This window comes from Falco peregrinus, chromosome 2 (genome assembly GCF_023634155.1).
Source record: "Falco peregrinus isolate bFalPer1 chromosome 2, bFalPer1.pri, whole genome shotgun sequence".
Taxonomy (NCBI): Eukaryota; Metazoa; Chordata; class Aves; order Falconiformes; family Falconidae; genus Falco; species Falco peregrinus.
In genome coordinates, this window is record NC_073722.1 from 12,451,000 (window position 1) to 12,737,193 (window position 286,194).

The following is a 286,194-nucleotide window of genomic DNA, read 5'->3' on the forward strand; positions in this document are numbered from 1 at the left end:
GGCTCTGCGCTGCTGGTCGCAGCCCTCTCAGCTCCGCCGTTCAGCCCGTTCTCAGTCCACCTCACTGTCCATTCATGTAAGGTGCTAAAGCACTTCGTGTTAGGAGAGAGAATGACTTCAAATAACTCAATTTTGCCTTTCATTCATGTAAACTAAGTTGTGTTTTACTCCCTTGTACAAGCTTTTGTGACTAAGTATCTCAGACTCCTATATTAGTAGAGGGAAAAACATGACCTGAAAGGTGATTCTGAGCAAGGTCAGAGGGAGGTGGCTCTGCCCTCCTCATGCCAGGTAGTTTGCTGCAGAGCCACTTTATTTCCCTTTTTTCCCTAGCTGCAGTTTTAGCCACTGCTTTTTAACAAGACACTGGTCTCAGTTTCACTCAACCCTTCTTTTTACTGTAAGCGCTGATGGATAAAGTTGTCCCTCTCTGTGTCTCTAAGCGTTCTGGATTACTGCATTACTTCTTAACATGCATTAAACACTTAGTCTAATGAAGGCTGCAGTATTTGATCCAAGAAATATATGCATACGTACGTATCTATATCTACACACACAAATATCTAGCACCACAGTGTGTGATACTATAAATTATCAAAATAATATTAGAGATGGTCTTTAACGAAACTCCCTTCTGAACTGTTTTAACATTAGAAAATTATTTTCATCTTATTCTAAATAAAAATACTCTTACATTAAGAATACACTTCTACATTAATTTAACCCATTTAATATAAATCCATGCACAAGTGTACAGTGCAGTTTATTTCTCGCTGTCTGCTGTTACGATGCAATGCATGTGCAGGAGAATGAGGGCACAACCATGCTGCAAATATTAAGGAAGCAATCCAGGAATTCTGCACATTAACAGGTGGATGTCCAAGGTGGATTGTAATTTCTCAAAAACATTTCAAATCAGACTACTGTGGTATACCTTCTATTTTCAAATTTATATTGAGTTTTGCCTTGTGACCAAGAATTAAGTATCAGTACATACTGACTGTCAAATTATAGGATCCAAAACTTTATTTAAATAATTTACTTTCTACAAAAATATAGTCATACATAATACCCTTATTATTTTCTGTATTTAATTCAATGCACAATTCACTGAAAAGATTTACAATCCTCCAAACAATACCTCTTTAAGTTTCAAGTTATTCAAATGGTAAATTGTAGGCACTTCCTATTTAAAAAATATTAAACATAACTTATGCTACATTAAGGCTGAAACACACTTCTGTTAAGTTTGAGATTCATTTTCATGTTTTCAAGATGTTCCTGTTTCTGTGGACTGCTCTAAATACTTGCAATGAATATTGACAACTTTTTTTTCAGTTTCTACTTTCCCTCCAAAACTGACTAGTTCTTAGTGGAGTTGAAAACTGTGTCCTTAATATTTTTCAAAAACATCCATATTTTTAGTTCTGGTGAAACTTACCATACTTTTTTGCTTAAGTCCCTGAGACAGGCTGTAATGCCTTATCAATTGTTTATCACAATATGTATCGAATGTTGCCATGCTAAGGTGAGATTTTTATATAAAACACCTTATCAAGAATATCTTATAGAAATTACTAACATAACTGGGTTCTTTATATCTTTTAACTATTAAATCTTTATATAAACAATATTATCTCAACTCTTTCCTAATACACAGTATTAAGAATTAAATGGGTTTGGATTTGTTCTTTTCACCCAGCCAGTTTTTTGTTGCTGTTGGCCTAGTTTACAAGCAATTTGTAACAAGTGACATGGCAAAAGAAATCGTTTTTTTCAGTTTTCAGATGCCTTGATAAGTACCTGAAAAAAACCAAAAATACATTATTTTCTAAAATCTGCAGAAGCATTGCCTAAGACATTAGCTTTTCCCTTGTTCCAACTATAGCTATAGTTTAAGGCTGTAGTAATTCTCAGTAATTCTCTCCAGTTACTTCTGCCAAATACTTCCTACTTATGGGTTCACATGCATTCAGAAACTTGGGTGAAACTTGAATACTAAAAAAAAAGTAACATGTTCATCTGAAAAAATTTGCACATTATACCTAATATCCAAGATAGTGACTGGAAAAGCTAGAAAAGTCTCCCTGTCTCCTTTGGTTGGTTGGTTTATCATGACCCAAATTCTGGTGGCTGTACTTACAGCACTGCAAAACTGGAGAATTGCCCCATTTGAGTATTTCCAGCACTTTCCATGAAGTAAATTTTAAGTTCTCCCCTGAATAATTACTATAATTCAAAGTCCCATTCAAAATTAAATAAAAATTAATGATTATCAATACTGTATGGTAAGAAGAACTGAAATTCATTTAATAAAGTTTTAATTAAAATGTTTTTATTAACATGCTTACCTCACTAATGATTGCCCATACAGGAGAATCAGAATTGACCATTAAACGAATAGCCTGTATTTTTCCTATTGACTGATCGACACTGCCTTCTGCAATTCCATTTTCAAAAGCCCCTAAATAAAAAATAAAACAAGACCTGTAAAAGCTTATATCAGAATGAAATACACTTCCAAGTAAATTTATACAAAAGCTCTAAATTCCAAATTATAAATTAACTCCAGCGATAGGACATTAGGGGAAAAAATCTTTTGGAAGAGGTCAAACAGTAAGATGAAGCTATAAACAAGAAGGATTCATTCCTTCAGTTACAGCAACTAGGAGCTGGAGAAGAATACAAGAAAACAAAAAATCTATAGCTACAAATGTTAAAAAAAAATTTTATATGTGTTAGTAGTGACCATATACATATGGCGCACATGTTCATGTAAATAATCTAAAAGAGCTTTTTCTGAAAAGTAAGATTATTTTTAAAAAGATATTTTTAGGAATCATGGACCAGTTCTGCTGCATTTTTTCACCAGTTCAATGCTTTTGAACTAACCTTGTTAAACTGGCATTAAATCGCTGCAGACAAATGAAAAACGCTCATCCCATGTCTGATATTAATTTCTGATCAACTTGCTTGTGCAACTGTGAGTTGCCAGCATTTCAGGTTGGACCTCTACTTAGAACAAAACAGCCATGAGGAGCTAGGAGAGAGGAGCCGAGGTGGGAGAGAGGAGCAAGTCAAAGCAAACCAGAAGCCCTGGTGAGGTGAAAGTGGTTCATTGGGAGAAAAGTGCAGTTATGTGGTAGAAAAGACAGAAGAAAGTGGCAAGCAAAGCATATCTCCCAATAGTCTGTTTCTGTTTGCATAGTAGCATTTTAGTTGAGGTAACAGCAGAACCCGGGCCTTGGCAAACACGCGGAGAATCCCCAGTTCATTTAAGAGAAGCCCCGCACCACCCTGAGGAAGGAAGAAGGGGAAGCAAGGGTGGGGGTCAAAAGGGGGTTCTCCATTGCCTTATGCTTCCCCTTCATTTCAGGTTGGAGCACAAGCTAATGCTGTCATAATCAAGAAATCCTTATCTTCAGCTAAGGCTGCAAAATCCAAACCAGAATCAATTATCCGATGTTGGGGGCTGACCCTGGCCGGACACCCGGTGCCCACCGGAGCCGCCCTGTCACTGCCCTCCCCAGCCGGGCAGGGGGAGAGAAAATGCAGCAAAAGGCGCCTGGTTGAGACAGGGACAGGGAGCGCCCTCCGTTACCGCCATGGGCAAAAAGGACCTGACTTGGGGAAATTAGTTTAATTTATTACCAATCAGATCAGAGTAGGGTAACGAGAAATAGACCCAAACCTCAAAACCACCTTCCCCCCACAGCTCCCTTCTTCCTGGGTTTACCTTCCCGCCCGATCGTCTCTCCCCCGCCACCCCCCCAGCAGCGCAGGGGAACAGGGGTCACCTCAGCCCCCCACACGCTGTCCCTGCCGCCCCCTCCCCCGCAGGGGACCCCTCACACCCTGCCCTGCCCCAGCCGGGACCCCCGGCAGGCAGCCCCCCACCGCAGCCCCTCAGGCCCGGCTGGCTCCAGCGTGGGCTGCCTGGCATCGGCTCCATTGGACACGGGGGAAGCTTCCAGCAGCTTCTCACAGAAGCCGCCCCTGTAGCCCCCCTGCTACCAAAACCTTGCCACACAAACCCAATACATCCTGTTAAGACCTTGCAGAGACTGCAGTTAATGTGCAGTAGCGCAAAGGGTTTCTTTTTGTCACTAGTTCACCTTGGAATATTACAGAGTTACTAAAATTCTCAAATGCAGAAATATTCTATATGTAAGAACAAAATTTCTGGTTCCGAAGTGACAGTAATCAATTTACCTATTTTTAAATATCCGTCTTTGGTTGCTGGGTAGTTAAATTTACCTCCATTGTCAACCAGTTCTTTCCTTAGCATTTCCTGTAAAAAAACAAAACAATAAAATCTCCAGAAATATTTTCTAGGGCATGACATTTTATGCTGAACATCATTCTTAACATGAAATAGCACTGTGCATTACAGTTGGAAATGAGAGACTTACATCAGCTGGCAACACTTCCACGGTGGTGTTAAACAGTTTGTCACCTGGGTGCTCCATGTTACCACTCCTGAAAAAATACCTGATGATATGAAGGTATATTATTTCCAGGTATTCTATACTTTAGAAAAGTTCTAGGGAAGTAATTCTTTCCAGATTTGATAGAAAGTTTTAAATACCTTTTCTTTAATTAGTTGTGGGCTATAAAGAACAGAAATAGGCGTTGAAACTTCCCACTGTGTGATCAAATCATATTAGAAGCTTTTTATTTTAAACAGAACAAGCATTAAAACCGTCTTTTGCTGGAGCCAGGAATGCAAGTGTTCCCCCTTTCCAGTGCTCAATTTCTAAATAAATTAACTTTCCAGGTTTAAACAGCTAAGGAAGATCTGCCCTCTGATCTGTTCCTATCATCCTACAGCCAAAGGTGAGATGGGCCTTTGGAATGCAATGGCAGGAAAAATCCCTGTTTCTGCTAGACCATATGCTACATGCCAAGAGAATCCCCCTTTTTATCAATACTGTTCAATTCAGGTGCTTCTAAATAATCTCCTTTATAGCCAATGAACAGCAGCACTGTCAAAGCTAGAATCCAAGCAAAAAACAATTATGAGATTAAAAAAATAAGAATAAAAATCCCTGTTTGGTTTTAAATGTCTGGCATTAGAGTTCTTAGGCTTTTAGATCCAAAAAGGGCTAATGAAATTTAAAGCATCAGTCTCCCTTTTCTGGTATCAAACATTCAAGACGACCACCAAATATTACAGGATTAACTATACATTTTCACAGGATAGCAATGGGATGAGGCTGGGACTAGCGATTAGGCAATACCATCTGTAAATGAGTTTCATCCAGTACAGCTTCCTAATGACAGGGACATGCAAAAATACAGGCTACCCAAGCTTCCCAAAGCAAAATCTAGTTAACTGTTGATCACAGAACACCAGTGTTTATTACGACTGTTATTTAGCGCAGCTCACTAGATGGAGATACAGGCTTGCTTTCTTAAGATTTTTTTTTTTTTTAAATACATGAGACATCTACAGTCTTTGCAAAAATGGAAGTCTCAGTTTTGTGACCAATTTGGCGAGGAAGTGTAACAACTGTGAAGGAGTTTTCTCTCTGAATTATCATTAGAGAGATATGGTCATTATGGTAATTTGTGTCAGAGACACTCTCCTGGAACCACATTTCTTGCTGGGTTATTTAACTCAGATCTGTTCTCCAGTCTGACACAGAGAGAAGAAGAAACTTTGCTGAACCAGGCAGAACTGCTTCTTTTGTTGCCAACCTCAGTTTGTATTGTTCATAAAGTAAGTCCTTCTGAAAAACACTTCCCTGTCTCCAGCTACAGGTGTCTCTTCCTTTCAAATACACCCAAGCTGAATGATTTGAAGATAGAGAAGACAGTTTCATCTTTTAGAACGAGAAAAACATGCAAGGTGGATTTTGGCTGTAGATCCAAACACATGAAATTAGAAGTTTGGCTGTGACCCAAGTGTTCAAGCTGTCATTACAGGCAATGGAGATACACTCCATGCAGTCACAGCAACTGACTCAGGTGACCAAACAGAGAATGAGATGAAGGTGTCTAGCTTCCACTGACTGCATCAAGTAGATCTCTGCCACATATAGTAGGAGCTTACACATCTGCCTTATGTAGACATCTCTACGGTAAACACCTACATTCAAGTCTTTGAATCTTCAATTGAATCCCACCTTTATTAATTCACTTTTCATCATTTCCCCACAATACTTGTATTTTCTCTTTGCTTTCACCTACGCTGCTAAGTGTGTGGTCTGGGACATGGCCTTTGACTTGACATCATGCAAACAACCTTTCTGTTGACAACTATAGAAATAAAGCTTTCACTGACTCCATTGATGAGTTATTATGTTATATATATTATCCTATATATTATCATTATAATATATCATTAATTAAAAACAAATTCCTTTGAGAATTATCTTAAGAGAATTTAACAGAAGAAATAAAGGGGAAAATATCCAAGAAGCTCTCTAATTACCAAGGAAAAAATGTATTTCAGGAGGGAAGGTCAAGAAAGGGAGCAGATAAATTGCAAATCATTGATTTTTTGTCAGTAAAGAGGCTATGGTTTATGCGCATGGTTAAGCCCTGGTGATTTTGAACAGACTCAGTAATTTCCAAACTGGACACATGTAGGCTTCCATATTCTATATCATGTGATACTTACTTTTCAACTTTTAGTGGATTTAAAAAGGTGAAGCTGATGTAGTCACCTGCCACTGGAGCTGAAGCCCAAAACCAGTCTTTTCCTTTATAAACTTTTTCCAAGGTATATTGCTGGTATATTCTTAGGCTTGTATCCACTTTTGCAGGTGGATTATTATGTGCTTTATGTAGCACGTTTTGGCCAAAATCTTTATCCTGTTGGATATAAAGAAATGTAATTTCGTTCATACAATGAAAAAAAAAAAAAAAAAAAGTGCTCCTATATCTTGAATTACTACAGGAAGCTATTCCAGAAAATAATTACCTCAGTGTCAAAAATACACAATCTATTTCTAACACAAACAGAATATTCATTTCAGTGTAATCACTGAGACTTAATGTTATAATTTGCAGACAGAGCTGTACCGATTGCTTCTCAGTTGCCTAGATTTCAAAATAAACTTCACCACAGTAGGCTATTTCATAGTTTTCTACTATGCCTTCTGCCAGAACATCTGATACTGGTCTCCGCTAGAGGCTAGGTGAACCTCTAGTCTGATCCAACACAGCAATTCCAATGATCTCACAGCTAGTCTAAATGGGGCCATCAGGACATCCCTGAAGTCTGGGGATTGCTCTTGTCCTTATCAGATACACGGTAGATCCGCAGTTTCCCCTCCAAACTCTCCCTAAAAATCTATGGCCGTCACAATAGCCACACCCTTACGGTACCAGTATACCTTCTTCTTAATAGTCCATGGTAGATTATTCAGCCAAAACAAATCATCACAGCCGTTTGTGTCTGTAATGGTGCAGAGCACGTGAAACCTTGTGCTGCAGAGAGGGTTCCTACATGCCATGAAATGCTACTATGACTGGTACAAGTGTTCAGATTAGAGATGCAAAGATGTCTGTGGAGCAGCAGTGTGCCCCACCTGCAGTTCAGATCCCAGGTCAGCGTTCTCCCCCAAATCTGTAACTGGATAGGGAAATGCCATCTAATGCCAAAGATGCAATGCTTGAAACTGATTTGAGAAACAAGTTGGAACACAAGCTTATAATTTAGAAATAGGGCATTAATTTCTTGTCCTTACTTTCAAATTTTGTATCTTCCCAGCCAATGATGAATAAATTCCTACATGCTGAAAGAGAGATGGTTTAGCACGGATACGTAACTTTGCCTTTTCCTTTTCACAGTGTATCTGGAAAGAAAGTAAAATAAAAGGGAATGAAGGTGTACTTAAATGAAGGAGAGAGACACTAAGTTCCATAAAGCAATTTCATTCTGTATTTAATATCTATATTTAAATGAATAACTGTTAGATTAACAGTCACCTTATTTCAAATACACTGTTTCTAGACCTGAACTTGTAATTCCAGTCATGGTGCTATGTAGATTTAAAGGCTCAACCACCACTAATGTAGGGATTTCTGCACTGTATGCCATCAATCACACCTCAGAGTGGCAAAAATGGATCTCAGATCTGAAACTGATTTTTTTTTTAACTGTTTCTGGCAAATTTCATTTCAACTCTTGGCCTTGCCGTATCATTCTAATTAAACTATTTTGACCAAAAGTGACCTTCTTGAGATAGGTTCTGGTTACATTTCAACCTTTATCATTTTGGCTCTTGCTGCTATGTTTGAGAGGCTTATAATGTACTGTACTATAAGTTATGTATCTTTTACCTTATAATCTGATAAAGCACTTGGGATACTGTATTTCAATCCCGATTTTCCAGTCAAGTACACTTTGTGACATGATATATACCATGGAATTACATAACTGTAATTGGTACTAATCTTGGAGTTTCTTGATTTTTGAATGATAGCAAATTACTATTTTAAATGTAATTTTAGCTCTGTATCTATAGAGCATCATAGTTTGATACAATGAAGCGAACATGCTACAATAATTAATGAGGTGTAATGAAGCATAATGGCAGGGAACAGAACAATGAGCTAAAATGAGACTCCTTGGGCTCTGCCCTCGGTTTTGCCACAGAATTATTATATGAGTTTGGAAGATCATTTAACTTCTCTGTGTCACAGGTCTTACATCCTTAGATTTGAGGGGATAATGTCTTTACCTCTTCAGTCAAGTGCCTTCAGTTCTATAAAAGAAAAATGTTACATAAACTTTATCAATACCTTCTGAAGCTAGAAGGGATAAAGACTTCACTCAGCTGGTTTAAACACCAAAACTCATGGGGGATTTATGGTTTCCACAGTAGTACTAATTAAAAGTTCAAAAACACCTGGAAGGCTATAAAAAGAACCAAGTATTTTTATGTTTGCCCACAGCAGATGTTCAGCAAAACAATGTAAAAACACAATGCATGCAAACTGATCCATTGGCAGCTGTTTCTTTGAAAAGCACGCTATACTTTTGTTAGAAAAAAAAAATCATTAGAAGAAAATAAATTTGCGAACTTTCTACCGACAGGGTTTGCAGTTCATCCCCTATAATAACGCGGTCTCTAGCATGTCTCCTGTTATGCTACGGCAGCACCACCAAAAGAGCTACTTAGGGTAGCGGCTGAGAATAACCAGCAGCACTGGACTGGTGTGGTCATTTGTGCAGAAACTGAGATAAGGCTCCTCGCTGGGGCAGGGCTCCCCTCTGCAGCCTGCTGGTCCCCGCCACACTTGCTAGGTAATGTGCTGCTGCATATGATCACAGAGCCACAGTCTGGGTTCAGAGGGACCTTTAAAAATCATGTAGTTCCAACCCCCTGCCACGGGCAGGGACACCTTCCAGTATCCCAGGTTGCTCCCAGCCCTGTCCAGCCTGGCCGTGAGCACTGCAGGGATGGGGCACCCACAGCTGCTCTGGGCAGCCTGGGACAGTGCCTCACCACCCTCATAGTGAAGAATTTCTTCCTAATATCTAATCTAAATCTACCCTCTTTCAATTTAAGACTGTTGCCCCTTGTCCTGCCACAACAGACCCTGGTAAAAAGTCTTTCACTGTCTTTCTCATAAGCCCCCTTTAAGTACTGGAAGGCCGCTGTAAGGTCTCCCCGCAGCCTTCCCTTCTCCAGGCTGAACAACCCCAGCCCTCCCAGCCTGTCCTCACAGGAGAGGTGCTCCAGCCCTCCGATCATCTTTGTGGCCTTCCTCTGCACTTGCTTTAACAGGCCCACGTCTTTTGTACGGTGGCCCCCAGAACAAATGATGGTTCACAGGAGGTAAACATGAAGTTTCTGAACCACACAGAGATCTGATGGCTCTGATCATCACAAACTGTCTTTTCCAGCTCAGTGAACAGACGTGGCTGAATCTTGCTATGTTAATACTCAGCCCAGGCTGAAAACACGCCAGACACCCATCACCACAGGATGGCACATAAAAGCCACAACCTGGTGCCCCGTTGGCGCTCCTGTGAGGCGCAGTGTGTGATCACTTAGCGACATCCTTAGTTGCTCGGAAAGGGGAAAGCGTGAGGATTTCTGTCAGCTTGCCCTCTCTGGCGCCTGTATGAAAGCCCACTGCCTTAATCTGTTGAACAGAGGAGCAGCAGCAGCCGGGACCCTTGTTCTTCTCCCAGCCTCCACTTTCTGCATTCCCACAAATAGTCCAAGCAGGTCATGCCGCTGGTCATTCTCACCCCAGGGCTGCTCGAGACTGACGTGTCTCAATAGGTTTTTGCTGCCCGCAGCAATTGAAATTGCAATTGCAGAAGTGAAACTCACTAGAAACTTGCTGATACCGCTCTGCTTCAGCTCGGCCAGGGCAGACGCGCCTGAGCTGCCTGCCTGCCTTTCAGGAGCACAGCTTTGTTTTAAGGGTGAATCAGGTCTTATAAGCTAGAAGACTCATTTAAAAAATAAAAGTAAAATGTTTCATTGAGTTGGCACATGCTAGAACAGATCTAGAATAGGTGATGTTAACATAACAGTATCTTTTTTTTTAATTCTGTTATCACAGGTTGGCAAGAACCTAAATTAAAGGTACTTGAGGCTCACTCTGACTCCTATGAGCCAGCTTAACCCATGCAGTAGGATGTCTTACTCTTATCTGTATGAAGTGGGAACAGAGACTCCTCCAGTGGCCTCACTAAGTGTAGAAGCAGGGACCTTCCGTTATCCCCAGGGGTCACCCCTGCTACGCAGTAAAACTTGAAGCTTGTTTGTTCCGCTCCCCTCCATCTCCAGCTCTGCACAACTCCTGTCTGTCTCTTCTCCCTTCTTTATTAATGCAAAAGTAAAAAAAAACTAGCTACACAAATCAAATAAAACTCTTCAGCCTTAAAAACCAAGAAGGAGCAGAAGCTCTGGTCAGTCCTCTATGGCACAGTCTGTTATACAAGAAGTGTGTGGGCAGTGACCAGCACCAAAGACTGGTGAGAGAAAAAACACAAAAGGACATACAGAAATACTCAGCATATCATTTGGCTCACCTGTAGTGCTAGAAACGGCACCTTTTGCAATTCAACACAACTCTTTCTTTCATTTTTATTGAAAAGTGTCATTTAGTTCGATCAATCTACGTGTTTCCCTGCACGTTTGGTTATTTTTCAGGCAAACAGTCAGTGTTTTTCCCAGATAGCAAAAGATTTAAAGCAAAACACTTAAGTTCAGCTTCCTGAAAGAAAGGAATTGGTACGCAAAATTCAGAATGACTGTGATTGCAAAACTGTATGCTTTACTGACTTTCATATTAGCAGGTCAGCAGAAAGTTATGCAAGTGGTAGCCCACGTAGCTTTACATATGCAAAATTTTCTTTGGTGTTGCAGGGTTGCCTACGTGACCAGCTGCAGGCAGATGTGAGCTTGTGCTGTCCATGTTGTGAGCTGATGGAGGCAAAACAGCTCTGGTGTGGAAATGTGAATCTCTGTGTCAGGCATCTCCACGTGCCCTAATGGGCTCAAACACTGTGCCACTCTAGAGATCTGCAGCAGATCTTTCCCCACAAACTCCAAAGTAAGTCAGGTTTGAAAGATTTCTATTCTGTTTTTTGAAAATAAATTATTTTGCCACCAAGACTGTTTGAATATTACTTATGTTCATAAATTCATAGACATACTTACTGCATCCTTTTCTGGATTGCACACTTTAACCCAGAGCAGGTGGTCCATAAGCCAGTCTATGGGCTTATCTTTATAGAACATGAGAAAAAAATCCACTATGAGTGGCAAGTCTTCCGATTTAAACAATTTTCCTGAAAGCAAGACAAGAAGTTGCATATTCAGATATTTTCATTGCTGTGCAAAAAACACCAGCTTTATGTTTACTCCTGTCTTAAACACATGGATGTAATTCTGATATTTAGTGAAAATTTCACACAGAGTCCAGCTTTGAAGAATTGCTTATCCTCCAGCTTGTTAGGATCTTGAACAGATTTCCATCCCATGCCTGGAGATATTCTCACACAGCCAACCAGTCAGTTAATAAAGCACACAGTTATATCCTGGTTCCAAACACAAATCTGCCAGTCACCTCTATCAGTGTGTCGGATAAAATGGAGTCTGAATAATTCCTTAAAATGCTACACATGCAATTTCACTGGCAATACTATACTGACTATCTTTAAATTAAGACCTAGGTATGAGAAGTGTTGCTTTTAAAATACTATCACTGTTCATTTCATTCTCTTGCTGTTTGTATCAGGATATTTTGTTAGGTTTCTTTGTTTGACCTAACACGTGTAAGGTGTTATCACAAGTAAATAGTATTAGAACCAGAGAAAAAATATAAAAAGAAAATTAGACTAAAAATAACAAAAATACTTCCCTATGATATGGGATGCATGTTCTGCTCCACAAAGGAAAGGAAGTGGATTTTTTTTTTTAATTGATTGTTCAAATTCTGTTCCTGAAAAGACTACACACTACAGGAGCACATAGTACCCTGAGATGAAACAATTTGCTTCTTATGGGAACCCAGCCACTGGATCCTATGCTGAGGACACTCTGCATTAAAAAGACAGTTTTAAAGAGCACAAAAAGTAAAAGACTTTTGGTAGGAGCTTTCCTGAAGAACCAAGGGAGTTTTGATACGAGTCCTTCCATGCTTTGAAATGTAATTCTGAGTGAGAGCTACTTGACCTATGCAGCTCCAAGTCCAACTGATCCTGCTGAGGTCTTAATACTTACCAATAAATCCAAGCTGGGAGAACTCCAGAATCATCCACTCTTGGGACTGCTTAGCAGCAAAGTCTTTTATACTTTGAATATAACCAGGTTTGGCTATTATATCATCTTCTAGCTAGGTGAGGGAAAAAAGCAACAAAAAAGAGAAGGCAAGTGGTAGTTTTATTGCTTGCAGAGGGGGTGGTGACGTTGCCGTGTGTAAGCGATAACTGGATTGTGTTTGACTGGTGTGCAGTGTGCACCGAAGCTGTGCCAAAGTACAGTGGATTGCTATTTAGCTTCTACATATATCTCTGTTTCAGTATCATTCACTAAGTATTTATTTACACAAGTGACTATAATGCCATGAGTGCTCCTCACTTTCTTGAGTAAGGACGGCCTCCGTACCTTAAGGGGATCTCACTTAACAGAAAACACGAAGCAAAAAGATAGAGGTTAAGGAAGAAGACAGCAGACAGTTTGTACTGAAGTTGTAGAAGCACTGGTAAGCAGCAGGAGCAAACTGTTTGAGAAGAGAGGCATCTAAAGCAAATGGATGGAAGATCTGTAGAGCAGCCTGGGCAGGCTTTGTCGTACCTAAAAGGTGACCGAGAAGAACTGTGGATGAGTCCTGAGACACTAGTAGAAAGCAAGTTGTTTCAGGGAATACTAGTCATGAAAGAAGGAACGTGCTGTGAATCGCACTGAAGGACAGGAATACACAGAGCTTTTGAGGTGTTATGAAGGCTGACGCCGAATACAGCAGTAGAGCCAGCTAGAGGATACTTGGAAAAGGAGACTGACATCCATCAAGGAAATGGGAAAGGCCTTGGCTGCATTTTTGCACGGCTTTCAGAGAAGAATAAGGGGATCTGAAAAGCCAGAAGCTGTTCCATTACTAAAGCTGAGGATAATGAGTCCAGACAAGGAGTTTAGAGGTAACAACACAAAGGAAATAAATGAATTCCAGAAATAATTAGGGAGCAAGTAATTCAAAGTTTGAATTCAGTACGGATGTGAAAAACACAGCCTTCAGGAGAATGCTGTTGGGATGCAGTGTAATGATACAGTTAATTTGATCTAACTGCTGTACTTTGTTGGCCCTGGGGCTTGCCTGGTGGTGCTGGAATCTGGTTCAGAAAGCTAAATAAGTAGGAAATGACTGTTAGGAGAGAAAAAAAAACCCAACCCATGGATTCCTGCTGGGTTTGTGTCCTCAACTGACTCAGCACAGAGTCAGCAGAGCTTCAGAGAGCAGACCCACAGGTTTTAGCTAAATTTGGCCATTATTGCAGGTGTAGGGGTGGCAGGGGAGAAATGCCTTGTCAACAGGGAACCCGGGAGGAAGCAGAACAAAGTTTGCAAAACAAGATTAAGAAATCTGGTTTGACCCTGTGAAGAGATCTGGTTTGACCCTGTTAGCTTTTGCTGATGGTAAGATAACAAAACCCAGACAGATGGAGACAAAACTGATCAAGATGAACGCATATTAACAGATTCTGAGATCTGGCGATGGCGCTGAGGTGACAGTTACGCAAAAGAGAACAACAGAAAAAAAAAAAACCAAACATGAACTTACAAGAAATTTTGCATAACATTAAGTAAGATAAGAGTATTATCCAGTAGCTACATGTAAAGGGAGAAGAACAAGGAATCAGAGAGTTTCAGAGAATACTTAGAAGGAAATTGAGGAGCACCCAAAAAAAGACAAAGGGCAAAAAGAGGAGTATCTCAAAAACCTAGTGAGACCACCGTATCGAGAAACACTAGAAGAAAGCATACACAAGTAGTAAAGATGAAAAATACAGAGGCTGTGATGTAAAGGGAGTGTGAATGTGGTTATGAACTGAGAGCAGTTTTGCATAGTGAGAAGCCCGAAACAGTCTTGTCTGAAATTGACATTAAAAGGTGAGTATTAGAGAATGTAGTTTGAAATCCTACGTAGCACAGGACGTTAAAAGTTATTTATTTAACCCTGTACTGAACCCTATAACTTGTGTTCAACTAAAGCACGTCTTCTTGAAAAGCATCTGCCATTGCTTAAGAGATTTCAGTATCGGTTCTTTTTCAGTAAGTTACACTATGTGTGATTATGAACGTTTAGGATGTGGTACCCAAATTCTACTTCCAGTTTTTCTGGCTTCAGCTTACAGTCACTTGTTTTTCATATGCTCTTATCTACCAAAGGAGATAATGCAGTGGTTGCACACAGCTGGATCCGGAAGTTTAAGATATGAACTGTCTATTCCACTTGCCCCATTGTCATGAGGACACCAGCAGAACACACAACCGCAGCTGATTTCCCTTCACTCATCAGCACTTGGGGATGAAAAAAAGATACAGGCGCAATAGCAAGGCTATGTACAGTTCCTAAATGATAGACAATAAATGGGTTTTCATTCATTTTTCTTACATGGGTTATCCATCTAAGAGAAGTAAAAACAAAGAAGCAGCAAAAAAATGGTAGCATACAATGGAAGTGTAGGCATCAGACAGGAAAGGATCTCCCTTTCGAAATTAGGGTATTTTTATATTTTGAATCACTGTTCAAATTGTGTGTGTGTGTTTGTATCAATACAAAGATTAGTAATGGGTGTGTGTGTGTGTCTGTATGTCTGTGTGTGTGACACTGGAGAAATTGTATTAATGGTATAATGGTGCACAGATAAGTGCTGCTGACAATATATGTTACCAGTATATACATCTATGTTACATATAAATGGACAAAGCTTCCCCAACCTCTACAAAGAAAAAAATAATGAGGTTGAAAAAAAGCATGGCAGTAGTTCAGTTAACTAAATTTGAAGTTTTTAACAGATTTTTAACTGAAGATACTAAAAGATCTATTTAATGCGTGGGGTTTTTTGGTTCATCTGAGTGCTAATAGAAAACACTTCCCCAAAACTGCTGTATCTGAGTTTCTTTCAGGTGCTTGCAGATTTGAAATGTTTAATTACTACAGAATGAACTAAGTCTACAGACACAAAGCACAAATTCATGTCCTCACTGCTAGGCTGGGATCCGAGCGCCTGCTTTTATGGCTACGTTAGATCCCATTATCTTGTCTCTGACATTATCACAAGTGTCTCAGGGGGTGGACTCCAGGAAGTGGAAACAAGTATTTGAAAGTTCTCTTCGTTTTTTATTGCTGATTAAGAAGACTTCACAGAAAAGCCTGAAAGAAGAAGTAGCTGGGGCGGGGCAGGGGGGGAGTAAAACCAGCAAAGTAGAAGGGATGCTTCAAGTAGAAGAGATGCTTTAAGCAGGAGAGCTTGAGATGACTGATAGGATTTATTGTCTATTTTCAAAGATTATGTTTGATTGGTAGGTAAGGTTCACCCACAGTGTAACCCCATTAGCTTTAATGGGCTTCACTTCACAAAGCTACTTCATTAAATCCTGATTCAGCAGTATCCTAGAATGAGTGTTTACGTATTTATTCAGCAAAGATCTTGCTTGACTCATGACATCAACTGTTCTGTAGCCATCAAGACTAATCATGTATGCTTATCTTCTTTTGAAATTCATAAGTTAATACCAGTCACCCAAATGATACTATTCCTGACAAAACATTAAATAAAATCTAAGCTAGATCAAGTGTTCCCTAAGATTGCTGAAGTAAATCTTTGTACCAGGCTGAGGAAAGGGATTTTTAAGTTATTTGCTTTCTGTTAATACAAGGCTTCCAAATGGAGGGAGATCATAACTAACTTCGTGGCAGCTTGTGTTCCTCCTTTTCACCTGTACTCAGGGCAGACCAGCATCTGTGCTACATCTACTCTACACCTGTACTCAGGGCAGACCAGCATCTGTGCTACATCTACTCTACACCTGTACTCAGGGCAGACCAACATCTGTGCTACAGAAGCGGCTACAGACTGGACACACAAATGAAGAAATGGATATACTAGGTAACGGTATGAGGAAGGCATAGTTTCTTTCTAAGAAAATTCTGAATGCAGCCATAACTGCCACTAGCCCATCACAATCCAGCTGTAACACAGTTCAGTCCTTATATAATACATATAGGGATATATATATAATATATCCAAATAACACAGTTCAGTCCTTATATGATGTCTCAGTTAAAAACCCCACATATTCTCAAAATTTCTTTAAAAATGGAAATACATAAGTAAGTAATTTCCATGCAAGCATGAATGCTCAGAGAACTTTGTAATAGAAAGGGCCATTAAGTATGCTTAACATTTCCCTTCACCGTGCCTTAATGCTCTAGTGCACTTAGAAGACTTGGGTAGCACTCTTGAAAACATATGAAAGTCATGGGAAAATACTTCATTTTCCAGTAAACCTTAACTGTTCAATAGATGGCATTTTTCTTTGTCCACCTGTCTCTTGTGCCAACGCCAGATTTCAGAACAGAGCACAGGCTCCTGAGCAGCCCAGCTGCAATGCTTTTGTGTTAAATGCTGACGAGACTTGCCCAAGATGCCAGCTCTGGTGGTCATCTGCTTCTGGTAATCTTGTGATGTACTTAAGTGATACAGAGTCTGAGGCCTGTTGGAGCAGGAGAAGACCCAGGAAAACCAAGAACTAAACAAAACGCTGTTCTGAGTTTTTTTTAAAAAACTGTTGACATTCATGAGCTACATGAAATTTTCTGGAGGTGTTCCATTATTGAACAGTCATGATAAATTTGGCAAACTCTGGTGGCGATTATCATCTTTGTGCAGTGCAAATTAACAAAAACCTAGAATGATGGCTAAACTTAAGCCTGAATGCATGGGGATCTTCTTAAAGTCTAATACTCTAAATCCTCTGGAGAATTTAGGATCTGTACCAGCTTGCAGTTTAACCTTGTCTCCAGCATCGCAACACCGGTACGTCTCCGTGCCTGTAAGGGGGTTTTGGTTCATTGTGATCTGGGCTACAACCTGGACCCACCACCACTCTTCTGTCTTGCTGCACCAAGTGAAAACACATTAAACTGACTTTCTTAACCTAATCAAATTAGGGTTTCATGCTTCAGTTACCTTTACTCAACCTCACAAATGACAGGAAGGTACAGATGGATTTAATCAAATAGTACCTGGCTGCAGGATGTATATAAACACAGAACGTTGTGGATGCTTGTAAAGACCACAGGCAAAATACACAGAAAATGACAACAGATTGCTGTTCTTCTCGAGGCCTTTGAAACAAATTAAAATTGCCAAATCAGCACAGATCTATTGCAGCTACTTAATGATAATATGAACATACCTGTAAATAAAATGTTCCCTTAGGCTGGGCATATAGCATTAAAAAGCTATAATCCAGATTCTGTTTAGTTCTCCACCTAAACATAAGCAGCAAATTCTGATAAGCTTTTTGGGGGGATTGCAAGAGTTATTTCTATAATAAAAGCATTTCTAATGCTTTGCAGTTTTTCCTCTACAGTAAAATTGTAAAGTTGAGCATTCTAACTCATTGTTAAGTGAATACAAATTCCTCTATAATCAGTGTAAACATTTGTAAACAATTGGACTTGCCTATAAAAGTTAACATTAACTAAGCAAAAAATTTTGATCTGTATTAATGCAGCCTGAAACTAAATGCCTAACAAGTACATTCATGTCAAATGACTTAAAGATTCTACTCATTACATTATGAACAGTAGAGGTCAGCACACAATGATTATTTAAAGATCAAAAATTAGGTACTTTTACTGATGAACAACACAGAAGCAGGCTGATAAGCTTCATTTTCAGGTTTAAATCTGTTTAAAACACAGATTTTTCTCTACAAAGTACAGTCTCTCATTTCACCAGATTATAAAGCTGATGTTTGCTATCAATGCTAAAAGACTAGAGGAATTAATCAATATTGGCATAAAAGTCTGATTCAAATCTAATCATATCTGAAACTTAAGTATAAATATGTAAACATGCTTATGCTCTGAAAGATAAAAGGTTTCTAAACCCAATATGCATACACTTGCTGATTTCCTCCAACCTAAACTGTCAGTAGTGCAGCTCTCTTGCTGCACTGTCGGGAAAACTTCTGACAAATTAGTTATTGCTGATTGAGAGAAAATTACTTTCCTCCAATAAATCAATTTTGTTGAATTATAATCTCTGTCTCAGTGAATTTGGGGCGCATGAGCGACTGAAATCACAGTTAGGATATATTATTAACAGTAGTATAAAATGTCCACGATCACCAAAAGTTAGGTCATTAATTAAACCCACAGTAGCTGTTACTAGTCAGCTAAGGGGCCACATGGGGTTTCCTTTGTGTGCTCACAGAGCATCTCCCTTACCTGTCACATAAAAGATTTTCCTATTTTTTCCTTTATGACCAGATCATCTAGCCTATCGCCCCTTGGCATGATCCATCTGGTTTAAAACCTGTGGGATGCCTAGAATCAAGACCCAGAGGAGAAGCCTTGGCTCTGACCCTGACACTGCTGTGCAGCACAGCTTTCCTCAAAAACCCCTTGTGTAATAATTTTTTTTAAAGTACACTTGCTGTCCATTAGCTCTGAAATACAAAAACATTATCATCTCAAACAGTGTTGACTTTTGCAGAATTTTCCGTTTTATACTCATAGCAAAAGTTCTTAGATTTTATACAGCTATCTTACCTTACTCTGTCCTCCGAATCCCCAAGTGTTTTCTTCAGGTTGGAAAGATCTGGGTAATAGGAAGCAGGAGGAGAAATAACCTCTAAGACTCCAGACTGGATTTCTGTGGGGAAGCTAAGAAGAGAAGCTTAGTGAGACCCCATTCCTCAAAATAACTTTTAAGGGCAACCACGCACAGCAGCTCCACAGAGTTACGTCTGTTCCTCCAGAAATGCAATTCACAACTCCAGCAAAGAAACTAAGTCACAGGGGTGGCAAATTAGGAACCAAGAAGGGGTCTTTGACAACCACCAGAACAGACAGGACAGTAACTCATCATGAGTCTCAGAAAACAGTGAAAAAAAGTGTGTCTCAGAAATCCTGCCCTTCCTGCGTCTATAGATGCCTACTTGTAATCCTGAGATAGTGGCCAGAATGCAGCAGTAATTCACAATCAAATCCACTATCTAGAACTACACACAACTGTTCCCCCTTGCATGACAGCTCCTCACACTTGCTTGAACTCTAATTTTATGTTCTAGCCAAAATTATACTGTCCTGGAGTGGGAGTTTGGTATGGGCACTGTGGATCTAGTCTCTGCTCCAAGGATTAAATTTTCCATTGAAAAAGTCATTGAAAAAATGTGTAATCGACTTTAGGAGCCAAATCTGGAAGTCAAATCTCCTCCTTCCTGCAGAATATGTGGGGGAAAAAAAGGATCACTGATGCTTATGAAAAAGAATCTCAGTCTTACTGTGTAACACTGACAAAGCATCCACTCTGGCCGAATTTTTTTCAAAAAACATAAATAAATCATAAAAATTAATTCACTTCTGGGGGAAATCTGCACCCTAAATACAGCCTGGAAAAACCCTGAGTGGAGCAGGATGTGCAGAAAAGCCTCAAAAGTGAAGCAAAAGGGCCACGTTTCCAATGATCTTCTTCAGGGTTTTCTGTTTTGTTTTATTTTGGGTGGGTGTCCATCTCTCTTGCCAAGTAACAAGCGACAGGACAAGAGGAAATGGCTTCAAATTGCATCACGGGAGGTTTAGACTGGATATTAGGAAAAACTTCTTCACTGAAAAGGTCAAGGATAGGAACAGGCTGCCCAGGGAGGAGGTTGGGTCACCATCCTTGGAGGTATTCAGAAGATGTGTAGAAGTGGCACTTAGGGACTTGGTTTAGTGGTGGGCTTGGCAGTCCTGGGTTAATGGTTGGACTCTATGATCTTAAGGGTCTTTTCCAACTAAATGATTCTATAATAAAACACTGATACAAAGACTGAGAGCTCTCTTGTAGTCATTTTAAAGAAGGAGAGAAGGGAAAGGCTGTTTCACCTCAAATACTGGCCAAAGTGGGGTCCTGTCAGAGTAACCACTTCACAAGTAAGTCTGCATCAAAGAAACCAGCAACACCAGTATGGCAGCATGATGCACATTTCATCTCTTGCTTCTTTCAGTCAGCTGGGCATCAGGGCCTTTAGCCTCACCTGTTTTGTGACTGTTGGCTACCCTCTACCATTTCTTAGAAAGCAGCTTTTGCAAGACAAAATAAACCTACTGAAGAGTGTATTTTTTTGCCCAAACATTTTAATTTAGTAGTTCCTCTCGAGCTGCTCTAAGGATTTTAACAGGCACAAGATGCTGTAAAAGTCTATAGGAAAGAACGATAGATAAGAGCAAGCAAAACTGCAGGGGGAACTAAGCCTTCATTTGACAGCTCTTGCAGTGATTTGGCATGGTAAAAAATACCCATCTCATGTTACCCGCCATAAAATAGTATTTCACGTTATAAACTTAATCCCATTGCTGTCCAAAGTCCATGCCTCTTCATGAAAAAGAGGCAAACGAGGAGACAAAGACAACTAGAAAACACGACAGACATCAGAATGCATTGCAGGGCTGTGAAGTCAGTGGGGACCTCACGCATGTAGCCTCAAGGTGCCTTGAATCGCATCGTTAACTTTGTGCAGAAAAGACTTCGGTTCAAGTAAATATTTAGCGGAGGCTTAAGCTGAGACCTTGTCTGATTAGTTAAGGCATATTTATGAAATAAGAAAAGGAAAATAAATCCTTCTGTTCTGAATTTCAGTATGTTACGATACACATAGTGAGTGCACCTTTGCCTCATTCATTAGCGGTACCATTTCAGTATGGCAGAGCTGTAATTTATTGCTGAAATGCTCTAACTCTTTCCATAAAACCTCAGAATGTCTTTACTCGCTGTTGGGTGTTACACTCTACAGGACTTACCTGGTTTTAACACTTTCTGCAACTCTGTTAACATACTGTGCATTCACCTGAAAGAAAAAAAAAAAAAAAAGAAGGGGAGGTTCATTTCAAGTCACCCATTTTTGTATTCAGCAACATTTTGTAGGGAATACTTATATGCAAACACTTCATTTTTATTCTTTTCATTCCAAATAAAAGCAGTATGTTATAGCAGCATTTCTACTGAAGGACAGTATCGCATTTTCAAGCCAACTGAACTTTCAACATAGTTGAGATTAGAACTGAACTATCTCCACTATGGTTTCTGCATTTTATTTTTTCACTGCTTCTGCAGGAGGCCAAGCCATTTTCTGCCTAAAGTTCTGTTCCAAAGCTTTCAGTTATGCCAGAAAATCAGTCATATGACCGTCAGTAAAAAGAGCCATTTCAGGTTGATCACCCCAAAATCACAAAGAAGCCTGAGGCTGTTGAGCTGTCACCTAAGCAAAATTTTCTAAGGCTAGCGATACTTAGAATTTTTATTTAGAGCTTCTTCCTAATATAACAAGCTTACAGCTCTTAGTCCGGAAATTTTGAGGACGTACTTATTCATTGCTGTTTCGTAAAGTAACAGTTTTAGTGTGCAAAACACATCTGTTAGCTATACTAAAGAGTGCTAAGTTTTATGGATGTGATTTCCAAAGCAATACAATACCTGCCTTGGCAGTTCAGATACTTTTTTTTAGATACTCGTTTTGTAAAAAATACTTGTTACCAGCTACATACTAAAATTGTAGTAAGTAAAAATGATGTGAAGTGGTAAGTAAAGAACTGTGCTAAGAAAAAAACACCCAAACCCCTGCAAATCACTTTCAGTCATTAAGTTACACTGACTTAACCTCTGATGTAAACATTTACATTGATCCTCTGAAACTTTCTGGGAAAAAAGGAGGTGTGGATCCATCATCAGTGAACACACCTGCCCTCCTCTCATCATAAAATGTTCCTATCACCTCTCACATCAGCACGATCAACCTGCTCTAATTTACTGCACGGCTGAAAAAAGGAAGCTGCAAGAACGCGACTTTGGGGATGGAAGAAAGGGGAAAGACCGATTTTTACAAATGTAGTTTAATCCTGAATTGGCTGAAATGGACTATTACTACAACCAAAGGTACTATTTGTTAAAAGTGCCCGGTTAGGACTGTCCACAGTGGGAGACTGTACTATTCAGATGTTAACCCTTAAAAACTCACGGAGCTCTCTGAAGCCCGGTAAGAGAAGTTTATCCTACTGGCAGCTAGGTAAAGCCCGTCGTTGCCAGGGCACTTCATTAGGAAATAGCGATTGTAAAATAAGTTCAGCTCCTGAGATTGATGCTTGAAGAGGATCCACAGTCACTAAAATCGGGCCTATCTACTTACCTCTGTGGTCCAAACAGAAAAGTGGAAGTCACGACCTAAATAAAATGAACTATGTTCTGTTTGACAGTATTACAGCTGCAAAAGCTGCTCTAAGTGATGACTGAACTAAAAAAGCAAACTTTAACAGTTAACGAACACTCGTATGAAATTTAATGTTCCTTATGGAAGGACAAAGAAATATGCAGAACAACTATGAAGTCTGAATAATCGCACAGTCTTTTTACCTTCAAGTAACTATCACTAGCTAATTCCCTTCTGTAGTTTTTTTTCCAATGTGATCAAGACATTTCGGAATGATAAAAAACGTCATTTACGCCTAATATTTTACCTTGACCACTGTTTACTTTCCTAAACATGGAATGGTTCAAGTCTCTGAACAGTTTTCTTTTTCACAAGAAAAGCCATCGCACACGAAGGCAGCGAGGCTCCCAGCATGTCAATGTCCTTTGTGAAGCATGGTACCAAACCAGCAGATAAATCATCTGAACTTTTGTTAGACCGAGTAAGTTTACTTTTTTCAGGTTCTAAGGAACTTTTCTGTGGAGGATTTGCATTTCGCTCTTGAAGTAGAATACTTTCAGAGAGAAATCATGAGTTGATAGGGGTTTATTTGAAAATCTGACTGCCACAACTGTGTTTGTAAATGTGATACGACTTCTTACCCTTCGGTCATCTGAGTTACAGTGGGTTTCCCACATATGAATGCCGAGGCACTAACTCCTCACTGCCTCCTCCAGCCCTGAAGAAACCCCCCCCAAAGGCCAAGCTAGCAGTGTTTTGCAGCCTCTCCTACACAATCACACTAAGACATAAATCTCCACATTGTCTTTCTATCAGCATACTGCACCTTTCCGCGCAGACTTACCTCTGCTACAAAGATGATTATTACACAGTCATTCTTCTGCTCTTCAGAAAGTTCATACAGTAGGGAATGCAGCGTATTAATCAGATAATCTTGTTTTTCCCTTTTCACGGTAGGAATACCCATCACCAGTGAAACTGCAAAGAAAAAAGTCCACAAACCATGTAATTTTAAGCCAGGTAAAGGGAAACTGAAAATACATTTTAATTCTATTACAATTAAATTACAATTTAATTGTGATGTGACCATGAGACTTGGTGACAGTTAATTCTCCTATAGTACTGTGACAGCATTTGCTTGATTACCTGGAAGGGGAGAACTTTGCTAACCAGCTATGTTCAGGTTAGACACACCTGTGCCTGTGTATAACCACCAGGTCTATGCTGCGTGGGCTGTCAACACTTGAGAACTTGGAGGTATTACCACCTCCAGCAAACACACAGGTATCTGCTGCTGAGTTTCAAAAGTGGGTATTGCAAAACAAGTGCTAGCTCTTGGTATAAAGTTGGAGGTCTGAGGAGTAAGAGTTAAACCGACACTGCTCCAGTGAGCAAGTTCTCACAAGAGGTGAGCGCTGTGTATCTCAGAAAGGGATCCAACTCAAAGGTTTTTCCAAGCTGTTTAATTAACATGAATCAATGGCTTTGACATAATCAATGATAAGAAGAAAGGACCTTGGATGTTATTGTTATTAAGAAGAAAGGAACCAAAATTGTCTCTGGCAAAGACTCTACTGGTAGCAAACCTGTGCTGTATTACATCTTTAGATTGCAAGCAGGACATCTCCATTTTCACTGGTGTGGGCATTAACCTAAACCAGTTACCTAATACAGCTCAGTAAACCTGTGGAATTCTTAGTCCTTGCAGATGATTCCTGTTCACCAAAACCTTGTGAGTCTGGTAAGGAAGCAGCAGACTTTGAAGGAGTAGGTGCAGTTAGTGACTTGCTCCAGACTTCACCACCCATGCCAGCATCAGCTCAAAAATGTCAGAAAAGTTCCGGCGTTCCTTCCCAGCACATAACCTGCTAAACCGTTGGGGTTTTGTTTGGATTTGCATGCCAAAGGTCAACCTGTACTTGTTAAACTGCCGTCTTGCTATTGTGATTTTCATGTACAAATAAATGAAAAGTAAACACAGAGCATTCTTTTATTACTTATTATTTTTCTTCCTTTTTTCCTTTCTTCTTTTTTCCCTTGCTTGTGAGTGTATCTGGTTTTCTGACGGTTTTTTGCAAACCCCTTTGCTGACAACCTCTGATCTCCTGCAGACTGACACCGATCTACGGGCGCTCCAGTGAGAACTACAGCACTCAATCACGTTGCTACAACTACACCTACTAATGAGAAGACTGCAAAAAGTTATCCATTGTCACAGGCAAGGGCAAGGATTTTTTATAGTTAAATCACAAGTGGTGCAAACGTTTCTTTATGTAAAATCACCCCTGACAAAAGTCAGAATTTCAACAAAATAGAAAACCCAGCAAATTGTTCCTTGTTCGCTTATCGCTTTTGAATGTTCTTTTTACCTATCACTTAACAGTGAGGAGAAGATGAAACTTTGTAATTTGTATATAGGAATTAATTATCATTTGTGCAGGTGTCACCTGATTTCTCATGAGGATGAAAAAGTTACATTGAAGATTTATTAATATCCTTTAAGCGAACATAACGCCTTTCCATTTGCTTCTAACCTTAGCAAACTGAGGGCATTATAAATTCTCCTTGGCTTCCTCACTCGTACTAATTTTGTGGGGGAAAAATGTCAGCTAATGCATCTTAGCTATATCAATATACAAGTAAAGTAAAAAATAACACTGTTTTTCAATGATGACTACTTTTTGTTGGTGTTTCAGAGTTTATCACAATACTTTGGGGTAAAAACTTGACATTTGGATGGGCATGGTAAAAGCGCTTTTGCCATCCCTGTTCAAATTTACTCCGTTTGGCAACATTATAAAGTTTAGGGAGAAAACCCACTCTGAACCGCAAACTTCATATGCTTCATTGCTAGAACTTAATATAAAATATAAACATATGGAAAATATAAGCCAAACTTTATTTCCTACCTCCAGTTCTCTGTCGCCCAAAAATAATATCTGGGAAAATGGCATCTTCATACTCTCGAAGGTGAGGTAGATAGTAGTACATGTTTGTAAGATGCATGGGGAGTTTTCTGGTAAGGTTTAACATTTTCCACTTCGTATCATCTTAAAGAAACAACAAACCCACACACACACATAAAATAAAAAGCCAGCAGTGAAGCCTATTATTTCAAACTGTCTTCCTCAACCGAATACTAGCAGATTACCACACACAAGGTTGTTCAGTCGGAACTATTCCTCAGAAGTGATTATATGTTACCCTCCTGTGGTAATAAACAGAGAATTGCCCAGTATGACACCTCACCCCAGGCGATGGTGCCCAGCTCCGAGCCTGAATGTCCTGGTAACTCTGCCTGCCCTTCCCTGTGCCTAAACCGCTGCAGGACCCAGCCATCTTAAAACACAACAGCAGTCATTTTAAAAGCAGCAGGAAAAAAAAAAAACCCCGAACACCTGGTTTGACTTTTGCACAGTTGGCAAGTGACTTTTTAAATGAAAAGAAATACAGGTTCTTATTCACAGCTTTCTTAATTACTTAACACTTAAGTGCTTTCCCAAAAAATGTAACAGAGGGTGGTTTTCAGGGCTCAAACACAAGTTCTCAGGTTAGAAAAAGTCCTACGGCAAAAAGGACAACCCCATTCAGGCCTTCAGAAACTACTCAAGAAACAAAACGAACTTAAGAGAAAAGTAGGGATATTTTTTTTCTTTAGCAGTTTAAAATAAAGATGAAAATAATCAGAATATTTATTCATGTTGAAATAACTCAAGTGTGACCTTATAAAAATAATCCTGTTCTTTCTCTTTTTTTCGTAAGCCATATAAAAACCAGATACCATTAATTTACTAATTTATCTTCCTTGATATATACATTCATGGATGTTCCAGTGGTGGCAAAAATTGTTTAGAACAGATTTAATAAAAACTTGAACAACTTAATTCTAACATCATTACAAAATTAATTATAAGCTTGAGAAAAAAAAAAAAAAAAGTGCTTAATGTACGATACCCATGGGGGCAGAAGCGATAATGCACCATGCCATTTTAAAAAAGGCATTTGAATGGCTTAAAATGAAGCTGTATTTATGAAGAATAGCAAATGGTCTTTCTCATATTTAAGAAAACTGCTTGGAAAGAAAACTGAAGATCACTCCAGACTTTATTTACCATCGTCTAAAGGCTTAAATCTTGCTTTCCTGACACAGGCAGCATATGGCTCTAGAATTCTGTCATTCTCCGTGGCTGAATTTTTCTGTACGCTCCTGGCTAGCTACAATGTGTACGTCTTTTTGCCCTGAAAGAAAAATAAAGCTCCCACGGATTTATCTAAGGTAATCATACTGCAGTGGGTGCCTCCTCCAGATGCCTTATCGGTTGTGCAAGGAGGCTGGTGCTAGGGCACGCCGCGATACCAGACCCACGCCTTAGCCTGAGCCAACAAAGTCATGTTAACAGCCCTGCAAGTCACAGAAAACTTGAAAATTATAGTTTCATAGTCAGGAAAGCCACAGAAGGTTTATTGACTTAGATGCACTGTTATTTTCCTAAGAAATGCCTCTAAGGTAACTCCTCCAATTTACCACCCTTCACAGTTACTTGCAACAAGTCCTACAAACAGCCACGTGCTCAGATCAGTGAAGCCCGAGGCTTACTGAGTGGGCAACATTTGTTTGAACTTTTTCAACTTCCAAAAGATATTCCCACTGAAAATTAGGACTCGACAGAGAGCTTCACCACTCTACAGAAAACTTTCAAAAAACAAAAATCCAAACCTATATACCTGTCCAGGCATTTGTGTATGAAAGAGAGACCCACAACTCCTCCCGCGCTGCTTTGCTGGAATTTTGCTGCATAGAAACTTTTTTTTTTTAAACCACCTTCATAACTTTTCAAGTATTTCCCGCTTTTATTTGGAAGCAGTACCTATCGAGGGTTGGGCAAGGGACTTTGGTTTTATAGCGTACAATAAACTTTTTCATTTTTGCTGTATGGTAAAACTTGGCTGGAATGGGAAACAGAAGAGGAAGTAAAAACAAAAGGAAAACTGTTCAGTGATTGTAAGAAATTTCAGCTTTGAACCCTGTGAACTGACAGCTTCAATGCTCTCCGATATCCAGCTGGCTCCAACAGGAATGAAGAGCAGAGGGAAGGGGAACTTGCACTCTCCTCTGCCGCTATCGGGCATCAGGCAGTAACTCCTCATCCGCAGGGTGTGGGGCTACTGGGGGCTGACACTGGGATCTCTGCCTAAAGCTCGTGAGGGGCCACAGCCCTGCCAACACTCAACCATTTGTTTATACGCATCTGAACAGTCCCAATGAATTAATATTGAACAAACAGACAAAAAGAGGCAGGGAAGAAGAAGATAACCAGCTGGCTACGCAAAGCTGGAACGCTCCTCGCTCCTTCTTCCCCTGTAACAATGCTGGGTAATTCCCTATTTTAATTTAACGCCAGCCCACGGTACTGAATGCAAATAAGGATTTTTAAAAAGTAGTTTTCAGTAGCATCCAGACTCTTTGAAGTCTTGATGTGTTGTGGAATGCCTCCAGCGCAGAGATGGATGCGCCTTCGAGTTCTCCTTCTCTCCCCTGGGAAGTAGCTCTTCCAGTCTGAAGAGGGAGGAAGGCAGATCCTGCACTACTGCATCATTACTTTTAGGGGACAGAGTCAAAGTGCCTGATCTATGGTACACAACTACACTGTGCAGACAGATGGGGATGGACAACAGTCTATAAGCAAGGATCTAATCTATTTTTAAATAAAAGTTTAAAAAACAAAAAAGTTTAAAAAGTTTTTTTACAGTTTTAAAAGAAGTTTAAAAAGAAGTTTAATGGGAAGAAGCCAGATCGCTAGAGTCAACTTAATTGCATGTTGGTGTCCATCTTAAAGCAAAACAAAACAAAAGGCAAAAAGCTGAGACACAGACACCCACCCCCCCACCCCCCCATCAAAGGTTTTCTTTTAATTGGCATCACTTGCAAGCATTCGCATTTTCTTCAGGTTATTAACAAACTACTTGCAAAACAAAAATAAATTCTAGAGGGAACATTCTTAGGCTGTACCCCCCCGCCAACATCACTCCACCTGGACAGCAGAGCGACAGGACTGCGGAACATCTGACGAGGTGTACCTGCCTTCCAGATTAGACACAGACCTAGTATTTATCAGAGTGTAGTCACATAGTAAAAGCTGGTAAAAATACCTTAGTCAGTGCTCTGCTGGCAGCAAGGGAGGGCTAAGCAGTGTAAGAAACCCCATTAGCAGCATGTACAGCTTTGCTGTGATGGCACCGCTGAAGTCTATTGTGTCCTCCCTTTTTTCTCTTATTTACTAACCAATCCCATTTAAAGAGGGGCTACAGATTACTTCCCCACCCTTCTTTTTTAAAGCAGAAACTTCTACCTAATGCTAATATAATCTAATCAATTATTTTTCTCCACACACCAGTGATAAAGCAACTTGAGCACACAAAACTTTGAACTGTTAACACAGTACATTTGTATACATACAAACCTGTATGATTTGTTAAGTTCATTCTTTTTGCAACTACATGTTTAATTTCATCTAGGGCACTGCTCAGTTCGTGCGATCTCTTTTTATTTTCCTTTTCAGCATACAATAGTCTCTGTCGAAGTTCCAGAAACTGGCTTTGGTACATGTCTAACTCATTTCCTGCAATGAGAACATAATTTCTTTTCAAAGAGGTGAATCATGCGATGGAATAAAGAAAAAGTTTAGGAGACAGTTCAGAAGACGTGACCAGAAGTGTATAAACAATAATAAAAGAGGCTGCTCACAGCTTATTCATGGAATGAAGAAGCCTGGAAGAGTATTAAAAAGTAGGGTTTAGGTAGCATAGCTGGGTAACGGCTTGAAACTGAAGACAAGAACAAGAATATGACATCCATAAAATGGAAAAAGGCAGAGAAAGACTACAGCTTGCAGGGGAAGGTGCTATCCAGGAAAGCCAACAGTATTTTTCACTAAAGTGACAAATCTCGATGACACTAAGATTAAAATACAGATATTAAGTATTCAGCCTTCATCTGCAAGTTAAAAAGCATCTGCAGTATATTAAGAACTATTAGTAAAGATGGTCATTTGCACTCTTGGATAATATTTAATTAGAGAACAACTGAAACCATGCTCTGGATTGAAGAATACCTTCATAATACGTAGCCCACCTTTGATGAAATACTCTACAATCGTATCAATATTACAAACACTGTCATGTTTTTCAGGCACCTCTGTTGTTCATTATCTTTAAGATAATGTTATGTTTACAGAAGATCCACTTTCCTGAGAAGCAAGTACCATTTGAACTTCCCCGATAGCACAGATGACATACAAGGCTCATACCGGTTGGTGCCTCCACTGCTCATTGCCACGAGAACAAAGAAAAGTTAGACTTATTAAAATGAATATTCAGTAATGTCACTCACTTTGCAATGGGAAGTAAAAAAAAAAACAAACCAGTGCAGAAGGGGCCTTCTACTTCACTTTAAAATGTTTTATAACGCTGGGGGGTTTTGGTGCTGTGTTTGTTTGGGGTTTTTTTAGTTAAATGTTGTTTAGGCACTTGATCCATTGACTGTGCTGAGTCCCATCCTTGGCAGGACTCATTTTCTCAGACCCATCATTATCCCTCAGCACTCCCAGTAAATTGCCAGGGAATCTAGCCTGTAAAAGAGACTAAGAGCAAAATGCGCAGATAATATAAATTCGTAAGGATTTGCAGAGGCATTTAAAACTGGAATTAATTTGTATTTTGGATAGACAGGGTTTTTTATTTACAGTAAACACAATCCCTTAATTTAATCAATAAATGTATGATTGAAAGACCTTGAAGTTTAAAACACTTAGGAAGAACGTAGCTAGAAAGAGAGAAGAAAACGTGTGATCTGCATTGTTATTATTATTATTGGTCTCACTAAAATTTTGAAGTATGTTTAGTAAAATGCCCGTAAAATGAATGCTTCCTAAAATTTTCTGACAGCCCTAAAAACATTTTAACTTGCAAGAAAGGCGTACATATCTAGCAGTATTTTGTACTATGCAACTATGAATGTATGTTTGGTGTTGTTGAAGGGAAGGGAAAACTGGATTATTTCAGCTGTGTGCAACAAGAAAGCTCTACTTCTTCCTATACAGCTATACTGTATATTATAATGTATTTCAATTATTAAACCGTTCTTATCTCAACCCTTGGGGTTTACCTTCCTTCCGATTCTCCTCCCCATCCCACCGGGGGGGGGGGGGGGCAGCACAGGGAGTGGCTGCGTGGTACCTAGTTGTTGGCTGGGGTTAAACCACGACACTGTAGGAATGCACTGTCTTGTTTTATGCTTTTCTTTAGCAGCTGTGTTTGCAATGCCATAATCCAATCTTTACCTTTTTGCTTTAGAATGTATATGAATAAAATGGAAACAGAAGGTTTAAGCTGATTTAGGTGACAGACACTAATCATACTGTTTTCACAGCAAGAAAGTGGTCCCAAATAAAGCATCAATACATGTAAACACAGTGGAGATTCATCTTGCAATTCCAAGACTAATTCAGAGGCATAAACTACAGATACAGTAATGGATGGATTATTTTTTTTTAAGTTCCAATTGCCTTTGTTAGGAGTTAGATAGCATCAAGTGCCAAGAAAATGTGGAGGTTTGATGCAGTAAAGTTCCATATGCTCCTGGGAAAGCGCAAACAAAATCAGCATGACCACAGTCTTAGGGTAAATACATGTTATCACAGGAGCAACTTACTGCTGCTGAAAAGGGAATAAATCATTCTGTATTGGAAGTGTTTCTTCATAAAACGTTGGAAAGACTTGTTCCATTGACATTTCCAGTGCTGTATAATGTAAAATTTTGCTAAAACAAAGCAAAATTCCCCTCAGTGCAATATGTTACAGAAGGAATCAGTACGGAAATCGCAGCAGAATAACATTGTAGTTCCTCTCTCCAGAATTCTTTCAATTATCCAGTGTTAGCGTGACTCAAAACTAGCGGTGTCACTACTGGGCTGACATTTTTGGTGAGCACCAAGTAACTGTATTTTTATTTTCTTGCTTACAGGCTATCAGTGAGTGCGCCCAAAGAAGCTGGCATTTGTCATCAGCCTTACCTAGTGCTTCAGGCAGAAGAGGGAAATAGCATTTTAGAGTCTTTCAGAATTGAAGCCTCTGTTCAGTTAGTAGAACAAGACTTTTAATAATTGCTTACCTCATCCGATTTTGACAGCTGGGGAAGCATGGGTTTGGCAAAAGGGATGTAGTATTCACTCACCCTTAGCAAAGAAGGAGTTTGTTATTATAAACATACACAGTTTAAAACAGAACCTGAAATGTTCTAGGTGTTACTAAAGCATAAGCAAATGAGCAGTATTAACTACCAGTAAACCTTTGACAGAAAATGAGTGTTTGGAAAGCAGTACTGAACTTTTTGTATTTTGCTATGCAATAAGGTGCTGCCATGAACAGTATTTGTTACCAATATAACCGTAGCAAGCTAAAGAGATAAAATTAGAAGCATTATGAAGCTAAATACTCTTAAATATTTATATGGTTATTAAGTTTAAATGGATTTTAGTGTGCGTGTGGAAAATGTTGCTCTTTAGGTATCGAAGGATCTACAGAGAACTAAATGAGCTGCTTGCACTAGCTGCTTGCAAAGAAGCAGACAGGGCATTTTCACAAATATAGCTGGTTCTGGCAAGGAGGGTCAGGAGAAAGGAGCTTTGGTTTTATCATGAAACACTGTCTGCCCCCAGCAAGAGCCCGACTTGGCAACACCTCGTCTACCAGCAGTTCTATCAGCAACAGGCAGCGTCAGGCTGCAAGTAGAAAATTGTGAGATGAGGACCTATGGCAAAACTATAAGAAGCAAATGAAGGTAAAGGCTTCTTTTCCCTTTGGTGAGCTGAAGATGAATCACTGCTGGGCTAAGAAAACCCTACTAGGAAATTTCAGTGGGGTTACAATTGGCTAAAAGTCTGGGCAGAAAACACCCCAACAACCAACACGCCAACCAGATGCAGTGACAGCACTCAAAGCTTTTTCAACAAAATTTCAGCTCTACTGCAGCATTTCCCCTGGCTGTTTACTACACATTGTCATATATACTTACAGCTACTGTAATTCTAAGATGGTGATACTTAAAATGCTTTTAAATGTGGTTGTTATTTCCTAATATATATAGATATATACAAAACTTTTTGCACCGGATACTGAAACTGTTAAGAAAGAACGCTCATTTCTAAAGCAAATACTCATTCTAAAAGTCAACTGATTTTTTTTCTTAGCTCAATGCACACATACTTCCTATTATCATAATATGCTTCCAGTTTTATTAACAACTGATTTCTGGCAATACCCAAGAGCTGCAAAACAATTCATCACTCCTAGCATTCAAAGAAAAAACAAAATAAAAGGAAAATTGGGAGTGGCAGAGAGTAGGGAAGAAAACATCCCAAAGTCTAGCAATGACTCTTGTTCTTATTTCTTGATTACAAGGCACGCTGTTGATAAAGACACCTAAGACCTGTTGATAAAGCACCTAAGACTCTTTCTTTCAGAAACTGAATTTTGTGTAATGCCTTCCTTGAAAGAAAACTACGTAAGCACACTTAACTGCAAAAGACCTTGTCATACTCTGCACTTGGAACCACTGCGCACTGTTCAGGTTAATGAAGCATATTAAACCACTGAGGCATGCATCGCACTAACAACTGTGGCTGTTTATTATCTTCCTGGAACTGATCTAAAATAGACCTTTCTCAATCCTGTTACACGCTTTGCAAGCTCGGGTATTGTTCTCTCAGAGTGGGGAGGGGGGAACAAAAATCCCCGAAACAATGCATCTGCCTTAGTTCAGAACAGCCAGTTCTTACGCAAACACTTAAATTCGACAATGTGCTAATGTCTAACGGGATTTAAGCACCTTCCTGAATTTGTGCATGATCTTTTAATATTTTGTTTGTAGCATGACAGCACGGAACTGTTTGTGTCTCCCAACAGGTTAGAGACAGCCGAGCAAAACTACCATGAAGTCAGAAGCTGCTTCACCTGCACTGAGTTATGTTCACCCATTATGTTTCATGTCCATCCCAACCGGGGTAGCTTCGATGGTTGAGCTTTAAGCACAGGACACAGCATGCCTTAATGCGTATCTTAAATGTTCAGGAGCCTCTGAAGTCAGTCAGCGCTCGGGTTGGTTTATTTTACATGGCTGAAAAGGGAAGGTTAAGTGAGCAGGTTAAGAAGCTTCTGATTGTTCCTACTCATCCATCCATCCTGTCCATGCCCTGACGGCAACTGGGCTGCAGGGCCCGTTGCGTTAAGTAGGAGGAGAAACACTAGTTTCAGCCAAGCACAAACCTCGGCCTGCTTCTAACTGAAAATAGGTAAACAAACTTGTTTCAAAGAAAATACAACTTAAGTTCTAATATTTTCTTAAATGTTGGCAAACAATTCTCATTTTAGATCTGAGTTTTTTCCTATATTAGAATGTTGTGAAATGTGATCTTAAAACATTCAGTCAGAATATCACTATACAGGAAAGCAATAGCATTAAAATAAGTGGAAAAATATAGAAATTGAATGGATATTGTATGGTGTTTGCCCATAATTGGCATACCTTGGTTTTAAAACAGTAATGTTAGTAACACGATACAGGTTCTTAATAGCAGTGGAAAATTCTGATCTGAATATGGCCTTTACCAGTTAAATAAAAAGCACTCATTCACTTCAAGCAATGGTTATTGTTTCGTTCTGGTTAGTATTTTAAATATTTTTACTGTTCTGTCCGATGTAGCAACAATAACTCATTTACACACGCATTTAATGAAATGCCTAGCCACTGAAGTATTTCTAGATACAACTTGGTTCCTCAAGACTCAGTGTGCTGCATTAGGAAAGCGTGAAGGTCATGTGTTTACACCTGTTTAAGTACAGGTTGTGATGAGACACTTGCACAGCGAACAACGAGAGTTCTGAAACGTTCCCTATCCCTTTCTCTGTGAAAACCAACAGCGGTCTCATTTTGTACCTGAATCTTTATAGGATTTATGACTCGGTTACTCTGCTTTTGAGGACAAGGCAGCCACTATTCTGCCTCAAGTAACTGCAAGAAGCAGCAGACTCTTAGTTCAGTGAATTACATATTTAGAAGCCAGTACAACTATACAGCTTTTGTAAGTATTGCATATGAATTTTGGTGTAAAATTTTGGATCTGTAAATACTGCATCTTAAGTCTCATTTGAGGTCGTTGTATGCTGTGGGTTTTTTTAACACCTAAATGCAGAACGACACAAGACACTGAGTAAAGCCATCAGTGGACTGGAGAAACTGCTCTTACCTCACTGCATTTCCAGCTACATCCCGACTGCATATTGAGGCAAAACCTGGAAGTGCAGTAAGCTCTGTACCTCTCAGATCCACTGGAAGGAAATGCATGCAAGGAGGGAAGGTGCAGCGTGCTGCCGTGGTTTAACCCCAGCTGGTAACTCAGCCCCGTGCAGCCGCCCGCTCGCTCCCCCCGGTTGGATGGGGGAGAGGATCAGAAGGTACAAGTGAGAAAACCCATGGGCTGAGCTAAAGACAGTTTAATCGGCAAAGCCAAAGCTGCGCACACAAGCGAAGCAAACCAAGGAATTCAATCCCCACTGCCCACGGGCAGGGAGGTCAGCCCCCCTTCCTCCTTCTTCCCCCAGCTTCATAAGCCAAGAATGACACCATATGGTATGGGATATCCCTTGGGTCAGTGGGGACCAGCTGTCCTGGCTGTGTCCCCTCCCAGCTCCTTGTGCCCCCCAGCTGCTCGCTGGTGGGATGGGGTGCAGAGCAGAGAAGCCCTTGGCTCTGTAAGCCCTGATCAGCGGTAATGAAAACATCCCTGTATTATCAACACTGTTTTCAGCACAAATCCAAAACATAAGCCCCACACTCGCTACTGTGAAGGAAATTAACTGTATCCCAGCTGAAAAGAGCACACCTACCAGTCAACTGTGACAAGAACTGTGGAAAATGGTGGTTAAGCACAGCCTAACAGGCCTAGAGAAGGCAGGAAAATTGACTCTTGCATGTCCAGAAATCCGGATAAGCTGCACTGGCTGAAATGAGAACGGCGTAATTCAAGGCTCCTTATCAAATCTGACAATTTGCCACTGTTTAATTGAAGCTTTGAGCCAGCATGTGCCAGTTGGGTCTGGCAGGAAACCTGCGCAGAGCTCCATCACAGATGACAGAACCTCCCGAGGACCTGTGCTTGGGTGCACAGCGGGAGCAGGGGTCAGCCAGCTGAAGCAAGGCAGCACACCGTGGGCAGAAGATTATTGGAAATAAAAAAGAAATTTTTAATCAGCTGTTTGGACTAGCCGTGTACATGGCTATATTTCAACTGCAAAAAAATACTTTCATTAGAAATACCTTTTTGACCCTTTGTAGCCCTTTGCCTGACGAAAGTTTTGTGAAATAATGAAAAAATTAGTATGTTAAACAATTTAATAAACCTTAAATATACTTCTGTGAACACACAGCACAAACAGTTTATCTCTTCTTCACCCCAGTTCAAAGGAATAACTTCAGAAATCCAGGTTTCACAATGTTTGACTCGACATGTATATATTAACATGCTTAGGTCTTTGTGACATCACATTTTAGCATCGCATTATCCTAAGTTCCAGGCAAAGCTTAACTTTAATTTACTTGGTTAAAGTATCCCACAAATTCAGGTGAAGAGGGCAGCAACACATTACAACTCAGTTCAAGGAGACCTAATCCTGTAACCCGTACAAGCAACATGAAGGAGCACTGCCATGTGAGATGATCCAATTTACCTCACTGCTGTGACTTCCAAAAAAAGTAATTGTTATTCAGCCAAACCACCAAAGTTTCTTCTTATTCAGGAATAGCGTTTCCTCTGAAGAAACTATGTAAGTTCATAACGAGTTTATTATGAACTCTTGCCTTCTCCTTTACTGTTTTTCAGGTGGTGTGGCAGAAGGAAATTGCTACTTCCTTACATTTACTTTCATATTTTTGTATACCTGTGATATTTCTTGTTGATTAATATCTACATGGAAAACAGTAGCTAAAACTGTGTGAGAAAATCACTCCATCTATTGTAAGTTGTATACTACTTCCCATAACTACAAATCTGTATGAAGAGTATTTATATGAGAGCAAATACTTTTGGTCAGGTGAATTAACAAGTGGACTGTAATTCAGTTTCGCAAGAGTAGGAACATCTACATCATCCTGACAACTGCCTTTCCTAGCCTCTGATGCAAACTGTTTCAGACAGGTTTTGCTTGGGGCATGGGGAGGGACCGAAGAGTTCACAGCAAAACCATGCACGACGTGGAACAGGTGTTGCTACAGCGTCCATCTGATTACTTGCTAATAGCAGCCTGCGTTTGCAAGCACTCCAGAGGATGCTGAAGGAATCAGTGTGCAAGTTTAGGCAGACAGTTCCAGGTTTTGCTGAAAATCTGGTGCTTACTAATTGTCTCCTCCATAATTAAGTTTTCTTTTTTTTTTCCCCCCACAAAAATATCAGCCTATTTAAAATGAAACCTGTGCTTGTATTTATAAAGCAATGGAAACAGTGACTATGAAAACATCTTTGTAAGGATAGTTAAAAAGTATATAATATTACCCACAACAGCTGAAGCCTAGTGACTTCGGTAGATTCCGAACCTTCATTTTTAAGGGCATGAGTGACATAGGAGCATCTTTCCTGCCGTGCCAGTTCAAGCGACCCATACTCAAGTTAAGCCTCACAACTGCAAGTCAATGCTTAAGCTCCACCGAGTAGTTAGAAGCAGTACCAAACAGCCAATTATTTACTGCTGTTGTTGACAGCAAACACATTGCAACTCAAATCTCTGAAGATAGCTAGCCCTTTAGCGTTTGAACGAAATGCTTTTAAGTGTTTAAAGGTTCCCAGCTTAAGCTGTTGATTTTTATTTGCACAGAGTCGGGGGCAGAGCCAACTTACACACTTTCAGGGGCTGAAAGGCTCTGAGCCTGCAGACAGACTGAACAGTGGTTTACAGGACTATTATATAGCTTTCATATTATGGAAGTACTTGCCCTGTCCTATGCCCTGTCCTAGTTGTACAACAGACAAAAAAAAGATTATTTGCTCTCCCAATGTCACTACAATCCAAGAAACAGTAACTGGATAGAAACTGGAGGGAATACTACAGACTACTGCTGCTTAGCATGATATGCTGCACTCAAAGATTGAGAGTATCCTAAACCCTTTAACGGGCAGAGCAGAGGAGGAGACTGAAGTAAGAGGAGGTTTAACAAATGTGTGGAAGAAAATGAGCAGGAGAAGAACTTTTGACAAGTAAGTGAAAGAGTCTGGAGCTGATAAACTGAGACAGTACTTGACCTCTCTGTAACAGGTGTAATAAGTGAAGATAGCATTAGAAAAGATAACAAACACCACATTTGAGATGGGAGACAAGTGGGAACTCCTGTAGTGCTCTGGACATGTCACTGGAGAGGCAAGTTCAGCAGTGCGGAAGGGAAGAGAGGTTTAACAGTAGCTAAGCAGAGGTATCTTCCCGTTTGCAGAGGAAAAGATTAATTTCAAAGCACCTTCTTAAATAGGTGTTCTTTGACAACAACAGAGCATTAGCTGGTTTGCTCCCAACGCTTCTCTCTCAAACTGTGGAAAAAGGTAACAACATGCGGCTGTTCTTGGGGTATTTCTGGATGGGCAGAAGGCTTCTGTCTTCTAACATCACTCAGGAGCAAAGACTACCCTTCCTTCCAGTGAAATAAACTTAGCACAAAGTCATTCACACTGTGCTGCCACCTCCTCCTCTAGTTACCACTATCAACTCTTTTATTTACACATTTGTGAGATTTACCAAACTGAAGAGATATTGTGTCTCTGAACACTACATATTTACATTTGTAATAGTTAAAAGTTTGTTGAAAAAAAACAGGTGCTAATAATAATAATTAGGAAAATGATACCATCTGAGAGGAATTAATTACTCTGTTTACTGTGGGGGAGGCGACAACTATGGAAAAAGTTAAAACAACACATATAGCACAACACATATTGCTCCCCCCCAAAAAAAAATAAAAAAAACCCAAACAAAAAAACCAAACCCAAAGCAAAACACCCCAGTACAGAAAGACCAAAAAGAAAACAGGATGAAAATGGCATTTCAGTAACAAGGAGTCACAAAATGACATGGTGACAGGGGTGGTAACTGTGGACGGAACAAACGCTGTCATTCTATCATCTCTCGGATCTTGGTTTCTTAGGACACACCCTGCCTGTACTTCTGTTTCTCCTTCTCCACTCCTAGCAGGATTGCCCCTGAGAAAAGCATCAAGTATTGCAAGATAAACAACCATACAGCTGACAAGAAATGATAAAGGCAGGAGGATCACCACCATCAGTATTCCGTTGGGTGGCTGAGATCTCTACTGCCACTTCTTTCTGTTACAGAAACAATGAATATAAATACATTAACAGCTAGTTGGAGCTCTGTGTTCATCCCAGAAATTGCTAATTGCCTTGTTCTAATTCTGCGTTTATAAACCAGACCTTTATGAGGGTGTATATAGGCAGTACTTAAAGATCCCCGCTCTCACCCTCACCTGAAACAGTCACGTAACAAGCCACGTCTGCAGGTCTCAGAGGTGCTATGGGAAGAGATCTTCTAATTTATTTTTGGAAAAGAGCATCAGTTTTCTCTTTCCAACGTAGGCTCAGAGAATCTTAGACATGGCTTTCTGTAGGTCTACCCAACATGTGCCACCTATGTAACCCATTAAAAAGATCTTAGGCAATTTTAAAGTTTATAAATAAAAACACTCAGGTATTTTTTCTATGGATTGAAGATCGCGTTCCGGTGCTGGCAAGGTGCACATGGAAAAGCAACTGTACATGAGGCGCAAACTCAACTGCAGGATGGATAACGCTTCTTCGTCCTCCCTTGAATAATAATATTAAAACCAAACCCACGGCCAAACTGACAGCCATGGCAATCGCCTTGACACGTTCCCTCCATCCCAACGCGAGACCCTAGTTCGTAACTTTTATTAAATTGTTTCTTAACTTTGTTCCGTTGTTAGTTTTTTGGTGGGTTTGTTGTTTTTTTTTTCAATCGGACAGCTTTGACCGAGGGTCAAATCCCGCGGGCTGTTACACAAAGCTACTGGAACCCGGTGCGCCTGAGCACGGCCCCTGGGGAACCGGGGTTCCGCACCCACAGCGCACCCGGCGCCCCGCTCCCGCCGCCCCCCCGCTCCCACGCGAGCCAGCCGCCGGGCGCCGACCCGGGGCCACCGGCGGGGCTTGCGGAGCGGCCCGCGGATCAGCCCCCGCCCCAGCCCGCCGCCCCGGCCCTCCCCTCCGTCCGCGGCGGGCGGCAGCTCCGCGAGGGGACGGGGCGACCCGCCGCCTCCCGCGCCACGACCTCCCCTCCGCGGCCCCGGGCGCCGCCGTCCCGCCGTCAGGCGGCCGTTGCAGCGGGCGGACCCCGGCCGTCGGGCGCGGGGGGCCCAGCGCCGCGCCGCCCCCGACGGCCCGGCAGGAGGGAGGCGGCAGGTGCCGCCGGGCCGCCCGCCCTTGACGCCCCCCGGCCGGGCCGCCCCCCCGGCCGCTGCCGCGCTCACCTCGGCTGCGCTGCCACGCCGCGTACCACAGCAGGGGGACGGCGGCGCCGAGGCACAGCGCCGGCAGGAGCGCGCCGGGTCGCAGCCGCATCTCCCGGCGGGGCGCTCCCACCCGGGCTCCGCCGCGCCTCCTCGCCCCGCCGCCGGGCAACTGCCGGCCGCGCCCGCCCCCGCGCCGAAGGGGCCGGGGCAGCGCCGCGGGGCACCTCCCGGCCCCCTCCCCGCCGGCAGGGCCGCCGCCCCGCCCGCCTCACGTTGCCCGCGGAGCGGCGCCCGTCGGGAGGGTCCCGCGGCGGCGGGGGCGGCTCCCCCCGCTGCGGGCCGCGGGGCCGTGAGCCTGCCGCCGCAGAGCCCTCCGCACGCCGGGCCCCCGGCCCCAGCGGCTGGCAGGTGCTGCCTCGCCCGGGTCACACCGCCGAACTGCTTATCCGGTACATCCAAAGCCAACGGTGCGTTTGCTTGCGTGTTGCTTGTAAGACTGTGTCAGGAAGCCAAGCAACTGATACCTGCGTTTAGCACTCGGGTAAAGAAATAAAGCTTTTTGCTTCATCGTTAAAGTAAGGAAAGCAGCCGCAGGGATCTAAGCTGATGCAGTTCTGATGTACGCTGGTGAAGGCATTTTGCTTCGTCCACCCACACACGTGGTTTCCCACCATGGCAGGCACACCTCTTCTCCTTCCTACATCCTCAGCAATCCGTAAGCAAACAAAAAATTGTCACCGTTCAGAAGACGTCTTCTATAATGTAGTTTAAACAGGGAAGGGGTATCTTACTTGCCGGGCTGCCCACAGTCTGTTAGAGGGACACAGTTCTAATAAACCACCTGTTCTATAAGAAAAAAGGCCCTCCTTTTTATACCTGATCAGCAGGGAGCCAGTGGCCTTCGCTTTGACGTGTTCTCTACCTGCTCACAAACCTAACCCCCATTCCACACCTGAAATGATGAACATACAGTTTCCCGTTCTGTGCTGCAAAGACCTAAAGGACAACTGTCATCATACTGGACTTGAGTCACTGATTAAAGCAGTAAGCTGCTCGCTACCTACTCTGTAACCTACTTCCTTAACTTATTACTAGCCTATATAATTTATTACCTTACTTACCCAAAGGATATAGTATTTTATATAATTTGGTTTATAAAAATACGCTTATATTCTTAATACACAACCTCTTCCCTCCCTTTCTCTATTTGTGTACTTAACAACTACATCTCCTCTTAGACCAAAACCCAAAATCATTTGGAATAGTGTTGTGTAAAGAGAAACAAAACCCTGTAACGCTGGTGTCCAGGCGCAAGCCCGCGGGAGGCCCAATGCGATCGCTGCCTGGTGCATGTGCCACTCTGTATATACTGCCAACAGTGTATCTATGTCCTGTTTTGACAGTTAATCTTAGACTCCCCAAATGGTACTTCGTTGCTCTTGAGAGGTTAGTGTAACCTTGCTGTGTTTGAATGATGATATGGATGGGTTTACTCCTCTGTTTACTAATGATTTTGAATTATAAATGTTATTATTCATTAATAATGCAGGAGACTGATAGTAGCCTGCATCGCTGTACAAATGGAGAACTAAAAATCTGAGTATGGCTCCATGAATCACTGTGAAACCTTAAGTGAGACCTCACTATTCCTGATCTACACTCCTTCACTCTAAACCTCCCCCTTCCTTCTGTTTCTGACTGTATCATTAATATTTTTACAGACAAATCTTCTTTAAGCTACATTTTGAATACCTATTTGTAATTGTTCATACTAACCAATGTGATTATGACTCAAGCTCTCTCATGCTGTTGCCTCCCCATCGCTGTTTCCCTCTCCAAGCTGACAAACTAAAAGCACTATACTTTTGATGGAAGACCAATGTAGACTTTAGCACATTTGCAGTAAAATAGAGGTTTAGAACTAGGAGTAACAAGTAAGCATTAAATGTGTCACATGTAATGAACAAAATGCCTTTGAATTGACTGGCTGTTGTTTTATCTGTTACGAAGCCAAAGCGAACATGTAAATGATGTGGTCAAGGAAGAAGGCCAATGGAGATAAGAATAACAGAACTCTAACACATGTTCAAATTTAGCTTATTTTCAGAACCAGTAAGAAAAAACCCCAAACCACCACATATTTCCAGAAACTAATAACAAACCTACACACTGTACAGGGAATGTCTGTGGAGACTGCCACTGAATGCATTAGATGTTATTTATTAAGGCTGACTATAAAGCATACACAGTTTACTCAGCCATGCTGCGTTGTGGTGATCATTTACTTAGTGCTGACTTCTTGGGCTAGCGCATTAACTTACTATGAGGTAGTGCATTAAGTGTTCCTAAAAAAAAAATATCTAAATACCCAATCACTGAAAATGCCATGAACTTCCACTGCCTTGGGACCTACTTGCAAGCAGGCCCCCTTACTCACTTAATGCTTTCCTAACCTCTTCCTCCCAGCGCTCTCTACATATGTTATTTCACATGCTCAAGAACTATGTACAACTGGAATAAGACGTGCAGGGGTTTTGTTGGAGGGTGTGTGTGGCGTGTTAAATGTTTCAGACCAGTTTTGCCTCTCAGCAGCAGACTTTCTGCCATTTTGGCGAACTGATCATCTTTAAAAATACTGTATAGAACATGTTGCTGCATAACCTGTAATACTTAGCACTAAGCAAGTCATTCAATGGACTAGTTCCATTGAGGTGGCTTGCCTGCAAGAAAAGGGTTTCTAGGCTTGTCTTCATGCTTTGTAGCTGAATGCTAAGATGATTGTGTCACATTTTCGATACTGTTTTCACACATCTCTGTGTAAGCAGGAGTAGAGATAAGAAAGATTAAAATAAATATTTGACAAAATACAGGCTCATGGGTGAAACAAGCAATGGATTATTTTGCATGCGGGTTGCAGCTGTCCTTGATCTACAAGGGTACAGGAACAAAGAATAACTACCAGTAACAATAGGTAATAGTTGCTGCCATGGAAAGTTTTCTGACCGTGTAGAGATCCAACTGATATTGCTGGTTCAAGTCCCCTTTTATTTGCTCTGCTCTCACCTAAGAAATATGATTTTAAAAGGTAAACAAAAGATCATTATCTTTCCTCCAACCAAAGTCTCTGTGAAGGTAATATCGGAAGCCAACTACTGAACACAGAAAGAGGAAGCTAGAACTCTTTCTCTCAAGCTACCACTTTATATTTTTGACTGTCCTAATATAATTTATGGATTGACTGAACATGACGATACAGAAGCATCTTGCGTGATTCAGGTACTAACAGTTGCGTAAAATCAAACACGCTCACTGTTTTGTGAGTTATAACAAGCTGTAAAAAACCTGTCCAAAACATGTGCTTTAATATTTTTAAATAAATAAATGTAACTGGTTGCAGATTTTACTTTAAAAAACAGATTTAAGTAATGAAAATGTTGTATGAGCAAAAAAAAAAAGTACACACTAGATAAAAACTGGCATCTTTTAAACTCTTGCATTTCAGAAACGCTTTAGAACAAGACCTCAAAAACTGTCAAGCTTACCTCAACAAATCTAATTATAACATAAACAAGTATGGTGCAATGTATTGTCAACACCGGATACTCTACACGTCAGTCCCGGAGACTGGAAGCAAAGAGAACTAAGAAAACAACGATCATGTACTGTATTTATTGTTACGATAAAGTTTAAGATTGTCATAAACCAAAATAGGAAGTGGAACAAATTCCAAAATCTGTAGTAGAAGTTGCCTCGGTTGTCCACAATCCATGCAAAAAGGAATTTCTTTTTAAGTATAAATAACAGGAAAACCTGTATTTGTATTGGTATGAACTCTTTAATCCATTAAAAGATGCAACGGAAAGTGAAACTCTTGAAGCAGTTAGGTTTTATTTTGATATACATCAAGAAAAGTCTCATCAGCTAGAAATGTCCATGCTGTTCGCACAGACCCACACTTTAAGGATGCACCTGCTGGACTTTCTAAGTAATTCCGGTAGCTCATGCTCCTAATGAACTGAGAGCAATCCACACGTGGGCATAAGGAAGTGACAGCAAGGACCTGACCACCCTTCCATTGCTGTTACAATTCCTCTGCCTTCCCAACATCAGACTGTTAACACCCCGCTGCTGCTGAAGCCAGGATTCTCCCGAGGACAAACTTTTAGCCTACCTGTGTTTAAACACTGTAGCAGCACCAGTGCTCGGCCAAATGGCCAGATGGGAGGTGTAGCACAGTCTTTTTTCTTGATCTGGATTATTTGCTCAAAGTTGTCTCACATACAAGCTAAGCAGGAGCTGTAGCTTACCCAGGCCTTGCAACGCATATGAATTTCTTTCTTCCAATTCCTTTTACCAGTTCTTAGGCACTGGATCTTTGATACTTTTTAAAGGTGTTTTTTGTTTTTTGGCTTATGTGTAGGTAACGCGATAGAACCATCACGCCATCCTCTCACCAAGTAAGAATACTTTTTAATAAAGGGAAATATTTATTAGTTTATTTTTGTCCAGCAGCACGCCAATGCTTTAAAATCCAGATTACTTGCTTAAGAAGTTACACTGAAGAAACCAACCACCTGCTGCCTCAACATGCACCGCCTCTCCTCGTGGTTGTGAGGAGCAGGAATCAGATCTGCGAACAACTGAAGCTCACATATCAAGGTTTCCCCCACATGAAACTCTGCACCCCTCCAAAGGGAGGGTGCCAGACGTGTTGGCCCACCCTCAGAAATCCTCTGTGGGCCACAGGCCACCAGACCTGCTGTGTGGCTTTTGATTCTGTACGAAAGGTGCTTCAATTTCCTCACATCAAAAAAAAAAAAAAAAAAAAAAAAAGTACCAGAATGTGGTCAAGCAAGTCTGTCAGCTGTCTTCCAACCCTCCAAATTTTGCATACAATTCAGAGGAACGGGCACCCCTTCCGCTGCCCTCAGAGGAACTGTTCAACCCATATTTACCAAAACAATCGTTAATTACAACACAAACACAATGGGCGCAGCAACCAGGAACTAAATGAAAGGCTTGGGCTGAACCTCTTCCCTTCAGCCACGGCAAAGCACCCCCCCTTAGAAGCGCCGAGCCCAACTAAATCCCCAACGTCCTTCCCGGTAGCGTTGCCTTCAGCTATAGCGGCACCTTGTATGTATAAATATATATATATGCATAGCAAGGAGCCTTCAGGCACGGTTTTGTGACCACTAAAGGAGCACAAGCGATCCCCAGCCGTTTTGCACGGCGCCGCCAGCAGGCTGGAGGCGGTGGCCAGCGGGACGGCCCGCCGGGCTCAGCCTTGAGGGCCCGGGGCCGGCCTCCGCGGCGCTACCGGGGGCGGCCTGCGCCTGCCCCGGGCTAAGGGGGCAAGAGGCGGCGCTCCCCGAGCTAGGCCGCCCGCTCCCCGCTCGCCCCTCCGCCCGGGGCGGAAAGGCGGTGGCAGAGGGAGGGCGGGGGAGCGGGACGGGGCGCCGTTACGGCTCCCCGAGGAGAGCGCGGCGCGGCCGGTAACGGCCCCCGGCCCCTCCGCACCGCACTTCCGCCCCGCCATCACTTCCGGGTCGGGGCAGGCCGGCTTCCGGCGGCGGGATGCGGGGGGCGGCTGGGCGCCGCTAGGTCGCCGCCACGGTGGGCGCGGGGCGGCCGTTGGCGGCGCAGGCGGGCGGCGCGGCGCTGAGGGGACGCGGCGCTGAGGGGACGCGGCCGGGCGGCCTTCCCGGAGGGCTCTGGCGGGGGCGGGAGGCGCGGGGGGCGCGGCTGGGGGCGCGGGCGCTGACGCGGGGCTCTCTTCCCGCAGAAGATGCTGGTGCACTTGTGGGGCTTCCTGTACAGCAGCTACGTGCGGTTCTGGCTGAAGTGGCTGTGGAGGCTGCTCACCGGCAAGTGCGAGCTGCAGCGCCTCCTCGACGGCTGCGGGGCGGGGGCGCGGCGGACACTGAGCATAGGTAATGCGGACTACCGGCCGGGGGGGGGGGGGGGGCTGTCCTGCCGGCCCGGGGTTGGGGTGGGGGCTACCTCTGGAGAGCTCTTTAGAAACGCCGTGGAAAGCGGGAGGTGGGAAGCGGTGCCTGTCCCCGGCCTGTCCTGGGTCGCTGTGCCCGCCCCGCCTTCCCGCCTATTCCCTGAGGAATTTACCTCAGAGTGCCAGGTTTAGTTCCCTCTGCCCGCTCGCCAGGGTAATTCCAGTTCGCTGCAAAAGGGGGTTCGGAAATCTCAACATTCCCCAAGCTTTGCCTTTGTTTTTACGTGCCTGTTACTAAAAAAAGCCCCGCAGAGCAGACACAGATGCCTGCTGTGGGGGACATGATACACACACACGACGAGTGCTTAACTGCACCGCTCTGCTTGATGCAGAATTCTGGTCAAAAATAGTAATTTAAGTATCTACTTATAGTTCTCGCCCTTTGAACAACAGTTTGAGGAAGTGACTTTGCTTCCTTATTGTCTGCAATAAACACAAAAACATTTCTGAGAAAGGAGACGTTCTTCTCTTGACAGCTTTGTACAACTGATGGATGTTTTAAAAAATCCAAGTCTCCTTTCAGCATTGTACTGGAGGTCGATACAAGGATCCATGTAAACTAAGACCTTCAGTTACCCGATACCTGTTGATTCTAAGGTGCAGTGATTTTTGATTCATTACATGTATATAAGGGATGCAAAATTTTATACTACCTGCATGCCACAAGAACACCCATTGTCATTGATTTAAAACAACTCAGTTCAATTTAACTCTGACATATTTTTTTTGTATTACAGAACATTCACTGGAATCATCAAAGAGTAAGGTAAAAGATGCTAGAGATTAAACTGTAATTAAACCTTCTTTCAGCATCAGATCCCAGAAAAGAACATGTCCATTTACTTTCTGAGGGTGGAGGAAAGTAGGGGAATAAAAGGCAGAGGGGAGAGAGCAGCGTTTTGGGTTCTGGATGCTAGGGTTAGTCAGGGTTTCTCAGAAATAGCCCCATGTCCCCTATTTGCTTCCGTCTCTCTGAAAGATCACCTGCTCTCTAGCAGGAAGTTGGACACGTCGTTAAGAGCTGCTGTTCTTGGAGAGGGTCAGTTCTCCCTGTCACACCGGTCTCTTTTGCTGGTTTTGTAGAAACCAGAAGTGTGATACCGACAAAACAGTTAAACCCAGTGTATGCAACGGTGTCTTGAGTTGTTGAAAAAAAATGTCATGCGAGTTTGCAGGTAGACATTTAACTGACAAGCTCATTCCAGTTGTACTGTAGCAAGTTAGACATAAGCTGACACTTGAAACCCCTCAAATTTGTGTATCTGGAACAAAACTTTTCCTCTTTTGACAGTGAGGTGACTGCATTCTGCCTTTTTGTAGCTGTGATGTTGAGAAAGAACTAGTAACTGCCACAAGCATCTTTGTTGCAGTAGAGCACAGTATGGGTAAATCTTTTAGCATCTCTTAATTAGGTCAAATGTATTAACATTCAATTTTATAAGAGTTAACCTTTTGCTTTACTGAAATGAAGCTGCTTTGGTGTTAGCACGAATTCTGTTAAAGAATGCACTGTAGCCATAAAAAGTTTAGAAGATGAAGTAAAATTGTTGTGATTTTAGGTGGGCACTGTATAATTGTCATTACTAGCGTTTGCCCTTTATTCTAGAAGACTGCAAAAGAGCAGTATCTTACATCAAGTTTGTTTGTTTCACACCAGCATTGAAACCTCAACTCTGTTAGCTCTCCTAATTCTGAAGCATTATTTCCTTGTTGAAGTTTTACCATGTCTGCTCCTCCGTAGCTGTGTTTGTTTCAATTGGATTAGGAAAAACATCTTTCAATTCAGCATTTGAAAGCAAACAAGAACCTGGACTAAGCAACTCTTGAGCTCTTTATTCTTTGTGGGACTTCTGTGTAATCATTGTTTACAGTCTGACAAAGTTATAAATTATGCTTTTATGTAATTAATACCTTTTATATGCGAGTTGAGCCCATTTGTTGTAGACAGTTGCAATAAACTGACAGTTCTCCTTTGATAGTAAAGAATACATACACGCCAGGTATACAGAAGCTGAGAAATAAGAATAAAGTGGATAGATTTCTGCGTTCCTTATTAAGCCTTTTACTGTGTTAACTGCCTAGGTTTTAAGAAATGCCGTACATGTTGAGGAAGCTGAAGTAGAGAAGTGTGTGAGAGATGTAATGAAAGAAAAGAAAATTGAACAGAAGGATACAAGGTATGTTTGGAACCCGAACATTAAGTTCTTCATTCCGGACAATTCTGACTTCTTGGCACGTTCTTGCAGTTGCTTAATCTGATAAAATATTTAGGCCATTAAGCACACATCTTTACAATGAAATTAGAAATTAAGGTATGGTTACATCCTCTTGAGTTCTAGAAAATAAATTGTGAAGTTTTACTTGACATGGATTTGGGATAACTGCACCTCTATCTTGTAAGTCCCTTCTGTTACTACTTATTTCTAAGTAATATGATTATTGCATAGGTTGATTACGTGAACTGTATGTAATGGCTTGGATATTGTTTCTGTTCATCAGTATAAGTAATTATGAGTAGCTGAGAGGAAATATTGTCAATAGTCAAAATTTTAAGGTTTGTGAAATGCTTCTTTGAAGCTATAAATATTTCTGACAGTTTCATTTTAAGACTTAGAAAAAGGCTGGGGGTAAGTGAAGGTAAAAAGAGTCAGCATGGTATATGGAGTTTTCTGGTGTCATCACAGATTTTAGCTATTTAGCTTTTTCTTCCATAATTTAAGTGACAGGGCCTGACTGAGTTTTTCTAAGTAAAAATAAGTTCCGTATATTAGTATATTTAACCAGTATGCTTTAGTTTGAAAGATAAATGTAAAGCACTCCTAATTCTAATGTTCAAATTGCATTAAGGTAAGAAAGGTCTTACCTGGTAGTTCAAGCAATAATTTATGGCTGACTATGCCTCTTTAACAGCTTCTGTGTGGTGTTTTTTTAATTATTTCAGGTTTAAGACAAATCTGCATATATCCTTACTGCAGATATCTGGTTATAAAAAACTGTATTTGAATGTGGAAAATCTGAGGAAGGTCCCATATGATTCGGAAAATGAAGAACATGAGGAACAGTTAATTGAGGTAAAAATAATATTTTAAATACAAAAGCTGTTTGTTTGGGTTTTTTCCCCTCCAAGTCCAACAGCTTGATTTATCAGTAGTATTCTTACCAGCTGGCCTATTTAAAGCTCTTTTCTACTTGTGAACTGCTAAGCGATTATTGAAGTGACACATTGAAATGCAACATTAAAGCAAAACAAATTAGTAAACTAGAATTACTTGCTCTGGGATTATTTTATGTGAAATCAGACGTAACAACAACAAGTAAGTAGGAAAACAATTTTGTAATGGGTCACTGAGGAATCCTAACTAAAGAGATATTTAACCTTATGCACATGTCTAACATTGTAAATGAATAATTACTAAATAAAAAAGACACTAGTGTTTTCTTATATCGCATCCCATCAATGTCAAAGAGGGTAGTCTAATGCTGGAAGATAAACCAATCAGTAATGTATTTTAGGTAAGAATAAATAATAGCAAGCAAATAGCATAATACTGCTTGAGGCTTTTCTCAATAGCTTCTACTGTGCAAATATATTAGCATGTCATTTTCTTAGCATTTCATAATTAACTTGCTACACAAGTCCCAACATTGACACGTTAAGTAAGCATTCACTGAGAATTTGTATTTCGGTTTATAGCTGTCCTGTTAGAAAATGATGCATAAATTAATTTCTGAAGTGAAACAAAGTCTTCGTTTCTTTAGTGTTGATGCAGCGGCTTATGTCTGTGAAGGGGAATTATCGCATTTAATGTTAAATGTAATAATTTTCATAATTGCTGAAATAAGCCATTGTAGCGTGACTCCAGATTGCCACTAACGGAAAAGAACAGCATGCAGATTGTATCCTGTTCCTTGGTGAATGGTTTCTAATGTGCAGCAGCAAGTGTTCTGAATGATGTGACCTGGAATACTTTAGCAGCTGTGCATAACATGGAAGCATATTTGTGCAGCTTTGGAATTTGCTGATGCCTCATGAGAATCTGAAGGCCAGAATCACCAAGCAGTGGTGTGACATTGGCTTCCAAGGTGATGATCCCAAAACAGACTTCAGAGGAATGGGCCTGCTGGGGTTAGTGAATCTGGTGTAAGTGAAAAGAAGTATTTATGTTGTAACTAATTTTCAGTATCTGTGTATTTTCTCTAGTTAGTGTTGTTTCTAATAATGACTGAATAGAAGCAAATGTAAGTGGTAGCTTCTGTACAGCAAAGCCTAGTGTTTTCTAAATAAGTCAACATTTCTGGCAGCTGCACATCTGTAAACGTGGTTGGGTAGAGGCCAACAAGCAAGGGGAGCAACAGAAAGTTACCCAAGACACCTTTTTTCTTGTCATATGATAGATTCAGTAGGTTATAACTTAGAAAGTAACATGTCAGAAGCTTAAAAAAATCCTGAATTACTGTAAGGAAAAAAAACCCAGGTTTGCATAACTTTGCTAAGCTAATTTGCAGACTGGAATGAACTTCTTATTTGATGTTCAGACACAATGATTATTTTTTTTTTTTTTTTACTGTATTGGTTCATGCTGAATATAATCTAATTTGCTACCTTCTCCTTGGTTTTCATTTTTTGCCATTTTTCAGTACAGAGTAGTTGTCAGCTTTAAAGCTACATGTTTTTATGTTGAACGCGTTAATATTTTTTCATATGATCTTAAAAAAAAATAACGGAAGATTCTGTTTTACATTGACAGGTATTTCAGTAAGCATTACACTGATGAAGCTCGTCAGATCCTTTCTCGTTCAAATCACCCAAAGCTGGGGTAAGTCACTATAGGACTTTTCCTGGCTTGTTCTGTGCAAGAGCTCATGTGAAGATTGCCAAGTGCATGTCCTGAAAATAAAGAGGAAAATATTTGTGTGTTTTTCCATTAAAGGATGAAAAAAAGGGCCAAAGCAGAAAGGCGTGAAAAACTGAACACAGAAGTAAATTTCAGGCTGGGAATTATGTGCAGCTTTTTTTTTTTTTTCCTCCAGAATAGACTTGTTGGGACAGAAAATACTGCAAAGTATTGGCTCTGGTTAGCACAGTGAACACCTTTAACGTAATTGTTAGCTTTACGTGTAATAAGCTTAGGTTTGATTTAGAAATGAATATTAGTTTTTTGGCCTTTGTACTAATCCTGTGTGGGGATGGTATAGATTATCTCTTAAGGTCACTTTATTTGCTAGGTTTCTGTTCTGTAGTAAGCATCTACAAACAGATATTTTGTTGTTCAGCTTTAACTTCATTTCTGAAAACTTTGTGTATTAATACACTTAGCTCATTTTACAGGGAAATATCCTCTAAAACGAGTCCAATACAGAGGGAAGCTGGTAAACCTGTGCCTATCACCTGATCCATCTAGTCCCCAGTTAACTCAGCCACCTACCAAGAATGAGAGGCTTTCGTGACTTCAATTGTAAATCATACTGCCTCACGCAACTAGGTCATGAATAGGATATCCGAGACGTTTAGATCAATTGAATACCCGTATCATTGACACAAATTAATCCCTTTCTTTTTTTCCTGTGCCGTGCAATAGAAAACCAGGGTTTTCCAGCTTGAAGAGGTTGAGATGGCCAGTCCATTTATATTGTAACAAACATTTTTGATGTCAGATTTTTAATATTCCAGCAGATGTAATTATTTCAAATGAGCAGATGGAGGTCAATGTTGATTAGCCTTAGCATCTCATTATTGCCTAATGGAGGCATTTGCCATGCTATCGTATAGAAAACTAGCATTTTAAAATAACTTTCTACATGATTGGATGCACCAGGGAATGGAAAGAGTGGTCTGTAGGCCGGAGTCAGCTTGTCCACAAGCACCATCAGAAAAAATTGACTCTACAGTTACCTTAATATAGACCATTTCAGATCCATAAGGTAAAACGTGACCTATGATTGGTGTTGCAGATATTCTTATGCAATAGTTGGAATCAATCTGACAGAAATGGCATACAGCTTACTTAAGAATGGTGCTTTAAAGTCTCATCTGTACAACATGGTCTCTGGATTGCCACAGATGGAGCACTTCCATCAGTTTTACTGTAAGTATCCGTAGCTGCTTTAGTACAGACTGCTCTGGGGAGGCCTGCAACACAGGTTAGGTTTTTTTGAGTGCATTTCTGCTCTTTTCTCATTAGGCAGAGCAAGCTGTTTATCTTCTGGATCAGGTGTTGGAAACGCACCTGGTGCTTATATGTGCTACAGAAATGTGCATTTAAGGGATAAATTTGGGTGGCTTTCTATATATTAGAGACTGCAGTCTGAAAACTCAGTATTTGTAGATAATTTTTTCTTTGTTCATTGTTACAGTGTCCAAAAACCTGCAGTTGACCAGGATGGAATAGCCTCTGTTTTAAGGGATTGAATAGAGTCTAAGGGATCATTCTAAGTCTAGCTAGATCAAGGTAGAAAACTCTGCAGGTCATTTTTGCAGATTTTATTTTCTTCACAGGTTATCTGGTTTATGAGTTTGACAAGTTCTGGTTTGAAGAAGAACCAGAAAGCATTATGCACTTCAACCAGTACAGAGAGAAATTCCATGAAAAAATTAAGGGACTTCTACTGGATTGTGATGTGATACTAACCTTACAAAATACAAAGAAACCTTAACTCCTCTGCAGTCTATGAGGTTCTGCATCACAAATGGAATTATGCATTTGGATGGAAGTTTTGCATGTTTCACCAAAAACTGTTTAATAACAGAATTTTTTTTTTTTACATTTTAAAAAAATAATCAAAATTCAGTTAAGAAAGCTTGGACAATCAACTTCTGTTTACAGCTCTTTATATGCTATTCTCCAAAGGACAGCTTTTTATAAAAAAAAACAAACACAAAACAACCCACAAACAAAACCCCTAACCAACACACTAACACAAAACCCAACCCACAAATCTGAAGAGCCTCTGAATCACTTGCTTTCACAATTTCTTTAATACTTCTTGGCGCAGGAACATGAAGCAGATATTTATGCTGCATCATGTTTTCCATGAATAGGTTTGACTGTTAATTGTCTTTTAAAAAACTTTTTAAAATTGAAGTTACTCTGCTTTTAGACTTTTTGTGTTCTTGTTCTGTACATGTAGTTGACACTCATCCATGTTAAATTTTTCTATAACGAAGAGGTCCACAAAGGGGATGTATTAGTTGCTTATTATTTTGGAGGAGAGGCTTAATCCATCAACATACTGACATACTTACTAGAAATTACTTCCAAGGAAGTTGTTTTTTTTTTTATCTATGGATTTGTGTCAGCAGATTCCTATGCTTGGAAAAAAGCTTAGTTTGCAAACGAACAAAAAGAACTACAGATCATCAGTGTGAGGATCAGATCCTCAGACTAAAGCTACTCCTAAATATATTCTTACTGTAAAAATATACAATTCTTTCTGATCTGATTGAATCTGCTCAGGTTGTTTGACTGTCTGTCTGTTGTCATCCCTTTCTTTTAGCAGCTAATGGAGTATTCTCAGTGGGAAGTACAAGAGAGTTAATTAGCCCTTTTATAAAGTTCACTTGTAAAAACCTTCATTGCAGCTGCAGTTCCTATTTTGTGAAAATAAATCCACACCTGAGTACAAGTCTCTGACAAAGATGTATTTTCCATGGAAGGGATGCAACTGCGATGTGTTGCTTAGTCTTGGCATCCTCAGACAATCTAGTCAATAGGACTTCATATCTATATTGTAACTAATTATTGCTTAGAGTAACTTTAAACAGATTTGGTATGACCATCACTTCATTTTCTAAAACCTACTATTAAATAAGTGCCTTCTGCTTTATTCAATCAGCATTTTTATGATTCTGTAACCAGATCATACCCTTAGAAGCTTGATTTACTTGGGAAAGACTCTTTCAGTATATACCTAAATAGCACACAGTGGCACAAAATTTGTATGCTAACAGAAGCTTTCATGCCTTTTATTTTTTTTAAATCATCTCAGGTAAATTAGTTAACTTCTAGTCAATGACTAATCATGAAGAGATTCCTGAAGAATACAAACACTGAACGCAAGAAGAAAAAAAAAGACAAGCCCCATTTTGTAATGAGTAATGTTACACTACATAAGTATTAAACGTGTTGTTAATAGTATTTAATACAACATCTCCTTGGAGATAATCAAAACCCAACTGGACATGGTCCTAAGCACCTGCTTTAGGTGACCCTGCTTTAGGCAGGGGGTTGGACAAGGTGGTGGTGTCATATCACACATCCAGAGGTGCCTTCCCACCTCAGTAGTTCTGCGAGTTGGTTTTGTGTAACGCGGGGCTTCTTGCACTGCATCCACCCAGTTGCTCTTGAGCCCTTAGGTGTCAGTGGTCTTTTATTTGTGGGAAAGCTCCTGATGAGGGTAGACAGGGTGTGTGTAGGAGGTAATGCACACTGGGTTCTTTTTATGATACGCAAGGTACAAACAAGAGTTAAACAGTTCTCAAGTTCAACACGTGCAGGGTGGAGAAGGGTTAATTTCATCTGTGTTGGGTTGATGCTGCTTACTAAAAAAAAAAACAAAACTAATGTTAAGATGCTTGGAGGGAGCATATTTATGGTTATGCCATGGTGTGTAAACTGAACAGCTAAAGTGACTGGATTAGGTACAAAACTGACCGCGGGAAGCCTAGTTCTGCTGCTCTGAGGTACTTGGGTCCTGGAATTCTCACCACTGAAAAAGCTGAGATCCCGTGGAGAGTGTTCTGGGATTTGGGTCGTGCGGCAGAGCTCTGGTTCTCTGACCCTTGTAGATACTGTACATCCCTAAAATCCGAGGGAGGAAGCGGGAAGCGGACATTCTCCCAGTGGCCGAGAGGTTAGTTGTCTGTTACTTTCTAGCCTCAGCTTCTGTCATGTTTGTCTTCCTTCATTAATAATTGCTTGTAGATTTCCTTTGCAGGTGACATGAGACTGACCTTTTAAATTTCAGAAGCCACCCCAGTATGTTTAGCAGCAGCAGGAAAGGAGATCCCAGTCTCTATTGTCATCTACCGCTTGCTAGCAAGTACCCCCGTGCTAGACTCTGCAACCTTTTTTTGTTTTTTCCCCCGATTTTTGCAACTGTTGCCAAAAAGAAATCTACTCGGTCCTCTTTCCAGCCCCGAAACTTTCACTCTGTTCCTTGTTCAGGAGGAGACCGATGGTTTAATTACTGTTGTGGCTTTTAAAGCCCAACCATCAAGTTTCAGATGTCCTATCACACACCTAAGGTGTTTTAGTGTAGAATGTAGATTAAGACCGATGCGAGATGCATAGTCATTTTTTTTTTAAAAAATCCAAGTGTTAGATGGGAGTAAACTGTGGCAGTATACAAGGAAAAAAAGTAAAGCCAGCCATCATCAGATGAGTGAGATATATGGGAATTAATTAGTTTGCATGTAGTAACTATGGTGAATGTTTATGTTAGGCTCCAATACAACTCCCCAGTAAACAGTTAGGATTTGCATGTAGCTTCCTATGAACAAGTAGCCCGGTCCTGTCTAGGAGTCACTGTGCGTAGGTAGACTAGTACTGGGCATCCCTGTTTTGCCCCAGTGGTAGGCTAATTGTATTATGGTGGTAGCTAGAAAATATATGGAAAAAGGTAAAATTGTGTTTAGGGAAGGGAAGAACGATGTTTTACTAGTCAGTGGTATTTTATACTAACTGTGTTGTAGGGTGACAATCCTAAGGTTATGGAAGATTCAGAATGGAGGTAGGCCACCTTTCTGCAAGTTGATATAATCAATTTGTTGTTATTTTTATTCTAAGAGTCTTGAAACCTTGGTAAATACTCTTGTTATTTATTAACTGTTGTGTTTTAAAATATGTGTTACTAGAATTCACAAGTACTGTTAGTTTTCTAACTTGCTGCCTCTTTAAAACATTCACTGTGTGAAAGCTTATATGCAATTTAGAAAAAAATAATCTAAAACTGAAGACAACAAGGTGGTTCTCTAAACTTTTTGTTGTTTCCTGTAGCAAATCTTCTAACAAACTACCTCCACTTTTGTTGTTTAGTGTACACTTGAAACATGGTGCCACTCCCTGAACTAATTAGTCTGAAGATAAGTAGAAGTCTGACCACAAGCAAAAGCAAAATCTAGTCTTTTTACTAAGTAAATGCATTGTTTCATAAGTAACCGACTTGGTTGGAAAGCGATTTGAAGATGGTGCTACTTAGGAAGGAAGAAACTGAGAATGTTTTTAAACTGGTTGTGCTTCTGCCATCTGGTACAGCACTGTAAAGAACAGGGCATTTTGTCATTTTGTCCTAAAGGACAATAAATAGGAAAAGGGGCCAATTTTAAGCACCTCAGATGAATAGTTTTGGATTTTTACTCTTTGAAAAAGAAAACAAAAAAAAAAATGAAAGACACACACAAAGCCCCAAGCATTCATTTTCCTGATTTTTCATCCTAGTTTAAATAAGAAATATTTTATAAAAAAATATTGTTTAGCCTTTTTTTTTTTTTTTAAGAAATATTGTGATGAAAAAGTTTGTATTTAGTTAGGTGGGAGTTCAACAGTCAGTATTCTTGAAAATACTTGCTAGTGAATGCGTGGTAAAGGTGTAACCTATTGTTTCTCTGTCATACTTGTTTTGTGTTGCTGTAGTACACGAGCGATCAGTCTCTGGACCGGTGTTTGTTGTACCGGTCTGTATATTGTCTTTCTCTAGGGGAGAAAAAAACCACAGCCCAAGACAGCTCGTGGGCAATTTCTTCTTATCACACTGTGCTTAGATAGCTGCATACTAATAGCAATTTCTGTTTACCACAATATTAAAGCAATAATGTAAACTGTGATGTCTATGTAATAGAAAGATGTTTACAATGGTAGCAAATAATAAAAAAAACCAGTTACTCCAAAATATTGTCAACATTAGTGTGTTATGGCCTGCTAGAAAAACATAACAAGTTCCAGTTAGCCCTGCTCTCAGTTCATGCACGCGCACTGTGATATGGCAGAAAGCTTTATCCCTTCGTATTTTTTTTTTTTCCCCCCTCTCCAGCTCTGAGAATTTGCTTAGAGGTCCCCGTGGTTCTCGTACTGGGCTGTGTTTGTGCCTGGGAAAGGCATTATTAGGAAACGGCGCTCCAGCACAAGCTGCTGAAATGGCAGGCAGCAGAACAGCTGTGTCTGTGGAAGCTGAACTGGAAAACACAACAGCTGCAACAAAGGCTAGCTGGCTCACATCTTCTAGTTTGTAAATCGTCATCCATGACACGTGCCTTAAATCAAACACCAGAAGAAAGGAGTAAGATCTAAATCTGACAGATCCATACAAAAAGTGTTGGCTTTTAACTCTCAAGATTAGTGTGATACCACAGGAAAACATGCTTACATGCAAGTCCACTTGAAATCTTACATCTGTTGTAACAGGATACGGTGCAATCAGAAACTCCGAGCTCGACACACGTTACAAATGTGTGTTACGGCCTAATTTAAGTCTCACTCCCCTGACCTTCCTCAACCTGTTATTCCTGATGGAAGCCACAGCTGCAGAGTGTGGCACACGCCAAAGGTGAGAGCAAAGGTGCCCTGCTTTGCAAGCTGAGGGGTGTCTCCGTCCATCTTCTCACTTTGTCTTACACCTGACCTGAAGGGTGGTGGCATCCCTTGCTTCAAATTCTTACGGTTCGTGCCATGGAAAGCAGACCTTACTTCCTTGATGTATAGCATATATTAAAAGCATGTTGTGTTGGAAGGAGGCAGAGTAGTTTTGCTGAGTTTCTTTAGCCAGAGCACTACGTTGCTCTCTTTAGTCATGGACCAGAGTTTTGATTATGGAATGTAAAAGAATATTACACAGGTAGGCTGTCATGCTCTGCTGCAAGCGGTAAAGATTATTACTGCTTTACTTCAGTTGCTTTTGAAATCCTTGCTTTAAAAAAAACCACAAAACCCACAGAAAACCAACCAAACCCCCCCCAAAAAACAACAAGGGTTTTGTTTGAAGGACCTGGAAGTTAACTCTTGGAGTTAACTGGAAATGCAGATATTTTTTTTCAGGAGTGCGAAACTCCAGGAACAAGACTGAAAGTTGGGGAAGAACTCTGGAGAACTTCTCTGGAGAAAGAAAGAGAAACCCTGATGAGTTTTAGTGTTCGGGTTTTGGTTTTTGTTGTTTTTTGGTTTTAAACCAAGAGATTATTTTTACCTTTGTCATTTCTACCATGCCTTCATCTCCATATAAGCTACATTAAATAATTTACTCGTTTTTTCAGTTCCATTTGATTTCTCAGGTAGCCTTTGTTTCTGCCTCTGAATTTTAGGCCAAACACATCTATTAACATACCAGAATACCACTACATGAGAACAAGATGTCACCTGTAGTCATTTTTATTTCTTTGGAAGCACACAACAGGCCCTGCACTATAGAAACATCCCACTCCTCCAAACCCCGAATGCCAAGTTGGTCAGTTACGCAAATACCAGTTATTTTAGAGAACAGGATGAGGACGCAGCTATGCAGGAAATATAGGCAGAGAGATTGAAGACTGCAGAAAAGAGAAAACCAGAGTTAAATTCCCTTCTGATGTGACATGCTGCGAGATGTTATCTGCCACCATTTATTGGGAGCATCTTGCACTGCAGTTGAGTGCACTGCGCTGTATTTCCATCCCTTGCATTCCCAGCACTGAAACACTCGTAGCAGCAACACTGCAACTACCAGCTTGTGTCACGATTCTGTTACTAGCCATGTTCCAATGTAGCATTCACTGCCACAGTTTTGTTCTAATTATTTGCTGTTGGGCTAATCCATATTTTCACTATTGACTAAATCCGCATTCTAAATGTGCATCAAAAGACACAGTTCCCACTTGAAGTATATAACATCTGACTCAAGACTATCTTCTAGCGGAAAGAAACAGAGATAGCATAAAAGAAATGTTTTTTTCCCAACCAGAGGATGAGGCACAGTAATAGATGTGACTGCTTTGCTTTCGTTCTTGCTTTAACGTTACACCTCAGTATGTATCTAAACTGGTGAGCGCTAGTCACGGCCCAGCCTTCTCCCACAGCATCAGGTGTTGATGCCAGGGTCCGAAGGACGGCCCCAGGTGCTGGAGCCTCATGCTTTAGCTAAGCAAAAGGCTGAGGCACACTCCACCAGAGGCTGAGCTAACCTACCAACCCATATGCTATTCCTCAGTATTTTCCTCTCTTTTTTTTCCAGCTGTTTTAGTCTTAAGCCCAACTAGTCCGTTTGTCTTACAAAAACATATACAACAGCACAACAGCATCCAGTGTTTTTTGCAGTTAACATTTCATTTCTGATAAAAAGCATCTTCTAGCTACAGCGTACCTCATTATTAATGAATTATCAGGAACTGGAACAGACAAAGAGATGATGGTTAAGTCAGTCACAGGGATGCCAGAAGTTTGGAGAGTAACAGCACTGGAAGTCATCACCGCGCGTACAACCCAAGTTGGTGGGACCATGGCAAGGGTGAGCTGTGCTCCCTGCCTGTAATAAATACACCGGTACCGCCACAGCTGCCTTCTCTGAGCTGCTGCTTTTTCCATTTGGGAGGCTGTGGGTTTACAGTGCTTACGCACCAGCTTCATTTTGATGCCCTGAGCACCCTGATGGAATCTGGCCTCTTTGCAACAGTTTCTTGGTTTCTGGATCGCACCAGATTCAGATTGCGCCAGACTGCACCATGACCTACTGTTGTGAGACCCAGTTACCACAGTTTCAAAACGCTGCCACAACATTAAAGATAAGTAATGAAGACCCTCTGACAGGGACCAGGCACAGCTTCCCAGAGAGAAGCACCACCTCTCTGCGTGACCATCTGCGTTAAGGCTACACCATTCTCCCACAGCCCCACCATACATACCATACCAGCCTCTGCCATCTTAATTTACGATACAACACCTGACATACGGCACCTACTGTAACGGAAGCTCCAGCATCGCTGTGTAAGAACTCCTAAGGTGCTTTTCTCTTTACAATAGTTTGGATGTCAAATTTTCAGTAGGTTTAATATAACATAACAAACTTTCTGTCTGCTTTTCCAAAACTCATGTCGGAAACCTTTAGAAGTCTTGAACACAACCTTCAGCTCTAACATCACCTAAAATGCAGGGACTATAAGATGCTACAACAAAGAAAGTAAGTACCATCAATCAGCATATGAGTAAGTTGAAAGACAGATTGGAAGAAAACGAGAAGAATGCTTATGGCTTTTTTTTTTTTTTTTTACCTAGAGTAAACTCCATAAAATAACCTCCCACTGCTCCATCATCAACTGTCTGTCTCTCGGCAGGCAGCACCCTGTTGCCACCAGGCTCCTACCAAGCTAGAAAAGCAGCTCCGGTCAGTGCCCAGTCAAAGATCTCAGCTGTGAAAAGGAAGCTTTTCCTTTTATTTCCGTCCCAGCTTTGAGACGAACAGCCCTAACTAAACTCTACAGTTCACAGATTAAAGAGACTCCATCTCAAAGCACACAAAGAACAAGACATAGGCGCTTCTAAAGCCATACCAACTTGTGTTTAAGTAGCACCCCTATACACAGAAGTAAAACTTGAAAAACTTACTCATTTTCTCGAAGGTTTCACATCACTGTATGCTGTCGCTTGAACTGTAGCTTTCTTCTCATCAGCTCCCACCCAGCTACTGAAAAACAGGTCACAGCAGATCTTGTCATCAAATAGGCAACAGCCAGGTGGCCATTTGGTGTGGCCCTAATGAGGCGAGCCGCCTCACCCCCAAAAAATCTGGAGAAAATCAGCTCACCCAGCTGCTACCTATAGCAAAGCCATTCTTTAAGATGACCTGGCTTACACTCAGGAGCTTTGTTGACACGCTCAGGAAGGTAAGGAAGGCTCCTGGAGCAAAACAAAAAGCAGATACCTTGTAAAACAGCTCCTGTTATACCAGAGATCCACTTGTGGCTGTCTCTTTTTGTTACAGCAGAATAATTTTCATGATACCGTGGTACCCCCAGCCCTGTGGGTGGGGTGTGAAGCAAAGCTGGCAGGCCCTTCGAAGACAGATGTTTTTCGTTTGTGCGTCTCTAGGGGTGTGTGGAAGAATGCTGATAGGCTTAAACATACTTTGCAGTGACATGTTAGTGTGACAGATGTTTAAAAGAGAAATATTTTAGGTATTCTGCAAACTTTAAAAGGTCAACAGGCTGCTTAAGGATGCAAACCCTTAGGGCTGAAGACTTCTATGATGACTTATTCAGCTGCCAGGCATTACAATAAAGCACCCTGCTCTGGCCTCAGCATCTCAAGTTAAAACAAAGTCATATTCTTCAAAATGGTGATTATGGCTTCAAATTAATGTCATTATTTGATACAGATATAAACCAATCTGCATAGTCTCATATGCAGAAAGACTATTGCTTTTTCATACTGTTACATATATTCTACATATAGCCAAATTATAAAGAACTCTACTCCCAACAAAAGGGGGAAAAAAATCAACAGTAAACTGACTGAGGCAAGGGATATACGAGCAGTGCTCTGAAATCAACAGTCGTGTTTTGCAAATTAACTTTATATGCACACAAACAGAGGGTAAGCTTCAAAAATGTAATTCACTGAGTAGAGCACCATCCATGTCTGTTCTGTCACTGCCATGGTTTCAGGCTGACATCTCAGCTTACCAGTACCCTGTAAAAAAAACATTCAGATATTTAAAGCTTTAAAAGCATGCCTAGTGAGCTACAGCCAAGCACAGATGGGTCATAAAATATCTGGAGTCTTAAAAAGCAATTACAACTGTTGTCACCAAATGTGAGCATAGCAGGGAAAACTTTAATGAAATTGGGTAGTGTGAGAGAAGCTTGCACGGGTTGCTGACTGCAGATGAAATTAAACACATTCAAGTGTTAAAACCAGGCATGGAAACAACAAAATGTTTTTGTTCTGAAACCTGGTGTTGAAGATCCAAAGTCATTTGTCTGTGTAATAAATCACAATCACCTATTTTTCCCTCTAGCATGACTTTAATAGTTAAAAATCAAATCTGTGCAGAGTGTACTTTATTTGTTCACATAACCTATCTGTGGTTAAAAACCACTTCATCTGACAGTTTAAAAGCATTCTTTCGAAACAAAAGAATTAAACATAGCTTTGGCTAAAAAATCTGCAAGTTACATGGATGCAATATACAGGAGTATAAAAAAAATCAACAGTATTCTACAGAAAATACTCTCAAAACAGCAAATAAAGATTAGGCATGTAGGCATGATCCTGAACTGAACAAATAAGAATTAAAAAATAGCTAACAAAATTTAAAAAAAAAAAAATCCTGAATATCTGTATAAAAGAAGCAAGGATTCAAAGTGCAGGTGCTCCAGTTTCATTTTAACATATTATTCAGTAAGTTGATACAGGATACTATTCATTTTATATAAAGTGACAGTGTTCTCAGTAAGACTTAAACATTCAGTTACATTATCTTGCAGATTTTTTTTAATTACTGCTACTTTACACTGTTGTAAATGAAGACTTACGCAATACAGGCTTTTATTTTCTTAATCTATCAAGGATATAATAGGTTGGTGGTAAAGGTTAGTTTTAAGAGCTAAGCTATATATGCTGCAGATCCAGCTTTAGAAGTATATATATAATTTTTTTTGTTTTAAACTTTTAAAAACACCTTTCGATTTTTAAAAAGACACTCTACCAATCTGTTCTGGGACCTGCATACACTGTCTTTGGAGCACACCAGCAAAATTTCCAAGTCCACTGGTTAGGAACACAGCTCCAGGCAGGGTCATGCTGGAGATCTTTCCTCGGAGGCTGCAGCTGGGAAAGGACTTTTTCTCTGCCGGGTTTGGTGCAGCCAGAGGCCGCCAAATGCTGGGGAAGGCAAATGGGCTCTGCCTTCTGTCAGAGCAGAAAGCATCACGTTTAACCACGTCTGCCTGATGTGCCAGCTAGGCTCGGGGTGGACTTCTCACTTCTATTTGAGCGTATCTCGAGCAGAGGAAGTTAGGAGCCAGGCAGGTGTCACTGAAGTGACGTATTCAAAGTGGTACGTTCAAAAAAAAACCCCAAAAAAACCCAACCAAATGAAGCTTATGTTAAAACTCATTATCCTCTTTGAAAAAAAAGATGGCATGAAATAAAAGTTATCCTTCCGGGATGTTGCCTGGAACTTAATTTCACCTGAGGTCCTATTCAGGTTGACAGTGTCCCTTCAAATTGTAGCTACTTCTTGTTTTTTTTATTTTTTTTTCCCAAGAATCAGATCTCTATATATGTCTATTTTAAAAATGCACATAAATATAGGCATTAAGTTTACATTTAGAAATTAAGAACTAATCTTTACCATTTTATATTGACAGCAAGGTTAATAATACACACACTTCACTGACAACTGTTACTTTTTTTCTGTATTTTGAATAAAATTTGCATTTGTGTAACATTTCCCACAGAAAGAGTGATTATACTTCAAGATAGTTAAGTTTGCACCCCAACATTTTCACATTAGTGAAAACAATCATGTTTTGAAAATACCAGGGACTGTGCCAGGTACTAATAAATACAGAATAAAAAAAATAAATAAAAAACCCGACTGCCTTTTATCCCGACATAGTAGAGATTTCATAGTCACTGGCCGAGGTTATTGGCTTACCCCTCATCCTTACATTTTTAGCATTAGTAATCCTAGCCATCATGGACACAGGCTTGTCAAAGTACCTAACCAGTGCTGGCTCAGTCAAAAGGGAAGCTAAAAATTGTTCGAAGGTGATGGCCCAGTCTCTGTCAATGCTAGTGCTTCTACGAAGAGAAGTGGAGTGGTTGCTCCGTACCAAAACGGTGTCTTCACCGATGTCCTCGCAGTGCAGCTTTTCTTCTTCATGCGAACCTGCACTCAGAACTGAGTAGGAGGACATCGAACTATCATCCTTTGTATCATCATCAGAAATGAGCATGGAAGAACAGGCTCCGTTGTCCCTGGGAGAAGAGTCTTCAAGCTTAATGTCTTCCATCTGCATGCCCAGGGCGCTGTTGGTGCAAACGGCCTCCTCGTTGTGGGTGACGAGGCTGCTCTGGAACAGCTTGTGCTGTTCGAGGGGGTACTGCTGGTGTTCTTTCTTCTGAAAAAGCTCACTCTGAATAGTTTTGCTGCAATTGTTACTGCTGCTGTCTGTCTCTTTTGTGGGCTGCGCACTGAAGAGCTTACCAACCTCACCTATCTCCAAAAGCAAGCTCGTCACGGCAGCGGTCGCGTGGTACAGATCTTGCTCATTGGGGTCTTCACTGAACATATTGTACATCGTCTTGCACAGTTCAATGAACTGTCCCTAAACACAGGGGGAGGAAACAGCAGAAAGCAGGGAAGAAATCAGACTGAGATCTACTAAATCAGCTAAAAAAGTCTGGAGTGGAGGTATGACACAATCGTTTCTGTGATTAGACTGAAACTGGAAATAATTAGGTGCATTCTAGAAAGCACTTTCTATGATCGGACAGCCAGATGTGCTGCTTTTCTCAAACTATTTAGAATAAACTGTTGGATGTTTCCTCCAACATACCACAAATGTATTTCTCTGCAGCCACAGGAGGGCAACAGAGGGTGAGCAGTGCGACACCTGGTATTCATTTTGGTGGATTTTCTTGTAGGAATGATGCTAAGTATAATATACATGTATATACACACACGCAAACACATACATGGGTCTGATAAAACTGATGAGAAGTAACGAATAATGAAATAAAAGACCTGCAGCTCTCTTTTAATTGATAGTGGTAACTTAGTTGAATGCCAGCCTTTTGGAATTCAAAACTCGTTATTAAATAGGAAGGGGATTTGATTAGGGCTACCTTAAGTAAGACGCATTGTTCTACAGGGAATAAACCTTCTCTAAATGCTCTGGAGGAAACAGCTGTCCCAAAGGGTCTCCCGCTCCTTAGCAGCTATGGATCTAAGGGGGCTGAGACTGACAATATGAATTACAAAACATAAAACGCTTCTTTCAAGTAATGTGCATTGGACATTATGAGCAAGTTGGTGATAATACTCGGTGTCATATCACCCTTTGTCTAGAGATCAAAATAATACGTTGTCATTCCTATATGCATGTATCTCATTTTTAGGATGTTTTGGGAGCTGAACGCCAGTTACAGTATGTTGAAAACAACGAACTCCTGTCTGTAATCAGCTGACTGCTGCTCTGGTAAAAAAGTATCTGCTTCAAAATAAAACCTTTGTTCAGTGTTAATGTATCAAATATTATGTAGAAAAATATGTATAGATAAAGTTAATGAAAAATAGGTGTCAGCAGAAGTACCTGATTCAGTTTGGGCAAGTCCTTCGTGTTTTTTGCTTTGGATTTGTTCTCTTGGCTCCACATTCGCAGATAATTTCGATTCTCTTGTGAGCTCTTCTTGCCTACCGCCAACAAATTACCCAGAGATGCAGGAAAAGTCCATGAAGAAACCTTAAATTAATACTTTTTTTTCCCATTTTCAAACGAGCATCTTTACAAGAAATTAAAGGTGTAATTCAAATGGAGACACCATGCATACCTTTGTCTGTTTTCAGACTCACTGTAACAAACCCATCATCTACTCCTTGTTTGTTCCTGCTGTCTAGGCCAACAACTAGGAAGTGGAAGGGCAGGGGGAGAGAGAGGTCAGTGTGGTTCTAGATACATACATACTTTTCATGTGTACAGTGCAAAATAAAATGTTTACACTGCAGAAAACGCAGAGCAAAAAGGATAGGACTAAATGATGATTTCTGCTTATTCTTAAACCTGCTGACAAATTCCATGTGGTTACTAATATAAATACTAAGACAGGGACCACCTTAGGTTTTGTTTGTGTAGTGCAATGATTAGCCTGCATAACCACAACACAAACAGCATCTAGTGGGATAGGTGTTTGGTGGTTATATTAGCACATTTTCTTTTGTCTGTTAAAATTGCCATCTCTAGCCTATTAATTCTCATTTGTATTTTCAAACAACCTTCCTTCCCCCTGTAATCTGAAGGATGGGCAATATTTTTCTTGCATCAAAGAGAAACTTACGATCAAATATTTCAAGAAAGAGAGTGCCATTTAAGACAACAGCAATGAGACCCAGGTTCTCATTAGGGCACAAAAGACTTCTAAACCGCTGAACTACATTTTGGTGTATCTTCTAGCTTCAGTGTTTTAGGATATTTTAAGTCCTGATCGAAGTATGTCTTGAAAGCCGATACATTTACTCTCATTCTCCATCAAGGCATATATGCTGCACTTATCACAAAATTACTTCTACTGCAACAGACCGATGACATTACTCTGTGAGTACTTCCGCAATGCACAGTCCAGGGGAGTTCTTTGTGTACACACGCCTGCACCTCTATGGATATCAACATATTCAAACTGCGTACTTCTTTTTACAGAGAGTACTTCACTTACAAAGTTTAATCCAATAAAAGAGTAGCTTCCTAAGAAGACATGTTGTTTGAAATGCCTTACTTCGTCTTTTCATGCCTGAGACAAAAGATGCCTACCGTGAGTACATTCTGGTGTGATGTCTTCAAAAAAGTACTGAGTAGCTTCAAAAGCAGAGTCTGGCTCTTCTTGCTCAGGGGATGGATCTAAGCAATATAATAGAATTCTTTCATTAAAAATTCCACCCTTTAATTAAAAACTAGAATATATTTCCATTGACTCATTTAGAATGTCAGTCTCTAGAAGTAAAAGTGTGAGGATGTGATGGGTTAGGAATCATCTCTTTTCAGCTTACAGGAGATGAACTGGACCTGTATGGTCTCCTCTCGATATCCAGCAAACTCTGACCAACAAGTAGCTGTTTGCTTTCAGAGGCTGACTTGCCCATCTTCCCACCTCTACTGCCATTACTTTCTCCTGTGCAGTTCAGCGTGTCCCAAGCAGGGTGTGAACTCTTTCCTAGCTCAAAACGGTCTGTCATGATTTGGTATGAGCTTACCAGTCCCCAAATACCAGAAGCGGCATTCTTAAAAATGGATCTCTTCTGTCATAGTTCAATAAAATTGTATTTTTTTCCAGTTAAATTAGTGAATCACTCAAGCCTACCTCCAGCAAAGCCAGCTGGGAGCAATCACAGACATATGTTCAAAGCACATGAAGATGAACGTTCTCTCAAAACTTCTGGATTATCTTTTCCAGAGGATGTAAATGTGCGCAAGAATTAAACTACTCAAACAGCTCCAGTATACCTAAATTGCACATTCAATGAGGACAGCAACAGGTTCTTTATGGCACACATATGACAGGCCAGAGAGGATATAGTTCCAGGACATAATTTTCTTCAGGGGCAAAACTGTTTTGAGGTGGTTCTGAACTGCCCTTCTAAGGCTAAGTCCAACAGTTTGTACAGCTCCCTTGAAAACACATCTAGGAAATAATCTGGATTTTCCTCGGCAAAGAGTTCTATCAGACCAGAGGGGAAACCAAGAAGAAAACCTGGGAACAGAAACGAGTAGCCAGGGCATGCTAACTTTACTATTAAATAAAGTGCATCACGGCACCAAATGCTGAGGAACACTGCATTTGTTACGCACGGGGGGAGTCACCAACCCCGGCTAAACCAGCAAGCGACACATATGAACGGCCCGTTTGTGGTCAGAGCAATAGAGGACTGCACGGGTGCTTTCAGACTTTCCAAACCCATGTCTGGTTTGGTAGAAGGTCTCTTATTTTACTGCTGCATAAACAGCTACGATACTTCCCACAAATTAATTTTTAATTGGAAAAGCTAGTCATAAACAACTCTGCTCCAAATTTCTGTTCTCAACAAGATGACAGCTATTTTAACATCATTTACTTACCAGGCAAAACATGCATTTTATACAGTAGCTTCAGCTTCTCTGTAAGATCTCCGTGGCATGCGGCACCTAAACAGCATTATACATACACAGTATGTTAATACTCAGCATTCAATGCCATTCTATTTATTGCTACAATAATTCATTTTAGAAGCTGCTACATTCACCCTGGGAACCACTGTGCTCCCTTTACAGCCTGAGATCATAAGGCAGTCACTTGACTTCTAAGATCATACGGTCTGCAGCAGAAACAGCAAGAGAACGCAGACCACCTTACCCTGAATTCCGTACTTCACCCTTGGGTCCTTCATTAAATGGCTTTTTCAAAATGCTCGAAAATAATCTACAGTCATCACAATACCAGTCAGAAGGGCCTCCAGCTGAAAGTTAAGACGACCTTTTTGTGCGGACTTCAGACTTTCTGATCTGAGGATCCCGTAATAACATCACATGGCTTAGAACAGTAAGATACTTCTCAAAAAAAAGAGAGAAACTGAAGTAAACAGCATTTATCACAGCTTAGCCACTGGCTAAACTGATGTTCAGGCAATACTCTCTAGTGATTTATCCACCTCAACCCTTATTCCTTTCTGGTCTACGCTACAATTAGCTGTACAAAATCTATTTGTATTGTAGCCCCTCTTTCCAATTAATTAAACAGATATCTGTCAATTTTAAAGTACTGAAATAATAAATAATCAGACTTCTTCACAAATATTACTTGTTATGATGTGTAATTCATAAACAAATGAATTAACCTTCATTAATTAGGTTACACAGAGATTTATTTTACTTTACAGGCTACTGTGTCAACTCACCTCTGCGATGCAAACCACAAAATGTGGTTTGGCAAATACTAACAATCACAGTCTACTGTAAAGCTTAAGACTACAATAAATACAGAAGTTAGACCAAAGAACCGAGTACTTCTACGTTAGCCATTCTGCTTTCAACTTTGTTCTTTTTAAGCACAAAATGTCCTTACGTTCCTATGTGGTATACTACACCGTGCAGCTAATGCACTCTCTTCTGGTGAAACTGTGCCTTAGGTTATGCACCCAGGTACCACAAGAACTGCCCCACTGCTAAAGGCAACATGAAATAACCAAGGCACGCAATGGGCTGCAGTTCCGCATCCTCCAGCAACAGCTAGGGATGCATTCACCAACAAAGGATACGGGACACGGGATACCTGGTGACACATGTAGCCTTGTTCCTCTCCCTGTCCCCAGATGGGAACAGAACTGAAAAAGCTGAACTGCTACCACTTTTCACTTTTTGCCTGAGATGAATCTACGTGTACTTCCTAATGTCAGACCCTTTTCCTCCCTCAAAACATATGCAAATAAAGACAACAATGCGAGACCAGATGTCATGTGGACTCTCAGAGACAACCCTTCGGGTCTCCCCCTGGAGAGCCCAGGAAGCTTTACAAAAGAGCAGAACAGCCGACTGGCAATTTGCAGGAACTGCTTGACAGTTAGCTGCAGTGGGCCACCCAAAATCTGAGGACTGATGGTGTGTTAAGAAATGAAAAAATAAGGCCACATTCATAAAGACAGCAGAAAAGGAATGGACCTCTGGTAGACGTGCCCCTGTTATGGAGAGTTTGTATGGGTGGATACCTCTGCTCAGGCCACCGTTTTGACCTGCACGCAGCAGTACAGGGCTAATTTCAAAGGAGAGCTCAGAGAATTCAGCGGCCTCCTGCACCGCCCCTGCATCCCTGAAGAGCAAAGCAGATGATACAGGTGAGGGCCTGTGAACAGCACTGGGAGGTGCTTAGTCCCAACCAGAACTCCTTCCTGGCACCCTGGAGTCACAAGTCTTTAAACCTTCAACGGTTCTCCGCAAACCATGCCTTTTTGCCGTCTGAGTCTCAGATGATGCATCACCAGTTTTTATCCAGAACTTTTAAATTTACTTTGTGGTAAGAAAAGAAACCGTGCTTGGAAAAAAGTGCAACTACACCCTTTGAATCTTTCTACCTGAAACAGCAGCAGTGAACACTGTCACCTTCACGCCGCAAGCAGTGTCCTCACGCCCACCTGCTCTTGCCCCTCTCAGGGCTTGACCAACACCCCCCTCCTCACAGCATGACCAGAACAACTGTCACTGAGCCCCCTTTCTGACCCTTCCCCTTCTGTCAACACCATGCAGGTGTCAAGTCTTTTCTGGGCATAGTGTCATATGTGCAGTTTTCCCCCATCTTCTTTGAGGCCATTAACAAAGTAATTAAGCAGGTTAGAACTTTATTCTGTTAACATAAAACTTGGTAGCAACATAGAAGCGTTGGCTTCAGTTGCCCCTCTCTTGAGTGTAAGTGGAGAGGGGTGTGGAGTGTTTGTACAGCATTTAGCTGCCTGAAAGAACTGGAGGAGTGGTGAGGTTAACACTTTGCTTTCGGAACATCCTCCTGCAATCTGTGCTTGGTGAAAAACTCTTTTTTCAGGAAAAAAACCCCATAAAATACACACACGCTCAGACACTCCTTGAGAGATGGAGTTTTCATGGTGCTGACTTCTGCATGAGGCTGTGGCAAGCGCTGCAGTCACCAGCAGTCATTGGGAAGGTGGAAGCGCCGCATGCTCTGAGAAGGGAGTATTGCAAAAACATGATCGGAGGCAGGGGGCCACTTAAGAGTCCATGTGGAAATGGCTCTAGCTTACTAGGATCCTGAGTCAACAGCTGACATACTGTAATCTAGCGTGGTATAGAGGCGCAGGTAAGCTGCTTCACGAGTGCATACCCCAAACAGCTCACAACCAAGGCTGACGGCCCTTCCTGAGCAGCACAACTCCTAGCGGAAACTAGTCAAGATCACTCCTTTATTTGAACTTGCAGCAACACGACACAGAGTAAGTGTACAAAATATGCCAGGTTGTTCCATCTCTGCTCAGCTGAGGCCCTAGAGGCACCTGAAGTAGGAGGTTCTTGAGCTATTTGCTGCAGAGGCTACAAAAAGGAAATGGAGATTCCCAATTACAATTACGGTGCTTTCACGTCCCACGGATTTCACGCTGACACAGAAGGAAAGGGCCATCAGCCCATGCTGGGACACACAGCACCCCTTTTTACCTCCTCTCCGTGGAGCTCCTAGTAGGTGTCAGCGGCTTCAAAGAGAGGCTTTGAGGGAACAAATCCTTAGGGGCGCATGGAATAAGGCCATTGCAAGACAGAGTTGCAAAATGGAAATGCTTGAAGGGCCATGGTTGCTTCAGCCGCCATCAAGCACCCCCTGAGATGGGCCATGCCTGGGAAGTACTTGAACAGACACTTCCTTTAGGAAAGACAGACTTGAGTAACCAGGGCCAGAGCCCAACACTGCTGTTTGGACACAGTAAGAAGAGAGAGGACGGTGCTCACAGGTCACCTCCAGAATGCCCACCCTCTGACCATGCCTCCTGCGACAGCCACAAGGAAGAGGCAACACAGTCCCCTGTTGCTTCAACAGAAGATATTTCTCATTTAGGAGATTTTCCTAGCCAAGGAATATTGGGTTGGTGAGGCAGACTGAAGCAGCTGGTATCGGTGGAATGTTTCTAAGTCCCAGGCATGATGAAATACGCTTAAGCAAATCCATGTTGCCCTTGCTAGCATTCATGTGCTTCTCAAACAAGGAAGTGCCAACAAGAAAGGAGGTTGATTTAAAAAACCCCACAAACAATCACCCTCAGCACAACAAAAACCTCCTGTTTTCAAGCTATGCCACACTGGGCTTAGTCTCTGAAAAAATATGGCTTTGCAGAATGAGCAGTTTTGATTGTTTAGTCCAATGAAGATATCGTTCAGTCACGTTGGCTTATAGCCACATTTGTGCATTTAACATTCATTTCTGTTCACAGCTGCTAACGCTGTTCCTTGTTCTTATTACTCAGTATTAGCTCTAAAAAATGCTGTCTCAACCACAAACCGGTTGATTGTTATTAACAGCATCCTGCAAACAGCAAGAGTAGTTAATCCATGGGTCATGTCTCAAAAGGCCATTAAGTGTTACCTGGCGAACAGTCCCTCAGATACAACGCAGAACTGCATCACAGGAAGCACCGTTTTTTTAAGGTGGTGTGAAGGCAAGATGCGCAATCAGTTTTACTGCCACATGGCTATTTTGTACCTGCGAGAGAGCAGGTGTTACCATTGCTGTACAGAGGATTTCATGCAAGGCTGCATTTGGTGCCCTAATGCTTGAAAATAATTGTTACAAAGAGTTGCTGAAAGCCAGACTGGCAAACCTTTTCTCTCTCAAAAAGGATCTGGAGGAATCCTTGAGGAAACAGCTGGCAGAAACATTAGGTTGCATGAAATAACACATAATAAAATGGTGAGATACTGGTCACTTACAGGGAATAATTCCTGCTGTATTCAAAACATGGCTGTATTCAAAAGTGGCCAGCTCCCGCGCCTCCTCTTTGCTTCTTCACGTCAGTCCTAGGATTTGCCTCTTCCCTTTGTTGCAACACTGACTTTCATGTCTTGAAGTCTTGCTTCTTCAAGACTTACATGGGCTGTAATCTCCATCGGCAACACTCAGCATTCCTATCTGACCTGTACCTCCACTTTCTCCTTTTCAGGTGACTTCCATCCTACTCTCTCTTAGTCAGCAGTCTTGGGTATTGATTTCAGAAGTAATACATGTAGTACCTCTCACTGCATATACTGTGAGGTACAATACCTTCCCCTCACACATGGACACATGTATGCGGGGTGTCAGCAGACTTCTAAAGAGAAGCACTTTTATGCAGGGGCAAATAAAACTAGCATCCTCACCCTATCCCTCTCCTGCCCCTTACATGTGCACATAAATTTCTCAAGTCTTCCTGAACAACCAGGGGAGGAAATGCTGCCTCTCTTCCTCTTCCCAGAGCGGGTAGCACTGACAAAAGGTATACATTCCCAGCTTTCAGGGAAAGTTTAAGGAGCAGATAATAAAATGCAGTGTCACTGAGAGGAACATACAGAAGAACATGCAAAAGACTTTCCTAAAGGAAATACTTTGATTAGAATTAATCACTCCATTAAGCACACAAGCTGTAGGTCATTTTTGTGTTGAAGGTTAGCAGTCGGGGAAATCCTCAGGCCCTAATGGATGTGTAGTTCACGTGTAGTCCTTCTCTCTCTGTGATACACCCCTGGCAAATGTAGATGCACCTACTGAGACCAGCCTAAATCCGAGTGGGAACCACTGTCACAGACATGATAAAATGAACTGAACGGCAGCGTGAGCAACTCTCAAAACCAAAGGTGACTTATGCAAATTGGGATATGTCAAACTCAGACTCTTTATCTGAGAGCCCTCCCCTTTAGAAACAAACTGTTTTGGTCTGATTGAGAGTGCTGTGAATTCTCCTTACTTAGCCCAGAGACGAATTCACGGAAGTTGATGAGCAAGTCTCCATTTTCATCAAGCAGCCTGAACAAGCGTGCAGCTAACACGTCTGAATGAGTTCCACATGCCCAAGGAAAGAGGAGAGCGAACATCCCCTTGAACTGCTCAAAGTCAATACGGTACTGCTCCAGGTAAGGCAGGCTGGGATCATGCCGGTCAATAGCATTGCTGTTTCCTCCCCAGTAGCAGCTAGTCAGATGTTCTGCCTGAACAGAAGGCAAATGCTGTGAGATCGTCATCACCATTGCTCTCAATGATACAAAAAATCCAAACAACTCATAAACACACATTCTTAAAACAACACAAGACTAGCAGATGTATTTCCGTCTATCTAGCCCTTGTACTTCTGCGAGAGGTTTCTCCTCTAACCAACACAAAAATACACCCCTCTACATAAAAGAAAAAGCAAAACTTTTTCTGCCTCCCAGCCAGATGAAACATGAAATACCTGTTTTGAACAGAGCAGCAGGCAGCTGCTTACATACATACTTACATACATACATACACACACAGGCTTGCTGTGTTTGGTCACCCCCTTCAGCCTCACCACACAGTCAAGTCAGAAAGGGGATTCATGAAATCTTTATTTTCAGAGCATATGAAAATAGCTGTTTATTTGAAATATTTGTTGTTGAACTGTATAGTCTCAAAACCACTGTGTAAAGTCCTACTCTTTCAGTCTTACTGGTCAGTGAAAGTTCTGGAGCTGATTTCGGTGGAATCTAATTCTAAACGATTCAGAAGGTTAGAGAAAGAGATCCTAGCACTGCAGTGTGATCAACTGGAGTGGGCTGTCCGACTTGGTCTCACTGGTTCCACGGAAGTCTGAACGAAGGCACTGCAGGAATTGTAAGACCTGACATTATAGATGGGAAATTGAAAGGAAAGAAATTCTTTGTGGTATATCAAAAAAAATCTCTGTTGAAATAATACAGAGGGAAAAAGTATCTTATTTTAAGGCAACTGTGCATGAAGGTGAAGCTAAAGCATTTTAACTGCTCACCTTTAAATTTGTGTACCTAATGGTATTGCCATACAATTAACTTACAAGGACACATCACTTCGTGACACTGAAGTCCAAATAATGCAGAATACATCACTGCATTAACAACGGCAAAAGTCAGCTATTGTGATATGGAAGTGTTAACTGTCTAAGATAACAGAATAGAAGCATTTCTGTGCTAAATTCCAAAAGTTGGGTCAGGTAGAGACACACATACATGAGTTTCTAAAGACTGAACACAAACCCCTCTCTCTTCACTTTTTTGTTATAATACTTTTCATTTTTTCCATGAACAAATCATTTAGTGAATTACTTATTTCCTGAGCTTTTAAAAACTGGTGGGTTTGGGTTTTCTTTTTGGTTTTTTTGTTTGTTTGTTTGCTTGCTTTTTTAATATATTCAATAATACAGCAGCTAATTAAACTTTGTATTAAGATAGCTGACAGTAAATAAATCATAGACTCAACCTGGTCTTTAGACAAAAGCAAAGTCCCACATAAAAAAAATGTTTGCATTTCCTGCAGGCACATGACTTTATCTTCACTTAGTTTTACCTTGAAAAGAGCATACAGTTCCTCCAGTTCATCAATAGTAAAAGAAGTCTCTGTCACAATAGTTCGTACCTTTTGAAACACAACATAATCAACAGTTACGGATTTGAAATCCATGTCTCATTGAAAAACTAATTTAAATTATTTCAGAAACTGACTAACCTTAATCTTCGCACAGAACATTATTTCAGTACTTACCACATTGCGCTTTGTAGTATCTTCAAGGGTTTGGATAACTTTCAGCCTTTGTTTGAATCTCATTTGTTCAATTAAATCTGCTCGGATACTTCCAAATTTCTTAAAAGAGAAAAAGAACTGCAGTATAGCCTGTGTATTAATATTTGGAATAGTTAGCTTGCCTTTAATGGATTTGAGAAATTAATTTAATTATGTGATATACCACAAATGGTGTATTTAAAAAACTGCTGTTAAGGCATTTTCCTAGCATATGACAGAGTTACAAAGACTTCAGGAACACATCACTAGATTTTGTTTTTCCCAGTAACTTATTTTCATTTAATTTGAAAGGTCTTTATTAAGTTACAAATCCTCACATTTCAAAGCATAATCTCAGTAGTTAGAAATGTCTTGCTTGGCAAATCTCTATGAATAGATTTTTTCTTAACTCCTTCTGTAGGGTTTTATTTCAGCTTGTCCTGGAATATCTCTTAATTGCTAGATTTATATAGAGAGAAGATATTCAGACTAACTGGATCCCCACCAGCTGAGACAGCATACCAGTCCTTATGTTCACAAGGATCTGAAACCAAGTATGAAGAATGCAACTTCCATTTGGAAGTACGTTCTCTAAAGAGCCCAAGTCTTATGTTCAGAAGTTGTTTTTCCACAAAGCACGTAACAGTCTCATGGAAGCTCCTGTATATACTACACAAGCATCCTAGGGAAAAACCTATTGGGAATAATATTCAATGTTTTCATACGTACAGGAATGTCTAATTCCTAAGGTGTATTTTTGTGAACTGTAAGCAGAAGTTTTGTGCCATCAAGAAAACACTAACATACTTAGAAATGCACAGATGACCAGCAGGAACAATAATGCTAGATGTCACATGTAAAACTAAGAGGGAGTGGCAAGATACACCTTCATAAGGGTGGATTTGTATTTCCAGCGCAATTGCATCTACAAAAGCAGGTCATAATCTGTTAGCACATTCTTGTGTGATCAAATTAACACTAAAGCTGTGCACCTTCATCACGGACCTTGGGAGGAAAATATGTTTCATGTGTTTGGAGTATTCTGCAAATAAAGAAGCCTTTTGAAAAAACGCAATCTAGATAAACATCCATGAATATCAAGCATCCCAGAGTTCAAAAAAACTTGAAAAAGAGTGGCTCTGAGGCCGCATCTATTCCAGTTATCAGGGCTTATTCTTTGCTCTGGAAGCCAAATGAGATGGTCTGTTCACATCCATACAAGTGAAAGTCACGTAGCCTACAGAAAAGGAAGGCTGCATGCAATTACCTTCTGGGAATGGTCCCTTGCCCATGTTAACTTCCAAATCATAGGAAGAATTTCTGGAAGTGTGTCACTTGTTCTAGGTCAAAACTCTATCAAGCCTTTCAACAGCACAGACCTCTGAGTGTCAGCTGTTTAGTTAAAATGGCCAAGACGCAGATGCTACTACAGATGGAGCTGAACTTTTTAAGGCCTATTTTTTTCCAAATTAGCTAGACACACAATCAAAGGAATTAAGCACATTACAGCTCTGAATATGTGAGTCTACACTCCATTGACAGCTAGCGAGCTATGCACAGGCCTCTAAAGCTGTAGTGATTATGCATTATTTCAGTCACTTCTACTGTAATTATTATAATGCCAGGCTCTGTGACTTCTGAATTAATTGCAAAATTGAACAAAAAGAGATTTCTTACTGAAAAGTATTTTCAGTAAGTGAAAAAACTACTGGCAGGATAAAATGTATTTGTTATGTGTATTTCAAGAATGCCTCTCTTCTTTTAAAAGAAGTAGAAAGTCTGTTCAGTATCATCACAGAGAGGGGTGCTAATTGCTTAATTACCAAAAACTTCCTCTGAATTACTTCAGTTTTCACTGGAGACTTCTCACATATGCATCTGACATGATTACCTAAGAGCTGGACAGGATCAGAGCATGATGGAAGCTAGCTCTTCATAAAACAATCCAAACAGTTCGTTTCTGCCAGTGCTATGCCTTCACCAAGTTCTCAGACTCATCACATTCCCACGACAAACAACATAGGACAGTCTGCAAGGGACATGTTTTTTTCCCTCTTGGGGAAGTGTGTGTCAGTTTGAGGGAGGGCAAAGGACTCCCCGCCAAAAAAGCACATTTTTTTCAGCTGTAGGTCAGATGGTTACCCAACAAGTACCTTTAACAGCTTAAATTCTAAAAAGAGCCAAGATATGCTTGCTTACCTGCTATTTTGCTCTTTGTAGCCGCAATAAAGCTACCAGTGAGTTCCCAACCTTTGAGTACACACAACTAACTGAGGAACATAACAGTCATTGAGTAACAGATGTCCTGAAGTTTTTTTATCTTGATAGTTTACTGTTGAATTGTTGGGATATTTTTTTTTTAAAGTAATCAAATCAACCAACAACAACTCTCCCGAAACTAATTCTCTCTTTACAACTAACTCCTGCTTTCCTCACAGCTCTTCACTTCCCACGCCATTTGTTTTGCCTAACTATACTGGAGTACAGCTGGTTATTTATCTAGAAAGAGCTACAAGGTTCTGTGCTGCATAAGCCCCACAAAGACAGACTGGCTCTGCATGGAGTCAGGTTATTTATCTAAAGGCAGTTGAGCCAGTGCAAGCTGTCTTCATGATGAGGAAATCTGAAAAATACAAGGGACACAATTTCACAATAAAAGTCCTTCTCCCCATTCTAACACTGTGTGAAGGAGAATATACATCTACCTTGATGCAGTTTGCCCTTCAGCGTAGAATACACTATGGACTACCTACCTCCTTAAACAGGTATCATGTTATTAAAGCAAGGTGGGTTTAGGGACATAGGAAGTGCCTCTGAAACAGCTGTCATATTGCCAAGTATGAACCTACACCTTGAACTAAAAATACTAATTTTTACACACAAGGGTAGGAAAAAGGAAATTAAGGAGTAACTCTTTATAAAGTTACTCTTTAATTATTATAAAAAAATTAATAGCGTAATCATCAGGGGGATTTTAACTGATGGCTTATTTTTTAAATTTAAGGACAATGAAGCTGGTTTGCAAATTATAGGTTTTTTGCAGGCTTTATTCTGTGCTTTACAGATATTGGTTGTTACCAGCTACTTTCACTTGAAAGTTTTTTTAGCTTTGGTGATAATATAGAAGCTAGTGGCCCACGATCATAATCAACACTTGCCAGAAAAAAAGGTAAAAGAAAGTTCCACTAATAATAGAAAGGTCTTCTGAAATCATATAGATTTTACTAGTATTTCAGTTTGGAAAAGCATGAAAAAGCTTAGATGAGAATTAACCTTTTCTGAATTACAAGGTCAGCCTTTTGTTTGTAAATCACTTTTTGGTTGTGGGCTGCTCTCCTTTGATTCTGCAAGCTTCTATACAAAATAGCTCCAGTTAAAAGAAAAAAAAGACTAAACCCTCTCCCCTACCCCATTTCAGACTTCTAAGATGAGTCTGTATTGCTTTTATGTTCTTTCAGTTCCAAGCAAAGCCAAACTACAGAGCATCAAATTCCTCTGTAAAGCAGAACTAGTGTGGGTTGGCAAGTTCCTCTTAAGAAATCCTATCCTACCTCATAGGAAGACCTGATTAGTCTGAAGATATCCACCTCGGGATAAGGCTCTACATCATCACTGAGCAGTGAGTGAAGATGAGGAATGGGTGGAAGAGTGCTGTCCTTATTAGTGACGCTGTCCAAATATCTGGTGGGGGAAAAAAAAAAAAAAAAAAAAAAAAAAAGAAATGAGGAACCCAAGATTCATTTGTAACTCCTCCCTTCTGAGAGTTAATAGAATAAGGGTTACATATAGATTATTAAATGTAAAAATGATCAAGGTGCTCTCTACTAATGAACTACATGATTTTTTGACATCAGTAATTTGACAAAGCCTAACACTGCTTTTTCTCAAAGAAAGGTAAGGTAACACTGGTAATTCATTATCCTTATAAAGAAAGAGCTGAGATACTGCTAGTCACAAACAAGTGGCTTACCGAACAGGTTTGTTGCTTCTGGCTGTTTAAATATGCTAAGAGAATTACAACACCAAGGGAACAAGGGTCAGTGTGCTTTAGTCTACATACCCTCCTGTCCTGCTACTGCCCAACCTCGCTGCAAGGGGCTTTAGGGGCTTGTTCCTCCCATTGGTGCAGCTTCTGTAGATCATCTATCTTCTACCTTGCAGCTGCAGAACACTTAAATCCTCAGCAAGCACTGGGGCTTACTTCAGAGAAAACGTAACCATAGTCTTCCTTAATCCCAAAGAAATTAGAAACAGACTTCAGTAAGGCTATCTATACTAATGAAACTTATTAGGAAAAAAATTTCCAAAGTTTCAGCAGCATATTGAAAACTAAATACTACCACCAAACATGAGGAAATCAGAGATTACACTCAGCAGTATCAGATTGTATTAAATGACTCAATCTGTTTTATTTATCAGCCTCCTGTTTCACTGAAATCTATTCATTCAAGAACCTACCTAATTCTTCTGAGTTCTGTTTAGTCCATTCCCAAAACAATTTCCCTTGAGCTCAAGGCTTTTTCTTAGCAGTGTTCAAAAGGTAGCAGGCAAAAGATGAAGTAACAAAAACCATGTCATCAACTGAAATAATCAATCAAAGTAAGTTTCTATAACAAGGTTTGGGAAGTTTATTTGAATGTCTTGAAAGAATAATTTATATCCTGTTGGTCACTTAATGTTATTTTTAGATAATGTAAAGAGTACCTTATATCAGTGAAAGGGCACTGTAAGCATGTAAAAGATTAACACATACTGTCCTGGTTTAAGCTGAGTATTTCAACATAGAACACCACAAATCAGAAAAGTAAGCAAAAAGAAAAATAAAATTAAGAGACTTTATTTTCTGTAATAAATACCTTCCCAAGACTGTCATGGCTTCTCCATCATCTTTACAGTTAAGCAGCTTGTCTACATTAGCATCGAGGACAGCAAGCGCTAATTGAAATATCACCTTTATTCCTTCACAGAAGAAACAATCCACAACAACCACTGCACTTTCAAATGGCATTACACTGAGGAAAAGAGTGAGGAACCAGGACAGGGAAATGGTGGATATTACACCCAAGTCCTGCATGCAGTCATAAAGCTGTGGAACATAGTCACGAGCCAGCTCTTCAAAGACACCCTGATCCACCAATGCTCCTGTTGAAAACAAATAAGGTTGGGTGTCCATTAATTCGGGAGCAACTGACCACATCACCACTTAGAGGAGAAAAAAATATATACATATACATTCTCTCTATATAAATACAAAATCTAAGAACATTCTACATGATGCTCACACACATTTTCTCACTTTCAGATGAACAACGATTCAATTTGTATGTACAGTTCAGCAGCTGAACAGAATCTATAGTATGTTTTTTTGTTTTAATGATACATTTTGTAAGAGCTAACAAAGGATCAGTTTGGCCTAACACCTACAGAAGTTATACGATGGCTTAGTACTTACCATTACTAATTAGAGTAAGACTTCTCAGCATCACCTGTTGGAGGAGGCCAGGGTGACTGTAAGGATTTGGATTTATTTCAAGAGAACCCCGTGTTATACATAACCATGCTATAACATCAGTGTTTTAATCAGTCCAGGAAGAGTAATTTCTAAGGCTGGATAAGTATCTCAAGCATTTGTGAGCTACAGTAAGACAGTTCCCACGATAAACTGAAGAGCCATTCACTTCCGTATACACAAGGAGACAGTCATCTGACAACAACAGCTTTCAGATACTTGTGCCCTTTCAAATCAGAGGTAAACAGGCACAAAGACTTCTACTGCAAATTGCCAAAGCTTCCGTATCCACCTTACCTTAATCAGGATCATCTGAAATTCAAATTTTAGCCTTCTGTCTGTTTTTTATTTACTTTAAGCCCACTTTAGAATGCATCTTATCCTAAGTAAATGAAAAACTATTGGCTATCACAGTATCTGTTTAGGGAATTATTTCTATGCTCCTGAACAAACTGTCTTGCCACTGGCATTTACAGTTGCATCTGTGCTACACATACATCTACACACATGGTTGTTTCAGTACAAATAATACCAATTAATTTGCTTAAATTTTAGAAAATTTCTCCATAACATACCAACAACTCTTGTGTTGTAGTAGTCAGGTAGCATACGTTCACACAGAGCCACCAGCAGCCAGAAAGCTTCCTCCTCTTTTGCATAAAGGAGGAGTACTGAAGTGACAATATTCATAGCCTAAAAGAGAGAGAAATATAAATTGCTAGACCCATTTATTCAATATGTACCACAGTAACTGGGCAGGGAAGTGGTTACTAGGGTTAGGAAATTAGCTACATCTCCCCCTGCAGACCCCAAACTCTTCAAGTATTTTCCTGTAAAAACAGTAGGCAGTGGTTTTTCCAGTGCGCAAAGGAAGGCTTAAGAAAGCCTCAAATAGCTGATGAAAAATTGTCAGCGTGTTGGTTTTTTAAAAAGGAAAAAGTAAATCAATATTTTTTTCATAATCAAGGGCCTACTCAGGTGTGCAAGCATCTAGTTACACTGCTATTGATATTCTGCCAATAGGTGCTCTGGGGAACCGGGGTCTGATGCAAAGTGTCTCCTACAGCACTACCGATGGCCGCGGCTGCACCATCCCTTGCAGAGGCAGTCTGCACTCCCCGTGCTTTATGCTCCTACAAAAAGGTCAAGACAGCATCTGAGAATGCAGGCAAATGCCTATAAGAGTGTCAGCCGTGAACAACCAGAGCATAGCGAAACAGAAGTCTCTTCTGTTGCTTACTCTCCACGTTTGATTGTGTACCTGACAGTTTTTTATGGCCTGTTCCGCTCCATTTCAAATATCACAGCATCGTGCAATGACCTCTGAATTGTTTGCTTACAACCTTTGACTAGACCTCCGTTAGTCTGAAGAAATGAAGTATTTCAGCACCATTTTCTTCTCAGTTTGCCTTCTAAGGAATTAGCTACTCATTTCAGATCCTGTAACATTTTAAGACTCCAGTCTGATCATTATCTGTTTGAAACAGCAACTAAGGTTTCAACTGAAACTCAGAACAACGCTACAACTCTGTCGAAGTCTATGCTACTCCTTTTTATCTTGTCTACCAATGTATTAAATACTTCAGTGCCTGATTTCTCACTGTAACTGTGCGTGAGCATTCGGAATGCCACGAACCAAGGCCCAAGGCTATTAAAAATTACTGTGACAGCTGCAAGAAACAGAATCACAGTGTCCTTCTGAACAGCGTCACTGTTCCTCTGTTAAACAACCTTTACAAAAAGCTATTGTGGCTATTACTTAATATTACATTTGTTATTAAATAATTTATTATGGTATCTGTTAGAGTTGCTTGTACTTTCACTTACTCATGTTGTAACTAGGAGTCTTCACAGAGAGACATTAATCAGGCTTCTTAATACTCATGAATTCAAGCTTCCTTTTTGCAAAAATAGGTAGCAAGACCAAAAAATAACCCACAGGGGCCCAGGCGGTAAGTCAAAGTTACATCGCAAGAAGGAATGATTTGCACCCAGAAAATGCAGTGATCTGAATCACAGGCACAAGAACTTCAAAATCATACACTGGTTAGCATTAACTCTACTGATACACGGTTGTGATGCACAGTGATAAGATATCTTCTAGGGTGCTTTATTTTATTTTATTTAGTTTTAGCTTATTTTTGAATGATTTAATGACATCATTGAAAAAAAGTAAAGTTGGTTCTGGAGGGTTATTACAGCTAATACACTGAATAAGTAGGTAAAAATTTAAGGCTGAACAATAAAAGTTTGTTGTTGGTTTGTTTTTATTTTTTACTTAAAAGAAAAGAACGCTTCTTCAGGGTCCATTTGTCATTTTCTGTAGATGCACATCAGGACAGCTCTATTATCCTCTGTCCGTTCTCTAGGTTATGGGCAGAAAATATGCTTACAGAAAACTATGCACACCTCAGCATGTGCTGCTAATACTTCTGTTAGAGTAGGTCCTTGTGTCAAATCCCTCTGAACTCAGCATTACTGTAATTCTGCGGCACTGAGGCTTTACCTCACACACAGCATTATACATGTACTGTACTTTACACAGCCAAATGCTTGTCTACATGACTGAAGAAATAAGCATAAGGAAACTGACAGAGTGCCAAGGCATTTCAATTACCTGACAATATCCTATGTTTGGATTTCTAAAAGCATAAGCTGTCAAGACTCTCCTTAGAGCAGCAATACCCATCTCGTTCTGGAATGCAGGGTGTTCTGGAAGGGAGCGGTGCAGATCCCTCTCTATCTCTTCTGTAGCAAGATTATACCTTCCCATTGATTTCTCCACTAGGTCCTCATAATAGCCGGGATGAGTGGCCATTTCATTAATGGCTCCTGAGAGCGGGAGAACAGTATTAAAACAAGAAGAAAAAAAGCAAGGGTTAGCAGATACAGTATCTCAGCACTACGATCTTCTGCTACCCTTTCATCTTGAATGTCACCAACAAGAACTTTGAAAAAAAAAATATATGAAATGTTATTTTTGTAAAGGTGATAAAAACCACAAAGGATGTACTTAGGTGACTGAGGTATAACCCCTTCTTGTCTTCTCCTCTACAGGCATTTTATAATGAGGTTGAAAAGGAAGAAGATAAGCATCTCCCTCAGCTGGAACAAACCAGCTATGCAGTCACATGGTATCATGAGCTCTCTCTGCAGCTGGCTGTGGGTTTGACTATCCTAAACAACTCAAAACATGCCTCTGAGAAAGCTACGTGCCCCGAGGAAGAAGTAAATTAATGCTTGGTTGCAGAAAGTATGGTATGTCAGCCAAAACAAGAGACAGGAACTCCTGAGCTCTATTCCAGCTTCTGAAAATGACTGTCATCTTGGGTAGAGCACTTAGGCTGTCTTAGGGATACTATTGCATGCTCACAGAGTTGCTAGGAGATTTCACTGCTGACTTTAGAGCTTCTCTGGAAATGAAAATCTCAGCAGTGAAGGAAATCAAGCATCAGCAGCACAAAGTAATGCACGTGGAAGGTACTAATCATACATAGACCATGAAAATCAGTCCAAACTAGCTATTAATCACACACAGGACAGATCTCTGCATTCCTGTGTATATTGTCTGAAAACATTTGTTTAATGCCCAACAGCAAAGAGAAGATGTACAAAATTAAGCACTGTTAGGGAAGAAACAGAAAAACCAGAAAGCGTCATTAGATCACCACGTAAAGTCCTTGGTTTGCTCATATGGAGTGGGTACCTGTGGTAACTATCTGGGGAGGGGCAGAGCTACAGGTGGCATACAGTAAGTGAAAGGTTATGAAGAAAGCCTGAGGTATGGACTGATTTCCATATGACTAGTAGCAAAACAAATAAAATTCTTCAACTTTGGAAAAAGTTTAAGGGGACATAGATCTAAAGAATTCTTCATGGTAGATGGAAGATGGACAGAAATATTTTCTCACCATTTTTCACATACTGAGGGCACCTAATAAAATGGTCGAGTAACTTTTTGTTACTATTATTAAAAAACAAACAAACAAAAACCATAGCGGTTCCACGCAACATGCTTAAGCTTTGGAATTCCTTGCAACAACTTGCTGTGAAAGCCAAAAGCTTAATTGGATTCAGAAATTATTAAATAAATGGGAAGTAGGCCTGCTGGTGGTTGTCGAAGCCCCTAGACTGCTGACTGTTGGTAACATTCTTCCCTAATTATTAGAGCCTGTTTGAAAAAGGGTATTTACTGGTCTAAACAGAACTCCTGTCTAAACCAGTGTGGTGCCTGCTAACAATCGCAGCCTTACTTGCTCCAAATATTTTTAGATGCTTATGACCTGCACCTTTAAATATCTTTGAAATCCTTTCTTCCCTCACACTATTGCTTGTACCCCACATTCAAATGAATACCTACCTGAAAACAGTAGCCAAAGTTCCCCTCTCATGCTTTCTGGAATGCCCTTCAGCACAAGGTCTCTGGTTTTCTCTGTACGATACATACAGACCCCCTGGCCATATTCAGCAAAGTGAATCTTCCAGGCCTGTTCCTTCAAAAACTCTTTTGCCTACAAGCAAAGAAAGGCAGGTATAAAGATGCAGCTTCTCTTTCTAACACTCCGCCCCACTGAAATGCTAACTGCTAAAAAGCTGCAACATCCTAACTTTCCAAGCAAGCAAGAAATAACTTGGCTACAATCAAATTCTTTTCTTAATGGGCTGCCTCCTCCCATTTCTTAGTTTTTATGCCAGCAGACCTTGCTGTTAAAAGAATATTGTTGAAGCAGTTGTACTTAAGAGCAGGCATACAGCCTTTCCTTGATTTACATCCAACTTTGCTTTTTAAACATAGTGCAGTTGGTTTTGTTGGTAAAATGGCAGCATGTTTAACACTTTATTTCTGTGAAAAATACTGCCTCTTAACTGTCTGTGGCAGAACGAAACTCTTCTGGGCCAGAAACATGGATTTTAAAGAAAACATAATTTAACAACTTTTTCCGGTCAGGTACAGCACTCTGAAGTGTATTTTACCAGCTTGGGATTGAACTCCTCAGGCGACCTTCGCCTATACATTGTCATTAAAGCTTGGGTTGCTGTTGGAATGCCATTGTCATTGAGATTGAACTGGCGTTCTCCCTCCGACTCAGAGCTGAGGCTTTTATGAGGACTGGCAGAAATTAAACTACTCGATCTTGTGAACACCTGTAGAAAGCAGTCACAAGCAATAGAGACATGGAGCTGAGCCAGCATCTGGACTTTTTACTTCATTTTACTTCAGAATTATTACATGCCAACGGCTAACAAAAACTGAGCAAATTCAGTCACCCAGGTACTTTCACAGGCTGAGCATATGACAGCGGAAATTAAACCAGTATAGATGAATGAAATTGTTTCCAGTTTCTCAACAGCTACCCCACCCCCCTAAAAAAAAAAAAAAAAAAAGTAATCAAATTATGTAATTACAATTGCTAAGGTAGCGTTAACTTTAAGTAGTTCTGGGCAATTAAATCAGCTCCCTTGGTCTCCAGTCAACATCACAGGATTGTTGACTCCCCAGATGGCTCCTTGACCATCCAGAATATCAGACTTATATAAAATACGTATTTATGTATGTGTGCGTACACATACACACATGCCTTTGTATATATGTTCATATAGACATACATTAAAAAAAGTTTGCTTTCCCACTTAAAAAAATGTCCTATAGAAAATTCAACGCTGTCAGATTGTGATTTGGAAGAAAAATATTTTGAAGAGAAAGGATTTTCTGACTTCTCAAGCAACTTTGAAAATTTATCACAGGATGATCTCATATAGCAGTTCACACCAAATGCCTGAAATTTAAATGCATGTCTACCTATGTAGTTTTATTACTAAATATAATAATAATGCCGGCAATTATTAATTTGTGTTTCTAGTTCAATGGGTAGAATATGTAGATCCATTAAGGGCAAAAGGCAAGACAAAGTTTCGGCATTATACAGATATGCAATATATGCCCTGGTATACAAGTACAACACACTAATTACACCTCACCATTCACAAAGTAAAAAAAAATAATCTTACTTTTAAGATTTACATGGCAAACAGGGTAGGGCTACTCAGCACAGTACTAAGGTATGGCTTGGTACAACCTTGGGATGTGAGATCACCTACATAAAACCAAAATGATACACTACAAAACCCTTTTCTGCTTCGAGACCTGATCTGCTAAACTTTGCTGGGTTTAACAGATCAGACAAGGTTGCGATATGAAGCACCTAAATTTCATACATAAAATCTAGGAATTCAGTAGAAGCCTTTATATTCGAAGTGTCTGAGAAACATTTACCTAGTCATATCTTTTAAGAACCATTTACTTTGCATAGATAAATAGGGAGGTGGTTCAGAATAGGGCCATCTGATGTCCAGGACAGATTTATTTGCTTTCAGGGTTTTTTTGAGTGTGTTTTTTGTTGTTGTTGGTTGGCTGTTTTTTTGTTAGTTCAAACGTTCCAAAATTTGCTAGCAGTGCACATGCAAACTTGCTCAGCTCAGACATCGTTTTCTGAAGAATCAAAGGATGAGATTTAGCAGCTAAAGTCTTCTATAAGAAGTTTCATATCAACTGATTATTTCTTCAAATTTTCGAAATTCCACAATTACATTTTGACTTGGACAAATTGATAGATATTAAACAGTATTATTCATTTAACCAGTTAGTTAACTATGACAGTTTCCCACAAAATTACTGTAATTTCACAACGTGGCAGCAGGAGTTAGAGGCGCTCTTCCACAGCAATAGTGATTTCTCTTAGGTCTAACATGGAAAGAACAGATATCCTAATCCTCACATTTTAACTGTTCAGCCTAAGGAAGCTAAAGGCATTAACACAAAAGACATTAACAGAAAACATTTCTGTGTACAAAGGTTTAGCTTTACATAAACTTAAAGGGTTTTCCTGGCTTCTCTCTCTCCATACACCAGTTAAAATCCCTTCTTCTAGTAAACGATTCATGTTGCTCCACATACCTCATCATCTGAGCTGATATAGCTTCCAGAAATATTTTTTTCCAAGTATATTTTTGAAGTGGTTTGTTGCAGGAAGTCTGAGATCCTCTGTACAAGAAAGTCTCTGTCTTTCAAGTTGGCAAAGAGAAATGTCATTCTGTTTTTCGTGCTGATTGATAATGGGCTAGGCAACACACTGGAGCTGTCTGCCTTTTCCACTATTGTCACCTAAGGAGAAACAGTAGCTACAGCTTAAGATCTTTCATTAATCAAGTTGCTTAGTCTAAGAAAGAATCTCAACACAATAAACCCACACCCCTTCCTCCTTATATTGGATCACTATGGACATCCCTCTGCAGGAAAACAGGATTTGGACGCAAGGACTCACAAGTCTGAAAGATGAAGGCTGACATCCCTCAAAGAGCTGGCTTCAGTACATTCTCCAGTAAAACTCCTTTGAGCTACTTAGTTTATTTTCCTCAGGCTTTATTTTAAAAGAATCAGTAAAACAAAATTTCTTCTGTGGGATGCAGATCTATGGGCTTTCTTGTAGGACCTTCAAATCCCTCTCCTGCTCCCCAACACCAGCACAGGCTGAACCAACAGAGACTTTTGCTTACTTTTTATTGCCAGTATATGTGAACAAGCCATTTTTGGGACAACGCTCCTGTTCTGCTATACTGTAGTGGCATACTGTGATAACAACCGTCATTGCAACTGTATTTTCACAGTACATAGAAACCTGCAACAAAGGGAAATGAACCCCATGTCTTTCCTTACAAAGGAAAACATCTAACCGTGTGAAGTGGTTTCTGTTTGGCCTTCAGTTGTTAGTGAAATTGTCACTAATCTAACTGAACTCCAACGTGTAAACAGTACTCACACCGTAATCTAGTGAGTACAGGGCATCAGTTCCCCGAGCTTTTGGTAAAGCGTATCAGTACAAAGAGATTTTAGGGTTAAGTCATACACTGTGGGTGAATTATGTAACAGCTGTGTGTTATACATTACCAATTATTAGCCTTAAATAAAAAAATCAAGTCTGTGCAGTTCATACATTGAACAAAACAGAAATCACAACCATAAGTACTTCTAACCAGTGCTTTTATGACTTTAAATAATTCTCTAGGTAATGAAAACCGTCTTACTGCCTTCAGGCTAGAAGAGGGCACATTTCAGTTTACTAGGACCTTTAATTTTGCTTTTGCTTTTTTTTAACTTTTTTAAAAATAGTAATCAGCGGTAAGGCATTAGTGCTATAATATTAATAACTCTTTAGCTAAAAGGATAGGATAACCATTTTTCACCCAACATTTTCTTTGAAGATATATTTGAAGACTGCAATGCACAGCTCAGGTGATAAACCACTTCTCTGTCCTTCCAACTTCCTCTTATGTGTCTGTTAACTGCAAATCTATTAGTTATTAATTTACTTAAAGCACCTTCACTGACAGCATATTGAAAATAGCTAAAAGGTGTTCCTATGTAATTTTTCTGTTCCACTCTAAAACTGCTTGAGCGTTATCAGCACAAAAGACAAGTTTGAGAGGCACAGGGCAGACATTGTGGTAGTCAGCATGCTCTGCTGTCATGAGAGCTGGCATCCACTTATTTCCTATTCAAGCAGAGACGTGCACATATCTATAGTGCTGATCTCGGAGACTGCACCTACTGGGTGCAGCGAGCAGTGCGGTCAGCCACTGAAAAGCGTCTCTTCCGATCATAATTTCTGAATCGATGCTTTGTTATTGTCTCATCTGTCAAAACATTTCCAGGATATCAGAATACTGGAATTAGGTTAGGGTCTGGCCCAAAGCTTTAATTAAATAGGAAGCTTCCTTTTAATTATTAAGAGTACTGATCAGTTGTTCTGAGGACTGGTGCTACCCAGTGTGTTACTGTTCTCCTTGCTGGTGCTGAGAGTTCACACAAAAGCACTCATCCCTTCAGCTATTTCTTTCTCTTAAAGCTTTAGAGCTGTTTTGAATCCCATGCTGCTGCAGCTGTGGTTATCAAAAGCAGTTGCTAAATATGCATCCAGGAAAAGAGGTCTTGTTAAATACACTTTGTTCTCCTCCTCCACTTTACCTGGAGGACTGTCGTTGCCTTGGCGTTCCAGACAAACACTGCAACCATAATCTAATGTCTCTTCTCAAATAACCAAAGTCATTGCAACACACTGTGGAGAAGCTGTACTTCAAAGTTACCAAACAAAGACCATTTGTTTTTACTCTTGATGATTTGTGGGGGAAAACAGTGCCTTGAAATACTCCACAGTTCTTCAGTCAAGCCAAACTGTCCTTGGTTACATCAGCTTTGCTACTATTTCCAAGACTTACTTTACACATTTTTCCATGAACCCACAAATCAAGTCAATCAAAAAACCTCCCCAACATAATTTTTTTTTACTGCATCAGTCTTAAATACTGTTTACTGAATACATGTTTTAAGCAGCCAGCTTTAAAAAAGGGAAGCACACCAACTTGTAAAATGCTGACAAATGTTTTCCATACACAGGAATAAATGGTTGCAAGTCTGTATGAAAAGAAAATTCCAATCTTTAGGATTATGAATCTTTTCTTACATTTGACAAAAGCAAATTTTATGTGACAGATTCTTTAGTAGAAGGTCCACTCATTAGTCTAGGAAGTTTTATCGTCTGTGCCTCCCTGTGAGGCACAAAAATCATACCATGGGGCTGTAAATCAGAATATAAGTTACAGAAGCGGAAGGACTCATAAGGGTTGTAAAAACTGACAGAGAAAGCTCCCTGTGAATTTTAGTAGTAGGAACTTTGAACTAAGACACACAGTCATTAAATATTACTTAGAAAAAATCAGAATAGTATGCTCACAAGAGATTAAAGGGATGAAAAGAGGCTTTCCTCCAATGAGAAAAACATCAAAGCTAGAATGCAATTTCCAACAGGATATTGCCTTATTATTTGCCCTGTAAATTTACAAATACTTACCTCTCGAAGAGGGATAATAAGGCTGCACAAGTTCTCGTCTTTACTAGTAAAGCAAATGTAGTTTGTAGAAACAAACATCTGACCCAAAATATGCATTTTGTTGAATGGAGTCCAGAGAGTACAGTCTGTGTGTCCATCTAATTTCTCATCCTTGGGAAGTCGGAACAATGCACGGTATCGCTCACTCTTTGCTCTGGCATCAAGATCCCTAAAAAAACCCCAAAAAACACATCACAGAAAGCTTTTCTTGTTTTAAGAAATACATAATACATTTTAAGATACAGTTTACAGAAATCATTGCAAGCTACCTGCAACATACAACTCAGTTAAACACTGGGTGTACAGCAAAACAGTGGAAACAGTTTGCATATAGGGGATGTGTAGTCTTCGCTGCTGGAAGATTCTAAAACTACTTGAAAAAAAATCTGCCATGAATGACAGATACATCGATTGTGATTTCTCGGAGAAGACAGGCTGGATCATCTTTTCATATTCAGTCCTACTTTCTGCGAATATATACAGTGAATCCATTTATTATTAAATAACACATGACTCCGTTCAATACTACACCAAAAATGCTTCTTTGAGGCTTATTTATTAACATGATGGAATCCTCGAGGCTAGAGTTTGTTAACAATTTCAAGACTTAGTGTTGATAATGCATTCAGTGCAAAACACTGAACAGTTAGAAAGACAAATCTAAGTGACATAATGCATGTCAGGTGTCACTAAGTAATGAAAAATCAAAAGCAGCACTGGTTACAATTCCGTATGTTCACATGATCAACATAAATAATGAAAAAATTAACAAGAAACTATCAAATCGCAGTATGGTATCTATAAAGGAAGCAGAAACACTTTCCAGATAATTTTTCAGCGCTTACAAAAAATGACATAAAATTCTCTCTCTGTTACCTAAAGTAAGTTCTAGACAAAATTCATCACCTAGCGTAATTTTTCAATTCCCGTTATAGGGCCAAGTATGCATGTTAGACGCATGTCTTAATAACACTTCAATCGCTTTGCTACCTTCCCCTGGTAACATAAAAGGGCCTTACAACAGATACCTAATGCAGCCAGTGTCAAGAGATATGTTAATGAGCTTCTGAACAAATGAGAATTTGGCTCAAATATGTTTCTTTTATTTTTGTAACACACTCGTATTCAAATGTTTTCCCTTTCTTATTTCAAACAGGAAACCAAGTAATCATATTTAAAGAATTATTCACATTTTGCCACTGCTGGAATCAATCATTCCTTTTGGAGTAACAATAAATGGCAGCAATATTAAAAAACTTTCAGATAAAATCCTGCGAGTAAAAGGACTGAGGAGAAATAAATAACTGAGAACCAGTGCTACCTACCGTTTTAGTGCAGATACTTTTTTGGGTGATTTCTTTTTCAGTTTGGGTAATGACCTATCTTGTTCAAATCCCTCATTGTCCAAAAGCTGTCGCATAGCTATATTGGCAAGCTGTTCCATGAGTTTAAAGGTCTCACTGATATTAAGGAATACTGAGAAGAAATGTTCACTTGACCTTGTGCTCACTTTGATCATATCAGGGAAGAGCAGTGTTGCATTCTTCTCAAGTTGAGTGATATCGACCCAGCGGATAACTAACTTTGCTGAACAGATAAAAAAAAATAAATTCAGTACAAAAATCAGCATATTCAAAACCATTTACCTTCCTCTTCCTATAAAATGTATTCAGCTGAAATTTTCTTGCATCTTGAAAAGCAGGGAGAGCATAAATAGACCCAGCTTGTACAAACAAACTATGATCACCTGACAAACAGCAAACAGCAGAGTTTAAATATCCTTTACTTCTGTGCAGGACACTACACAAAAGCATTACAAAGCTAGGAGGGCTAACATAATCTGTCATTGCCACAGCATGCACTCAGACTCTGATGCCCTCTTTTCCTGTGGAAGCAAAGACACATAGTCTAAACACATCAGACAGGCTTACGTTAAAAATTTCACATATTACAGTAATGGCAAAACCTTGCCTCTTCTTCCAACACTGCTACGGGTTAGGATATTGTCCTTAAAACAGGGACTAAATCTACATTTATTTTTGTCAAAATAAAAAAAAAAGCAAAAAAAAAAAGCAGCAAGCAGCCAGTCGTTCATTAGGGTATGCCTACACAGCTAAACAGAAAGACTTGGGATTGCTCCACACAGCTTAGAATTAACTCCCTCTGGAGCAGACTGCATCCACACTGTAGTTTTTGATCCTGGGTCTGCTCTGAACCCTTTGTGATGCTCTGGTGTTGTACAAGAAATAAATGTAGTATTTGAGGTTGCAAAATCTGCCAGAGTAGTACTGGAGGACTGTGTAAGAGCAGAAGTCATCAAAACTGGTGTGATTTCATCCCTATTCCCTTTTGGACACAGTCCCTGAAGTGAACATGCATCTAAACTATGCCCAAGTATTGTTTTACAGAGAACTACTCTAAGAAACACAAACCAAACGAGGGAACAAGCACACAGTCTGGCAGCATGACAGTCAGGAAACTGCCCCCTGCTCCTCTTTTCCTCAGCAACGTCTTTGCACCCCCAATGGTTCAGCAGGTGAACAGTAACAAACTACAGATTTCCTAACAGTTCTTAGATGCACAGACCACCACTCCACTGTAAAACGTACCTTCCCTGCCCATGAGGAAAGAGTAAAAGCAAAGGTGATTAATGCTGAGATACACCCAGCCCTGACGGGGAACCTTCCCCTTCCAGTAACTGCAGGAATAGTAGTTCACTAATTTCTCTTCTTCCGGCATCCCAAAGAGCTTGTGAAATTTTACTATGGCTTCCTTAAATTTTTCTGTATCGTCATCCTCCTTGATGCCATTGATTTTGTTGTACTCAGCGATGATGCCCTAGTAGGGAGTGAAAGAAGCACACAGCAGGTTAGTTGCCATGGGGTATCAGATATCCTTATCACCACTGCTGTCTGGGCCGGAGGCCACAACAGCTACTGCAATGTCAAGAGTCTTTTGCTTATGTCTCATGCTTCTGCTCATTCTTTTGCTTATATATTTATTTACTTTATTCAAGTCTTTCTGATGTCCTTGCTCCCTACCGGGCCTATGTCAAAAGCAACCAAAGACCAACCACTTGCCAGTACCCTGTTATTAACCAGCCTATCTCAAATACTCCTAACAACCTTGTAAAGCACCTAAGAATTGTAATATTTTCACCTTCCGAGAAAATATGCTCCCTGAGGAGACAGGGATAGGATTTAACCAGAAAATTTTCTTAAAAAAAGAAAGAAAAAAGGATCTGTTACTCATTAGGGGAAATATCAAACAACTTTTATGACCCCTCCTAGTGGACCTCGAGCAAAAGAGAAAAGCAAGAGGAAAAAAGGAAATCTCCTGTTAGATTAACTGGCAGGATGGAAAAATCATTCACTTTCAGGTGCAGAAGACCACCATCAAATTTCAAGTGGCAGCAGTCTGGTGAAAAGCTGCTTTTTGATGCCTCAAAGACCACGGTACTTTTCCTTCTGTTCTATACTGAAGTTCTGGTCTATTCGCTTATTTTCCCCGGTTTCTTTTATGCCTCTTCTCTATTGCCTTCTGTATTAAAGTTATAAAAAGGATAGTGACTTCTTGCCTTCAGATTGCTCATTATTTACATGGAAAGCAGAGTATAAGACAGCAAACCATCATTCACATTAAGTATTTGTCCAACCCTAAAAAAATAACAATTTCCTTAAATTGTCACAAGACAGATGTCTTCTCGTAGAAGGTGTTTCCATGATCATCTATGGCCCTCATACCTGATTCACCAGTAAAACACAACCAGGGATTAGGACAGTTGGCTTACTACATGAAATGTTAAAAAGAGGAATGAGACAAAGCCAGTGCTGAGAATACACAGCAAGCAAGTACAGTAATATTGCTTACAATTAATCTCCTACCAAAATATTTATTTTTAGGTAATTCTTAGTGTGGATAAAGTACTTTTTACCAGTATAGCTACTATCTCTCCTATAAGGAAAAAAGTAATTCGGGTAAAACTGACCAAAAAAACCCCCCAACTCCAAAAAACCAACCAACCAACCCATTTAACCAGTAACTCCTAACACCTATATGAATTGTAAATGCCAACACTACAGATTTAACTACATAGAAGAGGGTAAGGAGACATTATACGATGAGTGTGTGGAAAAAAATATAAATAATTAAAGCTTTGCACTGGAAAAGCAGTTACATAGAAAGCTGTCAAAGTTTAAAACAGAAGCAACAGTGCAATTAATTTTAGAACATACAATGTTTGAAGCCCTGCCTATAGTTTTTATGTATCTACATATATTTTAAATACACTGCTATAGTTATTTATGTGCACTAATCCCAGTTTCCCTAATTTTTACACACATGCTGTTACTTAGAATGTGGCTTTCCTTCAAAAAAGGTGGAGCAGCCTGGAGACTATCAGGTCAAACTTGTTTAGAATTCACATCAGTTTTCCTTTCACAGTCACATTTATCATTAACAACATTAATAATAACATATTTAACTACCTGTATTTTTCCTCTGACAAATGTATTTATGTCATTCTCATTTTCAAAGATTGAAAGAGTTTGCAACAAATTCTGTTCAAGCCATTCCCAGTGTTCAGTGATTTCCTTCCTTGAGCAACCTGTATATAAAAAAAACACCCCAAAAGTCACAAAATAAATAATTCATGTCAATGTCCTCTTAATAATGAGCAAAAGACTAATAAGACTCGCCAGTAACTGGAGATGCAATATTTCACCAGGTGCTGTGTCCCTGGAAATTCCAAAATTTTCTCCCATAGTCTTTGATTTCATAATAAATAGGTAGCAAACTTCAAGATTATTCTGTGAGAAGCACAAGCTACTTATGTCAGTATCATGAACAAGAATCCCCTCACTTAGAATTCTAACAATAACGACACCAAGCTGCCCAACGTCACATTAAAGAGTTAGCAAAGGTATTACCTGCATCTGATAGGAACTGACAAAAATACCCGACAGCTATATATTCCACCATTGTTCCCTAATTCTTCACCATTACATATATTTATAAATTATGAAACAATTATAAAATTCTGAGAGTAAAAGCTGAAAAGGATCATTTTCCTGACAAGCCTATTACAATGTCTCCTCCTCAAAAGAACAGTGCTGAAAGACCTTTAAGAAAGCTGTATCTTTTCAGGGGAAGAGGGTTGTCAGAGGTGGTTACTTTTAATGATGAAAAAATAAACCAAGCTTTGATGACCCTAGTTTGCTTAGGAGATTAAAAGGGCTCAAGTGACATATCTTTGATACTGAGGAATCAGCATACATGCAGTCTGTAAAGTGAAACAGAAAAGCAATAAAAAAGCTTCTTGTACGAACTCGAGTTTAGATATGCAAATTTTTTGATTCTATTTTACTTGAGATTGATTGTAATAAATACAACTTCCATTTTGACCCCATTCTCAACATCTTGCAGAACAAAGTTGCTGGTGCTTTTCAGAATCTCTGTGCCCACTTTGAAGCAAGGATAATTCAAGCACTCACAAAAAATTGTTCCCCCCCCAAAAAGGATGTTGAGGGAATTACCGGGCCACTGAACACATTTTCAGAAAACAAACATTACATGTTCACACAGGAACACCTGTACCTGAAGCTTGATTAGAAGTACCCCAATCCAGGCACGAAACAGCATCAGTACTTTTCATCAAACCAGATTTGGCTCATTTTACTCAGAACTAGCAAATAAATGTACCTACCTGCTAACTAATGCCTACAGACCCCAACCAAGCGAAGGGGCTCATGTGAAGCCACCATTAGAAAAAGGCTGAATTGCAAGCTGTTGCTAATACCGGCTTCAGCTCCACTACAGGCACAAATTGTCACATGCCTGTGCGTAAGCGTTTCCATGGTTTGCAGAAGAATTCAATGCAACAATCTCAAACACATACCAAACAGTCGTTTTCCTTATTGTTCAGCTACAAACGATGGGGGAAAATATTCTTTCTACAGAATACGGTAAGAGCTTTACACAACTCCAATGAAAGCAACAGAATGCAAAATTCTGTGCAACTTCCATGGGAATTTAACAACTCTAGCTGTAGTATGGATACATAAATCATGTTGCAGAACAGCTTGCATATGTAACCAATATTTCAGAACCACAAGTGATTTCCACTGGTGCTTCTCCTTAAAACTACTGGATGCAACCAGAATTTTCTGGAACTCAGGAGGTGGTCTGAAGACTAATTTCTTCCTGGCTTTTACACTGCTGTCAAAAGCAATGATGAAATACATGAGCTATGTATATAAAACTAGACTATCATCAGAAAAATTCCTCGTCTCTTGAACAGCAGTGACAAGCAGGGCAGACACTATTATGATGAACTATTTCTTAAAGCTGTCTATTTCTTGTTTGCGGTTCATAAATTATTTTTCATCCTTCCTTATTAAGCAGCTTTGGTTGATTATTCTCAACCTGTAACAAACCACCTCATTGTTTCTGTTGCTGTTTCTCTCCACTATGTTACTGTTTACTCTCCCAGTCTCATCTACAGCAGATCATGCAATCAGGCCAAAACCCGCAACACAGTTCTCATCAATTTAACATCACAGTCATCTTTCTCTTTGCTTTGTTCACTCAGGATTAAAAACCACTTTTCCGGCAACGCTTTACACTACACGTCTATTTTAACTCTGTTACTGGCAATTCTTTGCCTGTCTTGCATATTAGAAGCGTTCTCCGCTGTGCCATCATTGGCCTTTTAGGTAAATCAAGCAATACCTCTAACTCTCAGGGAAGGGAAAAAACATTTAACGCTGCACGTTGGAATACAGACCCTCAAGAGTGGCAGGAAATAAAAGGCAAAACGGCTGCAATGCGTAGAGTAGGCTACTAATCACTCCTTCCCTTCCTCTAAGTGGTACGCTCAGCTTATGGTATGCTCCATGTCTGAAACCGTGTAGTGCTGGCCAGCATCCCTGGCAGACCAAGCTATTCTCCTTGGCCTTCATGGAGGAAAGTAATAAATGTGTTAAACAGAAGCTGAGAGCTAAGGGAGGTCTAGACAGGAAAAGCTGGAAGGAGGAAGGATGCATGGTGCTGGAGAGAGGATGAGAAGGGCCAATTGCCTGGCAGGTGGGATGAAGTAACAGCATGAGCAACACGGGAACGTCTCTGGGTGTCAAGGTTAGGTTTCTACCATCTGGGTTGGTTTGTCCAAGCTACGAGGTGAAGGTACAGAGGGAACGTGACCAAGTTCAGGACTAAGAAGAAAATTAAGAAGTCATATAAACATGCTTTCAAACACATTCAGAAGTATAATCTCAGTATTGTTTCAGTCAGTGCTTGAGGAACAGGAATGGCTTAACTTGAGACGTATGATGAGACTGTCACATCTGGTCTTTTCCTCCAAGTAGATACTTACCCGAGACGTTTATCTGTCAGCCTGAACTGCTGCCATTAACAGAATGCACTGCAACAGAACCTGTAACACTTCAGAGAGCCTAAAATTGTTCTTGCAGGCTCAGGAGTGGACTGGCAAAACCTCAGTTTGTGCAGAAAGGGGGGAGAAAATAGCTACAGCTAGTAAACTCAACAGCATTCTAACAAAAGCTTGTAGCTTTGTTAACCAAAGCTCATGGGCTTTTGTGAAAACCTTTTACGAGGCATGTAATAAAATTTCAGTGTTGGTGCTTTAAAATAATCCATAATTCATTTTTTTATCTGTAAAATACAGATTTAGAAACTTCTATGGAAATACATATAATTACCATTACCACAAAACCCCTACAGCAACGGTTCTAGACCTGATAAACACACAAAGCCACAGTAAGAATGACTGATTTTACAGGTGGAGAACGATCTAAAAAAGTTGTTCATTTCCAAACTGAAATTACATATGTCATCATTCTTCCCCCTAAATTGAGCACTAGCAGATTGGGGATGGACACTGACATGGGACACAGAAGGGCTATTGCAATATGCAAAGCTGATGACATACAACAGTTTGGATTCTTAGACCATTAGAAAATTAATATGCTTAAAACTGATCTTGAAAAGTTACCAAGAACATCTTTCCAGTATAGTTCAATAGACAACTCTAACCCAGAACATCTTCAACGCAACTCTGCACTGGAGAAAGAGCTCTTGACCAGCCTCCATTACAAAGCTAGAAAGCCTCAGATCTACCTGCTAGCATTCTCATACAGCCTAGGTCAGTAGAGTTAATACTCAAGAAAATTCACATTCAAAATTATTTATAAACAAATCTGGGGTCTAAACATAACTTAAGTCATTTTAGAGCAACCAAAACCCCTTGGATCGTTTTTTACCCTCTGAATAGTCTTGTACAGAACAAGACCTAATGTCATGCAGCATGAACGATCCAGGAAACAATCACATTTCTTCATGTCACTCCGTATAGCTACTTACTGAAGACAGAGATTATTGCTCTATGGAAGGCAGAGGACAATATGAAACATTTCTGTAAAACTAAGAGATTACAAGCACCAAATAACCAGCAGTCTACCCCTAGGGAACAGGGAGGGACAGCTGTACAATGTAGGACAAATCAGGCAGCCAAATCCCTTAGTAACCTGTATAATTGTAACACCCCTTATCAGTTCAGAAGGAATTGCTTTAGTTGCAAATTCATTAAAATAACCACAGCACAGAGCCTTAGGCAACACTGGGCTGCTCAGCTTCAAGGTTGCATAGATAAATAATTTGTTCTCTGTAAAATTTTACCTTCCTCTAAGACCCACACTATTCCCCTCAGGTGATGAGACTAAGCTAGTGTGGTCTCACAATCTAACAAAAATAACTAAGCCAACCTACCAGCTAGATATTAGGAGACCAAAAAATTCAAGAAACGCTTCACAAAATGGAAGCACAGATATATACATTAACTACTTTAGCAATTTCAGTTAGGGTTAAGATTTGTAACTGAAGATCACATTTATTAAAACTAGCTTAAATGTAATAAAACCTGCAATATTTGTCACAGAAGAGAAACAAAACCTTCATAGTTCAGCAGCAGTATAAATTTCTGCATTTGTTTATTCTGAGGCCATAACTCATCTGACTTCAATTTTGTGTCCTTTGTTATCTGAGAACACACATAGCAGGTATAAAATAATAGCAATTATCTACAGGTGTCATGCAAAAAAACTGCAAATGCACTTCAAGTCACAAGGCCTATTTCCAAAGTCTTAAAAATTCATTTCTGGATATCTGCACAGTGTCTTTCAAGAAACACTTTTATCAAGAGCTTTGTGATACATTATCTTCTTTGGAAGGAAGTCTGCAAATAGCAAGAAAATTTGTGCCCTCAGTTGCTCCCTTTCAAGTTTATGGGACAGAAATGCTTACTAATTGCTGTGCACTTATCTTTGGATGAAAGGAAAAAGTTATTGTACGTGTACTTCAAACCACCTCTGCTTGTGCACAAATAGTGTAAATAAACATACTGGCAAGTACTTCCACCATTCCTTCTCATGACTGAGATGCATGGAAAGCTGATATCCAAGGTCCCACTACTTATGGTTACAGTAGGGTAGCTGACAGTAAAAAGCAAGCAGTTAAATGAAGATTTGGAAACAACCTTCATAATACTGACAATTTCATTCGTATCTGTTTTTACTATTAGCCGTTGCTAAAGGCAAATTGCATTACACAATTTTTTTAAATCTTCAGTGAGTTGATACTAATAGGTGTAGAGGGAAAAGCAGCTGTTTAAATTGATGCCTTCTTTCAGGTCTGATAGCACCGAAAGTAGCAAGAAATAGTTCTGCTAAGATGAGCTATTAAAAAATTTTCTATTCAATTCAGAACATGACAGAGCTTTGATATCACCTTTGTCAGACACATAAATCATATGCTTATAAGAACAGAGCCTGCTTTGAACTGCTAAGATTATTCGATCTATGGCAAACCTTCATCCATTCCTTCTCCTCTTCCCTTCGCAAGAGAGATTCGTCTGGAGGAAAAGTCATCCAAATAATCTAAATGTCAAATTTTACTGGGAGAATGGGCAGATGAGAGGGCACTCTTAGGCCAGAAGTAGTCCACAGCTTCATTAACTAGTATTTTTGAATGCCAGGGAGCGTTGGGAGTGCTGGAAGTCACCAGTCTACTAAAGAGATGACAGGCATGTATGCACTTCTCATTTGTCCTCTTCCTCAATTTTCTTTCAAACGAACAGAGTTCTGGCTGCTGCCTAAAACAGTGTTTGAAACTTTAGAGCTAAAAGAGTTGCATTCACAAGTTTCCATCTGCTAAGACTGAAAAGCAATACTATCATACTGAGGATCTGACCTTACAAGCTTGCCCAATTAAAGCTAAATAACCTCAACCTTCTGCATTCAGCTTCAGACACAATTTTCAGAGCCAGCAAACACAACCAGCATACTGTTTCATGCTACTTGCAATGGGTATCTGACCACAGAAATAAGCATTTAGTATTTACACCATCTGATGCATGCAAAAATCCTATTTAATGTACCAAAGTAACTGCATTGATTTCACCAACTACTATAATGACAGAAGAAACAGTCTTACAGTTATATCTGTCAAAGTTTGAGCCACGAAGACCAAAACTTTTCAGAGTTGTTGCATCTAGGTAAGAACATACTCATCTGTATTTAACTCTAACCTAGCTACCATCTTACTGAATTTCTGAGTACATCATATTTAGAAGGACAACACACTGCCTGAAATAAACGTTCAGGAGTTGGGCAGCCCTGGGATCTAGATGGCATTTATCCTGAAGGAGACTGAGCTCACTATCTAGGAAATGCCATACCAATATTCAGTACTCAGGTGAGACCTGGGGTTGCAAGTTTCCATTTCAAGGCAAGCCAGATGCCCCGTCTGGGTCATTTGGGGGCTATGACCCAGGTGCTCCTCCTACCATACTCTTTAGAGATACTCCATCACCCAGGAATGCTGTGCTTTAAAAGTACTGTAGGGAAGAGCCATGGGCATGGAGAAGAGCATGCAAGGAAGAGGGATGGATACTAGACTGCTTGTCTGGGAACATCTTTGGGAGATGAAGCATGGGATTTACTCAGTCATTGTGCATAACACACTCACACATGCTGGCATTCAAGGTCTGAATATTAGAACCTCTGGAGCTTCTTAGTTTAACCACTAGAGCAGGTTTTCATCCTGCCCCATTTATTTGTCCTGAAATGACCGTGCTCAGTAGGCAGGATGCTCTATTAGTTATGTGGAACAGTGTCCAGGAAGAATAAAAAAATCCACATGTCAGTATGTTTGTTCTTACCACAGGCGATAGTCCAATAGACCAAGGAGTCTGGTGCTTGGTAGAGGATTCGATATGGTGCCACTCTGGCACTGGAGTCCAAGACAACATCAAGAGTACCCACAAGGAGACCTATGGAACAGGAAATTCTGATAAATACACAACGATAGATCATCCAAGATCCCACAGGAAAGGGCTCCACAGTCATCTGTCCCCCCTCCTCCTCTTCCATTTCACCCTTCACAGCAAAATGCAGACCTATGTATTCATCCTCACACTTACTGCCTCATGTTGTGAAGAGGGAAAGTGACTCAACAGGGAAAAAGTCTTTGGTTTCAACAAGACTTCAACTCTTAAATATACATTGATTCCAGCATTGATAAAGGCAGATGAATTGAAGCAAAGCAGAAGGTAGCTGTTTTATAAAACCACATTTGAAAGTTATTTAGCTTTTTCCTGTTTCGTGTTGGAGCCCTGGGAAAAAAATAACCAAACCAAAACCCAACAATAACAACAAAAAACCCCACCACCGCAACACCAACAAAAAGCCCCAGACAATACACTCTAAAAGGGTTCAAAACTCAAAAGTCAGCTAGGAAAAACTAAGACTTGAAGCAAAAATAATTATGCTACTTAATGGTCTGATTCTCTAGGGTAGAAAGAATCAAAATGCCTAACAGTCAAGCTGTTTTCCAGCTAAAAGGATACTGATGAAAAACAAAGCCATACTGTTTTCCCGAAGTAGCTTTGAAAATTCTTTGCTACTGAGGGAGCCATCAACAGTTGCATACCAAATGCTACCAATAATCCCTAACTATACCTCCACAAACTCTAGATCCTATTTTTATAAGAAATCACACACAAAACTTTAACCCCCCCAAACCCTCTCCCCACAGGAAGCCCTATTTATTTTTAAAAGATGTAAAAGTTTTCCCCCTTTTCATCTCCACAAAGAATTTTCAACTTCCCTGCAGAGATGTCAGACACAAATTGTCATGTTGAAGTTCTCAGCAAATTCACATATTGAAAATAGATGGATGAACTTTCAAAGGTTTTCTTCCCCCACAAATATTTACTGGGGTAGAAATCAGGGGTTTGGTGTAAGAGATAAAATAAACAAACACACAAAAAAACCCATTCTAAAACACTCCTGTTAAAATTGTCTTCTCCTTTCAAGTGGCTGTTTTCATCTTTTACTGTCATAGTTTTATTAGTTCCTCATTCTGCACTGTCATAACTGGAATAGAAGACTGCTTCTCTCACTGCTCTTCTTTCAGATTTGCTTTATGCATCACAAATATATAAAAGCACTACCTGTTTTCCATCTCAGTAGATCCCTTAAATCCAAACTGAAACTAGTATTTGGAAATACCCCACCTATCAGTGGTTTCCCCCCCATTCTATGTTTTTTATTTGCACTTTATTTTATACAGATCTTCGCAGGCCAGATCAAACGTAATCTCTTCCTGCCTGATGCATTAATATCCACCACTTTTTAATCCAAGAAATCTGAAATACATGGGAAACAAGGCTGAACACAACATCAGATTGATAACATTACAGAGCTATCTACTGATACCAGGATACGAACACAAAATATCAATGTAAGATATCCCAGTGTTCATTAGTCTGACTAGCTTTAGTTGTTCCTACTGCCACCTTAAACCCCCACACCTCATGCATTTTGAATACTGGTGTACACGGACAAGCTGCCTCTGATCAATCCTCCATCAGACTTCCTAGATACAGCTTGACTCCTTTCAAACTCAGGAGACTGAAGTAGGTTATAATGTTCCTTTAAACATCTTTTTTTTCTGTTAAAAATACTCTCCACTCTAGCTTCACAAAACCAGCATGGCCTTGGTCCAGAAAGCACATGTGTGCTTCAATCACAGGCAAAGATTCTCAGACGCTTAAAGCTGCTAGCAAGCTCAAGTACTGCTCAACCGGAGTGCAGACCAAGCCAGACACTACACTGGTTCATCACCTGGGCTTGCTGCAAGCATGTAGCAGAGCTTATGCCAAAGATTCTTCACGCTTTGCAGCCTCACATGTCTACTGACAGTACTAAATATGCACTAGGCATGACACAATATCTAAACAAACTTGTACGCTGGCCAAATGTAATCTTCTGTGAGGTACAAATACTGTTAAGTCCCTGCACTCTGTAAAAATATGCTTGTTACTCTCCTTCTGCTATATTTCCAAATCTGTTGGTGTGTGGGTGGTCCTGCCAACCAACTCTGCCACCAGCTCTAGGAGGACACCGCAGCTGTAAAAAATGGGATACACAGGTTAAGGTCAGGGCGACAGAACAAACCTACCAACTTGGGCTGACATCAGGCTATGAGGAGCTTCCCATCCTACCTTCTCCCTGAGATATGGGAGATGGGAGAGAAACATCCCCCTGTGCCACCAAATAGGAACAATGTAAGATAGAGCAGTATATTAAAGGAATGTGGAGAATATTGAAGAAAAAAAAAAAAACCCCAAACAAAATCAGAAGAGACTAGCCAGCACTGAAACAACAAATGGGAGGTCGGTAAGGGAAAGAAAAGAAAAGAAAGAATACTTTCCACTGGTGCAGTAAGTAGGAGTTGCCCAGTGTCTTCTCACAATGCAAACAGGTTGTAGAAATACCCATGCAGTGGGGTTAAAGGAAGACAACTCAGAGAACTCCAGAAGACCCCATGGAAATTCAAAAAGTCTAGCTTACCAAGATAATTGCAACAGACAGTTTATCAGTAAAATATTACTTCTATCACAAAATAGCTGTTTTGATAGATGATATATGTGATATGTAAAAAGTGATTCATGTGTTCTTATATACATTAAAAGTCAATTAATATTTACTCTTTCAATCATGCAGCTAGCCCTGATCGCTGTCCTTCAGGAACTGTTCCATTTTGCATTGCAGGTCAGTGGTTTGGGGTTTTTTTTTTGGTTGTTTTTTTTTGTTTGGGGTTTTTTTTTTTTTTTTGGGGGGGGGGTGTGTGTGTGTGTTTTTTTTCTCTAATGCAGACATGTGATGCAACCAGAATGAAATCGCAGCAGTTCAGACTGATAACCTCTCTGAGGGATTTTTATATGAAGTGTTCATAATAAAATTTTTAAAAAATATTATTTTAATATTCATTAATTCTTCATCTAGCAAGTACTTTTTCAGACATGATTAAGAAAAACATAACCAAAAGTTTCCATAGGAAGTTTCCATGGGCAACAAAATCATATTTCTTAGATTAGACTGGTCCTTGGGCAAGATCCAGTGAATTATTCAGGCTTCAAATCATGTGACTATATACCAATTTCAGTTTTTCTCCCCATTATTTCATCAGGTTTCTGCCTACATAGTGAAAGAAGGGAAAGAATTCTCAATGTATGAATACTAAATCTGCAAGTCCTTGTTCAAGCAAGCAGTTTTCATGAGCAAAGGTTTAAAGCATGTGTTCAAGTTTGTGGGATTAGCATCAGGCTAACTGATGACAACCCTGATCCTGAAGGCACCCAAGCACAAGTAACCTTGTATCAAGGAACAATCCCATCACACACACGTGCCAAATGTCTAGAGTGACCATACCTGTATGAGGGGGCAGGAGGGGAAAAGGGAGCGATAACGCCTTCATTTTGATACAACTTTTCGAATAGTCAGCCTGCTCTTTTGCAAACTTGGGTTCTAAAGCAAAGGTCCAGAAAATTGTTCAGTGTTTTCTTTCTTTCCTGTAAAATACAGGTATTAGCAGAGGAAAAGCAGTGAAATGTAGCATCTGAAACCAGGGAATACAAAGCCACAACTGGCTAGGGGGCCTCGGCAACTGCTCTTACGTTTCTGGAAGGACATACAGTGCATTAGAGTGTATTACTGGAAAGGGGTTCAGTTACCTGATGCAATTTATGCTGAAGGAAGAACTCATACTACTTTTTACTTATCTGACCACTGTGCCTCACGTTCCGTAAGCTGGAGGGGGAGCCTATAGCCACTGCATGAAGTGTACAGATGAGTAGTCTGTATTCATGCTTTCAATAATGATGTACTGTACTTGTATCCTTACACCAGCAGTCAATTTTCCAAACTGGTTTTTGCTAGGAGGGATTATGATCACATGAAGCCTGACGTCCTGCACAAGACAGGCTCCCTTTAAGTCAAATTATTTGTATCTGACCAAAGGATATTTTCCAGAAGGATGGTCATCTTGATTTGAAAACCAAGCCAACTGATTCAGCCAGTTAAGACTCTTTGAAGCACCGCAGCACTCTCTGCTCTTTGGAGACCACCATTTCGGTTGGCTTACAGTCCAGACCAATTACAAACTGTCACGTACAGTAATGGAATCAAGGGATGACCTGCAGTAGAATCAACTTACTACGTTTTAAGTTACCATCACTGAAAACACACACACTACAGGTACATGGACTTGAACACCTGTAATAAGGCACAATACTTTCAGCTATTTGGTTATCTGTGGCACAGATCTTTGCTGCAGGAATATTTTTCCCTCTTTCATTTCTTTCTTTTACAATATAACCAGTGATTATTTTTTTATCTTTCCTAAGAATTTGCAAGTTTCTTTGAAAAACACCAATTACTGGTGTTTTTAAAGGAAAAGCAAGTTTAGACACCTTAAACGTGAACAATATTTTTATTAGAAAAGGATTTTCTCATTGAAAAACAGCAACTCTCTTTCACAAAAATTCACGCTTTGATTTAAATAAAACACACACAAAGATCAAGTAGTCTTTTATCACCTTTCTACAGTCCCCTTGACAGCAATCTTATGATTATGTACATGAGCCTGTAGTGGTTTACCTGCTAAAATACACAGGGTTCTCAAACTACATTGGATTACGTATTCAAGAGTAAAGAGCTGTATGATATATTGCCTCTAGCGCACTTTATTAAAACACCAAAGCCAATTTATTTACTGTTTATGAATTATAATAAATATAGACACTTCAGACCTTAAAAATTACCAGCAGCCATGGTGCTGTGGCACAGCAAACGCTATCAAAAAGATCGGGATAGTATCAGTGACACTTCCCATTGAGCTTTAACCATGCAGTCCTCAGACTCTAGGTGATTTCAGCACGCAGCACTGACCTGTGGTACATCCATTCTTCAGTGTCACCCACAACTTGCATCAAAGCTTCGCCTAGAGCTGGAAGGGCACCCCCACAGCTGGTGCCACTGTTGTCCCTGATACTGCCACCCAGGGTAACCTTCCCCTCCTCCAGTTTGCCAAATGACAAACGTGTTATTCACCTGGCTCCTGAGAGCAGAGCCCTGCCCTGCTGCATCCTTCTCCAAGTTCCACGCTAATATAACCTACAGCCTGACAGTCTCTCAAGATACCTGTTGTAAGAGATTTTTATCTTAAAAGTGCCTAAAAAAACAGCATACATCTTTTTAGCATGTACAGCAAATACAGAAATATACCCTCTAAAAGAGCTAAGATTTAATACGGGTCAGACTGTGACTCTCAGAGTCATGCTCATGAGCTCTCATTTGGAGAGTCCCACAGATGCCAGCAGCCTATTTGTGTCTGAATTCAACACCGCAACCAGGAAAACTTGCAGTGTCACATGTGTCATTAGTAAGAATTTTTCAAAACAGGCATTGTGACATTCCAACACTGAATGAAACACTTACTGCTTAAACTGTTTCCAACATTTAAAGTGTGCTGATGGCCCCTTCTCTTTCCACTAAAGATGGACACATAATAATGACCTCCAGTCACAAACCTGAAACATCCAAGGGACCTATTTGGACTGTAGATGTCAGCTGATTCTGAGAAAGTCTCAATCAATAGGGTCGACTTAAGTCATATTTGCACGCTGAGCATTCAGTTTTATATTGATTTCCTGGACAAAGAATAAACTCTTCCTGAAGTTTAAGCGTTACTTCCTGGACTATCAAAACAATAACTCATAACAACACATAGCTGAAGCGTACAGTACAAACTATTGTTTTTCCTGGTAACTGTAATGAATCATTACTCTTCCATTCTTTCTCAAGGCAGTCCATGTGATTACTTCTCTCATTTGTTATTACAGGATGAGGTCATCCCATTAATTGTACGTCAAAACCCAACCTACAGCAACAATACGAACTGCATGGGCAATACTGTGGACAAATAATTTTAAAGGCTAGGGTCAATTTATTTGATTTAATTTCATGGGAGAGCCTAAATGAATGGTAAATGTTATATACCACTCAAAAATAATTACAATGTTAAACTTCCAATCCTGGCAACAGTATCCACAAAAGTATGAAAATCACATCTTCATTGTGAGCACCACCCTTGGAACTTCATGAAGGGTTATACAGTTTTGGTTTATAGGTGTTCATTCATACAGACAAAAGCTAAATAACATCTAAATACTTATTTGATAACTGCCTTCCCATGTGGGTTATACAGCATTGGCTTATAAGGACATGTCATATGGTATCTAGAAAAACAAATTCTTCCTCTGAAATTAAGGCCTAAGATTTGTTAAATCTTCCCCAGTGCCTGCCTTTGTTGCTCTCTTTCTACCGATCCAGCTTTCCAGAGCATTGATTTGCCCAGCCACCATTTCCTTTGCACATGAGTTTTCAGAGACCTTCAGTGAAACTGACTTTGAGGAAGTACTGTCACCCTACTGACATTTAGCAAGAAAAGCAGCAAAACCAGTACTTGCTTTTTCTGTCTTCAGGCTGATGAATACAAACAAGAGAAGACTGAAAACCCAAACCACTAATCTTTAAAAAAAGCTCAGGAAGGGGCAGTGTGATGATCTATGGCTTGACTTCTGCAGGATGCAGCGGTTACAAATGATAAAGCTTTCATCCGTCCTTCAAGTTTAACAATTGTGATTGAATTAGACTGTCTTTCAAATATCTTAATTTAGAAGTGATCAGCAATTAAGCGTCTACCACAGTACTTGTCAAGGTGTTCAAACAACTCATCACCATCCCTGTAAAAAACTCAAACCTAAATCTGACTGGGTTTAGACTTCCAGCTTTTAGAACTTTCTGTTATGTCTGCTAAGCTGAAGGGCCCTAATCACTTGAAGATGTAGCCACATTTGTCAGTGTTATCTACTAAGCAGTACTTAAAATATTTCAAGCTTGTAAAACCGGTTTTCTCTTCAATAGAAAGGAAACCAGAATGTGCATTATATATCTATCTATCTGTTGCTACATATAGATATATACACACACAGCAGCAGAACTGCCTTTACTTCCATTGAGGCCCAGTTTGCAGATGACGAAACGTCCAGGTACAGAAACTCACACAATAATACATCCAAACAGTAAGTTCCTAGAAACAAACCTACTACCCTTAACCTGAAACAAAAACCTAGTGGAAGTAAAAGGCTGAGTAGAAAGATGAGAACTGACAGTACATGCTAGACATATGCTTCACATACAGGTATGTGAAGGCTTACAACACAGAGGAAATTGATATTTGGATAAAACCTCAAACAATCTTACACGCCTGAATAAATTTTATACTACATGTCAATCACACCAGACTACATGAAGTGATGGAGAAACAGTGAGAAGAATACAGATGGAGTTAACAAAGGTTATGGTATGATACAAAGGTTCAATATGATACAAATATTTACTCATAAATTTGTAAAAAAAACCCCAAAACACCACAACCAAATGCAATACTTAAGAAAAGCATGATCAAGTACCATTGACCACAACAGCAGGGAAGTCACTGAATTTCACTTAAAACTAATTCTTTTTAAGTATCTCATTCTCTCAAAGTAGCATAAGCAAATTAAGTAGATTTCATCCAAGAGCAGAATTTAAATCAGCTACATCTGCACCAACATAAGATTCAGATAAACTATGTAAGATTAAAGAACAAATCAAGTATGTATGAGCAACTGAAGAAAAAAAACCAACCCAAATAAACCAAAACTCAACAGCCACCACCACCACTAAACTAAGAAAAACAGTTGTAAGCTGAACCAATAAAATCAATGGTACAATTTGAGAACTGAAGCGTGCACAGTAAATCCAGCTTGAACTAAGGAACAGTCCTGGAGCACAGCATAGTCAAATACAAGCTAAATCTGAAAAGAACCAATATCTTCAGAAAAAAATCATTCACAATCTAACTGTTCTAACTGAACACCTGCAGACAGAACAGATTTCAATAAGCTATCAGAGGAGGCACTTTACCAGGGAAAGGAACACCGAACAGAAAAATCTCAAGAACTTTGGCTAATAAAATACTGGAAAACGCAGGGGGCAAGCACAAGACAGGACTGTGAGGAAAAAAAAATAATCGAGAACAGATTAAGAATTTACAAGCTGAAACTAAAACTGCTGCTGTAGTAGAAATTCATACACCCCTACCTGGAATCTTCAGAAAAAAAGAGAGAAAAAAAAAAAAGAACAATGAGAAATCAAGCCTAAAAAATACAAACTTCCTTTTGAAAAGAAAACAAATGGAAAGATTTTGAAGAAGTCCTCCAGAACCTAAGCCCACCTCAGCATCAGATTTAAAGGCAAAATGCAAACGTAGATTACTAAATATCAACATTGATCAGACATCAGTAGTATGATTAGTGATCAGAGCTTACAGTCCTTTATACACCTTGTATCATCATACTTCGCAAAGTCAGTGGCAGCAATAACTCCTGTCTATTACAGGAAAAAGCAATACAGTGTGATATTATGAAGGATAAATAGAGATCACAAATCTTAGGGAAGAACAGAGAAAGCTGAACGGATTCTGTCTACACCAAATATTTACAGAAGAAAAATCATATGACAATACATATGTTTTAATCACTTTTCAAAAGCATTTCAGAATATATACTGGCATATCTCCTAGAACCTTTTTTAATTCTACAGAACTCTTAACTGAAACTGTCAATGGCCCAAATCTTTGTGAAATATGATATATTCTTACAAGGATGCTTACTGGACAGTGGAGTGATGGAAATATGGAAACTGATGTGAAGAAGTGACACTTTCTCTATGCCTTTCAGCGTGGGACCAGAGTAATACCAAAAAGCCCATAAGCAACACAAACTCTGGTACATGGCAGAAAATTACTGAGAGGCTTAGACATTTATTGCTTACTATATTGTGATCCTGCACGACATTTCCAACAGAGTTTCATACCAACTGAGATCTCAGTAGAAACAACAGGCCATCCCTGAATGCCACGTGTCAAGCAATAATGTTATGTCAGAAAGCAAAAAAGGTAAATGACAGCTCAGCCTTTATGGTTCCCACTACTCAAAGTGTAAAAGATGAGGTAACATCAAGGAAAATCTTTGACCAAGAAGCATTACAGCATAGAAACCAGAGCTACCCCAAGCACCATCTCAGGCACTGTATCTGTGCAAACAGTGCGTTGCCTGTAAGAACCGGAGATCAAGAGAAGCATTAAGCAGGAAGTGAGACACCTTCCAATTTAGCGCTATGAAAGCATCTGGGACTTCAACAGAAAGACTGGTGAGTCAATCTGGAGAATCAAACAGCAGTTCAACCCTAGACATCTGCCTGTCCTCTTGAAGTGGAAATCTGCTGGCGTGAAGAAGCAAACACCCCCACAGCAGAGCCTAACTAGAAGCTCAGCAGCACCAGAGCAGATATGGTCTAACACCTAATGACAGAGCGGAGCGGAAGGGACTGGCTTCCACCCCACAAGCCCACAATGAACATGGAAAGCTGATGGACAGGCTGACCACTCACGTGAGTTCTGCTAAGTGCATGCATTTTGGTAAATGCTCTATTTCAAGTGTCAGAAAGCACATACTTTCTACTCAAGTGGACCAAGTTTGATGTGCAAAAACCTAACTTCTTGAGTCAACAAGGACAGAAAGCGACAAGTTTGTTAAAGCGGGTACCATCCCTTCACCAGGCAGACGACATACTGGCCAAAAGCTTTTCTAAATTTTAAGTATAAAAGGCTTTCAAGCAACCTCTCTGAATCAAGAGGTTGCGAGTAAGATAGAATCTTATCTCCAAATTAGGGCTACTAATTGTGTTGTCCAGCAAGGCTGCAGAAAAGTGTTCCGAGACATAATTTTTAATACTGTGGCAGTGTTCTATCAGATTTGACATTGAAGGCTTGCATCAGCCAGCTGAGCTCAGAACCTCTCCTTTCTGCCTTTCCAGCATGGAAATTACATGACAACCCCTTCTGCAAAAATATCTGGGGAGTAAGATAGTACTTCATCAATGTCTTTTATCACCAGAAGTCAGCAAATTTCCATCTGCTCTCTTCTGCTCAAGCATTTAAATCATCTTTGGCAACATCTCACAGACTTAGAAACTCATATTGAATCTTTCACACATGCGCTGTCCCAGCTGTAAGCATAAATACCCTATCTGCAAAATAATTCACTCCTAAAAAAGTTCTTGCAAGCTAAGAACAATTTATTTGCTTTGGCATTCAGAGAGATCTTACAATAACACTTCAAACAAAATTACTTATAATTTCATCTCCACGCCCAAAAGAACCACAGCAGCCACAAGCTAATCATAACACACCCCCAACCTCTCTTCCTGCAAGCTCTCAGTGAATACATTGCTCTACCGTCAACTACCAGTGGCACTAATTCCTTGCAATATTGTTTCCAAATAAAATAGTTTGGCAAGCATCACCACAGCATAGCAGAAAGCAGTTTGAGATTTTTTAAAAGTGTCTGTTGCATCAGAATGCATATACACTTATTAACAGAAAGAACATGACTCTTTTCAGTTATTTATAAACTTTATGACACGCTCAGGATCCTTACACCCATGAAAGGAACACAGTCACACAGGGTACAGTACCCAAACGATGGGAGAGATCTGGGTTCATATCCGCTCCAAATGCCTCTGCTTCAGCTGATGCAGGCTGATGTGTAACATGCTGGATCCCCCAGGAGAAGGGAGCATTTCCTACAGGCCAAACTACCAGGCTGCCCAGGGAAGGAAGCTGACAAGCAGGAAGCAGACGAAGTGTGAAAGAAAGGGTTAAAAACATCCAGCACTTTTGAGAAAACAAGAGGAAAGAAAATACTTTTCCCCCTATTGGTGAATAAAAGGAAGGTGAAACTCCTCAGTGAAGGTCATGCAGAAGCAAAATACAGGCATGGCATTATGTGCAAGGCATGAAATAGTTTTCGTTATGGAGAAAGTTCACCAACCATCAAATACTTCTAAAGCAGAAAAGTACATTTTTTGGTCTTCTCCTGGAAGATCACAGAGTGATGCAAGATAATGCGAGTTTGCAGAACAGCGAAGAAAATCAATTTAAATTCCAGTCTACAAGTCCTTCCTATTTTTCTTTTGTTAAAAAGGAAAACAAAAACCAAACAACCCTTCAATTAAGGCATGCTTACAAAGGAAAGTCACATTGATGCGACTGGTACTGACACAGACACAATCACTTAAAAGAGTCCAGGCCTCAATTCAGTATAAAAATGGATCCACTTTGCTCAGTAGAAGAGCTGTATCACTTAAATAAACTATTAATCAAAAACCTTGTTAGCAGAGGTGACTCCTAGCGACTCACTAATTAGGCACTGTCCTAACACATAACAAGATCATTATTCTTCTTCTAACTTGTTACAATCCAATATTAAAATAAGTGGGAAAACATGTCCCATGTCCAAATAAGTATTTAAATAAGAGGGTCTTCTCTTCAACAGTTCATAAATCAAGGCCAAGAGGAGAGTATTGGTGCAGAAAGGGCTGATTTTTCACCCCTTCCCCCAAAGTGACCGATACTCCTTTTCCTGCAAAGTGTTGCTGCGCTTGGGGTGGATCCAGGAGAAGAGGTAACATGAGTACTGCTCTTCTGCTTCAACATAAAGCCACTGAGAATTACTTTCACTCGCTCCCAAGGCTTTTAAACTTGTTTTCAGACTGAGACATGACAAAAGACCAAAAAAGATCCAGTCTTCTGGCTTTTGCTTTGCTGATGGTAACCTCCATCCACAGCATGGTAATAAGGAAGTGATGGAGGACAGGTAGCACAGAGACCCTGGCAGCCACTTTGAGGGCGGATCATCAGCCTTCAGCCACATTTTCAGTGTCACAGCACCCAACCACAGTGCTGCCTGAAGAGGTTCGTCCCCAGCCTTCCCTCATTCCCATTCACCCACGGGAAAGCACTCCCTCTCTTACTTCAGCCATGCCAATACAACCAACATTACAGTGCAGCCTCAGCTAGAGTTCTTCAAAGTTTCACATGTTCGCAGGTGGAGAGAAGGGCATTACACTGGAGCCCAATCAGTTTGCTGACCTAGATTTAAGGGCAACACCAGAGAATCAATACTTCTCATTGTCCAACCACTGCTTAAGTTACATAGTGAAGCCATCTCCCATCAAGCCCATAGTCTCATCAATTTGAAAGTCAAATGTCAGTCTACAATTTAAGACAAAATTACTTCAAGTCAATAATGAGGGAGTAAAAGTCAGCAGAAATTAGATCACAACAAAAAAAAGTGACAGCTGTATTTACATCCTCTCTTGCATATATGAATTCAGACCACTGCCACCACAGTGAAAAAATCTTGCATACAATATTTATAATCAACTTCAAGGACATAATCTGGTTTCCTACAGAGCAAACAGGCCAAATTTTGTACCACAATCATGGGTGGATAATTTTTTAGATTATATCTAAGCAAATTTCAGCATTACGTCACTACAGAAAGGGCAAGTAAGGGAAAAAAAACACAACAAACCCAAACCAAAAAACCACAAAAGGTTCTTTTTGTAGTTTTTTCACTTTCAACCAGACAACCTCCACCTCTGTCATGACAGCTCCATCGTTATCATCTACAGGAACTTCCTCAGGATCATCCTAAATGCTATCATTATTGCAAATTATGAACCCTGTTGACTGTTTCAGCGAGTTTGTTTATTCTGAACCCTCAGGATCAGCTAGGTTCCACAATACCTTGCTTTTAACCAATCTCACCTACCAAGAAGAATCCATTGGCTTCCTTCACCTGCCTTGGCCCTCAATGAGTAGACTACAGCTGTTAGAACAATGGGTCTAAAATTCCAGTATTTCCATTAAAAACCAATAATCGTAAGTTCCACTTATTACTGTGCCTACCAAGCTGGGAGCAGCCTGGACACTCTACATCCCTTTCTTTCTTCCTCTCACACCTTTTGTTGACCACTGTGTCAAAACCCCATGTGCTAAAATGGCAAGGTCTGATAAGTTCCCATACAGCCCTTTAAATGTTGCCAGCACTAATAACTTTCTGCACTCTAGTAATTGGTGTTTGTTTGGTTCTGGTTCTGGCAACATACTGAATAAAGCTGAATCTTTTTTCCAACCCTTCCCCAAACAAGCAAACCCCCTAGAAACTGCATTGTTTCTTGTTCCTACCTCAATGCTATAGCAGCTGCAATTCCAGGCAAAGCACAGACACTAATAAGCGCCATATGGAAAGCAGTTTTCAAAATCAAAATGCACAGAGAACTTTTGCATTGTAAATCACATTCACTATACAGACTGCATTCACATACTGAAATAATGGATACCGTGCACAAAAACTTAAATGCGGGGGGGGGGGGGGGGGGGGGGGGGGGCTGGCTAGAAAATGCAGAAACAAAGAACTATTTCTGTATTCTGAACTCCTACCAAATACTGCCAGCTTCTCTGACCTTCACCCAAAAAGGAGTACACATTAATGAATCCTACTCCCACTCAAGGATTAAATCTTCAAAAGTGACCTTTCCATCTGTACAGTGGCCTATTATACATACAACTCCAAGAAGGCTTATACATACATACACTGTGAAACAGGTTGAAGAGAAACTCCCAAATTCTCAGAAAGTTTCCCCAATAACTGAGCAATGTTTGGAAAATTGACTGGGCATCTCAAATGATCTCCAATTCAAAGATAACATAGTCAGGTAAAGAATGCCTTGTCTGGCCACCTACAGCAAGAGAGAGGAATAAACTCTCAAGAGGCCTGGGCGTAATCCATGAAAGGAGAGTCTGCAAAGAATTTCTCAGTAAATACAGCAGGGGTGAACTTTTGAGGCAAGACATGCTTTTTATGGGTCTGACAACACTGTCAGTAATTCAAAAGATTTAAAAATAAAAATCAAAAATCTATAGCCAATGTGGAGTGGCTGCTGGCCACTTTCCACACAAGAATGAGGTGGTTTATCAACTACAGCAATGAAGAAAACTGAAGATCTCAAGAGCCCACATGAAAACACACTTAACAGTGGTGCGTTAGTTTAGATTATAAATTGTTTACAGGTCCACAGAGCATTCAAAAGCTGAAGAAACACTTAATCTCCTGGTAAATACGCACAGGACCTTGAACCAAACATAGATGAACGCTGTATGTTTATTTTGATTAGCCCGAACAACTAGCTGCAATGCAAGCCGGTAAGGAAGAAACCACAGCTTTTCAGAGAACCCGTGGGACTATTTCTGCCGATTCAAGAGGGACCGGTGCTAACAGCATCGGGTTCTGCATCTCTGATTTCACAGAACCGCACATACGTTGCCTAAAAATGATGAAGTCTCGACAACCGTATATGCCCAGTATTGCAGAGACCAAGATGCACACGACCCAAGCATCTACAAAAGCGTCTCCGGTTGCCAGCAGCCGAAAACAAAGCGTTCAGGGAACACGCCCGGCAAGGACATCCCGAAGAATAGGGAGAAGCTGAAGTAAATCTGCCCTCAGAGCAGGCGTTTGTGCATTACAACCAGCTGTTATTTTAAAGAACACGTGTTGGAGGCTCCAAAAGGCACCACACGCACCCCCGGGAACCCGGGCAAGTCACACCCCGACACAGGGAGGCGGCGCACACCGGCGATCGCCCGCAGACCCTCAGGGAGCCGCAGCGCGCTGCCCGCACCGGCGCCCCCGGCCCCGCCGCCTCATGGCGCCTTGCCAGCCCCCGGCCACCCCCGGCCGCCGCAGGGACGGGCCCCCGGCACGGTGCGGGCCCCACGCTGCCCGGGAAGGGGCCGAGGAGCGGGCAGCCCCCCCCCCCCTCCGCAGGCAGCCTCTCGCCTCACGACGCGGTGCCGCCGCCCGAGGGCCGCGATCCGGCCCGGCCGCCCCGGGGGAGCCGCTGCGGGAGGCAGACGGCGCGGTAGGCGGCCCCGCCCCTCCCTCCCGGGACCCTGGCCGCCGCCGCCCTTACCCCGCCAGGCCCCCGCCGCCGCCATCGCCGCCGTGCCCCTTCCTCCTCTGGAGGATGAAGTAGGGGTTGGCCCGCTCCGTCACCCACAGCGCGTTGGCCAGCAGCACCTCCTCGGGGTTCACCCACATGCTCCCAGCGCAGACAAAGGCCGGCCCGCCCGGCCGGCCGGCTGCGGGGCGCGGTGACTCACGCACGCACCGTCCGCATCAGTCGCCACCATGCCCGGCCGCCGCGGCGGACGGCGCAGCCCCGCGGGCACCGGCGGGCGCAGGGCGGAGGGGCGGCAGCCGCATGCCCCCCGGGGCTCCCGCCGCCTACCCGCCCACCGCCGGGCGCGGAGGGGCGGCCGCAGCGGCCAGGGACGACGGCGGCGACCCCGGCAGCTCCCGCCGCAGCGCCGAGGGCAGCAGTGACATCAGCGGCCGGCGGCGGCGCCCCGCAGCCCGCCCCGCACGGAGCCGCCTCTCGCTCTGCCTGGCGGGGGGCGGGGGCCGCGCTGCTCGCACCTGCGCGCACGGGGGGGCGGGGCCGCCGCGCGCCGCGGGGAGGGGGGGGCGGGGCAGCAGCCACCGGTTTCCTCAGCGCGGCGGTTGCAAGGGTGGGTCCCGTGGCCGGTGGCGGGAGCGGCCGCCCCGCCCCGCCCCAGCGCGCCTCAGGGGCCGTGTCCCTTTAGCTGCCGCCGGCGGGCGGTCCCGTCCCTCGCGTTAATCTGCCGGGTCGCTGGGGAGGAGACGGCAGCGTCCTCTTCCTAACCGCCGGCCGGGAAAGGGTTGGCCTTCGCGGCTCAGAGGAGCTGGTGAAACGGGGGTGGCGAGAGGCAGGGAGAGCCCCGGCCCTGTCAGCGAGGGAAGCCGCCACAGCGGGGGCGGGACCGGCCTCCTCCGCAGCCCCGTCCCGCGTAACCACCTTCCCCGCCCTGCCCAGCGCCGCCGCCCGCCAACTCCCCTCTGAAGACCGCATCCGGGCGTGTGTGCGTGTTTCTGAGGGCTTGAAAAGCCCTCAAAGAAGCCGGTATACTCGACAGGTACGCCAAGCACACCCAGAGGGTATAGCGGTACATATAGATAACACAGGTGTGTTTTGTACCCTTGCAGTTCCGAACACTGTGTGATTTCCAAGTTGTCGGGAAAGGACTGGACTCACTGGCCTGCCTGTAGTCAGAAAACTGTTACTGTCCAAGACTGTACTTGTCTTCGGTTTATTAAAGATGTTGAGTAAATTAAGCCCCAAGGGAAATACTAAAACTATGTTCCACGCACAAACTTCCCATATGCAGGCCACAGCTTTACAGTACAGTTCAGCCTTCCATCAGCTGGTGCTGGCACGGAGCTGGTTCCCAGCCCTCATCTGGTGGGGATGGACGCTTGGTCAGGGGAGAAATGGCACCTCATCTGAGGTGGTGATGGCGCTTTTACTTCAAGGTAAAAAGCTCAGAAGAGGGAAGTGAGTGTCTCTGATGAATGCTTAAAAATTGACAGTCCTGCTCTCAGTCCCCCTGCACCATGGAGAACATTTGTCACCAAGGCAGGTCTCGACAGTCTGAAAGACAATGCAGAAGAGTTTCTTCACCCTTTCCAAATTTATCACAGAATCAGATTATTTTGAAGGGTAGCATTGAAATGACCTCACCCTTTTAATGGGAAGGGTTTCTTTAAGGGTAGTGTTTTTAAAGAAAAATTCTGAACAAGTAAGTTCCTTATAACTTTGAAAAAAAAAAATAAAATGCTGAAATTTCACCAGCTCTAGTTAAACCCTACATGCCAGGGAGCTTGAAAGTTAAATTGCAGCCTGGCTAAAAGTAGTGGCAAAAATTCCGAGTAACTTCCTTTAGTAAGGGTAGCATGTCACACACACAAAGCCCGTCAACGTTCCTGTGTTGTCATAGCAGTCCTGTTGGCAGTGGATACTAGCGGCATCATCACTGCCGACAACCTGCAGTACAACTACAAAAGCCATGCTGACATTTTAGGAAAGAATAACCAAATCATACTCCACTACAGTCAGAGATGGTGATCAAGTTAGTTTTCTTTGTGAACAGTGCAGCTGACCTCAAGGAGGAAAACATCATTATCAGAGGCTGGGAACTCCTCCTCCTCCCCATTCCTAACTTGCTTTTCAACAGCAGGCACGGACAGTTATCCATGCAAAACTGTTGGCGCTCAAAAAACAGCTGCCAGGCTTTATTAGTGCCAATTAGTCAGTTCTGCATGTGAGTAGGGTGACATATGTTACTGGCATAAAGAACACCAAAAGCCTAATTTCTAACATCTTTCCTATTTATTTTCCATTAAACATTCTAAAACATTTCAATAAAACTGAGAAGAAATGAAATGTCATTACTCAAATAAATGGCATTTAAAGTGATGTTATATTGTGTCTTTTTGCTGCTGTGTTGTAGATAGTATTCAAGGCATTTTTAGGTGGAAACCTGGTCTACTTTCATGATAATGAAAAATATGTGTTATGCTATCATGGCTGACCTTTTTGTTGAAGCCAATGCAAATATTTTCTCCTGCATGCCCATCACATTTTTATCCCTCACATAAAATGTTTGTCTGTGTAATTTTTTTTTTATCATAATGCTCCATTATAATGTTTCAAAAGTTTCTTTTTCATCAGGTTGTTTGGGAACAAAATACAGTCCTGTGAATTATAATAGAATTTTTAAAAAATCTGAAATGGAAATAAAGGAATAATTGCCCCTGCCTGTTTTGTAATGGTTTGTTGAAAAAGCTGTATCAGCTTGAAACTTCGGTGTGGTTTTAACACTGAATGGGACCATTTAAAGATCTCTGTGCCATTAGGTTTAAAACTTCAACATATGCCCTTCAATTCTGAAAAATTAAAGAAATCAGGAGCAGATATAAATACAAGCTAAGGAGTTATATCTTATAATGCTATATTATAAATCTCTCAGGGAAGAAAATGAACAGGATTCTATAGAGGGATGACCATTCTGTGCAATGTCGTCAGACTCACAGACAGTAACAGTACTCAAGCAGGAAAAAGATTAAATAAAGCAGACATTTTACCATTTATTTCCTGGAAGACCTTCTTAAAATGGACCTCTTCTCTTAGATGCAGCCAACTAGCATTTGCTAGTGGTTCAGGACAGCCGTTCAGTGGACTAGGAGCAAAGATAAAACACCAGGACGCCGCAAATTATCTTTGAGAAATGCACGTGTTGTTCAGGTTTGAACAATAGCTGTCGAGGCCCTACACGAGGACTTACCTTAGCACGGAGAAGCACCGAGCCATCATTAGCTAGAAGCTTAGAGCCTTCAGCTGCTATAAATCAGTAAGTTATTTGTACATGGAGAGGTGGGTGTTTAGATTTTTCTGAGAAGTGTTTTATAAATAGTGCTAAAGCTTTAAAAGACTGGAAGACATTGCTTTAGGTGTGATGTGAGATGAAACAGAAAGTGTGTGTGGGGGGGAAAGCATCTGAGATTTCTTAGTGTGTGGTCAGCACTTGTGCCACAAGCCTTAGTGTTTACATGCCCGTAACACCCTGTATTGAAGAAACTCAAAGCATTCAAAAATAACATCGCTTTTCTCATGTTCTTGCAACTACATATTACAAGCACTTTTATGGATGAGCAAACTGAATCATACAAAGTAACTCTTGCTTTGGGTCGTCCAGCAAGTCTGTGATAAAAGTAATCAAATCACAGCATCTGCTAGCCACAATTCCCCACTTCCCAGCTGCAATCGCAGTATCTGTCAAAGGCAGGACCAGGGTTAGTCACTCACAAGCCCTTTATCATCCCAGAATAATTTTATGCTCCTTGGGTCTCGTCTCAAAAGCCGTTAATGGGTTGGTTGCATACAGAAGTCCCATTTGCATCAAGTGCCTGTGGTAAGACGTACATTTTGTATAAAGTATAAGATTCAATGCGTGTCTTTACTCCAAACCAGAACACGACCTGCCTGATAGGAAAGAGTTAACTCCTGTAGGACCGAGGCATCTATTCAGCACCAGGCCACCAGAAATACCTTCTATCATCCCAGGAAGACGATGTCAAAATGTGTCCCAAGGGAATCTGGAAACAAAATATTTCAAGGTCAAGGAGCAAGAAAGAATCCCAAATAACCCCCAGAAGTTTGCAGCAAGAGGTGGGGGGCATGTTTAGCAGTATGAAAGCAATTTGAGAGGACAAAGCGTGCCCTAACTGCATAGGCTAGATAAGCATCCACACCTCGTTAAAAGGATACTGACAGAAATTTTTTTGGGGTTTAGTTTTGCAGAAGAACAAATATAACTTTTTTTTAACTCATTTTCCTTTCTCTAACCTCTCTTGCCTGTCTTGTATGCCAAAAATGAAAAACTTATTGGCTTCTGCATTAATTTAGCTGAAGTGAAAGGTGATTTCAAAATAACAGGCTAGCAGCAGGGCATTCTGTTCCTATCAGTGTGGTGATTCTTAGAAGGGAAATGTCTAGCATTTCTTCCGGGTAGCTACACAGAGCAGCGGGGTAGATCTTCAAAGCTCTAGCAGCTTGTTTTGGAGCTTGGCCTGCCAGAGGTGGGACAGAAGAGCAGTGTTCAAATGGTCTCAAGCATGTGGCAAGGCACCAGGGAAAGCACCTGACCCTCTGGCAGTAGCTTTTGACAGTGTGACTCCTGATTTACCCATCCGTATTCAACAAGAGGCTTTTACTAAAGCTACCTACCTACCAGGAGGTCTGTTACAGCTGAATTCTTCTGTTTGCAGATCTGACAGGAAACATCAACTTTGAAGATAATATCCAGCTGTCTGTGTTGCTTCCCAGAACGTTTTCATTGCCTAGGAAAGACTGTCAAATTCAGGACAAACAAACTGCAAGCTTTCAGTCTGGATGAGGAACCTTTATTTCCAAGGAAGGTTAAATAAAAGTTTCACATTCTGTGATGCATTTTTGCACTTCCCTATAATTATGACAGCTCTTCTTGAATACACCATGTACTACTTTTTCCTCTCATTGTGAACGTTAGCTTTTTTAGTCCAGTCTTTTGTGAGATTTTGCTGATCTCCCATGGCAAAGGGACAACTTGTTGCAAGTTGATAAAAAGTAGTACCCTACTTTTCAGCAAGATGTTATGTTTAACTACCCTTCGGTATCATAATGACTCCTTTACTCTTTCTAAAGCACTGTTGATGTCCCAGGCTCTACACAGACAAGGCAGCGACCTGCCTGCAGCCCACACATCTGTTTGTGGCCTGACTTGCTTCATGAGATGCGTCAAATAAGACAATTTCCAGCTCTCCTGACACATCTATACTATCCTTAGAACTCTGATAATTTCAGAAGTGAATGTACTGGAATTGGATACGGTATTTTAACAGAGCTTTACCAATTTTTGGTTTATTTTGACAGAAGCAAGGTCTTTGCTACTTTGGAGACATTCTGTCTGAATCATTCTTTTTTGACAGCACTGCACTGGGAACACACAGAGCACTTTATCCAAAATCTTTGTGCAGGAAGATCTTTCCACAGCAGCCACCCATATTTTAGATATAATTGGCACTCTGCCTCACACCTGGTTTAGGGACATAAGCACTGGGCTGTAGTAGAATGATCTGGGTCCTGATACAGCAGTGACCTTACATCACTACTATCTTGTCAATCTTTAAGTCTTTAAAAAACGTTGTCATTAAAAGATCCTTTAGCGCGGTGTTGATCATGTGGAATGTTAAAATTATATATGGACTGCTCCACAAACCATCCCACTCACCGTTGTCTCCTTGTTCTGAAATCTCTCTGTGAGTTTGTTTTATATCCAGCTGTTATGACCAAGTTAATTCCATATATGATTATCTTTACATTTAAAATTGCTTTGGCAAAATCCAGGCAATTTCCTACAACAAAAACAAAGCCAACGTAATCATAAAACTGAGAAAAAAAACAATAGCTCTTTGAATATGCCTTAAGAGGCTACACACAGCTGAGCTATTGTTACTAGCATAAGCGGAAAGCCAACATTTGATGGCAGCTGATACTTTAAATGCAGCATTGCCTTGAAAAATGTTCTGCTACCATACTTCAGGGAGATGCTAGAAAAAAATGGAGGCGTACATCTCTGTAACAGCATGATCTGCCCCTTTCTTTCAGATTCAGCCCTCCAGCTTCACCCTGCACCTTCAGGAGCCACCAGCAGTCAGCCAGATGAGAAGTCACTGAACCAGCTGAGCAAGCAGCTTCATTGGCACTGCTTCTTCAGCATGATGGGAGTGAGAAAGTTGGAAGAAAAACACTGGCAAGGCATGAGGTTTCTTTTAAAGATTTTGATGGTTTCATTTTATGCTCTTATAATTAATAACTTGAACCAGTTGGAGATGATAGATTTGAGGGACAGCATAAGTTATGGTGGACAACAGAGAAAGGCTGGACTTGATTTGGCTTTAAGAGTGTTAACACTCAGTAATTACTTCCCCAGGAAGCTTTTCATTAACTACTTACACTAAGTACTTGAATTTAAATACTTTAGTATGTGTCATAAGACTTAATTAACTTTGCTCATTCATAAACTGGTTAGGGTTGTTTATGCTGAAGTTCAGAATAAATTTTGTTTACCCTCCAATGACATTCCTTGCATTTCTATGTATTGTTTTTGTTATCGTTGTTATGCTAAAATCAAGCACACATCTGATTTGAAATTATTTAGGGAAGCCACATTGCACAGAAGATCAGGAACACACCTACATTAGACCTATGGAAACACAGGAGAAAAAACAGGGTACTGTTTTTTGTGTATTGAATTATTTACAGATCTAATTTAATCTGCAGTTAGTTTACTCTGGTGCTTCCCTCACTGTTAGTCTGGGGTCTCCAGGAGTGTTTCTGGCTGCTGAAACCAGAAACCCGCCTCAGAGATCTCCAAATTGTAACTGGGCAGGGAGACATCGTGAAGCAGAATAGAAGATTTTCCCACCTGGTTTAGCTTACAAACTCATTTAAGAAATAAGAGTCATAGTAATATGATTGCAATTCTTCTCTTTAACTGTGGTGTCCCTTACCTTTTACCAAATAATCCAACATGATTATGGAGGGAGTTGACAAAGATGTTTATTTGGCAAGTGCTAGCATAGAGATGGTAACATAATTTGTGGGTGCAGATGTGTTCATTTAGAGCAAGTCTGTAAAAGGGGGTGGTGTTTCGTTTATTTGTGGGGTTTTTTGTGTTTTGTTTGTTTTTTCAATAAATATAAATTTGTGCTCTAAGTTCTACTAATGTCTCTCATTGAACAGGCTTTTCAGAAGACAAATTATCTTTGATAGTTATTTCTGACACAGTGCTACATGTCTTTTGAACATGGGTCAAATTGGGGGCATCATTTTTAGTTAAAACTTCTTGGTGTTCTTACCAGGGCCCTTTTTAGAAAAACACTGGGGGCAAGTAAGGTAGCGATTATTCAACTATACCTGAAGTATTTCACAAATTAGTGTACAGTGTATTTGTTTCATTTTACCTTTTTAATTTTTGTCTTTCTTTTTAAGTGTCTCTGAGATGTCCTCTACTTACTTACAAAATATAAGATGTAGCATACACCAGATAAATTCCTAATAGAACTCCAATGCAATCAATGAAGATACATCAAGGAGGAACCTTGCTCTGTGCCACTAAACACTCAAAAATTTACTATGTGGCAGCTGGTAATTGATGCTTAAAAATTTCTGTTATATGTTCTTAAAGAAACTAGATAGTTCCTGGAATGTTGATAGAATATGCTTGATTTGACATCTAAATGATAGGTAATAAACTGTTTACCAGTTACTTGCCTGCTTATTGAAAATAACATAGGCAACACCAAAATGAGTTAAGGTACTGAAATTTGAAAAAAATGACTTACTTTGAAAACATCACATCAATTCCAGTTGAACACATTAAAATCCCCCATAAATAATGTCATCATACTTGGTGTAACCCAGGAGGCCAGGTTTCCCATAGCAGTTGATCCACATAGCCTTGCAAAACCAGATACATTAATTGGTTTATGTTAATTTTCTGAATGAACTGTGTAAAGAAACACTGACCTGGATAATGGTGAGATATTTTTCAGTTTCTTAGAGCACTGCTGCCTGCATGTAATCAGGGGCTTTACAAGATGACTTTGTGTGTTTAGCTGTAGTGGGCTGACCCTGGCTGGACACCTGGTGCCCACCGAAGCTGCTCTGTCACTGCCCTCCTGAGCCAGGCAGGGAAGGGAAAAACTAAGGAAAGGCTTGTGGGTTGAGATAAGGACAGGAGCCATCTGGCATTGGCTCTGTCAGACACAGGGGAAGCTTCTAGCAGCTTCTCACAGAAGCCACCTCTGTAGCCCCTGCTGCTACCAAAACCTTGCCATGCAAACCCAATACATTATCTCTCTGAAACCTAAAAAAAGATGAAAGCATGCAAATTATTATTATTACTATTGGCTTTGTAGATCAAATAAAGAAAACATACATTTCCCTGTTCATTAAAAAGGAGGCATTGAAATGCATGGGATGAGGCAGTACTCTGTAAGACAGTGTGATGCCAGGACTCTTTGGAAGAGGATATTTAGGTAAAGAGAGATAAAAAGTCTCAATTACCACGGGAAGAGAAAAGGTATGAAACAATATTGTGAAAAAACATAGAAGGCCTACTCTGGTTCCTGTCAAAACAAGTAAACAAAAACAAGTGTTCCCCCCACTTCACCTGCTTGAAGTTCAGACCTACCTCATGTCCATTCAGTGATTGGATTTAACTTACCTCCCTCCAGGGTGGTGTCCAAGGGGAAATAAGTTGAAATATGCCTGGCCACAGACATGTTGCTTCATCAGCTTAGCACCAGCAGTCGGATCCTGAGCTGTCTGGAGTTGCAGAGGTCACTACAGGGGTTGTTACCATGCTTGGGTGAATGTTAGGGAGAGGATCTAAGTCACCACTCACCCCTCAGCATTTTTCTTTAATCTGGTCTTTCTCACCTCCGTAGTCCCAGCCTGTAAAATCTGTTATTTCTTTGTTAGGATCCTCTTTACTTTCTTCCAAAGACCTCTGCTTCCCATAGGCAGAAAAGAGTGGCAGTTTATTTTGGTAATACAATAAATCCATAGCAAACAGCTCAAATAAGAAGTGTCTACCCAAATGAATGTAGAAATCAACAGTTGATAGAATTTCTGTGCAGCTCCCTGCTGGCCAAAGAACACATTAGCAGCATGCTCATTTCATCGTGCAAGTTATGGAAAAATACAGAAATTGATTGTTTGAAATTAGAAAGGCAAGACTAGTGATATATTGCAGAACACAACAACTCACAGTCCCCCTCCCTCCTGGAAGAAACTGTTGTTGCAGACTGGGAAATAAATTAATGTGTTTGCTCGTGGTGATGTCTTGTGCTAATGGGTCCTGTGGAAAGAGCAGCTCTGCACTCCCTGTGCTGATGGAGCTGTATGGGAAGAACGTGGAGTGAGGGAATAAGGGACTAGTAGGTGCTGGTCGGAATAAGATGCTCCTCAGAAATACTTCAAAATGATTCTTCAGTCATAACAATTTCCCTTCCATCCCACTGCCTATGAACAACTATACACAATAAATTACATGTTGCAGTTGACTGTATATTAGCGGTAGCTGTTTGTAGAAAAGTATAGTCTGGATCATTTTCAGGTGGATATTCCCAGTGATACAGACCTCACAAACCAGGAGGTGGAATTTCTTCAAATTTTCCTCTTTTGCTTGAAAACAGCCACCAAGAAGCAGTTGTGGAAAATAGCAGGTCTAAAAGAAATCAGTTGAGAAAGTCACACATCTCAAGTCATGACCATGCAGAGCTATGGCAATTGGATTGCAGCCCATGCACTACACCAAGAGCTTTCAGTACAATTTGTATTTTATAATCGCTGTTCATTCAATTTGCAGTTCACATGGACTCTCATGTCCGGGATGGTCTGGCAACAGCAGTTCTAGTTATTTGTGTAGTTTTGTTTTATGTCCTATAGTAATTAATTCTGACGCCATTTTACTCTTCTCACTTACCCTGATATAGCAGGAAGGATATGTAGAAGTTGATCTGTACCAGACACGAAGCATCTATCTGTTAAACATATCAGAGGTCATTTTTGTTCTAAAAGCCCAGTACATTTTTACTATAAAGAGCAACATAACAGAGTAATGTTCGAAATCAAGAGTCAGGAAGAAGTATGTCTTTATTAAAAGCTTTATTTCCAATTTTTTTTTTTAGGTGGAAGTTTGTGTTAGGAAAGGCCTTCAGGACATCGTAGAAATTAAATCAACAGTAGCAGAGAGGATCGTGCCTGTGCTTTCTACTACGCATACCCAAATCTGTTCTTAATACTTTCAAAAAAATCTAGTACAGATGATAGGTACTCTCAGCTCAACTGCCACCCTGCTTGCCACTGCAAGTTAAACTATAGCACCCTTACGTAACGATGTAAACTTTAATTTTACACATTACACTTTGGGGGTCAGGGAGGGGAACTCCATGAACAGCCCTGTTTGTGGTAAGGATTTTGAAATCATGAAAATTGTAATAACGTATGCAAAGGAAAAAATAACACTGAAATAATGCAAATGTCTGTAAACATAGATATATGTTTTATTAGTCTATATGCATGCATTCATATATAATGTATAAAATGCATGTGCCAATAATAAAGGGTGAAAGCCAGCATCTAGCAAACCATTTCTTAATGTTATTTTTAAAGGAATTTGTCAGTATGCATACTATGATCACATCCTCATGACAATTTCCAACAGCCCTGAATTGCATCATTTTGGAGAAACTCGCAGTTTTAGATGTCTCAGAAAACCAAGACAAGCAGGAAGGTCAAAGTTCAGATGTAAGAACTAAAGAACTGAGAGACTTCCGAGCCACATACACTACTGACGCAACTGAGGTATCTGCAAGGTAAAAATTGAAGCTGTCATTTTCAGGTAATATCCAATTAAAAGATTAATATCCACTACTGTTCTGCTTACAACCAGCACAGTTATATAGTCTTCGCTGCCCCAGGAAAACAGTTCCCACTATTGTTTCTTATGATGGAGAAGGCCTGCTGATGCAGCCCAGCTGCTGCATGGTAGAAGCTACAGGGAGCTTGTCTTCATCTGGGTTTCTTAATGAAGCCACAGTAAGTCACACCCCATTTTAGCAGTGCAGACAAAAGCAGCTCTTTGGCAGGCTCCTGACTGCTGCTCTCCCTCCGTCCCACTCCCCCTGGCTGCACACCAAGCAGCTGCTGAGAATCTGGGATCAGGGCTTCTGTCTCCACACAAAATGCCTGTTTTGCCTGGCTGCCGTGCTAGCCCGGGTGCTCAGCCAGCTTCTCCACCAGTCTCCTTACCATCACACAGCCAGCCCCTGGGAAAAAAGAGGTGTTCTGGGATAGAGCTAGCCTAAGTAGCTGTAAGCTGCATAGGCTCCAGGTTAATTCAGCTCAGTACTTGCCTGCTTTCCAGCATCTATAAAGGCCATAATGTCCTCCCACAGCTCCCCCGCCACCAACCGAAGGCAAAGGCAGGTTTTCCCTTATTTGTGGATCAAAGCATATTAGTATAAAGCACTAGAGTACAAACAGCAAAAGCACTGTTAAACCCAGTAAAAACGTGCTTGATAGCAAAATATTGACTATCACTGGTGATACTCTCATAAGTCATTGCTTGATAGCAGCAGAGTTCAGGGTAAACCCATGCCTTTGAGCCATTTTGGTAATCTCTGCCAGGGGCTAGGAGAGGAAGACTCATCATTCTTCAGCCCATTCTTGGCTATTGTCAAATGAAAGTAAAAGAAAGGGATGGGAGAAATGGAAGAAAGAAAATGCAGAAAGGAATTGTTAGTTTGAAGGAAAACATGAGAGAAAGTTATATGTAAATATAGCAATAAAAAGCAGAGAGAAAAACAACTAGAAATGTATGGAAAAAAGGGGTAGAGAAGAAATGAAAGAGAAAATGGGAGAAATAAAAGAAAGGACTGAGGCAGCATGTCAGGCTGTCACAGTGTTTTAACATTGGCAGATTCTTTCAGTACCTTGGTACCTGCTCTCTTGCAGCACAGAATTCAGTTGACAAAACCGTCACAGCAATTCATGCTGAGGTACGCGCAAAGCCAACTCTGCTGGATCGCAGCAAGTGCTGCCACAGCTGTGCCCTGTGCGTTGCAGTGCTAGTGCCTCACTTTCTGCTCACTCCATTTCTAGCCCCTCTAGGGCACTTCCTTTTGTCAGGGGTAGTTTCCTTCTGGCTTTCAGCCTCAGCTGAAGGCAAATCTCTTGTTACTTTGGCTAGCGATTGCCTAGGTCCACAGCATGCTAGAAGCACCACTTTCTACTCTAGCAATGCATTATTTTCCACCTTCTCCATCACAATTGGATGTGTACACACATGAACCAGAACAAAGAGGAATTAAAGCTCTTCACTTAACTTGTTTTCCAGTTCGCAGTGCATGTATCACTTAACGCTCTAATGACAGCATGGAAGCAAACCAGGTACCCATAGCATCTTGAACAACATTTCCACACACAAAATTAAAGACATGCAAAATAAGCGATTTTCTCAGTTTTCTTGGCTTCACTCTTGCTCCCACATCAGTATGCACTGCATAGCGGGACCTTGCTTTGGCTTTCTATACAACTAGAAGGCATTGAAACAGCACGCAGAAGTGTCATCAACAGTCTGCCCAGTTTGGGAGCTGTTTCTCCACGTGGCAGACCATGGAGCTGTACCCCATGGAAACCCGAGGCTGTTCACTGGCAGCTGCCTCCATAAGGAGCATCCTTGCCTGCAAGACGGAGCTTCCAATTGATGCAAACCTAACCCAGGAGCTGCATCCCCCACATCAATAACTGTAGGTCCAGCACTACCAGCCCACACAGTGGTATCGGTCTGATCCACACAGGATCGTATTGTCATTGAATTAGAGCGTGGTAGTAATGTCAGTCCTGTGCTGCCTCCAAAGGACAAAACATTTGATCCTGCCCCCAGCCTGTCACAAAGTTTCAGTCACAGGTTTTGGACAAGATTTGAAGGATCAGGTGTTCCAAATGATCTGATCCAGCACAAAGCCCTAAGTTACAAGTACCATATTGTTGAACTGCATCTCCAAAGCCAGCGTTTACTTGTTATTTTAGTTGATGAATGGGGATTCTGAAAATTGCCTATGGAGACACACACAGGTGCAAGAATCTTCACCTGTACATCACCTTTTCATGTAGGGGCTGGAGATAATGTGGAAAGGAATGTTAAGTAATAAGAAGAATGGTAGTTTATCATAGAAGAAGTCACAAACCAACGTGTTTGTTCTTAGACAAGGTTACTGTTGATGCCAATACAGCTGTGGATCACCCAGCTTTGTTTGGGGCCTGTACAAGCCATGTACCAGTCCTAGTAAATATGAACACTGAATTACCTGGGTTTATACTAGCAAGGTATCCAAATATCATACTGGGTGCACCACTGAAATCAGGGGAACAGCCTCTGGTACAAGCTTAATGCAGGGTCAGGCTCACTCTTCCACAGCAGAATTAAGTTGCCTACTTTCAGTGCACAGTGGCAAGGCAAGAAATAAAAACCACAGCAAAGCCAAAAACCCCAAACAGGTTCTAACGAGAGATCACTTCACACAGAGAGCCTTAAGCCCGTTAATCCTGCTGGCCAGCATCAGCCTAATTTGAGCAGCCTTTGCCCATTACACAGAAAAGAGTGAGGAACATGCTACTGGCTAAGGGAAAAAACAAAGAAACCCACCAAGAACAGTAAAAACAATGACCTGGAGAACACAAATAATTCAGAAGTTGAAGAAGCAGACATTTGATTAAAGTGGGAAAGGAAACTAGATTGGATGAGGGTTAAGTATGACAATGCAGTGATGAGGCACCAGAAGAACAGAATTAAAGGAATAGCGCAGAAAGGGTTTCATATCAGGTGGGACAGAAGTGTCACTAGAAAGAAAGGTAAAAAAAAGAAAACAGTTGACAGACCAAATATGACAGAATAAATGAAAAATAACAACAGCAATGAGAAAGGAAGGGAATAAAATATGCCAGTACCTCAGACTGATAGCAGAAAAATTTACTTAACACTCTCATGGAAAAAAGTCATTATCTCACAGCTAGTAAGTATATCAATGTGCACATCATGGCTGTCTTCCTGAAATGATTCTTGAAATCTCTATTTTGTCATGTAAAGAAAAAAAAATGGGATGTATTGAATGAATCTTTCAAAATAATTTCTCAAGACATACACATTTAAAGTAGTATTATATGCTCCGTCAAATCACCAAAAAGGCTGTTTCTGTGGGGTTTTTTTGCTTCCGGGATGCTGTGAAGAGAGTTGTTAGTGGCACATAACCACATAACCGTAATTTTTCTAGGTATGACTGAGTATGAAATTGTGTCACAACAGGTAGAGCACCAGAGGTGTTAACTACTCAGCATAGCTGTAGACTAAGTAAGTTTATTTTTTAAGTTATAACATCTATTTTTGGAAACACTACCCCATAAAATATCAGCTATAAATTATTCAGAGCTCTCCATAAACACAACAACATACAAAAAGAGAAAACTCCTTTCTAAGTAACTCATAATCCATCTTAAACCAATTCCAAGGCTGAAACAAGTTTAAGTACAAAATGTTAAAATTTCATTAACAATTTTACCAGTTAGAAACTCTGAAATAACTTTCTGTGCTATTCTAAAAGGTCCCCCACTAATAAACTCCATTAGTATCTCTGTAGAATCAATTTGTTATGTGTACGCATTATTAACAGCTTTGTAAACCCATGCTAACGACTTTGGTATCGTCCCCTTCCAGAAGCCACTGAAGACCAATGAAATACCTGACGACCTGTGGATTCCACTGCCCTCTCCCCCTCTCCAAAAAAAAAAAAAGCACATATGCAATCCTTTACCTAGAAGTGGTGGATAACCTGGAGGAGCTCCTGTCCCCATCTTCCCTCACTGGGAGTGAAAGGGCAGATGGTGTCACCAGGAGGGCAGTGACACTGCTGGTGCTGCACACTGGTGATCCCTGGAGCCCATGGGAGGGCCTGGAGGGCACAGCATGCTGCCCTTTGCACACTGCCTTGGTCTATTCCCCTGTGACAAGAAAGAAGGCATCATGTTTTTTTCCACCAACATGCATCCAAAGGAGAAAACACAACAACAACAAAATCACAAACATGACTAATGCACAGCCCCTTACACTCTATTTTGCTTCTAAAGCATCTTTTACCTTGTCTATAGCTCTGATCCTCAGAGGTGGTGGTGGTGCTTTATATCTCAACCTGTGTAATAATCCTGGTGTTTCTGTGGGCAAGGAAGCTGACACCATCTCTCTTCCCCACATGGAAGAGTTCACATGCAGCAGCTATCTTAAAAGTCCACAGCTCATAGCTCTTTACAAATCAGCAACTGCAGGCAACAGAAAATTAGGGTTGAAAATAATGACCATGAAATAATGTGGGGTTTTTTTTCCCTTGTGGAAGCACAGATGGCTTCCACATAAAAAGCAAAGTCTGTGTCACTGCATATATCTGTTTTTGTGGTATGGGATGGAGGCTTGAGCATTCAATCTCCATAATTTTACAAGTAATTTAGGAGAAAACTATTTTATATCTCTGAACTCAGTTTTTCCAGCAGCTTATCCGTGCACAAACTAGTATTTCTGTAGCTATGAAAACCAGTTGTGGAATATCAAGGAAGTTAGTCAGACAATATGTTGAAAATTATGGAAGGTGATCTGGTACAACAACTTCAGAAAAAAAAAAAGATTCATTCAATTTTATGTAACAACCACTAAAGTAGTTATAGTCCTAACATATTTCAGAATGCACGTGTGTGTATTTATAAAAAATGGAAAACCCTCAAATCAATTTATTGAAATCTGAGAGAGAAGCAGCCAGGGATACATCTGATTCTCTGTACAGCCTCATGACTTATTTTATTTGAGGTTTGCTCTCAAGGGAAGAACAGGCATGGAGCTTTCCAGTCACTGAAAAGTCATGTGTGTCTTGTTCAGACTAATTTTTTTTCTCCTCACCTAAAAAAAGCAAGGGGAAAAAAAAGGAAGCAAACAGAAGGAAAATGCTATAGAACATGAAGACAGGCTCATGCAAACACACACAGACAAATTTTAGGTAGCCAAACGTCCTGTTTTTCCATGCATGTTTCAGCAGTCACAGGCTTTCTTGCTCATCTATCTATATTTTTTAATAATGTTTTCTCCTCATTCCTATTGTTTTTGTAAAAACCAATGATGTACTTGAAAATGCCTTTTGGAGGCAACCCTGCAAGTTTCAGCAGTTTAGCTGTCTGTAACACTAAGGGCACTCTCCGTCAAACATGGCTCTGCTGCTTGCTTTAGATCCCATCCCTCTGATTGTGCCTGCAAAAGCATCCGACACTCTTGGTTCAAACCTGTGAGAACATAAACTGTGCTCCAAAATAGAAACATCTTCAGATATCAAACATTTACTGGGGCAAGAACAACACTGAAGGGATCCATGAATTACCACCACCCTTGTTAGCAATCTCCTGTTGTGGGGGATCACCAACAAGATAAATTCTATTTAAACTTAGAGTTACCTCTCACTTGGCTTAGAAGATGCAGAAATGTGCCTTCCTGACGCAGAAGGACCTCAAAAATGCTCTTCTGTGCAGGATTACAAGAGGTTAACATAGCCCACAACACTTAATGAGTATGGAAACAAGGGGTCTGGTCACAGGTGCAGAATGTGAAAAACCAGTTACACACTGGTTTCCTCTACCTTTCCTGTAAACAAACCAACCCACAACCCAAACCCAGCTGATTTGTAGAGAGTCATTTACCCTCAGATAGTCTTGACAATAAAGTGCCAGTACTAGTTTCAAAAAAAAAAAAAAAAAAAAAAAGCAAGAAAAAAGGAAAAACACCCCAGTGCTAAAGGAAAATTGTTCTGACCCGGTGAGGTTTTCAGCTGTAAGTCTGTCTCTCAGCATTTCCCATGTGCTCTCTAGTAGCTGAGCAGCAAAGTAATTGGAAGAGAGGAAAAAATGGATGGGGGGTGGAGGAAGAAGTAAAATTTGTGGAATCTGGGTAATCTGTTCAAAGAATAAAACTCCAATGCAATAATCACCTGTGTAATTATTTCAAAATAACTCCATGTTCAGACACATTTATTTAAGAATAATTTTGCTTTCATCAAGCATAAATCTGAAAGTGGATTATACTGATCTGGACTAAGGGACTCCTTTTACCCCCAGAATAAGATTATGCTCCAAGAAATCATCCAGATACAAATACTGCACTATAAATCTACAACCTACCTTAATTTTAAGGTGTAGACCTGTGCTTTGCAGAAGGACAAAGTTAAAAATGATGGCTGCTATAAATATTTTCAAATGATACTTTAGTGGCTGCATTTTAGTTCATGAACAGGGCAGCAGCAATAATCTGGAAAAATCTCCAAGCCTCCATCAATTGCCAATCGTTGCTTAGTTCAGTAGACCTAGATCAGTGTGATACTGGAGTAATGCTGTGGGGACAACAGTGGCTTTCACCTGGTGCAAATCAACATGCCAACAGACTTATGCCAATATATTTTGGATGTCTCCCTAATGACCTGGTATTTTGTTTCCACACATCCCAGCTGGCCGATCTACCTTTCTGTTGATGGCTTGGGTAACCAGGGGCGCCCACATGTTTGTTTCCAGGTGTTCACCCACACGTCCAGCTGGAAGGTCTGGTAACAACCAGAACAGCCAGGCCCATCTTGAAGATTTTCTTTCCTGCTGCCTCACTCTGCTTTATTACTTGTGCCCCTGAAATATTTATAAAGCTGCGCTGTCTGCTTAACCAATCACATCTTTTAAACTTATTTATGAGGGATGACAGATGGGGTCACCAGGCAGGGAAAGACTGATAGATGGTGCGAGTGTATTATCACACCAAGATGGCATGAAAAAAATCATTCTTTGATTATTAAGAAAGAAGATTCTCCTACCATAGATAAACAGACCCCACTATCTGCTGCACCTCCGTCACGCTCAGTACACGGGGAAGAGCTGCCAAATCAGGAAACCTTTATTGCTAATTTGCATTTATTCAGCTTATAAAAATGCATCTACTAAAGCTCAGAGGTCATGGAAGAATACTTATTTACAAGTCCCTTGGCAGAAATATCTTTTTCATAGCTTACATGTCAGTGGTAAGCAGCATCAGTGAGAGATTTAACCATTTCATCCCTTTGAATGTTTAACTCTTTTGAATAACTACACTAGCTCAGATACCAGGTGGGTCACTTGCACAGGCTTTCCTGTACTGCTCAATCCAGATCCCCAGCCTTGCTCTTGCTCCAGCAGATCTAGATTTCAGAGTGCATCAAGCAATCCACTCACCCCCATCTCTGCATCCTCTTTGTGAAGCATATTGCAACTCTCTCACCTCTTTAGATCTCCAAGAGCAACTAGGCCTGGGTAGGAGCTGGAAAAGGGGAGCCACTCTGTTCATGAAAATATACCTTTCTATGGCGCTGTGAACAAGGGGTACAGATTTAAAGTCCCAGAACAGGGTCAGCTAAGCTCTGTCACCTTCCCTCACTGGGGCACACAAGGCTTTTTGCAGTGCACTGAGGGGGAGGTGCTTTTGGAAAGGAGTCAGGCTTCCTCCACAAGAAATGGAAACCTTTACCTGGCAAAGGAGGGACCCAGGAGAGCAAGTTGCACGTTCTCATTGTTCTGCACGCCAAGCAGCCGAGCATCAGCCTTGGAGGCAGTGCTGGTTTGTCCATGAGGCTCGGCAAGCTGACCAGAAGGTAGTTCCTCCACGTGTCAGTGACCTTAAATTTAAAAGGAGCAAGGCAGTGAGCTCAGGAGGAACGAGAAGATCCTGCGGTGGGAGCAAAGAATGTCCCTGCAGAGCCATGAGCTCAAGGGATGGAGCACCACCTGCAGACTGGCTGTTGTGGCCTTGCTGGGACACCTCTGCAGCACCATAGGATGGCAAATGTGACACCCCCCTGCCCAGGGGGTGCAGCCCAGCCCTCCCACTCACCAGCTCAGACAGACAATACCATGGATCCATCTTTAAAGGGTGAACACTGGGAGCGATGCCAGGGGTGTCAGCAGCCCTCTCACCAGCATCTGCTTGGCAGGATGCAGAGGCACATCCACACCATGGAGGCACCAGGGCCTCTCGCAGGGTGACCCCACTCCAGCACTGTTTCTTTTAGGTGGTTTCACCCTCACAGCCCTTCCAGAGCTGCGATATGCAGGGGGGAAGGTGATGACTTCTGAGGTAGAAAAGCTATTTGCAGCGTGCCCCTGCAGAGAGCATGCCGCTGTGCTGCATCAAGTATGATGAGATCTCGCAGGGAGTCACATCTCCTTCCTCTTTTGAAGGAAAGCGCCTCAGAAATATCACATTAGGAGCTTCCCTCCCCCCTTCCTTGCCATTAAAGGCAATTTTGTGTAGCTATTCACCCTAGGTTCACATACTTTGTGCCTGAAAACAAGCTGTAGAAAAGCTCGTTTACCCAGACTTAAGGACAGTATGCAGGGGCAGTGTGCCCATCCATACTTCTGTTGTTACAGTCCTGACCCCCAGTGTAACTAGCCTGGGCACGGTGCTGGTGATGAGCTCACGGGAGATGCGATGGGACTGCCAAAGCTGCAGTAAAATAACCCTCCCTCCCTGGCACACAGAGACCAGTTAGCGGACAGGGTGTTGGTGTCACCACCCTCGTCCTTGCCATTTCTAACAGCTTGGTTATGTCTGAGCATCCCCCTCCTCTTCTCCCCTTGACCACACGGGCAGCAGCCTTTGGTTGAGTCCCCCTGTAAGAAATCGGCAGCCAGGAGCAAAGACTTTTCCAGAACTAATACAGGAACAAGTAGTTCAGCCAGCAAAGCATTTACTATCCGGCAATGACTGTCAGGCACCAGTGTCCAGTCTGCTCGCTGTTTATTCATCACCTTGTTTCTCCAGCTGAGGTATTTCAGTTCCTTTCCCCAGGGTCTCCGTCTGTACCATGTCTGCACTACAACCCATTCTGTGCGCCTGGCCCAAGGGACACGTGGCCACCACAGCACTGCGGCCCCTGCACTAGCACCATGTTGCCTTTTAGAGCAATTAGTTTACTCTTATTTATTTTCCAAGGCTCTCGAAGGAGCTGTTGCCAGATGCTCTTTCAGGTATGCCCTCAGCCCTTGCAGACAGACAGATGTTTCTGGCAGGGGGCTGTTGTCTCCTGTGGCCTTTGAAGGCACAGGCTCGGGCTGTGGTGCAACCAGAGACCCTTTGTTGTACAGAGAAGCTCATGTTTATATCTCTGAGCCCGGATACAAATTCCAGCTGTACATACCACCAGGCTAAGGGCAGAAACCATTCATGCAGTCACATAGCTATATATGACTATAAGCATGCAGACACCTTTTTGCTACTAGATAACCATGTTTATCTTTCTTACTCTCCTTCACAATACCCAGCTGTTCTCTCATGTCCTGCCAGGTCCCCCATTCTCCATCCTCCTCTCATATATCTCTCTTCAGATATTCTCTATCCTCATCTCTCTTATCTCCTATCAGTAATGGTCAGACATTCTCCGCACTCCTCTCACACATGTCTCTTCAGACATTCTCTATCCTCCTGTCCCACAGCCTCCTGCCTCCATCAGCACCTCTGCCCAAGCTCCTGGTGAAACTGTGCCGCACCGCTGGAGCGATAATTTAACTGGATCAGTCTTTGTAAAGAGCAGCTGCCCCCTCGGGTAAGCCCAGCTTCTCCTGACAAGGGAGCTTCCCCTGCCTGTGCCCGGCCAGCTGCCGGGGACAGGCACCGTGGCTGCTTCTCCACCATGTCCCACAGCCTGGCCTCTGGTTGTCCAGTCTCCCACTCCAATGGGAGACCACAGCCACAGTACCCGCATTGCCTCCAAGGACCAAAGATGTGCTTCATCTTCAGTCCTGTCTAGTCTTTAATTTCTTTCTCATTCTGCTTGCTAGAAGGCACATGCTGCACTTCCAGCCAGACAGTCCCTCTAGCCACACTACCTAATCACTGTGTGAATCACACACCTTCCTGGTGAGGAGAGGCAAAGCTGCTCCTGCACTACCTCTAACTTCCCCTGCTACTTCCACCAACACCGCCCCCCCCCCCCCCCAAAAAAAAAAAACCAAACAAGTCCCTATCCATGATTTTTTTTTTTTTCTTTTTAAAGCTCAGCTATATAGTTAGGATCAGGAGTCTATCTGGAGGTAGCTGGAATCATGAAACTTCATTGTTAATCAGCCAATGACTTTGGCTGGGATGACATTTTCCCAGCTATTTTTAGAGTATGACTCAGGCACTGCGCTATGGAGCCTGCAAAATCCCCGTGGGCTGATACCAGAGCCTCATTCAAAGCTGTGCTGAAGCATCACACAAGAGGGAAAGGGAGTCAAAGCGGGCAAAGGCTTCTGTTCACCTGCCTTTGGGGCCGTCTTTAGAAAAGCAAATAAATAGGGGAAACAAGGTGTTATGGCGATGCAGTGGGATATTAGGAACTGGAAGGGAAACCCTTTTACATGGCTCTCACAGGAGCATTTCCATCATGTGCTATTGTGCTGGTGGAAACAAACCCAGAGCCTTGCAAGTGCCCGCTCCTAGATGGGCAGCTGAAAACGCAGATGAGAAGTTTGGAGGTTTTTTCCACAGCCAGTCACACGGGTAATTGAAGCCCCTACTTCCCTGCCCATATGAGAGTCTGCTGTTCAAGTCTTCGCTCTCACCTGGTCTCCAGTTATTGTCTTGAAGAGACAACCCACAGACTCAGTTAGTGGCTCTGTTTGGTGGGGTCCAAGGACGCAGGTGCTATTGGGGAAAGGAAAAAGGCATCAGTCTTGTGAACTGCCTTGTTCTCATGCATAACTGTTGTATGTCACTGCGGGGGGGGCCGATGGGGATATCCTTGGAGGCTACATTTTGCACATATTTAAACCCCTGTGTGGTCTTTGAGACCTGCCAGATGAAGCAGCACACCACTGGAGAAGCCATTCCTGCAAGCTGCGTTTCTCTTACAAAGGATAATGCAAACTGAGCTCCCATCAATCAGCTCTAATACAAGTCAAAAGTAGTCACCACTTTATAAGAACTAAATCTCTGTTTTCTACTGTCCCGTTGTTTTATTTAATAGTGTGTGCGTGTATTGGTTTTTTTTTTTTTTCTTCTTTCTGGTAACAAAGTAGATTTAGTCTGAAGTGCAATGGAAAGGAAACTCTGGCTGTGTACCAGAAAGAAATCATCTAAGCAGTTATTGCTTGACATGAGCACCCTCAAGTATGTTTCCAACTTGAGTGTAAGCAGGCAGCAAGGCACCTCCGTGCCCAGTCTGGACATGGGTAGCCAGGAAGCTCCACAGGGGTGGTGAGGCCAGGAGCACACACACACACACACACCCTGCCCCCAAAGAGCCTGATCCTCCCTGTACTCTGAAAAGGGAAGCAGTAAAAGCTACTGTAGCCACATCCACAACACTAAGCTGTTACAACACACACGGAAACGGTGTGCAGGGAAAGGTCAAGCTGTCCTCTTCCTATTGCCCATCCCCTAGCTCCCGTGCTTGCTCAGCCTGCTAATATCCATCAAACAGGGTTTGCTGGGCTGCTTATTACAGCAATGTGTTAACTACAGCTTAAAATTAAAAAAAAAAAAACCCAAACGCTAGAACTCTGTAACACATCATAGTTAAAATTAATCATTTCCTTAGTGCCACGGTGCAACCAATTACTCCTTGACCACAGACACGTGTCAGGGGCATAGGTCCAGGCAGCTGCTAAGGCACTGCAGCCACCCTGCTGCACTGGGGTAGAGGCAGTGGCAGGAGAGGGGCTGTTAAAAATGCCGCCCCTCCACCATCTTCCCCGCCACCTTGCGCCATCCAAACCGCCTGTGCCCACTCCCCTGCTTGCTTTGAGATGCCAGCCTGTTGTTCCCCCCCGCCAGCAGAAGCAAGGGTTTCCTTCACTTCCTACCCTGTTTCTTGAACATCTTTCGATTTTATTGCATGCACGTGATCCTCCCAGCCCAGCGCTGCGAGGGAGCCGGCTGAGCCTGCGGCAGGGGCAGCCTGTCTCCAAAGCCAGCAGCACCGCATTGATTTCTACCAGCCGAGGGTCTGGCACTCGGCCTTCCTGAGGAGATGTTACGAGCGAGACATAAAACATTCATAGCGTGTGTAACTGGGCACTGCAGTACTACGCATGGATGGCAGAAAGCCTTTCTTCTGGACCGCACCAGCCAACAAGGGCTCAGTAGAAAGCTTTAAGCCCAAGGAACTTGTGTTTTGGTTTGTTTCCATCCTATAATTATTTTAATTCTACCTAGTACAGCTACAAATGTTACCTGTGGCACCATCATCACAAGCAGCAGCAAGTCCCACAGATCAATAGGACATTGCATTGTGGTATTTCCTTTCATTGCTTTTAGATTTCATATGTTTCATGCCTTTATCTCAGGCAGGAGTAAATAACTAGATGATTGTTTTCTGCAGTGGTATTTTACACGTCTCCTAAGCTTCCTGTACAAACCAAGTAACCAGATATCCATCTTTAATGGGGTAGAAAGTGCTTTGTATTCTACAAAATTTACAGCTCTCCGGGTGCTTCTTGTGGCAGATACCAGTTTTCTGAGGACTGACTAAAAATGCCCAGAGCACTGCAGACACAGGACTGAACACCAGCTAACACAAATCCCAGTGCAATTTCCAGCCCCCCCCTCCCCCCCAGCTTGCCAGGCAGCCGTGGCTCCCCTGCCCTCGGCAGCTCCCCAAGACTGGCTGCAAGAGGCACAGCCCTTGATATACAGCAAATACACACCACCAACGTGGGTTTCGCATTGCATCACTGTAGGGCAAACAGCCCCACCACCACATTGCCCAGGAACCTGGGCTTGTGATGCTCCAGGCATGCAGGCAAGCGGATGATAAGTGAAGGTGGATGATAACCACCACTGTGAGAGGCAGGTGGCTGCCGGGCCTGAATTTCTGTAGGTACAAACTGTACAGAGACTATAGACTGTCCACAGCCAAAGAGCAAAGATACTGTGGAGAAAAAAAAATAATCCCAAAGCAAAAAACACCCACCATACTCCCAGCTCATGCATACACACCCCAAAGAGAGAAGAACCTTTTCCTTCGCCTTTTGTATGATAAGCAAAAACCAGGTCAGAGCTGCATGAGCACCGTCAGTGCAGGAAGGTGTTGCTGCAAAAAATAGCTCCTCCTGTGTGATCAGAATATGAACATCTGAAAACTTGCACTAAAAGGGTAGAAGGAAAAATGCACTTCAAAATACGTCAGAGCAACCAGTCTGCCGTTTACTAGCAATTTGCTGCTAGCTCCTGGATACTTCAGAGGGACACCACAGAGAACTCCTGCCCTTCCTCTTCATGCACTGCCTAAAATGCTTTTAGGAATTGCTCCCTGCAGAGGAAGAGGGACTGGGAAAGGCACTGGGAGGCCCATACCCAGTTGGACTGGTTTGAATGATGCTTGCGTTTATCCAGTTTGCCAGACTGGGCATCATCAGCAGGAGGGCTGACTGATGGGTGACATTTTCCCTCGGGCTAGAACATTGGGAGGGAGATGAACCCTTTCCACGTGGCAGCCCCAGGCTTTGAGCATCCCCAGGGGTGGGTGGGTGGGTGACCTTTGGCAGCTGTTGAGGGCTCAGACCTGACCACCAGCTGGGGCACATTCCCTGCTGAAGCCATTGCACACACATAAGTGTTGCTGGGGTACAAAGAACAGAGGAGGCTGTCTCATCTGGTATGCCCAGGACCTGCGAGGAGGAGGTGGCTCTCCCTTTCCAGCTTCAGCAGCTACACACGTATGCTGAGAAGCCGAAGCAGCAGTGACCAAGGGAGCCTGCCTTTACGTGCCCCAGGTCATGGAAGTGAGCCCCCAGGCATCAGTGGCCCCCTGTGGCACTGAGGGAAGGCAAACCCCTCTTCCCATGACCACGGAGCAAAGAGGCCGTGACAGACGTGCTTACCAAAGAGCCCAGTGGTGTCACCCAGGACACAGCCGCTGCGGTTCAGGGACACCCAACTCCCTGTGTGGCAGTGCTCGTGGGTGCAGCAACTGCTGGTCCTTGGGGTCAGGCTGGAGCTGGGGTCCCCCATGCCAGCCCTGGGCTCAGCAGTGCTGCTCCTCTGTGCACAGGGCAGAAGCCAGGCAGCTTCCTGGGATGCAGCACTTGCTAGCATGGGTGCCATGAATCTGTGGTCGTTCTGTTACATTTTCTAAGCTCTTTTCCTAACTGTCCCATGAGTGCCTGCACCCAGAAATGCTCTGGAATCCTTTGCATAGGCGAAGCCAAATGCTTGCATTTGCTCTGCTATTACTGTGGGCTTGACCCACCATCAGAAGACCCCTCTGAGCTTTCTGCACCCGCCATTTATCCAAACCACTGCTCCCAACATACAACTCCGCAGCCTCTTTTCCCTCCCCAGTCAGTTCACATGCAACAGCACCACCTCACTGCTGTTTTTGTGTCCTGTCCCCTTCTCTCCTCGTTTCTTCTGCTTTGCCAGTTGAACTACATCAGAAAAGGCACCACACATCCCAGAGATTTCGAAATACCCTGCTCCATTGTAGCCAATTTTAAGAGACATTTCTTTAAGGTGTAACTCATCTGCAGCTGTCTGCATGCAATAATTTGTTGCCATGTGACAAGCTCAAAGTCAGGTCAACACAAAGAATTACAGCAGTAATGGAGAAGAGGCAGGGAAGGAGAAATGCTCCTGAACATCTAGACTTCTGCAGAAGCAAGCAATAAACGAGGTCTAAGCCTAACCTAAGGAACAGGAGGCCCAATTGCAACCTCACTGAGTGGGAGTCTAGAATAAATGCATCAACACCTGTGGGGCTGCAACAGCAAACTGGATCTGACCAAGAGGCTCCAGGTTGGGGAAAAAAAAAATAAAAATCATACGAAGGAAGCAAAATTTAGGGGACTCCATCCACTGTCATGTCTTACACATGTGGGAAACAAAGGTACCCAGCAGGTCTGGCTCCTGCTGCCTACTCCTCCATCAAACTCAAAACGACCTGTCACATGGGTCTCTCCCACCAAGTTGCTGCCCCAGCTCAAGCTACTGGTCTTCTTCAGCCACCAGCATCCCTCCAGCAAGGGGGCCACAAACAACACCTCCTGCACAGCTCTGTTGAGCCTGTGCTCTCACAGCTCACACCAGTGGTCCAAGACCATTGATTCCCAGCTCCAATGTTTTCCATTAAAAGAACCCCAAACAAACCCCTCTTCCTTAACATGCACAACACTGAACCCCCCCTCAATACAGCTAACCCCCGAGACCTTTATTTAAAAAAAAAAAATATTTTAACATGTTGCTTTCAAAGGTTCTTTTGTAAAAAAAAAAAAACCACCAGCCAGCAGTGTGACCTTCTTCTGAAGAGGAGAAAATGGAAGCATGGATATTTTTTGAGCTTTAAACACTTTAATAAAAGCTCTCAGTCAGGTCTTTGGAGTAACTGCAGTTTCTGTACCCCTTGTTCAGTGTCAGAGGGCCACAGTCCTTTGAAAGGGGGTAACCAAGTTAGTGAGAAAGGAGCAATGAGGATGACCATGTTTACAGTAAATTATTTAAAGCAAAAGAAAAGCATTTGACTTCCTGGCTATCAGCAAGCATTATATAAACCAAAAGGCAGGAGTAACCTATGTTTCCATCCAAATTTGAGAAAAAAATAGGACAGATAATATTTCCTAACACCAGCAAGAGTAACAGTATTTAGGGACATTTCTGGTGTTACAACCAAGGGCAAACCAAAGCAAGCTGACACTCTTCTTCTAGAAAGTCAAAGTTGTATTTATGCTCCAAGTGCAAATTATATTTAATGTGTCACCCATGTGGAGTCAGACTTCACATCTTGGAGATGGTCAAATAGATTTCTGAATTGCTCTGTTTAATGTCTCAGATGTCTGAGGAGTGAGATTCAGTAGCACTGATTTGCTCCTTTGCTAGCGAGGTTTCATCTCAAGGGAGATGATCTCACCGCTGCATAAGATTATCATCTGCAACACAGGAGAGAAAAACTCTCGCGGTCAGAGCAGAGCTGCTTCGCCATTGATGGAGCTTGGCTGCCAACAAAACACATGTACAGCACTCAAGCAGTAACTACCACCGCCCCGGCCACGCGCTGTTTCTACACCCTTGATCTGAGGATGTACTCAGTCAGTTCACTCAACGCTCCATCACCAATTTGCCCAAATTAAGCCCACACTATGCAAAGATTGTCAGAGACGCTACAGACCCCAGACTGGGATGGGTTTGATGTCCTCAGAGCCTTCTAACACCAATCTGCCTGTGCCAAGAGTAGCGCAGCTCTTGCCCCTACCCGCACAGCCCTCCCACACCACCTGCCTGTAGTGGGAACATCGCTCCTGAGAGCATTTCAGACTGCATCACCGCTCCCGAGTGGACATCTCTGCTGTGGGCTGCATCAGCCTGACCACCCAGCAGTGGATGTCTCCCCCCAGTGAGCAGGGGAGCTGGGGGAAAATCATCAGGCTTAGCAGAAGCAGGAGTGAAACCCACCTGTCTCCATACTGCCCACTTGCCCCCTCGAGCCCTGCTCCGCAGGGGGACCTGGAGAGACACGGCTCGGCCCTGCAGCTGGCCTGGGGCAGTCACGCCGCTGAGCGGGTCCTCAGCCCAGAGTAATGCTCCCTCATCAGGTAAGGAGCCAGCCACCAGGGAGCACCCAACCCCAAGTTATTTTTGGGGAAAAAAATAGCCTTTATTGATAAAGAGCACACGTCAAACCCAAGCAAACCAAAGGGTCCCAGGGAGCAATGCACCAGGAGCACTCAAGGAGCATTTTAGACCATGAGCTGGGCAGACCACTCCAGCAAAGGACAACCAGTTTCAGGGGGAAAAAAATAAAACACCAAAAAACCAATCAATACACTTCCCTACCTGTCAAAGCACAAGCAAGTCCTTTCTTCACAGCCTGACCAGCAGCTCCCCAGCATTACTCCAAGCCATTTTCTTCCACAAGAGAAGGCAAAGCAAGTCCCTAAGATGCAGCAAACAAAGGGAAAACAAACAAACAGCACTTTCCTCTCCAGGGCTCGGTGGGTTTTATAGCACCAGCCCCACGGGTACTGCAACTGCCGATTGCTGCACCCACCCCCCACACCTGGTGGCAGGAATGACCCCGGCTGGTCACCGCTACCCCCATCGCACGCAGCTGGGGGAGTTCGGCAGCTGCTTGTGTTTGGGGCTTCGCTGATCGCAAGCAAACACAGAAGTTGTTTCCCTCAGCACTAACGGTCCTTTTCAGAGCAGCTTCACAGCTGACAGTCACCCAGGGTCAATTTTCTGCAAGAAAACCCCCTTCTCTGTTGTCCTTTAGGACAATTACTTAAAAAAACATCACCCTGGCCAGAAGAGCACTGTAAGAGACACACCGTGTGTGACTCCCCTCATCCGCTCTTTGGTATTTTCTGACTCACACTCAAACCAGCTTGAAAGCAAAACTCATCTCCTGCCTCCCCAGAGTTCCTCCTGAGGCACCTGGTGTGAGGGCTGGGCAGGAGGGACCTGATGGAGCCCAGCAGAGGCCGGTGCCAGGCCCTGCCCCGGGGGGGCACAGCCCCACGCACCAGCAGGGGCTGGGGGCTGCCTGCGGGGAGGCAGCTCTGCGGGGAAGGGCCGGGCAGTGCCGGGGCACAGCAGCTGCCCCTGGGCCGGCAGCCAGCCCCGGTGGCCCAGGAGGCCGGTGGCGCCCTGGGGGGCGTGAGGAGCGTGGCCAGCAGGCGCAGGGAGGGGATCCTGCCCCTCGGCTCTGCCCTGGGGAGGCCGCCCCGGGAGTGCTGTGCCCAGCGCTGGGCTCCCCAGTTCCAGAGACAGGGAGCTGCTGGGGAGGGCCCGGCGGGGGCTGCGCAGGGGGTGAGGGGCCTGGGCACCTCCCGGGGGAGGGCAGGCTGGGACACCCGCGGCTGCTCAGCCTGGGGAAGGGAGGGCTGAGAGGGCTCTGATCGATGGCTGCAGACATCTTCAGGGCCAGCGGCAGGAGGACGGGGCCAGGCTCTTTCAGCGGTGCCCAGCGACAGGGCGAGGGGCAACGGGCACACGCCGAGGCACAGGCAGCTCCCTCTGAACGTGAGGAAGAACTTCTTCACCGTGAGGGTGGCAGAGCACTGGGGCAGGCTGCCCAGAGGGGCCGGGGGGTCTCCTTCTCTGGAGACACTCAGAACCCGCCTGGACGTGATCCCGTGCAGCCCGCTCTGGGTGACCCTGCTTTGGCAGGGGTTGGGCTGGGAGGTCTCCAGAGGTGCCACCCAACCCCGATTGTTCTCTGATTCTGTGAACAACCTCCCTGCTCCTGCAGTGCTGCTGCCAATTGTCTCCCTGCAGGTGAATGCACTCCAGGGTTGGGGGGATGAAGTAATTTACACCTCGAAGCTGTACCGCCAGCCTGTGCTGTGTCTTGTGGGAATGAAACTCAACTTGGATAGGTAAGGACCTTGGCTGAGGTGATGAATGGTACTAAGGCTGATCCAGATACTGGCTGAATTGTGTCCAGTTAATGGTGTCTGTGTACACATGGTTTTTTTTTCATAATTGGGCTGGAATAGGACATGAGATCCAGCACCCTACAATGGGCATCATGCTCCAGTTTGGGGTTGTGTAGTGTCATCATCATCATCCCTCCAAGTCCCACTCCCACTTGACTACAATTCCCTGCGCAGGGTGACTCTGGCATTCGTGCCTGGGTCTGTTCTTCCACAGACTGATCTGTAACCAAAGCCATGCCAAAATAACCTGCTTTAAAATGTTGTAAGTGTGTGCACAAACGGAAGTTCAACTGTTTTGCTTTAAAAACGCTCCTTTAGCTAAAGTGCAGCTAAAATATGCCATCTCCTTCACCCAGGGGGTCGGGCTGTGGCGGAGGCTGCAGCACTGGCCTCCAGCCCTGCTCTTGCCCCTGTCCTGCTGCTCACGCCACCATCAGTAGTTGTCCTTGCTCGGGTTTCCCTTTGGTTTTCCTCTCTGTGAACAGTCCTGCTCCCCTCCAACAAATCTACTGGGCCAGATGGACGCACCAGCAAGCAGAACCCCTGCTGCACTTACGGCTTTCCTGGGCTTTCCTGCAAATACCCCCCGGGTGACCAGGGGGACCTGCCCAAGCCGGTGTCAAGGGCTAATTGCAGCCCTTCAGTTCAGCGACCTCCGGCCCTCTGTCCCCATCCTGCAAGGTGCTGTGCTCCTCCAGCACCTGCCGACTTGCACCCCAGACCTGGGGGTCTCGTCTGGGGGGACCCCCTGTGCTTCCTCACGCCTGCTGAGACGGCCAGAGAGCTTCCCCCGACCCGTGCGATGGCCAACGGGGGGGGGGGGGGGGGGAAGCCTGAGAGGGCTCTGTCCCTTTCATTGGCTGGGGGAGGTGACAGGGACCTCGGGCTGGCACAAGGGGGGACACTCAAGGGACGGCAGGGAAAAACACCCCAGCGGTGCCTTTCACGTATTTAACAGAATAAATACTCCTTATTTTAACTCAATAAACAAAGACAATCCCGCCGGGTGGAGTCATAACCACCGCCGGGTGGGTGCCGTCGGCCCCAGGCAGCCCAGCAGCGCCCGGCGGGGTGCGGGGGGGGGGGGGGGGGCACCGCACGCCCGCGAATGTCCCCCAACCCCCAACCCCACGGGTGTCCCCCCGAGGCCACGGTGCCCGCCCGGGGCCGGGCCGTGCATTTGCGAGGCGGGGGAGCCTCCTGCCGGAGAGACGCGCTGCGGGGAAGGAGCGGGATGCAGCAGCTGCCTCCGCCCCGAACGATAAACGCCCCTTGGCACGCATTTTTTGGAAACCCTTTCTTCTCATCCCTCTGGGCTGCAAGCCTGCATCACCCTCCAGCCCTTCGTGTCCCCCCCCCCCCCCCCCCCCCCCCCAGCCCTCACTCCTTCGCCTCCAGCGCCTCCAGAAGCTGAGACTGGGCAGAAAACACCGAACAGCACAACCAGCCTAACAGCCAGCACCTGGGTGGGCACCCACCCCCCCCGGTGGGCACCCACCCCCCGGCACCCCTAGCCTTTGGGGGTCACTGGCTGGGATGCTCCGCCTGCACGCTGGGTGGGTGCATGCAGGGAACAGCCGACACCCGTGGGTGCTGGGAGTGTTTCCCATCACGGTGCTGCGTGGTACCTTGGATGCGGTCCCACCGTGGGGCTTGTCTCCATCCTCCCTGCCCGGCATCACGCTCCGGCCGGGACCCCCCACGCTGGGCAGGTGAGGAAAGGGCAGTGGGGTCTGGGAAGGGCAGCGGGGCCGTGCTGGGGCACGGCGCAGTGTCCCACTGCGTGAGGTTGGCCCCTGCACCTGGGAAGCGTTGGCACCACAGGGATATAATCGACCTCTGCAAAACCGGGAGCGACGTGGAGGGGGGCGGCTGCCCTGGTGGCTTTACTGCTTTGTGGGCACCTGCTCCCGGTCTCGGCTGAGCCAGGCGTGGGCTCGGTGGGCGGCTGAGCCAGCGCTGCTGCCCCGAGCAGGGACAGAGGAACAACGTCAGCTGAGCTACGGGCTCTGAGAGATGAGCTCTGGGGCTCTGCCAACACATCTAAGGCGTTACCGCTCCCAGACGACTGCTCTGTCCCCCTGCCAGGAGCTACCATGCTTCCTAGCTGGAGCAGGAGGATGGACATCTGCCTGGGCTTCAGCCACCATGGGTCGCTGCCGGCCTCCCTGTGCAAGCCTGTCTTTGCTGTCAGGCGAAAGGATGGACCATAAAGCCAAGCTGCTGAGATGCACGTGTCCAGAAGGATGTCCCCAGGAGCAATGTGGTAGCCTGCAGCAGAGGGTGGCCCAGGCACATGAGGGTGGTGACACTTTCCTGCTGCCAGGGCTTGCTGGCAGCTTGTTTGCACAGGGATCAAAGGCTGAGGAATGAGCTTGTTGCAAAATTACACCCTCACTTACTGAGCACTGATTTCCTATGACTTATCTATGACAGATGCACCAACCCATTAGATGGTTGTGGGCTGTGAAGTTCTCTTATTCCCCCTGGGATGCCCCCAGACCCGATTTGCCTGTGTTACATACAGAACTGCCTTCTCAGAGCATTTTTTTTCCACAGTGGCTCCCCAAGACCCAGTACAGATGACCGCGTCTCCCCTTCAGGTGTGCAGCACAAAGCTGGCTTGCTTTCCCAGCATGGTTTGGGTATCACAGGACAGAAGGGACCCCAGGCTGCACATACCATCGCATGGTGCAAATCTGGGTAAATTCCGTTTGAACCTTGAGCCCTCCCCACCGACCGTGACAGGGCTGAGGGTCACCTCCTTGAATCACAGGAGTGAGTATTATTCGCCTTATTCCTTCTGGAGAAACAAAACCCAACAGAGCGTAGAACAGCACTGCTTTATTTCCATATTTTGACCAGAAACGAATCCCATATATAGTAGAGAAGAGAGTGATGTAACACCAGCCCCAAGTATGTGCTTGCATCCTGGAATTAATTGCCTTACACCCCTCGTTATTTATAGCCCTGATGCCATTCCCAGCAGCTCCACGCTGCGTTCCTTCTGAGCGCGCTGCCTCCTGCCAGATCCGCAGCACTGGCGGCAGCTGTGTTGTGTGTGCAGATCACATAGCAACTGCGCACAGCTGCCTGCCAAGGGAAACCGGCCCCGCTCCCTCGCTCCCCTGGCCAGTTATTAAATGAAGGCAGAGAACAAAGCAGTGGGCAGGGAGCGAGACGTGTGGGGAAAAGCGAGAGCAGATTCCTTGGCGCTATATATATCTATCTATATAAATCTCAATACCTACAATCTCTTTCCGAAGGCGGCCCGGGGTTTGATTTGGTGAGGAGGGCTTCTGCCCTTGGAGCAGGGCTGGTGGGATGGGGAGCTCCAGGCTGTGCCGCTGACTGGCTGACATGGGTGGGGAGAGGAAAAATAATTCCCAGCATTGCTGATAAAGCCACATTAAATCACACTCGGTTTTCCTCCTCTGAGCCAGCCCGCTGCCCCTGTCGTGAACAGCAAGAGCAAAGCTCAGTGGGAGGGTGGGTGCACAGGAGCAAGGAGGCAGGGGGAGCTGGCTGTGACGCCCAGCCCATGGCTACTGCCTTCCTTGCTCCTGAGTGAGATCCGAGTTAGGGCCCCAACCGATTTGGCGTGTCGACGAGGCCCTGAATGCACTGCTGTGGCTGGGAGAGATGCACGTGTGCTGGCGGCACTGGCCAGCAAGCACAAAACGTGGGCCGGGCTGGGCCCTCGTGGCAGGATGCGGCCCTCCTTCAGGGACTGTTGCCTGCTGCCTTCTGTGCCTACTGGAAAACTCCTCCTTAAGCCTCTTAAAATTTCTTTTAGGCAGGAATTTTCCTGTGCCTCAAACCTCTTGTAAGCAGCACACCTATGCTGGATGGCAGGACACCCCCTGGGGCTGCCCCATGGCCCTCTGCTCCCAAGGATGCGGAGCTGTGGCTGACGAGGCAAGAGAAGAGCAGCCGGGAGACCCCTCACAAGGGCCATGCAATTCCCACCGAGGCACGGTGGAGCCGTCACCTTTTAAAGCTATTTTAACACATCACGCCCATCGTCCAGGGTGAGGCTGCAGCTCTCCTCCGGAAGCGGAGGCACTTACCTCCCACGCAGCCGCGGCTGTCCGATCAAAAGAAGCTGAAGGATAGGGGGGACCAGAGCAGTGACTGGGGCTGGAGCGGTGGCACAAGGGCCAGGCTGCCACCTGGGTCCCTTCCTGCTATAGGTTCTGCTCCTGTGAACGTCAAAGTCTGCAGAGGCCGAGTTCAGAAAGAAACAAGCTGCAAGTTCCACACCCCAGGAAACGCCACCTTTACACAGTCTGTTAGAAAATATGTACGACACAGTAATCAGATTCGTTTTATTAAAAAACCTGCAATAAAATTCCTTGGAATTCACCATCTTAACTTTGAGAGTTGCAATATTTTACTAGTACATAATAACACAGTCTCACATATTTACATTATAATTCTCTATATAACAAAAATAGCCGTGTTGTACTACTGAATAATGCTTCCAAATATTAGCCTCAACATTTCGGTACTTCCCCCAGTTGAGTCACTGTCCATGCTCTTTAGCATTTACAGTATATAACAAAGCAAGAAGGAAAAAAAAAAAAATCCAAAATCTGTGTGCCTCGATTTCAGGCAAATCCCTTTAAGATGATAGTTCTCTGACTCCCACATTTTTCAAGAGAGATAAAGTGCATTGGAGGGGAAGATGTACATGTTATAAAATATCAGAAAAAGAGTTAAAGTATATTTGCAATACTGTACAGAAAGTCACGCTAGAAAAGAAGGCTCGCTTCACAAACTGCTACTGCACTGTTTTGGCAGCAAGTCACAGGTAGCGGGGCGGGGCGGGGGGACAGCTAACGATAAGAAAAAGAACCGCCTGTGCACCGTGTGATTTTGCCACGGTCTTCTCCTAGGTGTTTCACAAACAAAAGTGCAGCCATCTAGAGAAAGGAAATTTTTTTTAAAAATGTGAAGATGAAGGGTGGTTTCCACAGTCAAACACGACCTGGCCAGCCTGCAGAAACCGACTGCCTTATCAGCAAACCAGCTTCAGTTCAGACAGGTTCCCATCTCGAGGGAGCCCCGGTGCAACCAGAGCCACAGCATGTGGGCTGAAGGCCTCCCAGTAAATCCACTCCTCCTGTCCAGAGCAGGAGCAATTACCTTGGAGAATTTCACTGGGACAGGCCATTGCCTCCAAACTGGAAGTTATTTCGGTAAGCTGTGCGCTGATCCATATGGTATTTATTTAGTTAGTGATTTTTCTTCCCTTTTTAACACTGGCATTTGCTGGTATGGCTGTGCAGCGTGTGAGAAGAGACGTGGCTGGAAAAAGCTTTGGAGCCATCACTGAAAACCAGGATACTTCTGCTCTGTCCATGAACTGCGTACGAATGGGACGCCACATTTTTTTGGTTTGCTTATAAACTACTCTAAATAAAAATAGTTCTCTTCTGGAAATGGATGGAATGTATATTTTGACAAGTACAAAACCATTTTAAATGTTCACTAAATACAAGGAACATTTTGCTATAAAAATCACAGACCCTCCCACCCGCTGTCCCCTCTTTACATTTCTAATTATAAAATGGTACCGACATTTCAGGTTCCTAACATGAAACAAGCTGGAAGGATGGTATTACGTATACATACAAAACGTTTAGATATTTGACATCTGAAATAACTGTATACATTCAGAGCAAACAAGCGTCTTGATCTTGCTATTGTTTGTAATGCTACACAGGACTGAAGAATCAAGAAATAAACAAGAAAGGGAAAACGTTTTTTTTTTTTCTCCTCTCCCCCCCCTTTTTTTTTTTCCCTCCTGGCATTCACTCCAGAAAGAAAGAACTTCCACTGATTCACAATTAAAATAGTTGAGACAAGATTAATTTCAGATGGAAAATTAATCCATTGGCTTTTCATTCGAAATCCACAACACCTTTCATTCATCTTTCTTCTCCATTTCTCCCCTTGAAATGTAGCTCCTGCTCAGAAGGTGATTTTTTTTTTCCTTTGAAAAAGAAGTGCCAAAGAAGAGAAAGAGAGCAGAGTGGGTTTCCAGCTGGGCAGGGGAAGCTGCGCGGCAGAGGGCAGCCTGCTCCTCACCCGCCGTCCCAGCCCGCCGCTGCCATCTGCTATGCGAACAAATGCAGACTAGAAAGTCCATCTGGCGTTCCTCTTTCAACTGCGAAACCATCAATTAGTTCAGGTAACAGCTTGGTAAAATAAAAGAAGCACTTCTGTTGGATCAATCGCCCCCCTTTAAAATGTCTGCAAAAACAACGCCTCCACCCTCATTTTCCCTCACCCCTAAATACTTCATGACATTGTTTTTCACCGCTTGCGTTAACCGAGCCCATTCATTTCTGTCACGCTGGTTGCCCCATATACGCTCACACATTTTGCATCTATAAACCAAATGAATCAACGCTCGGTGTTCTTCAATGGAGCAGCAATCCCAGTCAGCACTGCTTATGAAGAAGCTCAGCTGCCCTGAATCTGCCAAAACCCCACAGTCCACCTTTCATTAGGCTCTCAGGCTGAACTTAGGCTGGCCCCTTGCCCCCACGCCAAACCAGAGCAGTCCCACCTGCTACAAGATACAGGGAGCACAAAATGCAAGAGAGGAAGCGATGCAGCGTTAGCTTGATCCCATAATCTCCTTCCCCTGCAACAAAGGCTCACGCTAGAACAAACATTCGCGAGAGGGGCTGGTAAAGGAACGTGCTGGACTTCTCTACCATTTCAGTCCAGCAAAACACAGGCCTCCCAACAGAAACTAAGCACTCTCTCTTCTGTTTATGAGAGTCAGCTTGTCCTGGCCCCTGTTCCTGGCAGACCTGTAACTTTGGCCCTACAACAGGGATCTACAAGCACAACTAATGGTTAAAAATAGTCCATTATTGCTAACGAACAGAAATCAATAAATTACTATTGGTTTTCTTGGTTTGCCCAGCTTATAAATTCCTGTTCCTGGCTTATTTCAAACTATGTGCTTAGTCAGGAGCTTTTCTACAGAGACCACGAAGGAACGAGCCTCTAACAACCGCAGCCTGGGAGCTTCCCAGCTGCCTGGGCTGAAAGGCATTTCCCGCTGTTACGTACAACCTGTGTCGTCATTTCAGTACAGACCAATCGTCACAACAAGGACTTGCAGTTCAGCAATGTATATATCAGGACCTGTGCCCCCATCTCTGCCCGTTCATCACAGAATCCGCTCAAAGGGCTGTGGCATATATTCAAAGGAAAAAGTCTGTAAGGCAAAACGCTGGAAAATCTATACGACGACTGCACTCCAGGTTTAACAAGAATGGCAAATAAAACACACTTTATGGAAAATCTGTAACTGTGTTGTACCGATGACTAGAAGTATACACAGAAGCGTTAAGTGATCTGCAGACACCTGCCAGGGCAACCTGTCCATACGCAAAGGTCTTCTGAGCCAGACATTTTTCAAATTAGATAAGCACTTAGCAAGGGGGAAAGGAGGGTGGGATAACAGGTTTGACAACAAAAACTTTGGAGCACAAAATGCATATTCTTTGAGAAAGATTAAATTCAGAGCTGGATCTATCAAGAGGTGCTTGGGTTCAGTTTGTTAACTAAAATCAGAATATCTCCCGAACGAGTCATTAAACAAGAGACCAAGTACTGCTCCCTTCTTGCAGTGGCTTCCTCTGGATCTGATCCAGGGGTCATTAAAGTACCGAGATCCGAGGGAACTCTTACCGTATGGGATTCAATAACTGTTTTTTTTCCAAATTGCCTCTATAAAGCCTTTTTCTTTAGTGCCACAATCTCCCCCATGCAAAAGTCTAACAACAGCAGCCGCTTCTATTTTTGTTACCATATAGTTTCCATAGTCATACCAATGCACTTTTATATGCATACATGGCAATTTAGTTCTATAGAATACTTAAAAGAATGAACTGCAGTACTGTGATTTTCTTGATCCTGGTTTTGAGGCTATCAAGCAGTCAGAAAATAAAAAAAACCCCAAAACCTCAGCTAGTGCCAGACCTGTATCCCCACCAGGATGGGTCAGCTGTGGGGAAGCGATGGAGAGCTGGTGCCCTGCACATCTCCATACACACATTAGGTCATTTTTGAATGCAAAATTCTGCCCATGTAACTTTTTATGTGTCCTACCTACTGAACAGACCTTTGGGAAGGCAGTTTAGTGAAACCCATGAAAATCAAAGGATACTCAGAGCAGTCTCTGTCTGTCCCAAGTTTCACCCTGTGATCCAGCCTCAGTGAAGATGAGCCCCACCAAGGCGAATGCTTCTCCCACCTACTACGTGGTCATGGAAAAGAAGGAAAAAAAGAGCCTCAGATGACCAGACAGGAAGAGCTCAGAGAGAGACAAGATCAGCTTAATGACAAGAGTGCCTTGCTCAGAGAGCTGTGCCCCCCCTGGCACTGGCCCTGCGCAGGAGGAGCCCTCTGCCCTGTGCTGGTGGACAGTCACAGCGCCAGCCTGCAGAATTATGTGCATGAGCAATTGTTCGTCAGAGGGCACCAGAGGATTTTGCTTTCTCCTGGCTGTGTGCTAAAGGCTGCTCTCCCTTCCGAACAGGCAGTGCTGCATCCCTGGCATCGACATCCCACGTATTTAACGCCACAGCCCAAGCTTAGTGGGCAGCAGTACTGAGGACTCACACAATGCTCAGGATGGGACTGATCTTGCCCAAAGCTTCAAATCAGGAGGTTTCATTTTACCCTGTCATGAATCTCAGTGGAGAGACTCATGTAAGCAAAATTGTGCATGGGCACATAGAACTGCAAAATTAAGGCTTTCATATACGTTACAAACATACATCTGCAGGTCTTACTATTTAGGAAGCACCTCAAATTCCCAAGGCATTTCACACGTTATATATACAAAGAATGTTGTCAGCCAGGTCCTGCTTTAGGAAAACATTTCTATTTGACACAGGGGCTTAATTATGCTCATAGAAGACCTGTTAAAAATAACGTACAAGTCCAAAATCAGCAATAAGTGCTTTTCTGAAAAAGGACGGAATAAAACATCTACTTAAGTGCTTTCCAAAGTTTTGGCTTCAGTGATATGTAACCTGGCTTTGCGCTTGTTATCACTTAACAGTAGAACACCTGAGCAGAGGGATGGAAAAACCTCTTTCCTGAGTGAAACTGCAGGTAGAACTGGGAAAACGAAAGCAGAAAGGCTCCTGAAGCAGATTTGCTAGGATGTCTCTTTTGAAAGACCACAGTACAGTGATATGTAAAAATGTCTCACCCAGCCTAGACCCTGTCGCTGCCAGTGGGCCACCTGTGGACCCTGAGGGACCACAACGAGTATGGGATACTTAGGAAAAGAGCACGCAGTGTGATTCCTCTCCAAAAAGCCTTCATTAACTCCTAGAAATATGGGCAGAGTCTCAGTTACCATCCATGTGATGCCCCTTTAGGACAGCTCCCTCTGATGATTTTGCTGGTCAAAGGACCCAGCTCAGTATCAGCTGGGAGCTTCACCTCCTGCCTTGCTTTTCGACAGACCTCGCTTGCTCTGCTGTGGGTGACTCCGCTATAGCAACAGGTAATTGGTCAATCTATCATTAAGATTAACTTAATTAAGTTTGTGAAATAAAACAAAGACTTTGTGACAGCTCCTCTGAAACACAAACGGTTTGGCCAGGAGTTTTTTGTCTGTGTGCTGGGCTGCAATGGGTGGACACTGAGACATCACTGACAACTTGGACATTGTGTTTGTGATGTTCCTGTGACATGTAGCACCCAGGCTCCAGCGCTAGAGAAGAAACTGGACCAGTGTGTGTACTTTCCATAGAGAGATCTGAGCGTGTATTACCACCTTCACTCTTTCCCCTGCAGTAATTTCAGATGAATTTCATTCCTGTGTGAAGGGCCACTATTTGGTGTAAGCACCACTTAAATCCCATTTCAACACTATCTCCAGAGCTAAAGTGGAGCTGATGCAGTACCTTGTGCAAACCCTCTGGTGTAGGGCTGAATTTCACCATCGGTTTCCCCTAATGCTGTGGGCCTTTCCCATAGCAGCAAGGAATAGAGAAAACAAAAAAAAAAAAAAAAAAAGGAAAAAAAAGAAAACACAATTACAGAACCACAAATATCAGGAAGAGTGACCTAGCTCTGCCCTCTGGAATGATGTCTAACTTTTTGAATCAAGTGGATTTCCAGCTGCCTGTATCTCTTTAATTAAAAAGTGATGTCCTTTCAAATGGCTTTATAAAAATGTAACGGCACATTTCCGGATCACGGTTTTGAAGGATGATTAGGCTGTGCTCTTTGCCTCAAAGTTACCCTGCAATTTAGGGACTGAGAACATCACAAAAATTAAGGTACAAAATGAACTGAGTTCTAACTGGACCGAAAAGCACGGAATATAATTCTTCCTTCTTCCTGTACTGAAGAAGTAAGTCAGCCAAAATTTTAGGGATAGTTCTAAACACATTTGCTCCCGAATAAGATCTGACAAACTGAATTTTGGCTGGAAATTGGTTTCCACATCTAACTAGTAATCCACAAGGAGATTAAAGGCAGCAAGAACCCTAACAGTTGCATTCTGAGATGCTGCCATGACACCACCAAGTCAAAATGTTTGACCTCTCCACGAAATTTCGATGCAAGATGAATTGTTGATTCTATGGACTTACTCAGGAGGCAGTAATGTGATTCAAACCATCTGACTGTCACAGAAAGCATGTACTCTTGTGTAACAGTAAGCTAAAAATGCTTCTTCACAGTTGAGTATTTTGACTGAAAAACAAAATCGTACACTGAACAAGTGATGATAAGCTTTCTCCTGGAAAGCAGAGCTCGGAATGAATTAAATAATCATCACAGATCATTATTATGTAGATGTTTTGACTTACGATATAGTTCTGTTTATTTTCAAATTCCCTCCCCTCTGCCCAACATATTTTGGTATATATATATCTATATACAAATTGCAAGTATTCCATTACACTTGCGACAATGTTGACAGAGACTCTGGAGGGCAACAAACCACCTGAACTCCTGTGTTTGAAAAGAAGCAGACAAAACCTGCCATCCAAACATAAGAAGTGAAACGCACTGAGAAAAAACCCAAAATAAACCAGGAAGTAAACATTTCAGCTAGCTGCTGCCTCCTTCATTAGCAGTTTCTGACACCGGTATCAGCATCTCCAGACCCTTTCTAAGAATATTCTTGTCAGCCGCATAACGCACAGCTGTTAACAAGCTGCCTCTGGAAACCTCTGCAACACTCCTTTAGCCTACTGGTCAGTAAAATTTAGAAAAGACACGATGTTGTACTAGATTGTCTTTTCTAGCCACTGAATTGTGATTTGAAGGAAGGCCGTTAATGTGCTGACAACTGCTAATAGCATAAAATAGAGCAAAGGACTACAAGGACAGAGTGAAGGCTTAAGCTTTTCTTTCTCTCCTTCACACTGTACAATACTTGCCTAGAACAGAGCTCCAAATAACAGCCAACACAATGCAGTTTTAACCCAGATCTCAGCAATCTCTGATAATTCAGAGCTCTCTTGCAAATAAAGGCCTTCCCAATATACCATTTCCAAGGCTCCCACTTAACGAAAGCAGGCTTCCCTTTAATGCAGGGTGCTGGTGCACCATCCTTCTGAAGCCACATGTACTTCATGCAGAAACAACAAGGCAGTGATAAATCCTGGGATTCAGATCATGAAGTGACCAGTGAATGGGAATTCAGATTTCTGGACTGAACTCTTGAAAAAGCTGGGGTCAGTCAACTGAAACAGAGTGTCCGTCCATAACAAACTATAAACAAACAAACAAACATAACAAACATATGCCTTTTCAAAAAAATAGAAACAAACCCCCGATCGAACAAGTGTAGAAAACACTCAAGCTGTCATTTCAGTTGCGTATTTATGAGCCACTGAAGAGTTACATGACCGCTTTCAAGCACGTGGGTAAACTGGAAGCGTTCATCTCCCATGTGAACAAAATGAACGTATGTAGATGATGAAATCGCATCCAGGCAGACACAACTGTTGCTATTGCTTTTCGTGACCATCTCAGAATGGAGTGTGCAGGAGTGACAGTGCTTTGGAGGCATGTGCATGACTGGTCCAAATCCTAGAAAGCTGACTCGGTCCCTCCCTGTGACCCTCCCCTGTAGTTTAGTGTTGGATCTCTGTTCGTTTTTCAAGATTTCACCTCTTCGCAGTCTTGATCAGTGGAAAGCTCCACATCGGACAGTCCAACCTCCATTGCCATAATCAATGAAATATCTGAATCACTGCTGACTGCTGGCTCCTGTTCATCTGTGAGGGTAGAAAAGACAGGAAAAGGGCATTATGGTCATGTCGTTCTGTCAATGTATTATGCTTTTTAGTTCTGCAGAGGGGACCCAGAGGTTTCTCCACCCCTGAGGTTGCGCTTCAACTCCAAACTGTGCTCTTCTTCAGTATCCATCTAAAGCATTTTAAAAAATCAGAAAGTTCAAGCCATCAGTAGCGAGAAACACAATGTCAAGGAGCCTGGATGGGTAACACTTTCTTCTCCTAATCCCCCTAGGACTCTCCAGCCAGGCCCTTCATCTCCCTGACCTTCCTCCCACCACCTGAGCACTTTGCTCCCTGTACCCTTTTATTTCCTCAACCTGGCACCATCCTACTCTCCCCACGAAGGCAGCAAGTTAAGGACAAAGCCATGGGCACCTGGGGGAGTGAGTCAGCCATCAGGAAAACATTTCTAACAAAAAAAAAAAAAAATCTGCCCAAACCCTCACTGGGTGACAGAATCTCTGTTAGCGGAGACTTTTAAGAGGGTGCTAGGCTAATGTCTGGAAGGAGTGGTACAGGTGGCGTTAGTTCTGCCCCAGGACTCAGGACCAGGCTACCTGCCTTCTCAGGTGCTTTCTCTCATCCTTTTCCACTCCATTTTCTATTCACCATTTCCTTAAATTTGAAGATACCTTGCAGGTTCTTGATCCAGGCCAAAGGCATCTACTTTAATCCACCATGATCCCAAATACAGTAAGAGTCAGATTATTGACTTTTGCCAAACTGCAAATCCCATCAAACTACAAGTGTAGGAGTAAAAACTTGTTTTTGTTTTGATCCCACAGCACTTACTATGTGTGTATTTAGTAGCAGATAAGGCCAACAGATTTTAAAGGACTAAAAGCTAATTTTATTTCAAGAACAATCAGGAGGAGCAAAGCACACTGGGTGTCTGGGGAGATCTTCAAAGGCACAAAGCTCCCATAGGTGGCTGAGTCCCTGAGAGAAAAAAGTTGATGGCTCATATTTTCAAGTGGTTTAATTACAATGATGATAGTTATACTATACATATACTATAACAAGAGAATATATTTAAATCGGTGGCAGTTTTTTCTTTACATAGTTTACTTTCCAGACAATGGAAGCAATGCTCGATTGATGCTAAAAAGTCTAAAAGTTGGTATCTAAGTAAGTAAGAAACATTACAGAGGAGCCAGGAAAATAATAACTCCTCACAGTTTAATTATTCACTTGAAGCTAAGTGAGCACAATTAGTCTCCTCTCAAAAGCTGCCTGATTTTTAAATCTGTTCTAGAGAAAAAAACATGTATTTACTTGTACTAGGATTAGACCTCACCTTCTGCGGAGAAAGCTTGAGTGGAATCTGTATTATTCAAACTAAAAGAGTCCGTGCTTTACTTTACAACCCTTCCCAATTTTCACCCTGGAGTATTTTTATACTTTCCTGATTACAAGATAAATAATTAACGCACACAACCTCTTTACAGCTGTATCTTTTTTTCACTGTCAATATGACAGTAGTAAAACATTTCAAGGCCTTGCTTCTGACTACAAAAGTCCTCCACTGGAGGGGGAGGAAGTACTTACAAACTGAGTATCACCTGCAGACTTCAGTGGCTTCAATTACATGGAACCATTAGGTGAACTGCTAGATCCAAGGGTACAAAAGTGCATCACAGACACCTGTATGACCTAAAGCATCATCTGTAGGGGCAACAGCTCCCTGAACCAGAATGATGCGGTTCCAGGCCACTGGGTGATCTATCATTCCTCTATAACTAATAGGATTCTTAAAAACAATGAAAATGATGCCTCAAATGTTGACCTAAGAGCAAGTTTATATTTGCACGACAGAGTTCCTGAGGCTTAGCCATGTTAAACAGCCGCTTGGCATACTCCTGGGAGAAAGGTGATTTTCATCTGAACTAGCTGTGCCGGAAAGAAGGTCTGACTCAATGGTGACAGCCGCACGCACGCCAAAGAGGCAGCCTGAGCTGCCAATACCAAATGTCAGCATCAAATGAGAAGCGTTTTTGGTGCTGAAAAGCTATTTCAAGAATTGTTGTTTTTTCTAGGGTTGCACAGCAGAGAAAGATCTTAACTGAGTTCAAGACAGGCAGACGTGACAGAAGCAGATTTACAGCTCACCTACCAACCGCCTAACCTATGTACAGGAGCACCCACTTTCCAAACAAGCTAATTTGAGTTTTACATTAAAAATCCTACACAATTATTCAAATTCCTGGCTCTTAGCGTCTTTCCACAGTGTGGGCTTTGTAGCTTGTCTTTAGAACTGAAGTGCAGGTCAGTAGGAACAATGAACAAAAATGTCCATGCCTGTGCCCTGGCATTGCTTTTCCAGCACTGTGGAAGTGCCTAGAAACATGAATGCTTCAACTTCCTTGCTTGCTAACAGTGTGGTGGTTTAAAACCCTAAAGCTACCGTCTGCTGCTTCAGCAGAGTGAGGAGAAAAACTCAGACACCACCAACCCTTACACCTTCCCCCTCAGGGAAGGGGTCCGCACTGACATTTCTTTGGAAGACACAGACAACACAAGGAAGTTAATGCACCCCTCAGCATTACGTGCTTGCTCTTGCCAACAGGAGTCCTACTACTGATCCCAGCATGCACAGAATGAAACTCTGGGATGCTTACATCAGTTACGGATCAGCTGTAGGTAACTCTGGCTGTGAGGTCTACAAACTGCCTCACCGTGGCTACCACACACAACACAGGCTTTCTAGACTGCGTGGGATTTTTTTTTTTTTTTTTTTTTTTTTTTTGGCTGGCTGCTCAATAACACGAGCCAGCAGTGTTAATGACATTTGTTAAAGGTAAGCAAACCTCTACTAAACTGCAAGTGCCAGGAGCTTAGCCTGCATTTTGCATCCTTGCTTTTTAGATCCTATTTACAATGACAAAGCTTATACAATCACACAGCTTGTATAAAAGATGCCCAACTCACTGTTAAGAATTTTCATGGGCTTTCTGCAAGTTTTCTGAAATTTGGTGTTTTTCTTAAAGCCCTGAAGTCAGGCGAGGATCTCAAGTTTCAGTGAAGATCTCAGCTTTCACTTAAAAATAAATGAATCTTAAGAAGTAAAAAGGAAATAAAGACTTTTTCAAAAACGTATCTCTAACTTCTAGACAGATTTTATGTTGATATATCTGATTTGCGACTTAGATGTTTGAGATTGGCAATCCTGTCTAACAACACACACTATAACACTTCCACCGTGTTTTACAGCACCTGACACCACAGGCATAAAGCCTCTTGCTTAACGAAGCAAAAGGCACATCCCAAGCTGCTTTTCAGCCCAAGTGTCAGTGCCTACAGCAGGCAACTGTAGACCTCACTGCCACATTCCTCTCATGTCAGCGAAACGCAATACACCACAGCATGCTGCCTACTTCCAGACAGACTTTTTCCATTCACTCATATTCCCTGACACACATTCATTTGAGAGGTGCAATAAACCAAACTCCTCCTCTAGCCAATATTACTTTAATTATGCGAATGCAGGAAGAATATCACCATGTAGATATGGAACTGCCTTACATAACAGTGGTACAGCCCTTGCTTATTGCAAAGTTCATTAATTTATGTTTATATTTGAGTACACTTGCAACCAAACAAAGATGAAAATAGCTAATTACTCCGGTGCTTTAAAAACATTAAGACTGTACACAAGTAACAGTTACCTACTGTTGCTGCTGCTCCTAACGCTTTGAGTAAGTCTGTAGCGGTTGTACACTAATAAATATTCCAAAAGAAGAAGGTCATACGATGGCTTTCCAAGAAACTGATACTGTTTGCAAGAGTCTTGGGAGGGACCTAAGCATTCAACAGGGAGTGAAAAGTGCATTTACAAAAACCTTCATCTGTCATGTGTTTGTAAGCATACAGGCACGGGCAGAAATCAAGATGTTTTAGTAGGGTCTGCAGTGACAGGACAAGAGATAACGGCTTTAAACTAAGAGGATAGATTTAGGTTAGATATTAGGAAGAAATCCTTTACTGTGAGGTGGTGAGGCACTGTCCCAGGCTGCCCAGAGCAGCTGTGGGTGCCCCATCCCTGGCAGTGCTCAAGGCCAGGCTGGATGGGGCTGGGAGCAACCTGGGCTGGTGGGAGGTGTCCCTGCCCGTGGCAGGGGGCTGGAACTAGATGATCTCTAAGGTCCCTTCCAACCCAAACCATTCTATGATGCTAGGATTCTATATACTTGTAATGACACATTCGAGGATGAGGAACAAGCTGATGTAACTGTGGTGGGTTTTGAACTCACGGAGGCCTCACTCCTGCTCACCACTGTGCTCCTCCCAAGAAGGCCACATCCAACACTGTGTTCTGATGTCCCTAGGACATGGGCAGTGCTATGGGGCTTTCCTAAAATTGTTCCTGCTTGCCCCAGCGGCTGAGATTTCCCCCAAGCTCACAGAACCAGAAAAGCTGCAGAACCCCATGACTGGGCTAAAAGGCTCATGAGCAATTTGCATCCAGGAAATCAGCAGAAAAATAACACACTAAAATGTTATACAGCAAAAGATTCTCAGCATTGAATGCGTATAAGGTTTGTCTACGATGACAGACCTTTTTCCCTCTCTGGACCCTCAGGTAGCTCTCTGCTATTACACCCATTTGTGAGTAAGCACGGAAGTATCGATTATTACATGTCAAATGAGAGCGGCCAGCAAGTGTGTAATTCGTCTGCTGAAAGTGTAACTAAAACCAACACCCTCCTATTCTTGTGCATTAAAAACTTGGGCCACAGCAATAAACTATTCAGTTGGGAGACAGTTCTCCCTTCCCTCATTTATTATCAGCTCTCCATGAACTAATTCAGCATACTCAGTCCTGCTCCACACACAATTAAACTGTTACACAGAGCTGTGCAGCTGCTAACGGCCTTCTTCATCTTGTGACAGTCACAGGAATCAGAGGGTAAGAAAAAAGCTGCTACCGAGCTGCTGACCTAGGTGTAACCCATTTGCGTAGCCATAAAGTGAGCGTTTAGCACAAGAAACAAATCTCCTGTTCTTGATGGTAGGTGCCCAGCTTTGAGGAGAAATGAATAATTATTGATTGATCCATCTAATGAAATGCTGTGAAAAATTCAGCTGGCAGAAGCTGGCAGAAGTTGTACAGCAGATAATGGGATTGTCTAAAACCTCATTTTGACAATATACAGCAAAACCTGGACTTGATTTCATTACTCATTTCACATTCTCACCATGGTGAAATACACATTTCAGAACTCCTAATTTTCTGAAGATAGAACATGAAATCCCTGATGACAGGTATGCTCGCAGATCTAGATAAATATCTAAAATTTATCTGTTAGCATGAACCTTATTCCAGTCTGGGGCTTGCTTCTACTAAACAAACACTGCCTCCAGGCAGGTATGTCTAGAAGCATTTTGCTCTGGAAGAAACCAGAAATGAGACCATCTCCTGGAGCTCTGAGGACCTGAGAAGAAAACATATCCAGGCTCATTAGAGGCATTGATATGGAATCTTTACCAAAACAGATTCTGTTCAGCATGAAGCCACAGCAAACTGTCAACGCAAGCAGTGTTATTCAGATTGTTTCCATTATCAGAACAACGAGAACACTATTCATCACATTTGATTTATGACAGCCTGGAGCCCTCTAGTTTTCTTTGCCCAAGAATGCACTTCACCATACAGAGTTTACTGCTCTCTGCTACTGCGGCCCTGCCACAGCATCACTTTGCTGCTTATAGTCTAAAAGGAGGAGCATGGTCCTATGAAGTTAGTACCTCAAATAGCAACCCCTTCCACTTTATTGCTAAGACCCTCTCCTTCAAAAAATTACCAGTTCTTAAAATCATTCTCAAATTAATCATCCAATACTTCTTATTGAATCATTTTACAAGTCTCAAATACTTCCATGTCATCTTGATAATCGTAACACTTTAGAACAGGCTATAACTGCACTAAGAAAAAACAACTGAAATAAAACACACAAAGAAATGCCTATAAAATCTTTAACACAAAAGAAGCAGGGGGAATATGTTTGAGGAGAAAGGGTTATAAAAAACCTGTTACTATGCAGTCCTTTTGTACAAAGAGGCTAATAAAATGGATGAAGAAATCTGGCCAGCTACAACTGAGAACAAAGTACTGGGGAAATACTTTATTGCTGTTCCCTAGCATCAGAGACACGCTTATCTGAGCAGCAAGGGGAAAAAGTACTTGAGCATGGTAACTGCTTTTGGAAGAAAAGGTTAAGAGTCTTTTCCATAAATAACAAGCCAGAGCTCTGTGAATGTATTAATGGCAACAGGGCCTCATCCAGTGGATAAAGCGGATGATATCTGAAACACATTGCAAAGAAAATCCGAACATCAGCACACCAGGAAGAGCCAAATGCCATGACGTGGCAAGATTCATCCAAGACAACATTTCAAGAATGTGTTAAACTGAATGAAACCCCGAAGCAGTTGAGAGACTGGGTGACATAAACACTAGACTCCCTCCCAAAGAAAACTTGTTTTTTCTTCTTACTGCGTGAAAAGGCAACAAACTTTCTTCCCTTAATCTTTCTCTAGGATATATGTTTTGGGAGAATGGCATCTCTTAACGGAAAACAGCCAAAGCCACAGTTCCCTGTCTTCAAACACCCTGCAGTACAAAGGGGTAACATCATCATCATCATTCTGGCCTTCACTGATTCTGGGTAGCCAGGTAAGAACCCATAAACCTGATTTTTTCAGTTACAGCATTAACCTGCCCATTGTCTGACTCAAGCATATCTTCTAGTAATTTCGGCTACAGTTGCAAGTACTCAGCACTTCTAGAAATCATATACAGTATCTCAAGTCAAGTATCAAATAATGAAGAGGAAATTATTAGCAATACAACCAACTTTCTGAAGCCTAAATTTGGAACATGTTGTACTTAAAGGAATAAAATTTAACACCAGTTACTCCAGAAGGCTATTTGTGTTTTGGCAAGACCAATAAACTAATTTTCATAAACAGCATAGAAAGTATCGGCACCCAAATGCTCTCTCCCAAAAATAGGGGGGAAAAATCTGTCCAAATAAGGACATGTGATATAAAACACATGGAGCAGAGCACAAACACATTTGCAGAAAGCTGAGCAAAAGGGGAAGAACATGTACCAGATGTTCTTGCAGGGAGACAGTTGGGCCCAATTGGCGGGAAAAGCAAAGTTGGTGGTTTTTTTTTTTCATTGAGTAGCTATATCTATCTTTAATGAGCATATACTAGCTCCTTGGGATTTTGTCCACGAATCAGAACACAAGGCCTTTGAAATTCACAGCACTTATTAACATTATTTTAGGAGTCAACACTTTGGAGATGTGTCTTCTCTCTAAGCGAGGCTGGCTGACATTTTGGGATCTCTTGATCAGCTGCCTTAGTGCGGAGCTGCCAACCCTCTCTGTGATACTATGAGCATGCCTCTGCCAAGTATGACACAAGAAAACTTAGTATCTTTACTGTCAGTATACTTTCCACTTTCGCCTTACTTTTATGGGTCATGCTCGTCACATTCCTGCCCTGGGACCAGCAGGGAAATTCCTTCTGTGGCCTAGATACTGCAGTATCATTTTATCTTCCCATGACTACTCTTTCCTCTTTCCTTCTGGAAACACTGTCAAAATATCAGAAAGATTACCTGAACAGTCAACAGAGTCATCACACTAAGGTCCCTTGCACTGACCTCTGTGCGCTTGTTTCAGCTAATCCCCATATTCGAGGTCCTTCACAATTTATCTGCACCTCTGGTCATGCTACGAAGTAGTTTCTTCCATCTTTAACTGATCCCATTCTTCAGTCCTGCACTCTCCGCTTGTTTGATTGCCAGACAAGAACCACTCTACCTCCTTCACAACAGGGCATCCAGTCTCTTAAACCTTTGCAAAGCTGCTTTTCCTTTTTCCCTCCAAACCTTCCCATTGTCTGAAAGGGGAGAGCAACAGCGGGACGCTGCTGCACACCCTCCTCAGCGGTCACCGCTGGTCATCTTCAGTGCCCAAATACTGCACCAGATGCACCTCTGGTCAGGACAGCATGTTCTTCTGATGTCCACAGAAAGTTTCAGAAAAATAAACGCAAATGCTTTTCATTCAATGTACAGATTATTAGAAATGACTGTTTTTTAGAACATGCAAAATTCTTCATGTATTTGATTGAAAATCAGAAATGAGATCTCCCATAAAAAGGGAAAAGATTCAAAAATACTGAAGCATGGGGCTGAAACTACATGACAGTTTTGATTCTCAAGTACCTTTGCTCCCTTTGGTAATGTATTAAATAGTCAAAGATCTTTAATTCCGAAAGCACTTAGCCACTTTTGGTAACATCCCGCCGTTTCCTACATCACACTAAGAATTATAAAAAACATTAGATTCAGTTTTCCATTTCAATTTAAACAAAAATTCTAATTCAACTCATCAGCAAACTCACTCACAAAAAAGCCTCTCGGGCCCAGACTGAACTAAAATCACTGTTATTGTGCAGTCCCAAGCACTGTATGAACACTTCATGTGCAGGTATTACTCTCTGATCATTTCTGTTACTCTTACATTTAATTTCTCTGTGGGCAGACAAAGTTTCTGACTTAGCTGGAGTACGGATCCCTGTACCAGCAGCATGCCAGAGCCAAGAACTGGATGCCCAGCCCCGCTGCCTTAGCTCACCCTTCTGCCACCTACTCTGACTCAGCGCTGCTAGTCCTTTGACTGGCCAGGGAGTTGACTTAATTTACAAAAAACATCTGCAAACTACCCTGGAAACATTTTTTGCTAAGCTAGCAGCTAAACAGGCTGGCTCAGTCAGAAGGCAAGTAGTGCAGCCAACTTCAGGAAAGAAGCATTCAGAGAGAAAGGAAGGGGAAGGGACCCCCCCTCACACCTGACATCTGCAAGCTGTCCCTGTGGTACCATGATGTTATATGTCTAAAACATCAGTTGTGGCATGGGGGCTACTTTCTTACTTGGTTTTCTTAGCAGCTGCTAAACCAAGGCTCCTTGGTGTTACTGCAAAACAAATAGTAATAAGTGATAAAGTTAAAAATAATCAGGCTTTGTCATGTTAATGGTGCGTAAGGGACACTGCAAGGATTCTTCCAGTAGCCAAGGTGAGAAGCATGGAGAGACAGACATCATTTGAGCAGTGAGCAAACATCTTTAATCATACTGCCAGCCATTTAAAAATCTGAAGGCATAGCAGGTATGTGACAAAAGCAGAGATAAGTGCTGTACATACTAGCATATGTTATATGCTATATATCATAACAGCAGGCTGTCAATCAAGAGACTTTTTACATCCAAGAAGTATACTCACACAATTTAATCATGTGCATCTCAGTTTCCATGGGCTATACTGGTGACTGCCATTGTGACCGAACTTTCTTATATATCTATATTTTAAAAACCCGTGTCAGCAGTGTGCTCTGCTTCCTGCAAGCCTGAAAGGAGAAGGAAATTACAGCCTGACTCAGACACATCATGTGCGGGACTGAATGAGCGAGACTGCAATGATAAGAGAAACTTCTGTTCTGTTCTTCAGGAACGTTAAGGAAGCAACATCCTTTTCACGGGGTGATTTAGAGATGTACTGGCCAACAGCACACAACGCCCTCAGTCACACCGGAGAGGAATCGCAATACCCCCAAAGCATGACACACTATTAAAGCAGAAGACTCAAGCTAAGCTAGTAGTTTCTTAAACCTTTTTCTCTGGTCTGACCATGCTGCACAGCTGTGACCACTCCCTGGGGGACTCAATGGCAGAAGCAGCTGACAAAGCCACCTGAGATCGCTCCTTCTCAGGACTGCAGATCCCACCTGCACAGCAGCTCTGCTTTGCCCTGCTGCTGCTGTGCCCCCTGCTCCTGGCCAGGATGAGCGAGAAAAGGGATGCTCAACCCACAGGCACACTCCCTCCCACGGTGGCAACCGAAAAGCCCATCCCAGAGCACCTGCAGCTGGGTGGTGGCCAAGGCTCGGCAGGGTCTGCTGGCACACTGCAGGGCCTGGGCGAAACTGCAAGCCATCGCTAAGATCTCTGCCTAACAGCTAGGTCCTGTGAAGGCACCCAGGACTGTGGCCCTCCTGGAAAGTGGGAATGCCACGTCTGGTACTCGGGAATGCAAGAAGGGACGTTTGCTGCTTGGAAGAGCAACCCACCGAGACCAGGACGTGCAAGTGGACCTGCAGAGCGAGCCCTGGCTAAGGCTGTTGTAAGAGATTTCAGATTACTGCAGCTCTTCTTCAAGGATGTTAGAAGGTTCTCACTCTTACTTCAGCTCATGCACGAGGTGGCTACTAGCCAGCGAAAATCTGCACGGGGGCAATTAATTCTGAGAACTTGATGTGAAATATAGACCGCTGTGACAAGCAGAAAAAGATAACGTTACTGCCTAATCACTATGAACTGCTTCCTCAATTACAAGTATGCACGCAGCTGTAACAGAAAACAGCTTGCTTTAAAGACAACTCCTGTTAATTTTGAATGAGGGATTTGGAGAAGCTCATGTTGGTCTGGCTGAGTCTGTCTGTCATGGCAGCATGTGCATGATTTTCAAATATGTCTCTTTAAATACCTTTTACTGCATAAGCTCTCAAAACCCCTAGGTCACTAGCAAAGCACAGTACTGAGGAATCATACACTGAACTTTCAAGAACAGTTACATCCTTGCGCAAAGATGTCACAAAAATGCCTGTGCATATGTTAGAGGACTTAATGAGAAAATACACAAGGAGGTGGCTGAAAAGCTCAGCTGTGCTGGAATTACTTGAATAAAGTGCATGTGTATCTTCTCTCCCTCTCTCTCTCACAGTCCTGCCTTCCCTTCCAATGCTGCTAACACTCCACCTTCGATCCTCAGGATATTTCCAGGACAAAGGGGCAAGTCATCAACCCAACACCTCCTGGGCCTTTGAGTTTTGTGTGTATCGCTAGGAACCTCTTCCTCACCACGCGTGTTGGTGATGGTGATGCTTGGCTGACATTTAATTCCACTAGAACTGTCCACAATAGAAATTTTACCCCCTGGGATGTCTTCTCATTAGATATGAAAAAAGTGCACACAGCAATGAAGCCAAAAGAGGAAAACCCCACAGTGGTGGTAGAGGAACTCATGTGTTGGATATGTAATTTTTTACTGTTGTCACCAGCAAAAGACAACTTTTAACAGTGTAACTTTTACCTTGAGGGAAAAAACAGTCTTCCTTTTTGTTCAGTATAAGGAAACAACACACCTGAGAGCAGGCCTGGCTCTGTTGCAGCAACAGCTCCGACGCCTGAAGCAGGGCACAGCTGTGGGACCACCATGCCTACCAACTCTGGCCAGATTAGTACTGCATTCAGTGGTCATTCACCCACACAGCTTCAGCATCCTCTGTGCTACCCAAGAGCTGCCCACAAAAAACAGACATGCGCAGGCACTGTAACATTGTGGCTCACACTTTTGTTTTTTTCCCCCTCCTTTGACAGCTTGTAGCAAAATCAGTGCCTTGCCTCCCACCAGCCACCGGTGGACTTGCAGGATTTGATCATTTCTGCTCTCCTGTCAGATGCTCATGCTCCTACAGGACTGTCAGCTACACACCCCCAAAAAAACAGGAGACGTTTGACCAAAGTACACTGCTTTAATCTAAAGACCAATCGTCACAAGTCCATAAAAACTGAGAATAAACGACAGAAACAGCACAGCAACCCAGAGAAAATATGTTCTTGAACTTTACAGGACTGTCTAACCTGATTTGAATCAGACAGCCTAACTATATATATATATATATATGTATATATATTTTGTCCTAGGTCATGGCTTATCTACTTACTGTAGTTGAAAAGATAAAGATCAATTTAAATGCAATTCAGCTGTAGAAATGTAGAAACACTGTACAGTGTCTCCATGACCCTGTAAGAAATCCCCTGTTTAAAAGCAAAGTACAGTCTCACAAACTCCACCAGGTACTGGAAGATGTAGTCATTCGTGATGGCGTGGCATCAGCACCAGTACAACATTCTGCAGACAAAGTCTGATGCATGTTTTGGAACAAAGTAAGAGCCTGAACAGACAACTGCAGCCATACCCTACAGCTATACTACTTCTGCTGTGCTAACATGGGCACATAGGTAAATGGACATTTTTCTGAATACATGGAGGGGACGGTTCAATTGGTTAGCCAGGCACTTTAATGTCTACACAAAACATTTAAGAATTAATAGAAAGATCAGTAAAGGAGAACAAGAACATCCAGTTTTCCATATAGAAGAAACAATTTTAGGTATTTATATGTGCATTAGCAATGAAGAAAAATAATGTGACAAGCTGAAGTGTCACCCCTTAATTTCATTAGAATTGCAGTATTTTATTTTTTTTAATAAATTCTAGATGCTTTAAAGGTAACATATTCTGCTAATTTGAATGTCCTTCCTACAGGCTTTTTACAGCATCCATACACTCCGCTTTTGAGGCCCCCAAGATAATTTAAAAATTCTGCAAGGAAGCTTCTTTTAATATCCAGTGTCGCAGAGACTTTACATAAGGAATTGAAAACAGTGTACACTTCCAGTGCCCCATGTGCAGATGCACGCTTGGTAGGTACTTGGGTGTGATCTTCCTTCATACACACACAGAAAAGACAGCCCTGATCTTCACTGAGCACTGACAAACACTTAAGATGAGTCACTACCAACTGCCGGAGCTACCATAAACGTCTCCTTTAAAATAAGTAACCCAAACCGCTTCACTGTTTTCAGATTTTTCATCTTCTCTGGAATCTAAGTGACAATGTTTTTTAAAACAATAGCAAGAAAAGGTGGCTAGTGCAGAAACCACGCTTCAAAATAGCTTCAGTAGAACAATTTGTTTAACACATGGAGTATTTCTCTTTATTAAAGAGGAAGCCCTAGGAGACTTGCACTGGAAAGGATGTCCTGGGTAGCTGAGTCTACTCTCCACTACTGTAGTGGCTGCACGATATAATCCCTTTCAGATTTGCTAGCAATTAGCATCATTCACTGTACAAGCTCCCCAGCTACTTAGTTCATCTCTTTGCCAGTGCAGAACCCTCAGCCGGATGTCAGTTAAAAGCTGTAATACCTGGTTTTCAAAAGAACTCTTTATGCAACACCAACCCACAGAGATTTACTTTTTTTTTTGTACATCCTACGATGACAGATGAGTTCAGCTGCTAACACTCCTTTCTCTTAAACCTCACAAGCCTATCAAACCTTGCAATACATTTCACATTCCAGTGTAATTTTGCAGTTTTTGAACAGGAATTATTCCAGCTCTGATCTTCCCTGCAGCCTACTCAATAGTTTCACTATAAGTAACTTTTTCTATCTGAGGTTGCGTCCGGTTCTCTGAGAAGAGAATCTGACCATGGCTCAAACAGAAATCTCCCTAGCAAAATGTAAGCTGTTATACTTAAGACCTCCTAAAACAAGACCTTCCCACTATTTGGATGGATTGTGTACCACCAGGGAGGTCCCCGTGTGCCACTGGGCAGTTGTAGGCAGAATGTGCCTTGTGCCAGGCTGTGGGTTGGCATCGTGCACAGGGTGCAAAGTGACTCAAACTGCTGCTGACATTTATGGATTGCAGGTAGGATATGACATCGTCAACACTGGTATAATCTATACATTTTGTGTAACTGTGACTGAGTAGTAGCAGGAAGAGTAAAGTTGATGTATGCAGCCAGAAACAACCCATAGTTTCCAGCAGGAACATTTTCCAGGACTTTCTGAAAACTTAAGCAAAAACCCCAATTTAATCTGTCTATGCATTGCTGTTTTTATGAGAAATGTGGCTCTTTTCATTACTTTAGAAATCAGAAAAAGACCCCACCCCAGAGACTGTATCAAAACCTTTCCTTCTTGGAAAAGTAAAACCTCTTAAATGTCCTTTGGCTCTCTTTTAGGTTGCTTTCACGGTTTGTTTAAAGGATTTAGCAATATTTTTGATGTCACCAAAAGCATTCTATAGGAAAGAAAAATAAGCACATTTAAAATTCATCACAAACACATGAAACGAGGATTAAAATATGACTAGGAGGCATACAGAACCACTGCCTATTTGGTGTCCAAAATGTTACTGTTTCTTGCAGCAGGGCTAGTGCACCAGATATCATTCTAAAAAGCTAGGCTGTGTGTATTATTAATGCAGATTTACAGGGAAACACATGAGTACAGAACAACAACCAAGAAAAGCATTCATAAAGAAAAAGGTCAACAGTTTACCTCGCTATCTTCATTTAAGAAATTTCAAATCAGTTGATGCCAATCTCCTTTAATTGGAACATTTCTTTAACAATGCTGCAATGGCTCAACATTTTGGGTTTTTCCCCATTAAAAAATAAATCTTTGATCTGCCAGGCCAGGCCTGCTACATTCAAATCTTGTCTGAAAATATATTTACAAAAATGGCTTATGTAAAATAGAAAAAAAAAATATATATCAGCCTTTACAAAAACTGAAACCAAACCAACAAGGTTTTTGAGCAAAAGATTTTAAACTAATTTAATGTGAGTCTGCCTCTGATCCCCTGTCTCCTTCCTGCCTGTCTCCCTGCACAAAATGAGCCTTTATGAAAAAGAACATAGCAAGAGTTTTACTTGACCTGACTCCTTGACCTGAGATGTGAAACCAACAATTTTGCTCACCAGCCTAGAGCAAGAGGGCAAGCATGCTCCCTCCGTACTTAACTAGCTAGCTCCTTTTGCTTTCCTGGCTCGTGGTTCACACAAGCAACATCACAAAAAAGTGAGCTCCATTTACTCGTTTACAAAATGCTGGATGTGACAATTAAAACTCAGGGAGGGGCAACCAGGTCAATAAGGAGCAAGGCTAACACTGAAGAGGGAACGCAATCTCACCTAAAAGCCACTAAAGGTGCCTAAAGGGCATCTCAGTCCTAGCACCCAGGATAATTTCTCACTTGAACATCTGGGTCTGGTTAGCAGGAAATCCTGCAGGGACATCAACAGAAACTGGTCTTAGGCTATATAAATGTAGGACCATTTAGCATTTGCTTTCAAATAAGCTTGCAGTCACAATCTAGTTTCAAGTGAAAAGCTTCTGGCATCAGAAAATCCCCTCCAAGCCACTGCTTTTATCAGGGACTCTTGCTGAAAAGCTCATGAGAACATGAGGGAGGCCAAGACCAAGACATCAGTTTTCAGAGTTTCCTCTTGGACCAATGCAGGGGAAAAATCAATTTAGGTTTCAACAAACTGCAGCTGGATTTTTACTAGAAAATATGTTCATTAGGTCACTTGGACACCACCACTACCATCAAGACCTCCCTAAGACTCAAGAAGTGAAACTCAAATTAGAACAGAGTAATTTTAAAAGACTCTTTTCTCTGAATTAAAACATTTTGTCTCTGTTTCAATCTTTTCAGTGAATATATACTTCCATTCCACCTTCTTTTGAGTTCTGAGCATTCACACTCTTCAGAAAGGCAGAAGAAAGAGATCCTACCCTGTGCACCAATACATACCTGGAAAAGTAAAAATAAAAAAAGCTCTCTGAAAACCTGGAAACCAACCATATAACTTCAGAAAATGTAAATGCCTTTGCACTGGTTCATTATTATTTCCCTCAGAAACGCTGCTGTAAAGTTAGAGTCAAAATTTTGTGACTTAAGTTCTGTTATAACCCCTTCTGACTTTTGTTTTCCATTCAAGTTCTTTGCTTTCAACTCCTCATTGAAAATCAGTTTCCAGAAGGTTCCCAAGCAGTTCCATAAAAATATTTGAACCTCAGGCGCTTTTAGAAAAAAAATTTAAAATTGATCCATTATTTATCTAGTCTGAAAAGAGGGCTTTTAGAAGCTGAATATAGATTTACAGTAAATTTTCAGTTTTTACAAGGTAAGTGGACTTGCATCTTCCAGTCACAATCAGGCAAAAACTGAAGGATTAGTTTATTAAAAAAACAAACCCCAGAGCCACAGAAGGAATGAATTACTGCAAACAAATGTAACTGTTTTCACCCCGTGAAATATGCAGCCATTACAGTATTTTAACAAGGCACTTTTGAGGGTGAACAACTGAAAATATAATCCTTCTATCATAGCTTTTCAAAAACCTTTGAAATGTATCTTTAAGCTGCAGGTTACTCAGCAGCTGGGAGGACATTACATCTCCCAGAGCAGGTTGGCAGAGGGTCATTTTTCTAAAATCTCCTACTCTGAGACTATTTAGGTCTTACAGACTGATAGCTTTTCATGCACAGGAAGATAATTTGCTGGTGCCACTACCTTTTCAAAAGACAGTTATAAAGAAGTTAATAAACTTTAGCAGCATCTCAGTTGCATTTAATACCCCATGTGCATGGGGTCAAAATCTGAAGCAAGGTTTGTCACACGTACCTGATATACCTCATTTGGTGGCTGTCTCCTGAAGAAACATTAAGAGCTGAAAACATTGCATTATTTAGCTGCCTGCGTAAGGAACTGGCAGATTTTAAACTTCTTTCATGTGATGGCCATCTGTCTCTCCTGAGATACTACAATTTAATAAACCTATTTTAGTTATTGCTTTTCATATTCTGACTTCACCAGTGGTATCTTTGTTCTATACATTTTTCATGCATTTTTCCTCTAGGAGTACATTTTTTCATTATCTTACAGCACTATACTACTGAAAGTGGTGAATAGAGCAGAAATTCACCACAGAGTTCTCCAAGTTGTTTTGCACAGTAATATGTGTATTAACATAGGGTTTAATTATTGCCACAGCAGAGCACATGTTCTTGCCTACTCTCCGAGTGCCTCAGACACGTCAACATGAATTAAAATGTAAAGAACAGTCAAAGGTATTGGCATTTACAAAATACAGTCACAATACAAGGCCAAGTTGGGTGGATATTCCATCACGTATCTCCCGGGTGCTTTAGGAGGCCGGATATTCATTAGTGCAACTCTGATGCTACTGTGCACTGTGCTGAGTACAGCCCGAGTATATTCCTCAGGGTACCAGCCTTGTCACTGGAGTGGCAAAGGCGGCATCTCATTGGGCCAGAATATAACCACACGGGTCCTATTTTCAGCATCCCTGCATGTGAGGGCTTACCCACCTCTCCCGTGCCCCACAGGCCCTGAAGCAGGAGAAAATCCTCTCCCAACACTCATGCCAGTAGTTGGATATTTCCTCTTGGATGTTGGGCTTGACCTGTTAGCTACTTTTCTTCTGATCATTCATGTTTTATATAAACACTCGTAAGTCTGTTTCTCCATCTGGCCTATCAGTTTAGCATCAATTTCAGGCACCATCTTCACTTAAAACTGCCCACATCCAGAACAATAAAGATACAAGTCCAATTACTAAAGATTCTGTGAGAACTCTCACTTCTAAGTGAAGTAACCTGGTTACTGCGGTAACCCTAAAGGATCCCTTGAAGCACCCTAACTTCTGCTGGAGATGGAGATAGGTAACAAAAGAAACAGCTGTTTCAAACACACACTATGACTTGACCGGTTTTTATGAGCAAATACCATTTTTTTTGGTTGTTTTTGTTTTGTTCCAGGCTGAAATACTAGAAACTGCATGTGGGAATCTGAGCCATTGCCCCTACAAGAATCTGGAGAAAGCTTGAAGCAGAGAAGTTTTGGAAGCCAGACATGTCCTGCAAGACTATTTATCATACAAAAAAACCTCACACAGGTACGCACACACAACTCTTTCACTTAATTTGCTTCTAAATGCAACTCTTGTGCTTTCTGAGAAACCAGAACTGCTGGTTACAACACAAGAACTACAGGTGTAAGCATGCATGTGACCCTTTAAATGCTTGTCTGAAACCAGACAGCTTCCACGTGCAGATGATTCTCTTGCACGTTCACAGACTCAAAGCTTAAATGAATGAGGAGAAAAATGTACCAATGACTGGAAACAGGACATCAGTGGAGGTTTTGCCTGGTTTACTTCTTTCATTTGAGTTACCTTCAAAGTGGTCATGACACTATGGGAGCGCTAAGGCAAATGTGTGCTTCGTTATGAAGCGATGCAACCCGAACAAAATACACGCAAGCAGAATCAAGGGTGACTGCTGCAGAAATGTCGCTATTTTCTGTGAGCGCCTCCCATATCTCAGCCTTCTGTTTTTCACTCTCCCATAGGCACAGCTGCTTTTTCATTCTTTCCCCGCTAAATTTATTAGATTTGCTTGCTTGCTATAACCTGCTTTTACCTGTGAATTTTTCAGAAGTGGGTCCATCCGTTACTATTTGTGTACGGAATGACTGGTACAGCGGAGCCTGACCCTGGTAGGGATCTCTGAGGTCTGTGCAGTAAAGGTGAGCAGTACTTCTGCACTGCTGCTCCGTCTGAAATAATGGCAGTAACCAGCACCGCTGACCCAGGGTTCCCCCCTTCCCTCTGCCTGCCTATTTAGAAAGCTGTTGCTCAGTCTTACTTAATTCTTACTTTCAGGAGCTGATCCAAGCTGGATCCTTGCGTCTCCCATTTGTCTTTGTTCCTGAATTGGTCAGGAAAAGATTCAGAATCGCAATAGCCCACCGTACCTTAAACAGCACTTCTCGATGATGCCAGTTGTGTGAAAACTCATGAGAATAAAAACTACACAGACATCAGAGATGTGAGAATGAGTCCTAAATAATCAAGCAGATTGCATGCAAGATGCTAAACATCTCTTGCAAGGCAAAGCTTTCACTCTCAAGTATAAACGAAAGAGATCAACTAGTATTAAGTCATCCAGTCTCTCTGCAGTTCAGATTTGTATTTTACACTACATTGTCCATTTTGCTTTAAAAGCTTTCTCATTTAATGTTTTATCTAGCTGTCTGCTTAAGACAGCAAAGTATAAATAAAGATATAAGCTATGTTTTCACTGACCCCAGTCCGATCTTGCAATGCAACAAGGCACAATCAGAGTAACTGGGAATGATGTATCTAAGGATAGACCTGTGTGCCATCAGTGTTGGGGGCTGACCCTGGCCGGACACCAGGTGCCCACTGGAGCCGCCCTGTCACTGCCCTCCCCAGCCGGGCAGGGGGAGAGAAAATGCAGCAAAAGGCGCCTGGTTGAGACAGGGACAGGGAGCGCCCTCCGTTACCGCCATGGGCAAAAAGGACCTGACTTGGGGAAATTAGTTTAATTTATTATCAATCAGATCAGAGTAGGGTAACGAGAAATAGACCCAAACCTCAAAACCACCTTCCCCCCACAGCTCCCTTCTTCCTGGGTTTACCTTCCCGCCCGATCGTCTCTCCCCCGCCACCCCCCCCAGCAGCGCAGGGGAACAGGGGTCACCTCAGCCCCCCACACGCTGTCCCTGCCGCCCCCCTCCCCCGCAGGGGACCCCTCACACCCTGCCCTGCCCCAGCCGGGACCCCCGGCAGGCAGCCCCCCACCAGCCTCTCCGACTGCCCCTTCCCCGGGGCTGCAGCCGCTCACAGGCTGCCGGGGGGGATCTGCCCCCGCCACCCCCCCGCGGGCTGAGGGGCACAGCCTGCCCCGCCAGGGGCTGCACCGGGGGCTGTGGGAGGATCTGCTCCGGGCCTGGAGCTCCCCTGGCCTCCTCCTGCCCCGGCCTGGGGGCTGCAGCTGCTGCTCTCACAGAGCCTTACTCCTCTCTCCAGCTGCAATTGCACATTTTTTTTCCCCCTTCTTAAATACATTATCCCAGAGGTGCTGCCACCATCGCTGACGGGCTCAGCCTTGGCCAGTGGTGGCTCCATCTTGGAGCTGCCTGGCATCGGCTCCATCAGACACGGGGGAAGCTTCCAGCAGCTTCTCACAGAAGCCAACTCTGTAGCCCCCCTGCTACCAAAGCCTTGCCATGTGAACCCAATACACAGTTTTTACAATGACATTTCTCCTTATTGAGTTTCATTGTCATAGATGAAAAATCCCTGATGTCGCTCATATCCACTGACCATTAATAAAATGCCTGTATACTCAGATATGGGCATTCCAATGAGATTTGAAACTTCATGCTTACTTTGCCTATTAATTTATCCTGATTTCTGGGCAAAACAGACAGCTGTGTAGGTCTAGTTGTGCTTGAGATAGTGTGCTTGCTTTTGGCAGTAGTGTCGTGAAAGCTGCCTTACATGTTCTTCTCCTGCGCTCTACATTTCTTTCCTCCTGTTGTACAGGCACAAGTACTTCTGGATCAGGGAAGTGACCCAAATGAAAAAAAGAAAACCCAAACAAAAAAACAAGAACAAAAAACCCCAAAAGAAACCACAGGAAGAAATTGGTTAGGTTCTGGATTGGGCTCACATACTGGCTGCACATCAGAAGGGAGATACCAAGTCCGGAACAAGTAATTTGGGACAGAGACACACAAGTTGGTAACTGCCACAGCATTTATACATAAAGGCAGACTTACAAATGGAGCTTCCACTACTAAAGGAGAACATTTTCTTCTCATCTCAGTCTCCCCCTAGAGTCAATTATTGAGCAAGTTTCTTAAGATCCACAGCCTTTTTGGCACCTTAGGTTAGACCAGACTACTGTGTGTAACCACCGTGCCCGCCGACTGGGCCACAGACACAGCTCTGTGTGTCTGCGGGGACAAAGCGAGATTCGAGAACTGACGGTTTCATCCCTGCTCTGTACACAATGTCAATATACACAGCAGATGTGAAACAAAACAAAAAAAAATTAACTTCAAATTTGTTCCTTGTTTCACAACCTTTTTGTACATCCCTTTTTCAAATTTGCTGTACAGAAAGTCTTTGTATTTCACATCTTAACATACAGAAAGGAAGAGCAGTTTTATAATGGGGAAACTTCACTGTCCATTCACAGAGCCTGGCAAGGAGCCTTGTAGGTGTACGGAATAATCCAGAGCATGTTCTCAGTGCCACTTAGGTTTCACTCGGTTACTCTTTCAAACCACTGCTGGCCTTTCAAACGAAGTTACGTTGGTACTGCTGTAGTCTCAAAATGAATTTAGGACCTCAGCTCACTGGAATTTTCAGTCCATGGTAACTATTTAGTGCAACATCCGCACAGGCTTTTAATAGAGCTACCAGGACTTATATCATACTCCAGGCACATGGGACCCAATCTGCTCAGTCTTTAACTAGGTCCCATCAGTATTCTAACTCCAGGACCAGTGTTAGGTGCTAATGCAAGTGTTAATAACTTTCCGTATTAACTACTGTCTAGGGAATTTTTCCACCTTTTCCTCCCCATTTACCTTCTGCCTAAAAAAGCCCTATTAATAGCAAGGAGGAACAGTCAAGCCGTTGCAAGACGACAGTGGATCAGATCCTTATTATGCGCTTCCATCCACTTCCAAAGGTGGATTATTCTTCACAAAGAAGTTTTAGACATACACAGATGAAAATAATTACTTGAGAAGTTATATTAATAGATTTAATGAAGAACTACCAAAGAGACTTGAAAGTGCCCTAACTGTCATGATGAGCTATATGTTGGCAGGGTTTTATGGAAAGAACAAAATGAGAGGCAGAAAAGGAACTGCCAGTATTCTCTAGACTGCCCACATTGCTGTACAGCCCGCCAGACTCAGTGGACTTTGCAGATGAAATGACACCTTGGGGAAGCGTTTACATTTTTTCATACTAAAACTCCTCCCATGTTCGCAGTAGGATTCCTTATGGACCTTCCTCCAACTACAGAGACAGTGCTGCTGGGATTTCTGAGGCCTTACGCAGTGTGACGAGACATCCCCCTGAAGAGAATATATAAAAGATTGTCTAAATTGAAAAACTAGAGGTATTTACCAACAGAAAGCAAAGACTCAGGCAGTGTATATTATCTACTGCAGAAATTAGCAAAAGCCCCATGGGTTGAGGGAGATGAATGATCACGGATGCTAGAAAAGATGAAAAAAAATTAATAACTACTTTTTCCTCTGCAAGTGTCACCATACAACCTTTAAAATATCTAGTGATTTCCCAGTGAACTACCATTTTTAACCATGGCATTCAATCTCAGCTGAGCCTGACCCAAAGAATATTGCAATGTCCTCCTCAAATCCCAAATCCACCTTCGACTCCTCCAAAGCCTCTTCAGTTTCAGACCTTAGCCAAGTCCAGCTCACACTCATATCATCTGTACAGCAGGAAATTCCACCTGCTCTGAAATTTCTAAGGATGTTAGCATTTTGCGTAACTCACTACCAAAAATTAGGCGACGCAAATTGCTATGATGCATTATTGTGGGAAAAGATCCTCGGCTTATCTTCTTTCATACCCTCTGGAGATCTAAAAAGTAATAGAGTCAAAGCAGGAAACTCAGCTGAGATGAACTCTTACGTATTTCACACAATTTTTTCACCCTCCCCCCCCCCCCTTTTTTTTTCCAACTCCAAGTTTTTCAATTTTTCCATCCGTCCATTTTCAGCAACTGATTACAGAAATATCATGTCACAAGATACTATCCCAGGATCCTGCACAAAATCCCAACACAGAAAGCAAATGGTCACTAAGACTACTGAACAGACTTTGGGCTGTAGATACACCTAAGGGACTTGATGAAAGCTTGGAGCTTGGTAGAAGCCAGCTGGGAGAAACTGCTGGTCCATTTTTAAGTGCTCAGTACTTCTACGCAGGAGATGCTCGGTTTAGCAAGGAACCACAGGGATGGGCCCCCAGATGAGGTCCCATCCAGATGTTCATAGCACACTATGTCGCCCAGGGTCCCATGGAAGGCATTATCTATTCAGAAGCACGGGGAGAAAAAGGGAGGGAGAGAAGAGGAAATGTCTGCTGAGCACACACACAGAAATAAAAAGAAAAGCACTGGCTGAGTTCCAGAAATGAAAATCTGGCCCCACTGAAGTAGGTGGGAGCTTTGCCACCAGATTTCAATGGAGACAGAATTTCGCCCGATGTGAACAGTACTCTGGAAATATCCTCCCTCCAGACACACTGTGGGAGCTCTTCTGGCTCTGAATACTGACTGGAAACACAGAAAGGGAAATTAAACCCAAAACAAGACAACAATACCAGAATGATTAATCAACAAACAAAAAGGATGCAATGACAATTAAGCAAAAAGTACTGCAGAAGTGGGGGGGAAGGAAGGTGGCAAGCCCTTTACCTCCTGCACCACTGAACTTTGCCAGGAATAAGGAGGGATGCAAGGACTTGCGGTGCCAGGTACAAGATCGCACTGGAGGCGGTCTGCAAGATTCAATAACAAGAAAAAGAAAAACTTCTAGCACATATTCAGCCTTGGAGTATGCTCCCATCACTAATGCTATATAAAGAGGCCAGAACCTAGCAACTTCAGCAAAGATTCCTAGGAGCAATCAGCGTCATTGCTTACAAACTCCCAGGCAGGCTAGTTCACAGAAAGGGCACGCTCAGCAAGCTCTGCAGTTGTGTAACTGTGAGGATCCTGAAAATGAGAAATACATCGCCTGAATACAATAAACAGACACAATGCCTATAAAGCTGCATCTATATGACAGCTATGACCCAGTTGTTTAGCCTACAGTTGCCTTTTGATTTAGTTAGCATTTGGTTTCATACCACAACTATACAGCAGTCCTGGATGTTCCCTTTTCACTGGCTTGAGTTCAGGCTGCCTAAGATGCTAAGTTCTAGCTTTCAGAATGCCTGAACACCCCAAATCCACATAAGGCAGCTGGAGAGACGAATTCCCATAACTGCTGGAACTCAGCCCGTAACTCCCAACCAAAGACCTCTTCTTTGCTGCAAAAAGGGACCAAGCACCTCTGTTTCTGAGAACTGCTGGAAATTGCACCACTTTGGATGTGGTGATGAAAGCATGTAAACTTGCACACCCACCACTAACTAATATTCAAGTATCTTTGAGAAGATTCACGTCTACCTGTCAATGACAGCTGGGTGACAACAGCTAACCAAGCATTAAACCAGAGTTCCCCGAGTCACTGACTGTGACAGGCACATGCCAGGGTTTGGAAGCTCCCAAGGTCCTTTGAGCTTTCCTCAGGACTCCTCTTTCCTCCCAAAACAACTGGAAAGGTCTATTTTTAGTAGCGGGTCCCCAGCCACCCCTGCGATGGTGTGAGGCTCACAACCTTCGCAAAGCTCAGGCCATCTGCCCGTTTCCCCTCCCTGCTCTCTTCTTGCCTCTCTCAAATAGCCAGGGAAAACCCTTCTCACAGTCCTTCCTCAGACCACACGGCCAGCCTCGTCAGGTGATGGAGATCTGAAGCTCCGTGGTTTGCTGCCTCATTGCCCGTGCCTGGACAGCCCTCTGCTCTGGTCCTGGAGCGAGTTCCTTGTCCCTGGGCTCTGCTGTTAGCCCTCATGGCTGCCCAGTGTTTGTGTCTACTGCCCAATGTTATCTAAAGTAAGGGGAATAACAGAAGGCACCGAAGCAAAATAAAGCATCTCTGCGGGCTCTGCAGTATTGTGCTGGCTCAGAGCAAGTTTTTCACCCAGTTACTTTGCTGGCAACTTGGGAAATGAAGAACGAATGTGTTTGGACTGACACTGATCCTTCCGCAGACTCTGGAAACAAAACTGGAGGGGAAGAGAGTAGCTGAGGAGTTACTTATCTCTTGTGCTCGCTGGCTGCCTCAAGACCATTGTTATCCCTGATGAGAGACCAGAAGAGCTGCTTCTCAGCATGCCAAGATCCTGGGATGAAAAGCATGGACTACCCCTAGTGCTGGGCTTTGCACCAGGCTGCTGGCTTTCCTCAGCACACGCCATGCAGTTGTGGGTGTAAAGGACAAACCATGGCCCTCCTTCCCAATTTCAACAGTGGACCTTGTGAAGAACAGTGGGACAAGGATAATAAACTGCTGGAGGAGCTACTCACTTCAGGAGTGTTAAGAGGGTACGGCTGAGACCAGTGTCTTCAGTTACACGGTGATACCATGAAGTAAAAATCTTTCCTTTATGGTTTAAATCAACCCCAAACGCATTTAAAAACAATTACTGGAAGGAAAAAAATAACATCTCATTTTGAACAGCTCTTGCCAGTGCTCAAGGAGGCTTGAGAAGGTTGGATGCCAGCAGCTGACAGGCTGGCCGTGGATGACACCTGAGCCTATAACCTTGTTGCTCACCCCTTGCTGGGTCCAGGACTTAGACCGTAAAATGGTCAAACCTGAAACCAGTACCTAATCCACAAAGGGAGAACTTAAGGAGCCACTTCTGGGTCACCTGTAGCTAAGGTCACAAGTCCAGCGTTTCCAGAAATTATTTTCACTGCTGTGACACTGGCTGCCATATGAGGGAAGATATGATTATCAAGGCTCTCCACAGAGTAAGGTGACTAATGTAAAATAATTTCAGCCTAGTCCCCTTATCTCTCCTACCTTTTACACAGCGTATTATTACTTGCCTTCTTTTTCACGCCCAGGCCCCTAGGAGTACCTACAAATGTTTGAAAATATGTAATTTTTTCCAGGACCTATGCTGACTCCATACACAAACCTGTATTTTATCACATTCTTCTACCTCTGTTCAAGTATACCTGATGATTTTCTACAATAGTCTTGTCAATACTAATACACCAACTGGTATCAAACAGATATGTATTTTCTACTATCTGCTATTTTATCTAAGAATTAGAATTTTAGACTAGTACAATCCTCACTCAAAACAGCTGACAACATTCTTTTTAAACTGTCAGAAGTAGATTTTTAACAAAGAACATCAATTTTAGGAACAGAGAGACATGCAAACATATTGAGAGTTCCTGGTTCAAATGGTGCCCCTCAAACAAGTGAAAGCTAAACACATTGAAAACATACAAAGTTCTCCTTTTTTTTTTGTACAAATTGGCAGCATTATTTCACTACACTCAGGTTTTCAAGTACAGAAACTCTGACCATCAATCCCTCTGAAATGAGAAATTGAAGTATGAATCAATAACCAGAAAAGCTTCAGTTGATTTAAGCAGATAAAGGAAAGGCAAAATCAGAATTCACCACTTGTTTTTTTTTTCTTGACTGAAGGCAGTAAAAGTGATTGCTGCATTCGCTATTTATTTTATGATATGCAGGTAAGAATAACTTCCACCTATCACGTAGCCCAGTAAGGAAAGGCAGGCCACAGGCCACATTCACAAAGAAGCCAGCTGGATCCATGGTGGGTTATCATGGTGAATGGGATCACTTACTATAAACAATATCTGAAGATGACCGTAAATTTATATTGTTTTGTGTTGACTGAAATAGCTTCTTCTGTCCATGCAGGAGACTCCTGCATTAGAGTTTGCTATTGAACACATTGATTTGCATACATTCTGGAAGTATTTGCAATACAGCAGAACAGCACAATATTTAAATGTACTTACTCTGTAGATTTCTGCTGGGCTTAAAAGTAAGGCCATTGCTCCAGTGACAAAGCCCATTTTCCCCACACTAGAGATCAGTTTGTGATTCAGGATTCTAAACATTTATTTCAGCGCAAATTCTGCCAGAAAGAGGAACTTACTGCTTGTTGTGAAATTACCCTCCCCAGCCTGGGGAAAGGAGTCTACGTCTTGGATGACTTGTAGTACTCCCACAGTCCGCACCGGGGGATCCAGGGCTACAGAGCTCTCATTCACTGTTATATCACTAGCTCCTGTTATCTGGTTAGTTGGCGGTCCTCCTATGGATGCTTCCAAGTCTGGAGGTATATCATCCATGCAATCCGCATTTGGCTAATGGAAAAAAAAAAAATAGAAGAAAATTGAGTTTTTACTTGATAAAAAGATTTAATTTACCTGTTCCCAGTTCTTCAGGGATTTTCACTTTCTTTTGGTACTGAAAATGGCAACATATAATGAATAAACATGCAGTTTATTTTCATGTACTTAATACAATCTGTTGGAAGAGAGACCCAAAGTATGCATTGGAAATATTCAGTATTAAACTGTGTCACCTGCAATCTCTAAATGTCCTTATTTATACTTTTTAAAGGCTTTGGGAGACTGCACATTAAAAAACTCACTCACTTATTGCCGTGATCTGTTCAATACAGGCAGATCGCTGAGTCAGATTACAAATGTAAACAGAGACAGTAGCTGAAGGGGAATGATTATCTGTTCCCTAAATATACATTTTATAAAGCCGATATCAGGGCTTACAGGAATAAGAATTCAAGGGAACTGCCTGTGGGCGCATCTATGTGTGGGGTGCAGAAATAGAAGCTAAAGCTGTTTCTAAGACAAGTTTTTTAACATCAGAAGATCTTTTCCTTTGCTAATGCTATATTTGCGACAAAATAAAATTCTAAGAAACAAACAAGCAGTAATGGGAATTCTAAGAGTATCATTCAGTCCATAGTATTTCTTGTTTGTGATTCAGAGAGACCAATGATGGCACCCAATTCTAGAGAATTTAGACATTTCTCTCTTGCAGTTACTTGGCGAATGCGCCAACACCTCCAGAATGAGCCAAGCTCTTCCAGTCAAGGGAAGTGATGAGAGAGGGCTGTGGTGCCCACCTTTGGCACAGTAGCCTTAGCACTGAGCACCTGTTCATGAAGAGCAGAGACTTCCAAGTGGGCACTGGGCAGCAAAGAGGATCGTTTGTTCAGGGGCACTATGTCCAAAACTAGTTTCTACCCTCGGATTTCTCTGGGCCTGTTATAAGCCTGATGCTCCCATTCAAACAGCAGTGACTTCTACAGAACTCCCCATAAACACTGGTGACAAACAGATGAGTAAAAAAATCTCTCTTTCCTCTAAGAGGAAACCGATTCTTGTGCCGTTTGCCCATAGAACCAGGCCTAGTTCTCCCCAAGGCATGGAGAAAAATTGTTTGCATAACTATTTCAAGAACTGGGTTTTGAAGTTTTAACATATTGTTAACAAGAACAAGGCTAATTCAGAAATGAGGATGCTGTGTGTCAGGGTGCAAAGCTTCCAAAGTGACAGAGGGACATAGCAAGGTTAACCATTACACAGATAACTTGTTAAGTTAGGAAATGTACAGTTAAGTTGTTCCCATTTATCTTTATTCTCCAGGAGTCAGATAGCTGATCTGGTTCAGTCACTTAGGGTTTCCTCTAACTTGAACGGTTTGAGACAATTTAGCTCTGTGATTCATCCCACCCTAAGGTAAGTGGTATGAATTGCCCCCTCTGCCTTCCCACTGCGCAGCACTAAGTGGAGACGGGGCTTAAACTGCTAGACTGGAAATCCAACGTCTGGATGGCTAAAGTCAGAAGAGACGTACTCTGTTCTGTGGATCTGATTTTTGCTATGCTTAATTGTCTCACTTGCTAAGGCATTTTTGAAAACCTCACTACCTGCCTCTGTCCAACAGCAGGCACCCAGAAACTAAGCAAAATATGATACAGCAAAGAGTAAAAGAGAGGCTTAGCTTTAAGCACAAGAGTAATCCCTTTCAGCTCAGGCATAGAGAGTTACCATATGCTTACATTTTCTGCAGAACCGGGAACTTCACATGTTTTCTGTTTTCTCCTACAGTCCCTGTGTGATTGTTGCCACCTCATAAATATTTTTTCACAAATGTTCCTAATGAAAAAGGCAGGCATTTTAAACAGTCCTCAGGTGACTTGTATCCACAAACTGAAGTTTGGGATAAAAATCAGAATTGTCATTGTCTGGCTCCAGTCTAATCCACAAGCAGCAAGAGCTCCTCAGAACTGGGATAAAGGCACATTCAGCTATACCAGGTTTTAATGAAACCCATTGAAACTGTATTTTTCAAAGTGAAATACCAATCACTTTTCTGTAGGACCTGGATCACTTATCTGTAGGACTTGGATCCAAAATTATTCCTTAGACCTATCAGTCTTTCCTTTGCTCATAGCTGCTGTAACAAATGCTTTCAGAATTTCATTTTTAACTTAAATTTGGCTTTGATGGCAGCGTACCTTAAAGGAAAAAAAGGCCTGTTTTCTTTTCTACTCTACGAAAAACTATTTCAAAAATTTTTCACGGGATCAATTGTCTGCTCTTTGCTCTGAATCCAGTTATTCCTAGAATGGGGTTTTATCACTAACTTTTAAACCTTTAAAAATGGGGGATTATAATTGAAAGCCAAACCAAACATTAAGAATGCAAAAATAGCATTGCCTGATATAATTAATCCCTTTACTCCTGAATCATTTTAGTTGGAAAAAATACCCCAAACTAAGCATAGTATACAGCTAACGATATGAAATACTGATCGAAAAAAGATACATTATGGTTTTTGCTGTCAGAGTGACCCAGATACATTTTCTAAGTTTAATTATACTGGTTTCACTCATTCCCTGCATGTAAGTGCTCTGAGGGCACAATTCCACTAAAGTCAAGGGAATGCTTTGTATTGACTTCTGAGGGCTTGGCTAAGGCTCTTAGTGAATAGCTTGAAGTCATCCAATCTGTTGCCAAAAATGCAGCTGTCTGCACATCCAGCAGATATTTGCAGAGAAGGGGGAGAAGCAGAGGGAAACTATTTTATGTGATATGATCATCCCAACAGCAACGTAGCTCTCTGAAAGACACTTAACTCATTTCAAATCTTACAGCCGAAAGAGGTAAGTCTGAGCTGGATTCACCAGCAAAGAGACAGCGGAAAAGGTTACACCAACTGTCTGCTGACAGTTAGTAATCTTCTGGAGCTGCAGAGTGTCACCGTGAAAAGCAGATGCCAAGGTGCTCAGCTGCCCTGAAAATGAGTACGGTCAGTTTGGTGCCTCACGGCAGCCCGGGAAATCTGCTTTTAGAGCAGACAATATTTGAAGTCTCTGTTACAAAGTCAATGGAGAGTTTAGAGGTGAACCGAATTGAAAGATTTAGGTATTTGGGTTTCACCAATCATTTCCTGGAAAATGAAGCACAATATATCCACAGTCATGCAAGCCAGCTCTTTAATAACAACCATAGGACAAACATGCAGCTGGCAGGAAAAAAAACAACGCATTAGCCCTGCCTATGGTAAGATTTCCTCATTCCTCCCATTGTAACAGCCTGCAAAAGGACTTTGGCAAATTTGTTCTCAACTCTCCCATCAGAGATGCTGCCTGCCTAAGGCTGCTTTTCTGTATGTGGAAATTTCAACTAGGCAAGACTCAGGAATGTGGTTAGGGAATGGCATTTTGCTTTATCCACTCTACAGAAATGTTTGCCACCTCTCACTGAGAAGCCCTAGAGCTTTACAGCTTCTTCCAGGGAAATGTCTTTTCCCACAACAGCCTACTGACATCTGGCTAAGTTATGAGCCTCTGAAAATATCAGTTCATGTGTGCTGATGGAGACTGGTGGCTTACTCGGGACCGACAGCTATACTCCCCAAAGAAAAGCTTTGCATGGTGCCTGCACGCTCACGGTGGCACCAGAAGGCACCCACAGGACCGATGCCCACCCTGGGCTGCCCTCAGCTAATACCAGGTGATAAGAAGGGCGAGGAATTTCCTCTCAGGAGGAGAACAGGTCCTGCAAGCTGAGCAAGGAGTGTGAGCACAGTGGCACCAGGGCAGGAGTTCAAAAGGATCAAGGTTGGGCAGAGGAGGTTATACAGAGGAGAAAAGCAGGAAAGGGCAGGAGGTAGGAGAGGGAGAAGCAGGAACTGAGGCATATTTTAGAGAGAAGGCAGGGAAAACAGGGGAAGAGGAGCAACTGATAGCAGGATAGGAATTTTTAACCCTCAAGCTACCAGGTTCTCTTAGACTCCCACGTCCTTCGCTGTCAGCCAGAGGAAACCCCTGACATGAAGGCTACCGTCTGATCCCAGTCCCACGGACAACAGCTCCTGCTGTAAGTCACCTTGAGTCTAGCACACAGCTCTCCCTTCATGAACCTAACTGATGATCCATGCCAGTGGCAGCCAGTATGCTTTCTCCAAATGATGGAGCAGGCTGTTTTCAGTTTGCTGTCTTACAACAACCCAGGGAAATTTTTACAGAAATTCATAAAATAAAATCCTCTAAACAAACTTTGCTAGTGAAATGTTAACATCCAAGCACTTGATTTTTACAGTTAAGACAGACTAGCGCTAATGTTCGTTCTGAAATCTTAATTTGACCCTGCTGTTTGTGCTGGTTGTAGCAGTATGTTTCATTACGTGATCCGTACAATTATTTCCACAGAAGCTCCATGTGGGGAGCTCTCAGTGAGGGGAGCAGGATGGATCCCCCTTCTGCTGTGCGGTACAGAGAGAACAAGACAGGGAGCTGTGAGAAGAGAAACGATGGCTGAGGAAACTGCGTGGTGCTTTTAATTATTCCTGGCACTTAGGTTCTACACCTGCTACTACAGAGCTGTTCCTGTGTAGTGAAAGCCAGTCGTGTGAACCAAAACCTTTACACCTGGCCTCTGAGCATGTTTTCCCTTCCCCTCGATGTACCCAACCTCAGACGGCCTGCGGACACTCTGCGCCTTCAGCAGCTGTCAGTGAAGTCACTGAGAGCAGTATATTGGATTTAAATATTAACATTACTACACTTTCTGGAAAGACCTTAATATGTCACTGCAAGCCTCCAGAAAGTGGGGGTCTGATTTGTTTATATCCCCTGATACTGAAGCTGGACGAAGAGCATGTTAATGAAACGCTCGGGGAAAAATGTGAATGGACCAGTGTGAGAGCAGAAATCGTGTGGTCCTGCATGGTGCAGAAGAAAGCCATGGAACAATACACCAGGTAGAGAGAAGAGGTGTGAAAATCCCGGGTAACTGCTCACTGGCAGGCCTGCGAACTGAGACATGGAACCTGGGGGAAAATTTCTGTATTTAAGCCTAGGCACAGAGATGCTGAATGGCAAAGCCAGCCTTCAGTCCGGCCTTTCCTGACATCTCAAATACCGATATAACAGCTGTAAAATCTTTTAATATTTTAAAGATAATATACATGCTCAGCAGAAAAATAGCCCAACTATAATGACATGTTACCCTAACTACAATGCTCTACATCTTCCCCATTGCATGTTTTTAGCTTGGATTATATTAGGTTGATTACAATATCTGCCTACTTCAGTAAAAACATACTTCATTGCTTGCTGTGGAACCTCTCCTGCAGCAGCCTGCTTGGCTTCCTAGTCTCCATGAAAATGAACTTCTGGGGAATGGCTGCATCAGCTCCCCTAATATGTTCATGAGGTATTTTACTTTATGTAGTAGCTCTTTCATACATGAGCTGGCATGTCACCATGTGTAACGGCAGGGTATCTACAGCACCTGTTAATGCATCAACTGGTGGCATTTCAGTATGGAACTTCACTATCACATGGCCAGCCTTGCTGAGTGTGAGAAAATGACTCTCTTCTTCCTGGTGAAGCCCCTGATCTCTGTGATAGCTGCCCTTAGGAAGCTGTGTGGCAGACAGGACATGCACTATCTGAATGTAAACATGCAGCCTAAAAAGATCAATTGCTTTGGCAGCTTCTAACTATCTGAACCTTCCAAATAACAAAGGGCTCAACAATTTCTTGTATGTCATGTGGTCTGCCACATGCTTAGATACTGGGAGAAATGCTCCCTAATTGGAATTGGGAGGACAAAGCTAGCTACAGATCGACTTTAAGAGAAATCTGACAGAAAAGAAGATTTGGTTCCCCAGAATGAGCAGTCAGTTGTCCTCGACTAGTATAGCAGGGAAAATTTTATTTGCAGACCTTCTGCTTTGAGATCTGAACTGAGAGCTTGATTAAAAAAATAAATCCATTCCTGATTTAAAACCCAAACAGCAGCTATATGAAAGAATCTATAAATCCACCAAAACACTAGTAAACAATCCTCTGCTTTACAAAGCAGGCAACCACAGACACACAAATCCCAACACCCAACCAACACCACCCCCCCACTCTTCCTTGCTAATAAAAGTGGGGTGCAGGAGAGAGGCAGTTAGACATTTCAGCTTGTATTCCCCTTAATAAATCAGTTAATACATCAGTAACACGGCAAGAAGAGTAGGATGGGAACAGACAGGCAAAGGGCTAGGGATATACCCGAGTAGCTGGTGTTTCCCTTCTGCCCCGACCAGCTGCTCTGCGATGTGCTTACCGGGATCCCTAGAGCTTTTAGAATATTCATTTTACACATCGGACAGGTACGATGGTCTAGCAGCCAGGGGTCTACACAGGACTTGTGGAAAAGATGCCTGCAATGAAAACCAGGATATTTCAATTCAAATCCACCACAGCACAATTTACCACGTAGTACCAGATGCTTCTTCTGAATTCAGTAAAGTAAGAGTATTTCAAATTGTGTGGTTTGCGACCTCTGCAAGGACTGTAAAACTATATCCCTTGCAACAAAGACTAAAATTATTTCTGCAGCATCTCAAGCACATGTGCAGTGTTTCTCAACTGGGTTTGGAAAAGAAGACATGTATGTAATTAGAGAACTAGGAAAAATACACAAAATGCATCAGCAAACCCCTATTCTTTAAATATTAAAGGCTGTCAGTAAACAAAACCTGCTTGCTGGTAAAGGTAAAAATCATATTAGTATTTCTTGATGGTTCTACAGACAAACCTAATTACACATATTTTAAGTGTGAAGCCATCAGGGCTCTGGTATTTTTTAGGTTGCAGGCATAAGGAAATAAAGTGAATTCAACACCTGCTGTTTTTCATATACATGGAAAAAACAGGACGATGCTTTTTAAAACATTCTCCCTGACTCCTCTGCTCTTTAGAAGTTGCCCATCAGAGCAAGCGCCTTAACAATTCCGGCCCTGAAGGGATTGTTGCTAACCCTGTGCTCAGTCTGAAGTGACCACTAAGCCACTACCCGAGTTCTGTGGCTGCCGGGGACCACTTACTGTCCAGGTGGAGGAACTGAAGGCTTCTTGTCTAGCTTTGCCTGACACAAACTGAGATTTAATATAGAGATATTTGAGTACGTGTACCTGACTGACAGACTGCGTTTTCTCTTGTAAGCATGTTCTGTTATGCTGTAGTTGTAGAGAACAAATGTTATAGGATGCTGGAACGTGGGACTCGGTATATAAGAAATGCTGTTGAGCAGGCCAGGTAGACAAGTTGTGGCTCAACCCAAAGCAGTGAAGTTTGTTCAGTCTGAATCCCCCTGAAGAAGAGGAGGAAAGTTTTCTACCATGCACGCAGCCCCAGGAATTACACTGGCATGTAGGAAACTCCAAATTGACTTGCCTTCCTAAAAATATCTTTTAATCAGTTAATTGAACAGAACTTCCAGTTGGAAAGGACAGTAGTCCAACTGCCTAATATAACTTAATAACTTCAGTAAAATTGAGAGGCTACTTTATTCTGAAATATGAAGCTTGATACACATAGTCTTGTTCCAAAAGGTGTAAACTAAGACTAATTTGCCTGTTTTGAAGCATCATAAAGACCAGCTCTACGTTTCCTTTCTAAGGCTTGCAACAGATGTCCCACATTTCATTCGGCAGAGCCTGAAAGTCACGTTTCAGTCTGCTTGAACTTTTACATTTGAGCAGTGCCAAGCCTGTGTTTCCTTGTGCTGCCACTGCCCCATGTGCATCACTGGTACAGTACAGCCACACAAACCCACCAGGTACCTGCAGGTGAACAGCTGCCCAAGGCCAACTGCATGAGGTTCAGCAAGACTCAGTGTGGGGTCCTGCACGTGGGTCTAACAACCCCATGCAAGGTTACAGGCTGGGGAAGAGTGGCTGGAAAGTTGCCTGGAAGAAAAGGCCCTGGGGTGCTGGTCAACAGCCGGCTGAACATGAGCCAGCACAGTGCCCAGGTGGCCAAGGAGGCCAACAACGTCCTGGCTTGTGTCAGAAGCAGTGTGGCCAGCGGGACCAGGGCAGTGACCGTCCCCCTGCACGGGGCACTGGTGAGGCCGCCCCTGGAATCCTGTGTTCAGGTTTGGGCCCCTCGCTGCAGGAGGGACACTGAGGGGCTGGAGCGTGTCCAGAGACGGGCAGCGGGGCTGGGGAAGGGGCTGGGGCACAAGTGTTGTGAGGGGCGGCTGAGGGAGCCGGGGTGTTTAGCCTGGAGAAAAGGAGCCTGGGGGGGCTTATCGCTCTCTGCGACTGCCTGACAGGAGGCTGTAGGCGGGTGGGTGTCAGTCTCTTCTCCCAGATAACAAGCAACAGGAGGAGAGGAGATGGCCTCAAGTTATGCCAGAGGAGGTTTAGATTGGATGTTAGGAAAAATTTTTTGGCTGAAAGGGTGGTCAAGCATTGGCACAGGCTGCCCAGGGAGGTGGCTGAGTCAGCATCCCTGCAGGTGTTTAAAAGATGTGGCAATTCAGGACATGGTTTAGTGATGGACTTGGCAGCGTTGGGTTGGACTCTATGATCTTAAAAGGTCTTTTCCAACCTAAATGATTCTACAGTTCTAAGACTTCGCCTGGAGCAGGCCATATACCAGCCTCCACAAGGAAATGCAATCTCTGAGAAAGCCAGAATCACTTAATGCACCAAAACAATTTTAAATATTTAAGTGGTACGTACTCAGTTGAATGGTCTGGCCTCTGTATCGTGTCACCGTCTCTCCACAGAACAAGATACACACAGCCTTTCAACTTGATGGAAGATACTGAGGTGCACTTTCACCAATATTTATTTGCAACCCTGGCTCTTATTAACATGATACTGGCCCACATGCTCGCTGGTTGGCTTACTGGCTGGCTTGAGTCCTAAATAACACTAGAATTTCAAAGCCAAAACTGTGTGACATCTCAGAATCTTTTTCTTTTCACTATGATGCTCCTTCTCACTAGTTCTGGGAAAAAAGGGTTCTTTGTGAGACAAAGGTATGTGGCAAATTATTGCATTCCTGTACTTGGTCTGACTTCACAAAACTATGGGAAAGGGCAAATCTGTTCTTGGAAGTTCAACCTGGTCTAATTATATCAGTTGGCTGCAATACCAGACTTTGTCAGACCTCATCTGATCCTGTATGTCAATATGATTAATGCAAACGAAGTACCGTGACACTTGAAGTTTAAACCAGCGCTTTATGAAAGCTACTAAAGCTCACAACCCTCCTTCCAAACAAGACTTGCCTTACTGGATAAAACCACAATGCATCAAATTTCATTCTCTGTCCTGCACAATTCGTCCTTCCTTTTACCTCAGGAGGGACATACTCGGCACATCATCAGGCAAGCATTCTGAACAGGTGAAAGCATAAAGATACAGTCAACACGCATGTGTAATTTTACATTCAGAAGTCTAACCAACAGAATTAATTCCTTGGGTGTGTTAATTCATGGAGGTATTGAAAGTCAGTGTCTTGCTTTTCAGCTATTTGAAATAACAATGAAGATCTTGATAGTGATTGGTTTTCTTTAAGTCTATACCCAGATTCATAAACAAATATGCTTAAGGGCAAACATCTGAAGTATATTTGTGCCAAAACAATCAGTACATTTACAAAATCTGAAATATTTATTCTATTCTGTTGAAAAAAAACAGATTTTCAAAAATCTGTTTTGTATGAAAAATATGTAATTTCTACCAAGCCATTTCACCACAGACTAGAAAGTCCCCTTTTGTTTTCAAGTTCAAACTTTACAAGCCTCAGTCAAGCTGTGGTTCATATTACAGCATTTCATAATATTTGTTGGTCACCAAAAGCTTGAAACTTTCATGCCTTTAAGACTTCAAAAACTGAACTTTAGTGTTCCTAAAGTTGGCTTCAAACAACAACATTCTAAAATTAATTCTACCAATGCTGAGTAATTTAAATACATGACAGATCACGTCACTTTGCACTTCCCAATACTAAATTAGCACAGTGTATTACGGCTCTATTAATTTCAGATTTGATGTGTACAACAGAAGGAACTTGATTATTTGACAGAAATCTACAGAAAAATGGAATGTTATTGAAAATCAGATAAAGACTTGTGTTTTTAAATTTTTGAACCACCTTGTACAGTTAGAGTACTCATAATATCTATTTTTGAACATGTAAACATTTGTGCAGAAAAGTGAGGTGGCAGGCTTTGCAATTTGGATTTGAAAGTTTATTTTATTCGTTATTAGCTATAGCATTATGTATGTGCTTAAGGCTTTCAATGAACTGTCAATTGTTTGATGTCATGATAAGTTTGTCATCCAAATTCAGGCAAAATAAGCATCATCACAAAGTAAAATCAGGGAGTAACTGCCACATTTCACTGTCACATGGTAACACAAATATGCAAAAAGATAACTGCAACAAAAATCCCTCTCCCTCTGCAGTTCTGACTGATGCAAGTTTTAAGAGGAAGGAGTGGTCAGAGGTAATGACACATACAAGGAGACAGTAAAAGAAATATTTCAAGTGCAGGCTCAGGACGTGGCTTTGACAATCTAAGTCAGAGCTAGGAAAAAAAAAAGTTTTTTTTCTGTTGTGTGCAACCACATGCATTGCAAAACTACATTGATTTGGATGGATTGAAAAGTTTCTCAAAAGAACTGTAATTTATTAGTTAAGAGAGAGGAAGACGAGAGGAGAGATGTCATAACAATCCTCATACAAAACAAAGGCTTCCGTAAGGAGAAAGGAAACAACTGTTCTTCACCTCTCCTAGGGACAGGAGACACAATGATGAATTTAAACTGCAGCAAGTGAGATCCAGGTTACACAACAGGAAAAGCTTCACCACAGTCAGGGTAATGAAGCATCGCAATAAATTATCATGGGACTTTGCAGAGACTTCATCCCAGGAGACTGAAGAGAGTGTTGGAAAAAACTCCCAAGAATGACACGTGCACAGCCAGTACCCCCGTGCTGTTCCAGAGGTGGTGGCCTCCTGGGATCTCTCCCGCACTCTTCTGTGACTCTGCACGTGGCTGCATAAAGCTCACAGAGCACAGAGAAAGAAAAAGAACCTCAAAATCCCAGAGCACTTCATTTACTATTATTTAAATAGCACTTCATACGTTTTAACTGGAAATTACTTTTGTTTGAAATGTATTTAAATTTTCTTTAAGGCTCCAATTTTAATCATACAAGGTGAAAAAAATAATTCATTTCAGGCTCAGCCCACAATTATTATAATAATTTGTTGTAAAACTACTGTAAAGCTTTCAGCTTGCCAACAATTTTGAGAAGCTTTTTTTTCAAGATTAAGGGAATCTATTCTCCTTCCACCTTCTACTCCTAGTCCCACCTTTCCAAACTGCATGCAAAGAAACCTAGCAGCCATGTAATTTTTCTCAGTACTAAAATGCAAGCTAAGAAAAAACGAAGGAAAAGCAGAGACATGCATCCCTAGGGACCCTGAGTAAAAGCATCAGTTGCCTGGATCAGACATAGAGCTGAAGCAAAGAAGGGTTTTGGTGAGAGACTGAGCAGCACCATAGTATCTAATGAGAAGATTCGAGCTTTTGGGGGTGCATGTACGGTACTATTTGTTTATTGTTGAGGAAGAAAGAAGGACAAAAGATGATGATGTGAGGATAAGTGGGAGGAAGGAATCAAAGGGAAGAATGTGTGTGATGACATAATTTTCACAGGAAGCTAATCAAAAGAGAAAGGAGGAATGAGGAGGAATGAAGCATTCTTTGAAATCATAGTTGTTCACGGAGTGAATGTTCAGGGAAAGGGAATGAGCTAAAACTGGGTCAGAAAGCACGTTTATTGGCGTCAGAAATGAAGCAACCAAAAAAAGAGCTTATGAAGAACTCTGTAGAGATGAGGTTGAAAGAATTGTCTTGCCTCTGTGTAGAGGTTTAGTAAAGTTAGTGAAAGTTTAGTAAAAGGCACACACTGGGAGCAGCAGCACCTATAACTTCTCCAAAGCCAGAGCAGAAAAGAAAATTGTTTTGAAGCTAGAGATGGAGGACAAGCAGAAGGAACTAGGGCTATGACAAGAGATGTCACTCTGGGAACAATGAACTTGGTTACAATTGATGTTGTGTCAGTGCCCTCAAAGATAACTTCAGTGGTGCTTGCTACCGTCAAACGTAAAAACAGCTGCAAGCCAACCCTTTTTTTAATCAAGTGTCAGTCCTTATTTATTTAATACATTCTGTAGAGTGAAGTTTATTAATGCAGTCAGTTGTGGGAGCTGGCTAAAGAGGACAGAGAAGAAGCAGCACAAGTTAACTGGACTCCTCCTCCTAGCTCTCCAGAGTGGGATACATAACGACAGGCTATCCCAGTGCCGGCTCTCTGCCAGCAGAAGAGAGAGGGCATTCGGGGAAATGGCATAAATCCTAGTAAACATGCATCTGTATGACTTCAGAGCTCATCCATTGCAGTATTGGCCGGTGGACTTCTGGTACCAGTTTCTTAGGAGACTCAGGCTCCACCAGCCTTAAAAAGAAATCTCAAGATGTATAGGGCTTTATACAGAGTGTGCCTGCTAGCAGGGGTTTTCCCAGTACTGCCTACAGTACAAAGCAGCATCTTTCATGTGCAGCTCTTGGGGCATACTTGGCTTTGCAGATAAAAAGTTCTACATGTTGAGCACCTCCTGGATAGAAACACTAAGGTCAGCCAGCACTGGTGTCATATGGTGCTGGCTTCTGTAAGGCTTGGTGAAATGCCAGCCTCTTATTAAACAGCAGTCTAATGAGGTTCCCATAAAAAACTACACAGAGTTTAACTGAGGATGCTGGAGGAAGAAACCTACAGAGTCTGTGGGTCGTTATCAAGATATAACACTCTCCTACTCACTTAACAGAGACAGAAATTAATTCCTTTCTTGTTTTCTTTTTTTTTTTTTTTTCCTTCCATGAGGAGATGAGACTGACAACAGCAGAAAGAATCATGACTGCCATTTCCTGTTTTGGAAGTCCAAACCCATGTGAATGAGTAAAATACTGCCCTCACAATTTGTGTATCAGGACAGCCAGGGTTTGTGAAGTAGCTGCTTGGGAAAGATCTCTTGAGTCTTTATAATTCAAAATTGCTGAGGCTCAAACTAACTGTGAGTATTTTACAAGACAGTTCTGCTGCTGCTACCCTTCTAGCATGAGTCATTTTCTAGGTGACCTTTTAAGTCAGCCAAGAACTGAACATCACCTGTTAACTATGTGCTTCCTATTCACTCTGCTTGACTCAACGCTGTGGATGACAGTGTCTGACTGGAGCCTCACTGAATTATGAGGCGAGACACAAGTGAAAGCTAGAGCTTCGACATGTTTTTTGCTTTTGTGTAACTACCTCCAAAAACTGCCTGTCTCTATCATGCAGAATTTCCAAGTTTTATTATGCTTCTATGAAAAAAGGCTTAATGTCAAACCAAGGTCCGTATTTTCTGGTAATTTCTCATTTCTCTGTATTTCTGCTTCATGAAGTGATGCATTTGTGTCTGTCTGCAGAAAAACGAGTTCACATGTGATTTGTCATTGTGGGGGATTTACAGTAGGTCACATTTATGATTAATCTGTTGCTTTTTGTTTGCCATTTAGTGATGGCAGTAAACAGATTTAACGAGTCACATGAACAAACCAAAATGGACAGCCTGTAGCATTCAAGTATCTACTAGGGAACAACAGAGCAGGAAAAGAAACAAGCATTTCAGTTTCTCAAGCCAGTGAACATGTCTGCAGGAGAAGAAAGACACTCTATTAAACAAACCATAATCTCTGCTCTGTATGTATAGCACTTGAGATCCCTATTTCTATGGAAATCAAACACTTGGTCTTGCTCTCCTAGGGGAACCAGTGTTCCTAGGAAAATTCCTAAGAAGTTGATTTCCTTAGAGAAATCCTTCATTTGCTAACACTTCACAGATGACAATACAATGGCACAGAGAGATGAATACCACTGTTATGGGCAGCAAGAGGCTGTGCTCCTGTGTCACATCACTGCGAGTGTATGTGCTGCACCGGGCACCTTCACATGAGGGGAAGAAAAGAGAAAAAACAAACCCAAAAGCTCCTCTTGTCACCTCCACATCCCACCTGCCTGAAAATATTTTCATGGCAGCAATAGATACCCCATTCTTTGTCACATTCCCTTTTTCCTTTACTGTTCTACTCAGCATATCTCTTTTTATGGCTGGGTTGTTTTGTTTTGGTTTTTCTTTTTGTTTGTTTGTTTGTTTTTTTTTTAAATAGAAGTCATCCCTTTCTCAGCACCTGGACACAGCCCAGGACAGCAAAAGAAGTAGCTCCATGGGGAGCTGGAGCCTGCTCTGCCCCTGGCTGCTCGGCTCAGGGCTCACCTTGAAGTCAGGGGCAAATTCTTCTAAGGCACTTATTCTGGACTGATACAAAACCTGGGAGGTAAATAGAGGAATGAAAACCTTTAGTTTAAAAATCCTACTGAAGACTTCGTAGTAGGTCCAGATCAGACAAAATTTCTGACTATCATGCTAAACTCAGGTTCTCACCACCATTAATATTCCTTACACTTCAAGTTGAATATGAGGCACTTCAGATATCTTTACCAACAGATTTTGAATAAATCAAAATGATAAACTCACCCTTCCCTCCCCAAGCTCTCGGGTAATCTCATCAGCATGATACTGTGAGAACAGAGCCTATCTTAAAGTAGTGAGACTATGAGAGCTAAAGCACTTTCAACCTTCAACTTACCTGCAAGGCAAAATTCTGACAACATCATTGGGCTTGTAGCCTTCAATACAAACAGCACAGTTATCAAAGTCTGGCTCAGTTTCCTACAACAAAGAGAACATTCATCATTTTCATCTTTTGATTTTGTCAGCTAATCTCTTCATACAAGAGCCTGTGTGACAAAGGAAAACAGTCACTGATGCATGATGCAAATTCAATAATGCATTTCAAGACAAGCAAGTCAGATTTTCCAACATGTTTCCAGTTGGAAACTTGCCCTGGGAAGCATGCAGATTTAGGTAGCATGTTTTAACCTCCAGGATTTTCTGCACCTTCACACAATCACCTTCTCTCTCTACTCCACTCCATCTGTAAATTGCTTACCAGCATTCTTCCCCCACCTGAAGGATGCATAGTAGCTAAATAAGCAATTGCCATTTCTGTTCTGCCTCATTATCCTGGTGGTCTGAATGAATCCTCAGCACAGAGTTTCATTTGGTAATGAGCAATTTGAAAAATTACCTTATCACCTTTCCTGATTGTTCTGACTTGCAGCTTGCTGATTGCTTTCTTTGCAGCATCTCCAAGCCGGCGCTGTAATAGAAAATTTGCTCTTAAGCAAAGAGTGTCTCTTCATGCAGAAATCATCACCTTTTCTCCCTAGGCTTCTTAATAATCTGAAGTGACTGTACATGAAATAGGACCGTGCTGTATAAATATAAACAGATGAGGTCAGTCATACTGTTGTTCACAATAAGGGCACAGTAGGTATTCTAGGCTCACTGGCAACCCACGGCTGATGAGGCAAAGCTACTCTAATGGGGTTCCAGTGGAGACTGCACGTGAGCCCATCACGATGCTACACTGCAGCCCTTTTACTACGCCAGTGTGTAGCAACGTACGTAAGAAGTCCACTATTTGGGTATACTGCTTCTTCCCTCTCTTTTTCTAATGGCAGTTGTGAAAAATACATTATTAAATGAGGCCTGGGCTAGTAAGCAGAGTGAACACTGCACTTAAGATTCAGAAAGTCTTTGTTGTTCCAGAACTAGTTCATGATCTTCAGCAAGATGCAAGTGCTGAAAGTGCGCTGTTAATTTGTTACCCACAAAATACATCTATAAACATCTCTGCTGTTGTTCTCTCTTCCTGCAATACACAGTTGCCTACTTTATAGAAGCAACGCAAGGTATAAAAGTAAGGTGAAAGCATCTCCAGTTTCTTACAGGTAAAGCACTATAAAGTCCTGCAGTAACATCCTATCCATACACAACCATTCACTTGTTCTTTGCCTTTCTATCTTTCCTTCCAGCGGACCACGAATTGCTTACTACATGATGTTTCTGACCTCCCGTATTTCCAAAACATTGTTACTGTGTTGGCAGGGTCACAGCCACTCAGGATTAAAGTATGTAACGACAGCCTGATGAAAAACACCCTGTTCTCAAATGCTGAAGACTGAGATGCCCGCCTCTTGCAAGGGGCTGAGAACATTATGGGGCAGCTCATGCAATCACTGCTCAGCGGAGCTACCTCTGCACCCTGAGCTATTGAGCTTCTATCAGTGCTCCAAGGACTTGGCTGCTCACTCGTGCTAACCCAACAGTGAGGTGACCTGGAGACAGAGACTCACAGGCTGGGAAGGTCTTTGAGAGGTCATGTATTCCCACCCCCCTGCTCAAGGCTGGGTCAACTTCAAAGTCAGAGCTGCGTCCAGTCAAGTATTGAATATCTCCAGGAAAGGAGATTTCACAACCTCTGTGGATAATTTGTTCCAGTGCTTAAGCACTCTCACAGTCTTTTTTTTTTTCTTTCCTTTTTTTTTTTTTTTTTAAAACATAGAAATGGAATTTCCCTTGTTGTAATCTGTGACCATTACCCTGTGTACCTCTGAGAAAAGTCTGACTGCCTCCTCTTCAACCACCCCTCACGCAGCTGAAGACTGCAGGCAGTGCATCCTCCCCTGCTCCCCTCCCACACAGCAAGCCAAGCTTCTGCCGCCTCTCCTCAGATGTGCGCTCCTGTCCCCAGACCACACTGGTGACCCTCTTCTGGGTGCTCCCCAATTTTTTTACGCCTTTCTTGTACAGTTTCACATAGCCACACCTACTCCAATGTCTTTTTGTCAGTTTTACAACAATTCAACCCAATTTGCCACCAATAAATGACTGAAACTCTTCTCTTCACCTCCCCTCCCCATCCGTGTGTCCAGCCATGTGTTGTTAGATAGGAGGGAGACTGAGGAGTTTCGGTGACTCAGAAGACATTCAACTTTTTGGGCTGGGAACACTGCCCGTGCTGGAGTTCAGAGGTGCCTGTCAGCGGGAAGGGTTTCCAGCTGGAGGGGGTGAGAGCATGAAGCCAAAAATGGAAGGAAGCTGGATGTAGCTTGTAAATTGAGACCTAATTACCATACCGATACGATTAATAAATTACCACTTTGTTCTTCAGATTCAATTAAAATCACTGAATTAAATTTAGACAGTAAGCTTATTGGATTGGAAAGACACAGAAGACTGACAAAACGCATGGAATATTGAAAGCGAAGAGCAATTTCAGATCTGGCTAAAGAGGTGAAAATGATCTTGGCTATCATATGGGATTTACATATGAGCTTTCCAGCATAACTAATTATTACACATGAGGGAGTATCTGGTAGTTATACAACACCTTTTTCTGTGGTATGTTTTCTCAGTCTCCCTTAAATAAAGGTATCCGACTAGAGTTGGGAACAGTTCTTGCCAGCTATTTGTTTCTTTAATATAAATCAAAAGACAGACTGATAACATACAGCATGACAAGAGCCGTTATGTCCTGCTACAGGAATTGCTTGTGATTCCTTTTAATCATGATTATTACTTAAACTAATGAAATGTCTCAGTTCTTTTTTGCACGTTTTTCAAGGGGAAAGGACAAAATTAAAGACTCATATGTCTTTGATCTGCTTGTTTTCATGTTTGCTTTCTCTTATCTATCTTAAATAGATAAGTTCGTGACTTGCATGCGAATGAGAGTAATTTAGTTTTCCAAAGAACAAGAGTATCTTGGAGTAAAGTCATATTTTCAAAGGATTCTTCCATTTGAACAAAAGTCATGCTATCACTACCCAATTATTTCCCCTAAAAGATAAGAGGCATTACAGTAGTTTAAGGGTTTAAAGTCTGGCTTAGAGATATACAGTCATAAATCCCATAATCTCATTAGGTTTGAAGGCTGCAACATTCAGTACTGGACTGGAAAGAGTTAAGCATATCAGATGCAGTGGTCTTGCGAAGAGTGTGATACTCATGAAAAAGCAAGTAGCATGGAAAGCATCACCAGTCTGTTCCTGAGGAAATAAATGACTGCAGATGCTGTGGAAGAGAAATTATGGTACGTGCTTCTCTCTTAACGGCCTTACTAAACTATCACCTTTGCAGGGAGGAGACGGCCTTGTGCAGAATGAAGCTCACCATCAGGACGAGGCATCAGACACACCTCCTGTACCACAGATACAGTTTGTGGACTCCATCACGGGAAGCACCTTTCCAAGAATGCTTCAAAGACTGATGTCTCTACCCAATGGCCCAAAACTCTCATTCAAAGCCACGGCCAGCAGTCTTCCTTCTCAGATAATTGCTTGACCCTCCACATGCTGCCAGTCACATACTAAAGCTGATCCTTCACTGGAGACGAACCCAGGACACACAGCACCCTCCTCAGCACCAGTGTGATCACTGCCTGCTTTGGCTTTCACTGTCCTGCAAAACTCACAGAGCCCAGCCAGATTCAAAATGACTTTACAGGAAACTTCTACTTCACAAAAAAAAAAAAAAAATGGGAAGAAATGACAGGACGGAAGAAGGTCAACAAGACTGGCACTTTAGACATCATCCCCTCACCATCACCCCATTTCACGTCTCACAGATGACAAAAAGGGAACTCTGCTATTACTGGCGAAATACGAAATCTGACGCACTGACAGGGTTGGTTTTGTTGTTGGGGTTTTTTTGGTTGTTTTGTTTTGCCTTTTTTTTAAGCTTGTGCCCTGGCTGTTACAGGGCTGAGACAGCAAGTCACATTTTGCTGAACTGTCTCCAGGACTTGTCATATCATTCCAAACTGCTTCCAGTCAGCTCTGCAGACTCATGTCTCTTGATGCAAACAATTCCCACAGTCTTTCACAAAGAAACTCTCATCTTCAAGAGGGCTCCAAGAACAAGCTGCTGAGAAAGCAGAATGCCTATGCTTTCCTTACACAAATTTATCCTCTTCATAGCAAAAGAATATATCATCGGGGCAACCAACTACTTTCTGGACACCTTGTCAGGTGGGAAAAAAAGGCGGCCTTGGATTACCATCCATGTGAATACTACTACCAATCTTCTACTTCCACACGTACCATACGATCGCCTGTGCTAGAGATACTCAATAAAAAATCAAATGTATTCACATAAAAATTGAAATCTAACCACATTTGTAGTTGACACCCTAGAGGCAGGTGCACAAGCCCATAATGAAAGCCAGTTTTGTGCTTCACTGCACTAATCCCCAGCCAAGTTGGGACGAATGGGCCAGGGCATTCAGCGAGAATCCTTGAAGTCCTGGTTCTCCACTCATCAAAATCAGGCACCTAACTGGAGTGAGCTGTGTCTTCCTTCTGGTACATGAACCTAGATTTTGAACCTTCCTCACATGGTGAGGAAGAGTGGTGACTGAAGATGTACATGCTGCATGTCCAGGTTTCATCTCACTGGGAAGTCACAGGGAACAATTCTAGGAGATTCCTCAGTCTTTCTAGCTGCCTCTCTCACTAGTTGGATTTGTTGCTCTCTTGATGGAGAAATAAATCAGTTCCTTTTGGGTCTACTGCTTGATCAGCAACTTACGCGTGTGCAAGGAGGGAAGTGGACCTGGAAAGGAGGGTCACCTTATAAAAGAGGACAAGGAAGCAAAGGTGGTTATGAGGCTTGATTAAAAGGCACATGATGTTTTTAATGAAAGGATGACATAGTTGCAATGCATCAGCTTCGAAAAGGCACAATGGAAGATGACTTAGGGAGACTTGGAGTGGCCAAGGACAGATATTCAGCAATCTTACTTTCATGTAACAGTGTTTCATGTAACTCCTCCTGCTTGGAGAGAACGGCTTTTTCTGCCAATTGTATTTTGCAGTCAGCCACACCATCCCATTCCCCCAGCACAGTGCCCAGACCACCAATCCAGAGGAGGCTGAGCTGCTCCCAGTAGCAACTCCAGTATCAGGCAAACCTAGGAAGGGCATGCATGATGGAGGTTAACAAGGGTGCAGGCCTAGGTTCTTATTTGACACAGGAAACACAGGCCCTCACAAGCCTTTGTTTTAAAACTGTGGGATTTTAAACCGTTTAGATGTCAAACTGAATTTAAGCTTTTTAAGTTTTATTTTTCAATTTAACTGAAGTCACAGTTTTTTGCAGTTTCAGAACAGGGCAGTCAGTGTGCACAGTTAGATGTTATTGCATTGTGGGGTAGGAAGTGATAGCACAACTTCCTCTGAACAGGCTAGCTGGCTCCCCCTTCATCTGATGCTCTGTTTATCCAAACATTTCAACCTTTGGATAAGCTTTAGCCTGAGTACATCAAATACAAACAGGAGGAAGCATCCTTTCTAACGCTGGCCAGCAATGAAAGTGCTTAAAACCCTTGCAAGGCTTTCCAACAAGTAAGCACACTACCTTCACACAGACACATGCAAGTTACAATGGCAAAATGTTCTGAGCACAATGACAAAAGAATTTTGCTCCAGCAAAGCAAGATGGAACCGTTTTCCTTGTATGTATCGAAATATCCAAGATACTAATACAGAACTCTGTGATCCCATCCTTGTGCTACACGAAAATATGTCTAAGAAAAAAACCCAAGCATAACTTTAAGGGGAACAGAGCGTCATCCTCATGGAAAGGGCAAGAGCAAGATGAGCTCTTCTGAACTATCTACATTATTATATCCCATAGCCAGACCCAAAATTAAAAAAACAAACAAACCAAACAGCAGCAACTAATTAACAGTAGTGGTTTAGCTTTGTCTGTATATTGTTACCATTTTTCATATGAAAAGAGCTAATCAAGGGATTAGAGATACCAAGCAAAACTGGATGAAGTACATGAAGAAATTCTAGGTTGCCACATATCATTATTACAGCTTTGGCAAAAAAAAATAATTAAAAAAAATTGCTTAGGAGGCATGCGTTCTTATTCTTCTGAAGAACAGAACTAGTATAATCATAAGTTATTAAAACCAAACCTCTGCACAGGACAACTGTTTGTGCACATGTTAGTCTCATGCAGACTTCAGAAAGAAAATACTGAAAAGGCAATCTGCTTGAATATATAAACCTATCAGTTCCAAACTATAGCATATTACTTGAATGAGCTTCTTATTCTCTGGGTTTCATGTTTATGTATGTCTATTTACACTGCTAATCTGCCTGTATAATTACTTGATTGAAAGCACACTTACGGTACTCACATACATAAATTAAGCACACATGTGCTTTTGCAGCCAAAGCATTTAAAAATTATCACAGCCGTTACAGTCACAGCGAATCTGCTGCCAGTGATGTTCAAATTCCAGCTGGGATCGTCTCATTCTTGCTATCCAAAACTTCATATTTAAAAGGAAAATATATTCTTGCTGTCTATAAATACAGAACAGCTGTTCTCTATCTCAGAGGATGCCTGAATTTCAGTGGAGGAGGGTGAAGGATCCCTATACATTAAGTATATGATACAGAGTTTGTGGCAGTACCTTTTCTCTACAAGATGACTATTAACTCTCTTAGTTTTACTTTTTCTGCAGAGCAAGCAAGGCAACCCTCCCCCTGCCCCAACAGTAATCTATTAAAGGTCCAGAAACATCTCTGAATTACAGGGCATTTTTTCCCCTGCAGTAAAATGGTTACCGCCTCAGATTTCATACATTGATAACATTTTCTACTGTACCATTAGCATGAAATGTAGAAGCCTCAGCTTCACAGTTCTGCTGATGCTGAGATAGTTGCATCCAGACACAAAAAGATTAAATTTATTATTATCATTGCTATTATTATGCACTGCTGAACCACCATAAAGATGCACCGTGCTTTATAAATCCAGAGGGCCTCAGGACCTAGCGTTCATTTCCACTGCTGTTGACTTCTCTCCAGCGCCATACATTTTGTATCTCTTTCATGGGGTTTGGACAAGATGCCAAAACCAAAATTAATGGAATAATATTGGTGGCTATCACTACAGCATTTATATGTTCAGTGATCGTTGACAAATGAACAGGGACATGTTTGCCTTTCAAGCCCAATACTCTTGTAAAGGAGCAAGAAAATGAAACCACTTTCTGTTCTTTTTTTTATTTCTTCACTTACTGTGAACCCTCGTTTCACACACAACATTTACATATCTCGCTGTATTTCAGTCATCATTTTGATCTCAAGGGTCATTAGTTATATACATTTCTACTTCACTTTGGCTATATGTACCAAGGCAATCTTTTCACTAATAAACATTACCAACTTTCTATTTCTTGTGTGTTTTCCATGGGAGAAAAAACCCATAATATATTCACAATTTATTTTTTCCCGATTCCCATCTATATTGACAGAAGTCTTGGCTTTTCCCAGACACAGGCATTTTAATATTCCCATTCTTTCTACTTTCTTGTTTTTTGTTTTGGTTTGTCTTTTTTACCAAACATTCACAATTTCCTCAACTTCTACTCTTAGGCTGAATCCCATGGTGATTTTTTGAAAACACAGCCAGCCATTCCAGCACTGCTCACCTGATTTCTGTCTCTGGCATTTGCGTAGCGGAATCGCTGGATGTAATAGAAGACCAGCCATGCCAGTGAGATGATCATCAGCACAATGAAGGAGATGGAGACGAACACCACAGAGGTCCGGCTGACGTACTTCTGCAAGTTGCGCGTCCCAATGGTTATGTACATCATCACAGTAATGTTCCTCTCCAGGAGGCTCACTATCTCTTTTCCTTTGGGTTCAGGAATCATTATTGCTACAACATCTTCTAGGCCTATCAGACAGGAGAGAGAGAAAAGAAACCTTAAGTAAAATGACTGATTGCCCTTTCTCTTGCTCTCCTCCCTCCTGCTTACCAAGAGGATGGGTCTGGTGAAGGTTTCAACCAGAACCAGTTACACAGTGTGTTTCTATAAACTGATCTCCATGAGATACATGAAGTGTGTTTCATAGGTTGACATAAACACAAGATTTCCATCAGTACCGAGGCTTATCTAGACGATATTACTGTAAGCGCTGCAGAAAGTGAGACAAGCTGCAGCCAGCATCCTTCCACCCAACTCTTCATATACATTTATCATAGCCCATTTTGCAGGGTCACGAGACTGTCAAGCTTTATAAATAAACTATTACCACTTTATGGTTTAATATTAGGGGTATTCTGTTCTTCCATTTCACTAAACAAGCATGTAGACAATTTTTTGTTTTGCAATAGTCAAATTCTGAATTGTACTATGCAGCTAAGGACAAACAGGATGTATTTTAACGTAGAAACATGCTAGAAACAACAGTGTATGCAATGATCACAAACTGGCATTTAGAAAGAAAGGTACAAACTGGAGGTGTCTGAAGTCAGAGAGATGATGCTGGGGTGAGGTTTCAGAATTTCAGCTGAAATCCCTGGAAATCACCCAGCATGTTGTTAACACCACGGCCACCTGTATTATGACTCTGGCAGGAGGACAAAGTGCTGACTGACTCAGGACATTCACAGAAGTGGAAAGGGATCACTCAGCTGTGAACGGAGACACAAGACAGCGACTTGCATTTCACAGAATAGGGTAACAGAATCATAGAATCACTTAGGTTGAAAAACACCTTTGAGATCACCAAGTGCAACTATCAACCCAGGACTGCCAAGTCCATCACTAAACCATATCCCTAAGCACCACATCTACGCATTTTTTAAACACCTGCAGGGATGCTGACTCAGCCACCTCCCTGGGCAGCCTGTGCCAATGCTTGACCACCCTTTCAGCCAAAAAATTTTTCCTAACATCCAATCTAAACCTCCTCTGGCATAACTTGAGGCCATCTCCTCTCCTCCTGTTGCTTGTTATCTGGGAGAAGAGACTGACGCCCACCCGCCTACAGCCTCCTGTCAGGCAGTCGCAGAGAGCGATAAGCGCCCCCAGGCTCCTTTTCTCCAGGCTAAACACCCCGGCTCCCTCAGCCGCCCCTCACAACACTTGTGCCCCAGCCCCTTCCCCAGCCCCGCTGCCCGTCTCTGGACACGCTCCAGCCCCTCAGTGTCCCTCCTGCAGCGAGGGGCCCAAACCTGAACACAGGATTCCAGGGGCGGCCTCACCAGTGCCCCGTGCAGGGGGACGGTCACTGCCCTGGTCCCGCTGGCCACACTGCTTCTGACACAAGCCAGGACGCTGTTGGCCTCCTTGGCCACCTGGGCACTGTGCTGGCTCATGTTCAGCCGGCTGTTGACCAGCACCCCCAGGGCCTTTTCTTCCAGGCAACTTTCCAGCCACTCTTCCCCAGCCTGTAACCTTGCATGGGGTTGTTAGACCCACGTGCAGGACCTGGCACTTCTCCTTATTGAACCTAAATTTCCAATGGCATTCCCCTCCAAGCTGATATCCAACCCAAGTTTCACTGACGCAGCACTGTGCTCTGGTCCTCATGGTCCAGCTCAGATGTTTCTCCATCAAAAACATCTGGGAGGTATAAACCAGGTTTTCAGAGGTATTTAGATGCTGAAGACCAGGGGGTACCCAGCAGGATTTCAGATAAACTAATGCAGACAGGTGGGCGGTGTTCAATGAAAAACACTAACCATAGCAGAAACTTTATCAAGTTCTGTTGGGTGCCTCGGTCAATTGGACGTACTGAAATAGCTGTGACAGACTGTTGCTACTAATAGATGATATATGCTGCTCAGGTCTTGAGGTAGAAGTGCAAACACCACCACTCTTCCTCTCGTGAGACTTTCCATCATAACACTTTCCTGATTATGGACAGGCCAGTCAATGAATAGTGGGACATCAATAGTTTGGCTAAGTCAAAAGTTTTAGATATCTATGATAGGAAACTAAACCTTTCTGCTAACACTCTTCCACAAAGCATTAATAATTCTCAGCTATTTTGCTTTATTTGTCTATTAAGAACCCACGTTCAGGAGCCAAGATAAATCCACCTTTGCAACTCTTCTGATACTTGTTTATTACAAAAGGCTAATGCAAACATTACCCTAACAGCCTAGGGAGAATTTGCCAAGTCTCAGAGTGGCTGAGAAGGGCACTGCTGCCACGCCAGTAATTTTCCTGCAGTCAATAGACAAATTGTCTGGAGCAGTGCTTAGCTGTCCACATGCCTGCCCTTGTTCTCTTCCCTTTCTTGAAAGAAAATAAAAAATTTTAAATCACTCTACAAGAAAAGCAAAGTGACCACCTCACACATAGCCAAAATGAACCCGTAGTGAAAAATACCACAGCCAAAAATACTGAAACGCTTTTCCATCAGCTCCTCTCAAAAGCCACCATTCTGACCCACTCAACTTGTCCAGCATGGGCCTCTAACATCCTTTTCAGTACCTGAAAGCCTATAAAAATAGGAGATACAGACAAAAACTTTTTCAGTAGAAAATTCAGGTAGTATCTTAACTGTTTCATTATCCTGAATCTTAAGTTTCTTTAATAATTACGTTTAATTCAACTGAATATAGCTTTGTATATTTCCGGAGAATTGCAAATAATGGGCACATGCCAGATATGGCATGTTGCAAATAAAGAATCATACTCAATCGTTCAATTATGAAATCAGTATTTTTGTAATAATAAAACAAGCCCACCACAGTAATGCCTTATCTGTCTTTAATAGTGAAGTAACGAAAAAAGAGGGAGAAAAAAATTGTGATCTCATGCATAAATTTAACTTCATTCCTGTTTTTCATCACCTGCCCTTTCAGATTAAGCTACGGTGCAGTTTGCTGGCATCAGTTCACAGTGGAAGCGCAACTGGTTTGGAGTAGGAGTGCAGCCACGCACATCCCTTCTCTGCTCTCTCCTCCTTACATCTCTATGTCCAGACAGTCTACTACCACCTCAGGTCTAGGGTCTTTTAAGATACTTTAAAAAACACAAGATACTAAGTAAATTGCTGTGGATACAGGCTTAAGTAAAATTGTGGTTAGAAATGCCAACTAGAAGACACAGCTATTGCAAGAGGAAAGCAGCTGCTTTTATTTATTCAAAACCTTAATACATTCACGTTTCAGGCTATCTGGTTATTTGCTTGGAAAAGATTACCATTTGTAATGAAGCATTCTTGGAAAAAAATAACCAAATCAGCAACAAATAATAATCAGGATTTTTTTTTAACATTTTATTGTGTTTCTGGTAATTTCTCCAAGGCACTATAGAGAATGCTACTTGATCAATCGAGTCATTAAGCTAAGTTTTTAATCTCAACTATGCTCAATAGTGGGAAGAAGAAAGAGAGAAAGTAATTTATTTCCCTTTCTTCCCTTATACAAGAAAATGTTTGTATTAGTTTCAATATCTAATGACACATGAGAAGCTCTGACGTAAGTGAAAACTATACACATTAAAGAAGGGAAATAATGTAATGAGACACCAATGTTACAGAGGTGGGTTTCTATGCCCCGGTGCACATTTGTTCAATGGACTTCAAAAAAGAGAAGGTAGCTGGTAATATGTACTCATGCTTCTCTGGTGCGTTAAATGCTAACGATGCCTTTCATTTAACACACCCACAATGGTAACTGCATTTTGTGGCACTCTTGTTACCTAACACGTTTCATTTCTTTTTCTGGCCAAGATTAATGCAGGGTTTGACATGAATTTTTAAGTAGCTGTCAGGATGAATCAGAGATTCATAAGTCAAAGGTATTCAGGCTGCAGTGAATGGATTTTTTTTTCTTTTTTTTTTTTATGGCTTAGGAAACATTTGACATATCAGTGCTCTCTCCTTATGAGCCAATAATAAAACAAGTAAGGTAGAACTCTGGGATTTGGGATTATTTAAGTCACTTTAAGTTACTGACGCATATTTGCCTAATCAAATACTTCTGGGTAGAGAAAATGTGCTGCCAGTCTTCAGGCAGTTATTCTGCTTCTTGGCTCTGCATCCCATGGCACTAGGCAGGAGGGCCACCAGCACGGTTATCGGTGGGCACCGGACAGCCCTGGGCATCGCAGGCTCCAGAGGGGCCGTGCTGGAGAGCCGTGGACAGGCTCAGCTTGTTTCCCAGTCACCAGGCCGAACACGTAGCCCTGTGGCTAATCCACTGATGGCACAACAACCGCACCAAGCTGCGGCTACTTTGTTCACTTACAAAAAAAGTTGCTCTGGAATTACTAGTTCTCAGTATACTGCGTCCCCTAAGCACTGTATCTTCCTGTATGTGTCATCCTGGGCTCTTCCTCCCCCCGGCTGCAAGAGGAGTCCCATCTCCTAACAAACTGCTAACAGCAGGAGGAACCACAGGGCGAGGGGAGATGGAGAGAGCACCTGCAGCAGGTGCCAGCCGCCTGTGACACCTACATGTGGCAGCAGACGACAGAGTTGTGCAGCAGCGATGAAGTCAGAGAATGTTTTCAACGGCAAGATGTGCACTTTGGAAAAAGACGTGGAAAACCTTCTCCAAACCTTCCTCCTCCATGCAGCCTAACAATCTATTCAATGGTGACAGAGAAAAGAAAGTCCTCAGTTCTGTACCAGTGGCTTTTGTAGAAGAAATGAAGAGATTTTATAGCCAGAAGACGTACATAAATTCTCCACCTTGGCCACAGGTTGTGCTGACAGACCTGTGGCATTTCTTAGTTCTGCTCTGGGAGCTTCAGGGACAATACTGAAAATGGTCCTCTGCTCTCTGAATTTGCAGTCAGGCCGCTGCTGTAATGCTTTGACAATTTTTGATGGAAGCTCCAAGAAGCGGTATGTTTCTGACACATCTTAGAAGGGACGACTTAATTCTTCATGCTTGGCAGCTGCCAGAAGTCAAAGAAATGATTAATTGAATTATTTGAATAGAATTCCATTTTGGGAGCCATATAGAGACTTCAAGAGATCCTAGCAAGATGTAAATAAGGATTTCTCTTTTGCTGTACAGCAAAATCAAGTACGAAAGTATTCCTTTTACAGATTTCATAACCAAAAACTCAAACACTATTTCAGAGTTTTGAAATTACCCTGATAAAACAGACTGCGTTCAGTCCTGCTCAAAGCCCAGGAACAGAAACCTTGCAGGAGGGTGCAAAAACTTAAGAAGTAAACAAAAAGTTGCTTAAAGACATAATTTCATTTTTAGGAATCAATTTCAGTAACTAGTAGCTATTGGAAAAAAGCAAAACAAACACAGATCTAAACAACTTGACGGCCTGTCTGTGCCCAGCTCTGGAGCATCTTCCCCAGGCTCAGCCCCTGGGTCCTGCCAGCCCCACATGGTGTGAGCCAATTCTGCGGTGGTGCTTCCTGCGAGCTCAGCATCGCTCCCCCTGCACAGGGACTCACTGTGCTGCCAACCACGCCAGTGCTTTCCTGCCGTAGCTCCTGCTGCTGCCTGAGTCTGTGTGAAGGGATTTTACGATATGATCTGGATGATGTATAACATTTTAAAGCATGTTTGGAGCAAAGGACACCTGCTGTTTTTTAAAAGAATACTCTATTTCTTTTTTCCTCCAGAACAGCTCTGCTGAAAAACTAGCACTGAAGAGAACGAAAAGAATCCCTGGTGATGGTGCTGCAAAATGGTCTGTTGGGCTATTGGAAGATACTACCTTTTGCTACAGTCCTTGTTCTCTTTGAAAATACTACTGCTTTGTAATCACGTTTGGTTTCTTTACAGTGAAATTACATGGGAAATGGTATATAGGTTAATCAGATGGCATTTCCACTGAATTTTAATGCAGCTGTTCTAATATTTTCATAGTTGCAACAAGGATTCCAAGTCTTTAACACCATCCAATAAGAGTTCAATTTCAGTTCTCCTGTTCTGTATAGTGCAATTATAAGTTGCCCAGAAGATCAGCTGTTACCCATTTTTCTGCTTTAAAAGTAAACACAGGCTTAAATTACATTTTTTGTGAACTCAAAAATGACTTTTGGAAATCACAGCAGTATTTTAGAAAAGCTGATTTCTAAGTTTCACCCATTTCAGAGAAGCAGCTGCATAATATTGTTTAAACAACACCCTGAACTCTTATGTACGCCAACTGGGAAGCGTTACCTGTAAGAAATCAAACTGGCTAAAAGGACTGTTCCCTGCAGGCACTCTCCTTTATGGGGAATTCACTGCACTGCTCCCAAACTGAAGCATCAGTAAATGAGACTATAGAAAAAACTGGCAAAGAGAAGAGCAATATATAGTAAGTAGCAGTAATACATAGTCAACACATCATATATCATAGGTGAAATGACTACAAACTGTCATCCATAATCTCTTGCATAAACTGTCTCAATGCCAAAGGTCTAGAAAGGACACCAGTTTCTAATGAGCTTTCATAACAGATATGGGCAACTACAGATCGGGTTGTCCAAAGTTACTCACTGAGGTTCCTAACCAAAGACTCTTAAGCACAAAAGGTGGCTCTGAATTAAATAGGAAGGGCCTCACACAAGAAAATAAGAGGTTAAAAGACAGGATCTCGATGCTCAAAACATCAGAGCGCCAAGTATAAAAGACAGCCAGGGACCACAAACTGCTGGAGGCTGGGAGAACAAATCTGGGGAGGCAGGACTAAACCTTCACCCCACGCTTACACTCTTCCCCAAGCAGCTGCCATTTACCATTATGAGAAACACAATGCTGGGACAGATGGACATTTGGTCTCAAACCATAGACTTGCTTTTACGTTAACAGGGAACTGAAAGTTGCATCTCCCCTGGAGAGAAGAAAGGTTAAGTCAAGTCATCACAGCAAAACGATGAGGTCTGATTACACCAAGAAGTCCCCCCTCTGAGCCAGAGTGGGGAAACCATTCCTGTTTCCGTGACCAGTGATGAACAAGAAAGGACTGGTGCCTCTTGCTTCTCAAAGCCCCAGTCAGAGCTTGACCCAAGGAGGAGGGTGTTTTTCCCATGCGGAGGCAGGAGGGTGGGTTAGTGGCTCAGAGCTTCATGCCACATACATGAGCATTAAGTGTTCAGCTGCCACCATGGGGGTACGAACACAGGCACAAAGCAGAGGAAAGCAGCAGCAAGATGGGACACGCACCGGCTGGCCTGGACAGACAGCGCGCATCACTCCCGATGCTGAACATCACACCTGGGTCCTGCAGATGGGCCCATCCACCTCTTCTCTGAGTGCCCATCCCAGGAAGGTATCACTGTCACCAAGGGCAAGGGATCGGTGAGATTTTGGGCAGGATTTCACCCTAGAGGGAATGAATGCTGCCGAGGGGGATGCAGAAGTCTGTACCCACCTACCCCAGGGCCAGCAGGCACTGCCTGCCCCGGGTGCTCCCCAGGCAGCAGCACCACTCTGCCCTCGCGCCCCGCCGGGTGGAGGAGGAGAGCTGTCGGCTGGGAAAGGAAAGCAGGACCGTGACCATTCTTTGTCCCCACGGCTAAAACAGGGACACACCAGGCAGGCAGAGCTAACCCCCCCCTCTAGAGTGCCCAGCCTGAGAGGAAAAAAAATGCAGGGGAAGGCCAGAAGCAGAGACAGCATAGCAGCACGTAGCCCTGCTCTTGTGGATATCAAGCTACTGAAGTTATCAGAACACGACTTTTCACCATATAATCTTTTTTCTTTTTTACTTTAGAGCCCTTGCTTTGCAATGATGTAGGTGTTTTCGCAGCCCCCCCGCCCACATTTCCCATTTGTTTTCCTTCTCTGTATAAAAGCAGAGAGATATTTCCTTCAGCTTATCCTCTCCCTCATTTCCCGCTTCTCCTTGGCACTGTTAGCACTCGCCTTGGTCCTTTGCCCATCTTCCAAAACATTTAACTGTAAATCAGGTTTCCTTAAAAGGAAAATGCAGCAACCAGGGAGAGAGGAGCAACACCTTTTCCCTACAGCACTTTTCCCATTTGCAAATGAAGGAAACTCTTTTATGCAAACTATTTTCTTATTTTCTTAGACAACCTTATTGTCACAAAACACTTTTCATCGCGGAAGCGCAAATATCTAGTAGGATAATTAAGTGACCTGTAAAGAAAAAAGACCTACTGATGTTAATGACTAGCTACGGTATGTAAGTAACTGATATAAAAGTTTTCCATTCGGCCCAAAGTGAACAATAACCTCCAGCAGAGCTGTTCTCGGTTCATTTCTTTTGATGCTAAAACCAGGAGAGGCAAGATGCTTCTGGCTGTGATCTTTCCTGTGAAAAGCAGTCTCAGCCACTGTTTATTACTTTTTAGGGACAAAGAAATTTCTGTTTGTGTTTTTGTAATCAATGCTGATCTTGCCAAGGCTGTGAGAGCTCAGAATATATTGACTTCCTCTGATTTTCTGCAGAAACTGCAGCAAAGAAAAAAGAAGTAAGAAGGTACAAAACTCACAAACCCAGACCAAGCATGATAGCTGCATTTTTCCTGGGCTTGCTTCCCACAGTGTCAGCTCATCACTCTGCTGAACTAACCAATGCTAATGAACCAATGTGGTGTTACTTATTCATACTTAATTATAGAATACGGGCGGCTCTTGGAGAGGTTTCCTCAGACCCCAACACAAGGCACAAATTTTTGAGACTCTTATCTTAACCAGGATAGTACTTGTAAAAGGTGGCCAGATTCCTTCATGCAGGTCTTACAGCTAGGATATGCTTCAACTCGTAGCAAAATACGCTACAGGGATAATTTATTAGTAAAATATAACCCTTTCAGAGTTGTGGCAAAATACACCCACTAAAGCAGAAGCTGCTCTGCTATCTTCAGTGGAATTGTGCCCCCCTCCAAAAAAATAATAAAAAAAAGGTCTTAAATAGCATCTTATGCAGTCAGGGTAGAGGACAATGCAAACACGAGCTATTTACTGTGCCTGGTGCTCTTAGAACAGGTATACATACATTTTCGTTTACAAATGGGGAAAACAGAGCACGTGTGTCAATAAAAGTTCATGAAAGGTAAGGGCAGGGCACCTAAATCTCACCCTCATCCCTGACAGGAAGGCAGCACCAATACTCCGAAAAGGCAGGATGAATAAGCAGAACGGCTGGAGCTGCTCACACCTTCCTTGGAAACAGGGGCAGGGTTCAGCACAGCCCTGCCTGCCTGAGGCGCCTGCCCTCTGCTAGTCGTTGTCCACTCCCTGCACGGGGGGACACGCGAGTCTGTCACTGTACCCCTGCTTTAAACCCTCCTCCATCTTTGCATGAATCAAGATGCTGATGCCAAACTTTAATCCTATACCTTGTAAATACGCAAACAATTTCAGTAGAAATGCAACCTACAGGTGCGCAAAGATGCATGGAATACTCAAAGATAAAATGAGGGAAACAAATCAACGACACTGGAAGTAACCGGAGCTGTTGTTTGCATAATTAAATAACCTACAACGAATTATGTCCTGCTAATACAGTTATGTGCTGTCTGTGTTTTGCAGACTTCATGAACAAATAATATTGAAAACACACAGAAAATTAGGAGGTAAGCATGAGACTATACGCAGAAAAAATGTAGCCATTATTATGCAGGTTAATTACAGCTTTTAATCTGAACTTAGAGACAGAATCAGTGATTTTTTTTTTTTATGTAGTGACAAATCCTGCCTATTTACGTATGTCAGAGAAAGTGTTAAAAAAAAATAGTGCCATATGCAAGATAAACAACACTTGATCCTGGAGAGTAAAGTATCATTAGGAACTTTCTGAGCTGTTAAAAAAACGAAGAGGGGAAGAGAAAGGCATGTACACAAAAATCTCATTTCAACTCAAATGTCTGAGATGTTTCAACACTTCTGACACAGCTGAAAACACCTGTTAACCCATGAGACTTCATCTACAGCTCTGGCTGAGAACTATTGATTAAAGGAAATAGAAGGGGACCTGATGAGGGTTTCTTAATCCCTGGTTCTCATCACCGGTCCCCATGACTGCGACTACCTCAGTTCCCAGCACAAGTCCGCCCAGTTTCAAAGGTACGGCAACACCTGCGGGCTGCTGAGGGCCTCCCCTGGGCACCGCAGAGCCTCTGCCACCATGCTGCTCTGAGCCTCGATTTCTCCTTCACCCTCTCCATCTCCCCCAGCACCCCCTAGGCGCAGCAGGTCACCCCGCCAGTTAGCAGAGCTCCCACTGAAGGTCTTCCACCTCGGCACCCGAATTATTACGGAAGGACAGTTGGAAGCTGCTTTAGCTTCCCCACAACCCCTCTCCCCTGCTTTCGCGCTGACCCAAGGACTGGGAGCCACGGGCTGCGGGCTGAAGGACAGGGGACACAGTGACACTGTCTGCTGCTTGGTGAGGCACGACTGCGCACGTCCTCCTCTGGCACCACTGAACCTGCTAGCCACAGCAGCTTTACAGGTCATCTATTTTTCTCCAGAGAAGACAAAGCTTCACAGAAGTAGCTCTCAGACACCCTTGCCTACAAATCCAACACAGAAAACCCCCAAATTAAGAGATTTTAGATGACTCTGGTTGAAGCCACGTACTACAACTCTGGTGGCTCTGCGTGGGCCAGAGCAGTTTGTGGTTTAAAAAGCACAGACGACTGAAAGACTAAAGAGCTAGAAAACAGCACAGCACATCTGGTGTGGTTTTAAGCAACGTTGCTGGGCACGTTCCAGTTCAAGTGACCCTGAATTAGCTGGGCAAGAAACAGGTTTGGGGCAGCAATCCGGGAACTTTGTAAAATTACTTCAGGGGATTTCCTCTTTCCTCACTCAGATAAAACCTCCCCAGAGGTGCAAAACCACTAACTGCTTTTATTACTCTGTGCAGGGAATGGGATTAAAAATAACTGATAAACGAATGAAAATGGAGCAAAAGAAAGAAAACAGTGAAAATAAATGGCAAAAACAAACCAAAAGGACAAATAAGCCAAATCTCAGGCAAAGGGCCAGGAACACATCAGCAGAATGAAACAAGCTAAATCTGATGCAGAGTATCACCAACACACTGCCAAACCCTTCAAAACTGCTGAACATCCCTCAGTGCCATTAGATTTTTATGGGAGTTTTGTAGACATATTGTAGACAGTATGTACCCTTAGTCATCTCTTTTCCAAATTGAATGATCCCAGTCTTAACTCAGCTGCTCCTCATATGGAAGCCATTCCATACCTTTGAACATACTTTTCCATATAGGGGGATGGATAGGTTTGATTAATAGTGGCACTAATAGCGGCATGTTTGCCAACACTTCTTCTAGTTGCTGCCATCTTGAAGACTTTCCCAGGAAGAAAAAAAGGCTTCAGTCATCACACTCAGTAGTTGTAGCCACAAGGCTGAACCTTCTTTGTCACCTCATGTTAGCGTCACATGGATGACTAATGCCACAAGTCTTTGTACTTTCTGCAAAGCAGCAGTCTAGCTTTCATGTACAATTAGCACTCATTTGGTTTTATCCAGTGATAACAAAATCACTCAGAAAACTACAAACAAATATTGAAAAGCCCTTCTTTCTCAGTTCAAGTAACCCTTCTCTTTACATCTTCCCAACTCTTCAAAAAAACACACACTCCTGAGGGTCCAGCAACAGGCTCACATCTTGCCTGCAAAGCAACCTTCTCCCTGCCAGCAAGGCAGGCACCCAGCACCGCATGTCTTCCAGGTCCAGGGAGAATGGGAAAGAAGCCACACTCTGCGTGCTGAGGCAAGAGGAGCAAGGCAGGGAAGGAGGGGAAACATTCAGTGCAGCGTCAGCTGCCTCCCTGGAAATGCCACCCAACCCAATTGCAGGTTTCTTTGCTGCCCCCAGCCTGGTCAAGGCCATACACTAATTAAGGGAAAACATCTGTAGCCTCTGTCTGTTTCTGAGCTATTAAAAAAAACCCAACCCAAATGCCAGTGACTTCCTGAATTAAATAAAGAAGCAAAAATCAAGCAAACACCTCAAAATAGAGGGAGACATGTCGTTACTTTGTTTTACCTTGGACATAAACAGGCATAATAAAGTCTCTCTTGTTTTTGCTGGAGAGATTTTGTTTGCTCAAGAACCTTGTCAGAGGCAGAGCTGCTGAACCTTTGCCCTTCGTTTTCAGATAGTGTGGCTATGAAATCAAAAAGGTAAAACTAGTCTAAGGCAGACAAAAAATCAGGGTAAAACCATATTATTCAGATAGTAAAGTTCATCTCCTTTCTCAAGAAATCAAGTTTTATTTCATTAGTCTCTAACACTGTTAGTTTTGCAATTCTCCAGCTGTGCCCACAATCCCTTAGGGTAAACAACACTTAAAATGTTTAATAGAAAAAAAAATAATAATGATAAAAAAAGGCAGAAGATAAATGTTAGGTCTTTCCTACATTATGAGCAGATATAAGCTTAACTAAAATTGGATTTCAAACTGATAGAGTTAAATTATTTACACCAATGCAAACCAGGTTAAAATAATTTTTAAGAACATCAACTTCAGAGAATGTGAGAGCTTTTAGAGTAAAATAAAACTTCCACAGCCTCTGTACATCATGGAAAAGGTTTGGGAAGCAACAAACTCCTTTTGAACTACGGTGTCAGGGTTTTTCTAAAGACAAAATTCAGTAACAGCTTAGCTTTATAGGATTAAAAAAACCAGAATAACAGGAATAGAGACATAATTAAGAATAACTGAGACAAAATTGAAAACAAGCCACCTAAAAATGCTATTTTGGGGTTTTGTTGTTGGGGGTTTTTTTCCCCCCAAGTAACCGATCTTGGTGTTAGCTAATGTTTCTCTGATGGACTGATTCAACTGTCAACTCCCCAGCCTAGGGCTGGGATGATTTGACCTTGCCTGCTACTGTTCAGTCTAAGTAAATAACCAACCTGAGCCCTGACTCCTATAGCAAAAGAATGTGTGGAAGCAGCTAAAGCTGTCTCTTTACCACCACAGCCACTGAGTTCGCTCTCTGCCAGTACTCTGCCACCAGTACCAGCAAGTTGAACCAACCTGGCTAGGCACCATGGATTCTGCTCTTCTGCATTTGACCCTGTCTGGAAATGATTGCTTCTGATCCTACTGAAAGGCTGGATGTCATTCTCTGCAGCTGTAACACCATCATCCTCTCTCTCCAGTGGCCCTGATGTAGCGGATAAGTATTATCAGCTGAGAGCGGGGCGTAGTGTCCAAGTCCCAGAGAAAAGCCAACAACAGCAGAGCTGGGAGTGCTGCTCTGGTTTCCCCAACTCACCCATGCTCTAGTCTGCAAGTCCCACTTTCTGGTTCCACTAAAGCACAGGAGAGAGCAATCCAACTCACGGATGACTCAGCACTTCAGAATAAGCAATATCTTCTCATACCTTTGTTAACCTTTACTTTGTGTAACTCCCAAGGCATACCCAGTAATGTTCCTGAGGAAAAGCCAGCCCAACCATTTACCACAGAGCCAGTTTCTTATATTAAATAGCATAACAAAGACTGAATGGCAGGGGAGGGTTCCCAGGGATCACCTGGCTCCCTGTGGCAATACACATCTCCTAATGCAGCCTACAAGCAACATGGTGTTTCTAGGAACCAGGAAGCCAGGCTGGGAAAACAAATCAGGGGGAAAAAAAAAAGAAAAGAAAAAAACCCCGAAAAAACCCCCAAAAACAAACCCAAACCCAGCAACCCCCCTCAAAACCAACAAAGAGACTGAAAACTGGAAAGCAGTTATTCTGGCAGGATAGCCAACCAACCAAAACAAAAAAAAGTACCACCACATCAGGATGGAGTTCAAAGATAATGTTTTGGGAAAAAAAAGTACGATCCTGGGATTTATAAACAGGAAACAGTGAGCAGAAGGAAAGAGCAACTGAAAGTAACAGCAGAATAACGCAACTGCTCGTGGCTGCGGAGAAAGCTTTTCAGGGAGGCCTGAGGAATGCCAAGAGCTCGGTTTACTGAAAACAGGGCCTGGAGATTGATTACATGCATATGTATATATACCTATATTATATCTCTGCATATACATATGTACAACATGCTGCGAATGACAGAAAATATTGGTTAGAGGGCCTTTGTCTACCTAGAAAAAGGCAGAGCTAGAATCAATAGCTGCAGTCTTAAGGTAGCCTTTTCAAAACAGAAATAAATCACAAATAAATTACAAATTTTTAAACTGTGAAGGTGATTAGACAGGGTAAAAAAATATTTGTTGGGGGGAGCACCTCATTTGAGCTGAATAATCTATTCAGGCAGTGCAGGAGAAAATGACTGAAACTTAATTATCTGTAGTAAACAGATCAGATTAGAAAACTGTAAAAATCATTCTGTGATTTCTCATATGAGCAACCCAGCTTCTCAGAAGCTCTGAAACTTAGCGACGGTAAGCTTACCTGGTCTGATCGCAAGCACATTCAGCTATTATGAGAAATAAGTTTTACAGAATACAAACTTTACTGGGTTTCTTCCCGTGTGGACAGAGGTCCAAACACACACTCAGGAAGGAGGTGTACGTGCATGTGTATATTCAGCACTGTCACCAATACCTGCCATGGCAACTGTAACTTCCATTTGCATTGGGATTAATGTAACCTGAGTGCTGAAACGAGATCATTTGATGGGAAGTAATACTTATTATTGAGCCGGTCATCCTTGTTGGCTCCGGGAGCAAGACCAGAGAGGCACCAAAAGCTGCAAATTATAAAACACACACAGTCTTTTATAAGGTGATAATCCAACTCAAGCACAGAGCAGAAATCCTAATACAAACCAAGAAACAGAACAAACAAAAACAAACTGAAAAGAAGAAAAACTCGACAAATCAAACACGGGAGAAGTGTTTTTTCAGGCTTCAACTAGACAACTGAACCATGTGAACCCAGAAATAGTTGGCAGTGTTAACCAAACCTCAAGCTCTGCAAGATACACCCACCCTTAGCTAAAACTACACATCAAGCCTGAAAATGTTTTGAATATGCAGACCTTCTCACAGCAGAAAAAAAGAAAAACAACCCTCAACAGCATGTGAAAGTCTAAATGTCTTGGAGAAAAATATTTATACTCCTATAGAGACACACTGTTTATCTCTCCTATTTTCACATGGAGATAGTCACTGGAATGCCGTCTAATGCAATACAGAGAAACAATTATGCTCCAGGACCTTATGATTATTAAATCTATATGGAGTTTGGATATGCAGCTTCCTTTAAAAAATCTTTATAACGCACACCTTGCTTGTATAATGACAATAATATAAAGACCTCAAAATCAGATTTGTAATATATGAAAAGCAAATGTCTTACAAACCTTAATTCCCCACCTTACAACTAGGGAGGAAAGGTATGTGCTTTCACACAGAAGTCACACATCTTTTCTTTGTAAGGCCAGTTCTCCCCACAATGAAATGAATGAAAGTTAAATTCCCCACTGGCTTAAAATGATGCAGAACTGGACCTTTAGTAGGTAAAGTCAACTATGGAAGGGCTATGTCTACCACCACTGAAAAAGCTGGGTACCTTTGTTTATACACTGCTTTTTAGACAACAGGTTTTAATGGACTGGCTCACAGGCCTTATTTTCCAAGCACAGGATATGAGCAATTCCTATTGATTATATATGGAAGTTACAGACATCCTGGAGAATGGAACAGGGCCCCAAATAAACTGGCAGGTGTAAGAGCAAAACATTTTCTTTAAATCCTACAGTATATCCCAGCATTTCAGTTTGTCACTGTCAGCAAAGCAGAACTGCAGACTTCATGAAATGCCATTTTAAACAGCATCTGACTAAATAACCACCAGAGATATGCCCTGGCTAAAACAACTCCACAATCTCATTTCATAGATGTTACTTCCAAAGAGTTATTTAAGAGGAGTTATAATTACTGAAGAACGTTCCCCCTGCAGACAAATCCCTCTTCATCTGCTCAGCGCATCCTTTTTCCACTGTCAAAAGCATGTGGGCATGATGAGAAGAAAAGGTTACTGCTCCAATGTGCCTGCCTTTCAGACATAATGTCTCTATATTTCTTTAAAGATGCCATTATTTTTACATCACCATTCTCAAATCTTATAGAGCTGTATGTTTCATAATTGAATGATACCAGGAATCAGGGTTTTTTTTATTCTTGCATGTAATGCTTCTTAGCCTTTCAAGTATTCTCACTGGGAATGCAGACTTCAGAAAACACACGATTCAAATCAACTTGAGATGTCACCAATCACACTAGGATACGCAGGATACACACACAACTCCGTATTTCTACTGATACACGCTACACTGGGCAAAGAAAATCTTGTGTTTCTTAAACCCACTATTTATAACACCAGGGCAGCTAAGAGTAATCTCCTTCAGTGAAAATATCAGCCAACAATTTTATTCCAGACATTTTTCTTTGCAAACACTTTTAGTACATTTCTCCTGGAATTACCCTTACTCAAAGCCTCTCAAGACGTTTACTAACCAAAGGCTAGAAACAAAATCAAGAAATAAACCAGTGTTCCCTGCCCACAGGGAGGTACTCTGGACTAACTGGGCAGTTACTGTATCACTCCTGTATGCTACCCAGGGATTAGCCTGGTTTGGTGAGAAGAGTCACCACCACATAGAGAAAACACCTAATCCTCATGTAGTACTTGAGAAGATACAAGATTTTCACAGAATATAGATGTTTCTTCCACACGTCATTTGGAACCAAAGTCCGCAATAATACAATGCAAAAAAACCCCTTGGAGTTACTCTTACGGTTAATGTAAAAGGCTCAAAAACAGGGTTCTGTGGCTTTTATGGCATCATCCTGTGCCCGCACAAGGCATGGGAGCACAGTGACTGCCAAGCTGGCGGAACGGATCAGGCACCACTGGTGCAAGTAGTGACACAAGGCAAGAGCAGCTGAAACCAAGCAGCGTGTGGTCACTCGCCACCGAAAGCTGAGCCTGCGCGATGTGCCAAAGCTCATGGAAAGCAAAACTGGTTTCTTGAGAGCCCATTCTGAGAATACAAGGATATGGATTTTTTTCATGCAAAGTTAACATATCATATATACACATTTAGCAATGAAAACGCTGCTGTCTGCGTGCTTAGGTGTTTAAATCTGTCATGAGATAACAGCACTGTCAACCTTCAGACTCTCCTGCTAATTTTTCTGATTCTGCTTAGGTTCAGGATGGCTTTAAAGTGGCATACCAGTTCCGTAATTCTTGTAAATGTTTTGGGGTTCTTAGTATTTAGGGTAGTGCCTCAAAGTGCCACTGGCTCACATTAATGTCAAGTTTGAATAAATCCTCTCTTGCTTCCCTTTTTGTTTCTGTTCACCCAGACTTAAATCAATTCATGGGCAGTGATTCAGCAATTTCAGTGTTATTTATGACATGAAATGAAGGAACTTCAGATATAAAAGAGGGAAATACCAAAGACTTTAAAGAATTTAGACAAAAAGCAACACACTTTATGTGACACTCCAATTATGTAAAATTTCCCCAGAAAGTGAGCCTGGCAGTCTCAAGGATTGGTACATTAAAAGTCAACACATACAGGTCTTCTACACCAAAAAATATACTCCAAACACAATCCTGGACAGCCACTTACAGAAGCTAAAAGAGAAAGAACAAAAAAGACCCCAAACTGAATGGAATTCTTTAGGTGATAACTTTTTAATGTTCTTTCAATACACCACTGATATGGGAAGTATAGTAACAAAGATTTCAGATTTGTTAGTGAATTCTTTTAGACCTTTTTCCTCCCTGCAGATGGACTACTGCTTTGCCCTATGAAGCACTGTCAGGTTATTAACAATATAAAACGGAGTCCCATGCATATGGCACAGCTATTTCAGACAGGATTCATCCCATCTACAAACAAAGTAAAATGCACCTAGCTTATCAAGCAGCGTGCCTTTTTATGAATTCTGGTGCAGTATGAAAAAACATTTAAGCCACTACAGAAAGAGCACTAAGGTTAGCAAAGATGCAAACCAAACCTTTGTGACCCATAAGAACAGTTGCTTCTACCTTGCAGTGTACAGAGATGGCCTAAATGACTTTTTGAGGTCCTTTCCAATGCTATTTGTAATGATTCAGTTACTAGTTTGTAGCACTTACAGGCATCATAGTAGTTTGTAAAAATATTTAGTGGAAATGTACTTGCCAAAAAAAAGAAAAAAAAAATGCTAGGGAAAAAAGCATAGAAACAATGCATTCTGCTTATGACACTTCTGTAGATCAGTTGTTTGAGTTTCATTTCAAAACCTGAATACAGCAATTAAATATTAGAGGAAAGAAAGAAAAGCACAGAAATGTTATATCTAATACTCTAAACATGGGATGCCTCAGGTTGTATGAGTCAGTGCCCAGAAAATAAAATAAAATGGTGCTCAGGTATGATCCCACCAAAACCAATGAGTGGTCTGATTTAAAATCATAAAGTGGAATTAACGTCATCTCAACTCAGTTGGTAACAAGTTAGCTGCCTCAAGGCTCTTCCTACAATCAAAAAAAGATGAGATACCCTCTGCAGATGCCTTGCTCTCCTCTTCAGCAATAAATGGAACCCACCTGACTCACTCAGATTAGTGGCCTCACTTTCAGATAGCTTGGCTTAAAAAATAAATAATTAAATAAATAAAATATGAATGCCCTCCAAAGCAATCCACCCACTGACATTAAACAAAATCTGTGGGAGACCCAGGAACACACACCGAAGGCTGCTCTGAACCACAAAGCTTTTCAATCCAGTATAGACTTACTTGAAAAGTGTTATAGAAAGCCCTCAGGGAATAATGATCACACCAGTCAACACCTATTTGTTTACAAGAATTGAGACAAAGACCAAGAACAGAATAGGTTTTTTTATATCCATAATCACAGGTCATAGCAGACGTGCGTGCTGTTAGACAGGCTTTGTCAAGGATCCAAAAGGCAGGTCACCAAGCAATTATGGTGAGCCTCACTGACCTAGAGGTTTGAAATCTATGTCAGTCCATTGTATTTTCATTCCCCATATGTGTGGGGGTACACATCCACCCAGAAATACACCAAAAAAAGCATGCAAAACTTAAATGCTCTCTTCAGTCTGCTTTCTTCAGACTTCGTTCTAGTAGGAAATACTGTGGGCAGCTTTTAAACCAGTTCCCTTTGTCAGGCAGATCAGACGGCACAGAGCAGAGCACAGAGACAAACAAAAGCTGACTTTCACCTAGCCCCAGAGAAACCGGGCAGAGCAGCCATCCCGAGGCAGGGAGTCCTGCTTCTGACTGGAAACTGCAGCCTACGCAAGTTGGCGATAGCTGCTATGGAAAGCTTCACTGAGAGTGCTACTAAAAATGTTAAAGGGCAGCAGGATCCTTCAAAAAAGAAAGCAGTTCAGCTATCACACTGCAGATCTACATTAGTGGCTTTTGCTGGGATGGCGATTCCCATTCCAAGTTTCAGAAAGCAACGCCTGGGTTAAATGATGCAAAGTAACTTCCATGGATCAATGACATTATTCTTTAACCTGAAGCAAAGTTTGCTTCACTGAAGCTTTGATTACAACATGAAGTTTTTAGAGCTCTCCATTTTGTCAGGATCCTAGCAAGAAGTTCCCACAGAAGGAACTGAAACCCTCATATTACTATTACGTGATATTTACAATGCTGGTTAAAAATAAGCCAAATGCTGCCAGGTTGTACATTGGCAACGGCTTCTGTAGTTGTTAACACACAATACTGCTGGTGTTCAGATGTTCAGTTTAGAAATTCTTGTATCACTACTCTTGACTGGGAAAGCAAATCCCAAAAGGTTTCAGAGGTTTGACAAATTATTTTTTTTGCGTTTTAGGAATAGAGAACTGCCGTATTACTCTAATATGCTTAACCACAGTGGTATTATCAATTGCCTGTCTTGTTTCTCACTCTGATGCACTTCAATGTTAAATATAGTGTTTTTCGCTTGGCTCCAAACACCTGTATGTGTTAACAAGATGTCTGGATTACAGCAAATGCAGCCCTTTTCAGTTTCCCTGCTTATTAAGCTCATCAACAGTTCATGTACCTTATGTGAACTCTTCTGGGGGGATTTGGTTTTGAATTATACATGACTTCACATTTCTAGTCACTAATACAATGCTCTTTACATCTCTCAGTAGTTGCATTAGCTTCCTAAACCAACTTGTTTACATTAAAAAGTGTAATTTCTGCTCTTGCTATGCTGTATTTTCTTAATGTTTAGAAATAAAGCTGGCAAAATTGAACCGTAGCTGTCAAAAGTCACCACTTAAAAGAACCTGTTACACAAGCAGTAAGTATTTACATACTCATGACATGCAGGCAGTTAATCTTCAAAATGTCTTTGTCAGGCATACAATATTAGCCAAATGCTCTGACGGCAAAACCTTCCTGGTTATATGGGAGTTACACACGTCTGAGTAGAAGAAACTGGAGAAACTGACCCAAGAGAGGCAGAAATCTGGGACTGTAAAGAAAGAAGACTTTTGTAGTCCTGAATCTTTGGCCAAGGCAGACCGATACTGGGTTTCAAAATGAAATAAAATCGATGCCTGAACCACACAGGGCCTAATGGTTGCTTTTTCTTGGTGGGGTTCTCAGGGCAGCTTGCATCGGAGAGAACAAGGGCTGGACACCACGTGGCACTGTACAAGGCGCCTCTCCACATCAAATCCTTCAGAATGACAGATGATGACTTCAAAACAGACTGATTAACTATGATAATCAAAAAAGAGTGGAAGGGTTGCATTTACAATAGGGCTAAGGGTTGGGGCAGGAGTCGAGTCATACGTAGGGCAGACCCGACAAATAACACAGGGAAAAAGCAAGCTCAAGGAGGACAAATAGAAGATTCAAGAATCTGGGCTGCTCCAGCCACTGCTGTTGGCCATCCTTTGGAAATGGAATGCAGAGGAGATAGCGGACCACCACCTTTGATCACAGACAGAGGTTTATTCGTGACCCTTCCTGCTCTTTTTCTAGGAGCTAAAAATCCACCAGTAGCCCAAGGGGACTCTTTCCTGACTGTGATTTCCCAGATTACTCACAGCCATGTATACTCACATATACATGGATACCATGCCCCATCCTTCACCAGCCGGATCAGAGGTTCTCCCCAGCATTTAGCACCACTGAGCCCTTTTCAAAAGGCTACTTGGCATCTCTCAATCCATTGCCTTCAGGATCTTCTGAACACCATGGTGAGAAGTATCACGCAATTTATACACTATCCATGGACAGAAATACTCAAGATACAACCAACGTAGGTATATAATGAGACAGGACACTTCCCTACAGTGGTTAGGACAAGTTTAGCAGGTCCAGCTAAGCAAACACAGCATTCCCAAATAAAATACACATATTATGCCCCTGTGACTCCACGTTGAGGTTTCCTGTTATCCTGGCAAGACTGTCTAGTTCTTGGCTTGTGCCCTACACTTTTGTTAGTTAGTGATGTCAAAATATGTTCTTACGCCATTTCCACGCAGACTAAAGTGAAATGCAGTCCTGGAAAAGGCAAGGTATCTGTAGTTTCAGCTTCCCCACAGCACTTGATGAGACTTGTGAGAACTGCGCATTGTCTTAATTTCATTAGGCTCTTAGCTCCTGACAGTTGCAACATATTAGCTAACATAATTTGTTTTCCCCCTTGTGAAGAGGCTTTGTGAAAGCTGAAGCTGCAGAGTCTGGATTCACCCTGCACGAACACACTGCAGTAATCTATACAGATAAGGCACTCGGGGTCCGCACCAGGGTGCCCTTGTGATGTGCTCCTCAGCTGCCACAGTAATATGGATAAGAAACAGCAAAGCCTCTGAGCAGCACGTACAAGACAGATTTCATTCACTCTAATTAGACTTCGGTCTTCCCTGCCCCCCTTTATCCTTTATGTCATGAAGGGGGAGAAAGATGACGGCATGAGGCCTCACCGTTCAGACATTACACGGACTACCAAGCTCTACATAAACTGGTAGTCAGGAGCCATATCAAGATGTACAGACTAATGGTCTTCAGTGAAACAAGAAAAAGATGGTGCAATCAATGCTGACAAAGCAACATGTGTATTCCTACATCCCCTCTAGGTGAGGAGGAAACAGGCTTTCTACTTAGCTTGAATATGGATGGTTACATACACACATACACTGAGAAATAACAGTAATTATGTCTAGAAAGGAAGGAGGTTAAAAGTAGCACAGAGCAATTCCAGCTCATTTCACAACTACCCTGCATACCCTGAAAAGAAACACACAGAGACACAAAGGCAAAAGGTGAGGGGGGATTGTGAATTTAACCACCTAGGGTTTGGTCAGCATTAAAAGGCGATGAAAAAGGGTAACCACAGCCTTATAAGCTGGTCAGGGGAGACTGATGGTGATAAACTGCAGCTCTATTTTTTCCCATAAGGGAAGCTGAGGAGAAAAGCTGACGGGATGAACCCATTGGCTGTTAATGCCAAGTTCCATAGGCAACAGACTGAAATTTAATCCTACAAATCACTAAAAGGAAAATGTTTGGCTGAAACAGCTTGCTGTCAGAACTGCTCCCCCCTCCCACCCCAAGACTGTTCCTGAATGAGCTGCTGTCGCTCAGCACATCAACAGAACAGCTTAACTGTTAGATAATCTGATGGGGGAGGGGGGTGGTGGTGGTGCAGGGAGGGGGAAGCTACCCACTAGCCATGCCACACTCTGCTAAAAGCACATGGCACAAAGAGTCACAAACATACGGCTGTACAGTCTGGTCCTCCTCTTGCCTTTGCACCCAGTTTGGAAGCATTTCTTCTCTAGCCAAAAAAAGGTTTCATGTGGTGACAGTCAGCTCTTTGCTTAAAAATGCCCACAGAGCACATGGATGCTGATCTCTGATTTAAGAGATTATTCTAGGCCTATAAGCAATGAGTATTATAAAAACCTGCCTTAAAAAAAACTCAAACCAACAAACCACCAAAAACAAAAAAACAAACCACCGAAGAACATTTTAATTTTAACTGCATAAAACTGCATGTATACTTGTTATACTCTGAAGTAAGGAGTTAAACCCCAGTAGTACATCATCTTATTTTGATGTTGCTTTCAGCAGCATTTTATTAGTTAAGCCTATTCTTCTCTATCCTTGCAGTGATCCTTTTCAATTGGTTTTATTTCTTGGTGTCAAGTCAATGTAAACGGCTGTTGCTGAATTAGAGATCTGCTTTTCTCCACCCAAAGAAGTGATTTAAATCATAAAGCACCTTCCAGGAAAGAAGCAGGCAAGGAAGCACAGCAGCTGCTGCTTTTCCAGAGCAGCTGGACAGCAACAAGCTGAACACATCACAGCAATACATTAGCTTTTCAAAATTAGGACTTGAGTTTGCTTTTCATAATTTATCACATTTACACAGGTGCTAAGAATCTTGACTTCTTTTGTCTGGGCTTCAGAAACAAACCATTATTCTGTGCGACTAAGTGTTATAAAGTCCATTAAGGTCTACATTCCTAAGTGCAAAAGCGAAAGAAGAGGTGCACAAAAGGTACCACGAAGTAGCTGATACTGAAAGTCATCCCCCAGACTATCCCATACCACGTTTCATGACAGAGGAAGATTTTATGGATTTAAGCAGTCATCACAGAACTTAAGTGAAAGTTTTACCTTATTGATTTTTAGTTCAACAGCTCATTTACTGTAATCCTAAACTGAGGATAAAGGCCACTACTTTTAGCTCACAAAATGTCCCCTTTAGTAGTTTCCTTACCGGCAAGTGACTTGCCCATAGGCTGTCCTTTCAAGATTTTTTGTTGTTTCACTTTTCTCTAATATTGTAATGCAGATACGCCAGAGAAAGTCAAACATTTTCACAGGACTGCCTTCAGGCTACTTTGCACCTGAAGAAAGCTGTCAGTAGGAGATCCTGCCCTACCCTTATCTGTCCTGAGGACTCAAGCAGTGACTTTTCAGAACCCTAAATTCTGGGGCTCCGTCTCGGAAGATGCCTACAGCCAGGAGACTATTGCTGTGCAGGTGGACAGCAGCCTCCACTGCAGGTGCAGGGTGATGCCCAGCTTGCTCTGTACAGCCACACTCACGGCATACGTAGGCTCTCCAGGCAACAAATCCGCATGCTTGCTGGAAGTCTCCCAAACTGGTCCATAAGGACCGCGGATGAAGGATTTTCACTCTGTAAGCCTGTTTAGCATCTGGAGGGCAAAGGCACAGCTTAGCACAGGTACCTCTGCCATCAGGGCAGATTAGAGGACTGAGACCTGCATTGACTGGGCTTGGAAGAAGTATTTGAAGCCTATTCTCTACAAATTTTGTTGCCAGACAGACCATGATTTGTAGAGCATCTCCTCCTCAAGCTCGCTTTCCTGCAGTGACATTAAATCCATCTAGAACTAGAAAAGTAGTGACCCAGACCCTAAATCATCAGGGAAAACTCTTTGGCCTTTGTTTAGGGTGTAACGTTATGCGCTGGGGGGTATGGAAGGCATCTCTGAACAGAATCCCTGAAATTCTGAAGAACTGACAAATATTTTCAAAACTTGACTACGCTGCCTAATACAAAGCAGTAAGTACAAGAAGAATTTTTAAGTACAGCTTAAGGAACTGATTCAGTGTGTACGTAGGGCCATCAGATTACAGCTGAGTAACAACACTGACATCCTGTTGTGTGCATGATGTGCCCAGATGTGTGAAATAAAGCGGAGCTGCAGGAAAAATGACCTTCAAGCTACAGTACAAAACAACTGCTCATCAGAACATCATCCACGCAACGTATTTATGGAAGGGCTAGAAAGAGGTGAACAGGTGCACATTTGGCACTCATTAAGAGTTAGCGCCTGCAATTAGTCAGAATCCTTGACCATTAATCACAGAAATTCCGTTACAAAAGAACAGCCATTTGGCCAGATGTTTCTTACACAGCCTTTAAAAAGAACTGCCCTATGTCTGCACTGTAAATATTTGACTGTCTTGCTCATTCACAATGGAAATTTATTTAGCCAACGGCTTGTTAATAAGATGACAAACATATAGCTTCCTAGGGAAGTTTTGGTTCTTTGCCACACAAAAATTACAGGCAACATTCAATGAAACAACACAGTTTCAGGTGGGTTTTTTCTGTAGGGGAGCTGTGAATTTATACTGCCATAAAACCGGCTCTGAAATCACAAAACCATTCTCTTTAGTTCTAGCTAAAGTTGTATAAATCATTTCCTGTCTGATGCCTTTAGCGATATAGAAATGTACCTTTGCAATTATGTCAGGCAACGAAATAGCTCTTCAAAAACGAACCACCACCCCACCCAATGGAGCATATATATTTCTTCTAACAGTGCCAATAATCATTTTGAACAAACAGACAGATTCAGAAAGCTGAAGCAGAGTTATACTAAATGGAAAAAAATCTCTAACAATGCTTCACAGAGTTCAAAAATCCATGAGACACTCGTTTCCAATGTTAAAAGGAAAACCAAAACAGATCCTGTTCTTCTTGGAAGGAAAATGCCTTGCCTTCAATGGAAACCGAGTCAAGTTCCACGTGTGCAGCTTTTCTTCCACCAAAGTTTAACTAGCGGGAGCCTGGCAGATTTCTCCAGAAGTATATAGTTCAGTTGTTCCTGGCTGCAAAGAACTCACAAAGTTCCTGCCTTTTGCATCATTAACATACAAAACTGAGCCAAATCCTTGGATCTGAACACAATCAGCCTTAATTAAGGATTAAGTCCTTATTATCTAAGCAGAAAGGAAAGATACCACCTACAGGGCCAAATTTCCAAGGATGCCTCAAACTGATTTTAGAAGCTAGTCCAAACCAGTCTTTCTTATGATCAAATGTCTTCTGTAGTTAAGATGTTCTTATGTCATTTTAGACATATCTGTAGATGCCAAAATTTTAGCTGGGGTTCTAGTCCAACCTCTTCTTGGTCAAGAAAGATTTTTATGGTAACTTCAGTCTAGGCTAGGAGAAATCCTGCATGAACCGCTGCTACACCTCTGCCACCTCACATATGCCTCAGGCACAAGGGCTCAGGCATACTGCATTTGAAGATCCACGGGTAAATTGCTACTGCCAAAAAGCATAGTTCCTATTTGACTCCCCCACTTCTGTGTGTGTGTGGCCTTCAAAGTTTTCCATAATAGTTTTTCTTCACACCACTGGCACCCAACTTCTCCAATACCTCAAACTTGGTTAAGGCATTGCTTTTTGTGTCGTGTGTGTCCCCCCCCCCCCCTTTTTTTTTTCTCTTTCTTTTTTTTCTTCTGCTTATAAAGTGATTAACCAGCCAAAACACTCACAACGAAATCAGGACCACCACAGGTAGAAAACCTCCTCTCTTCTAAGCTAAAGAGATTTACCGCACAGGATTCTTCACCCCCTTATAAAAGTTACCTTTCCTCTATAACACATTATAAAAATCTTTCCAGTGCTGAGGCTTCTTGTACGTGGTGAAAGCCAAAGAAAGATGCAAAACCTAATACCAAAGAGGCATGACCCTTTAACGAGGCCTCAGGGAAAGTGTTTCAGTACCTCACTCTCAGAGCACTGGTTCAACAGAATAGAAAATTGGGAGCAGCCCGCTCAGTTTCTCAACATCATTCTTCAGTTTCCTCCTCCTGTCTGAACAGCCTAGCAGGACAAAGGAGGTCATTACACTGGAGGCAGCTGGACTGAAAAAGGATTTGGACCACACCTTGTACAAAATGTCTTACATTTTCTTCTTTTGTGGAGCTCCTTCATAATGCATTTTCAAAGAAGTTAATGCATGAGGAAGAAGAGAAGAGAGAGAGAGAAAAGAGAAGAGAGAGAGAGAAAAGAGAAGAGAGAGAGAGAAAAGAGAAGAGAGAAGAAAAAGGTTGTTGCTTCTGTGCCCAGTACTGCCACACAGAAGTCTGATGTCAATAAATGGAGTTTTGTTAAAGTCAAGAAATGGAAGGCTGACAGACATTCTGAGACAGAACGGGTATACCTTCTGAAAGATTTACAAGGGACATAATCAATGACATTTTTCACCACATCGTACACCGCTCTCTAAAAAATCCGCTGTGAATATACATTTCCAGTGTTTTACTTTTTGAAGGTTCTTACTGTGCTGTTTAGAAATCTGGTGTTTAGTAGGCCCAGCATTCCCCAGAGTGTAAAAAGCCAAAGCACTATGCATGGCAAGGGCTCTCCCAGCTTTGCGAAGTCGCATTTCAGAGGTGACCTTGATGTCACATCACTTTGGCCACTGCCAACAGACCTGTTCTCCTCCACAACTACGTATCTGGCACAGTTTTTAAATTCAATATCCTGTATTAAACTAGACTGTCTAATTATTCTGTCTCATAGCAAACAGTTTATAAGAAAGGGTTTTTGATGTAGGATGAAAATACCAGATGGATCAACTTCCATTTAAACCATAACGCTGCAACTAAACGGAGCATAAGGGTGTCATGCAAACTTTGGGCATAATCCTGCCACCTCTGCTGTACTCTGGGAGGAGCCTGACCGACTGAGTAACTATTGAGCATGCAGCAGATGGTAAAAGATGGTATTTTATGACTACTAAGAAAGAATTTACCTTTGTTTTCTGCTCCACTATTGTTAACTGAGTAATGGAAGATAATTCTGTACATGTTTATTTTCCCAGATTTACTACATAAACAACAGAAATCAGCTTTCCAATGTCCAATAAACAATGAATAAAGAAGACCTCTATATTTCCCATTTCTTTCCTTACTTTCATCCCACTGTCTTGTTATTAGTTAAGACAGACTTAGGTGGCCAGTTTTCTCTGTTGGGACAAAGCACAAACCAAACATTTCTGCACCACCCAGGCCTTTTTGCTGTCATTCATTTATAAACCAAGGCTGTTCTGCAATGTTACAGCTTACTGCATCCATAAAAGAGTATGGGAGGAAAAAAAGCGTCATTTTCTGAGTATTATTATACCAAGCAATGCCTAACCCAGCTACTGGTACACATATAGGAAATTACATTATAATAGCTTACATTATCTTAGAATCACATTCTATATTAATGGAAAATATAGGTATCTTTAAGTAAACCCAACATTTTTTCACCTAAACCAATTTAAAGCACTAGTATATTTACTTCTCTTTGATGTGTATTCTCATAGTGCATTTAGAGATGAGCAACTGTTAAAGCCCATCTCATAAAATTGGTTAGAACTTGTAATCAGCATCATTACATTTTTTTGGCTCAGAACAGTATTCTTCATCCTTCTCTAACTAGAAAGTGGCTAAAATATAGGAGCAGAAACAACTGGTACGAAGATTCATGGGTCTGATGACAGACAGACAACTAAAAAAATGTTCCCTGTAGAATGAATCATCAATGTCAATATAGATTGAAAAAACATTTTTTAATTTCTATTTAAGATGTTAATAAAACATTGCTGGAGAATGAAAGATGCAACTTTCTGTAAAAATTTCCTTGACATGTTCTGCCATTTCCATACATTTTTCTATCCAAATCAATCCACATTTGACATATGCTGTTTTACTAAAAGTCTGAAACAAAAATGTTTTCCACATTCTAGATTAAAAGAACATTAGTCTACCTTTCCTAAATCGTTCAGCCTTCAAAATAAACTGCAGCAGAACGTGGCCTTTTAACACCAGCTCAGATCAGGCTTTTCAGAATGGAGGCCAGAGAAACAAGGATTGGATCCAGACAAAGAAAACAATTGTGGGAACTGTACTATAATTCAAGTTACAATGATCACTACTCACAATGGACATATTATGGACCACATTAAATATACAAATTAATATTATAACATTATGCTCTAATGGCAAAATATCTCTCCTGAATCTTGAGTCTTGTAACTGAAGTACTCTGAAAACACGGAGCCAATAAAAATCACGAGATGAATATGAAGAAAAGCTTTTGTTGTAAAAGTACACCCAGAAGGAAGTAACTGTCTGTACTGCCTAGAACCAAGTCCTCCACCAATATTTTTACATCTACCATGGGGCACTTTTTCAGCAGGAAAAAAAAAAAAAAAAAGGCAAGGCAATGCAGCTTGCAGGGGGATTCAATAGCAACAGGACTCCACTAGAAAGTTTCTTCATGATCACCTTGAATAATAGTTAGGGGCCATAAAACTGAAAAGACCAAATGTATCATTTATGAGCTGAGAGGATTTCAGGTTTTTTGTGTTAGGAGAAATAAAATTCTTCTTGCCTTTATTTTAATATCTAAAGCACACCGAAAAATAAAAAAAAGCACGGTGATACAAATGCTGACAATCCTCTAAAGCATCACATTTGAACCTTGAGAGTAATTTATATGCAAATGCAAAACCCCCTTGCACTAAGATAAAAAGTCACAATTTGTTTTATTTCCAGTTATGACTTTTCTTCCACAACAGCTCTTTAGACTAAGAGAAGTCAGGCTGCCATCAGAAATGATATTTAAAATCAAGATGAGAAAAATCTTTAAAGTTCCTTCCTCCCCTCTCCAATTTCCAGTTTTTCCTGTTTTAACAATATCTTAAAAATATTAGGCATCATATGTGACACAATCAAGCATAAAGTCACAAAGTAAAAATTAAATTAATGCTGTATTGGAAATGTTGGTCCCAGCAGAACAACAAGAGATTTCAAGTATGTGTAGTTATGGGCTTTCTCTCTATTACCATCATTCATTCACACAGGCTTCTACATACAAGCACCACAAAGCAAGGAATAATAATAATAAAAAAAAAAAATCAAGACAAATTAGGGAATAAATCAAAAGAAAAGACAACCATAGGTTGACAAAATAGAAAGGCTCAGCTTCTGTCTACAGAATTGGCTCTCATATATTCAAGATGTGAGACTTTGTACAGAATGCTTATTACCAGTAGCTGTGTTTTTGAAGCCAACAGCTCCTGCACTTAAAGCACACGTGGATCTTCCCAGGATCACATATTATAGATTCGATAGTGTTTATTCGCAGACATGGATGTATGTACCACTTCAGGATTATTTTTTTTTAGTGAAAAGTAAGGCAAAATGAAAATCTCAGGGAATTCAGGTACTCTTCCATTTTATGCCTTGTCTTCTGAGAGTCTTGGGTGAATAATTCATTAATACTCCACTGGGGGAGAAAAAAAAGAAAGGGAAAAAATACATGAGCTTTTTCTTAGCATGTACAAAGTGTGAGTGAGCGAGTTTTCAGAGCCAAACCAACAGCTCATCTTTCAAAGAGCACATATATCTGTAACACAGCAGAACTGTAATAAGTTATTTGTTGACAAAGGGACTATTTCACACTTAATTTGGAAGTTTAATTTCCTCTAACATAAAAGATAGTTTAAAAAATAAAAGCTTCAAAAGAAACAGATGAAATAAGTGAGAGGGAAAACACAAGGCTGACAACACAGTACAGTTACTGTCTTATTCTGTTGGGAATCTATAACAAGCATAGTTAAATCGTATGACCTGGAATCACATTGTGTAGAAGTAATGAAAATCTTGAATGTACCCAGAAATTCCACATATTGGGCTTGATTAACTTCTCATAAACATAACTGGAAAACCTGACTGTGATGGAAGGTCTCATTAGGGTTGCCAAGTAATTTCATGCGTTTTCCAAGTCAATGGGTTTGCTTTCTCCCTCTTGACTTCAGTATGTGCCCATCCCTCTCACCTGCAAACATCACTGCAAAGTAGACTGGAGGACACACAGCGCTCAAGTCTTTCCTGAAATAAACCCTCACCTGTTTAGTACCCTGCCTCAGAAGCTATACATTTTCACACCTTGTTGAAGCTCTCAGTAGTGTCTGTAGGATGAATGGCAAAGCACTCAACAACTGCAGGATGCTCCCGGTGCAGGATGCTCCAGCAACCTCTTAAAACAGTGAAGGTGTGGGGCTTGTTCAGAGACAGTGATGGGACTGAGGGGAAAACAAGATCCCAGGTAAAAGATGATCTGACTGTCAAGCAGCTAGACAGACGTGCGAAGAGAATGAGAGGACACTGTGGAGGAAGGAGAAATCAAGGAATTATGTATGAACCTCAGCTTGTCTTAGAAAATGCTGCTGGACCTCAGAGTTTTTTCTGGAGAAAACTGCATTTTCAAAGGGTTGAAGGCCTGAAATTAAATATGTAAGGATGGACTGTATCAGTGTAGGTAAGAGAATATTTTGACATGGACACTTAAAACAAAATTCCTAGCAGAGGACTGAGATACAATGGCTACGGAAGGGAGAGGAACATTAAAAAAATTTTTCAGCTTTTCTTCTTTCACATTCTGAAATTCCTGCAGTCATTCTCCAAGTATAAGCAATGCTATATAAACAGATTAATGTATAGAAAAATAAGAATCTCACTCATATTTAATTAAAATGGTATCTTTTCACTTTCTTCTTTATTTAAAGAAACCTGACTATATGGGAATTAGAGCTTTTAGCACATTTTAAGGAGGATTAATTAGCTTTGTTACTTCTTCCATTTGGGGAGATTATTCAACATACAAAATTCAGAGGACTATTGCAACAGCTTTGTTCTCTGCAACATCGATCCTAGTTTCTGAAAAGGTCACATCATAGCAGCTTCCCTTAGCAGTGCTGGGTGTAAAAAAAGGCTTCTGTAAAGCACTAAAATGAAAAGTTCAAGCCTAGTGTGAACAGAATAAGAAAATAGTTTATTTAAAAAAACACATTAACTAAAAAAAACCAAACAAAAGGAAAATAAAAGCAAAACATCTGCGCAAATACTTAAGTTTCTGCTAGAGGAAACCGGAGAGCTCAATGTTTAGTCACCCTGTCTTCATACCTGCTTACCATTTGCATTCGCGGTTTGCTTTTTTACTTTGGTATGTTTAATTGTAACATGAACTTCCCAGGCACGTCTTTGTTCTGGCAGGTGTATGTCTCCCTCCTCCTCTCAGCTCAGACTAATGTTGGTTAAGGTTCACGTGAATAAATTCTTAGATGATGAGATAGGAACATGTATCACAGGTCTTCTCACCTGATAGCAATGATCAGTCACAAGTAGACAGAAATACTAATCTTTTAGTAATGCTAGACTTCATCTCCAGACATCTTTTCCAGGCTGTAAATCAGCCTTAATAACTTCACCTTGTCAAGGACAGGAGCAGAATTTGTAAGTGGTATTTATCCATGACTGTAATATTAGGGGGGAAAAAAACAGAAAAAAGAAAAAGAACCTGAACTTCACAAATTACATGTTGGAAGCAGTGGCTGCATCAATGAGCTCTTCTGCAAGAGTTTCTCAAAGCAGGGACGTAATGGTGCAAGGGTAACCACTAGAAAGAATATACATTAATATAATACTTGGGTTTAATTGGGAAAAAAGGGAAAAGCAGACAAGAGAAGGTAATCAAATCAAACATCCGTGGCCATTTAAGGTCATTATAAGGATATTAACGATTTCTCTCAATATATAGCTGGAGCAAACAAAATCCTTACACACCAGGCAGAGAGGGTAATGATGCAGAAAAGGCAGAAGTATCAAAATTAACAAAGTTGAATAAATTTAAATGATCATTTAGAAAGGATAAAACACTGTATGGTCAGTTTCATACTGGTCCTCTGCAAGTTTAGGAAAAAAGGTATATGTAATGTATTAATAAAAAATGAAAGAATAACAGCACAGCAAATCTAAAGAAACAGTTTTCTTTTTCAAAAATTGTTACGTTAAGCAGATGCAATTTTTATGAAATCACAGTTAGTAATGTCACTGACGCATGAATATTAGACATCACCTAATACACCTTTTTGTCAAGAAACAACAGCACTCAATATCAAAACTATCCTTGCAAAGCAGATTTAAAATCCAGTTGTACTGCCTTTATATTATTCCCAAGCAGTATTCCCATCAATATTTCTTTTCCTGTGACCTACAATAAGCATAAGTTCTGTGACATACTTATTTATCAGTCTTGATTGGATGCTAATTTAATGCGCTAAGTAACTGATTTGCTTAATTGCAAAAGTTTTAATCCACCTTTCTTGCTCATGGCAGTCTTAATTACTTTTCAGCCATGACACTTTGCTAACACCAGCCTTTGTAATATGTGTTTCAGGTGTTAACTGTTTTTAATACCTGTGTCCCACACACTTTGCCATTTATAGCTGGGAAAAGAAAAAAAAAAAAAAAAAAGACAACCCTGGGGCCTTGTACAAGCACATACTGCATCGCCTTCAGCCAAAATGACTGATATTTTTGACAAGAGCTACCAAAGACACTGTCTGCAAAGAGTTGGACCCAAACACAGACTTGGAGAGAATGAATACTCCCGCTCCCCATAACTCAGCAGCCTCCACTCCGGCTGCCCTGAGCTCACTGTGCCAGCACAGCAATGCTCTGCACACGCGTGCACGAGATCTGACACTTCTCCAGGCGCTGGGATGGCAGCTCCTGGGCACATCCCACAGTGCCGGCACGCCAGCGGCCAGTGGCCACAGCCAAAACCAAATGGGCCTCTTTTCCTTTCGACTTCCAGATGCTGGAGTAGGAGGAGACTGTTCCTAGTGCAATGGCCTCCCTTGGTGAAAGAAATCACCATCTTACCAGTATGTGAAAAGCTGCAAAACTTTAAGGCATTACTTTGTTGTCAACGCTATAACTGAAAAATACCGAAGAGGTAAAAGAGGACATTAAAGGATATGGCAGCGCTAAAAAGGAAATTTATTTTTACTGCCAGAAGAAACGCTGCTTAAACAATATATTCAATGCCTTCTTTCTTTACAACATCAAAAATAATAATTCAAATGTATTGACCGCATGCTGCCGGCTAAGACTTGATCTAACCTAGCTCTCGACAATTCATTAATAGTAATTCACTGGGCAACTTAGAGGCAGCTCTAAGCTTAGACAAATCGTGCCTGGGACAGCGTTAGGGCAGGGCAGATCCTGGCCGGCTGCCCCACCACGGCAGACTGAGCACATGCCTCTGCAGCTACTGTCCTGCAAAACGCTCTCTCCGGGGTCCCTGCCCCCTAGTTTTCACCTGTTCCCTCCCTGCCCCTTCCTTTGCAGGGGGCCTTGCCGAGGTTCTGCCTGCCACACGGCACTGGCTCGGCTCCATCCTGAGCAGTGCTCAGCCAGCAGTACTGAGCTGACTTGCTCCCAAGTCACTTTGTCTACAGCCAGGTTTTTAATTGCATGGACTTTTTGTTCAAATTCATAAATCTGGTACTCACTTCTCAGTAGCCTTTCCATATATTGCTTCCCACTGCAGCATACATATGCTAGATCTCTTCCCATTTGGAGATTATTTTTTTTTAAAGCATGGCCTAGTTAGTGACATCATTGCTAATGACTCTCCAGTCATGGCTCTGCCGCATGTATTTTCTTTACCTCTATTTTTGGCTTTATACTTCCTTGAAAATACCTCTCTATGCCAAGACCGATTTACTTCAAAACAATTTTGAACCATCAATTTGGTTCATATTAGTCACGTACAATATTGACAAATAAGTGAGTCTGCAGGCTGTAAACCCTTTGGAAAGGAATTTTGTCAACAAACCTAACCCACAGAACAGCAACATATTATACACAGGAAAAGATCTACAGAAAGATAAATCCAGCCTGGACTACTTTGCAGTTACTGCAGGAGGAAAGTCGCTAACGTGATTTTCTGTCAAGGAACACATGTCAATGTATAAAATCAGGCTCCTATATTTTAAGTTTCTTTAATTATCTGCCTGCTCCTCGGCACCTACGCTCTTTTCATTTGCCTTACTCACACCCCCCTTATCATGTGCTCTGGCTGTGCCTTCATTGCTGCCCAACGCTCCTGGCATTTCTTCCAGTAGCCTCCCCAGACGCTTCCTTCTGCCACCATATCCAGTGGCCTGAAGAGAGGTGCCCAGTGCTGCTTTACACTCCTTAGGGTCCATGAGAAAACTGCACAGGGCCAGCAGGCACGATGCGGGACCTCTGGGAGCCCAGTGGGAGCAGGGTATGCTACAATGCCTACAAAGTTTCTAGAAATCTCTGTTCAAGTGACTGAATCCTGCTCCCAAAGTCAGGTATTTTTGTTCTGGACAGTGGACACTTAAGTGACCCTGGTAGCACGCCTTCCCATCCGAGGCCGCAGGCATATAGCCCATAGTTTTCTGGCAGTACAATGCCCTTTTAATGGTTTGACACCTGTTTTTTCAAGATCTGTGCCTTTTCAAAAGTAAGGAATTGTACCTCCGGTAAAGGTTTGAACGCCAGCTTTGATGCGTAAATAGGAAAGGAAAGCCTAGCAGAGCAGAAAAGCAGGTCCTTTTGGTTCAGCGAACAGATGCTGTCCCATCTCGTTGGGATCTCTTTTCCAGGTACCTATTGCACAATCATGCATAACTCTGGGATATACATCTGGAACTGCTGGTCTGTATCTTTAGAACAGTTTCTTTCATGCTTTTGTCTAAAGCATACCAATTGCAAAACAGTTCTAATTATTTTAGACTTACCTATTAAAACACAGCATTTCCAGATTTGAAGCCTCCTAATTGCCACTTGAGAACATAAATTAGCACACAAACATACAGTGATTCCGGAGACAGAATGCTAGGAAACAGGAGTATGTTGGAGTCTTGCCATCAGTTACTAGTTACCATTCTCTTAAGAACTACAGAAAAAAAGTCATCAATACATGTCTGTCAGTGTTAAGCCCTGGGACCATGGTGGAGACACACTGCTCACTGAATGGGGGTCTGAGAGACAGTCCCCCTTGCCAGCAGGCTGCCGCAATACTAATGTCTTTGGAGGCAGTAGTAACTGTAAGCAAAGAAATTCTGCTCTGTGGGATTCTTGTCTGGGACAAGAAATGGAAAGATGGAAATAGAGGCAAAGGAGGAAAGAGAAATCCTGAGGATTCTCTCATCTTCCTGCCTCTCTGAAAGACAATGATGGAGCTCTGGAACTTGGAATTTTCTCAGCATTTTTCTGTGAAGTGTGTATGCATGTGTGTGTGTGTGCACACACGAGGAGGGAAGCAAGTTACAAGGAAAGCACAAAGACATGAAGAGAATTCAGAGAGCAGAAAAGAGAGAGCAAGAAAAAAAAGATATGTGATAATCTTCAAATGAAACAGAACAGTAACATCAATTTTTAACCAAAGTCATCTCATTGGTCTCAGGTAATGCATTATTCAGCTGAGACTCAATTATTTTTCAAAACACTGGTACTCTGGAGTGGCACAACAGCAAAACAACCTGATTCTTCCAGTCACACACCTATGAGCCTCATCCTTTTTTCTGACCTTCATGGACTTCATCAGCGTATCAATCTGCCCATGAGATCAGTTTCTGCTTAAGCATGAGATGAAGAGTATGATTAATTTGCAGAGGAGGCTCAATGACAACTCAGTTACAAAAGCAATCAGGAAAATATATGTAAATAAACATGATTCCTGTTGGAAAGGAGAGGCCAATTGCTGTGTGCACAACACGACGGCAATTTTCTGTTTGTACCAACTCCCACTGCCATCTTCCGCTGAATGGGAAGTGGCAGAAAGTATGGCCCAGAAACCAGCCAGACACAGTGAGCGTTACCTAGAATGGCCACGTTTCATTTCCAAAAGGCTGCAGGCATATTCCTCATAGAGCTGTCTAGTGTATATCTACAGCTTACACACAGAACAGAAGACCAAATTCTGGGGCCAAGACCCACCTCATTAGTGGAGCTATAGATCAAACCACAGAAAAAGCAGTCTCATAGACAAGCACATCAATTATATAATTATCCTGCTGGCAGCAGTTTGGCCTCTTCTGCTTTCACTGTATTTATATTCTGTTTATTTAAAAACGTCCTGTACATCTCTGTATATTTCTCTGTGCATTCCTTATGCATAATTGCTGTTTGCTTTATGTTTGTTAGCTTTTGCACTCTCTCACCCATGACCTGTTTATTATTTATAAAAAAAACCCCAAACCGAAACTCAACCAAATCTAACTTGCAGAATGCTTAAAAGGAGAAACATCCTTTCTTAACATCCCTAAAGGAGACAAGTACATGAAATTATTAGTTATGCATATTCTGTCCTGTAACTGCCTCTGTACCTAGCTTTTGAAGAAGGGAAGCAAAATAGGAAGGTGATCATTCTAAAGATCACTCCCAACAAGAATAAAAATGAACCAAAACCAGCTTTTGTACCCATATTTTCCTTACCAAATCCTTTTCTTTCACAAGCTTTACCACTTCACTACGGAACATGCACATCTCTTCCTAAGACTTCAGGCAGAGGGCATAAACTCCATGGTGTTCAGATTTAGCTGGGAATGGTGACAAACTAGCATCTCTCATCTCTGCCCCTTCATTCCCACTACACTGCATCCGAGCAGATTATTCTTTCAGTGGATGTTTTTCAGACAGTCTTTCCCCGCGATGCTTTTTTCTGGCAGAGGCAGAGATCCGTCCATCCTAGCGCCAGGAAATGAACCAGCAGTTAGGCAAAAACGTGACTGCAGCTGGCAGACAGCAGCAAACAAAGCAGGCTCATGGCATGCTGTTTGGAAGACAGTTCTCACAGCTTATGCTACTGTCATATTTAGATTAATGATGCATTTTATTTTCTAAACAAGCTAAAATCCCTCCCCTCCTTCCCCTCTTACTCATATGCACATACGGATGCTTCCATCACACAGCTCCCTGTCTCACGTATAATTTAGCTACAGCTCACTACAAGCTGATCAAATCATCTTTTACACCAAACTGAGGATGAACCTGAGGCTGATGTGAAGTAGGCTTTCAGAGAAAGGAAGGCTATTTGGCCTTCCATCAGCTCAGATTAAACCTTCACCCAAAGAGAATGCCTTTTGGAGGGAAACGCAACGTCTCCTTCGACCAAATACACCTTCGCAAGAATTTGAAACCCAGATGTGGTTAAAAATAGTTTATCTGCTTTTAAAAAAAAAAAAGAAGGAAAGACTGAAAAAAGGTTTTTAAAGGGTCGTTAATGAAACATTGCAGTAACTGTACTATTCATGTCCAGAATAGACAATGAAATTCAAACGTTTCCCAACTACACTGAAATCACAGCACAGGCACAGAGACAAACCACAGCCAGTACTGACCCTACTGTCCCAGTTCCACCTTACAACCTGCTAGGAGAACCTCCTGATGGCACCAGAAGCTCTGTGGAAGTCCGTGAGCTCTGGTATGAAAACAGAAGTCCAGTATGAGGGCTAACAGTTGCACAACATGACCCAAAGCGGATTTTTGGAATGCAATCTGTGTAGTTCTGTTCCTAAAAACTACAGCCTGAAATATTTTGTTTTCCTTGTGCATCCTCCTGAAGCACTCAGTTCCCATAAGCTAAGTAGCACTCAGGTCTACAGGTCATACTGATCTATATATATATATATAATAATAGAAATAATAGAGTGATTTTTTTTTAACTTAAGTGTTACTAAATAGAAGTATATCTCTGATTTTCCTCCCAGTCACCACTGGCAACTGTACACTCACCCCTGGCAATTGGGGAGTATGTGGAATACAACTCCACATGGCTCTCCTGAGTCCACACCTCCCTGATTTTTGGTGCTCTGTGAGCTACTGATTACAGGCTACTGCTGCACCACCCAAACTTTTCAAAGGAATTATCAATTATAAATGAATGGGTATCAAGGATCCATCACTATCATCAGACAAATTACCTACCAGTAAAAACCTGATAGCATGCCTTTGATATTTTCAGAGGAGAAGGTGACTATCTTTTACTTCTATCTGCCTATTTTTCTATTTTAACCCTGTTTAAAGGTGTTATAAAAACAGATTCTTAATACACCCAACACATTTATTCCTGATCATTAAATATACTGCACATCTCTAGGCCAACGTCTCATCTCATCTGTGTCCTGCCGATAATCTTTTCTTAATTCATCCTTAACATTTCAAAGTACGTGATATCTCACGAGGGAGCTCAGTCTTACAAGGTTTTAATTTTATCCTGCTGGGGCTTGCAATCACTTAGGCACTTCATGTTACTGAAATCCTCAGTATGCAACAGAAAGTACACCGAAAATTGGACAAAGCTATTGCACTGGAAACACTCCAAAAACAGATCAATAAGTATTGGGAGGCTCTTGGTATTTGCTCCACCCTGAAAGGAATGTAGGTCAATTCATTACGGCTGCTATGATGTTACAAGTGTTCTTTGTACCCAGGCCTCCACATTAACAAGCCCTGTTGCATCTTAAATAACAACTCTCACCAAAAGAGTAAGCACTGCATATTTCTTGAACCTGCTAAAGGGTATTTGGTCAATGTTAAAATCAAAGAAAAGGGATAATCCAAAGATGCAAAGAGTCCACATCTTGGTGATTTACACAAACTCTGCCAACAACAACATGCATTCAGTCAAGTTCATTTTCCAACTTTCCATTCCCATTCTGGTCTCCAGTTAACTGCATTCCCTTTTTGTTGTTGGGTTTTTGAGGGGCATTTGGTTTTTTTGGGGGTTTTGTTTGCTTTTTGGTTGGGTTTTTTGTTTTTTTGTTTTTTTTTTTTTGTTTTTTTTTTTTTTAATTTTCATCGTTCTGTTGAGCAGAATCTCATGAATTTGATTAAACAAAACCACCTTGTCTATTCTCCGCTATCATCCACTGTCGTTTGTATTTTTTGGCTTTTAGATGCCTCTGCAATGATAGATGAAGAAAGTAAATTTTGCTTATTTATAGGTATTTGTATTCACCCCTGAGTAAATTCAAACCAAAATTATTCCATTGCCGTAATAACCTCCTTAATAGGACTGAATCACCTAGCACACCTCTAGATAAGTCGTGCTATGGAAAATATGCTCTGGGATGGGAAAAAGGAGCCATTCAATCCAAATGGTGCAAAGGACTAGCTAGAAAAACCTCAGTTCAAAATGCTTTTGTTGGTCAAGGTTTGATATTACTAAACTTAAGGTGATGCCTTCTGGGAGACTGCACCTGGGGATGTGCTATAGTATATATCAGGGTCAAAATCATTCTGATTGTTGAAACACTCAGAACTATGCCCTTAATTGTACACTGGAGCATTTGCACAGAGATAATCACCTTTACTTTGTTAATAGTTCTGACATGCCAAGAAATAAGCTTCTGAGGATCATGGCTATTTTTGAGTGGATTTGTGATGTGTTTTTCCAGGGCCCCGAGCAGCCACTGTTTCCACTAAAGGAAAAGGAGAGTTGCAAGTGCTTAGCACCTCTCAAGAAAGACCACACATGCAGCCAGAATTAAATCACTGAAGCTTTAGCTATCAACTATTTGCAACTTTTCATATCAGATTAGAGCATGCACAACAATGTAAACTTGGTCATTAGAATTGACACAATCTGGAGCAGTGATAGGCAACAGAACAAACTCACAATGGCTCAGCATGGTTAAAACAAGCAAATGACGATTCACACCTACGCAAAAGGACATGCACTTAAAACGTGGAGTTTATTGCATTTTTTTTTATTATTTTCAGCCAGTACTGGAAAAAAAACCATACAAACCCCAAAAACCACCATGAAATCCAAGAGAAAAAACTGCCCAACTCTTAACCTGAACTTGGATACAGCAAAACCAAACTAATCCAAATACCTTATTACTAGATTTCTGTTCCATAGGACTGAGTAGTTCAGGAAAAGAAAGTACTCCTGATGATTCAGTTCAGCACTGAACAAAAATAGTACCTACTATTAGCATAAACAGGTTCAGCCCCCAAATTGTGCCACTTTGTCACCTGTGGTGAGAGGCTGTGCTGCATGCATCTTACTGTGTACCACCTTCTAAGCGATCACTGAAGAGCACTGCAGCATCCATTCAGATAGAGCACGCCCTACCTGACACTCCCCACTCTGCAAGAGATTCAAGTGTAAGTACCTGCTTCAGTGGGAGTTGGTGAGGAATAGCATGTACAGAAACCTACTGCGTGACTAGAAGAAAAAGCCCACATTTATGTAAAATTATATGATACAGGTTTGGCGATTTTTTTTATTTTTTTTTTTTAATCCTGAAGCTATCTGCGCTGAGATGACTTGCTATATTTTAGTTGTTCCTAAAAAACAGCATCAGTTACTCCCTGTGACCCATTCTGCATTTAATTGGCTCTTACTTTAATATTTCTTATTCAAATTCACCAAGCGTATTTATTTCTTAACTTGAGAGCCCCAGCTGGGGGTGGAAGGAGGAGGGTAAATCTGCAGAAGTTTCTGCCCTCAACTCCCCTTGCACTTTTTCTTGATAATTTTAGACTGGATGTGAGCACAACGGGCAAGCCAGGCATTGATTACTGTGGGACAAGTTAAACACTCATTTAGCGAAAAGCATGCCCTGCTCTCAAACTTATTTCTTTATCAAGAAAATGAATATTGCCATTAAATAAACAAAACGTCATCTCTCTGCCCCAAGCACCATTTAAATGCCTAAACAGATAATTTCTCAGAGACAGAAGTCACCATGCACTCCAAATTCTGACTGCACTAATCTGCAGCACTTCACTTTGTATCTCACTCCATCAGTGAACATTTTCTCTATATTCCAGCAATCAACTAAAGTGAAGAGATAGACAGGATCTTTTTATGGCAAGGAAGTGAGTGCACTGGCATTCAGACAGTAAAGCTTAATCTGGAATTAAAGTCTGTGAGCCTGCCTTAAATGTCACTTCCACTGTTCATTCATGTTATTTTCTCCAAAATTTTCTCCTCTGAACCAAATATAATATAATTTTGAATCATCTACCAGCCTGTCAGTGCTAGAGTTAAGTGCACTTGTTTTAAATTAGTTGTTTGTTGCTGTTAGGATGTGTTCCGATCATTCCAGAGCTAACTAGTGAAACCATCCTAAAATAGCACTGTCAGGAGCTTACAAGGGCAGACGGTCATCTCTGCAATGAAATGGACATTTTGGAGAGCATTTCTGATTGAAGCAGAATTCTCAATTTATGCTAGACAAGGCACTTACAGTTTGATTTGGAGCCACAGGTGCTTAGCACCTGAACAAATTGCTCCAGTTAATCATGGGGGGGGGGGGGGAAGATACCATGTCTTTCATTACCAGATTAAATGGCATTCAGAAATAGATCTACAGTGTTGACAGACTGCTGAATTTCATTTTAGTTCGTGATCAAAATATATCCCACTGTTATTTTTATCACAGAGACCAGATATGGATTATTTTTTCAGGTCTGAATTTGATGAAATGTCCAATAAATAATACTCTTACATACTTTAATCTATTATAGCTATGCAATATTTTATAGGTATTTCATTTCATGTATTTTTTAAAAAAGTTAGTAGATCATCAAAGATATATATGTATTAAACTGTTGATTTATATATATATAATTATTCTTTTTAATAAAAAAAAAAATCTCTGAAACCAACACAGACCTATGCAAACACACCAAGGCTACTAGACTATATAAATCACAAGCCCACAGTGGATACATGGGTTTTCTAAGCAAATTGCTTTCTTTTGCTGTTACAACAGCAGTACACACTCGTGCTAATACTATTATTTCTGCTTGCAGTAACAGACTATTTTTTACAGACAGGTCCATTCCGAAAGGAATTTCAAAGGAGAGAAACACATTAAGTTTTAACTGGCTCTTTCCAATAACATGCATATCAAATGTTCTTAATCTACAAGTAAAATTGTATCTCACATTTAGTAAATAAGTAAACAAATGAGTCAAGCTTTGTTCTAGCTGTTAAGTTTTGTTATACCTTCTGTACTCTCCAGCCTTCACAGGGGGTTTCAAAGGACAACTGTTCGCTAACACAGCAATAGAAAGGGGCTGAAGCAAACAATAGTTGTCAGTAGTAAGCTCCCTGTTTGCTATATTAATTTTTCAAAACCTTACAGAAACTACAATACACATGAATTCATTTGAATGTACACAGGGAAGAAGTCTTTAGCAGAAGAAGGTATCACACCAAAGCTACTTGGCAGAATAGAGGCTCCCTTTGAAAAGCAGAATGGAGTACTTTTCCTGCCTGTCCTGTCTCAGACACCAACCCTTTCATTCTAGGCGCCTGCGTGTTTCCAGGACTGAGCCACAGGCTGTAAAACTCAGGACTATGATTAAACGGAGAGAGAAACTTTGTATCTTACAATTGCATAGATTCCAATGTAACAAATTAGACCATTTTGCTAAAAGGCAATGTTGTATTTATACAAGTAGTACAGAAAGGTGCATCAGGTTGTAAATACAGATTTATAATAAACTTCAATCATGATTCCAAACTATCACAGAAGGGAATTAAAATGGAAACACATTTTAAAAGCTGAATTCTTAAAAATATTTGAAATGTGATTTTCATCTCAATATGCAAATGGATGTATAAAACCTAGACAGAGTGTTTTTTTAACTGCAGTGCCTGAACATTCTCTTGTGAGAACCTATTTGCAAAACAGATTTCTCAGGTTCACATATACAGCTTGGGAAACAGTTTACTGACTTTGCTACATTTTTTTAGCAAATTACATAATTTTTTCAGCAAAGCAATGGCCTTCAGAAATGCAATTAAAATGCCAACTGAAATTTTATGCCTACAATTATGAATATCACAATTCTTTCATGATATTAAGTGAAAGTGTTTCAAACACAGAAGATGACTAACTTTCTTTAGATCATCATAAGCCTCAATTTTTAAAAACCAGGAGAGCTCTAAATTAGCCAGGTGAGACTTCCACCAATTTACAAGAGAAACTGAGTTCTGGACTAAAAAAAGAAGAGTGACAACTTGAAGCTTAAAGGACACATTAAAAAAAGGTACAAAAACCAACTACAGCGGGATTAACAGAAGTGCCTTGTCTAGCATGATGTTGTAACTAGCACCGTAATTCCAGCCAACACGCAAAGGACTTTTTTTGTGCTATATGCTGAACTGCTGTTAAACACATTCACCTACAGCACAGTAACTGGAATTCTAAGAGGTTATAATTGGAGTTCTCGTTCATCTAAAATGAAAACCTATTTCACCCTATTAAATTCTGACAGTATGACACTTGCATGTAGAGAGGCTGACAGCTGTAGCATTAGAACACATCTCAGAGCACTCCATCTCTGAAGTATTGTACGATTTCCTTCTTTTCCTATTTCACAATGAAATTCAGACTAATTTTCTTCTTAACACATGTACAATTTTGTATTTACAAGCACTGCAGAAAACAAGGCATTTGTGATTGGCCTACATGGATATTTTGCATAGAAGAGATAAGAAATAACCCAAAGAGGCTGCTATTTGAGATTCTGCTTTAACTCTACAGAAATGCAATTAGCAGTGTTTTCTTCCTCAGGGAGGCCAATGCATGCCTTCCCAAGGTTTCTGCATCGGAGGACCTATCTGCACCACAGCCCTCAGTGAAGGCTTCAGTGGGCACTAGGTAGGGCTCTCTAACCGGCATGAAAAAAATACAGACAGGACAGAAGGAAAACCACTAAAGACAGGACCCAGGATGCAGACGGTTGCATTACTTGTGCTTTGCCTTGCTCAGGGTTAAATCACAACCCAAGGGACCTTTGCATAGCTGGAAGCAGGACTATATGGGGAAAGAGCAGGATGGCTAACAGATTCCCATGCTCTCTGGCACTCCCTGGCTGCTGCCATGGACTCATCCCAGCTGGGCAAGCCACAGAGTTTGCCTAGAAGTAAGTCTATATAGCGACATGAAGCTGCCTACTTGTCACTCTTTACTCCAGCTAGCACAAATAACAGTAACACTGAAGATACAGGGAGTGGGTGTTTGTGTGCATTAGTAAACAGAGTAGGAGAGGCCGGGAGCACCCGGTCTTGCTGCTGATGCAGGCACTACTGACGCTCTTGAGCACTCACCGCTATTAATCACCAGTCCAGGATAATGCTGCTTGGCCTCAGGGGTTATAAACACACTGTTTTCTAGGTGAGCATACCTTAAACTGACCTGTGGGACAAAGCTTGCCACTGATTTGTTATCACGTATTCATGATATTAGTGTTACATCCCATATGCGCAGCAGAACTTAATTCCACAGATCTAGGGAGAACAGGTACTTCTTTTCAGAAGAGTGATAAAACCCCCCATGTAAAATACTTGTAGAAAACTAAATTTCAAATACTCTAGACCATCAGCTTTCTCTTCTACTGAATGTTATCAAACCTTACAAGAAGATAATCCTATATAAGGCTATAAAGCTATGATATTTTTGGTAGCTCACAAGCATTCAACAGAGAAAATGAGTATAAACAGAAGTAAAATCACATTATCAAATATAATCAAATCACCAAACTGGTGAAACAGAAAAGACCTTAGCAAATGCCATAATCCACTCACGGTCTGGTAATGATTCCTATCTTGACAAATATTTCAAATCTTTTTTCCTTCATAAGGATTTCTACCACATCCCACACTCCTGTATTTCTCTTCCACTTATTTTTGCTGTTATTTGTTCTTTCTTTGGCAGCTCCTGTGTTAGTCTTCTGGCTCTCCAAACATCTGTAGCTTTTTGTCATTTCTATTTCTATTTCCTCTTTCACAGCACTCCTCCTGTTTGGAGCTCTGAATAGCTCCTTAACATGCACGCCTGCCTTTTCCTGAGACCGTTCTCCTGGCAGCAACAGATGAAGCACAACGTTGGCAACAAGCCTCTGATGAGTCAATGAAACTGTGAAATGATGGCACAGCACATGTAATTTTGAGACAATGTACTACACAATAAGGAAACGTGGAAACTTAGCCTTCTTCAGAAGGTTTCTTGTCACAGGCCCTGATACAACAGGGTACTTGACCATAAGCCCAACCTTAGGAGCAAGCTGTCTGAATTCAGATGGGACTATTTCAATGCTCAAAGCCTCCTGTGCCACAGACAGCCTTACTGAGCTGAGGTATTAATTAGACAGTCAACTGTACTAGAGATTCAGTTTAAATAAACAACACAAACCGCTGCCTTGAGCCATCAACTGCTCTCCCACAAGTAGCTATGATTGCTACTAGCGCTGTATGCAATGCCTTTGGTACATACAGCACTTGGAAAACTAAAACTGGAAGCAGAAACAGAATAAGATCACACAATACCATTTAATTATGGTCATCTCTTGTCTTTTAATGTGGCAACTAGTTCTTTTTCTTCTAGAGCCAAAACCAAAGAATGCATTCTTCTTGTATTAAGATACAATAATCGCAGCCCAGGTATGCACTTCTTAACAAGATTTTGTGATAACAGATACTTTTATTAATGCTGCTTTCCAGCCAGTGATTAACAGCCTGACAAGAAGCCTACACTGTTACTAGAATCCAGTACCAGGCTTTTAACTCCTCATTCATTCTTACTGACATAAGAGGCAAAATATTTCTCTCCTAATCTGTACCTACTCTGTAGCACTGGATGTATTAAAAACAATATTTAATGAAGGTAGCTGCTATTCCCTGCTGTCTATCACAGACCTTTTGGTACATTTTCCTAATACACAAAGATCCCATCTCAACTGCAATGCAAGCACATATTTTAAATGTAAAGTATGTACTGGACTCTGTGGGAGACCAAAACAGCAAAACAAAACCACCCCAAAACCCAATCCATGTTTATGCAATACTGAGGTCAAGTATTCTGATGGTATACGGATCTTCTGCTTTGCTTGATGCTTACTCAAATGAGATGTGGAAGCATATTAAGCTGCATTTTTAGCATATTACATCTTCCATCTGCAAGATAAAATAAAATTCAATAAAAACTTTTCATTTGCTGAGAAAAATGCTTTTCCACTCTTTATTGCGGTCAGTGAATACCTTCACTTTTTATATCCTCTTTTAAATTGCTACAATTTTCACCTTTGCCAAACCTGCTAACAAAATTACAGAGAAAATCATGTTAATGAATTAACAGTACATCTGTGACGGAGAGAAAGCACAGGATTAAAGGACTTCAATCATTTAAAATGCGTTTTAAAATGTTCAGAATCTTACCCAGAGATAGGTTTATTCACCAAGTCTTACTGAAAGTTGGATAATTGCTTTAGAACTAGATGTTCCATTTGTTTGCAATGACTTAATATCAGTTCTGTTAACTCACAAGAAAACTCACAAATAGAGATGTGAAGAACGGTAAGGCAGAGATGCTGTCCTCTGCCCAGACTGCGATAAAAGCAGAAACTTCATCAGATAATTCATTGCCATTAGCGACAGACATGCAGTTGGGTACCCATGTACTAGACTGATCAGATACACCTCCATAAAATAAGGTCTACCTTGATTTTAAAGACAGACTGAACTATATCTGTAACAGTTCAGCTCTATGCAAAAGAGAGAGCCAAAACCTGCAGGTTGGGACTGACCTGTACTTTGAGTTTCAGGTAGCTTTTTGTAATGTTCAGTTGCTGATATTTAAGTGAACTTCTGGTAGGTCTGAAAAACGTCTGATGATCCATTGAGGCTGGTGACTATAGGAGAGTGGAGCAGAAAAATGTAACAGTTCCTTGAAACTACAACAGGGAAGTATGTTGTATGTACATGAAAGAAATGTTGAAGAAAATGGTTTCTGATTTTTCGCTGAAGTCATAAAGGACAGAAAGAAGATGCATAGAGAGAAAGATGCAACATGTAGCTTTGATCAGAAAAACTTACTTGGGAAGAGTTGCACTTACTATACGGCTTATAGCTTCTCCACATTTGACTGGAGTATGGATAGAAGATGAACAGCCATGCAGCCATGTCATGTGAGGAATGAGCATGAACACTGCATTTGTACATCCCCCCCCCCACCAGGAAGTTACAGGTGGATTTACCTGAGATGCATTCACAGATTACCCAGCATAAGTAACTGTTCTTCCCTGACCTCTGCTACCTTTCTCGAAAAATCTCCCCCTGCTCCTTAAAACATTTTGGATAGAAAGACAGACATTCTGCATTTAGTTCTACTACATATCAGAATATTACAGCTGTCTCAATGAGCTGCAGCTACCGAAACTGCTAGATTAGAGACCACCCTTAGGAAAAGCACTGATTAAGCACAATCAGGCAAGCACATGGCTAAGAAAAAGAAAATGCATGTCCTGTAACCGTATGGGATGTGACATGACTTGAAATCACAGTTCAAATAGAGAGGAAAGTGACTGAAAGTGAGGATGAACTGCTAACGGGAGAGGAGGTCATCAAGGATACAATAAATGCCCTACAGCAAGAGATGGCTCTGCTGGAACAGGGAATATCATCAAGCCAGCCAAACCACAGGGCATGCCAAGACCTGAGGAGTGGGAAGCTGCAGCTGGTGCGATAGAAGTGCTGTCAGAACAACGCAACATGAACAGCCTAGGGATGTATGGCAGGGAAGGACTATGTCAGCAGTCCAAGGCTGGGAAGCTGGGCCATGCACATTTTATGGTCAGTCCCACACCCACACATGACATGCGAGTTATTCACAGCAATTCCAGTCCCTTGGTCCTCTAACAAAGCTGTTTTTCTGTAGCCCAAACCACTTCAAATGACATTTGAATATACAGCAGATCTATGTACAGGGCCTTCCTCTTAAGCTGGAAGTTGAATCCGGGAACAGGGGAATCCTTTATCGACTGACCTCAGATTAGGAAGCTGCTAAGGGGCTTTTGAGCTTTGCCTGCACACTACTGCTCTATTTTGCAGACAGTGTAATAAACACAGCTGCACTTGATGTTCAACTCAAGACCTAATCCATACGCAGCTCCACCATGCACATTCTTTGGGAACAAAGCCATTCTACAAAGTTACTGGCCCTCCTCACCAACAGCTGCTCGCTCCAGCCGCAGCACCACCACTCACCTACCATTCAGCTGGGCCAATATGGTACTAAGGGACTGCAGGGTGAATCAGGTCTGATATAATCTAAAAACCAAGCAATTTTTTAATTTTTCAAAATGTTTTTAAAGCCCAGCTCCTTCTGGAACAGCTAAAAGGGCAGAAAACTGCAATATGTGAGTGGGAAACAAGTAGCTTGGAGAAGGACAAGGAAGGAAGAGATCAAGGGAGAATGGGGAGAGACTACTAAGATGTCTGTGCTTCTGAAGAAAATATACTGGGTCATTAACTGTCCTGTTGCCTCAGACCTTCTGCCAACAACCTGCAGAACACATCCTACCTGGTAACTTCATGAACACAAGAAAGCAGAGACTCCGCCATGGACAGAAGAGCAAGAAAGACAAAGTAGACTGATGCAAAACTTCTAACAGTATTAAAAAACACACATATATACATGTGTTCTGGGGAAAAAAAAATAATTAAAATTATCTTGCAGATTTTTTCCAAAGGACATTTCCCATTTCAACTCTGTCCTCTCAGAACAGTGACAAAAAATGTTTTCTAAAAAATAAAGGGTTTATGCCAAATGTATTGAAATTACAATGAAGACAGAGCCACTGCTGTGAGTGCTATGACTAAAGAGGCAGTATTCCCTTCTTCACTGCTTCCCTGTAACTTTTAGTATCTCCTAAGTTAGAATCAGTAAGAGACCATTAGCTTTTAAAACTGGCGATCAGTACCTCATAGCATCTGGCTGCTTACAGTGTCAAGTTATACGCAGTGCACAAGAGGCTATATTAGAACCCAAGATGGGTTTCATTCACGTTACAGAAACACAGTAATCTTACTATCTTGAACTCAGTGTGCTGAATAGTTCTGATCAAGAAAGAGACCTGTAATGTTAATAATCCTACAGTTCCTTTGAGGTAATCCCAATCTACTAATTTATCCTGTTAAAAGTCACAGAAAATATTTTGCAATCATTGCGCCCAAATAAATCATTCAATTTCTATTTTCAAATGCTTTTACAAGTAACGAACTGAAGGGAAACCAGCCTCCTGACACTTGCTGCACAGGAATATAAAACAAGAAATCCTCATAGTTTTAGCCTGGACTCATAGGGAGCTTTCATTTGTAACCCTCCCAAGGACAGCTGCAGGCATCCTTACATATAGTCCTAATATCTGCCCCTGCAAGAGTTAAAATCAGCCATCCTAGGTGTGTTCATGTGTACCAGACACCTTTCACAAGTATCAGGGTATCAGCAGATGAAACTCCATTCAGTAGCTGGAAATGTCAAAAAAAAAAAAAAAGTATTATTCAAATTTTGTATTTAACATGAAATCTATTATTTCAATAGGAGGGGAGGGGCACAGGGAAATGCATTTGCTCCAGCTGTAGTTCAATGTAAGCATCCATTGCCTGGATTACGTTCTCCCTTCACAGCTATGTTTTTTTTCTCTGAGATTTACAAAACTATGAACTGGTAGACTGAAGTAGAATTTCAGAATATATATTGAAATGACAATATATTTTTTAAATGGAATCACAACAATAGCATATGGAAGAAACGAATACAAATGGACTCCAGTTAAGCACAGAGGAAAATTTCAGAGAGTCTTATTGTAAAAGAAATCCAAACCAATCTTGGTGGGAGTTCAAGCATATGGGAAGAGTAAACACAGAGAACCCAAAATGGCAAAGAACATGCTCGGAGAAGCAAGGTGCTGTGGAGATGGGAATGATCTATTACTACTGAGAGAAGGCCTCTGGAAGGTTGGAACCTGCTGACACACTGCAAGATCTGGCTACTCCACCCCATTTGTCAGTTTCTCCATTCTTAAAATTGAATGTGATTGATTTATCCTTGTAAAGAAAATTATTCAATTTTTTTTAAAAAAGCAATTTTACAAGTTCTATCAGTTACAGATCCTTCTTGCAGAGAGACACCAGTAAAAAAAAAAGTCATAAGTATTCTATTTACTAATTGTGAACATTACTTAAGCATATTTGTTTGCTACCCGCATTCTTGTCTTGTGCTCTGTAGTGTGAACTGCTGCTCATACACACAGCCCAGTGAAATTTAAGGAGCACCATCTGGGTACAAACACACTGAGTAAAGCTATAAATAGATCAACCAAGTTCATTACATGCATGAGGTATATGCCCACATAAGTATTTTCAGCATGAGGGCCTAAGACTATAAAACGAACCTCTACAGTGTTCCTACAAACAACCTTGTCTTTTTAGCTGAGGAGATGAATACTTTAACAAAATTTTTAAAATTTCATATCTGAGCTTATCACAGAGTACGTATATCCAGATGGAGAAGAACACAGAGACCACTCTCTGACTCATTTCTAATCAAGCAGTTGGAACAACATGGAAACAACATTTATTCCATTTTTGTACCCAGAAAACTGAGAAACTCATCTCCAGATGGAATCTCTTGTTTCTAGTACTCTGAAATACTAATGAATAGAAGACAAAGTCCTGTCCCCACTCTGCTACTCCTATGCATCTAGAACCTGCAGGACATCATTATGAGTGAGTGGACTGTATGGCATATTTTATTTACATTTTAAGGCAACATTCTAAGCCTGAAAGGTTAAGGACTAGAGCTAGCTGAGCCATAATTCCTCTTCCTCCCTCTCTCCTCAGCATCCCCTCCCTCCACCGCCGCCCCCAAATCCGAAAAGAGCACAGAAAAGGGGCTTCTTTAAAACTGACTAGAAATTTTAAAAAGCTCTGTTATTTATTCCCCGCCCCCCCCCCCCATGTTTCCCATGTTCTGCACAACTGCAGTTGAAACGAACCCCAAAGCAACCGACCAAAGTACTACCACCACCACGCCATATGGACTCAAAATAGGGCTGTTTATGTCTACATAGATCATTCCTAGGCAAAATAACTACATCTGGTATCTACATGCCTTGGCGCATCTGTGAATTCAATACCACGTATGGGTTATCTGCTGTAGCTGGTCTCTCTGGAGGAAGTTACTATTTTTACAGATAAGTGATTGTGAGTAAGGACACAGACATAAACTCCTATCTGTATCTATAGGTAAAGGACTCAAGGTATGTAGTCCCAAGAAAAGGTATTTAAGATGCCTTGATGGTAGTTATGTGCACGAATGGGTCCAAATCTGTTTTAAGCAGGCAGAGTCCTTCCTTTGTACTGCTCCTTTTACAGGAACGTGGCAATACAGACTTTGCTTCCGACTATTCAGTCAGAAATAAATTCCTCTTAGCACATACTTCTCGGGCAAATCCATGATGCTCTACTGAAATGATCTCTTCAGAGCATGTTGCATGTGCTCATATTTCCAAAGCAAAGCATTTGTCAGAGTTACTTGTCAGTATTTGCAGGCTTCACAGAAAAGTATGTTTTTGCCCACACTACATTATGTACAGCTGTGACTGATGTCATTATACAGTTCATTATATAGCTTCCATCATTCCTCTGTGAGATTTAGGCAAGCTTTGAGGATGATGAAAACAAATGCACTTAACATAATGCTGATATCCCAGCACATTGCTAATTAGATTCCTTATTTTTAATATTCAATGAATACCAGTGCAGATCTCTTTATAGGACCTGCTGATTACAAGGGTTTCCCATGCTGTATCTATCTGCAACAAAGTGCGTGCCACATTCCCCTACTGAAATCTGGTTATCTGAACACGTACCAGAGTCAGATATTTCAGATTAGAGTTCTAGATTGAATGTGAATTTCATAACTCTTTAAATGACTCAAAACAAGAGTTTTATATCAAACACTACAGCTCTAAGATGTTCAGAAACTAAATCTTGCACCAAATGTAGCAAATTTTAGTACATAAGACACAGCTGAAGATGTGAAGGGGATGTATTTAAGTTATACAGTTGACTTTAAATCAAGGTTTGTTTTAAGCCAGTCTTCAGTTTAATGATAACTTCTAGCTGTTTCCTGAACATGCAACTCAGATGCTGCTGTTTCAGATATTTACATGGCATTTTACGTGCCTGTTTCCCCTCCCCTCTCCTCAAAAATGAAACAAACCCTCCCCCCAAAAAACCCACACCACCACATATAGGCTCCCAAGGAGGAATATGAGTCGTAACTATTGGAAATTTCCCTCTGCTGGTAATATTTCTGCTGCTCATATACTCCTATGTTTGGATTGCATCAGAGACCAATTTTGCCCATATGCAGGACATGAAAGGAGGGTAATTCTATTTACCTTGGTTCTTGTATGATGGCTTATGTTCTTTCTCTTCATTTAGCTTTCAGGCCTTTGATGAATCAGTGCCTGAGTATGAGCAGATCAGAACTACCAGCTTAAATCATGAACTTCAGCCACCTTGTTATTCCTATGCTGAATCACCTATCTGGACCTCTCCTTTGATTTCTGATACTTTCATGTAATTGTAATATTTCTGTTAAGCATAGCTGTGCATCTGGTATTTCTGTCTGCATTTAGCCTCCTACAATTAACTTGGATCAAAGAGATCAAAAGGCAAAGTATCTTTAGAATACAGCAATGCCTACACCGACAGAGATTCTCCCATTAGCAAACATCTTGATTAGCAAAGAAAATCACCATAATAAGGCACGCTGAAGACTTACAAAGAGGTTAACCAGCCACAGATCTCCAAAATGAAGGTGTAGTGAAAACTGAAAATAAACAATTTGCAGTACAAATCACACCGTTCAATATCTTGTCATCAGACCCTGAAAAGACAGAGTGATCTGAAGCATGTTATAGAAGCCAAATTAGATTAACATAGCAGTGGTTTTGAGAATCCCACAACTTCTCAAAACAGATCAGTATCACTCAAAACACAATATGCATGTTAGAACAAAGGCACTGAAATCGCCGTGCAGTATTGCCTGCATTGTGGTCTCTTCAGCTGAATTTTATTTCCAGGAAAATTAAGAAAAAAAGAAAAAAAAAAGTCAACAACCAGCCACATATTTCAAGATCTAATAACTAATCCTCTGACTGGAACAAGTTCAGCCCATATTAAATGCCATCTTAACTTGGTCAGGCTGGGAACAGGTAAGGAATGACCTCTGCTAGGCTTAATGTGGATAGACTTTGTTTCTCTATTTCTGTGACAACTGTCTGCATTTATTTGGTACATAGATGGACAGTATAAAACGCAGATTCCAGTCCTCCACTGGAGATTGCAAATACTGACAGCGCTCTCCTAACAACCACTGCTGAAGCATTCCCCCTGTGATAAGGCTGTCATCATTGCCATTCCTTCTTAGCATATCAGTTAGTGAAGAAAGGTGTGAAAACCACACTGGTCTCACCCTCCAAATGTAACACAGGCCTTTTTTCACTGCGTCCAGCCAGTACCTGCTGAAGATTCAGAAGCTTTTATCTCAACTATGACTTCTGTCAGGCAGCAACATCTCCTGGAGCTCTTGAGAGCCTGGCTGCTCGCTGCTCTTGGAGACAAGCTAGCAGGCATGTGCATCTTGCAAAGCAAGCTTTTCAGCCTCTTCCTGCAACACAGCTCTAACACCCCCCACCCCGATTCTTTTCATTTCACACAAATGCCATAAGCCTTGCAAGAACTAAATTTTAGCTGTCAGTTGATTTCAGAAAAATTTGTTTTGAAGCCCACTGTCAGAAATACGAAGCAGACATGACCTACTATTCTCGAGCACTTCAAAAGGTAAAGAAAATTAACTTCTACCTATATCATAAATGTAACAGTGGCTATGTAATTTATACAGTCACTTGAGGCCAGACGGACCTTTTATTAAATGCACTGGAGAACTCACGCAAGTTAATACTTACACCTTCAAGGCACTCACAGGCTGGCCCATAATTTTACTCAATTACAAAATGACCTTAATGAAGCCCTGGTACTGTCTGTTGTGTTACTTGAATCTGGTAGATGTGTGCAATTCATATGAAATGCAAACTGTTAATACTCCACCAAGATTGCTCGTGAAAGACTGGTATTATTGCTGTTGGGGTGTGATCAATGGGGCTTTTCTGTACTTTACAACAACACGTTAAGTACTATGGGGGCAGCAGAAGATAGATAATGAGTTCAGGAATTTATTTTCTTGCTTTAACTACTTGGCAATGAAATCCTTAGGAAGTTTTGGCCTTGACTTCAGCAGGGTTAGTATTTCAGAGGCAGAGGTCACAAATTTAACAGCATAGGTAAATGCATTGCTGGTAATCAGCAAACAATGCTTTTTCTAAAGGAAAGATTTGGGGGTTGGAATTTTACAGGATAGTTTTTGGTTTTTTCCTCACAACGTTAAAAAAGTTAATAAATGAAATGGGGACTTGGGAGACTCTTAAAGTAATGGTGACTAACCTGAAAGTTCAGAAATCAGCATCTGAGCTGGCCTGAAAGCAGACTGCATAAAGAAAATATGGCCTGTGAAAAGTCAGTTTAAAGCCCAGTCTAATCCCAGTACCCCACGTAAGAACTATGGAGACCATCATAATGGTGCTGGAGAATTTTTTTCTCCTGTGACTTTTTCAGCCAAGTCATTTGTGTGCTTCTTCAAAGTAGCTAGAGAAGTGGATCTAAAATTCATCTGCCTATTTAAAATTTCATACATTCTTTCAGTTTCCATGACACCAAGCCTGCACAGTGTAGCATCCTTCCACAAGAAAAAGGTACAATCTCATCATTACTATAGCTTGAGGGTGCTTATATATTATCCCTTTTAGTGATAGGGACATTGCCATTATTAAAGACTGAAAACAAAAATGAAATTGTCTTGGGTTTTTTGTTTTTTTGGTTTTTTTTTTTTTTTGCACTTGAATAAAGACTTAATGCACTGTCAGATCCTGAAACTCTTGCCAACAAGTGGAGACAACTGTTGGATAACAGCATGAACATCAACTTTATTTTCAAATTAATCAAACCTGCAATAATTCTCTGATGGATGGATTCCAACTCTCTTTCATTAAACAAGGAGACACAGGTGAAGGCAAACTAGGGCCCAGGCCTGTGAAAAGCATACACTCACAAACGGATACTAATCACCTCAACTCCATTCACACTGAGCTTATGGAGGAACTTAAGGCTTGTGCTGATAGAGGCAGATCTGCAGAGCACTGAAGACACTACCGAGTCACCTCAGGTATTCATTAATACTTGTGTATTATACATTAATATTTACCTGGTCTGGCAAGTCTTACTGTGATGTTAACATAGCTGTCATGGGGCACCCTTACGTACTTACAGATTATTAAAAATAAGTATTGCATTATTACCAGGCAGATCCCTTTAACTAAATATGGCAGTTAACTTGTTAGGAATGTCTAATGGAGGGACATCTGTTAATTTTATGCTTCCCTACTCCTTGGTTAGTTTCCCCATTCTCTCAACATAAACCCAACAACTGTCCAAGTGGCTGAAAGTTCTGTTCCAAATTGATACATACCATCAAGAATACCGAGGAAACCTCTCTTGCAAATTTCTCAAAGCAAAATGAAGCTGACAGACTGATAAGGCCACAAGGGAGGATGCAAAATTTTCTCTACTGGCACCAAATCTGCAACACATTACAATAATTACCCCCAGCTGGAATGGGTGTAAGGTATGGAGCTGCCATGTATCTGATAGGCCTTAGATATGTATTTCCAAATTAGGCATCTTCCTGATTAGCAAGAAATGCCGCGTGGCTATTCTATACTACAAGAACTCCTCTAGCTCACCTAGCAAGTACAACTGACTGGTTGATATAAATCTCTAAGCCACCTGCAAATAACTAACCAGCTGTTCACACTTCTCACAGCTGTGATTGTTCCTCTGCATGCACTGGTAACAGACATCAAAGCACAGCTAAGATGAGAAAGCATCGGGGTTTTAAAGGATTTGGGTCATCAATTCTTCCTCAGATGGAAGGAGAACAGTGTTCACTGGAAGCTGAGAGAGGCACCCTTGCTTCTTACCACAGATGTGCCTGATAACCCAGAAAGCAGAAGCCAATCTATGTGGAGAAATGTAAAATAATCAAAGCATCGCTTTTAATTGGCATTTATAAAACACCTGTTTTAGGAAGTATATGAAGTATATACCTTATAGTCACAATTATAAATAAAAACACCTCATTGTAAGGACCTTGACTATTCACAGTGCTACAGGAAGGTGGAAGATCCCCCAAGATTACCACAGTAACATTCTTAGTAATAAACCTCTGGACTACATCAGACACTTGTACCTCTTTCATAGATGACACTTTCTCATAAAACCACTTTCAATCACATTTAATCAAGGTGTTCAACTTCTGCCACGTTCTTAGCAAGTACTAAACATGAGCTTAATTATAACCATTTTTGCAAACATTCTCCTGAACTGGGACATGAAGCATTGCCCAAATTACCTTAATGTAATGTCGACATTAGAAATAATGTCTAACCTAAATTTTAAAATACCCACTAGTGAGTTTTACGAGAAGAAAATCACTTATCAGTCTCATTTGCAAGTAAGAGATTTTGGAGTTGCTGTATTGGTCTAGGTGAGACACAGTTACACTTGCCTCCCTACTACAATTACTACTGAACAGTCTATTACTTTAAATATGCACAATAGCTCCTGTTTTGCAGGCTAATCCACAACAGATTTGGCTAATCAGAGCCAAGGACAATATCTTTGTGATAAAGCTAGCAGAGTTATCTTTGCACTGGAGAAAAATATTTCTGGTCTATGTACACAAAATAAATTGTCCAGAAAAGACCAAGAGCAATCATTGTGCTGACTTCACACAGTTTTGGTTGAGAACTAAGAACAGATTCTACACTTCAAATATACAATATAATCAATAGAAGACATTCTGTACTAAAAATTCAGTACTTGCTTTGTTATTTTTCAGAAGTCTAATAGCAGAAAGATGGTTATATAGATTAGTTAATTGGAATGAAGCCCTTAATTATTGGAGAAAGAAGTGATAGGTCACGTATATTTAAAAACTAGACAATATCAATTCTCTGTTACCAAAAGTTTCCATGAACTATCAACCATTAGAAATTATCAATTCAAGAAAACCCCACAGTTATACAATCATGTTTTTCTCTTAAAAAGAGGCTATGGACTCTCACAACTTGCATCTCATTAAGTTCTGGTTAGTAGACTAGGATAGAAAAATAAAAAAAGGGAAAAATGTCTGTTTGAGACTTAGATGGCTAAAGAAAACAGAGTGTCTCAGGGAGGAGGATGGGGGAAGAAGAAATGAAATTTTCCTATGTGGTTTCGTTAGCAGATCAGGGGAGTAAAAACGACAGATGAGTTCCCTGAAGATCAATATGCACTAGAGGATTCCAACTGCCTTGACATAGCTCATTCTCATACAGTTGAGCTGTTTGGTAGCTTTCTCCAATTCATCTATGGATCCAGCTGGGCAGTACTCTGCGAGCAATACAATCCTCCATACTCAAACACCAAGCAACATGCAAAACTGCTAAAGGCAACTAGAAAATGTACAAGCTCAAACCTGAGCACAAGGTGACCAAGATCCTCATCATCTCAGGGAACGTTCCCACCACCTGCAAAGGCAGCAAGGAAGGACTGCAACAAACAGCAATGAGGCAGCAAACAAGGCAATTTCAAAGATCATGGCAATGGGTACCAGTGAGAAATGGAAGTCAGTGCAGAAGTGAAATGGAGATTAAGATATATGGATAAGTCAAGTAACCTTCATAGCCTCTGGACAGGAAGAATGTCTCCCTGCTGCTGATGCCACAGGGGTCACAAGCTACTTCCATAGCTATCATTTTCCCATCTACGTGAAATCACCTCTCCAGGATTCAGGTTCATTCACATGACTTTCACCTAATGGCTATTTTAGCTATTCCTCTGGCAAAGTGAATGATGGTACTATCCGCTTTACAAGTATTGCATCCCCACCTGTGATACCTTTGCTGCTCTGGACTGCATTTAACCACGATACTCCCTCGTGCAGGCATTCAACATTTAAATAGAAGTTTTGGAAGAGAAAGGCTTTCAACTTCTTTTACGATATGAGACAGATGCTCCAGCAAATGCTTGTTTTGCAGGCTTACAGGCAGTTCTCTGCATTTGTTGGCTATCTTCAGACACAAAAAAATAGAAATGGCTCAGACTTTTTCTTGCAAGTGCCTTTTCTTGCAGCCTTCTCTTCTATGAGCAACAGTTACAAAGAAATAACAAACTGACATCGGTTCACAGCTGTCACTCAGCCAAGTTCCCTCCAGGTGATAAAGGACATCTATACAGAAATTCCATCTTGAAAAGCTGATGCTTCAGGCCATAGGCTTTACCTCTGCCCACGGTGCAGAGCTTCTGCAGAGCTTCTGCCAGAGCTGTTTTGACAGACTCCAATTGTGGAAAAGAGCTGGGTGTTAGTTCTAGAGAGGTACAGTCCCTGAAACCATAAAGAACTATCATGATCACCTTCTTCAACCTTCCTTGTACACATCCTACCACAACTTTCCCAGACAATGGGGCAATTTTTTCCAGGATGTGACTTTTAAGAGAGCTATCCAAGCTCATTCAAATAACATTAAGTTATGGGCAACCATTTAGGAAACTGCATCTTACCACAGGCCTGAATTTGTCTCACTTCCACTGACAACTCCTGATCCTTGTTATGTCTTTGTCTATGAGGGCAATCTTTATCTCGCACCAAGTGTCATTCCCATGTGTATCTAGACACAGTGCTAAAGTCACATCTAACCTGCTGGTAAGGATATACACACACACAGCAAGGGCCAAAGATCTGATGGCTTAAGGACTACGCTATGGGAAGACAGAAAGCTGTTGGCACACTATCACAGGGGAAAGAAATTCAGCATTGCAAACCTGCATTCAGTTTCTTTAAATAATACTCAATGAAATGTATGCATTGATTCCTGGAGAAGTGTAAAGTTTGAATTGGGAAGAAGTCAGGTCTGTGCTCTGGGGTGGAAGTAGTGTCTAAAGCTGGTAGAAGCTGATTAAAATTTAATAGATCATCAAAAAAGCAAAGGGAAACGAAACTGTTTCTGAACCTGAAATCCCGAGACATTAAATATTTACTAAAACAAGTTCTTTCCTCCAACTCAGAACTGTAAGATCTTTTCTGGGGAGCAAAAACTTTGCAAAACAGGTTTTTTTTTGTTGAAAATCCATTTCAAAAGAGTTTTGATGGAAAAACTCCCCGTCAGTTTTCTTAGCACCCAGTGGGGGAATCTTCATCTTCTGCAAAAGCATGAAAGAGCAGGATCCGCCCCTTTACATAGGGGGGATCATAATTTAGTCTTTTAAGAATTCATGAAAAAGACTTAGGAAGTCTTCAGCACAAAGCCATTCTATGCATAGCAAATGTGCCATGCCCGACTAGCAGTTTTCTTCTGTTCATAAACGGCTCTGCCACACTCCCGACTGCTGGTGTCCCACTCCTCCAAGCTGACCCTGTGCAGCAGAAAGTAGATGCTCTTTACTCCCAGAGTTAGCTGCAAAGCAAAACAACCACAAGAGTGTAATCCTGCTCCTGCTTCCCCTAACAGCCAACTTTGTATGTAAAGCCTTTGGCTATTTTTGTCAACCTGGTATGGGGTGAAGAGAAAGGAAAAAAAATAATCTAGAAGAGATGAAAAATGGGTGCAGAGCACATAAAAGGGACATGAAGACGACACACAAAAAAAGGTGGGAAGTCCAAGGGGAAGATTTATTGGAAGTGTGGAAAGTAAAGAAATTATACCCGCTTCCCCCCCCCCCCCCCCAAAAAAAAAAAAAAAAAAAAAAAAAAGAGAGGAAAAAACTGAAGTAGAAAATGAAGAGGATAGAGGATTGAAGGAAAAATAAGGCAAGAGAAAGACATCAAGGCCAGTATTATAACAAGACAGAATGGATTTTACTCAGATATCTCCTTGTTCTCCAGTGTGAAAAGTCTTGGTATAGTATTTAGTAAAGGTATGAATTTCATGGACAACCAGATGGTACTTCAAACACACGGACATAAAAAAGCAGTAAGAGACCAGCCACAGAGATTACACAATCTTGGGAAAGCTGTCTCACTCAAGGAGCATGATACTGGCAGGTAAAACTAAGAGACGGTGAGTGTATAATAAAAGCTTAATAAGGCACAAGAGGGGAAAGCACATTCTGTACAAGTATAAGAAGCAATCATGAATGGGACTGCAGCATCAGACTTGTGTTTTAAAGCTTTTTTCTTTTTTTGAGTACAAACACAGACATGTCCCAAAAATATGGCCAAAGATTTAAGATTCTCTAATACAGAGACTTCTGAAAGGGCAAGGGAAAGGCAGAAATATATTTCTGCCTTCTAACAGAAAATACTGAAACGGAAAAGGAAGAAGAATACCAACATTTTAGCTAGCATCACAGGGTGTAAACCAAGAGAGATCTTTATCAGATACTGATACAGAACTCTTGCAGAATTGGAAAATCCAAGAAATCTTTTATAGTAAAAGTGGTTAGACACCCAGAGCTTTGATCATGAGGAACTGGAATTGCTTTGCTAGTATGACAGTGAGAACTAAAAAAAAAAAAAAGGCTTCTCAATTTAAACAAAACAGTAAAACTGTACACCTTATCGTACTGGGTCTGAACCCAGCCAATCCACAACACGTTCAACTAATGCTGGCACATTTTACAGTAATCTTAAGATTAGACATATATGTCCAACTAAAGATGAATTTACCTATTAAGGTTCTTGAGTCCATTCATAGTGCTGCTGTGTAATGTCAGACACAATCAACACAATATAACTGTGATGATGCTAGAAATGAATTTTTTGACAAGGACTGCAAGATCAAGCAATAAATAGATGAGCACACTTTAATGATGTGTGATTTATAAAGCTGGAAGCCAGAGATGAAGGTGATGCATAATTCTCTTTAAAATACATGTATTATCTGGTGAGATATTCTTACAATGACTTGCAAAAGAGATGCCTTGTAAGGAGACATTTGAACAGTAAGAGGTAAACCGTAGAGCATACAAAACAGGAGGAAGCCCAAGGTATGGAACAAATCATGAGGAATAATAAAATCCTACATAATTAAGCCAATGTTCAGGGACAAACAACGACGGCTCATAGAAAAATATGTCAGCAGTAGGGGGCTGTCTTGGTAGAAGAGCATACTGAGAGAACTGCTTTACTATGGAGCACCCCAGTGCCAGGGATCCTCTCTCATGATAAAGGTTTCAAGACACTTATGGAATATAAATTCATTTTAAAAAAGCTATGTCTCAGTAAGTGTGTAGCACAAGGGTGCACTTGCAAACTCACCCTATTCCATGTATCCCTAAAGGAACCACATTCCTACGCAGATGTAATGCTTCTATCTGTTTTTAAGGAGTATACAAGATATACTCAAACCAGGACTCTATGGAGTTACATGGCTGTAATTTCAGTTTCTGTGGTTTGAGAATTAAAAAGATAAAAAATAGACAAAAAATGTTTTTCTCAAACTAAAAATTAGGTTAAAATAAATGGGCTGTTTCCAACTTACAGCAGGGACTATTACATACATAAACACAGTTACACACATCAAATTTGAGACTGAATCTCTGACAGACCCCTAGGTCTAGCAGTATAATTCACTATCACTATGATTATACTGTCAGAAGCAAATGAACAGGCACTTCACTTTATTGATGTTATTTAGAAGTTACTCTTGAGAGGGAAAAGAAATGAACAATTATTTGAAAAAGCTATTTTATCTTTAAGTAGCAAAGAATCAAAGATGCTAGCTTTTCATATTTCAATGTAGAATAGCAATAAAACAAACAGGTTAATCTTTTCATCACCTCCTTCAGTTCTACTCAGTTCAGTTTTCTTAGGTTTATCTTAAATAATTTATTGAAGAAGAGCCAAAAAATAAATAATGCCCATGTTAAGCCTCTCATAAAACACAGCTGCCTAGCATCTCTTTATAACCAAACCAATCTTTACAACCTTTCTCCATCTACTAGAACTGGTAAAAAGTGTTTCCACTCATCCAATTTGAATCAGAAAATGTTGTTTCCACCAGGGTGGCAAGCACCTAAATCAGTAATTTTCAACCTATCCTGGCTGGAGAATTCCTCTAAGGGGTCCACAAAATGCACTGAAGAACTAAGCCTATTATTGACGAGCTTCAATTCACAGCAAATTCATTAGTAAACTTGTAGGTTTATGAAGCTTGGCATCCACTAATACGGGCAGTGGGTCAGACAGTAGATACAAAGCTGGAAGACTTAATACAGGAAATTTTAAAAGTTGAGGTTTCGCCCACATGATCTGGGTTTTCTACTCTAGGTAACAGAAACTGTAGTTCCTAGTAGAATTACCTTCTGAGATACTACATCTAAATGCACTCATGAACAAGCAGGATACCCTGGGTACGGATATGGAATAGGGACCCCTGCTCATCCATATTCAGGATCTGATGAAACTGTGCAGTGGCTGGCCTGTGGCCTATCATCTAGATTTCTTTTCCAGAGAAACCAAAACACTACAGAGTGAAATGAGAGGACAGCTGGGCACAAATGAAGCCCTGGGTCACATCCCACCATGGAATCAAGACCCAGCAGAGTAAGCCTGTTCAGACATAACTTGTTACAAAACATTTTGCTGCCTCTTTCTTCTTGCAATTGCCATATACTCCCCTACACTGTGCGGTACAATGGAACAGTTGGTTTTAAACCTTACACTTGCAGTTACATCTCTGCCGAGATGACTTTGTGGAAGTTATGAGAATAAAATATGCTACATTTCATATCTCTTGCCTCAGCACCATTCTGCTGCTTACATAGACTGCATTTGGTTCTGAAGCACACCAAGATTCTTTCCTTTGCAAGACGCTAAGCAAAAAGCACTGTGACAGTAGTAGACAGTAACATGGTAGGAAGCAGTCCTGCATTAGTAAGGTGACAGATTACATGGACTACTCAGTCTTTTCCATATCTGATTTCTATGAGTCAATGATTGTATTGTTCACTCACTTCCGTACCAAAGAAGTCATCAAGTGACTAGTACTCAAATGCAACTGATAGGGCAGAAGTGGGGCTTGTCTTGAAATGAATGCTGTTTCTGTGCAGGTTAGCTATGCGGGAGTTATTGGGAAGTGGAGAAGTCACTGGGCTATCCCTTCATAAAGATCTAACTTTGCATCAGCCTGGCTTGTGGTGTAAGGAGGCAGAGGTCACTTGAGACTCAGTTGTCTCGCATGACAATGCACTATGAGCTCCACCAAACAAGTGCAGCAAAATGATGGGTTCTTTTAGTCCTTTGCTTACATGAGAAAAGTAGGAAGAGTCCTCTTCTCTTACTAGAAAAAGAGATTCTTAAAGTGCCAACACTGAACTAACTGTAGGTTTATCTTCCCTTTTGCTGAAGATGTTCCTCTGCTCTGTGGCATACTGTGAAGGAGGGCAGCACAGAAACATATCTGCATGAATAAGTGAGCTACAATGGAGTTAACACATTAGCCACAGACTGCCACGGGAGTCTGATAACCCAAGCTAACATATACCATTTCAAAGCCAAAATACCAATAGGACTAGAAAAAACTATCACTTTATCAAAAGCAAGCCATTCTCTTACGGACAGCATACCAAAAGGTGGTGCCCCAGATTAACAGGCAGCAGTTAGAATCAATGCTTATCTGATACAGATTTGTTTCTGAGGAAGATTTTCTTCTTGCTGTGTCACTTCTTAATGCAGAGATCTGAAGACAACACTTGTATGAATATCACTGCAAACAAATGCTGCAGATAACCAAAGGGCATGCAGAAATCAGCTGCTTTTGCAATCAGTAAGCTTGGAGGATCAATGCGATCTTCAATGAATCAATACTTGACTACTTCGTAAGGAAAGCTGTACCGTACGATTTGATCCAAAGTTCAAGGGACTCCCTGTCTTTCTGCTGACTGCAACGGGCTCTGGAGGAGCTACACAAGCCAGTCGTGAGGTTGAAAGAAGATGTGAGACTCAACCAAGCAAAAAGCACCTGACCTAATGACAAAACTCAGTGCCTCAGTGCTGCAGTGGCTGTTCCAAGCGGTACCGGAGACTAAGATTATTTTGTCGCTCTAGTCCTTGTAGGTCAAATTCATCCCTTCTAATCCAGTTAAAGCTAAACCAGTTACCGAACGTCACAAAGTCTCCCCACCACTTGGCATAGCTGAACACATCCACAAGTCTAGCGCTGAACCACGGCAGAACTAGCAGGCAGAAGCGTTGCTCCCGAGCAAACAGCAAACGCAGGGGGACAGCTGTCGGCAGTCCTGCTGGCTCTAGCCAGTGTTACAAATCCTTGATTTCAATAAATACAGAGAACCAGATTTTCAAAAACTACTGAAAGCCAGGCCTACGCGTTGGATCCGGAAGCTCCTCTGAGTTCCTAAGGATGGCAGCACACCCCAGCCATGCCTCAATTTCATGATGGATAAGGCTCAGAGATGCACTAATCTCCATCGCCCTCCCCCACCCAGTTGGTTTCTATTAGGAATGAATCCTGGGTGCCTGGAACAGAAAATAATTATGGCAGGCCCTGAAAGCCTGAAATCTCCAACCCTCAATTAATTCACACTTATCCATATGTTAATTCAGTGTGAATGCTGTCAGCACATTTTCCTCATTAGAATTCAACAGAAGTTTAGGAAAACAATTGTTTTGATAAAGGAAAAAATGTAGCTACAGTACTGAATTATGTCTGTGAAGAGAGAAATCTTCAACTTCAGTGTTTAATTTGCACATCAGTAAAAATCTACAGGGGAGCCTAAAGCCAAAACTACTACTACTAACACATCTTAAAATATGTAAAAGGCAAGAGTAGTCACTGATCACAGAACAAAAATCTGAGTACAAGGGAAGAAACTGTTACCGAACTGAACACACAGAGATCAAGCTGGCCACATTGACCGCATCTGTGGAGAGACGCACCTGGTTTTGCAGCGGGATGGCCATGCCCTCCCTCCTCGTGCAATCCGGTGCACACATGCTGCACTGGGGGGCCAAGGAGGGAGGGAGGGAAGAACTCACAAGTCATGTCTGACCACATATAAGATTCATGTCTCAAAGATACAGATGACAGTTGCTGCCACTGTGTATGAGCCATTACAAAAAACGAGGCATCTGCCTCTCATTGAAAATGGGCTGTCATATGCGCAGCACGCGACTTAAAACTTTATGACGGCATGCACTGGAAAAGCAGAATACAGAAAATGCAGAACTGCCTGACTCACATATGCTGGTGGTCCAAAATACTTAGGATGCAATTTACTTCACATAGTAATCATATCCATTCAGTGAGACACTCTGATGCACCCCAGAATTCAAACTGAATGTTACAAACTCTTGAATACTAAAGGTTTGATTTTTACTCACATAGGATCAAGGTGTACAGTTGCAGTTAACATCCCTCCCTAGCCCCAAGCACATGACAGGTGCCCAAGTTAGAAGCGGTCAGCCTAGGTTACTTCAAATAAGAGCTGGAGAGAGGGAAGTTCTCACCTTGAATCACCTTCCGGAAAGCTCGCTTACTGTATCTATTCAGAGCTCAGAGGAAGTGTTAGGTCATACGCTACAATAGGTAGTAAGTACACTTCTAATTAATACTAAGTTATTAAATGCAGACACAGTGGCTAGAGCTTTTTCAAATCTAAATAACAACTGATTTGTTCCAAATGAGACAAAATGCCAATCAGAAACCCTAGCCAACATTATGGATTATTATTCCGGAAGAAAAAGAACATCCTCTGTATTATTAGAGTACATTTCTTCTAGAAATGTTGATTTAGGAGAATAAAAAGTACCTGAAACAGAAATTCTAGATGCTTTTTTTCCCTCTCTGGTTAAAACCTATTTAGGCAAAAAGCAAACGGAGTTGGACTCACAGCTCCTTACCATACTTCAAGCCAATAAAAATAAAGATGCCGGTTTGCAAAGGCTGTAGCAGATGATGTAAAAGCTAAGCGTGTCCTAGCACAAGAACCACAGAGCTCTGCATTCCCTGTGAACACAGATGTTCACAACTCTGCCTCACTCTTCCAGATGTGCAAGCAGTGACCTAAGTACAAGCTCCCTGAAAGCAAAACTTTCAGTACTGTGACTGAACTGGTTCAAATTGCACACTTTGTCTGTTCCGTCTGGTGCATTATAAATAAATCCTGGAAAGTTTTGTTTGAGGTTTTCTGCAACAAGTTTTGATATAACACCCCTCTGGTTTTGACTTGGGGGTTGGCGGTGTTACCAACCCTCCTTCAAATTCAGCACTGGTATCTTGCTACAGTTCCCTATAGATTTTAAAATGAGGAGGCACCAAGTTAGCAAAGGGTCATTGGCATGCACTGTAGCAGAAAACAGGAAATATAATTAAACATACAGCTGTGAGGTAAGATCTTTGGCAGGAGAAAGAGAGCGCTTTGCGAAGAAAGTCACAAGGGCAAAGCACCATGAAGTAGCACAGTCACATCAAGAGGGAGAATGAAGCACAGGGGTAGAGTTAAAGAAATGAGAGTGGGGCTGAGAGAAGCAGAAAAAAAAGCAGAGATATAAAAAAGAGAGTAAGACAAAGAAGGTAAAGCATAGAGAAGAAAGTACATAAGGAAAAATATCTCTCTTAGGAGTCATAGTTCTTTAGTAAGGGCAGGAACCATGTTGTTATGCAACAGGATATACTTTTCTTCATAGAAGAGTATTTGAGCTTATATGAAACCTCAAAAAAAAATCTGTGGGAGGAAAAAAAAAATAAAAAATAAAAGAGTAACATCATATTTCTTCTGACTTTGAAATTGCTTTTTAGGTCATATTTCACCCTCCCCTCCCACCCCCCAAGTATTTTCCAGGATGGAATTTTCTTCTTCCCACTCCAGGATTTGGCGTGGGCAGAGCACCACAGATGCTACTGAACTCACAAACCAAGAACCTGATTCATTCTTTGCTTGAATCTTGTGCTATCATTTAGACTGGGACCAAGCAAACGTCAAAGGCTGCAAGTCCAAAAGATAATTTTACACAGCTTGTACATTCACTTTGTCTCAGCATAATGGTGGTACAAGAGGAAAAGTAAAGATAAATTCAGTTCTGTAACTCTGCTAGTTTGTCAAATATTTAAGAATCAATATTTTTCCTCCTGTTCCAGCAGACTTAACGCTCTAAAACTCCTCTGAGTTTTGACTGTACGCAGAGGGCAGGTTTTCTCTAAGGTAAGAACAACAACCATTTCTCAACTCGGCAGAGCAAAAAAATCCTGAAAACGAAGACAGCCTCATACAATCAATCAGCAAAGCCCTTCAGTCTCACTGACAGTGTTCTACAAGTCCGGATTATTTTCTGCAAGTTTCTTTTCATTTCAGCTTCTGGTACTGTATAATCACACTGCTGGGTATCAATTCAGTACTCAGAAAGGATTCTCAGAATAAACTGTAAGGAGTCATATGACATAAAAGAAGCTGCCCCCAAGATAAGTGATACAGTGTTCATATTTTTGAAAGCTAAGACCACTTTCCTAAGAAAGAGTCCCTGCTTACTTCATTTTAGGCTTTAAAACAAACAAAAGCTCTAACATTTTAAAAGGTTACACACATTTTTTACTCCCACTGTTTCTTAATAAAACATCATTTGTGTGGGAAACCAGCTTAGTGCATACTTTAAAAACAGGCAAACCATTAATTGATCCAACATGTTGGCAGTTCTAGAAAAACTCACTAGACAAGAACAAGCGATGCATCTTAAGTTTTGAAACAGCCTGAGCTTTACTTCAAGGGTGCATAAGTATGCCAAGCTCCTACTACTTTATACTGCTTAGTATATAATCTGTGATACTTAAAGTACCAAGAAGTATAATCTGAACAGCTACCAAACCATGTGCAGGTTATAAAGTGCAGTTTTAAGAAGCTCAAGAGGTTATGAGTTGCTTGTCTCACAAAACCAATGGAAAATACTAACCTTCCCCCCCCCCCCCAACTTCCACCTTCCAGTTCTACCAAAGAACCATCAATTTGCCCAAATAAATGGTTAATCTCTTAAAGAGGCTACACACAAGAGGTTCCAAAGGCGCTACTTTTGCATCAGCAGTATTATAGCATTATAGTTAGGCAACAAACTGTTTTTCAGCACATCCATGCTAACTAGTTCACTGTGGAAATTTAAAATGCCATTAGAATAACATCCTGTTTTGCAGCCTTTCTGTGTTTCAATTTACCCCTAACTTTGCTAAGATTCAAGTGGCATGAAACAGCTGGGCATGATTAGTTACTGGATGCAAACCAAACTGAGATTTCACAATAGGTGGCATTTTAGTCTCCATGGCATAGGCTGCTGGTATAAAATACCAACGACCCCTGGCAGAAACCACCACCCCTAAACATAAACCTGGTGATCTGTTTTTAAAACAACATTATTTCAGATCAAACAATGTTACAAAAATAGCGGGTTTTGTTGGCCATAACACCAGGCTTGGACTGTTTCTGATGACTGGGTTTCTGCTAGGTGACAAGCACATGTGGGGACCCAAGCACCCATGTGCCAACACTGCAAGCACAAACTCCATCAGAGCGTTCACCTGGCAGAGTGAAACTCCCCACACACACCCCCAAGCCCAGTCCTGGACAAAATATCTCATGTTCTCACCAAATCAGATACTGGGCATTCCGGCTCAATCTCACAGCTTTTACGCTATCACAGGCAAGATAGGGGACACCTTGTTCCCTACTTTATTGCACCTCCCGATAAGCCGGCACCATAAACACTAAGCTTCTCGTCTTCTGAAGGTCTCTGTCACACCCGATCCTCACGGCACCTGCCAGAGGATCCTCAGGACACACCACCACATCGGTGCCCCGCAGTGGGCTCAGGGTCCCATCCATTCCTCCGACTAAACCCAAACTTCACCTCTCCCAAACTTTCCACCCCTGGCACGCCAGGGTGCACCGCTCCCAGCAGCACAGCCGTCCTTCGCCGTGCCAGCACGGAGCGGTGCTCCGCGGCCCCCGCCATGAGCACCCACCGCCCCGCAAGGCCCGCAGCCCACCCTGCTCCTCGCCGGGGGGTGCGAGGCCACCTTCACCCCCTCCCCCCAGCAGCTGCCACCGCACGGCTGCGGGACAGCCGCGTGGGCTGCCGCACGGAGGGACACGGGGCCGGCCCGGCGGGCAGGGTGGCGGGGCTCACCTGCGTGGGGCATGGTGATGGTCTCGTTGGCGTTGCTGGAGCCCACGTTGTAGATGACCACGGCGGAGGCGTTCTGGGCGGCGGCGTGGCGGATCTTGTCCTTGTAGGTGCAGTTGCCCCGCGGGATGAGGGCCACCCAGCTCTTGCCCGGCGCCGGGGCGTTAAAGCGCGTGCCGGGGTCGCAGGCGTAGCGGTCGGTGGGCGAGGCGGAGAGGGCCACCTGCCCGCGGGCGTCCTGCTTGGGCGACTGCTCGCCGTAACGCCCGCACTCGCTCTTCTCGCTGCGGAGCTCGGCGCTGCCGGCCGCCGGGTCGGCGTAGGTGATGTTGACGAAGGCCGTGTACCACTCCTCCTTCTCGGCCACGGTGAAGTCCAGGCACAGCAGATGCACGAAACAAAAGGACAGCAGCCATGTTGAGAGAGCCAGGCTGCGGCACGCTTGGATCACGGACATTGCCATCTTCATCTGCCGGGCCCCCCCGCCCGGCCGGCCCGCCCCCGCCGCCTGCCTGTGTGTGTCTGTGTGCGTGGCGCGCCCCGAGCAGCGGCTCTGCGCGGGGCGGCGCTGCTCCCGCCGGGCTGGGGGGAGGGGGCCCTCCCCTCTGCAGCCCGCTGCCTAATTCATGCCGGGGCCGTTTGATTTCCTCGGGCTGGCCCCGTCTCCGCCCTCCCCTCGCCCTCCCCGCCGCCTTGCTTCCTCCTGCCCCTCTCCCCCCCTCCCTCGCCCTTGTCCGCACAGCTGCCTCCCCCACCGCTGGCAGCCCGGCCGGCCACAAGGCGCGCAGGCGGGGGGATTCCCACCGGCGCAAACGCGCGGCGCCGCTCCCGCTGCAGGCCCGGCCCCTGCGGACGCCCGGCGCGGCCCGCCGGCGGGGCTGCGCTCCCCGGGGTGCGGGGCGGCGGGGGGCGCCGTGTGCGGGAGCAGCGGCTGCCGCAGCGGCGCGGCAGCGCCACCTGCCGGCAGCGCGGGGCCGCCAGGGCGGCGGGGCCGGCCCGGGGGCTGCCTCCCGCGGGGGGCGGGGGGGAGCGGAGCCCCGGGGCGGGGGGGGGGGAGCGGAGCCCCGGGAGGTGGGGGGAGCGGAGCCCCGGGGGGCTCTGCAAGCGGCCGGTCGCACCTCCGGTTCGCGGTTTTAACCTTGACTTTATTTTTCTTTCCTCTTTTTCTCTGCTGCAGGATAAGTTACATTGCACATGGCAATGGTGTAACGTAATTATGCCCCGTTGCTCAGAGGAATAATCGCTTGTATAGCAGGTGTTACAGTACAAACCCGATACGTTTCTTACTGCACGTTTACGAAAATCGGGCATGCAACGGGCAGGAACACAGAGAACCCCGGCGGTGAGACCCCAGAGCCGCTCCCCGGACATACTCAAACTCCATAGGCACAGACAGAAAAGAACAGTTTAGTTCTGGCTCAGTGAAAGCCCAGATCTGGGGAATTTTAATGTAGAAAACGCCCCAAAAGAACGTGGCCAAGACTCAAATGCCTTTCAAAAGGGTCAAAACACAACTGACTCTATCCTAGTGCGAGTAGCAAAAAGTCTAATTCTCCATAACTATGTTCAGCAACGGAAGGCTGTCTCACAAGATTAATAGATATTGCCTATTTTAGCCCCCTCATGATTAAAATAATCTGCTAGGAATACCATTCCCTTTCATTTAGATGAGATGCCCAGGTATGTCATTAGTGTCAGTTTGCTGGTTTCCAGTTTATGGTCATTGCTGCACTGACCTAAGCAAACAGATGACAGCCTTAACCGTATTTTACACACACGCGCACGTGCTGCTTTGAAAGTTATTTCCCCAGATTGAAAGCAGTGAGTTTTGGAGAAAAAATGTACAGGTGAATAGGGGAATAAAATCAAGACGCTTACTGAGAAATATGGTGAGTTGCCAAAAAGTCTACAATCAAGCAAGAGGATAACTTTCCTTGAAAGCCCAATTCCTGGAGAAGTCAGCAACTGAGAAAAAAAAATCACCATGTAGAACTAACATTGAGAGATGAAAGTAGATGGCAATCAACATTAATTAGAAAGTGTTGAGACTTCATACGGGAAGCAAAAGTTTTAAGAGGAAAATCCATGCCTGGCAGGGCTATGGGCAATAAAGCATTTGTATATTTGGAAGACTAAGAAGTATTATTAGAAGAGAAGGCAAAAAAATTATAAATTATTATTTATAATAAAATTACAAACATATAATAAAACCAATAAAAATTATAAATACTTCAGGTTTATATTTGGAAAGAACGTGAGGGTGTGTTTGCCAGATTATTGACTCAAAAAAGAAAGATTAAGAAGCACCTCCTAAGAACATACAAAACACAGCAGACCCAGAAAAATGGCACACACGGAATCCCAAGAGTGGGCAGGAGGGCGGGGAGAATAACCAGCTCTCTGGCAGAACTCCAAGCAAATCCTGGCATAACAGGAAAATCTTGAAAGATTCAGTGTTCTGTTTTCTGGTAAGATCCAGAAAAACTAATTATGGTGACAAGGTAGTTACAGGCTGGTTAGCCTAACGTTAACCAACCCCAAGAAAAACAGAAGAGAAAAAAAATGCAATGTACGGGTAAAATTTTGGGGGTTGTTTTTTTTCTCTGGGAACTGGCCTGCCAAGCAGACACGATTCATGTTATTGTGATGAAATTATCAGTGTGGTTAGTAATATTACACAGCCATAGCCATTACAGGGTTTTGAAAAGTGTTATTCAATGATACATGACATTCTCATTACACATATAACCTACCGAAGCCCAGGTTAAGAAAAGCTTAGTTGAAACAGAACGTGTTTTTATAGAGCCCAATGCAAAAACATGACTCCAGGAGACCAAAACTGCCAGCCACTCTGCACTCCGGAGCAGAACTGAGCAGTGGGTGATTTTTTCTGCCCACAGGCAAGGAATTGTGCTATATTCCTAGGCAAAAGGGGCCTAAAGAGGATGCAGCTACCCTCAGATATTTCAGAGGAGTAACAGGAGTAGGGAACATGCTCTGCATGAAGCATCAGTGAGACAGAGAGTGGGAAACTGTCCAGTTTTGGTATCTGCATTTTAAAAGGGTATTGAAATACTAGAGCAGGTTAAGAAAGGAACCCTAAAAATAATTTGAAGTAATTCCTCTCCTGGCAGAGATTTTGGGTGCCCAATCTATTCAGCTTTTCAAGAAAAGAGACGATACGATTACATTGTGTAAGTACCATCACAGGGATATAACAGCAGGTATTTAAGCTCTTTAAGCTAGTGGATAAAGGCATAATAAGAACCAAAGTTTAAACTAGACCGTGCAACTTGGAGCAGAAGTAGCTGATTAAACAGGGATTGTCCTTTGGAGAAAATTCAGAAGTAAGACTGTCCTGGGAAGTGAAAGACAATTACTCTTACATTCAAATTAAACAAAAAATACCGCTGGAAAGCATGCTTTATTTAAGTGCAAGATATGAAATTCTTCACCATTAGTTTATAATCCAGTGGTTACTTCTCACCTTAAAAGTACTCCTGAATAAAAATAACTCAATAAAAACAAAGAATATTTGATTTCTTTTGGCGCTGAAAGCTGAACTACAATGAACTAGGTCAATGCTTTGACTTATAACCACCCAGTTTGGTATAATAGTTGATGGTGGTTCTTCCCATATTATTTGTTTCTGTTCACAGGACCAGCTGAGGTTCTCCCGTTGCCTGGCTCCCCAGAGCTCTGTTCCGGTCCTGGCATACCACTGTACTTTCAATGAACATCCAAGAAGCTGTAAATATGTTTCCTCTCAAGCCAGCAAGACATTTGCCACCCCCTTACCCTAGCCCATGCTCTCCTTCAAAAAAAACCAAACCCTGTGACTTTTATCCCACTCCAGCCTCCAGAGAAGCATCCAAAGCACTCATCCAGCACGACCACACATCACCTTACCTGCATTACAGTGAAAAGCACAATCTCCACTTTGATATGCTATTGAAAATTAAAATTTACAGTGTCTGTAGCATTGGGGTGAGGGGTGTATCTCTGAATTTTGGATGTTATATATGTCTTCCATAACCTTTTCCATGTTTCTGAAGTGAGGGTAATTCCAGCTGAACTATACCTTGTAGAAAGTTACAAGACCACCATATGCAAACTTGAGTGTGTGAAATGTGGTCAGTAAGTAGAAGAGAAGTGGCATGTGGGGAACTCGAGTTCCAGATTCTTCATATACAGACACTCAGAAGCTGGATTTAGGTAACAGCTGCTAATGAGCAAATGACACATCGAAATTCACTACATGACTACCTCTCGTATGTGCTGCACTACTTTGTTAGGTTGCCCTTTCACAAGGTAAAATTCATCAGTTTATACCTTTTTGGTTTAAAAGGTAACTTATGCTTAGCGTTTGCTGGATTGTGCGTCTGTACCCAAAATTTCAAATGATCTCAGAACGAATGGCTACAAATTGCTTCAGTTAAAGATGAGCAATCTCCTCCAGGTTGCTAAGCTCCTCTTTTATGGAATCTCATGGTGTTTTGTGGACCTCTGTCTCAGCCTGTTGGGACACTCATTGCTAAGAGGTAAAATGGCAAATGTTTAAAAGCTAGGCTTTAAAAAGACTAGGCTGCCTAAATTCTCCTGAAGTAGGGATTTACCTGGAAGTTAAGAATTTTAATCCATAAGAATACTGAAGATGACATTGTAGGGTATTGAAACGGCCTAAATTAGATCTATTGGCTCCCTTTACCACTCATGGTAGCAAGCAATTCAAAGCATGCAAACTGGATGCCTTATTATATATAGGACATGGAAACACCCAAAGGTCAGTGATCCTGTGTTCAGCTGGGCATAGGCAAAAGCAAACCTATGGAAAATACACACCACGGGGTATTTCACACACAAGGTGAGAAATCCCACTTCTCTCTCTACTCTCGGGAAGTTTCGGTTGGCAGCTCAGTTCCCTCTGCATCGAGTATGATGAGTTGCCACAGGGGTAGGACCCCAGCAGGTGCTGCCTGGGAGAGACCTGGGGTTAGTGCTAACTTCAGCGCAGCCTGAAAGTTTTTTGATGTTGATGGACAGCAGGGAAAGTTGGCTGAAATAGGATCTCTCTGCAGGTGCTCAGGAAAACGATTTCTTTTGCCTTTCCTAGCTATAAGACTGAAACTGATTCTTGTTTACAGCTGGAGAAGAACAGAAGAGATGTTAACACCAGGAAGCCACACAGAGGATAAAGCAATACCATAGCCTCACCCATTTGCTGCCAATACTGTCCTTTGATTTAAAAAAAAGACAGTAAGTTTATTCATTTAGAGAGTTAATTGAGCAATACATCTTTTCTTGACCTGACATTGTTACTACTCAAACCGTCTTCCTATTCATATGCTAATAACTATATTGCCTGTCACTTACTTTATTACAGAATCTTCTCTTAGATGGGAATACTGCTTCATTCTTCTGTAACATTGTTTGAATTACTATAGTTGCTGCTGTAGTTCTGGTTTCACTTACATAGGTCAATTTAATATTCTTGCTAATGCTGTGACACTCTAAAGATATCTTCAGAGTATAGTTTCAGAAAAAATACTTGTGTTGCAGCCAAGACAATCACCTCACTGGAGCTATAGGAAGAGTTCAATAGAATTTATAGGGAAAGTGACATTTTCATTTTAAAATGATGAAAAGATTGAAAGGAGCTTTATCTTGTTTGTTCTCTATTAAGTTTTTATAGCGAGATAGTACTCCGTGTGTCCCAGAAGCAAAAATTGCCATGTCTTACCATATTTGTTTAGTGTCTGCTTTTGTTAGAGATTTTTTTGTAAACAACAAGATCCCAGGAGACTGCTGCTGCTGAACATCTTTCTGCCTGTTCCTTCTCCTATTATAGCTTCCTAAAAATAAAAAGCATTTGAAAGAAACATGTCTCCTTTCTGTAATTTCTTTCTCTTCCATAATAACTCACTCATCTCCCTTAAACTTCCAGCATTTTCCACATTTCTCATTAATCTCATGTAGAGGCTTACTTCAGCCCTCAGTCAAAAGACTGGCTTTTCCTTTGCAATATAAAAAATGTAAAAAAGCTAGTTTTCTCCTGTTATTAGGTTATTTTTCTTGGTCTCCTACAAAAAGAGTTATTTAAACATCTTAGAGAATAAACAAACTGACGGAATCCAGCCCCAGCCCTGCAGGGTAGCCAAGGTGTCAGCACTGGGCCAGCATTTTCTGCCGTCCCAACGCGGCGGTTTCTCCTGCAGTTCACCGGTGACTTGACTGCAAGTGCTCCCCTTACTTACTGCTCCTCTCCTACCTGTCTCCTTCTATGGCAGAGCATGTGTAACCAAAGACATCAAAGGTTTACCAGGACCTAACAAGCTACTGTTACTCTTACCATCTTCCATAATCTACAGCATGGCGGGGGGGGCGGAGAGGGAAGTACTGTGACTAGCATCAAATGCAGGTGCCTTCATGGTCTTTCTTGAATGGCCAGCCAGACTGGCTGGAGACAGCCTTTAGCTTAAGTGTGGGATAAGGCTCAGATTTGTATTCCTGCGTCTGTGCTAGCTGCTCTGGTGCCGACAGATGCACACAGAATGAAGCGCAGTCCTGCTGAGGCAAAATTTCTTAATGCACAAGAATTCAAGCTCCAAAACATTGCCAGTTCCTAGTGTTTTAATCATCTTCCAGGGGAAATATTGTGAAGAACCTAAAACAAGCTGTAACTTAAGAGATTCTTTCCAAAGAAACAGACAAATTGGAAATGTATTAGCCAAGACTGTGTAAAGAGTAGAACCTGCTGCAGAAGCTGCACAGAAATGTGTGACTAGAGATCATCTGTGCCTCATGCTGGAAGTTCATGGGATCTGGAATGAAGAGAGCTGTGCTAAGTGCTAGTTAGGTGGCTCATAACTTCTGTGGTATAATGACAATTCTTGGAAACTGAGGTTGCCAGCTATATGCCATTCTCTAATGCTTAAGGAAAACATACAGACTTCAGTTTCTGTGCAGAAAAAAACGCTATTGTGGGCAGCATTTATTAAATATTACTGCAGTTTTCAAATTAGCGGTAGAATCCAGCTTCAGACTATTTTGGTTGAAACACATTAGTGAATATGCTGCAGAAGAGGTAGTATTCACAGGGACAAAGTTACTTTCTCAACAGACATCCTGTATCTTGCTCCTTAAGCAATCACCAATGGAAGAGGTTGGCAGAGCTACAAAATACAATGTCCACCTTGCCAAGGCTACACCACAAGTTCTGACTCGCGTAGTCAAACTGCAAGATTTTCTGGTGGGAAGCTCAGCTTTTGAGAGGACACTCCCAAAATTCTTCCACCTTTGCTGAAATGAAGCTATGAATTACCAACATAGCAGGTGTGTAAGAGGGGACAAGCTACATGTGCACATCCTAGCTATGATTCAGAGACTGCTTACAAGTGGCATTTCCCTTACAGTGTTACACTTCATAAAGCTACCATACCCAGATCAAAAGCTGAGCGCACCCAGTAACACTGAGGTACTAATATTTGTCAAGACTTCCACCAACAAGCCTCTGAATGCAATAATGAAAAATACATATATCCAAAATAATGGTGGGCATGTTTATATGGCCCAGTTCAGACATATACAGAGATTCCTGGTCTTGCTTGAGGGACAGGAAGCATATACCTGAATTAATTGGGTATTTTACTGTACTAATACACCTTGCTGATGAACTTCAATAGAGAATTTATACAGTGCCACACAGGTGGCAAATACAGACACTTGGCCAATTGGAAGACAGTAATATGTTCTGCTGAAAACAGGTTACTAATGGAGGCTTTCCAAGAGAGATTTCTGGGACTGATCATATTTAACCTGATCATCCATGAACACAGCGCATACAAACAAAATGGGAAATTCATCAATGGCATAAAATAAAGTGCCATTGGCAATAGAAAGGCATGTATGGAATCCAGGAGAACCTTATTGATCTATCTGACTGAGAGAGATGTGATGAAATTCAATAGTACATAATGCCAGGCCATGAGTTTAAAGACTAAACCCACATATTTCTGCTCTTCACTGGAAGCTCACTGGTTGGGATACTGGTTCATGAGGATGTCAATGTTCCAAAGATCCCACTAACACGCACCCCCACCCTTCAAATGTG

At 42.0% G+C, this 286,194-nt stretch overlaps 4 protein-coding genes across 14 annotated transcripts; 1 reads left to right on the forward strand and 3 right to left on the reverse strand.

Annotated features, from left to right (window-relative positions):
* Nucleotides 1-714: 714 nt before the first annotated feature.
* On the reverse strand, nucleotides 715-40,648 carry MGAT4D (MGAT4 family member D). Of its 7 annotated transcripts, none has more exons than XM_055797413.1 (16): nucleotides 40,495-40,629; nucleotides 32,068-32,131; nucleotides 29,360-29,518; nucleotides 25,808-25,948; nucleotides 23,743-23,876; nucleotides 21,496-21,542; nucleotides 19,264-19,377; nucleotides 17,901-17,976; nucleotides 12,702-12,813; nucleotides 11,637-11,767; nucleotides 7,698-7,805; nucleotides 6,626-6,819; nucleotides 4,413-4,491; nucleotides 4,213-4,291; nucleotides 2,352-2,464; nucleotides 715-1,803 (listed from the first exon to the last, which is right to left on the reverse strand). In XM_055797413.1, the coding sequence occupies exons 3-16, from the start codon at nucleotides 29,502-29,504 to the stop codon at nucleotides 1,777-1,779; spliced, it is 1,500 nt and encodes a 499-aa protein (XP_055653388.1). In that variant the 5' UTR covers nucleotides 29,505-29,518; nucleotides 32,068-32,131; nucleotides 40,495-40,629; the 3' UTR covers nucleotides 715-1,776. The 7 variants fall into 7 exon arrangements, with proteins under 7 accessions (XP_055653388.1, XP_055653390.1, XP_055653387.1 ...); XM_055797415.1 differs by lacking the exon at nucleotides 32,068-32,131 and adding an exon at nucleotides 39,475-39,635 and having other exon boundaries at nucleotides 40,495-40,619; XM_055797412.1 differs by lacking the exon at nucleotides 32,068-32,131 and having other exon boundaries at nucleotides 4,413-4,479; nucleotides 40,495-40,648.
* A 5,330-nt stretch (nucleotides 40,649-45,978) lies between these two features.
* Nucleotides 45,979-58,412, forward strand: ELMOD2 (ELMO domain containing 2). 3 transcript variants are annotated; one of them, XM_055797422.1, is made up of 9 exons: nucleotides 45,979-46,092; nucleotides 46,262-46,409; nucleotides 47,224-47,252; nucleotides 48,569-48,663; nucleotides 49,428-49,557; nucleotides 50,494-50,627; nucleotides 51,235-51,303; nucleotides 52,439-52,572; nucleotides 57,515-58,412. In XM_055797422.1, the coding sequence occupies exons 2-9, from the start codon at nucleotides 46,265-46,267 to the stop codon at nucleotides 57,586-57,588; spliced, it is 810 nt and encodes a 269-aa protein (XP_055653397.1). In that variant the 5' UTR covers nucleotides 45,979-46,092; nucleotides 46,262-46,264; the 3' UTR covers nucleotides 57,589-58,412. The 3 variants fall into 3 exon arrangements, with proteins under 3 accessions (XP_055653397.1, XP_055653395.1, XP_055653396.1); XM_055797420.1 differs by lacking the exon at nucleotides 57,515-58,412 and adding an exon at nucleotides 52,983-56,973; XM_055797421.1 differs by lacking the exon at nucleotides 57,515-58,412 and adding an exon at nucleotides 52,983-56,973 and having other exon boundaries at nucleotides 50,494-50,612.
* Nucleotides 58,413-62,487: 4,075 nt separating this feature from the next.
* Nucleotides 62,488-117,736, reverse strand: TBC1D9 (TBC1 domain family member 9). Of its 3 annotated transcripts, none has more exons than XM_055797409.1 (21): nucleotides 117,231-117,736; nucleotides 102,119-102,228; nucleotides 95,373-95,491; nucleotides 93,495-93,723; nucleotides 92,211-92,472; nucleotides 90,847-91,054; nucleotides 87,897-88,103; nucleotides 85,916-86,086; nucleotides 85,302-85,452; nucleotides 83,559-83,773; nucleotides 81,517-81,634; nucleotides 80,289-80,574; nucleotides 78,984-79,113; nucleotides 75,415-75,513; nucleotides 75,220-75,288; nucleotides 73,628-73,868; nucleotides 68,280-68,345; nucleotides 66,978-67,064; nucleotides 66,004-66,078; nucleotides 65,766-65,866; nucleotides 62,488-64,778 (listed from the first exon to the last, which is right to left on the reverse strand). In XM_055797409.1, exons 1-21 carry the CDS (start codon nucleotides 117,356-117,358, stop codon nucleotides 64,053-64,055), a joined length of 3,798 nt encoding a protein of 1,265 aa, XP_055653384.1. In that variant the 5' UTR covers nucleotides 117,359-117,736; the 3' UTR covers nucleotides 62,488-64,052. The 3 variants fall into 3 exon arrangements, with proteins under 3 accessions (XP_055653384.1, XP_055653383.1, XP_055653385.1); XM_055797408.1 differs by having other exon boundaries at nucleotides 65,766-65,869; XM_055797410.1 differs by lacking the exon at nucleotides 66,004-66,078.
* A 33,309-nt stretch (nucleotides 117,737-151,045) lies between these two features.
* RNF150 (ring finger protein 150) lies at nucleotides 151,046-278,736 on the reverse strand. The gene is made up of 7 exons (XM_005235614.4): nucleotides 278,088-278,736; nucleotides 208,112-208,362; nucleotides 200,843-200,914; nucleotides 200,342-200,424; nucleotides 191,905-192,001; nucleotides 185,403-185,613; nucleotides 151,046-159,022 (listed from the first exon to the last, which is right to left on the reverse strand). The coding sequence occupies exons 1-7, from the start codon at nucleotides 278,551-278,553 to the stop codon at nucleotides 158,904-158,906; spliced, it is 1,299 nt and encodes a 432-aa protein (XP_005235671.2). The 5' UTR covers nucleotides 278,554-278,736; the 3' UTR covers nucleotides 151,046-158,903.
* Nucleotides 278,737-286,194: the final 7,458 nt, after the last annotated feature.

Coding starts and splice junctions, on each gene's coding strand:
- ELMOD2 (XM_055797420.1), top strand. CDS start 46,265: ATGCTGGTGCACTTGTGGGGCTTCCTGTACAGCAGCTACGTGCGGTTC. Junction 48,664..49,427: donor ATTGAACAGAAGGATACAAG/GTATGTTTGGAA, acceptor TAATTATTTCAG/GTTTAAGACAAATCTGCATA. Junction 51,304..52,438: donor TCAAATCACCCAAAGCTGGG/GTAAGTCACTAT, acceptor TTGGTGTTGCAG/ATATTCTTATGCAATAGTTG.
- RNF150 (XM_005235614.4), bottom strand. CDS start 278,553: ATGAAGATGGCAATGTCCGTGATCCAAGCGTGCCGCAGCCTGGCTCTC. Junction 208,363..278,087: donor CATCACCATGCCCCACGCAG/GTGAGCCCCGCC, acceptor CCTGTCTGATAG/GCCTAGAAGATGTTGTAGCA. Junction 200,915..208,111: donor ATGCCAGAGACAGAAATCAG/GTGAGCAGTGCT, acceptor TTTCTATTACAG/CGCCGGCTTGGAGATGCTGC.
- TBC1D9 (XM_055797408.1), bottom strand. CDS start 117,358: ATGTGGGTGAACCCCGAGGAGGTGCTGCTGGCCAACGCGCTGTGGGTG. Junction 85,453..85,915: donor AGGAGTTCAATCCCAAGCTG/GTAAAATACACT, acceptor CTTTGCTTGTAG/GCAAAAGAGTTTTTGAAGGA. Junction 64,779..65,765: donor ACTTGCCCAAACTGAATCAG/GTACTTCTGCTG, acceptor CCCTGTGTTTAG/GGACAGTTCATTGAACTGTG.
- MGAT4D (XM_055797411.1), bottom strand. CDS start 40,585: ATGCGGCTGCGACCCGGCGCGCTCCTGCCGGCGCTGTGCCTCGGCGCC. Junction 4,292..4,412: donor TGGAAGTGTTGCCAGCTGAT/GTAAGTCTCTCA, acceptor GTTTTTTTACAG/GAAATGCTAAGGAAAGAACT. Junction 1,804..2,351: donor TATGGGCAATCATTAGTGAG/GTAAGCATGTTA, acceptor GGTTTTTTTCAG/GTACTTATCAAGGCATCTGA.